General features: G+C 41.7%; 1 protein-coding gene and 1 pseudogene across 1 annotated transcript; one reads left to right on the top strand and one right to left on the bottom strand.

Moving 5' to 3' along the window:
• Positions 1 to 16,652: 16,652 nt before the first annotated feature.
• LOC115776649 (uncharacterized) lies at positions 16,653 to 55,826 on the bottom strand (annotated as a pseudogene).
• A 23,944-nt stretch (positions 55,827 to 79,770) lies between these two features.
• On the top strand, positions 79,771 to 270,049 carry cntnap5a (contactin associated protein family member 5a). The gene is made up of 24 exons (XM_030724387.1): positions 79,771 to 79,915; positions 120,769 to 120,879; positions 124,703 to 124,896; positions 139,255 to 139,402; positions 153,772 to 153,975; positions 154,731 to 154,915; positions 161,666 to 161,806; positions 185,269 to 185,536; positions 191,290 to 191,433; positions 191,551 to 191,716; positions 200,842 to 200,948; positions 202,859 to 202,978; positions 206,501 to 206,701; positions 212,025 to 212,181; positions 213,896 to 214,023; positions 214,644 to 214,814; positions 216,672 to 216,890; positions 225,445 to 225,684; positions 229,906 to 230,127; positions 235,884 to 236,017; positions 242,751 to 242,838; positions 242,926 to 243,120; positions 262,056 to 262,130; positions 266,747 to 270,049. The coding sequence occupies exons 1-24, from the start codon at positions 79,843 to 79,845 to the stop codon at positions 266,944 to 266,946; spliced, it is 3,891 nt and encodes a 1,296-aa protein (XP_030580247.1). The 5' UTR covers positions 79,771 to 79,842; the 3' UTR covers positions 266,947 to 270,049.
• Positions 270,050 to 288,358: the final 18,309 nt, after the last annotated feature.

Raw genomic sequence — 288,358 nt, 5'->3', positions numbered from 1 at the left:
CCATGTCACGATTCATACTAGAAAGTACCACTTCAGGGTTGACTACATTTCAAACAGGTATTTCTTTGTGCTGTCTTTTTGAATACTTCTGACTGAGTTAATGCCTAATAAGTAAAGGCCTTCTCATACTGGCATCATCTGTTTGAGTGTAGAAGTTCACAGAGCTTTAAGTTAGCTGCCAATGTGCTGAAATTAAAATGTGGGGCCAAAAGGAGAGAGAGAGAAAATAAACTACATGAATGTGATTTATGTGGTACTCCTGCTTATTTTTGGTAACTACTTGAAGGTTTTGCGTACCAATTGTCTAGCTGCTTCACCTCCACGTGTGTTTTCCCACCTGTTTCTCCAAATAGTTCCCACATAAATAAATGTTCCATCTTCCCCTCATTCATTTAGGTCCTCTACACATGACACCCCTGCAGTCATCACTGAACCTGTTTTTCTTGCTGTCTGTACTTTCTGGCACATTTTTGATGAAATTATCAGGGAAATAATGGCGTGCTGTGTGGTCCAAGAAAATGTCTGCTTCAGCTTCTTGGGTGTAATATTTTATTAGCCCATTACTCAGCACTAATGAGCACGTATCTGTGTGATACACCCATGCAGTTTATAAAACAGCTAGCTAGCATTAGCTCATAAGTGAACACCCTGTTGTCCAAATGTGGTCATTTCTGGCTTCAAATCACTGAGCCTTCAAAATGCAAAGTCCAAAACAGGTGGTGATTCCACGGTGGCTACGCCAAAGCTTCTGCAGGTATGACTGTGCAATTTTAGGGGCACATGCAGGCAGGTTTGCAGCTAAAGAGGAACCAGAATGAAGAGAGAAAAGCAGGTCCGTCATTGGGTCTATCTCAGCCTCCCAATCAAGTAAACTGTGAGTTACTAGGTTAATGTTTTTGGAGTTTAGAAGAGCTGTTGCTAGGTGCTGCTTTTTGTTGCTACTTTTATGATACTGTTGTAGTCATTTCTGTTTTTGTTAGTATCAGTAACCTGATTAGCGGGATTACATGATGATTCACACAAATCTTAAAAAAATACTGTGTGTATCAAATATGTCATGGTGCCTCAGTCCTCCTGTGTGGGTTTGCCATTTTCTCTCTCTTTTTGGTCCATCTCTCCTCTCCTCTGTGTGTGCCTGTTTTTGAATGTGTTAACCTCACCTTTGAGTTTTAGGGGTGGGACACTGTTCACACTGCAGCCTGAAGTGACCCAAATCTGAACAACACAGATCCGATTTTTACAAATGCGACCCAGGCCACTTGGATATGTGGTCCTAAATCCGATACGTATCCGATCTTTTCAAATATGACCTGTGTCTGTACGGCCAGGTCACATTCATCCGACCTGCACGTCACTGAAACTCGACAAACGTCACTATTCTGCGTCCTGCTACGGGGAAGCAGGAAGAAAAACAAACTTACTTCCACAAACACTGAGCACGCTCGCTATGTGTGACGTTATCGCGTCCTCTGCTGTGCATGTGGGACACTTGCAGGTTCGCTTGCAGTTCACACAGAGATCACATACAAGTCGCATATATTTGGAAATGTGAACAACCACACAAAAAAATCAGATTTCACAAAAAATTGGAATTGGGTCACTTCAGGCTGCAGTGTGAACGTAGCCTTTGAGTCTCTCACACACCCAGAAGCTATCTTCACACCTGTTCCTAATCACCTCATCTGCTGCCGCTGGTGGCTTTCCTTCAGCTGTTGCTGGCTTGTTGAGCTAACCACAGTTAGTGAAGCTGGCTCCTGGCTTGTTGTTACTCTGCCCAAATTCTTGTCCGTGCTCTACTTACCTCATTGTTTCCCTTCTGTGTAGATATTCTGGAGACTTGGAGAAGAGGAGGCTTTGTTTTCTGGGAGAGACACTGTGGAGCAGGAAACTGGAAATTGGATTTCACTTTTGAGACACTGTGCCAACATCTGAATGAACCTTCTTTGTAAATGAACTTGTTAAACTTTTACTTGAGTCCTGTACTTGAGCCCTACCTGTTGATGGCCATGACAGAGAATCCTGACACACATCTGAGCTATTAAAAACTTGGGGTTGATAATAAAATTCTTTTACCGCTGACATGACTCGCTGACACATTTAAAGAGGCTACTTCCTCCACAAAAGATAACAATGTGTGTGCTGGTTCAGCAGAGGTAATAAGTATATCTAAAGGTCAATGAATATTTGAAAGCAGCCACTGAGCCTTACTGTGTTATACCTAATTTGAGTTTTTCTCTACGTAAAAAGAGATATTACCACAATAAATTGATACAGAATAGGAGCAAACTGGTGCATAACACTTCAGCAGAATGTAGAATATATTTAATGCTTAAAATCTTCGAGGGGAGGATAGTGAAATAAAAAAAAACTGGATAAAATGCACACAGAAGAAGTGAGAAATTCATTAAATCACCTCTTCACTGCTGTCTGAACATCAATTTTATCTGCACCTTAAACACTGATTCTTAAGAACAGTTTCTATCCACAGGACATCGGGCTATTGAACCACTCACTGATTAGCAAACTGTGATTACCTGCCTTAATTCTCAATATGGACCTGTGCACCTGCAATTTTGCACACAATATAATATAACCTTATCTTACACACAATATAACACAGTCCTATACAATAACACTAGTACATTCTGAATGTCTTACCATTCTAATAGTATGCATAATTGCACTTTACGTTCTGACTACTTCTCCCCTCCGCTCTAGGGTACTCTCAAAGTTAGAATTTCATTGCTCAGCATAACTATTGTGTTTTGATGTGTATGTGCCAATAAGCTTCTGGAGGGATTTGGGAGGTGGTGTGGATGGGCAGTGTTGACCAGCAATCAGGTGTTCATTTCACATCTGTCCCCTCAAAAGCACTCTGGCTTTCACACAGTCTTTTCACACCACACACCAACATTTCACCACCAACACTGACGAGTGGGGGTTCCTACACCACTGTTTCCTGTACCCTGGAAGGGAGGGGTCGGTTGGTAGTTCAGTGGCTCTGCCAGCTGCATTCCGAAGCACTGCTGGCTCTGGAGGCGGGGGCCTGTTCACCCCCACTTTGAAGGAGGGGTTGGTGTGTATCTTTGTGTCTGGTTGGTGTGTGGATTGTGATTTGGTGCTATATAAATAAAATTGAAGGAAATTGTGTGTGCGTGGCTCTCTCACTGAACACATATCTGCTTTTGTTGACTTTTTTCTACAACCTTTGCTCACTTGTCTACCTTCCTATATAAAGGATTCCATGGACTCAACATCAAAATGATTCAGACCATTAGTTTGTCAGACACTCAGAATTTCTTGGTCACAATGGATATCGAATCTCTTTATATTAATGTACCTTTTGAATGAGGTTTAACAGCAGTTAAATTTTTCCTTGACACTCGCCCTGAACTGATAGCTAGTACTGATTATATTAAACAGCTCACTGAAATTGTTCTCACTTCCAATTTTTTCATGTTTTCATCTGAATTTTATTTACAGATTCGAGGTACGAGCATGGGTGCCAGAATGGCTCCGAACTTTGCGTCTTTATATCGAGGTTTTTTTGGGAAAAATGTAATTTTCATTCATTTCCTACTGGAAGAGGTACGTAGATGACATTTTCTTCATTTGGTCTGGATCTGAGGCGTTACTTAGAGATTTTTATTACTTTGTCAATAATAATGACTATCATTTGAGATTCACCATGGATTATGATGCTTACAAAATGAATTTTCTTGATATCACTGTTTTTAGGAATGGCAATTTATTGGGATCTAACCTTTTTCGTAAGAGCACAGATAGAATCTTTTCACCCTCCTGCTCTTAAAAAAAAGTGTGCCGGTGTCCCAGTTTAATAGGATACGCCATGTCTGCAGTTCCAGTGATGAATTTTTATTGCACGTAGATGAGCTTGAGAAACGTTTCATTGAGAGACACTATAAACAGAGCTGGATTACACATGCACACCAATGTTTTATGAGTATATCTCAAACTGCATGTTTATCTAGTACCAAGCCTAAAAATACCATTTCTAACCTTAATTGTACTCTCCTTTTGCTAAGGACCTAGAAGCTACAATTAAAAAACACTGGCATATCGTCAGCTGTGATCCGACTTTGAAATGCTTTTACACACCACCTCCTATTGTCTATAAGAGGGCACCGAATTTAAAAAAATCTTTTAGTAAGAGCTTGCCTCCCCAGTCCAAAACCTTTCATTTTCTAACTCAGATGCAGATTCCTTCTGTAACTACCGCTGTGGTCATTGCGCACAGTGCAATTTCACTCATAAGACCACCACCTTTAATCAAACCTTTCAAGATTAGAGGCATTATCACTTGTCAAACTAACAATATGATTTATTTACTTAAATGTCCCTGTGGTTTAGCTTATATGGGCAAAACAACTAGACCATTAAAAATTAGAATATCACAACACCGGTCATGTATACGCAATCACAACACTAAAAGCTCTGTTGCTGTTCATTTCACACAAGCCAGACATAATGCGTCTGCTCTCACCTATTGTGGGATCGAAGTTGTTAAACTCCATTGTCGCAGTGGCGACATCAATTCCTCTCTATTAAGAAGAGAGGTTTTTGGAGCTTTACCCTGAACACATTAGCTCCTCATGGTCTTAACGAGGAATTTGATTTGAGACCTTTTTTATAAACTTTATTTATTGGTTCTCAGAGAAAAGGGGGCTGAATACTTTTGCAAGCCACTGTATATTTGCCTCCACTGTGAATGTTACTGAATTAGTGAGTAGGTGAATGAATGACTGTTTTGCTGTTGTTGTTATTGTTGTTGTAATGGTTTATTAGGCTATTGTTATGTACTTGTAGTCTTCAGTGTTATTATTGCTGTTTATAATTTCTCTTCAAATGAATAACTTTTACATGTTATCATAGTCTCAATAAAAAAAGAAAGAAATATAATTAAATATTTCTAGCCATTTGTGATTGTTGTTCAGTGTTTTACAAATTAAATATTCGTGAACAATGAAAAGCTTTTTTTTAATCAATAAATTGAATTATTAATTGGAATTACATACTTTTTTTGACTTGTCATTTTTTTAAAGGTGCATTTGCATTGATTTGGTTTAGGCAGCTTAACAGCATTATGTATGGATGTTTCACCTTTACCATGCTACTGTTTCAGTTGTTCCCAGCATGGGTACAGGGAAACATAAAGTACTTCTGGAGTATTGATTATTACTGTTGTAGTACACAAGGAAAGGAAACATCATATGAAATAAAACATGACTTTTTTGCAATAGAAAAATTAAAAAGTGTACCAACTGTACTTAGTCTACCCTATTCTAATCCAAACTACTGTATTTTTCTTAACTGAACCAAAGTATTTTTAGTGCATCAAAATAACAAACAGCTTTTATGTCCCAAACTCAACCAAGTTCTTTTTAATGCCACGTATCTGAAGTACTTGAATTAATACCATATTTAAAAAAACAAAAAAATAAAGAAAAATGATGTGTGAAAATGTGAGATGTTGAACTTGGGTCTCTGCTATGAGCAGCATAATTATTTTGTTTCTCTCCAGTCCCTCCATCAAAGTAGAAAATATTTATTTCTCTGATATGATTCTCTGCTTATGAGATTGCACAGACGAAAAATTCTGGAACATGAAAATAATGTTGCAAAATGTGTGTTCAAGAACACAAAAATGTTCAAATTTATGCTCAGAAATATAAACCAGTAAATTAGAGGTTGTGACTAGTTTCCAAACTGCTGTGAGACTGCACTAGATGACTGCACCTTGTGTCAGTAGTGCACTGGTTGCTAGCAGGATAGCTAACACAGCATTGAAGAAGCTTGAGAGCAAAGTGTCTGTAACGTGGAGGTACCGATCCAGCCTAACATGCCCACCTCCCTAATATTGTGTTGGTCCCCTTTTTACTGCCAAAACAACCGTGAACCTCTGAGGCATGGACTGCACTGGCCCCCTGATGGTGTGCTGTTGTATCTGGCACTAAGATGTTATAGAACAGATCCTGTGAGTTGTGCGGTGGGGCCTCCATGGATTGGTCTTGTTTGTCCAACACATCCCACAGATATCTGTGTGATCTCTTTGTTGTGCTCCTCAAACCACTCCTGAACCACTTTTGCTCTGTGGGAGGCTGCATTATCCTGCTGAAAGAGGGCACAACCATCAGGGAATGCTGTTTCCATGAAATAGTGTACATGGTCTGCAGCAGTGCTTAGATGTGTGGTATGTGTCAAAGTAACATGCACATGGATGGCAGGACCCAAGGGTTCCCAGGACAACATTGCCCAAAAGCATCACACTGCCTTCATTATGTGCCTTCTTCCCATAGTCCACCGTGGTGCCAGGTGAACCCCAGGTAAGTGATGCACACATAACTGACCATCCTTGTGATGTAAAGAAAAAGTGATTCAGCAGACCAGGTCACCTTCTTCCATTGTTTCATGGTCCAGTTCTGGTGTTCACGTGCCCATTGTTGGAGCTTTGTGTCATGGCCGGGGAGGAAACGGACGAGGAAGGACAAACATGCAGGACTCCGGAGATGGGCATAACTTAAAGGCATTTATTAAAGTAGGGAAAAACAATACAAAAACCGTTCAGAAGGGAGACGAAGGGGAACCACAGGGAGCACAGGAACACACGGGCACACAACATCAACGACGCGACCAGGAACACATGGAAACTGAGGGCTTAAATACACACTGGGTAATCAGGGCAAGAGGAAACAGCAGGGAACAACAGGTGAGGCAAATGAAACTAATTACACAGGGGAAGCAAAGCTGAACACAAAGCACAGGAAAACCAGACTGTCAAAATAAACAGGAAGTGACAAACCAAGGAACATACTGACTAAACACGGGGAACAGGCACAGACTCAGGACAGAGACGCAGACATATCACAACACTAGGAAACACAAGACAAACATACTGGGAGGAGAAGCTCAGGAAATAAACTAAACACAAAACGCTGGGCAAACGGCCCAGGACGTGACAGTACCCCCCCCTTAAAGGCCGGCTCCCGACGGCCAAAACCAGAAAACAAAACCAGACAAGGGCGGGAGGCGGGGGACCAGGAGGGAGGGCCCGAAACAAAAACAAAGACAGGGAGCAAAACAGAAATCACAGGGCGTGAACAAAACAAACCAAACCCGTACAGGAAGAAAACAAAAACACAGGACCAGAACAAAAGGCGACGGCACAAGGCCGGAGACAGTCCAACAGGGGGCATCAAAATGAGGCAGAGCAGAGGCAACACAGTCCAAACAAGAACAAAACACGGGGACGAGAAGCAAAAAAAAACAACCGGATGAAACAAAAAGCGACGGCACAAGGCCGGAGAGCTCCAATTTCCAAAACAGGGGGTCGAAACAAGGAACAGTCCAGGAGCTATGACAAAACAAAAAACAGCAGGGGAAAAAAACAGTCCACAGTTCAGGGGAGTCAGTGGGAAATCCAAAAACAAAAAACACACAGTTCAGGAGGCCGCAGAGGCCAAGGGGCCACAAAGCAAAATCCCAACGAGGGAGGCCGACCGCGCTCCCAGCGGCGGCGGCGACGAGGACGAGAAGGAATCACTGGAGGCCGACCGCGCTCCCAGCGGCGGCGGCGACGAGGACGAGAAGGAATCACTGGAGGCCGACCGCGCTCCCAGCGGCGGCGACGACGAGGGGGAGTCACTGGAGGCCGACCGCGCTCCCAGCGGCGGCGGCGACGACGAGGGGGAGTCACTGGAGGCCGACCGCGCTCCCTGCGGCGGCGGCGACGACGAGGAGGAGTCACTGGAGGCCGACCGCGCTCCCAGCGGCGGCGGCAACGACGAGGAGGAGTCACTGGAGGCCGACCTCGCTCCCAGCGGCGGCGGCGACGGGGAGCAGGCACCGGAGGCTGACCGTGCTTCCAGCGGCGGCGGCGGAGACGCGGAGAAGACACTGGAGGCCGACCGCGCGGCATGCGGCGGCGACGAGGAGGGGTCACTGGAGGCCGACCGCGCTCCCAGCGGTGGCGGCGACGAGGAGGGGTCACTGGAGGCCGACCGCGGGGCGTGCGGCGGCGGCGACGGGGAGCAGACACTGGAGGCCGACCGCGGGGCATGCGGCGGCGGAGAAGGGCGACCCCGGGCTCTGGTGGGGAACCCTCGGGTGACGTGGAGCGCTCGGACTGAGCAGAGACCCCCACCGGCTCGGACTGAGCGGGACCCCCTGGCTCGGAGCGCTCGGACTGAGCGGAGACCCCCATCAGCTCGGACTGAGCGGGACCCTCGTGCGCGGAGCGCTCGGACTGAGCGGAGACCCCCATCGGCTCGGACTGAGCGGGACCCGCTGGCGCGGAGCGCTCGGACTGAGCGGAGACCCCCATCGGCTCGGACTGAGCGGGACCCTCTGGCGCGGAGCGCTCGGACTGAGCGGGACCCTCTGGCGCGGAGCGCTCGGACTGAGCGGGACCCCCTGGCTCGGACTGAGCGAGACCCCCATCGGCTCGGACTGAGCGGAGACCCCCATCGGCTCGGACTGAGCGGGACCCTCTGGCGCGGAGCGCTCGGACTGAGCGGAGACCCCCATCGGCTCGGACTGAGCGGGACCCCCTGGCTCGGACTGAGCGGAGACCCCCATCGGCTCGGACTGAGCGGGGCCCTCTGGCGCGGAGCGCTCGGACTGAGCGGAGACCCCCATCGGCTCGGAATGAGCGGAGACCCCCATCGGCTTGGAGTGAGCTGAGCCCATGGGCTGAACGGGGCCTACATAGTGAGGCACCGGATGCGTAGGCTGGGACCGCGGAACAGGGCACACTGCTGCTTTATTGAGCAGCAGGGGCTGCTCGAGGAATAGCCGAGGTGCAGGGGACTGCGTGGAAGCAGGCCGGGAGACGACTGGCTGCGTGGAAGCAGGCCGGGAGACGACTGGCTGCGTGGAAGCAGGCCGGGAGACGACTGGCTGCGTGGAAACAGGCCGGGAGCCAGAGAGAGCGGGCTGTGAGCTAGGGAGATCTGGCTGCGTGGAAACAGACTGCGAGCGAGAGAGAGCAGACTGCGTGGAAGCAGACCGAGAGCTAGGGAGATCTGGCTGCGTGGAAACAGACCGAGAGCTAGGGAGATCTGGCTGCGTGGAAACAGACCGAGAGCTAGGGAGATCTGGCTGCGTGGAAACAGACCGAGAGCTAGGGAGATCTGGCTGCGTGGAAACAGACCGAGAGCTAGGGAGATCTGGCTGCGTGGAAACAGACCGAGAGCTAGCTGACACTGGGGCCTGAGAGGGAGCTGACACTACTGGAGCTACAGAAGGAGCAGGAGCTGAGGGAACTGGGACCAAAACCGAAGGAACTAAGACAGGGGCTGAGGGAACTGACTGAGAGGGCACTGAAACAGCTGACACTGGGGACCGAGGAAGAGTTACTGGAGCTGACTGAAGGCGAGGGAGAGCGACTGGAGCTAGAGCTGACTGAGACCCTGCTGCTGCAGCTAACACAGAAAACCGATGCGAAGGCTTGGACCTGGTTGCCCCCACCCGCGGAACAGGAACGGGTGCAGAGGTCAGCCCGTCCGTGGCTGCCCCCACCCGCGGAACAGGTACGGGTGCAGAGGTCAGCCCGTCCGTGGCTGCCCCCACCCGCGGAACAGGTACGGGTGCAGAGGTCAGCCCGTCCGTGGCTGCCCCCACCCGCGGAACAGGTACGGGTGCAGGGGGAGCTGGAGCCAAGGGAGCGGGAGCAGGGTGAGCAGAGGGAGCTGGAGCTAACTGAGGGGTCTGAGACTGCGACTGAGGAGGAGCTGGAGCTACAGCTGACTGGGAACACTGCGACTGAGGAGGAGCTGGAGCTACAGCTGACTGGGAACACTGCGACTGAGGAGGAGCTGGAGCTACAGCTGACTGGGAACACTGCGACTGAGGAGGAGCTGGAGCTACAGCTGACTGGGAACACTGCGACTGAGGAGGAGCTGGAGCTACAGCTGACTGGGAACACTGCGACTGAGGAGGAGCTGGAGCTACAGCTGACTGGGAAGACTGCGACTGAGGAGGAGCTGGAGCTACAGCTGACTGGGAACACTGCGACTGAGGAGGAGCTGGAGCTACAGCTGACTGGGAACACTGCGACTGAGGAGGAGCTGGCGCTACAGCTGACTGGGGAGACGAGAAGGCTGGAGCTACAGCTGAGGTCTGTGGCGCTGGCTGTGGATGAAGGGTGGTGATGACAAAGTCTTTCACGAGCCCATGCAGAGAGTCCAGCAGCCAAGGATGGTCACACACTAGCCCTTGCAGTTTGGCTGTGATAGCTTTTTGCTCAATCTCGCATGGGTCAGACAGCAGCTCAAAGACCAACGAGTCCACCCACCGAATGATGGTCTGCTTTGCCACCTCAGGGAGGGGAAAAGCAGCGGGGTCCTGTGAACGTCTGTCCTTGTTAGTGGGTTGTTTTGTTCTGTTGGGCCGAGATGCATGAGTTTCTGCCTCCAAAATGTCCACCATCAGGGGAGAATCGATTATCTCTACATCGGCGGGTAGCCAAGAGAGATCTGGCTGGCAGCTGGTGGTGTGAGAAAGCCCCTTATCCCAAACGGTTGTGATACTGGAGTCAGTCTTACTCACAGAGACGGTAGTTTGCGCATGACGCGGTGACAATATCCGCGGCGTTATACCGCTCGGGTCTGGGGGGGCCCCCCACCGATGCTGCCGGGAACTCCCCCTCCTCCGTGGCCGCCGCGACTGCAGTGGAAGGGGGAAGCCAGTGAGCGGAGCCGCAGATGAAGGACGCTGACGGGCACTGTTCTGAAATGCTGGGCCCCCCAGCGCCAAACGAGTGCCGTTGAAGTAGCCGGAGCTAGCCTGGTCTTTAGTATGGTCGCGTCGTTCTGTCATGGCCGGGGAGGAAACGGACGAGGAAGGACAAACATGCAGGACTCCGGAGATGGGCATAACTTAAAGGCATTTATTAAAGTAGGGAAAAACAATACAAAAACCGTTCAGAAGGGAGACGAAGGGGAACCACAGGGAGCACAGGAACACACGGGCACACAACATCAACGACGCGACCAGGAACACATGGAAACTGAGGGCTTAAATACACACTGGGTAATCAGGGCAAGAGGAAACAGCAGGGAACAACAGGTGAGGCAAATGAAACTAATTACACAGGGGAAGCAAAGCTGAACACAAAGCACAGGAAAACCAGACTGTCAAAATAAACAGGAAGTGACAAACCAAGGAACATACTGACTAAACACGGGGAACAGGCACAGACTCAGGACAGAGACGCAGACATATCACAACACTAGGAAACACAAGACAAACATACTGGGAGGAGAAGCTCAGGAAATAAACTAAACACAAAACGCTGGGCAAACGGCCCAGGACGTGACACTTTGGGCAGTCAACAGGAGTCAGCATGCTCACCATGACTGGTCTGTGGCTATGCAGCCCTATATTCAACAAACGGTGATGCACTGTGTATTCTTATACATTTCTATCACAACCAGCATTACCCTTTTCAGCACTCTGAGCAACAGTAGTTCATCTGTTGGATCAGACCACATAGGCCAGCCTTCGTTCCCAACATGCAACAGTGAACCTTGGCCACCCATGACCCTGTAGCTGGTTCACCACTGTTCCTTCCTTGGACCACTTTTGACAGATACAGACCCCTGCAGACCAGGAACACCCCAGAAGAGCTGCAGTTTTGGAGAAGCTCTGACCCAGCTGTCTGATCATCACCGTTTGACCCTTCTCAGACTCACTCAAATTCTTACTGTACACTTTCATATTTTCCCTGCTTCTAACACATCAGCTTTGTGGACAAAATGTTCACTTGCTCCCAAATATATCCCACTCACTAACAGGTTCCATGATGAAGAGATAATCATTTTAGCCACTTCACCAGTCATAATGCTATGCTTTATCACTGCTTTTCACAGTTGCTTTGTCAACAGCATTTTTTATATTTTCAGTTTTGTTTTTTGTTTTTGTTCTGAACTGCAAACTGTCCAAGTGAGATGACCTAACTTCAAATTTTATAATTTTAAAGAAGTCATGAAAAATTTTACTCTTTTGCCATTTTGTCTTTTTTCCCCATCATTTTCAGCACTTAGAATTTCATTGGTACACAAGATATCCACATGAAATTTTGAGGGCTGTGTTACGCCCTGTTCAGGAGGCTGAGTAATGACCCAAACCACTAACCAAACACAACAGCTTATCTCCTCAAATGAATTCAATTCAATTCAATTTTATTTATATAGCGCCAAGTCACAACAAACAGTCGCTTCAATGCGCTTTGTATTGTGGGTAAAGACCCTACAATAATACAGAGAAAACCCAACAGTCAAAACGACCCCCTATGAGCAGCACTTGGTGACAGTGGGAAGGAAAAACTCCTTTTAACAGGAAGAAACCTCCAGCAGAACCAGGCTCAGGGAGGGGGGGTCATCTGCTGAGGGGGGGCTGAGGGGAGAGAAAAGACATGCTGTGGAAGAGAGACAGAGATTAATATCAATTAATGATTAAATGCAGAGTGGAGTGTATAAACAAAGTAAATAAGGTGAATGAAAAGAAACATTCAGTGCATTATGGGAACCCCCCAGCAGCCTCGGCCTATAGCAGCATAACTAAGGGAGGGTTCAGGGTCACCTGATCCAGCCCTAACTATAAGCTTTATCATAAAGGAAAGTTTTAAGCCTAATCTTAAAAATAGAGAGGGTGTCTGTCTCCCGAATCCAAGCTGGAAGCTGGTTCCACAGAAGAGGCGCCTGAAAGCTGAAGGCTCTGCCTCCCATTCTACTCTTAAGTATCCTAGGAACCACAAGTAAGCCAGCAGTCTGAGAGCGAAGTGCTCTGTTGGGGTGATATGGTACTATGAGGTCTTTGAGATAAGATGGGGCCTGATTATTCAAGACCTTGTATGTGAGGAGAAAGATTTTAAATTCTATTCTAGATTTAACAGGGAGCCAATGAAGAGAAGCCAATATGGGAGAAATCTGCTCTCTCATTCTAGTCCCTGTCAGTACTCTAGCTGCAGCATTTTGGATCAGCTGAAGGCTTTTCAGGGAGCTTTTAGGACAGCCTGATAATAATGAATTACAATAGTCCAGCCTAGAAGTAATAAATGCACGAATTAGCTTTTCAGCATCACTCTGAGAAAGGATGTTTCTAATTTTAGAAATATTGCACAAATGCAAAAAAGCGGTCCTACATATTTGTTTAATATGTGCATTGAAGGACATATCCTGGTCAAAAATGACTCTAAGATTTCTCACAGTGTTACTGGAGGCCAAAGTAATGCCATCCAGAGTAAGTATCTGGTTAGACACCATGTTTCTAAGATTTGTGGGGCCGAGAACAAGAATTTCAGTTTTATCTGAATTTAGAAGCAGGAAATTAGAGGTCATCCAGGCCTTAATGTCTTTAAGACATTCCTGCAATTTAACTAATTGATGTGTGTCATCTGGATTCATGGATAGATAAAGCTGTATTTCAGTATGATACACATGGTAAAAATATGTCATGTCCATAATACTGAGGAGGGTGGGACAAGTATCAGTGCATGCCATATACAATCTAGAAGGCACAGGCTTTTAAGGAAATAGAAGATTTATTCACCTAATTACAGACTAGTAAATAAGCAAATTGTAATGTGTAAGCAATAATTATTCAGCATACAGAAAATCAATGGAATAATATTGAACACAACTGGATAGCAATTGGGCTCAGTGCTATAAGAAGTGAGGGTAATATGTTATTACACTGTTATAAGTTGATAACGGGTAACTAGACACAAGAAGAGGCCTTAAACTACAGCACAAAGAGCAGAGACCAGGACTACATTAACTTAACAGGAGAACAATCCAGAGACAATAAAACACCAAACAGAACTGGGAACAAAGGACGCCTGAGAACTGAAACAGGATTCAACAGAAAGTGAACAACAGCCAAGAACAGAACTCAGAAAACTAAACTAAGATGCCTGAGGACATAAACAATGAAACCAAATTACCAGACAAAAGACAACAATTCAAAACTGCAAAAACGCAATAAACTAGGAATCAAACAGTAACATTAACAACAGAAATCCTAAAACTAAACATGCTGGGTCATAAACCCGGGACCATGACAGTAAGAGCCAAGCAAGCTGTACAGTATATTAACTAGAAACACACTGAGGATGGTGACACAGGCTGACAGCTTGTTTTTCCATAGAAATATAGTGACATGATAAATACCATACTAGCCAGCTTGCGATAGCTAACTACGTTTGGAGTTGGTTACAAAAAAAAAAAAACGTATTGTAGTTGCTCATGGAAACATACCTTTGCCTTTTTTCTCTAATCATCTCTTTTTCCTCCTCTCTGCCCCACAAGGATCGGTCCTTTCTCTCACATTCCTGTTTTGTAGCTTCATCCACAAATGACTGTAACTGATGGACCATCGGGTCACAACTGCTGATGCGGATGCCTGCCCAAACTACCTGAGTGCATGCTGACACAGGAAGTCAGTGTAGCCAACTCAATAAATTAGTGCTGTTACAAGTGTACAAATCTGGACAGTTGGAATAGTCTCTTCTTTCTTTTAGGACACTGGCATATGTGAAAAAAAAACAAAAAACTAAAACAATACAAAAATGCTTCATGACAAATGTGGGCGAGCTTGGGGGCGCTTTGGTGATCAGGGGGCCCTATGCAGCTGTATATGTTGCCTATGCCTCGGGCCGGCTCTGACTATACAAACCTTTTAATAAAAAGGAAAGAAAAACTGTCAGTTACATAGGAAAGCTTATAAATACAACAGCAGCTGTCAAATTTTGCATGGCTTGATTAAATATAATACATTTATTGTACATTTTTAAAAAATCTGATTCTGAGTGTTCAGGTAGGAACTTTTTTCAGATCTGACAGATTTTTACATGGAATGATCAACTGCTTTAAATCACAGCAGTATGCAATGAAGAAGCTCACATAGGACTTCATCAGATCATCCTCTCGAATACTGCAGGGTCCTACCTTGCATTCTAACAATATAAAGCAGATTGTGGTGAGTGTTGTTGGTACATTGAAAGCAAAACATTAAAAAAAAAAAAACAATTACAAAGAACATTTCTCATCTTTCCTGTGTCTCTGTGTTTCAGTATCTGTTTTGTCCCTCTGTGTCATTGTCCCTTCTTCTATATTCAGTTGTATTCCCCATGTAGTGTCAAGTCTGTGATTGTATCATGTTGGGTCTCTTCCTGTTTTATTTTGGCGGTCTCCTGCTCCCTGTATGTGGTTTTGCTTCCTTTGTCTTAATTCTGTTCACCTGTTCCCCTGATGTTTTCACTCTCCTCTCGTTACCTCGTGTGAATATATTGTCTGTGTCTTGTTCACTTCCTTGTTGCGTTGTTGTCAGTGGTGTCCCATGTTTCTGAGTTTTGTCCCTTGGGTTGTATACTCAGGCTCCTGACCAGCCCAGTATATATTCTATGCTTCCCTTGAGTTTACCAGACAAATAAAGCTGAGTTTCTTGAGTTCAGTCCTGTCTTATGAGTCCTGCACTGGGGTCCTATGCTGCCTGCCACACAGCACATTATGACAAGAATGGCCACCAACAGATACTTTTAGACTTAGATCCTCCTGTGCCGTTCGGCGCATTGGGCAGCAAGTTGTCTCCATCGGGATCGATTGCTGGCCGCGGCTTCCACCCCATCCCAGCCGATGTCCAGGGCCCGTAGTTCTTGAAAGAAGGTGCAGGGTCACGTGATTCAGGGTCGGCCCTGTTTCCTCTTGGCCCGCTCCGGCGTCCATGCGATGGCGATCTTAGGGAGGTGTGGATGCTGTTGCCTTAGAACGTGTCCAGCAAATCTGAGGCGTCACTTGGTCATGACATCGTCGAGGGGGCAAGTGGCTGCACGGCGATGATTTTCTTCATTGGTGACGCGGTCCCGGTATGATACTCGCAGGATTCGTCGCAGCCACCGCTGTTGCGCCACGTTTATTCATCTCTCAATCTTGGCGTTCGTCTTCCACGTTTCACATGCATATATGGCCGTCGGGACGACGATGGTGTTCAGGAGGCAGATCTTAATCGCTGTGGGGATGGTCTGGGTTGTCCAGATTGGCCTCAGTTGCCTTAATATGGCCCCTGCTTTCCTGATTCGGCAAGCAACGCGTCACCATCCCTGGTGATGGTGCTGCCAAAATAGGTGAACTTTTGCACCTCCTCGATTCGTGACTGCCCGATGGTGATGGGAGGGCCCGCTGCTGCATATCCGACCTGCATGACCTTGGTCTTGTCAGTGCTGATCCGAAGGCCGACCTTAGAAGCTCCTCCATTGAGGCTTGCTGTCATGCCTTGTATGCTCTTGGTACTAGCCCCGAGGAGAGCGATGTCGTCAGTGAAGTCCAAATCTGTGAGTCGGTTTGGCTCGCGCCATAGGATCCCAAATCCGACACCGCCCATTGTCTTCTGAAGTAAGAAGTCGATTGTTAAGAGGAACAGGAAGGGGGAGAGGATGCACCACTGTCACACACCGGTCTCGATGGCGAAAAATTCCGTTGTTCCTTGTTCTGTTCGGACGCAGCAGCCGGAGTTGCTGTAGAGGCTTCGGAATACTTTGATGAATTGGTCGGGGATGCTGTACGACCTTGCGATCTTCCAGAGTGAATCCAGATGAACGCTGTCAAATGCCTTTTTGAAATCCACAAAATTGATCATCAGCCGCTGTTGGTACTCCAGGCTTTGCTCGATGATGGTTTGCAGGACGAAGATCTGCCACGTCGGAAGCCTGCCTGCTCCTCTCTGAGCATTTCGTCCACCGCGCCCTGGAGCCGTCGTAAAAGGACGATGCTGAACACCTTGCCTGGGGCTAAGAGGAGGGTAATTCCTCTCCAGTTGTTGCAGTCCGCCAGGTTGCCTTTCTTGGGGAGTTTCATGATCACTCCTTTCTGCCAATCCTCGGGGACCTCCGCCGTGTGCCAGCAGAGGTTTAGAGGATCCGTCACCTCCTCGACGAGGCGCTGTCCACCATGCTTCAGCATTTCTGCTGACACCATGACCAGCCCTGGTGCTTTGTTGTTCTTCAGGAGCTTGATCGCAACAAAAGTCTCTGCTGTTGTGATTGCATCGGTCCTGACCGCAGTGTCATTCTCTGGGGGCAGGTCCTCGAATGTGAAGTTTGACTCAGGGAGCGGCTGGTTTAGGGTCTCCTTGAAATGTTCGACCCATCTCGCATCTTGCTCTTCTTTGGTCAGCAGTGGCCTGCCATTTTTGTCTTTGATGGGTGCATCATGACTGCTCTTCGCTCTGGTGAGGTCACGGACAATGCGATGGAGCGTCTTTGTGTCGTTCTTACTAACGGCTTCCTGCGCCTCTTGGCCGTTCTCTTCCAACCAATCTCGCTTGTCTCTCCGGCAGCTTCTCTTCACATTTTGATCCATTGTTCGACAGGCCTCCTCTGCTTCCCTCCCGTCCCGATCCGTCTTCGCCTGATCTCGCTTGCGTTTGATGTTTCGCCTTTCGTTGATCAGCCTCCATGTGCGGTCCTGGATCCATCGCTCTTTGTACGATCCTCTTCTCCTGCCAATGACCTCTTCAGCGCATTCGATGGTGGCACTCTTGATCCCTAGCCACGGTTCTTCTAGGGTTGGCATGTCCGCAAGGGCTTCGAACCGATTTCGGTCTTTGAGCTTGTCCACTGCAAACAGGCGGGGTCTCTTTGTTTGCACTTGTTGTTTCTTCAACCAAAGTTGAAATTTTCCGCTAAGGAGGAAGTGGTCGGAGCCTACATCTGCCCCTCTGGGGGTCCGCACGTCCAGTAGCTACGATTTCCACCGATTGGAAATGCAGATGAAGTCGATTTCATTGAAGGTTTCACTGTCAGGTGATTGCCACGTTTTCTTGTGGATAAGCTTGTGGTTGAAGTATGTGTTGACGACCGACAGGCTGTTGGCTGAGCAGAAGGAGAGCAGCCGCTCGCCGTTGTCGTTCGTTTCATTGGCAGATCCGTGAGGCCCAATAACGTGTTCAAATCCGATTCGGTGGTTGCTGATCTTGGCATTGAAGTCTCCCATCAGCAGAATAAGCTAGGTGTAAGGTAGGAAGGTGATCCTAGAACTTATGGTCACGTTGCACCCTTATTCTTTTAAGAGGATTCTAACTAATCCTCATAAGGTTAGATGTAAATACGTGAATATTCTTCCTGTTTCACAACAGTAAAAAATTATTTTACAAAATCCTGGATTCAACTCATCATCCAGAACACCACCAAAAACTTCTAAACCATTCATATTTATCTGTGTAATCCTCTAATATGGGAATTTCGAGCCTATCTGAAAAGGGCAAAGCATTCTTTTAAAAATTCCTTATTCCAGATGGTAATCCAGATCAGAACCAAAATGGAATCAATTGTTCCTGTACCACCCCAACAACTCCAGAAATTTTCATTGAAATCTTTTCATAATTTTCCAAGTTATCCTGTGAATAAACAAATTGGCACACCCACATGACTGAGAACGTAAACTCCCTCCACCTTTCGGGGGGCAAGGTTAATAAAAAAAAAAAAAGTGCCTCTGGTTTCCCTGCCAATAACTGGTTTAGAGCAGATCATGCTGCATCCAGCTGTTTGGCTACAGTTCTGTTGTGAGATAACTGGAGTCTCCAAATTGTGGACAGTGGATAGATCAAAACCCAATACAAAATATAACCCCAGAGGAACAGAAACAAATAATAACCATACATCTGAGCACGTGAAGCCAAAAGCTATCCCACCATCACAAAGAGAGAACAGCATCCCACCAACAGACACATCCCACTGAAGAGGGGATATTCCCACACACACGCACGACCACAGCCGACCTTTGACATCAATGTAGAGAAACCACAGTTCATCAAGAATTCTGTGGGATGGTTATGAAAAAGGACATAAAGAGGATTTTTAAAAAACAACAACAGATGTCTCTCTGAGTGTTGGAGTAAGATCCCATTACAGTTATTTTGAAGCTCCATAACTTTCCCAGGAAAAGGAAAAAGGAAAAGAAGGCATACATGAGGCCCACATCACTGAATAGTCCAGAGCTCCAATGGACATATGTCCTATTAGAGAAAAACACAAAAATACACCAAGGGGAAAGAAAAGCCTAATCTCTAACCTCCCCACACACACAAAAGCAACTCATATACCGCTTAAATCCCACTCGAAAAACAGCTATGTGTACAGTTTGAAAAATAATAGTTTCTTGAGTTCAGCAATCATTTAGGACTATTCTTGCTCAAAAAGGCATCAACTTCACGTGGATTTTTGAACGTTTGCTCCTCTCCACTGAGAGTGAAGCATAAGACATTTAGAGCCATATTCCTCCCCTTCTGAGCTTCTCACACATCCCATTAAACTGCCATCTAGCTTCCCTCACCTGTACCTAAAGACCCTGTCAGATATAAATCCTTCTCCCTGGCCACTGATAGAATCCTCTGTTTGACACTGACCATGTGCAGTTTGATGGGAACAGGTCTGTTATAATTGTTCTTCGGTGGACGAAGGGTCTGTGTGCCCTGTCTATCTGTGTAGAGCCTTGCTTGGTCTCCAGGCCCAGAGTCTTTGGAAGCCAGGTTTCAAAGAACTTAACTGCCTGCTTTCCTTTGGCACCTTCTTTAAGACCAGTGATTTGTATGTTGTCCCTGCAGCTCCTATTTTTGCTGTCTTTGGCACGGTTGGTTAGGGTCCTTACCCTTTGCTCAAATTCAGCAGTTCTTCCCTCCATGGATAAAAAAAAATAATCTGCCCCTGAGGCGGGAAGCTGGTGAAGATGATCCTTTCACTTTCAGTGCATAAGCATGATCCTACTCAATGACATTTTTTTTTAAATAAGGTTTTTTTATACAGAAAAAATAATTTCAAATAAAAAAGTTAATGATTTTGCTAACTTTTTCTCTGGTACGTACATGTTTAACAGCAAAACATAAGGTTTTGTAATTGTAATGACACACAATGAAAAACTGCTGCCTGAAGGAAATGGGAAATAAAAAGCATTCTCCAATGTCAAGATAGATGTTTTGTTTTGTCCAAATAAATAATCTGGTAGTGAAACCCCCAGAAACCAGACAAACCATACATTAAGCCTATTTAGAATATTTTTCTCAGGAATGAGCACAAACATTAGAGCAGAGCAAATATTAGACAACACAGCTGTTACATTCCCCCTCATGTAAATGTATGAAGATGAGATGTGATGGATTGTTATCGGTTATTTCATAGGCCCTTAGTTTTTCCCCATCCTGCCTCCCTTTTACTGTTGGCTGGATCAGGGAGCCTACAGTCAGTCAGCATCCAGTTAGGGAGGATTTAAATCCAGAGGACTTCAAGATAGTGACCAGGGTAGTGTTTTCAGCTATGTGGTTGACTTTGTCCAAAGCCTTACCTCTCTAAGTTCAATGGAAAGCATCGGATGCAGTGGTGTAAAGCACACTGCTACTGGACTAGAGCAGTGGAGACATGTTATCTGGAGTGACAAATCATGCTTTTCCATCTGGCAAGCCAATGGACGAGTCTGGGTTTGGAAATTGCCAGGAGAGCAGTACCTGTCTGACTGCATTGTGCCAAGTGTAAAGTTTGGTGGAGGGGGTGTTATGGTGTGGAGGTCATTTTCAGGAGTTGGGCTCGGCCCCTTTGTTCCAGTGAAAGGAACACTTAATGCTTCAGCATACCAAGACATTTGGGACAATTTGATGCTCCCAACTCTGTGGGAACAGTTTGGGGATGGCCCCTTCCTGTTCCAACAGGACTGCACACCAGTGCACAAAGCAGCTCCATAAAGACATGGATGAGCCAGTTTGGTGTGGAAGAACTTGACTGGTCTGCACAGAGTCCTGACCTCAGCCTGATAGAACACCTTTGGGATGGATTAGAGCGGAGACTGTGAGCCAGGCCTTCTCTCCAACATCAGTGGAAGAATGGTCAGAAATTCCCATAAACACTCCTAAACACTCCTAAACCTGTAGAAAGGAGTTGAAACAGTTATAGCTGCAAAGGGTGGGCCCACATCATATTAAAGCCTCTGGATTAAATCAGGGATGGAAAAAACATCTACAGGAAGAAGATGGAGGACCAGCTACAGCAGAGCAACATCAGTGGGGTTTGGAGGAGTTTGAACTCAATTTCAGGCCACAAACCAAGCCCTAGGGTTGTGGGAGACTTAGAGTGGGTTAACAACCTGAACCAGTTCTTTAACAAGTTTGACCAGCCACCCACCCCTCCCCCAGCCCAGTCCCCCCTGCTGTCAGCCCCACCATCTTTAATGACTGCCAACCTTTCTTCTTCTTGGGACCTCACACCTCTCAGCTCTCAGCCATCATCCACCCCCTTCACTTCTGAGGACTCCATCTCACAACCCCCATCCCCCACCTCCATCTTGTCCCTCTCAACTCATCATGTGAGGAAGGAGCTACGTAAGATCAAGGTGCGAAAGGCTGCTGGTCCAGACGGCATCAGCTCCAGGCTCCTGAGGTGCTGCGCAGATCAGCTGTGTGGCATCATGGGATACATGTTCAACCTGAGCTTGAAGCTGGGGAAAGTACCACAACTGTGGAAGACCTCCTGTGTGGTACCGGTACCAAAGACCAAACATCCAAAGGATCTCAGCAGCTACAGGCCGGTAGCCCTGACATCGCATCTAATGAAGACCCTCGAGAGGCTGGTCCTCAACCATCTACGCCTCATGGTGTCGTCTTCGTTGGACCCGCTGCAGTTCGCCTACCGGCCTGGCATCGGGGTGGATGCCGCCATCATCTACCTCCTGCACCGAGCTCTGACCCACCTGGAGAAGCCTGGAAGCACTGTGAGGATCATGTTCTTTGATTTCTCCAGTGCTTTTAACACCATCCAGCCAGGACTTCTGAGAGACAAGCTGGAACTGTCAGGAGTGGACCACCACATCTCCGAGTGGATACTGGACTACCTCACTGACCGCCCACAGTACGTGAGGACACAGGGCTGTGTCTCTGACAGGCTGGTCTGCAGTACGGGGGCCCCACAGGGAACTGTGCTGGCACCGTTCCTCTTCACCCTCTACACTGCAGACTTCTCCATCAACTCCCCACGCTGCCATCTGCAGAAATTCTCTGACGACTCTGCCATAGTTGGCCTCATCACAGGTGAGGATGACTCAGAGTACAGACAGTGGACTCAGGACTTTGTGGACTGGTGCCAGCGGAACCACCTCCTGATCAACGCCGCTAAAACCAAGGAGCTGGTGGTGGATTTCCGCAGGCGCAGACCCACCACACGGACACCGGTGAACATCCAGGGAGTGGACATTGAGATAGTGGACTCTTATAAGTACCTGGGTGTTCACCTAAACAATAAACTGGACTGGACTCATAACACTGATGCGCTCTACAGGAAGGGTCAGAGCAGACTCTACCTGCTGAGAAGGCTGAGGTCTTTTGGAGTGCAGGGGACACTCCTGAAGACCTTCTATGACTCTGTGGTGGCATCAGCCATCTTCTATGCAGCAGTATGTTGGAGCAGCAGCTTGTCTACAGCTGAGAGGAAGAGGATAGACAAGCTCATCAGGAAAGCCAGCTCTGTCCTAGGATGTCCTCTCGACTCAGTGCAGGTGGTGGGAGACAGAAGGACTCTGACCAAAATAACATCACTGATGGACAAGGTCTCCCATCCCATGCATGAAACTGTTGCTGAGCTGGAGAGCTCCTTCAGTGACAGACTGCTGCATCCTAAATGCACAAAGGAGCGTTACCGCAGATCCTTCCTCCCAGCAGCTGTAAGACTTTATAACCATCACTGCTCCCAACAAAAACCACAATAGCCTACACAATGTAGGATAATATATAATATACTGTAAATAGTCCGGCCTGTTAAGGTTCAACACACAGGCACATCATGTACATTGTATATAGTGTTATTATTAGTAGTATAAAGGTTAATATTGTTTGTTGATTTTATATATATTCTTTTCTTAATAGTGTGAATTATTATATCTTTATTTATATTTATAATAACTGCAGCTGCTGTTACACCCAAATTTCCCCTCTGTGGGACAATAAAGGCTGTTTCTTCTTCTTCTTAAAAATGGATGTTACTTAGTTTCATGTGTGTGTGAAGGCAGATGAGTGAATACTTTTGGCAACATAGTGTATCTGTTCATCTCTGTTGCCATTTTCCCTTTTCTGTGTTCTGCGTTAATTACAAAAAAAAAAAAAAAAAAAAAAAACCTTTAGATTTTAATTACTACTGTAAACAAATTATCATTATGAGTCCTGGAGGAGATCATTTAGAATTAGTTGCTCCAAAGTGTTAGTTTATACACTCATAATGAGAGAAATACTAGGACCTGACTTTAAAGCAGTTGCAACAAAGCTTTTGTTTCCATTCAGGGGGACATTCTCTGGGCCCATTTTTAATTTTCACTTTTAATTTACTTTTGTTTTTACTACTTGGTTATGTTTAGGCACAAAACCTACATGGCTAGGTTTATAATGTTATATACAGTACCATTTAAAGGTTTGGACACTGTATATTAGAAAGCTAAATTTTCTGGGTTTCCAGGGTGCCAAATTCCATTCCATTTAAATGTCACATGCCAACGCAGTTTTAATATTCACAAAACACCCAGAAATTGCTTGATGTAACAATACCTATAACCATAAAGATGGACTTAGCTAGCATTATAACATGTGGTGTGGAGAATTTGGTTTAAAAGTCTCGAGTTAAGCATTTTAGTGGTTGCAGTCTTGTTTTTTGGAAAATAAAAATGATGATATACAGTACCTGTCAAAAGTTTGAAAACACTTACCCATTCATACAAATGCGTAAGTGTGTCCAAACCTCTGACTAGTACTGTATATATATATATATATATATATATATATATATGGTAAATGGACTAGCTCTTATATAGCGCTTTTCTACTCAGTCAGAGCACTCAAAGCGCTTACACAACATGTTTTACGTTTACCCATGCACTCACATTCATACAAGCACTTCCATGTTTATAATAAGCTAAGTGCTTTTTAATTAACTAGCATTCACACACATTCATACTCCGACAGGATGGTCGGAGAGCAACTTGGGGTTAAGTATCTTGCCCAAGGATACATTGGCATGTAGCCTGGAGTAGCCAGGAATCGAACCGACGACCTTCCGATCAGTAGGTGACCTGCTCTACCTACTGAGCTACAGCTATATATATATCCTTGTCCACGTATGTCTTGTTCCAGTTGGTCCAGTTGCAGCTCACTTCTTAAGAACTCCTCTCCTCTTCAGTATATCATGGTTCTTCAGCACCTGATGTGAGTCTTGTTAGGGCGACATCCAAGCCAGTATGGATCTCTCTTTTGCTTATGTTCCAAGGTAGGCCTGGGGACCCTCACTAGGTGGCTGGCTAGGATTCAAATCCCCTACCTTTTGTTCCAAAAATAGTAATGTTGTCAGATGTTACACATTCCAGCCCCAGAGACTGTACAACCCATAGTAGCAGGATGTAAGATGCAAGATGGGCCAGCATACACTGAGAGGCACATCCAAGTGGCTGGGATAGTGTACAGGAACATCTGTGCCACATATGGACTAGAAGTCCCCAAGTCCCAATGGGAGACAACACTGAGGGTGGTTGAGAACAGGCCTAAGATGATGTGGGACTTCAGCTTTGACCAGTGAGAAGGTAGGGGTGAGGGGATTGCTGACAATGAGAAGCAGCTGGTGAGGGCTGTTCACTGTAATGATATTCAATAAAGGCAAAAATTTACGTGCAAGTTTTTTTTTTTTTCTAAACTTCCACAAGTTTTTATCTTCACCATTCTTTGGTGAAAAAGATCTGCCTTTGGGGTTTCAGATCAGAAATTTGTAAAACATACAGCCAAAAAAAACCTTCAAGTTGTCGGCACCCTGTGGCACTCCTGTCGCAGAAGGTGTAAAATTGTCAGATTTTTTTATTGAATTTTTTCAAACACTAAAAAATAATTTCCCTCGAATGTCATCATCCCATAGATGATGATATTCTAGTTATCCTGTTTATGTCATGCACATGCTTAAGTTAGTTGTAAAAGTTGTTTAGTTGTTTTTCACTCTTTTAGGCAGCAGACAGTGTGTAACCATAAAGTAGATGAAAAGACCATGACCGAGTACTTGGGGGAAGAAGAGAAAAAAGAGGACATGCCAGTATCTATCACTGTTACATCGATCCTTTACAGTGATGATGAACATGACATTAATGAATAATTAATCAAAACTGTGTGTGTTCTATACAAAGTTTAGGACTTTGGAATTTTTCAGCATAATGAATAATGTTGAGAATAATGAACCTTTAGATCAGTCACGTTTTCTCAAAATCATGGAAATCCAAATGAAACCATCCACAGTCCTGAAGTGATCTCATTTCCTCTCAGGACATTAACAAGAGGTTAAAATCTGAGCAGTGTGGTGTTAAAACGGTTCAAATTCCAACTTCTCAAAACAAGAGGGCAAAAAAAGTTTTATTGCACAAAATGCAAAATCTTTTGACACATCATCAATGCCATGTTAAAGCAAGGCTTAAAACCATGTTTAATCAGGGAGCTAAAATAATTTGTTTAACTGATACTGATTACAATCAAAAAATATATAGATTCATCCAGTTGTCTCACAGTGCATTTAGCTGCTATGTCAAAGCTTTGGTAATGACATTTGATAATAAAATCAAAGGATACTTTCCCTATCCTTTCAGCTCCAAACCCTTTTTCCTATGTAGGACCCTACCCCCTCTGGCTTTTTACCACATGACAGCGGTTTAAAAGATTGATGTCTTTGACTGATATGAGAGATACTTTTGATTTTCAGAAGGAGGTATTACTTAACTGTGAAAATGCCATGAACATTCTTGCTCAGGGTTGTACTGTGTTTAGAAACTGTTTCATTGAAGAGACAGCTGTGCTCTAACCATCACTTCCACATATGTGAAAACATTCTTAAATTAATTTTCTACCCCAGAAAGTTTGGTGATACCCTCTCCAGACAATTACTGGAAGGAATTTAAATCTTTTCCCTATACAATTGTTAGAATTTGTCCCACACACTAAAGGTATTTTTACTCAGCATGCTATGAACCGAGGTGAGAGGCAACTTGGTGGATATTTTGTAGACAGAGTTGCAGAAATTAATAGTGAGAAACATGTTTGGGAATATTTAGAATGCTAGTTCCACCCCTGTCCAGAATATTCCTGTAATCTGTCAGATGAACATCCATTATTAGGTGTACCTTTTGGAGAAGTGTATGCCCCTGTCAACATAGTATACAGAAGTTATGTTTTGAGGACAGGGTAGAGATAATAGTTATGAAAGAACCTGCTCAGCTTAAAATAAAGGTAAAAGATCAGGGTGTGAAAGCTTTTCTTATACAATACAACCACCCTAACTGTTTGCCCCTCGCCATGCATTGTTTGTGGGATGCAAGACATGCATAGTGAGGTTCAGGTACATGTCTGCACCTAATGAGACAGCAAAATATGTTGATCTAAGTTCCCTCTATCTGTAAATTAACTGCACCTGTTTATGCCCTTTGGGGCATTTGTGTATAATATTCAGTGTTTTCCAAGAACCTCAAAGCTCTTTCAGATTCATCATATCTTTGTTCGACCCACCCAGAGGGGTTTTATTTCCCAGTTTTGCCCTACAGAGCAAAGGCAGCTAAGTTAGTGTTTCCACTCTGCAGGCTGTGTAATGAGATTAATTTTCAGGAGGGTCTTGTAACCATAGGAACAAAGCATTGACAGGAGTCTGGACAATCCCGAAAATCAATTTAGCACTTGAAAAGGGGTACAAGTTATCAAAAAATCACTGAGGTATGGCACTTTGATAGAAAAAATTATATCATGTTTGTTAAAGAGCCTGAGACAAGAAAGGAGTCTGAGACAGAACAAGAGGAGGAAAATCCCATCCTAAAGGAAGTGTTATACAACATAAAACCTTGTTTTGAGAAAACACAAACTGACTATATTATGCGTAAACTATTAGACTCAAAAGGCTTAGGTCAATGGAAAAAGGACAGTGAATTCCTAACTAAGAATAACACTGTCACAGGAAGTCACATGTTGGATTTGATTAAATATTTATCAGCTCCCCATAAGAGCAAACAACACTGGAGGCTTGTAAAATGGGATATGTTTTTAAAATGGTTATCAGAAGAAAAAAAGTACACTTTTGGACCTTAAATGTGAAAAACCGGACTTCACGAAGACATCAAGCAGGACAACACAACATCGCACATTCCAACTGACAGTATGAACAGGAGACAAATGTTTAATAATTAGAAAGTGTTAAAGCTGTCTTTCATAGTATGAAATTCTCTCTCCAGCATTTTCTAGGAAAGTCCAAAAAGTTGGAGGTCCCATCTTCCTCAAGTGTTAAAGCTAGCCAGAGTTGGTCTTGTCAGTAGTCAGTTTTAATTATAAAATATGCAAGCCATCTAAAACTTCTCTGCAGTAAAGATAATTTATCTAATTCATATCTCCAGTATAGAGTCATAATGGACGTGGACTAAACCTATGTGCTAGAGGGTTAACAATGCTTCATGTTAACAAGACTTCTGAATCTCAGAGTCTTAAATTATAATTGGTAACAGGAGATAAGTCCTGAGTGTCTTCTGGCTTAGATTAAAACCACATAAGACATAGCCCTGTTGAACATCTTCTCGGTCAATGGAGAGAAGTAGGGCTTTTAACTTTTATCCAGCTGCTGTGTAAATAGGGTAGACTGGGGTTGGTTGTCACAAGGTTTGATTGTCACATTGCTTGTTACTGCCTCAGTAGAGTAAAATTCTGTTGATATCACACATTTGACCTGACAGTCTGTCCATTTTGTAATGTCATTTTGTGGAACACACAAAATTTTGAGCTGAGAAGGTATTTTGTAATTTTCATGGGTCAGAGAAATGTTTCATGTTGTTGTCTTTGTGTTAAAAGCTCACACAATATTAGTCATTTAAAACACTTATTAAAAAGCTGAATAGCTTTGACTTAAACCAATTTTTCACTAACAAGCTAAAGTCACGTGCTAGCTAGCTTAAAATGTTTATCAAGAGGTCAGTTGGATATGATTGTCTCATTGGTCCTGAAGTTGGCCGTCTTATACATACCTGACAACCAACCCCCTGAGTGTGAGAAATGTTTTTGCAGCTAGACATCTAAAGGCAGTGATATTTTTTGGTTTGTTTGTTTCTTTGGTGGTACAATGGTTTGTATTGAGCCATACACCAATAGCCGTCCCCAGGACATATAGCTTTGATGTGTAGTCTACCAAAACTGGGCTCACAAAGACTGTATCCTTGGCAATCCATGGGGTATACATTGTCATGACTGAACTGCATGACTCCTCGGTGAGGGACAGGATTTCTAGATTAAGACTAGCAACCTTAAAATGGAGATCCCAGAAATTTTCCTCACCTGGATGATCAAGGATTCATCAAGACTTAAAACGGAGAAAAGTTCTAGAGGCAGTTTGATATTGATGTAGTTCATTTCTGACTGACTTGCTAACAGATTACCTTTTGGAAAGACTTTTTTAAAAGGTATAGGGGACTTCCTGCCTTTTTAAATGATATCAGTGATACATCAATTCAAAATGGAATGTTGACATAGTTGTGGTGGACAAAGCAGAGAAAGGAGACCATTGTGATGGATGTAGCTCCCAGGACAGGCATGAGCGGGGTCCAGAAAGGAATTGACAGTAACACCAGAGGAGCAAAACACCAGCTACTGGTAGATAGAGCAGTCACTTGAGACTGTAAGACCCGGCTGACCAACCTGTGCACCGCCTGGATTGACTACAAGAAAGCCTATGACTCGATGCTACACTCATGGATCCTGGAATGCTTAGAACTGTATAAGATCAACAGGACCCTAAGAGCCTTCATCAAGAACTCAATGGGAATGTGAAGAACAACACTAGCCCTTTCATGCATGAATTATGAGAACCTCAGACAAGATTTATTTTTTCTGAATGTTTTTATTTCTCTTTAGGCAAGAAAAAAATGCAGTTAAAATTTTGTTTATTAACCTATTTTTCATGGAGTTACAAATATGTCCACTCAGCTGGACACCATGCATTTGACTTTTCAACCAGAGAAATGTGTATTTAACACACCAATAACAGAAAATGATATTGCATCCTCAGATCGACTGTCACTGCTGCTAATATTCACTAATCCTGATTCTGTTAATTACATTCAAATAACAAATAAAAATTAAAAAAAGCAACTCCCCGTGACTGGCCAATCGGTAGCAGTGTATGGGATGATCACAAGCATCCACTGTGTTGACTGATATGCAACTATAACAACAAAACAAAGGCAGATACACCAGCTTTGAACAGCTGTCCACTGTAGTGACGACTATGCATGAAAGGGCTAGAGGTCAAGTTCAAGCCAATTGCACAAGTCAACATCAAGTGTGGGATTTCCCAGGGAGATGCCCTGTCCCCACTGCTGTTCTGCATAGACCTGAATCCCCTCAGCCAGATCATCAACAAGACTGGCTACGGATACCGACTACGGAATGGAGCAAACATCAGCCACCTCCTGTACATGGATGACATCAAGCTGTATGCTAAGAATGAATGAGATATCAAATCGCTGATCCACACCACCAGGATCTACAGCAATGACAGTGGAATGTCATTTGGACTGGAGAAGTGTAGTTGGATGGTAACAAAGGTATCATGTACTTAGTGAGTACCTCAGACAACAAAAACCTGAGAAAGAAGAGGAAGAACAGGAACCATCGTGGAAGGACAGGTCTCTGCATGGCATGTACCACCAGCATAAAGACGAAGTGGCTGACATAGAAAAATCCTATCTGGACAAAGCTGGACTGACAGAGACACTAATCATTGCAGCATTGGAACAAGCTCTGAGCACAAGATCGATAGAGGCTGGGGTCTACCACACAAGGCAAGACCCCAGGTGTAGGTTCTGCAGAGATGCCCTTCAGACAATCCAGCACATAACAGCAGGGCGTAAGATGCTAGCAGGAAGGGCATACATGAAACGTCATAACCAAGTGGCCAGCATAGTATACAGGAACATCTGTGCCGAGCATGACCTGGAAGTCCCGAGGTCAAAGTGGGACACGCCCCCAAGGGTGGCTGAAAATAACAGAGCTAAGATCCTGTGGGACTTCCAGATACAGAAGGACAAACTTGCAATGGCTAACCAACCAGACATCGTAATGGTGGACAAACAAAGGAAGAAGGTCGTGGTGATAGACTTTGAATACCAAGTGATGGCAACATCAAGAAGAAAGAACACAAGAAGCTCGAAAAATACCAAGGGCTCAGAGAGGAGCTAGAGAGGATGTGCAAGCTGAAGGTAACAGTGGTCCCCATTGTAATCGGAACACTCGGGGCAGTGACCCCCAGACTGGGAAAATGGCTCCAGCAGATTCCTGTAACAACATCCAAGATCTCTGTCCAGAATAGTGCAGTCCTGGGAACTGCACAGGACCCTCAGGACCCTACCCAGGCCTCTGGAGGACTGGGCTTGGAGGACAAAGACCACCCGCAGGGCAAGTTGGGATTGATATATATATTTTACACAAAAAACAACATAACTATAGGGAGAACCAACCCCATACTTTGTGACAACCAACACAGCTATGGTGTTGTTTGTTACAAAGTGTCAGAATATTGTTTACGGTTAATTATTTTTTGTTTTAATTAATTGCAAAAATGAAAGGGATACCCATTTTGAGCCAGCACCTTAAGGTTGGATTTAATAAAGAAAGGGTTATTGAAGAATGTTTCAATGCTCAACAATTCATGCAAGAATAAAAAAATGTGACAACCAACCAATGTGTTTACCCTTCTGTAAAACTCTCTGAGACACTGGTCATTGCAAAAATGCAGCTGAAAAGCTTTTGCAGGTATTTGCCTGCTCTCATGACAAAGTGCCAAATACTCAAAGCTGTTGTGTACAACAGCAAACAGGCATAAGTGGTGCCTCCCTATAAATGCCTCATGGCTTACCTTCCCCGAACCAGAAATGTTCAGCATGTTTCATTCCAATATCTTGGCATTTTCAGCATTGATAATTTTTATCATAAATTCAAAAATGTGTAATTTAATTCCAGATAATGAACTCCATTTCCAGGGAGGGAAAATTAAATAAAACCTCTCTAATAGCAGATATAGGTAACATTTGTAATGTTTTTATTCATTGGAGAATTGAGATAATGGAGATATAAAGGCCTAATTCACATTCAGTTCAAAACAATTTATTGGACATTCTAAAGATTTTTCATCGAAAAGATAGATATTTATAGATAGATGTAGATATTTTAGCAGACTTCTTTTGTTCAGGCTTGTCAGATGGAACTGATTTCCTCTTTTTTATTCTTTCCCTTTTATTATACCCTATTAGTTAGACATAGAAACAGCTAAGATTCTGCACAGGACCCTGAAGCTCCCGGGGTTCTGGTAGAGAACCCGAGCTTGGTGGACAAAGGCAATGATGAATAAAACATCATACAGTTATATCATAAAACGCATTTATGATCGTGTCATACATCCAATTTATCAAAAAATATTACATAACTCAAACATGTTATTATTATTAATACTATTATTAATATTATGATTCGTGGTTGACATACAGTACAGTCTGTCACCATTATAACAGCTTTCACAAATTATGACACTTATTGCTCCCCAAAGACAGTCTCAATCACTCACCATCCAAAACCTGTAAAAGCGGCAAACCACAAAGAAATGGGAGATATATGACCGAGTGTTTCTTAGCAAGGGCCAGGTGCCCAACAACAAACGAGACTCGGAGATGGTGTTCCAGACCAAGACATAGAAACTTTCCATTAATTATTGGTTTGGTTTGTCATTCATGAAGTTATGAGTCACAACACAAAAACCTCAACCCACAGCCGTAGCTTAACCATCCTGTCCTATTTCTGAATGTCTGTCACTGTGAATGTGGCTGGGCACAGACTTGTCTGATATCTCCTACTAAGACGGATTGAACAGGTGCCTGAAAAACTTTCTCCAGCCAATTTATTCTCCCAGACATCTGTTCATTGGTGCTGCAGTGCCAGCTTCTCCGAAGACTTCCAAGCACATGAACGGAGCAGCTTGAATGTAGCCTGACAGCATTCACAAATCCAGGTCAGGGAGGACACAGGCAAGTAGAATTGCACTAAAGTTACAGACGGGATAGAATGTGTGAAATTAACCCATTAAAATTTGTAGGTAGGTAAATAATAACTACACACTTCTAATAAAATTTTGATTATAGACATATATTCTGTATGTGCTTGCTTTAGCACCAAATGTCAAAGCGATAAACACCATTATATTGTCACAAATATTACAGCACATTAATCAAATGGATCATTTTGTTACTTTTTGCCACTAGAAAAAATACAGTTATTTATTTTATTTTATTTCATTTCATTTGTTCTTGCCTTTGTCAATTAGCTAATCAGCTCAGCAAAGATCTGTAGTTATTTGCTTCTGCCTGGCCATGTGGAACGTCACTGTGCAATACTTAAAACATGTACAAATCATCCTTATGTTGGACAGTGGAAAATCGTTTTGCATGACCAGCATGTAGTGTCAGCTCAGGAGACTCCTCTAATGAAGTTACAATATGTAGACGTATGAGTTGGGTGTTGTAGGAGGGTAGCAGCAATCCCCTCAGCATACAGACACTCTGATAAATATTGATGGTGGAAAGCAAGCCTGTTGACATAGCAAGTGACTGTGACACAGTTACAGCTGGCAGTGAGCTGGGGAGGGCTGTACTCTTGGCACTTGTAATTCTCACTGAATGCTGGGAGTGCTGAGCTGTGCAACAAAACCTTCTATTAGATCACAGTAATATATAATGAAATTCATCTCTATAAGGGGCTGCAATGTAGACACAGTTTTATACATTTGATGCACTTGGCAAAACATATATATAACTATACCGAATGTGGCCCATTTGGCTTTAAGACTTCAGAATGCCAGTAAACTATGTTTATGTGCTGGAAAATGACCCACATGGTATTAGTTGTTAAAAAGCTACACTTGCTGATTGTCTCTGCCATATCACTTTATCTGCCTCACATGCATGGCTAATTTAGGATCACATAACATGTCTTTTTCCTACATTCCAAAGACTATTGGAGGAGGTTGGAGCACCCAGAAAACAGTGAACTCCACACAAACTTTCTTACTGTGAAACAGCAATGCTAACCACTCCAGAATATGTGGGAAGTTTTTTGTGTTTTCCTGTTACAAACATGTTCAATTTAATAATTTATTTTTGTATCCATCCATCTATTTTCTGATGCTTACCAGGGTTTAAGCTCAGACCCTCCTCTTCTCAGTCACCTCCTTCAGCTCTTTTGGGGGGGACACCAAAGCATTCTCAAGCCAGCCGCGAGATGCCCTGGGTCTACCCTGGGGTCCCCTCCTGGTAGAAAATACTAAGAATACCTCACCTAGGAAGCACCCAGTGAGTGAATGTTTGTTTGTTTGTTTACATTGATAGACCTCTATTACCGTTACCCACATATTTATCAAAAACAGATTCGAGGAATGAATGAACCACACAAAATCAAACTGAGGTTCTATTCTTGGCAGAGAGACCAAGAATGAAATTGGGAGGGGAAGCTTCTTGCGGCGGTCTAGATGTTTAACTGGGGTTTTTAGGGTTATGCTTTTTTTTTTTTTATGGAAATATTTATGTGTGTTAGTGGCAGATTTTATTATCATTTATAATATGGAAATTTGTGACATTGCTTGTATGTTAAGACAGGCAAGTTATGAGTAAGGTCTGGCTCATCAACATAGTATAAAGGGCTGTCTCAGCTCATTTACAGGTTGCTGCTGGTTGAGGTCATTGCATATACATAGCCTTGCCATGCTGAGCTCTGTAAATTAAGTGTATGATAACTAAACGACCGCTCTCTTATTCACAAGCGGTCACCACAATGGGTAGCTCTGCATATTTGATTTGGCATATTTTTATGTTGAATGTCCTTCTTGATGCAAACCCAACTGAATTTTTAGCTTGATACATAAAAATAAAAAATTTGGTCTGTATCAAATCCTGCCTCTGCCTCAGCGAGTCATCCGAAGGTCAGGTGAGTCATCCCAAAGGTGTTCTGTCAGGTTATGGCAGTGATTCTCAAATCCAGGCACACCTGAGTCAAATATAGAAGTCATTAGCAGGACTCTGGAGAACTTGACTGCATACTGAGGAGGTAATTCAGCCATTTGATTCAGGTGTGTTGGATCAGGGACACATCTAAAACCTGCAGGACATCGGCCCTTGAGGCCTGGATTTGAAAATCACTGGGTTAAGGTCAGGACTCTGTGCAGTCCAGTCAAGTTCTTCCACACCAAACTCTCTTTGCTGACCTTGCTGTGAGTGCTGATACACAGTCATGCTGGAACAGGAAGGGGCCATTCCCAAACTGTTCAAACTGGCATCATCAAATTGTCCCAAATGTCTTGGTATGCTGAAGCATTAAGAGTTCCTTTACCTGGAACTAAGGGGCCGAGCCCAGCTACTGAAAATCAACCCCACACCATAATCTCCCTTCCAGCAAACTTTACACTTAGCACAATGCAGTTAGACAGGTACTGTTCTCTTGGCACCCACCAAAGCCAGACTCATCCATTGGCTTGCCAGACTAAGAGGCATGATTTGTCACTCCAGAAAGCATGTCTCACTGCTCTAGAGTCCAGTAGCTCTAGCTGCTCAACCATGGAAACCCATTCCATGAAGCTTCTGCTGTTCTTGGCTGCATGAAGTTTGGAGGTCTGTAGTGATTGACTCTGCAGAAAGTTGGTGGCATCTGCACACCATGCGCCTCGGCATCCGCTGAGTGGCCTACCACTTCATGACCGAGTTGCTGTTATTCCCAATTGCTTCCACTTTGATATAATATCACTAACAGTTGACTGTGGAATAGTTAGTGGCAAGGAAATCTCAGGTAGCGTCCCATCACAGTACCACACTGGAATTCACTGAGCTCCTGAGAGCGACCCATTCTTTCACAAATGTTTGTAGGGGCAGTCTACGTGCCTAGGTGCTTGGTTTATACACCTGTGGCCATGGAAGTGACTGGAACACCAGAATTCAATGATTTGGATGGGTGAGTGAGTACTTTTGGCATTATCGTGTATATAGCACCAAATCACAACAACAGTCACCTTAAGGTAAAGACCCTACAATAACACAGAGAAAACCCCAACAATCACATGACCCCCTATGAGCAGCACTTTATGACAGTGGGAAGGAAAAACTCCCTTTAAACAGGAAGAAACCTCCAGCAGAACCAGAACCAGGGAGGGGGGGTCATCTGCTGTGACTGTCTGGGAGTGAGGGGAGGGAGACAACACCACAGCGATGTGGATGAAATCTGCAGAGGACTGACTAGTTAGTGAACTATGCCCTAGGACTTATGGTAATTTTAGTGGCCCCATAAAGTGAGCAGAGTGTTTAACAAACTGTTTAAAAGCTACCGTATTAAGGTGGATGAAGTCTTCAGCTTTGAGGTGCTGGTTTTTAAAGTAAAATGTGAAACACCTACTGTCTGTGCTGTTATCTACCACCCTCCTAAGACGACATCGGATTTTTAGCTGAATTTTCAAATTTTTTTATCATCAGTGGTTTTTCTATGTAATCAAATTACTTTAGCTCCTTAATTTAACACTTCATGTTGACAGTCGTACTGATTATTGCATCAGTGTTCTTCAGTATAACAAAGTCATTTGACAGCATGTTGTTGGACCTACACAACTGTGGGCAGACTTTACTTGCAGACTTGTAAAAAAACAGATGGCTTCAGTATGAACGCCATATTTTAGCTGATTTATTATATCTGATCATTTAGCTATTTTGTTTAATATTGTGCTTCCAATTGAACTTGCATAAGAGGCCATGTAAGCTTACAATCTTTCAATGAAAAAATTTCAGCAATTTTTTCTTCCATTGGTATTCCTACCTCAGCCATAGAAAACTAATTAATGGTTGTAACCTCCTTTGTATATCCACTTTGGATTCAATTGCAGCTTTTATGATAAAGAAGAAATTTGGTACCCTGGATCAAAGATAATAATATAAATAATAAAATGAAGACGTTCTTAAAAGACATTGCTGGGGGGTAGAAAGATGATGGAGGAAGATGAATCTTGAGATACATTATCAAGAGATGAAAGCATTTGATTGCGTTTCATGATCAGGTTAAGACAGTAAGGGCCAGCTATTTCTCTATGTTAATTAATACTAATAAGCACAGCTCCAGAGCTCATTTTAACACAATGAATTGTCCCTTTAATCCTGTACATTTAAACAGATTACAGCATCAACTAAGAAATGTCTTTCTAAATTTTTGTATGAATAAAATAAATTACATGAAATCCAAACTAGTACCTCCTGATGTTTTTATTGGTGTGCCCTATTCCAACCATAATATTTGATCTTTTTTATGCCAGTCTCTGTAGATGAGCTTCTAACTGAAGCATTCCTCTGTTTTGATATGATACCTCCAAAATGTTTGTGTTTTGGATGTCACTGCCCCTTGTCTGCTTCCCCTAATTAACCGTTCTCTGTCCTCTGGCAGTGTTCCAGAATACTTAAAGACAGCCTGTGTGCAGCCGCTCATAACGAAATCTGGCCTTGATCTTTCTGACGATGACAGTTACAGACCAATCTCAAAGTTACCTTTTATAGCAAAACTCATGGAGAAAACTGTCTGCCTACAGCTTCTTGAAGCATTATGTCAGAACAGCATCTGACAGCATCACAATACTGAGACTGTGCTTATGAATCTACAAACAATATACAATATACAATAACTACAGATACTGAAGAATGTTCTGTGCTACTTGACCGAAGTGCAGCATTTGATATACAGTAACAGCCCATCACATTCTGATAGAGATGCTGCAGCACTGGATTGGTATATCTGGGATCATAGTTGACAAATCATCATTTTTTTTTGTTTTGTTTTGTTTTCAGTGGTCCCCTAGGGTCCATACTAGGACCATTCCTTTTTTTGTTATATATGGTACCACTGGGTCACATTATACAGAGATACAACATTTCATTTCACTGACGTGCAGATGACACACAGCTCTATGTCCCAGTAACATCCACTGGCTCAGCTTACCTTTCCAGCCTTACAAAATGTCTAATCGATATTAAGAAATGCAACTCAGATGAAACGAAAAATTTTCGGCTCAGAGAAGCTTTCAGCTCAGGCATCAAATCTTCTCTTAGTCCTTTATCCACACATGTAAAATGAGCTGTTGGAAAACTTGGAAAGAGCTTCAATTCTAATCTCACCTTTGAGAAACATATAAATAACATCACCCAGGCTTGCTACTACCACCTTAGAAATATTGTGAGGATGCATTCAATGCTGAGTTTTAGTGATACTCAGAGTATCGTTTCCTCTCCTATAGATTGTTGTAATGGTCTTTTAACAGGTATGAATCAGAAAGCATTAAATGGACTTCAGATTGTACAAAATAATGCAGCAAGCCTTATTATGAGGAAAGTTAACATTTAACACCAGTTTTAATAACTTTACATTTCCTTCCATTTACTTTTAGAACTGATTTTGAGATTTTACTTATTACTTTTAAAGCCCTTCATGGCTTGGCCCCAGAATATATACTACAACTTCTTCTCCTGTACCAACCAGTGCACAGCCTCAGATCCTCAGGCAGAAACCTGTTAACTGTTCCCACGGGACACAAGGTGATTGAGCATTTGCTGTTATGGCTCCTTTGTTGTGGAATGACCACTATGAAATATATATTCCTGTGGGACGTCCAGATACAGATGGACAAAGCTGTGATGGCTAACCAACTGGACATAGTAGTGGTGGACAAATAGAGGAAGAAAGCCATACTGATAGACACTGCCATAGCAAGTGACGGCAACATCGAGAAGAAAGAACATGAAAAAATTGGTAAATACCAAGGGAAAATAAGTATTTAATACACTTATGATTTTGCAATTTACAAATAACCTACAAATAATGGTGAGGTCTGTAATTTTTATTGCAGGTACTTAAAGAAAAGCTAACAGGTCTGTGAGAGCCACAATTCTTGCTGGTTGGAAGGTGATCAAATACTTATTTCATGCAATAGAATGTGAATTGATTATTTAAAATATCATACAGTGTGATTTTCTGGATTTTTTTTTTTTTAGATTCGGTCTCTCACAGTTGAAGAGTACCTATGATAAAAATTACAGACCTCTCCATTCTTTGTGGGTGGGAAAACTAGCAATATCAAATACTTATTTTCCCCAGTGTGTGTGTGTGTGTGTGTGTGTGTGTGTGTGTGTGTGTGTGTATATATATATATATATATATATATATATATACACATATACAGTATATGTAAAATCCCAGCTCACCCTGTGGGCGGTCTTTGACCTCCAAGCTCGGGTCCTCTACCAGAGGCCTGCGAGCTTGAGGGTCCTGCGCAGTATCTTAGCTGTTCCCAGGATTGCGCTCTTCTGGACAGAGATCTCTGATGTCATTCCAGAAATCTACTGGAGCCACTCTCCCAGTTTGGGGGTCACTGCCCCGAGTGTTCCAATTACCACGGGGACCACTGTTACCATCATCTTCCACATGAAGTCCCACAGGATCTTAGCTCGGTCATTCTCAACCACCCTTGGGGGCATGTCCCACTTTGACCCTCCACCCTCCAGCTTTCATGTCTTGATGTCAGTGGTTTCTATTTCCTTCTTGGTAGTCAGCTTCGAGGGGTCAAAGTGTTTCTCCACCAAGAACAAAGTCAAGTTTGGGGGGGGGGTCAAATACTTCTGTCACGGTCCTGAGCTGTGGTCCAGCGTTTTGTGTTCTTTGCAATTCTGTTCAATGTATTCAATGTTCCTGGTTTGGATTCCTGTTTTTTGGCTTATTTTTTGGTTTGGGATATTTGTTGAGCAGATGTTTGTATAGTGTTAACCCTCTGTCCTTGTGTCAAGTTCTTGTGTCTTAGTCTTGGTCTGTGTTTCCACTTCCTGTTTTGTTTTGGTGTGTCCTGATCGTTGTGCTTTGGGTTTAGTTTTGTTTCCTGTGTTTCCCTCCCAGCTGTCTCCCATTGTCTCATACCTGCTGTGTGTAAATTGTCTGCATTCTCATCAGTTCTTTGTCAGGTCGTTGTCGTCCGTCTCCTGTGTGGTAGTGTTTGTTATTCCACATCTTGCCAAGAACATCCGATATTCAGGATAATAGCCTTTGTTTGCCCAGGAAAGATTATGTCCTTTTATTCTTTGCTCTCCACAATAAAAGATATTTTACTTTACGTCTGCTTACAGAGTTCTGCTTCAGGGTCCTATTCTCCTGTCACACCGCCTGACATGACAACTGCTTTAACTCAGCGATATGCAAATCAATGTATAACTATGATGGAATGTGTTTTTTCTATCCCTGACTCTCAAAGTTCATTGATTTTTTTTTTTCATTTTTCAGTTTGTTTGCTTTTTATCAATAGAAACAGTTCTTCATTATGATATGTTTTATCTGAAGAGGGTTTTCAGTTAGGGTTTAATATTTTTCCCGAAAATGACATGAATCAAATCCCGGGAAATGACGAGCCATTTCCCGGGAATCCCGGGAAAAAAGTTTATTTATTTTTTTATTTTAATTAGGCCTTCTGTAGCCTGTGTCGGCCTTAACCTATTGTGATATTGTAGAGGTAGCTTTCCAGCTATGTCCTGTTATGCCCAGTAGGGGGCAACGTTGGCTTGATTAACGCAATAAAACCTACATCTCAGCATTCGAGTGCTCGAGCTATGCGGTGTTGTATCGTTCCTCAACACTCCCTTAACAAATATAATTCGAATATTCCTCCATTGTACATGGAATTATACCAAGATATTTTACAACTGCTGGTGCAAAACAATACGGTTCATCTCCACAGCATTGATAAAGGCTCAGCCACGCTGTCGTGGCGACATCTGTTGCGCTATATCTCCACCAGTGGAACGCTGTAATGGTCATTGAAAAGTTAACTACTGTACTACACTATAATATAACATAACACAGGGCCTTGAATAATGCACTACGACTTGGTCATTGCCATTCTGGCAACAGCAAATTTATAACACCGTGTCTGAGGGTTAAAGTAGGTTCGCTGTGAATCGTCTATTGAAAAACTGGCCGATCCTTATAGCCTAAAAAATATACATTTTACTCAACTCCATTTTAAAAGCGAAATATGTTAAAGCAATCTATTTCATGATCATTTCTTCACACATTAGGCCCGTATCCTAATTCATGATTGTTAGTAAGCGGCTGCAAACGAGGAAAAGAAACACTCGAAATTAAACAGATATTTCTTTATTGTTCAGGGCAGGCATATTTTATAGGCTATATAATGCAATATAACAATATATAATAATATAAAATTATATAATACAAAATACCTTAGGGTAAACACATTGCCTACGATTTCAACAAATTAAAGAGGAAAAAAGTACAACTGTGTAATACCTCTATTAAAACGCTTGAGATGAAGGCTGAAGCCTTAAACGGAGGCTGAACGTGCCTGAAATGAAGAGTAATGCTTTTCACATTAAACGAACCCTTCTCTCAATATTTCCTTAAATTTAACATTATGAAGCTTTCTTTTCTTTCTGAAAGTCAAATCAACGCGCGCGACTTTTTTCCCGGTTTCCCGTCTAACGTTTCCCGGGAAACGGGAAATGGTTCTGATCGCATTTCCCGGGAATCCCGGATCCCGGGATTAAACCCTATTTTCAGTGGCACCCTGAGAAGAGATACAAAACACAAAAAGCTCAACTGACCAATACTTAATGTCTGAATTTGGCTTTATGACATTCATTTCACTCATTTGAGACAAATACTGAATTCAGAGGTTAATTCTGGCAGCATTTACATTTCTCTTTAATATATCTTGCTCCAGGGTTGTATTACAGTTCTGAATTGCTAAAACACTAAAAGGAATCACAAACCTGTAGGGTTTCTTAGTTTTTAAAAAAATTAATGTACTGCTCAAAAAATTGAAGGAATACTTTGAAAACACATCAGAGCTTAATGAGAGATAAAAATTATGCTAGATATTTATACTGATATGGACTGGAAAATGTATTTGGTCAGAGACATTCACACCAGGGGCCTCCTGGAGGTCATTCTGTGGGATGCTGGAAGTGCTCACCTTTGTGCAAAGGAGCAGATACTGGTCCTGTTCATGGGTTAAGGACATACTACAGAGTAACTGTCTCTCTCCTGCTGGAAGACAACGCAAACCTTCTGGCAATGGCACGTATTGATGTGCCATCCTGGAGGAGTTGGACTACCTGTGCAGCCTCTGTAGGGTCCAGGTATGTGACACTGACCCTAGTCAAATGCAACACTAGTGAAAAAAACATTTGGAAAAGATGAGGAGGGAAAATGTGTGCGCCCTCCACCCGTAAAACCATCCCTGTTTGGGGGGTTGCCTCATTGTTGGCCCCTTTAGTGCACCTGTTGTTAATTTCATGAACACCAAAGCAGCTGAAAGTGATTAACAACCCTCTCTGATACGTAACTGACCAGATCAATATACCAGAAGTTTAATTGACTTGATGTTATACTCTGATTAAAAAGTGCTCCTTTAATTTTTTGAGCAGTGTATAATGAGCACTACATAACTTGGACAATTATGGCAATTACTGCACGTTATTCACAGTCTGATTGTAGAGCCTCAACAAAGACATGTTAAAGCAGTAACAGCACAATAATTACTTTATTCCATTCAGGTGAGCTAAGACCAATTTAATTTGAATTGCTTTTGTGTATAAAATGTTCAGCACAAAGAGATTCTACACAGCAGGCGGTGTGTGAGAACTAAAAGAAAGGATGAGGAGAAGTAAGAGGTGGAGTAGGATGGGAGAGGATGGGGAAGAAGAGGAAGTCAGGTACTGGTGGAATCAGGGAGACTGGGTTTGGCCTGAGCACACCTGAGCCTCTCTTCTGTTGCAGGTATCGCTAACATGAGTACTTAAGGACCAGCCTAGCCACCCATTCAGATCAGTCAGAGCATACAGCTTTGTTAGCAATATCACAATATTCTCTAATATGTTCTACATATCTGAAACGCTCGTTATATGTTTTGACATGTAACAGCAATAATTTGGTTCTTCATTGATTCTTGATTCTAAATTAATGTACAGCATGTTGGTTGACTGTTGTTGTGTTAAGTGTGCTACATAAATAATCTTGACTTGACCTGACATTTCCACATTCATCTCTGTGCTCGAGATTTCTCCTGTGTCCCAGCCAAAGACTAAAAATAAAATCTCTCCTGAAAATTGCCTTTGGAAATCTGTCTTTTCGGAAACTCACCTGCCCACCCACTCTTCCAGGCCACTTCCTTATGGAAAATCCCCTCTCCCTGCACACTCTGTGACTTTGTAAATAAATTAGCAGAGTGTAGACAAAGGAAACATAATTTTAAGGTTTTAAGTCTTGGTCCTCATTCTCCTGATGTCATGGTTAGCAGAAGAACTAAGCTGATGACACAGAACTATGTACAGTACTGTACAGTAAAAACAAATTCAAGACAATTGTTGATGGAGCATCAAGAAAACCACTTAAGTTACCAAATAACTTCATCAAAAACAATATTCTACCCCTTCAAATGTACTCATTCCACATGATTGTAGATGGTATTGTTTTTGCCCATCAGAGTTTTGTGCCCAGGTGAACCACTCTGATGTAGTTCACCTGGAACTTTGATCCAGTCACTACTGACTTACAGGATCATTAACTCCTGCTCTTTTCCCAGTGTTCATTGTACAGGCAGTTAGTCACAGATGGGTGAAACTCAAACAACCAGATTTGCAGTGTGAGCTCACAGTAGGTATATTTGTATACTTGCTGGAACACTATCCTGGATCTTTGTGGCCCACTTTAACCCCAAAATCAGGTTATCTGCGAACAAGAACAACGGACACTTTCTAAAGTTTACTGCAGCCAAGCATGTGCTAATTAAATGAGGACAGTGTTGTTATTAAAACATGTTTACTCATAAGGCGACAATAATACCATGTGTTCCTACAGGGCAGTGGAAGTTCCTTGTGTGACCGAGCTCAGCAATAGCAACCTTGCAGACACAGCCTCTTACACTCGAGGGAGCAGCTTGTTTATAAAAGGAGTGCCTATCTGTGCCTTTGGTGTTGTTACACCGGGATTCGATTTTTTTTATTGTTCAAAGAGGTCTGTTATTGCTATCAGGGTTTATGTTTCATCACAAAAAAGACATCAAAGGGAGATGAGGCATTCTAGCGATCCTTTCTTTGTGCCTACTGGAGAAAACCAGATCTATCTGTTGGGTTGAAGGGAGTCCTGAAGAGCCCCTTCCTCCATGAGCCAGTTTTCTTTCTTTCTTTTTTTTTTTGCTTGCTTGGAATTGCATTCATTTGATTTCTTTTGCACTGCATCACTGTGTGCAAAGGAACACAGAATGTATGAAAATTAAACCCAGAAGCTGCCAGATCCCATCAGTGTGGCAGACCTCTTATGTACTGAATATTGTAGATTTTTTTCCTTATTTATTTATTTTTATTTGTGGCATGGACATTGTTGTGTTACAGTGCAGTGAATGGTGCAAATGGAGGGATGAAAAAAAAAAATCTAACCATGAAAACCTGTCCACTAAAAAGTCCAGTTGGTCGACACTCAAATGCTTCTTTTGGCGTCTTCCTCTCACGGCGTTGCCACCGCAGATTTATCGTCATATTTGAGTTGGCAGATTTTTGCACTGAGTGTCCTTTCTGACACAACCCACCAGTGATTTGTGTCTCCTAGTCTGAAACTAGGGATCGTTCACGTGTTAGGCAAATGTGTTACTACACCATGGAGCCAATACTTTGGTCCCTACTGATCTCATCAATTATTTAAAGGGTCAGTAAAGACCATCAGAGATAATTACCCATTTAAACTAGTTGAAAATATAAAGAGTTCTAAATATTTGAATTATGGACTGACCTCCAGTGTCCATAAACATGCATTAGGAGACATGTCTGCCATGTAACTATACAGCTGCTGTAGTGAAGCACAAGAGCCTCTGTTATCAATAAGGAGCTAGTGAATGGTAGGCGTATGTGTGATGCACACAGGGATGGTCTCAAGTGCTTAAGCTGAAGGCTCTCTTTTAAGTTCTTGAAGGCATTTGCAGCTCTCATCCTAAAAGTCGTCCCAGGTATTTAACCTTTAGTATGGCTGTCATCTTGGCGGTCGTCTTGAGAGTTGTTAACCCACCACATCATCACATGAGTCATTAGTGTGTGACTCCAGCTGTGAGTTGTTGGTCACATGAGCCACCACGCAGGAAAGGTGTAAGTGGGAGCTGAATCACCTTGGGAAGGAATCTGTGTTACAGCTGGCTCAGCCACCATCTCTGTAAAGTGACAGTCCTTCTAGGTGGTCATAGCTGCCTTCCTTTAATCCTCTCTCAAATCATCGGTCTTCTCATTAAAAATGTGAACATTTGTATCCTTTAAAAAGTGTCCCTTCTCCTTTTAGTGCAAATATACAGCTGAGTCTTGTCCTGATGAGCTGGTTTTCCTGTGTTGTGCTGCGTGTCTGCAGAGTGGTTGTTGGGTTTCTTCTATGAACACAATTCCTTACTGCACTGCACAGCAGACACTGTTGTTCAGCTTGCGTTTGACTGTTGTGCCATTTAGATGAACCAGTTTTTGTCTGGGGTGCAGCTTGGTCTGAAATGTGTTTCCACAACAAATAAGTTATAATAAATGTAATTATCCTAGATGTCTTCCTCAAAGTGCTCTAATAAGGCTTAAGGAAGTGAGTCCTCCACTGTTATCGTCTTCAATGCCATGTGCCAACACAATGCAGTGCAGCTACCTAAGCTAGTGTTACAGCCTCACTGCAGACAACTCTGGATACTGTGGTTCCTCTGAAAAAGAAGGCACCAAATCAGATATGCTGGGCTCCCAGGTATAACTGTCAGATGCACATTAAAGCAGATAACACTCCAGTTAGAGAACTATCTTAGCTCATTATAGATGGATTTCTAACCTTCTTTTATTTAAAAATTCTTGAAAGAGTAGTTGTCAAACAGTTAACTGACTGTTTGCAAAGGAATGGTTTATTTGAAGAGTTTCACTCAGGATTTAGAGCAAGAGCACTGACAGGGACTAGAATGAGAGACCATATTTCTACTATATTAGCTTCTCTTCATGGGCTCCCTGATGAATTCAATTCAATTCAATTTTATTTTATTTACATAGCACCAAATCACAACAAAATTCACCTCAAGTCGCTTCACATTGTAAAGACCCTACAATAATGCAGGGCAGATGGCTGCCCCTCCTGGGCCTGGTTCTGACAGAGGTTTCATCCTATTTAAGGGGAATTTTCCTTCCCACTGTCACCAAGTGCTTGTGTCTGATCGTTGGGGTTTCCTTTTAATATCGTAGGAGATAAGTAGGAGATAAACACACACAGACAAACACTGAGATACACACAGGGGAAAACCAGAAGGTAAGGAGTAAAGGAAACAGTAACAACACAAGGACGAGAGACCCAGAGATCAATACAAAGATCGTGACAGAGGCTTTGTGCTGTGGTCATGTACTGTGCAAAGAAATTAAACTGAACTCAACTGAACTTCTGGGATATTGATCTGGTTAGCTGGTTTAGCCCTCTGCAGGCTGATAATTTTCATATCCATCAACACATCAGTATAGATATGGACTGGGTAACGCATGATTTTTCCCCTATTGAGATCTGATGTGTTTTTAAATTGTTCATTTAATTTTTTGAAGAGTGTAGTATCATAAATAAAAGAGCTATTTCAGGTAGTTTGGTTTTTTAACACACTAACATCTCTCACTTTGCCCATGTCATATATAAAAAATATTTTAAAAATTCCTTCTTTCCTCCTAATATGTTACTGCTGCTGCTGTCCTACGTAGCTGTCAGTTGTTTCAACCCTTCCACCACAGCATCCACTTGTCAGTTGTGGTGTGTGTCAGATTTGCCGGAAGTGATCTCAGAGTCTAGATTCCACTGTAATAAATGCCTTTCCTTTTCTAACCCAGCCTTTCTGCTTTAGCAGCTGTGTGCATTCCAATAAACCGAGTCTTTGATGTGTCATTTGACTTTTCTCCCGTACAAAATGGACCAATAAAGTGTTGCCTTTGGCGGTCATGAGAGTGAGTTAAGGCAATAAGCAACACTGGTGCTGCAAGTAAAGTGAGAGAAAATTGTTAAACTTGTAAATTTGCCAGTGATTTAAGAGATTTATACTTCCACTGAGTCCATTTTTAATGCTACCATTTATATCTAGTGTGACAGCCCCTAACCTTAAACTTGATCAGTTTAAACACGACATGCTGCAACTACATTCATTGGCATTATCAGGATTAACACTAGTGTATTCCAAGTACGGCCCCTCAGCACTGGAGTTGTTTTACTTCATAAAACAGAATACGACTCTGAATCTTACTAATCTACTATTACTGTTAGAATATTTTCACATCTGAAACCAGCAGGGGAAAGAATTAATTAAAAGCTTAAAATTTGTCCACTTATACCCACTAATTATGGGTTACTGTAGGCACCATTTTTTTTGTCATATGTGAACAACACTGAGTTTTCTCTTGTTAGCTGTAAAGTGGGAAATAACAGCCCCTGTTCCACCACCACGCATAAGTGATGTACTCAGGTTAACAAAGAGTCACCTTTGTTACACTGAAAACTCACTAACCCATTAATCTCACTTTGTAGCACACCTCTCTGTGGAAAAGTCAGCAGGTTTGTCATGTCTTCTGCTGACAATATGGACCTTAAAGGAAAGGAGTGCTAAATACAGCCTCACACTGTTAGTAGGTCTGCAGAGTTGTTGTTTTTACTGCAATTTGCAATCTGCATGTAAGCCAGAATTAAAAATTGTTGATATGAAATGTGCATTAGGTTCAGACTGCAATGCTCAAACACTGATCCACCTGCAGATTTCAGTAAAACTGAGGTCGTTCTGATTCTGTACCCACTTTCTATGGTAGCCTCTGCAGTCTGGCATTTTGTTTTGTTGTTGTTGTTGTTTGTTTTTACCTCTTTGCAACTCATATTCAAGAGATGATCAAATCTTCTTCAGTCATGACCACCTGTTCTCTAATTGTTTGCTAATTTTTCATGTACATTTGAATTGGTGCTGACACTTTTCCTTGTGACAGACTAAACACTCATGGAAGGTAAATATGTGACGAACTGAAGGATCAAACTGACAAGTTTGTATAGAAGAGCAATTAAACTGGTGCGGACACAGACAGGTAAATTTTGTATGACACCATATAAAATAACAGTTTTTGTTCAGATTTATTAGTTTGTCTTAGTTTGTCCAACATCCGCATTCACTTCAGTGTTTACTTCCATATATACTGAAATGAAGAGGGGGACCAAACAATGGATTAAATGAAAGCTTGTCTTTTGTAAATCCTGATTTCAACATGACCTCATTCTTGACCCTTTCAATGCTATCTGTGGCCATGACACATGGTAAACACACAAACTTTACTTGCATCAGATGCTCCTAGTGTGTCTTCCTTTTTCAGAAAGCTCCACACTTAAGATGTCATTGATGATTTTGGTAGTATATAATCACTAGGGCTTAAACTATTTGTCTGCACGGAGCTGTTATTGGCAATATCCCACCTCAAAACATTTACAGTCTACACCATCCCTTGTGGGAATGAGATTTTGCTTTCACCAGCATTAACAAATTGCAGGAGGTGAGATACCAGATTAGAGATGTCCTCAGGCGACCACAGCACACATTTATCCTGTAATGGCCCCCTGTGCTGAAGTGAACACCATTATTTCTACGATGACATGAAGCCAAAGTTGCCAAAGTGTCTGGGTGTTCAATCAGCATGTCAAAATCTCAACACTCACCTCACAACATCACAACGTGGAATCCAGAAATATAAAGATTTGACCTTAAATTCACATCTTCAAAAATATTTCACACCAGCTGAACAGCTTCACACTGGTGCTGGCAGAACTAGTGAGCTGAAACAAATTAGGACTTTCACTTGGCTGCATTTAAAATGAACATCCTTCAAATATCAGTTTTTCAGGTTATTGACAGCACGTCTTTATTAGGCTAAACAAAATTAAATAATTATTCAGGAAAAATGCTGAGTGAATAATGACTCATAGATATGAAAAATCTGCTATTAAAGGACAACGCCAAGCTACGCACACACACACACACACACACACACACACACACACACACACACACACACACACACACACACACACACCACCTACAACAAAGCTGATTTAATTCTGCTGCTTCAGTGCATATAAATGAGAACTCACTCCTCATTATGTCACTACAGTTTTAAAGGTGTTAAGATGTTTGAGAGGTGGAGCAACTGACAGGAGGCCCAGGGGCAGCTGTACAGAATCATTACATTGACTGAGGTCTCGATGAATATCTTTCATGCTACAAGATTCATGCAGAACATAGAATATGCCAGACAGTCAAACAGGCTGCAGTTTAATGGTAAAAAGCTTAAAGTATTACTTTAACAACAGTTTACCAGGTGATCTGAAATGATGTGAATGCAAAGATTTAACACTTATGACATTATGTTTACGATGTGCATGTATCTGCTGAAGTTAGCAGTTATTCAGCTTTTGCAGGCCCCTATGGTCAGCAACATTTTCATGTATTTTGCATGAGACGGACCTCACGCCTGAAAATGACCTTATACAGGCCTTTAGTCACGCAAATAAGTGTATGCAAATCTGTGATGACATCACCATTAAATTGGGCAGAACTTGGCAGCTCACAGTATCTTTGTAAAATGCTTAACATTGTAAAGGGGGAAATTCTAACCCAAACCATGGCTTCTGTTCCCTAAACAACACAGTGAGTTTGTTTGTTTTCCAGGATGACAGAGCCCTTATTGATCAGGTAAAAGGACTTACTGAATGACGATGAAAATGATAACCTATGGCCTTCACAGCCATCTCAGTTCATCTGAACACCTACGGGAGATTTAGGAGCAACATGTTAAACAGCCCTGTCCACCACCATCAGTAAAACATCAAATAAGGGATGTATACTTCATATGAATCTCTCCACTAAACTTCCAGACACTAGAGAATCAATGTCATTTAGCACTGAAGCTGTTGTGGTGGCCATGCACCTTACTAAAACACTTTATGTTGGTTTGTCCTATAATTTGCCGGCCATCTGTATCTGTCGATGGACAAAGCTTGATGTATTGATCCTCTGATGGTGTGTTCACTTTTGGTCTGCCCGATCGTGCTTTGGATACAACTTATGCAGTTTCCACAAAGTGTTTCAGAGCTGCATGCACTGCTCCCTTTGAAACATTCAGTCTAGCCATGATTTGAAAAAGCCTCTTTGAGCAGAGTAACAATCAGGCTGACTCACATCTGATAACATGTTTTACAATTACAAGCCTACTTAGTACTAGTGGCATGTCCAGGGTTTACCCCGTCTTGCCCTATGACAGTTGGCTCCAGCCCCCTCATGACCCAATGTTAAGCAGTGAAGAAAACTGATGGATGATACTACTTAACATTCTTAAGCTGCAGCCATTTCTAACAGTTGTAATGTACTCACTGTTGTAGTCTGACCGCACACTTTAAATGCACGTCACATTTTCAACCATACACTGTTTCACTCTGTACACTTCATCTATTTTACACCCATGATCAATTTAGAAACACTAATTAATCTAACATGCATGTTCTTGGACTGTGGGAGGAAGCCAGAGTAAACCCACAGCGGCACACAGAAACCTTCAGACAGAACATCCCCAGCTGGGGTTCACACCAGGAACCTTCTTGCTATGAAGGGATAGTGCTAATCACTAGAACACCATGCCACCCGTGGTGAACAAAAGCTGTAGGATGATTTAGCTGAACAAACCTCTGACAGCTCGATTAAATTCAGAGTCATGTGACTGCTACTTCAAGTTAACGTGGTCAGTGACAGCAGTCTGCTTCAGTGTGTTTGCTGAATAGAGAAAATAGAGAATGTGAAATGTTCATATTTCATTCATATTTTATGTAGGAACTGCTAAAATGTTTATGAATTCTCAAACCTTTTCATTATATCCAAGTTTACATGAAAACATGACGGCTTTAGAGCGTGCTCATTTTATATCCCACTGTATGTGCTACAGTATGTTCAGTCGACTGGCTCTGATAAATTATTAATGGTGCTTTTAAAAACAGTGCTATCTGGATCTCGATACAATATCTTATCAAAATCAATACTGCTATAATTGAGTGTCCCAGTACTTTTTCCCTGCTTTTTGCTTAAAACAAAAAACTGAAAAAAAGGCTTTAGGATGACAAAAGACTTGTTTCATTCAAACACAATGCCAGTGTGGTTTGCAGCAGCACAGCAGTTTCGGTGGCGTTCAGATGGGAATAATTATCTTGGTCATGAGTAATTGTAAGTATAAACTCTTTTTTTTTGTCTCAGCAGAAAGAGAGCTTGGGTTATGAAGAGGCAGTTTGATTTGCCAGTGTCAGCTGACCGTACTGTAGAATCCCCAGCTGGGAGCTTAGCTGCTCTCAATTAAATCCACAGCCGAGCACTTTGATGGTGGAGGGCTGCACTGTGAATTAGCCTCTATGTGAAGCTTTTGTGGCTCTGCCACCGGCTAAGTGCACTCACAATGACCTCTTTCCTGTCCTCGAGCAGAGACAGAGAAAATAATAATGAAAAGGCAGCAGTGTTACTGAAAAAAGTATTTTATTTTATGCCAGTATAACATAAGACTGCAAAAGTGCCGTAAATTATAGGAAACTGAGTTCCTTTATCCAGTCATAATGCCATACATCTAAAAAGCTGTTATCAGCAAGTGAGTCTCAGAGCACACTGGCGTTTCATTTTCTTAATTGACAGAATGAGGACAGGTCACTCAGCCTTTACAGACCAGATAACGGAGCGTACCTCACACATTTCCCTGCTGTGTTTAGACATTTAAAGCCCCTCGTGTCCACGTTATGAACAGATCCTGTGTGTTTCTGTCACTCATGCTCTACGTTCATCTGGTTGTCAATTGTGGACAATTCAATTTAAAGTGAACAAACAGAGATGGAAGATAAATCACTATGGGAAGGCTTACAGAGGAAACACCTCCATAGATGGCCTTTCTAGTAATAATTTTCAATTAGAAAAGTCAGACCGCACATTATAAACAAGCAGCTTAGTGGGCTTTTTCTGTAAATACAGAGGCACTGCAATCATGAAGGACACACAAACACGTTGGTCCCAGCAAACTAAATGTAGGGCAGGTTTCTAATTTTGAGGTTCATTTAGCATGTGAAGGACAAATATTTTATTTGAATGCAACCCTTTCAGATCCTTTGCTAAGCAAATGCAATGATGATAGAAGAAAGTAAAAGTTTAGTCTTTCAGGACAGTCATCTTATACTCTTGTATTCTCCTTCATACCTCAGTAAGCTTTGGTTATTTCCGTAGCTGTATTGTCTAGCAATCATTGTGGTTTCAGTGGGGATGCAAACACCAACTGGCACGTCTTTTTGAAGCTACGGGTTTCTTTAAGTGGCAAAAACAGGAAAATCCACCACCTGGCCTTTTGTGTGTGGAGTCTGTGCAGGTTACTCCAGATACTCTGGTTTCCTCCCACGGTCCAAAGACATGCAGTTAGTGGGGTTAGGTTAATTGGTGATTCTAACTTGCCCCTAGGTGTGAATGTGAGTGTGTCTCTCTGTGTGCCAGAGACCCTGAATTGGATAAGCAGAATTAAATGGATGGATGTTAAGCTGTAGGAGACCCATGATGACAGCATTTCTTCAGTGCCATTCAGCAAAAGCCAGACTTTGGAAAAGTTTCCCTCTTAATGTCCTGATTTTCAAATGACTACAGCTGATCAAAATGTGTGACAATATGAGAAACAGGAGCACACGGGATAAAAATGATGTGCAGTCCCACATAAAGAAGAGCACCTGGTCACCCTGCTTACAGATTAGCCTTGATGCAAATGTAGACATGAGGAATTGGATGTTATGCTTTTGCAGTTCAGTCCAAAGTATACCGAAAAGCAAGAATTAGGAAGCAATATTAAATAGTTGGAGAATCACACATTTTTATTTTGCCTCTGTACACAGTACCACCATTTAAACAATCAAGATGTTACTTTGAGACTTTTAGCTTTAATTCAGCGGGTTTGACAAAAATCCTGTCTTAACTTCTTAGGAATAACATTTTTATAGTCATCTATTTTCAGTGGGTCAAAAGTAATCGGACAATTGACTGATAAGTAGTTTCATGGCCAGGTGAGGCCTGTTCCCTTATTAATCCACGACAAGAATCAAAAATCAAGAATCAAGAATGCCTTTATTAGTCCCACAAATGGGGAAATTGCAGTTAACAGAACATCCATCCAAACAAGCATAAACATAACACAGACAGGGGGGGACAGATGTCTGAGGTCATGCAACCGTTTCTCAACGGCGCTACCTTTAGCAGAGAGACAGAAAGAGATACATTGGGATAGTTAGGTTCAAAAAATCATCTCATACTGTGTTCATAAAGAACACCTTACGAGGTTCCAAAAAACACCTCAGCAAAAAGCATATTGCACATATAAAGCCAGGATAGCAGTATGGTGGGTAGGGTCAGGGTCAGGAGGGGATGCAGACGGAGACGAGAGGGTGGGGGCATTGTGGAGCCCAGATGCCAGCTCCCAGCCAAACTAAGCAGCTCAAAGCTGCCTTGCTGTCAGTTATGCAGTTTGAAGAGAACTGATCTGTTCAACACGTCTATATGCAGAGGTTACATGGTTTTTATGTACATGAACTCTCCTGTAAATCATGAGGTAAACTGAACCTGCTCCTTTTTTAATGGCTGGGTTTGATTTAGATTGTGCTCTGCAGAGCCACAGCCAAATCTTACACAACTCTTACAAAATTCTAGTTTAAAGCAACTTCTTATATTTTTGTAATAAAAATATATCTGAAATAAATCTGAAAGGTTGTACAGAACATATGGAATTGACCCAGCGCATGCTGTCTATATCTGCTAAACACTGAACCACTGTGCTGCCCACTGCTGCCTCACAGCACGAAGGTTCCCGGTTCAAACTACAGCCGGGGCCTTTCTTTGTGGAATTAGCATATTCTCTCTGTGCCTGAGTGGGTTTCCTCTGGGTCCTCCAGCTTCCTCCCACAGTCCAAAGACATGCATGTTAAGTTAACTGGTGATTCTAAATTGGCCGTGGATGAGAGAGATAAACTGCTTCAAGGTATATAGAATAAAGTGGGTATGAATGTACTGTATGGTTAAATGTGGCTTGTAGTCTAAAGTGCTCTGAGTGGTCGGTATGGGGGCACCCGCAAAGGAAGCGATGCACAGCGAAGAATCAGAGACAGTAGAAATCAATAGAGCTTACTTCCTGTTTTATTTGTAAAATGAATTCTTCTTGTGGTTTTCTCTGTTTTTATCAGACATTATCAGACACCTGTCCCCCCCTGTTTGTGCTTGTCTCTATGTTTGTATTTCTTGGATGGGTGTTCTGTTAACTGTAATTTCCCCATTGTGGGACTAATAAAGGTATTCGTATTCGTATCATATTCGTATACAGCTGGACCCACAGAAAACCTTATAACCTTCATGCTACATGCATCATACGCAACTTCTCCTTCTGTAGCTTGCACTGATCTTTATATGAATCATCTATCAACAAGTCACTGTGAATAAAGCTCTTAGCTCATTAATTTCTCCTATAATTATATCTGCTTTAAACACCTTTAACTCTGACACAAGACTCTTAATTAAGAAAACCATTCAGCTGGCAGTGGTAATACAGCTATGGGTTGTTTTTCTTCTTTTCTTCTTGTCTCTAAAATCTGAAACCACACACACACACACACACACACACACACACACACACACACACACACACACGCACACACACGCACACACACACACACACACACACACACACACACACACACACACACACACATATAAACTTAATTGCACAAGCCAAATCTCCAGCTCCAACTTGTTCAGTGTTGTGATTTTCAGCCAAGGTCTTTCCATTCTCTCTCTCTCTGTAATGTCAAATGGTGGGAGCCCAAGTATGACATAGAGTATATTTCTCTGTCTTTGACAGGATGACCCAGTGGGCAAAGAAAAGCTTCTACAACTGGGGGGAAGCATCTGGTCCATTTGATATTATGACAAATCTCCCTCAAAATGAGAGTATGCCTGCAATATATTATTGTGCTGGATAGGAGCCTTGTGGCACAGAATGATTCCAGCAGCTGTATCCACCTGCCTCTTCCATTATCTGCTTGAGAAATTGACAGTTTCTCTTGAATTGAATGAATATGATATTAATTTTAACTAGCAATCTGGGTAGTTTTTGAAGCTTAAAAAATCCAAATCTCAGACTCAATATAACATGGTTAGTAATTCAAAAATAAAAAGTGAATGATTAAAGTTACAATTTTAAGTTCAAAAGATTATAATTCTTCTTAATTGAAGAGCTTATCTGCACCACCATCTGAGGTCTTTTTCTTTTCGATTCTCCCTGCACAGCTTCTGTTAGCGGAATGAAACATGACCTTGGGGCGTTGCTGCAGATCTAGATGATCTTCTTGCTGGGTAACATGAAATTGAATCCTGGAGAAATTCAATAACAATACCAATAATGACCTAATAAAGGGCCAGCTAATGTTTGTTGCATTATGTTGTGCTTTATAGACTTTAACTCCAGTAATTCTGTTTATGTTCACTTGATTACTCAATTAATCCTTAATTTTTTTAATTTGGCCTTCAGCAGCATTTTAAGTACCACATCATTCTAGCTCAGGTCATATTTCTCTCCCAAGTTAAAGCACTCCAAGAGCTTTCAAGTGTGAGAAAACCCAGTGTATGCTTTAAAGGTGGAGATGTGGGAGTACATGCATGGAAGCATTCCTGGCAAAAAACGAAAAGAAAAAAGGCCACCATCAGGCTTCAAAAACTGAGCAAGAAACTGAGAGAAAAGCAGGCTGAGGCCAAATCCAGAACAAGCACGGGCAAAAAAACAATTTCAATAAGACCGAAAGCAGAGGACAGAAACTGAATGCTACAAATAGATGATCTGACAGCATTTTTTTTTTTTAAACTCACAGAGTTGGATACTGTAAGGCTTAAAGTTAGTAGCATGGCCCCTTTGACAGGTGTGTCATCACAGGGAGAGATGATAGCTTTGACTAATTCGAGTCACTGAACTGGACCTCTTTGACCTGCGATGCAGCACCTTAAAGAAGTTTGTGCTTTAGGTTTAGTCCATGAAATTCTAGTATTTAATTAATATGCTGCTTAGCATTTCTTAGCAGCAATGGCAGCAAGGCTTATCTCCCTATGTTTGTCTGGTTGCTTATCTTTTCTTGGATGGGTGTTCTGTTAACTATAATTTCTCCATTGTGTAAAAGTATCATTCATTAAAAAAATTTACATTGAGATGGCAGAGTCACGCCCTTCTGCTGCTTTCGTCATGCGTTCTTGGTTCAAGACCAGCTAGCTTGCAGTGCTGGAGTTGAACCTTTTTTTTGGCTGAGCACTGAATGTCTTCACAGTGGGAAAAAAAAACAAAAAAAACCTGTTTCGGTTCAATCACTGACACCGGCCCCCAGTCAGTGTTTCACCACTGACTGGGGGAGAAACACAGCAGTGGTGAAACACTGACTGTCAGCAATATAATTTTACTGACTTTGTAAAATTATATTGCTTAATACAAAAGGAAATGTTAACTTCTCTGACTGCTTACCTGTCTCTTCATTGTCAGCATCACAGAGTCTTCCAGGATGTCCAGTAGGGGGTGCTCTGCAGGCTCCATGGCATTTACAGAGTTAGAAGTCGGACGTGTGCCAAAACTTCGATTCTCTTCTTCATGTCACAGAAATGTATTATTTTCTTTGCACCTTCACCTTTATGTGGTACTGCTCCACACTCCTGTTAAACACACTCTGGGATTTTTTTCCAGGTATACTTGAAATATATTCTGGCTCTATGTTTGCTTCGTTAGCACACTCAGCTCTTTCCACTCTTTCTAAGGTTGTCAGTGTTTAGGGATATATCTTGTGAGATCACATTCTATTTTTGGTTAATTAAATATCTTTTGTCTGAAAGCAAACTGAAGAGCACCTTTTCAGGGAGTCTCAGTGTGCTTGATTCGCTCGGCTCACATCAGGGTCCAGCATTCACACTTGATCAAAGAAACAGTCCTAAATGACAACAGAGTTATTACAAAGGAAAAAAAGAAGAAAAGAAAGAAATGAATGAATGAATGAAGAGTCCAGAACTGTCACAACATCTGTGTTTATGGACCACCTTTGAAGACACTATAATAGTCTTGTCTCATGAGATTTTGAGGAGTCAAGGATTCTTTATTATCATTTGCATCACATTTGCATGCAGTGGAACATAATTCTGTCCTCATGTCCCAGTGTTGCCCATGGATGAGATCGACATGAAATCTGCAAAGTCAAACAATGATCAACACATACAGTTTTGGCGAGAGGTCATTAAAGGGTTCCTTTAAATCATTACGCCTTCCTAGAGAGGCCCCCAGTGACAGTCTTGCCCATCTGACACTGGGTGATCACATGAATCATGAGTAAGAATTAAAAACAATGGATCAGATAGTCTAATTGCTTTCCAGAATGACACCAATGTCACTTGATGCTTCCAGTGGCAACGTTATTTTGCTTGCTTCTAAAACTGTCAGCAGGGCTAGAAAACAGGTTTGTGCTTAGGTTTAGTCGATATGTTCAAGCTTAGGAAAGACTATATTTTAGTTTAAACGGTTTCTTGTCCAAAACAACAAAAAGAAAAAACAGTTTGCATATATGTTCACAGTGCAGCAAATCCAGGCCAAAACACCAGGAAATAAATAGACACACACACACACACACACATTGCTTTTAACACTGCTGGTATTTGTTTAGACTGTCTCTCACCAATTGATCTTTCTGACTTCAATAGTTACTTCCTCCAAACCATCAACAAGACTGTTCAAAGAAGTCGTAACATTAACTGATGCTTCAATCTTAAATATGATCCCTCTATCTTTATCAGTTGGTTATGTACCACAGGCTTTTAAGGTGGCTGTAATTAAACCGCTACTTAAAAAGCCATCACTGACCCAGCTGTCTTAGCTAATTATAGGCCAATCTCCAACCTTCCTTTTCTCTCAAAGACTCTTGAAAGAGTAGTTGTAAAACAGCTAACTGATCATCTGCAGAGGAACGGTTTATTTGAAGAGTTTCAGTCAGGTTTCAGAATTCATCACAGTACAGAAACAGCATTAGTGAAGGTTACCAATGATCTTCTTACAGCCTCTGACAGTGGACTCATCTCTGTGCTTGTCCTGTTGGACCTCAGTGCAGCTTTGATACTGTTGACCATAACATTTTATTACAGAGATTAGAGCTTGCTATAGGTATTAAAGGTACTGCACTGCAGTGGTTTGAATCATATTTATCTAATAGACTCCAATTTGTTCATGTAAATGGGGAGTCTTCTTCACACACTAAGGTTAATTATGGAGTTCCACAGGGTTCTGTGCTAGGACCAATTCTATTTACATTATACATGCTTCCCTTAGGCAGTATTATTAGAAAGCATTGCATCAATTTTCATTGTTATGCAGATGATACCCAGCTTTATCTATGAATGAAGACAGATGACACACATCAATTAGTTAAACTGCAGGAATGTCTTAAAGACATTAAGGCCTGGATGACCTCTAATTTCCTGCTTCTAAATTCAGATCAAGAATAGAATAAAATAGAATAGAATAGAATAGAATGCCTTTATTGTCATTATACAGGATGTACAATGAGATTGGAGGGCCACTCCTGTTCAGTGCCATGTAACAGAAAATCAAACTCTCTAAAATGAAAATAAAAATATTATAAAAATATTATAATCTAGTATAATCAATATGATCGAGAGATATACAGAAAATAAACAATGTGTAAAATATACAAAAAATAGAATGTATAAAAATATATACATACATACCTACATTGGTGCATCTGTACATTGTAAGAAAGTAAATGCGTGTATACATATAATAATGAAGATGATGAATATTGCACTTGGTGAATGAATATTGCACTAGTGAATGAATACTGGATATTACACAATATAGGAATGTCAGATATTGTTCAGTATGAATAATATAATATTGCACAGTTACAGTGGGTGAGTGTGTGAGTTCAGGGTGGTGATTGCTCTGGCGAAGAAACTGTTCCTGAGTCTGTTTGTTCTGGCTTTGATGCACCTGTAGCGCCTGCCAGAGGGCAGCAGGTCAAACAGGTCAAAGCCAGGGTGTGAGCTGTCCTTGATGATGTTCCTGGCTCTGCTGATGCAGAGGGAGGTGTAGATGTCCATCAGGGAGGGGAGAGGGCAGCCAACGATTCTTTGTGCTGTCTTGACTACCCTCTGAAGCCTGACCCTGTCTGCCTCAGTGCAGCTGCCGTACCATACTGTGATACAGTACGTCAGCAGGCTCTCAATGGATGAGCGGTAGAAGGTCAGCAGCAGGTTTGAGTCCAAGTTGTTCTTCCTGAGGACCCTCAGGAAGTGAAGTCACTGCTGAGCCTTCTTGATAACAGCTGTGATGTTATCTGACCAAGAGAGATCAGCAGAGATGAGGACACCGAGAAACCTGAAGGTGTGGACCCTCTCCACACGCTCGCCGTTGATGTAGAGGGGAGCTGGGTCAGTCCTGTGCTTCCTGAAGTCCATGATGATCTCTTTGGTTTTCATGGTGTTCAGTACCAGGTTGTTCTCTGAACACCAGGCTGTCAGCTTCAGGACCTCCTCTCTGTAAGCTGCCTCATCTCCCTTTGAGATGAGTCCGACCACTGTGGTGTCGTCAGCAAATTTGACGATGAGGTTGTAATTGTGGGCCGGACTGCAGTCATGGGTGTAGAGGCAGTGCAGGAGGGGGCTCAGCACACAGCCCTGTGGGGAGCCAGTGCTCAGTGTGCGGGTGGAGGAGAGATGGGGGCCAAGTCTCACAGTCTGGGGCCGGTTGGTTAAGAAGTCCTTGATCCAGGAACATGTGAGAGGGGGGGAGGCCCAGGGTGTGCAGTTTGGTGGTGAGAATGTCCGGGATGATTGTGTTGAACGCTGAGCTGTAATCCACAAAAAGCATGCGAGCGTAGCTCTGCTGCTGCTCCAAGTGGCTCAACACAGAGTGGAGAGCTACAGCGATGGCGTCCTCTGTGGATCTGTTTGCACGATATGCAAACTGATGGGTGTCGAAAGTGGGGGGCAGATGGTCTTTGATGTGCTGGAGAACCAGCCTCTCAAAGCACTTCATGATTACCGGTGTGAGGGCCACAGGGCGGTAATCATTTAGGCTGGTGACAGATGACCTTTTGGGCACGGGGATGATCGTGGCTGTTTTTAGGCAGGGGGGGATGACTGCTTGGGCCAGGGAGAGGTTGAAAATCCTGGTGAGAATCAGGGTGAGCTGGTGGGCACACGCTCTGATCACCTTGCCAGGTACTCCGTCTGGTCCGGTAGCCTTCCTGGGGTTCACTGCCAGGAGCACGCGCCGTACCTCATGCTCCTGGACAGTGAGTGGGGTGCAGCCTGGTGGGGGGGGGCAGGACTGGAGCAGATGGGTGGTCCTGAGGTGTCTCAAAGCGAGCAAAGAAACAGTTAAGTTCCTCTGCTAGTGACACACTCAGGTCTCCTGCAGTCACATCACAGCCTCTGAAGTTTGTGATGTTCTGAATGCCCTGCCACACCTCCCGTGTGTTATTGCTGGACAGATGGGACTCTATTCTCCTCCTGTAGTCCGTTTTGGCTTTTTTAATTCCTCTTTTCAGGTCAGCTCGAGCAGCACTGTACAGAGCTCTGTCGCCTGACCTGAAGGCAGCATCACGGGTTTTGAGGAGTGAACGGACCTGGCTGTTCATCCAGGGTTTCTGGTTAGGGAAAACTGAAATTCTTGTATTGTATAGCATTACTTTGGTCTCCAGTAACACTGTGAGAAATCTTGGAGTCATTTTTGACCAGGATATGTCCTTCAATGCACATATTAAACAAATATGTAGGACCGCTTTTTTTGCATTTGTGCAATATTTCTAAAATTAGAAACATCCTTTCTCAGAGTGATGCTGAAAAGCTAATTCATGATTTATTACTTCTAGGCTGGACTATTGTAATTCATTATTATCAGGCTGTCCTAAAAGCTCCCTGAAAAGCCTTCAGCTGATCCAAAATGCTGCAGCTAGAGTACTGACAGGGACTAGAAAGAGAGAGCAGATTTCTCCCATATTGGCTTCTCTTCATTGGCTTCTCTACAGGCCTGGGCTGCTGGGGGGTTCCCATGTTGTACTGAGTGTTTCTTTTCATTCACTTCTTTTCACTTTGTTGATACATGACATTAGTTATTATTAATCTCTGTCTCTCTTCCACAGTGTCCTGTCTTTCTCCCCTCAGCCCCCCCTCACAGCAGATGATATATATATATATATATATATATATATATATATATCTTTAACTAACTAAAACATTATAACCAGCAACACACTTGACCAAAAGAAAAAAAAAAACAGAGTCTTGCAATACTATAAGTGATTGAAAACCAGTGGTGGCCAAAGTACTGACATTCTGTACTTAAGTAGAAGTACAAGTACTTGTGTTAAAAACTACTCTGGTAAAAGTTGAAGTACTGGTTCAACTTCTGTACTCAAGTAAAAGTAAAAAAGTACAGGCTCTGAAATCTACTCAAAGTAAGAAAGTAAAAGTATCTCCTTGGAGGACGTTTCTACCTCTTTCTTCCATCTTTCTCCATCTGAGTGAAGTTATCGCTCATTCTTTGCTCTCCCTTAAAATACAGCAGCTGTTCTTGTAGCTAGCAGACACCCTGTGTGACAAACTGCTCACACTTTTTTTGTCCTTTACGTTTTCTGTCATTTATTTTCCTCACCCTTCTGGCGTGCAGCCTCTATGTAAAGCGCAACTTCCTCTGGCTCTTTCCATTCTCCGAGCGAGTGTTGCAGGAGCCTCTCCCTCCACCGTGTGGGGTGTCTGATTCCTCCCTCCAACCCTGTTGTTGCGACTTCCAAGAAAAAACCTGCTCACAATCAGAAGCCGGCTCCTGCACTGACCGGAAATGCAGACGTTTCTCAGACGCATTAAACCTCAAGTAACGAGGTTGTTTTGAAAATGTAAGAAGTAGAAAGTACAGATACTTGTGTAAAAATGTAGTGAGTAAAAGTAAAAAGTTGTCAGAAAAATAAATACTCAAGTAAAGTACAGACACCTGAAAAATCTACTTAAGTACAGTAACAAAGTATTTGTACTTCGTTTACTGTCCACCACTGTTGAAAACCATGTAAAAAAATTGTTCTGCAGGCGAGTGAGACTGTGCTTTTATAGTGAGGGTCAGAACGTAAGAGATAGAAAAGAAAGCATCCCCGCACGATCCTGAACAGGATAAGTGGAAGTGAAAGGATGGATGGATGAAAATGCATGTGAGTTATGCCATGGGTCCTTTTAATTAGCTGCTTTGTTAATGCACAGCACTCATATATGTTAGAGTAGAGTGTGTGACATAAATGTCCTGTGACCATTTTATTGACCAAAGACTAGAGAAAGTCAAGGAAGAAAGATGTGAGAAATGAGCAGGGAAGCACTAATGGAGGGCCCTCATATACACTGCTCAAAAATAATTAGCAACACTTTGAAAACACATCAGATCTCAATGAAAAAAAAATGCTGGATATCTATGCTGATCTAGACTGTGGCCTGTTTGAGGTGATTTTGTAGCTCTGCAGGGCTCATCCTGTTCCTCCTTGCACAAAGGAGCAGATCCCGGTCCTGCTGATGGGTTAAGGAGCTTCTACGGCCCTCTCCAGCTCTCCTAGAGTAACTGTCTGTCTCCTGGAATCTCCTCCATGCTCTGAGACTGTGCTGGGAGACACAGCAAAATGTCTGCCAATGGCATGTATTCATGTGCCATCCTGGAGGAGTAAATGGTAAATGGACTAGTTCTTATATAGCGCTTTTCTACTAAGATATGAGCACTCAAAGCGCTTACACAACTCGTTCACATTTACCCCATGCACACGCATTCATACAAGCACTTCCATGATTAATTAATTAAGCTAAGTGCTTTAATCGTCTAACATTCACTCACATTCATACTCCGACGGAACGGTCGGAGAGCAACTTGGGGTTAAGTATCTTGCCCAAGGATACATTGGCACGCAGCCTGCAGTAGCTAGGAATTGAACCACTGACCTTCCAATCAGTAGGTGACCTGCTCTACCTACTGAGCTACAGAGTATGACAACCTCTGTAGGGTTCAGTCAGGGCCTCATGATACCGGTAAAGTCAGACCCTAGCCAAATTTAAAACTAGTGAAAAACAATCATAAAAGGTGAGGAGGGAAAAAATGTCAGTGGACTCCGCCTATAAAAGCATTCCTGTTTGGGGGGTGTCTCATTTTTGCTCCTCTAGTGCACCTGTTGGTAATTTCATGAACACCAAAGCAGCTGAAACTGATGAACACCCCCCTCTGATACTTACTGACCAGATGCTCACTCTTATTTTAAAAGTGTTCCTTTAATTTTTTGAACAATATATTACTAAATATGTGAGATAAAGTGTAATGGGTGGGATGTTAAGAAAAGCCCACAAAGCAAATCTTAAACAATAAAGGAAGACCTGAAGCAGGTGTTAAAGGGGGAGGAGCTGGTGCCTTGAGTATAAGCTGAATGAGCAGATCACATGCATTTAATGGTTCATTTTATATCACAGAATGAAAAATGAAAGCTTATATGACTGCATTCTTCATTTCAGGCATTTTTCCCAAACTGCATTCAAACCATGATTACAGTGGAGAGAAGCCATCAATGTGTCATAAGCAGTGACTAAGTGGCAGTGGATGAAGATGCTAGTTGTTTGGGCCAAGTCATCTTTTTTGATTTAGTTCAATCCAGAATGATTTTATTCGACTACATGTTTTGTTTTGTTTGTTTGTTTGTTTGTTTGTTTTTGGGTGGGGTGGGCTGGGGGAGTGGTGATTGTGTCTGATTCAGTTCCATCCTGGAGGGGGGGACTTCTATCAAGGGGCTGTAGAGACGTGACATGATTTATAACTTTTTGGGAAGAACAAACATTTGAATTTGTGAAGGATTTTATTTTGGACTCATTCTGGGCTGCTGTCTTTGTGATAGGCTCTCTCTGTGTGCGCTTTTGTTGTTGTTGTATGCTGTATTGTTCATTTTGTATCTGCGTAATTGTTTGATTAGCTGATTCTTTCTCAAGTTGCTTTTGTGGCTGTATAGCAAGTCTGGACTCAGTTTGTGTTCAGGCGTACCCAAAGCCTATTTTCTTGGTTTGGCTGTTGATAGTGTCTCTCTACCAGAGAATAAAATCAAGGAATTTTGTCAGGTTACAATAGACAGAAGGGGAAATGTCTCCCAGTATCAAGATGGCAATATCATTTTGGCAAAACACTACATTTTGCACAGTTTTTGAAAGAACCTCATTTTCAAAATGATTTCATCAAAATGTTCCACTTACATCCGGTCTGGGCAGTAATGATGAATACTTTTTTCTTGGGTGAACTACTTAAAAGAGCAGTGTGACTCAGTCGAATGCATAAAAGGGATTACGTTGTTTTTTTTAAGAGAAGAATGAAGCAGGATAGACTGTGAAAGTTAGTGAAACATGAAATCTCTGGAAATGATCTCCAATTAACATGAAGTGCCTGACAATTTTGTTTGGCTATTTCCATTTGCTATTGTTGATCCTTTGATTCATGACTGGAGCTCAGTACAGAAGAGAGGGACATTTGGGGACTCAATGAGCCGTAGGCAATTTACTGGAGTTATGCTTGCATTATGTGGACACAGGAAGTATATCTAATTTACTTTCTGATGCTAGAAATAAAGTTCTGTCCATTTGACAGTTGTGAAATGTTCCTAAAAGCTGTCCTGGGGAGTATAGTATGTACATATAGTACATCTGTGGCACCTTTCTGAAGGCAGCATTTCTCTTGTACAACCACTGTCACGAATTTCATTTGGGAAAAACAGACACTGCAAAAGTTTTACAGATGATAGATGAGCTTTCACACGCTAAGTCTCACATTTCGGTTTGAGCACTTCAGCTGATCGTGTCCTTGAGTGAAAGTGTTCAACTTAACAATCAGTCCAGCTAACCAGAAAACAGTCTGAAGGAAGTTACAGTTCAGTGATGAAACTCTCCCTCTGTTCAAGAGGGTACTTTATCATTAGGCAGAGTAGGCGACTCCCTCGGGTACTGAGACATGCCAACCCATCCACCCATGTATTTTCTACATTATCTGGGTCTGCTTCTTACCAAGGTTATTATAGTTAACAAAATGAAATAAATAAAAACTATAATAAAAGGAAAAAATGATAACTACCTGAAAGTATATTGTAGGTTTACAAAACTAACTAAAACTAACTGAATTAGAGAAGTAAAAATGAACTAAAACTAAACTATATTGTAAAATCCAAAACTATAATAACCCTGGCTGCAAGGAGAGCAGTGGAAGAAAAAGTGGCCGTAAGTCCTCTGTCCCTCAGTGTGTTCCTCTGTCCCTCAGTGTGTTCCTCTGTTCCTCAGTATGTTCCTCTGTCCCTCAGTATGTTCCTCTGTCCCTCAGTGTGTTCCTCTGTTCCTCAGTATGTTCCTCTGTCCCTCAGTGTGTTCCTCTGTTCCTCAGTATGTTCCTCTGTCCCTCAGTGTGTTCCTCTGTTCCTCAGTATGTTCCTCTGTCCCTCAGTGTGTTCCCCTGTCCCTCAGTGTGTTCCTCTGTCCCTCAGTGTCTTCCTCTGTCCCTCAGTGTGTTCCTCTGTCCCTCAGTGTGTTCCCCTGTCCCTCAGTGTGTTCCTCTGTCCCTCAGTATGTTCCTCTGTCCCTCAGTCTGTTCCCCTGTCCCTCAGTGTCTTCCTCTGTCCCTCAGTGTGTTCCTCTGTCCCTCAGTGTGTTCCTCTGTTCCTCAGTATGTTCCTCTGTTCCTCAGTATGTTCCTCTGTCCCTCAGTGTGTTCCCCTGTCCCTCAGTGTGTTCCTCTGTCCCTCAGTGTGTTCCTCTGTCCCTCAGTATGTTCCCCTGTCCCTCAGTTTGTTCCTCTGTCCCTCAGTGTGTTCCTCTGTCCCTCAGTGTGTTCCTCTGTCCCTCAGTATGTTCCCCTGTCCCTCTGTGTGTTCCTCTGTCCCTCAGTGTGTTCCTCTGTCCCTCAGTATGTTCCCCTGTCCCTCAGTATGTTCCTCTGTCCCTCAGTATGTTCCTCTGTAGGTTGTCACTGAGACATTTGCAAGCCAGCTAAGAGAATCTCTCCAGCATCTCCTGGAGCTACTCTGGGGTCTCCTCCCAGCTGGATTCAATTCAGTGCAATTCAGTTTTATTGAAATAGCACCACATCACAACAACAGTCACCTCAAGACACTTTATATTGTAAAGATCCTAAAATATATGAGAGAAAATCTCTATAATCAGACAACCCACTATGAGCAAGTGCTTGGCAACAGTGGGAAGGAAAAACTCCCTTTCAACAGGAAGAAACCTCCAGTAGGACCAGGCTCGGGGTGGGGGGGTGGGGGTGGGGTGGGGGGGGGCAGTCATCTGCTGTGACCGGTTGGGGTTATTTGCGTAACCCTGGTTAGCAGAGTAGCATGCGTGAGACAAAACAAGAAGAGGCTATCCTGAATATTGACAGCATGGCGGGGGGGGGGTCATCTGCCTAAGCCTGTGAAGGGAAAGAGCAGAGAGCAGAGACACAGGACAGGACAGAAAGAGAGCCAGAGTTAATTAATTATAAATGCAGTTTTAAAGCTCTAAATGTAATAATGGTGTATAAACACATGCAGAGAGAAAGCGGGTGAGTGAAGCCTAATCTTAAAACCAGAGAGGGTGTTTGTCTCCCAAATTCAAACTGTTAGCTGGTTCCACAGCAGGGGGGCCTGAAGGCTGAAGGCTCTGCCTCCCATTCTTTTTTAAAAACCATAGGAACCACAAATAAGCTGCCAATCTGAGAGCAAAGTGCTTCATTGGGACAATGGGCCTGATTATTCAAGACCTTGAATGTGAAGGAAATTATTTTAAATTCATTTCTGGATTTAACAGCGAGCCAATGAAGAGAAGCCAATATGGGAGAAATATGGCCTCTCGCTCTGGTCCTGTCAGTATGCTCGTCTTCAGTTGATGGACTGAAGGCTTTTAGGACAGCCTGATAATAGTGAATTACAAGAGTCCAACCTAAAAGTATTAGATGAATTAACTAGTTATGTTATTAGTTATTCAATTCTGACTGAAACGCTCAAATAATCCATCCTCTGCAGGTGATCAGTAAGCTGTTTTATAGCTACTGTTGTGAAATTTTTATTTTTTAATAAAGGAAGGTTTGAAATCAGCCTATAATTATCTACGACAACTGGGTCAGGTAATGATTTAATTACCACCACCTTAAAAGTATATAGCCCATTAATAAAGATTGATCACTGATCATATTTAAGATCAAAGTATTAATTAATATTAATTGTCTAACAGACACTCTGAGGGTTAAATTGGAGAGAAATTCTTTAATATCAAAATTCAGTAATATCGCCACAGAGGGCTTTTTGTATATAGTAACAAACTATTTTTGTATGCCAAACAAAGATGTTCTAAATTAGTAAAATGGACTAGTGCTTATTTACCAGCACTTTTAATTCTCAATCACCTGAACAAATACACATTCATACACAGTGCTTTTATATATATTAAGCACTTTTAATCTCTCTCTCACACACACACACACACACACACAGTCTGATGGATGAATCATGGGCACTTGGGGTTTGGTATCTTGCCCAAGGACACTTGGACAAATGGACACACATGAACAGGAGGAGCTGGGGATCGATCTGCTGACCTTCTGTTTTGTAGACGACCTGCCCCAAAATGAGAGAAGTGCCATTTCTTTGCCAGCTTACAAGTTATCTGCTTTAAGGTGTAATTATACCAGTTGTGAATTATATCAGGGAGTCAAGCATCTCTGATTCGTCCCTTTCTTTTTCAGAGGAGCCCCAGTGTCCAGTGCTGTACACAGTGAAGATTAACACTTAAGAAAATAATCAAGTTATCTAGGAGCAAAGTTTAAGTAGCTGCTCCGCATTGAGTTGGCTCATGGCACTTAAGAAGATAACATTGCAGATATTACAGCGGAGGAATGATGAGTTGAGTCGTTTACATTTTGAGTGAAAGCTATTGAGTCTAATGAAAAATCAAATGCAGTGTTGAGGCTGTTATTTTCAGCATCTTCATGGATGTTGAAATCACCTACAATCATCTCTGGTGTGAGAAACTGAAACAAAAGTCTGAGGAGGGGCTCGGTGGATGCCAACATATTTTTTTATCAACATAAAAATTAAAACTGGCTTTTGAGTTTGAACGTGATGATTGGACAGTCACACTTTGAAATGCATTAAAACTCCATCTAGAGCTCTGATTGACTGATAAGCTGGAGTGAAAGATCACAGTTACTCCTCCTCCTTGGCTTGTGCTTCAAGAGTTCTGGCAGTGTGACTCAGGGGTGTCGATTCATTTAAACTCACAAATTCATCATTGTGTAATCAGGATTCTGTAAGGTAAAATAAATGACTATGTTTATCAATTATTACATCATTTATTGTAGGGCAGAATAATTCAGTATGTTCATCAATTATTAAATCATTTACTAGCAGGGACTTAGAGAGATCATTTTTTATAGTCCGTATTTAATGAATTTACTCTATAGTGCAGCTGAGGATGTTATATGATCTTTGTTAGACCTGAAGCTCAACAGGCACACTATCCAGGTATCCAGCAACAAGTGGCTCCTTGTGAGCATCAAGGTCACAGAGTATCAAGGCTCCTATTTGATCCACATAAGGTGGCTGCAACGGCCTGTTTAATAGTCATGAAATGCATTCTGCTTGTGTACATTTATTCACAACAGTCAAGAAGAAAGATGGAAAGAAAGAAGCATATTTGATCTGTGTCTGGTACAGACACCATGCATGGTTTGGAACACACCACTCAGGTAATCTAGCAAATAGTAGCTCCTTTAAGAAAATGATCACATTTCCAGAGAGCTGCATGTTCAAGAGCAAACTTAGAGAGCACTGTGGTGTTTCCTGCTCCACTCATTCACTTGTAAAACAGGAGCTGCAAAGATACATCTTTGCCTGATTCTTATTATGGGAACAACAGGACAAAAGAAAACTCCAGAATAAAGGGAAAAAACTGAGGAGTGGTAGAAGAGGTGATTGTTTATTTAAAGTATTTATCATATTTTCACCAATATAAACAGCAACTAAAATGTACTGTGTGTAAACCACACAGAGAATTATCAGTCTTCTATTTCAACATTTTAGTAAATTCATCAGTTTACTGTTTAGTTAATTTGCTTCACAAACTGACTGTTTCAGCCTCTCATCGCCTGTATGACATCTACTGTTTTTAGCCCCAGTACTCAGCACCAAACAGCACACAGCTGCTAATCACAGGAGAGCATCAAGCAGCTAAGGCCTGTGGAGATGCTTCATTTAAACAGGTACAATGAATATGCTAATTTAAAACTTTATTTTCTCTGCAGTATTGGATATCTACACACACCCATGCTTGTAAACACTGTGTTTTTTTGGACTGAGTGTCAAAAGTACACTGCAGCTATTTGGAACTAATTTCCTGGAAGTGCGCCAACAGGACGCTGTCTCAGTTTTCACAGCTTCAAATGAGTCCATTCCAGGAACTTCCCAACGAAGTTACAGTCCATATCATTTCATTTGTAGGAAATCATTGGAATTTTAATCCTTGGGGGAAAAAAGCGTTACTTAATGCTACATGCACTGTATTTTTTTCCTCTTTGGTTTATTGATGGGGCTACAAAAATACTGCATTTAATAGCTGCTGCATATCTGTAAGAAAGCTGCTTTCCACTGTAGGTGAAGCGGGAGCTATCTGCTGCTATCTTCTTCCGCTTATATAATTCTGGGTTCCCAGATGTCATAGGGCAAGAGGTCCAAGTGAACCAATGAAACTTTTGTGTCTGCTCATGCATTTACTGAGGGAAATGATCAATATTAAATATTTTGTCATGATCTGTTTAGGATTAGAATTTAAATGGAAACTTGAATCTAGTGTCTTCAGTCCATGATATGTGAGTGGGCACAGTTTTTATTTAAAGAACAGAGATTTAGTCTGATCTTCATAACAGGTGCTTGAAGAAGTGTATTGTGGGCTGACTTTGTCAAACTCTGTTGGGTAGGAAAGGTTATAAAACCATGAGTAGAGACTCCCCCGGTCAACAGTCAGCCTGACTGTACAAGTGAAAGAAATGAATGCCCACGTGATGGTGTCTGCAGTCACAAACGAACCTGCGGTTCTTTAAAACTCTACAAGTCTCTCTAACACTGACTAATGTTCATAGGTCTTAGATTAGGAGAACACTGAACAACGAACGTGCACAAGCACCTTCCTTCTTGCAATGAGGACTACAAGGAGTACATGCAGACGAGCGGCAGCGCTGTCCAAAAAGGCCACTGATGCTCATCTGCAGGCTGCTTGTTCGGACCGCCCTCTGGATGAGCTTAGTGGATGGATGAAACCAAAACGTGTTTCTGGTTTAAAGGAGGAGCATTAAACACTGCATTCCAGCATAATACCTTTATTTCAACTCTCGAGCATGGTGGTGTCTTTGTTTGGGCCTACATTGTTGAATCTGGGCCAGGAAGGCTTGTTAGCATTGAAACAGCAATAGATCCTGAATTATACCAATGATTTCTTATGGAAACTTATGGAATCAGGACATCCGTCTCTGAAATGAATATTTTGAGAAAGTGGGTCATGCAGTAAGACAACAGCCCTCAATCCACAAGTTGTTCTTCTACAGAATGGTCAAAGAAGAATACAGTTAATGGCTTGGAACAGAATTCTGACCTCAATCCCTCAGAAATGTTGAGGAAGAACCTGAAGTGAACAATTCATGAGGAAAGACACCAACCTCTCTGAGACGAAGCTGACTAAATGATACGAGCACAGTAATGAAGTCAGCAATCAGGGCAACAGCCAGTATGGCTCAGTATGGCTTACTAGTGTCACTATTATCAATCCAAATAAATTAATCAATAAATCCTAGATGCTATAAAGGTTCAAGGGAGCTTGCTGCATGAGTGTGGTAAATCAGCTGACAGGACAAAACACCGAAATGCTGTAAGGGAATAATTAACAGTAATGATTTAAGGTGTTAAAGAAAAGTGTAATGTGATGCAGGAGACTGTGTAATGTACACCCAAAACTGGCTCTTAATCAAACTGAGTTTGGCACCTCTGTTTTAAATATGACCACAAACAGTGACTGGAAGCCAATAAATATTACAATAAACTCTGCTTAAAACAGTAAATTAAATGAGAAATGAACAAGCTGAAGGAAACCACACGCAGGACTGTAAACTTGCACCACATTGATCCTGGTCCACCTTCTTATCACTTATTAATTTATGGAAACAACTCTCCTCCAGCACAGATGGAGCAGGATACTGCTTTCCAGTATAGGACCTTTGCCTCAGACTTGAGTAATCAAATATTTATAATTAAAACATAAAGTTTTACACCAGATACTAAAATAAAACCCCTTTTAATTTAGATATTAAATTGATATCCAGTTTAATTGGATTTAATTAGTCTTGCGTTTACCCTTGATCATTTATCTACTCTAAGGATTAATGTGTTTGGACATTTGTGTTTAGTTCACAAATGTTCAAGCCTTCTTGTAATATAATTAGAGGAACACTTGCTAGTTGATGTGGGACGTCTGACACTGTCAGACCAAAACTAAATCCAACATGTGCACAGGGAATAAACTGACAGCGCAAGTGAAGGAGCAATATGTGTCAGAGCCTGGGGGAAAACCAGCACAACACAAGAAACTCTACTGAGTCTCTTCAAATTCTACCTCGTCTTCTCGTTTTAGTGTACAGTATTTCATGTCATCCTGTTAGGCTCTCACCATCAAACAGCTGTGGTTGTTTGTGTGTTTGTTTGTTTGCATCATGCAGCGGTCATTTCCGTGTTCTGCTGCCTGTAGTTTCCCTGAAATCACAATTTGAAAAACGTTTAAAATCACTCTACGAACACGTGCTACACTAACCTATCCTAAAAACAGCTGATAAGGGATGAGTCATGAAGTCATAAATGATGTGATGCTGTTTGGTGCTTTTGTTCTATGTTTTGTATCTTGTCATTTTCTGTGTATATTCTCTTGCTCAGTTCAGTTTTCTATAGTCTACCAGTTGAGAATAATTGGTCATCTCAATCTGTATATTATACAGCAGATATATGGGGTGGCTGTGGCTCAGGAGGTAGAGCAGGTCATGCCAAAGTATCCTTGGGCACGACACTGAACCCATCGCAGTATGAATGTGTCTGAATGTTAGTTAGAAACGTAGCTGTAGAAGGAAGTTGTCACGAACCGGGCCGCACGGCCATGACAAAGAAAAGGGGAGATGCACAGCAAGGCCGATTAAAATGTGTTTTATTCCAAATTAAATGAACAGAAGCAGAACTCAAACTAAACATGATATGTGTAGTCAGTACAATCAGTAGTGTCAGTGAGTGCATGAGTGAAAAAATAGTGTATGCGATGTTGTCAAGTGCAAAAACCCAAACCAAACACCAAAGTAATGTCCCAAGAAGGAAAGCCCGCAAACAACTAACCTGTGGGAGCACTGACACACAATGGGTCCAGGTGTTGCCAGTGTCACTAATCAGCAAACGAGCCACTCCAGCCCTCCACTGATTACCAGAGACCTGCCACACAAACAGGCCAAAACAAAGGCAGGGCAGAGTGGGTGGTCACAAAGTGCTTGTATGAATGGGTGTGAATGCAAATGCGTTATGAGTGCTCAGCTTGAGTAGAAAAGTGATATAAGAACTAGTCCATTTACCATATTTTAAATATTAATCTAATATTATTTTATATTAGAGAGAGAGCCTCAATGTTCAGAAGATCCCCCATAAGCAGGGACATACACAACAGTGTGGAAGACACCTCCAACAGAACCAGGTTCAGGAAGGGGTGGCCATCCCCCTCTGGGGGTGAGACGAAAGAGAATATAAAAAGAAGAGCGTAGAGAGACCACAAAACACAAACTGCAGGGTAGAGAAGACAAAAGTTAATGATATGGAGTAGCGGTATATAAATACATGAGGGGTGAAAAGAGGGGAGTGGAGAACAAGTGCAAGGTTCATCATGGGAAGTCCCCCAGCTGATCCAGCCCTAACTATGAGCTTCATCAAAAAGAAACTTTTGAAGGCTGAAACAGAGAGGGCATCTGTCTCCAGAACCCAAACTGGGAAGTGGTTTCACAGGAACATATTTAAGAAAATGGCACTGCAAATTAGCCAAGGTCCATACATTGTTTTACATGGTATCATCACTTGTCCTTATACAAATATACACGGTTCAAAGAATTAAAGGAACATTATGAAAGCACATTACATCTCAGTGGGGTAAAAAAAAAAATCATGCCAGACATCTATGTTGATATGGACTGAATAGCCCCCACATGCTTGTGTGCATGCCTGACAGCACTGGGGCATGCTCATAATGAGCCAACAGATGGTGTCCTGGGGGATCTCCTCCCAGAGCTGCACCAGGGCATCACTGAACTCCTGGACTGTCTGAGATGCAACCTGGCAGTGTCAGATGGATTAAAACATGATGTCCCAGAGGTGATCTATTGGACTTAGGTCAGGTGAGTGTGAGGGCCAGTCAGCGGTATCAATTCTTTCATCCTCCAGGAACTGCCTGCCACTCTCGTCACAAGAGGCAAGGCATTGATGTGCACTGGGAGGAACCCAGGACCCTCTGCACCAATGCAGGGTCTGACAGTGGGTCCAATGAATTTATCCAATAGCAAATGGAAGTCAGAGTGTCACTGCCTAGCCTGAAGAGGTCTGTGCTTCCCTCCATGGATATGACTCCCCAGACAATTACTGACCCACCACCAAACCAGTCATGCTGAACAATGTTACAGGCAGCATAACGTTCTCCATGGCTTCTCCAGACTCTTTCACGTCTGTCCAGTGGTGGCCAAAGTACTGACATTCTGTACTTAAGTAGAAGTACAAGTACTTGTGTTAAAAACTACTCTGGTAAAAGTTGAAGTACTGGTTCAACTTCTGTACTCAAGTAAAAGTAAAAAAGTACAGGCTCTGAAATCTACTCAAAGTAAGAAAGTAAAAGTATCTCCTTGGAGGACGTTTCTACCTCTTTCTTACATCTTTCTCCATCTGAGTGAAGTTATCGCTCATTCTTTGCTGTCCCTTAAAATACAGCAGCTGTTCTTTTAGCTAGCAGACACACTGTGTGACAACCTGCTCACACTTTTTTTGTCCTTTACGTTTTCTGTCATTTGTTTTCCTCACCGTTCTGGCGTGCAGCCTCTATGTAAAGCGCAACTTCCTCTGGCTCTTTCCGGTCTCCGAGCGAGCGTTGCAGGAGCCTCTCCCTCCACCGTGTGGGGTGTCTGATTCCTCCCTCCATCCCTGTTGTTGCGACTTCCAAGAAAAAACCTGCTCGCAATCAGAAGCCGGCTCCTGCACTGACCGGAAATGCAGACGTTTCTCAGACGCATTAAACCTCAAGTAACGAGGTTGTTTTGAAAATGTAAGAAGTAGAAAGTACAGATACTTGTGTAAAAATGTAGTGAGTAAAAGTAAAAAGTTGTCAGAAAAATAAATACTCAAGTAAAGTACAGACACCTGAAAAATCTACTTAAGTACAGTAACGAAGTATTTGTACTTTGTTACTGTCCACCACTGTGTCTGTCACATGTGCTCAGGGTGAACCTGGTCTCATATGTGAAAAGCACAGGGCATAGGTGGTATTTTGGTATTCAAAGGCAAATGCCAATCGGGCTCCACAGTGCAGGGCAGTGAGCCCAGGGCCCGCTGGAGGATGTTGGGCCCTCAGGCCACCCTCATGAAGTGTATCTGATTGTTTGGTCAGAGACATTCACACCGGTGGCCTGTTTGAGGTCATTTTGTAGCTCTGCAGTGCTCACACTGTTCCTCCTAACAAAGGAGCAGATACCGGTCCTGCTGATGCATCCTTCTAAGGCCCTCTCCAGCTCTCCTAGAGTAACTGCCTGGCTCCTGGAATCTCTTCCATGCTCTTGAGACTGTGCTGGGAGACGCTGAGCCAAATGCAAAACTAGTGGAAAAAAACAGTCAGAAAAGATGAAGGGAAAAATTCAGTGGCCTCCATTCCTTTCCTGTTTTCAGGATTATCTTATTGTTGCCCCTCTAGTGCACCTGTTGTTAATTTCATTAAATCAAAGCAGTTTAAACCAATTAACAACTCCCTCTGCTACTTCTCTGATCAGATCAATATCCCAGAGGTGTAGCTGATTTGATGTTATACTCTGATTAAAAAGTGATCCTTTAATTTTTTGAGCAGCATATATTAGACAAAGTAAAAGAAGCAAGGCACTCTGTAACAAAACCATCCATTTTCTTGGTAATTAAGTATGGGGGCCCATATAAAGAACTGATGTTGTACCACAAAAACTCTCTGTTGTGCCAAGAGAAGAAAACAGGGAGTTCTACTAAACCAGCTGGACATGAAGCTCAGCCTCACTTTCAGCAGATGGCCTCTGACCAGCCAATCAAAGCCAAAGAAAGTGCAATGCACTGAGCACGAAGAACAAACTTCAGTGCTGTTTTAGCACAGAACAGCCAATACAGAGGGGCAGATTAACTGGGTGGCTCTAACAATCAGAGACATTATTCCAAAAAGGCTGAGTGACCATAAATTGGCCACTGAGACAAGTTGTCACAGAAAAACTTGGCAACTTAGAGAAAACAGACTGAGTCAGATCTGGCAACAGCAAGCTGTAGAGACAGAACACAATGATGAACTGCAGCCTGCATGAAGAATCAAGGTCTTCAGCAAAATAAAAGTCAGAGAGCGAGAGTATGACACATTCTCAACGCAAACCGAAAGATTTATATGGGGAGAAACTGAGAAGAAACTAGCAGAGCAACAAATTAAATTTTAATGAGTATGACCTCCAATTCTCTGTTATCATCACATGTAATTGATATGCTTTATCTTACATAAGTTTAACCTATGTACATGACCTGTTCAGGTGGTAATATTACAGTTTCCTGTGAGAATGTAGTTGTGCTGTTAATAGAGTAGTAACTATACTGTGTATTGTTCTATAAGTAACCATGGAGTGCTGTATGGAATCACCAGAGGATACTTTCTTATTATTCCAGTATTCTGCTGATTTAAAATGTCACTTTGAAGTGTAAAATAATAACTTTTTAGTGAAATCTCAAAGACTGCTGGATGAAATGCCATGAAATGTAACACACTGTAATAGCTAGTAATAGCTAGTTTCACATTGAGAGTCATCTTCAGGTCAGAATTTCACTGTATTCATTATGTATTCCCAACACTTTCCCACATTCCTCTTGCCTCAGTGTTCAACTGTACTTACATGCTGAGTGTACAGTATGAGTGTGTTCAGTGTTCTCTGTAAGTAATAACTGATTTTTCATTGAAACTGTCTGAATGGGTGCTGAATGTTAAAATGTTTTGCTAGTGACAACATTACAAAGAAAGACAGATGCTATGGAAGGGATCATCAATCTGTCTACCAGCTAGGCTAACATTAGCTAACATTTGACAGAAGGAAGCCAGAATTTCATTCAGAATAAAATATAAATATATGGTTCTGTGTTATTATCAGAGGTGGCAGAAGTACAGAAGAAGTAGTTAAAGTGTTAAAAAGAATACCCTTTCAAAGTTGAAGTACTGGTTCAACTTCTTTACTCAAGTAAAAGTAAAAAGTACAGGCTCTGTAATGTACCCAAAGTAAGAAAGTAAATGTAGCTCTTTGGAGGACGTTTCTACCAGCTATTTTTGTGTAAAGCTAACTGGACCTGCTATATTAATATAATAATATAAAATCATATTACATGAGAACACAAACTTTATTCCAATCTAAATTTTAATCCTAATGAATGCATTATTTAGGACACAAACTGTGAAAGGGAATTTAAGCACAGCTCTGTTTTCTGTTGCTACATTGTAGAGTGTGACTGTAAGTGTGCATCTCAACACAAGATCAGTGGCTCAGCATGGGGCAAAGTGCAACAGTAATTTCTATTGTGAGCTGCAGTAAATGATGTTGGTGTGCAGGCTGTGATCAGCTGAGCTGCTGCTGCTGCTCTGAGGTTTACTGCTCTGTGTGGATGAGCTGAACTCACAAAGATTATTTCACGGCTCTCTGAGCTGATCTCCATCCCCTACACTGACAGCATACAGGCTGCAGAAATGTTGGATCCAGTGACTGAATTTAAGCATCATCAGCTTTGATTCAAAGTCATCTCTGCTGCACTGATGTAACCTGTAACTCTGACCATGAACACAGCTTCTGTGCACCAACACAGAGCTTTACTGTAAATACAGTACAACAAACTGACCTGTTTATCCAGCAATTCAATTCAATTCAAATAAATTTTATTTATGTAGCTCCAAAACAAAACAAACAGTCACCTCAAGGCGCTTTGTATTGTAGGTAAAGACCCTACAATAATACAGAGAAAACCCAACAGTCAAAACGACCCCCTATGAGCAGCACTTGGTGACAGTGGGAAGGAAAAACTCCCTTTAACAGGAAGAAACCTCCATCAGAACCAGGCTCAGGGAGGGGCAGTCATCTGCTGTGAGGAGGCTGAGGGGAGAGAAAGACATGCTGTGGAAGAGAGCCAGAGATGAATAATAACTAATGATTAATGCAGAGTGGGGTATAAACAGAGTGAAAGAGGTGAATGAAAAGAAACAGTGCATCATGGGAACCCCCCAGCAGCTTAGGCCTATAGCAGCATAACTAAGGGAGGGTGTGTTATTGTTCCTCCATTTAGGCTCAGATTCTTTGACATTTGAAGGCGCAGTGACCAGAAACGAAAACTTCCCTCTTAAACTTAAAGTAACGAGCCTGTTCTGAAAATGTAAGAAGTAGAAAGTACAGATATTTGTGTAAAAATGTAGGGAGTAAAAGTAAATACATGTAAACGGGAGTAAAAGTAAAAGTAGTCAAAAAAATAAATACTCAAGTAAAGTACAGATACCTGTAAAATCTGCTTAAGTTGCTGGCTGCTTGAAACCAGTTGCAAAGAAGGTCCTGCACCAAAAACCTCTTATGATTGCATCATTGGTTGCTAGCAAATTTCCACAGATGCTGGTAGTTTTTTTGTTTGTCTGCAAATACTCTCTAAATACTAGCTGAGTGGCAATAAAGCATGAAAAAAATGGTTTACCTTCAAAGTAAAAGTTTCCCTCAAAGGCACATTTACACTGTAGGAAAACTGTTTCCGTTTGTGCCTCACAGTTTTCCTACTACGACAGTAGCTACACAGTGTTTGAAGACAAGTCCGTCACTTCCATTCAAACTGTGAACACAGCAATATGCTGATGACCAAAGCAATCACAATGAGGTTTTGCCTATCAGCTGGGGATTATACATTTTTCCCCTAGTGACAGTTGGTTGCCAGGGGGTCACTGACTGGCCTGTGGCCTGCATGACTGGTGCTTTAGTAATAATTTTCCCAATAATTGCCATCAACCTTCAGCAACCACTCGCAACTAGTCAGGGAATATTTGTTTTTCCCCTCACGACCAGTGGTTACCAGATGGTCCTTTCTCTATGCCCGTAGGACTGGGCCTTATTTACTTGTTCCTAGAATGTCACTGTGACTGTCACAAGTCCAACATGGAGGACAAGTTAATGTCATGTGGTTAGTGGTCAGATGTCTGCAAAACCTCAATATAGGTCAATAAAATCATCTCCAGCAGCAATATTAAAAGTTATCATCCAATAATAGCATATCTTGCCTGGTGACCTGTCCAGGGTGGTGGATTTGTGGCTAAGAAAATGGATGCATTGATAATATAATGTTTTCTTCTGCACAATAATAATAATGTACAACACTGTGCAAAAGTCTTGAGCTAGGTGCAGCAATTTGTTGAAATGTACAAACATAAGTGGAAATACAAGACTGAAAGTCAACAATGGGTATGACCACCTACATTATTCAACAAAACTTGAACTCTCTTTGGAAAGATTTCGTGTAATATTTAAAAAATATATCTTCAGGAATGGTCCTTCAGTCTTCCTGAAGAACATTTCAAAGCTCTTCTTTGGATTTTGTTCTATTCTCTGTCACATAGCTCAGGAAGTAAAGCAGCTCATCTGCTAATCGGAAGGACAGCGGTTTGATTCCTGACAGCTTCAGTCTGCATGCCAAAGTATCCTTGGGCAAGATGCTGCTACCCAAGCTGCTCTCCAATTAATCGGAGTGCGAATGTTAGATAGAAAGCAGGAGTAGAAAAAGTGCTTCTCTGAATGGCTAAATGAGGCATGTTTTATAAAGCGCTTTGAGTGCTCGAGTAGAAAAGTAGCTGACCTGTCCAGGGTGGTGGATAAGTGGTTAAGAAAATAGATGGATTGATAATATAAAAGCACTAGATAAGAACCAGCCCATTTAACATTATGTTGAGGTCCAAGCTCTGGGAGGCCAATTCTGACTGATGTGTGTTTTTCTATCCAGGTTTGCTTTTACTACATTGGCAGTGAGTTGGGCTGCCATGCTTTCCAGATGTTACTGCATGGTGGATCAAAATCAGACATTAGTTTTCAAATAATGTGTTTTTGTGACAGGCTGATTATGACAAAGTGCCTAAAGATACCATTTTAAAATGGTTCTTTGCTAAGTTGTCTGTTATGCGTAGCACAATGCTGGTTCCTTGAGTTAGGGGTCATTTTTTATGATTGATTCATAGGTCGGTATTAAGTGGCTTCACAAACAAAACAAAAACAGTCCCCTAAAAATTGTCAGGTGCAACGACTGGACTGAAAATGTGTGGTAATTAAAACAGCAAACGTTCAAAGAAAAACACAGAAAGAGCTCCAGAAAGTCTGGAGAAGAACTGCAAAGTTTGGCTCCTTTGAAGAAAAATACAAAGAAATTAATATATTCTTCATGAATATATTAAAGTATGTAAAGTACTTTGCATAAAGTACTTTGCTTACTTTTTAAATTAACTTTGATGGTAAAACAACCTACAACAAAATAGTCTACAGTAAAAAAGTAGCTCAATAAAATACAATTTAATTTGAAACCAAAAAAGGTGAAAAAGTATCTGAAGTCAAAATAAATACAATAAAGTGAAATCTGTATTATTTTAAACATATTTTGTAATAATATAATATGTAACAAAGTAAAATATCTCTTAACCATCTCCTATGACAGGTAAAAGGTTTTAATACTTGCTTCACCACTTTAAAAAGACTCTTCGTGTTACAGCGGTATGAGGGCACTGCTGTGAGCTTACAACTGTATCCACTGCTTTCTGGAAACGTCCCTACATACACAGCCGCTTTGGTAATGTAGTGAGAATGAAGTCATCACCAAGAGTTTGATTTTATGATATCTGAACTCACTGAAGATAACACAGCAGGGATTGCGGCTTTTCCCTGCGGATCTTTGCTTTTGTTTTGTATTTTTACAGCAGCGTTTGGGCATCTCAGTGCACTTGTTCTGCCAGTAAATGTGAAACCGAGAGAGAGAGCGAGAGAGAGAGAGGAGCGGGGGTGGGCTGTACCTCGCAGTGAGGGAGTGCCATCGTGGGAGCGGTTTGCTCCTCCACATCAGACCTCTTCTATCCCTCCAAGCCGGAGGACCGAGGAGGAACCTCTGTTCTGCTTTCCCTCTCTGCGGATACACGGATAATAGCGCACTACAGCTGAGAAAATGGTTTTGCTGCTGCCGATGGTTACCCTTTACACCCTGAGCGTCTTTAGCGGAGCATCCGCCGCCACTCACTGTAAGTGTTTCACCTCAGTGCGCTCACCTGTCTGCGTCTCTCCTCTGCGGACGGAGAGCTGGCGGCGCGCCTGAATCATAAGCTGCTCAGACCGGCGGAGTTTTACGCGCGCTTGGCTGATGTGCGTTCCTATTGTTGCAGAAGCGGCATCATGATTACTGTGCCTCGCTGCTGTGATGGTGTCGGTCTTCTTCACTTTACTTTTTTCGTGTCGACCACACGAACAAGTTGTTGATGTCTGCTGGCGGTGGCTTTTCTTTCAGCAGAATGGACTCTGTGCGATGAAGGTCATGCAAACAGGTTCGTTTCCTTTCATTCGCGTCAGATGCGGCAGGAATGGCTCTGTTCACCTTTTGTTGGCGCTTTCATGTGGAATCTTTACGAGTCTCAGTCTTTGGTCGTGTTTTGCTGATGTGCGTTGGGGAACCAGAAGTGCTGACTGGCCACAGATGTGTTGTTCAGACGGCTGCTGTTATTGGTCGACTCCTACGTACAAACCCCCACTTACACCCTGCAAAAGCTCTCACTCAGAGAAGAGGACTTTTACACCACGATTTGAGGCTGGGCCGTTTGGATTTAACTGCATGAGTGGTTCCAATAATAGTGCTAGAACAATACTGATTACCTATCAATCACCGAGCTGATTTTTTTTTAAAGGCAAAATTAATAGTTTTTATCCGAAGGTAAAGGACTTGCCCATCATTTGGTTTCATGGTTGGATAAAAACAAGCAATTTAAAATCGGATCTGGTCTTGTAAAGGCCAGAATCATTAATCTTAATATTTAGTGAGCCCACATCTCACTGAGCTGTGATATACGCAAGCCAGGAGGTTAAAACATAATGCACAATTGAAGCTCATCACAGTGTATATCCTTCATGCTGATCACTCTCATCTCTGTACACCAGCTTCAACCCAAATGGATGAATAAAAAGCTGTTATACAGTAAAGTTACAGCAGCCTTGTAATTGGCAGTGAAGCAAGCTTCATGGTTGGTTTTAGTGTAAATGTAACACGGTCACTTTTATTTCCTGAAATAAAAGTAACATAACAGCATTTATGTTTTAATGTAACAACAACCCACAGTAAGAAGAAACAAAATCCAGCCTGTTAACATAAGATGACATATGACTGAACAATGGTGAACCCAGATGGTTTAGTACCATACCTGCTTTATTCTTGCACGTTCATATCAGCACGTTTTGTGTTTGTTTCTAGTTTATGTGTTGATCTGGTTTTGCATGTTTCCCCTGGATTGTTAGTCTTTAGCTGTAGGGAAGCTGTTGCACACAGGAATGCCTGTTTTAATAATGAACACATGAAATGACCAACCCAGCTCCATAGGTCAGATTTATATCGAATCTATTCTGCACATTTACAGCTTCATGTTTTCATTCTGGGATGCTCTTAGAGTATCTTTGCATTTTGTGAAGGACAAAATAATACTTGTTTATCTTAACTGGGCATCAGTGCAGCCCCCCCCCCCCAGTTTTGTTTAGACACAAACTACACCTGTTAAGCTAGGTAAGGCATCCAATCAACTTACTGTTACCATTAACAGTAAGCTGGATTTTACAATATAATTTAGTTTTAGTTAGCTTTCAGAGTAGTTTTGCTCATTTTTATTATTTTTGGTTTATTGCTTAGTTTTAGTTTAGTTTTCGTTAGTTTCAATATTAGTTTCAGTATTTTCATACTTTGTCAGGTGCAAGATTCAAGGTGCAAAAGTGACTATTGTGTAATAAAAACTTAACAAAAGATACCATTTAAAAAAATTGTTCCCAAGACAGCAGCACTACGTGTTAATGTGTAATAATAAGGACAGAGAAACATAAAGAAAAACAAACTCCAAAACCCAAATAAAGTTCAGCGTCAGTGCAGCAGATTAACAACAGCTACATGTGGTGTGTAGCATCAGAATGCAGCGAACGTTGGACAAAACAAACTGAACTCTTTGAAGGAGTCAAAGGTCAAATCCAGCTGCATCCTGATGTTATCACCACGTTGTCTTATGCTTGTGTAGCTGGATTGTGTGCGTTAATTACCTTGTGGTCATGTTTTATATGCGGTGCCGCTGGGACTTTTTCCCCTCTTTGGGTTTACGTAGCTGCCTTGTGCGCTTCTCAGGTGGACTTTGATGTTGGTGGTTTTTCCGCTTGAGAAGTGTTGAGAACGACACACTCGCCTCTGTCTGTGCTATCGTACTCAAAGTATGGGACTCTGCTGCCTTCTCGGCAGAGACCGCTGCCATTACTCTTCAGACCAGCATGGTGAGCACACACACACGCGCACACACGCACGCGCGCAATTGTGGCGCTCCCAGCTTAAACTACTAGAACGGGAAAAAATGATTTCATATCCCTCCACAAGGCTTTTAAATAAAATAATGAAAAGGAGGTCGTTTTATCTTTAATTTCAGTTTGTTTTAGTTAGTTCTGTAAACTCACGGTGCAGTTTCACTTAGTTATCCTTTTTTCCTTTTAATTATCATTTTTTATTTATTGCAGTTAACGAAAATGCTTTTTCACTTGCAGTTTTCGTTATTTTGTTCATTTTCATTAACGATAATAATCTTGACCATTAAACATTTTTTTGTTGTTCAGTTCATATCTCTACACTTCATTTTAATAATCACAATAAGCCGAGTCATTCTTTTGCCTTTCTGCTGGCAGCAGCTACAGCTGTTATAACATTCTTTGCAGTTTGGGAAACAGATTTTTCACAATCACGTCTGCTTTAAATATTCAATTGTGTGATTGAATTTAGAATCCTGATTAGCAGCCCTAGTTTGAACATTAGGTGGGCGGGGCTTCTGTAACATCATGGAGAGCTAAACTTCATGTTTAGAGTCTGAACCTTTGCCTCACAGCAATACATATGTTGACCTCATTAGTTGAAACTAGGCTATTTATGAGATGAAAGTCCATAATGTAATATTATACTAAGAAAATTTAAAAACATAGAAACCACTTTAAGGTTTCTGTGAATAATCCTTTTTACAAAGAATTTTTTTGTCAGAATTTAGAGATTTTGATTTCACTGATTACTACATTACTACTCCTGCTCTGAGTTCATATTTGGGTCCAAATGTTAGTTTTTTACACAATAATTAATATTTAGCTCTAAATCCATAATGAGTTTAATGTCATGCTTTGTGGTTACATTTTTGGTGAGCATCTTCTTGTATGTTCTAATGGGAGACATTTGAATAAATCCATCACCCGTTTCTTTAGCTGCAGACTTGGGACAAAGTGTTGTGCTACTCTTAAAACTAGTAAAATCAGTGTAACTTTTGTTTAAAATAACATTTTCATGTGTGGATTGTATAAAAAAAAGGAGCTTTCTAACCTTCCTTGTCCTTTCTTGTCATGTTGAAATAGTAAAAAGTGATTTCCAGCAGTAAAAGAACTCACCAGGGGCACGCCATCGTTTGATGTGCTCGTCTGTCTTTGCACTCTGAGGGCGAGTGTGACACTAGGTTTGTGTCAGGATTTAAGCAGTTTATGTTAAGGTGGGAAACTGAGCTAAAATGACAGCTGCATTAGTCATTTGTGACAGTGATGTGTTTTCAAACGTGACCCAAGATCAGGTCTGACATATGTAGCCTCATGAAATGGTGAGATTCTCATGGAGGTCGGAGAGCTGCTCTTATAGTTTTGGGAAACAAAGGGAAGCTAACAGAGATGCATCATGGCTGGATTATCTGGTGACAGAGTTAATGGCAGCCATTTTCTTCTCAGAGGTCCTTGTGCGCCTCCTTTGGCTTTACAGCGAGACACTGACGAGTGCGTCGTTACCAGTGTCAGCATTCTGTTTGTTCGTTTTTGGCAGGGCTCAGCTGGTATTGTATTGGCACGGCCTTTACAGCAATGCATCAGAGAAACTACTGTATTCACAAATGTATGGAAACACTTAATTTTATTATTATAACAAAAATACAAGTTTATTGACCACAGTGGAAATGTGTCCTGACAACAAGAAACCACAGGGTGTTCTCCAGTAGCACTGTCAGTGCTATCAGTGCCTCATGCAGGGCCTGAGTGCTTTCTTAAAATGTACCGAGCTCACTGTATAATTCCCCAGCTGGCTCTGTGGTTTTTAATGACTGCGGGAGATGTGGACCACTCTAAACTACATTTATATATTATATCAGCTGAGATAGCAGGATGCATTTGTATATGTGTTTGTAAATTATAGGTTCTTACTTTTATCTAGTTTTTACTAGTGCCTTATAAAAACACCCAGCATACTGTGACTGACACCAGAGTCATGCATTACTGCAGTGCCACCTTTGCTTCCTTATTTCAAAAGGTCCAAAACCACTGCTGGGTTCATACCTGGGTTTTTGCCACCCAACATGGAAACTCAAAGGTGGGAAGAATATTCCTTTTAACAGGGGCCTGATGCTGCGAAAATGAACCAAATATAAACATTACTCAGCTGTGTTAACACATGACCCGAATGATCTTTAAAATGAACAACATGTACATTGTATATAGTGTTATTATTAGTAGTATTAAGGTTAATCTTGTTTGTTGATTTTATATATATTTATATTCTTTTCTTAATAGTGTGAATTATTATATTTTTATTTATATTTATAATAACTGCGGCTGCTGTTACACCCAAATTTCCCCTCTGTGGGACAATAAAGGCTGTTTCTTCTTCTTCTTCTTCTTCTTCTTCAACCTTGCCCAGACAAGCATGCTTTATTAGCTCCACATGGGTATCACTCATAATATGATATTGCACATTTTTGTAATTTTTTGCAGTAGTAATTTGCATATGTATAGGATTTGAGATTCAGTAACTATATTCCAAACACTGAAGAATGGACAGAGCCTCAGCTGAGCTTTGCTCGGTGTTTGCTGTGCACCTGCTGCAGTGCTGTCGGGGACAGGCTGGCCGTCATAAACTTTACAATTACTGTTCAACCACAACTTTGAATTTATTGTGTTAAATATCTCCCACCACATGAAAATTGAAAAAGGTTATAAGTGTTGTTAAGAGCATGCATAGCAACAGGTGGTCATACAATCTTGACTATATGGAAATATTGGCCAATCAGAAGCATACAACATGGTGCCATGTTTGACATCAAAGAAGGAAATAGAGCCACACAACTTTGAAGTTGCAAGAAAAAAAAAATCTTTGTTGTCCTTGTACATCAACGCAAAAATAAGAGTTTTTGAAAATCTTCACCCTGGAAGGAGTTTGTCAGCCCTACAACTACAGCTGCTCTGACTGCAATTTTCTTAGCCGATTCCAATTTTAGATTTGTGTGTGTGTGTGTGTGTGTGTGTGTGTGTGTGTGTGTGTGTGTGTGTGTGTGTGTGAGGCCCGCTGATACAGATTTTTGTTGATAGGAATATTAGCTAAATCACTGTCAGCCTTGTTGATTGCCGTTGCCCTAATGGTATATGAAATGACATTTACTGACGTGAGTATGTTGTTGGTTTTGTGCTGGCTAAATATGTAAAGATAATAGATAAATAAAGCGAGCTGACAGACTGAATATACTTAAAGACTTATGAATAAACATTTGTCGTGCCAAAATGCATATTGTGTGGCCCAGACAGAACTGCACAGATGCAGCTCACAGGCCTTCTGTGCAGACCTGCTACTGGAGAGAGGAGAGACACTCCAGAGTAATGTAGGCTATACCAAAGCTACTGTGGCAAAAATCATAATCACAATTTTAGTTAATTGCAATTTGTATTATTTAGTGTGAATTTTTGTTAACTTAACAAACCTGGCTTTATTGAATTAATTAAACAAAATGTCTTTTTGTGTTTCTTTGAATTTTATATGCATAAATTCAAATGGAAAAATAAAATGAGGTGGAAGGGAACATGGGGTGGTCAAGTATCCCCAAGCTAGCAGGTGCTTTTGACCAAAGGGCCTGTCTCACCTGTCAGCCCCTGCCGGCCTACGCCCTCCACTGTGTGTGCTGGCTGATTGGTTCTGAACAGCCAACCAGCGCTGATGCATCTGCATCTGTTAATAATCCTTCCACACGTTCACCTCCAGAAACTGGAAGATAGATGTTATTGACCAAAAGCTTGCCTTCTGTCATCTTGGCTGCAGATGTACGAAACAGTGGAGCATACCCCTGTAATGGAGAAGGGTGTGGTTAAGTTACCAGAAAAAAACAAGAGGGCTTCTTACAAAAATGAATGACAAGAATTTATTGGTATTTTCCCCTGTTTTTTACTCTGTTTTCATAATTGTTAGAAGCCAAAATTGTAATTAAAACTAGAGTATGACTAATCGTACATCCTGAGGCTATACCAGCATTAAAGAAGTGGAACAACGTGATGGGATGGGAACAACATAGGCCACAGCAAGTAACGATTTAGCATACTATAATTAGTGAACAAGTAACATTGCATTAAAGAAATAACATAACATTTTCCTGTTGTTTTTTGCATCTGTATAATTCGACCAACTCATTTGTATTGACACTGTTGTCACTCTGACATGCTGCACAGCTCCGTCTGTATGCTGCAGTTTGCAGGAAGGTAAAGAGGGACAGAGGTGCCCCCCCTCTCCTGCTGCAGGATAAGACTTCCAGTTATGAAGCAGACTGTCTGATGCGTTTCTTGAAAAATAAAAAGGGCTCTGAAGAGTTGCTAAATTCAGTGACCAAGTTGCTTAGCTGGTGAGAGAGAGGTGAACTGAAACGTGATGATCACTGCTCTGTGTGCTGAAATATGAAAAGAAAAAACTCCCAAAGTGAAAAATGAATCCTTGCACAAAGAACCCATAACTGAATAGTGGAATATCCAGGTGCAGCCCTACTAATTATTTTGATTATTAATTGGTCCGCCGATTTTTTTTTTTCAATGAACTGAATATTCATTTGGTCCACAAATCATTTTAAGAAGATGATGTCTTAATATTGCTTGTTTTGTCCTACCAGCACTCAATACAGTTTAATTACTGTAGAATGTAAGAGAAGGAAAGCAGTATTGGAAAAGCCACTTCGACTAGAATTAATTAATTACCCACGGAGCTGAGGATTAACTTTCTCTCATCTTTGCATTTCAGAGCTGTGTTTTTGATATTTGTAACTTCGGCATGTTACATGCTTACCGGCACAGTTTCTGTTTCTAAGTACATTTTCCCCAGTGTTATTTTCCAAAAGTACACTTTAGTTGAACTATTCTTGTAGTGCTGTGGCATAATTCATAATCATTATCTGCTTCAACTTCTTTAATAAGGCCACCCAAGGCCTCGTCATAGGCCAGCGTGAGGCATGATTTGAAGGGATGGAAGGAATTTGCTTTTGGCAGGAAAAAGGCTTTCATTACCCGCTGTTATGACACTCTTCAGTGTGAGTCTGTGGGAGGAATATTGCTACGCTTTAAGTGATCCCCTTGCAACAAGCAGCGGCCGCTTCACCAGGCATCCAGTTTTTATAAGATTGAATCAGCTTCCTCAGTGTGGCAAAGCAGCGGACACACATATTTACTTAAGATTTCATGCTTCAAGTTAGCTTAGCGCGGAGATACTTCAAAACTAATTATATCGCTTCTGAAGCACCTGAAACACGTTGGAGCAGAGATGGCATGCAGCTTCACAGGAGCAGTGATGGCGTGTGTGCGATGAAGCCAATGCAGCTGCACATTCACTCGCTAATGAATGTGAAGCAGGCACTCCGGGAACACCTACAGCTGTACACATTCAAGGCCTGATGAATTTATCAAAAGGTAAATGAGGCAGAGCGCTGTGGCGTGACAGCACCAGCACTTTTCCTCATGTTTAAACATACAATACAGTTCTTCTGCAAGACAAAACAAACTGGAAGGGAGGTGGACTCTGAACACCAAGAGGGACCCAGTTCAGTGGGTTGTGGGATTGTTGTAAGCACATACAGGGAAATATGTGATCACAAGGATTACTGCCATCATTTACTCACTTCACAGTAATGGAACTGCTTTTACAAAATGTTCTCACATGTGCGAAAAATAAACTGAAGGTTTAAATCTGTTATAGCTTTATCATTCCTAATCTTTCTGTTGATTGTTTTGTATTTTTTATAGTTAATAAGTAGAGTCTGATTGTAATCTAAACAGAAGAAAGTAGTAGAAAGTGTTGTACTGCTTCTTTGAATAATTCAGCACTTAGTGTGTTGAACCAGATCCAGAAAAGAAGTTTTGTTGTTCTCTGAAAAACTTTCAGACGTACCAGAGGGGTTTACTGAGAACCAAGCTCAACACAGCCAGGCTTTCTTTGCATTAGCTGGCTCGACAAAAACTAAAACCCCAGTTGGAGATAACGGGTATCATGATGGTTGTTATCAACTTTATCTGTTTAGCAGACTCTGTGTGGGCTCACATAAAAATGGGCCTTTTGCAGGTCATGACTCTTCTTCTGCACAAAATCATCTCTATGATTGTCACCTACTCCAGTCAGAGACGTTATCAGATGATGATAAAATGGTGATTAAAAATCTCTAAAGAACATAAAAAGTACAACAGTAAAATGCAACACTGTTGCAAAGAAGACAAAAGATTAATGCTGCAGAAAGCTTTTAATCTTGGGATTTATTGCACAGAGTAGTAAAATTCAAGTTAATTATTTTATTGCTGAGTGCACTCTCTGTGCTGCTGTTTATTTTTAAGGTGCTGGTGCACATTAGAGCTCTGAAACTTTCAACTGGATACATTTAAATATTAAATGTTACTGTCCCATAGACTAATAAAGACATGTGGAGATCACTTCAGTTTGTCAGCAGATCAAAGTGAAGTTAGTTTCAGTAATTGAACGGGTATATTGGTGCGGGTTCTGTCTTCTAGTAGCTGTAATTCCAGCAGTGTAAAAGAGACTTAGCAGCACATTAGAATGAATCAAGCACATTTAGATATTTTCTGCATCACCAAATTAACACATGCACATTCCTGTGACAATGTAATCCCCCAGCAGAGAATGTCTAATGTACCTAAACCATGCTATTAATAAAAGAATCCTTGAAAAGATAAAAAAATAACATAGCACTGCAGTTGATTTTGAGGCAAAACTCCCCCTGACCAGGTTATGTGTTACCGCAGTGAATTAGTCAGGTAGAAAGAGAGCCACTATCATGACACAGAAAACTCAGGAGTATAAACTCGACATAGCTCTTTGACCCGTTAATCTGGCTTTATAGTACACCCCTCACTCATCAAATAGCTTGAAAAATGAATGAAAACCTTAAACGTTATGAATTACTAGTGTTTTACCTCGTGAGCACATACCCATCCATTTATGTCACTAATTTGGGTAGGCTAAACTGTGACTGTTAAACTGTGATATAAGCACACGTTCTCTTCATGGTGGAAGAGAACCTTTGTCTCAGACAGGATGCAGGTTTTTAGGCACTTCTGGCTTCATTTTTCCAAACCAGAAGCCATGTTTCATACTGTCTTTGCATTGGACGAGCAGTACACTGGTTGCTCCAGAAAAGCTAACATAGCATTTGCCAAGATATTTATACATTTATATCCGTGATACATATTCTTGGATGTGTTGTTACTTTTTGTTGTTGTTAGGAGTGGAACAATTCAGTGGAACCTGATATTTCCTTATACCTAATAAAATGATTGTCAGTTTCTTTCTCAAAGTGAGGAATACAAATTATTAATTTAATTTGTGCTTTAATTAAATTGATACTTGATATTGACAGGTATAGGTATCAGAACTGAAAAAAGCTGACCTGATGCATCCCTAAGTGCATGCCGTTGTGCAGAGTGTTGGCATCACAGTAACCAATTAGCTAACAAATTAGTGAAAGTTCATATATAATGTCCTCGTGAGTTACCTTTTAACTAACACACTGCATGCACCAGTATATTGATAGAAAAATGTATAACTCCCACAAATATCCAGACTGGGCCAGAGTGTAGTCCCACTATTTCAAAACTCTCTGCAAGATCTCTGACAGACCGTAATTTGTTAAAGGCATGAAATGAAGAGACTTTTGCAGTTTTTATTTTATCTCTGTCATTGTTAAATAATTTACAAGAGAATAATACATGATACAAGGAACTTCACACATGGAGGTTTTATATTCACACATGAATTTGGGTTAGTGAAGGAAGTTGCCTCGCTGTCACTATGGGGTCAAAGCATATTTAACATTAGATTATCACATGTGACACAGTAAACAAAATTCATTTAGAACTAATTTATAACAGTTTATAACTGAAACACATTTACTTTCAATGTTATAAAGAATTAATTATAGGGGGAAATCCAAAAGAACCACTCTCAAACCATTCCTTGATTTACATTTTCAGGATAGATGGCACATAGAAATATTATAGAAATATTTTGACAGTAGACAAACTATCTCTATATTGGAAAGATTGTCAAATTTTAGCCCTCTAAAGGTACAGGAACCCTTTCTCGTCCCTGCAGAAACAAGGAAACAAGGTGCTTTCTGATTTTTAGTCAGTACAAAGAAAATATGGTGATACATGATACGAAATCAATAGAGAAATCATTTCTGCCAGTGAGGGTGCATTGGGAACGCCTGGCAGAGGCCCCAGTCTACCCCAGATCTTCGACCCCCAGCTTCAGCAGAACTTCAACAGCATTCCAAGGGAGGCTTAGGACAATGAGTTTGAATGGACCATATTCAGCACCTCCATTGTTAAGGCTTCTGCACTGAGCTGCAGGTGCAAGATGATGGGTGCCTGCCATTGTCATAATCCCTTAACCAGATGGTGGAGGGAACCATCAAGCTCAAAGAGGGGTTCTATTGGGCTTGGTTAGCCCGTGGGACTTCAGAGTTAGCTGATGGGTACCAACAGGCCAAGCGAAATTCATCTTGTGTGGTGGCTGATGCAAAAACTCGGATGTGGGAGGAATTTGGTCAGGTCATGAAAAAAGACTTTTGAATTGCCTTGAAGCGATTCTGGCAAACTGTCAGGTGACTCAGGAGGGGAAAGAGGTGGTCTACTCACATGGTGTACAGTGTAGGTGGGGTGCTGCTGACTTCAACTGAGGACATAGGTGCTATGGGAGTATGGGGCTTCAGTTCCTGTACAACTGCACCGAGAGCTTGGTCTGTGTTGCTGGCAAGAAGTCAGACTCATTTCCGGTGGGTGTTGGACTCCACCAGAGCTGCCCTTTGTCACCAATTGTGTTCATAATTTTTCAGAATTTCTAGGTGTAGTCAATTGGTGGAAGGCTTCCCCCTCGGTGGTCTCATATCTGCTTTTTGCGGATGATGTGGTCCCATCGACGGGTAATAGCCTCCAGCTCTTACTGGCGTGGTTCGCAGCTGAGTTTGAAACAGCGGGTATTAGTACCACCAAGTCTGAGGCCATGGTCCTCAGCTGGAAAAGGGTGGAACGCCCACTTTGGGTCAGGGATGAGTTGCTGTCCCAAGTGGAGGAGTTTAGTTAGGTCTTGGGTTCGTGAGTGAGTGAGAGGAGAGATTGACAGACGGATTGGGGCCATAGCCGCAGTGATGCAGATACTTCACTCATCCGTCGTGGTGAAGAAAAAGGCGAATATAAAATTGAAGCTGTCGATTTACCAGTCGATCTACTTCGATACCTTCACTTATGGCCACGAGCTTTGGGTAGTGACTGAAAGAACAAGACTGCATAAACAAGCAGTGGAAAGGAGCTTTATCCGAGGGGTGACTGGCCTCACCCTTAGAGATAGGACAAAGAGGTAGTCATTTGAGAGAGGCTCAGAGTAGAGCCACTAGTTCTCCACATCGAAAGGAGCCAGTTGAGGTGGTTTGGGCATCTGACTAGGATGCCTCCTGGGCACTTCTTGGGTGAGGTGTACTGGGCATGTCCTACCAGTAGGAGGCCCCTGGGGTAGACTGGGGGCAGATTATATCTCGGCTGGCCTGGGAATGCCTCGGTTTTCTCCCAGATAAGCTGGAGGACGTGGCTGAGGAGATGGAGGTCTGGGTTTTTATGCTTAGGCTGCTGCCCCCACAACCCGGCCCTGGATAAACAGAAGAAAATTGATGGATGGATTTGTATGGAATTTCTGCCATGTCTCTTGGGTAATGATTATGATACTAGAGGAGGTCTTTCCATTTCCAGCCACATCGTTCACAGTGTGATGCTGTGTGATCAATCCTCAATCTATATAGTGCAATTAATATGCTTCAGATAGCTATCTTCACCGACTTTTTATTTTCCAAGTTACTGGCAGAGGGTTTGAAAGGATTGTCAGCATCCACTGTGCCAATAAAATGGATGCAAAAATCAGCAGGGATGGTTACAGTCGTGAAAAATGAGTGCAAAAAAAAATAGAAAGCTTATTTTGCAGACTCAAAAAAAGGAGAAAATAATGGGTGATACATTTAAAGGGAAACAAATGCCAGTGTCTGCTCACACTGATGAATTTCACACTGTGTATGTTCCAGTTTATTATTTTATGGAATTGTGTTGCGTGATTACCTACTGCATGCTATATGATTTAATATTGATCGTGATATATGGGAGCCAAAAAAAGAAAACTTTTCATTCAGATTTATCTGAATTACAACTTCTATTTGCAGCTTTGATTTTTTATGAACTACTTTTGCTTTCCCTCACCAGATTCTCCCTACTTTGCAATAAATATTGCCTTCTTCCTTCTGATCCATAGAAGAAGGCCAGTGGTTTTAAGCACAGTATATATCCATATACCCTCAGCTTTGACTGCTCAATGCAAAGCCTGTGTCAATGTAGCTACTTAGATAACTAGAGCTAGTAAATGGAGCTACGTAATCCAGCGTTTTAAAATATATTATTAGGCTACAACCGCCTGCTGCCGAGACTGATTAAGACTGGCTTTAGCTATAATTGGAGGTATAGCCATGATTGCTACCATGACTGTTTGTTTATAGTGGCATATCATATGTGCAGTTAATTGACATGGCCTTGCTGAGTGTTAATTAAAGCTTCTGCACGCCTGGGCTCTGCAGTATAATGGTGACAGAACATTGTATTTAACATTTAAGTCCTGGGTGGCTAAACAGTGTTTTTCTCTGCTAATCCTGGTAGGAACACTAAAATGCAGTCACAGCGAGTGCAGGCATATCCATAGCATCATATCAAACACCAATGCTGCTTTTCGCTTGAACACAGAGTGTATCCACAGCCATAGACTCGACCAGTACAGCTGGGCAGAGCAGCTGTGCTCACAGCCAGTGACTGTACAATGTTGCAGCTTGGCCTTTTGAATGGAGTAATCAGCAATACAGTTAATGCATTATGTAGTGTCTCATACTCTGTAGTATCTGCAGAAAGCTTCTGTACACTCTTAACTACAGTTAATACTTGATAACTATACTTAATTCAGGCTAAGGCGAAAGTTACCATGAGTCAATGCAAAGGTATTAATAAGGAACAAAAATATATCAGAAAAAAAAAATTACCAGGGAGCTCAGTGAATCTGCATATTTTGCCAAGCCAGATGTCAGAACAGAGTGAGAGGCTATGAATTCTTTAAAAAAAAAGCCCAAACAGTATAAAAAGGCTATATTAATATACTTCCAGTCCTATTTCAGCCACAGCAGAGGGGCAAAACAGATTGAAATTTCTTTTCGTTACAAAGGGGTGGTTTAAACATTTCTATGGACCAATGAGAAAAAAGATTGTACTGTGCCATGTAAATTTTAGAGCCATATGCTGTATATTAAAGATGGATGTAGTCACCACGATGTCACTCACTGGTGACTGATGTCTCGCTGTGAAGCCTTGAGCTGAGCTGAATCACCGTCGCCATCTTTGTATTTTATGAGTGAGGAGTGAGGGGTAGGGCTCGCTGCAGAGGGAAATTGCACGTTCATTTGACTCCACACCTTACTTTTTCTGCTTTTTGACACTAATGGAGACCATAATTTATAAAACTGTATACTGTAGCATTCAGTTAGACTCCAAACTAGTAATTGAGACCATAAACACATCAGGAAAGTGTTTAGTGAGTTCATAGATACAGGGGAGCTGTTTTCCCATATTCCATACAATCCGACTCATCTTTTTCAACCAGAGGAGACATCTCCTGCTGGCTGTTAGAAAGATTGCGGGCACGTGTGTATTGTTTTGTCAGCGCGTGAGGGGTACTTTCTCGAAAGTATTAATGTCACAGTATATGTAGGTGCCGTTTACACGAAGCCGTTTTCACTGGAAACGGTGTCGTTTTGATGCGTTTCAGCCTTTCGTTTACACGATGGCGTTTCAGAAACGATCCGCGTTTACACGAGGACATGTGAAACGATGAAAACGATGTAGTTCCCATGCCAGGCCACAAGTTGGCGTTGGTTTTCTCTTTGCAAAGTTTGTTTACGCAAGACGCGCATGCGTGGAGTGACACAGTAGGTAGTGCGGCAAATTGTTCATTACTTACAAAACGGCCAATGTGAGAGGTTTTGTGTGGACAGATGATGAGGTTGGATCGCTGCTGCACACAACGCTGAATTACAAAACGGTAAAAACACAGGAAAAGCATAAGAAGCACTCGTGAATCCGCGAGTACTGTTTATCAGTTTGCGCGTGCGCGAAAAACTGGCCGTCGCAACCATAGTGCGCATGTGCGAGTCGAGCGTTTTCAAATCACCCCGGTTTCAAGTGTTTACACGAAAACGCAAGCCGGTGCGTTTCTGAAACGCTCCACTCTGGACCCCGTTTCTGAAACACATCGTTTTCACTCTGTTGTCGTGTAAACAGAAGGGCGAAACGCATCAAAACGACACCGTTGTCGTGTAAACGCAAGGCTGAAACGCATCAAAACGACACCGTTTCAAAATGAAAACGGTCTCGTGTAAACGGCACCGTAAACAGCTGACCCAAAATCTTCAATCAAAAAGATCAGTGGGTCAGGTAAGATTACATTATTTTTTCCCATTAAAAACTCATATATGTAGAGAATTCTAACAAAGTAGAGCATCCAAGAGGAATGTCCTACATTACAAGATGTTGTAGTTGTCCGCCCCAGCGAGCATTACATTCTTCTGTGCACTTTAAAATGAAAAAGCTACTAAAGCGAGTTGGCTAACTATGATAATAAGATGAATTATGTACAAATTTTGAGTTAACACTAGCTTGAATGATATGTTTTTACTAACATATTTATATGTATGTATTATTTGGGACTGATGGGATAGACTGGGCACTACATGCTAGTTGCTGCACCATATTGTGGTTCAAAGTAGTATGCCCTTATTTCATTCTATTCTATTCTGCTGATAGACCATTATAGAAGGTTTTAAACTATGCTTTAAAGGTACTTTTTTTGTAAAAGAACCTTCAAAGATAACTCAGAGCTGTTTTTTCACAATATCCCATTATAACCTACACATAACTATATTACTGTTCATACCAAATTCTTATCGTCTTATTCTATTGCTACTAGTCCTTTGTCATTACCCATTTTCTGCCCTTTATTCTCCTTTTGTCAACAAGATATTATCACATTATCACCTTGTCTATAGCAGATACTCCTAGAAATCCAATAATCCAACGGAAAAATATCACATTTCCTGTTTCACTACATTCCTGAATGAGCACTGAATTATTAATGTTTGCAGATGTGATGCATATCATCACTCAAATTGTTGATAAATCACCCCACAGGCTGCCTTTACATGCTCATAGGTCCCTTCAGATTATATGGAGTGTTCAGAGACATGAAGTGCTACAGTAAACTAGACAGTGTTCTTCAATCATTTATATCAGTGTGTACGTCCTTGAATTCAGCCAAAGCTTGGAACTGATTGTCAGCTGATATCTCTGCTCTTCACAGGCTACTGCTGAGCATAGGTCACTGAGCCCCAAAGCCTGTTAGTCTATGCAAGGTATCATATGAAGCTTTATCAATACCACACAGAGGTCTGAGGCCACTCTGTTACCAGATACTATCACTGAATCTTTTCATATTATTGACTCTGTGGTTTCTGTTGGCTTATCTTCTGCAACCTCCTTCATTCGACCACCTTTGCTTTGATTTATAGCTGCTTTAAAAATGTTATACATATGGGGTTTTCTTGGAAGCATGATAACATGTACACTCAGGCCACTTTGTTGGGTACACCTGTTCAGCTACTTGTTAATGCAAATATCTAATCAGACAACCTTCTGTCTTCATTTCAGTTCAATTCAATTTATATAGCACAAAATAACAACAAACTGACACCTCAAAGAGCTTTTATATTGTAAGGTAAAGACCCTACAGTAATACAGAATTTGGCCAACAATCAAAACGACCCCCTACAAGCAAGGACATGGTGACAGTGGGAAGTAAAAACTCCCTTTAACAGGAAGAAACCTCCAGCAGAACCAGGCTCAGGGAGGGGGGGTCATCTGCTGTGACAGGCTGGGCTGAGGGGAGAGAAAGACATGCTGTGGAAGAGAGCCAGAGATTAATAACAATTAATGATTAAATGCAGAGTGGAGTATAAACAAAGTAAATAAGGTGAATGAGAAGAAACAGTGCATTATGTGAACCCCCCAGCAGCCTCGGCCTATAGCAGCATAACTAAGGGAGGGTTCAGGGTCACCTGATCCAAATCTAGAAATTCTATTCTAGATTTAACAGTGAGCCAATGAAGAGAAGCCAATATGGGAGAAATCTGCTCTCTCTTTCTAGTCCCTGTCAGTACTCTAGCTGCAGCATTTTGGATCAGCTGAAGGCTTTTCAGGGAGCTTTTAGGACAGCCTGATAATAATGAATTACAATAGTCCAGCCTAGAAGTAATACACACACACACACACACACACACACACACACACACACACACACACACACACACACACACACACACACACACACACACACACACACACACACACTCATTTTCTGGGCCTTGAGAAACTCTTGGGTAGCTTTTGCAGTGTGCTTTGGGTCATTATTCAGTGAAAGCACTTTATTGAAAGTGTGTAGTGTAGTGCTGCAGCTATCGATTATTTAAGTAATCAAGTATTCTATTAATTATTTAATCAATTAATCAAACAATCAGATAAGAAATGCTTTTGTCTTATTAATAAGCAATAATAAATATTCAAAAGAGAAAAAACACAGGTCTTTAAAAATGAATTGCTTATTGGTTTCCATTTTAGAGATTGCAGTTGTAATTTTTAATAGTTTAACTTGCATACATCTGTCAGAAAAAACAAACCCTGTAATTGTATTTATATCCTATATTAAAATCATATTAAAACATTGTCTTAAATGTAAAAGAATACACAAATAATCACACACAAAGTATTGTAATGTCAAAATAAGGTATGCATGCAACATAAACTAAGGCATAAAATAAGCCAGTACCCTGTCTTTTTATAAGGCTTTCTTGCATTAACAGGAAGCAAAAAGACTTGTGACAGTAATGTATCTCCTGGATGAAGTAGATTTGGTGTGTATTCGTGTGTGTGTGTGTGTGTGTAGTGCATGTAGTCAGTGAGCATGTGTGGTTGTAAGCCTCTAAAGGAGCATGTGACGACTGCGATGAAAAAAAGCAAGTATATCTGTGCTTTGATGAAACGTTTCCTGCTGCAGGAAACAGACACTCAGACAGCGTAATTTTTAGAGCCCTACATGGTCAATATTCCCAGTATATCTCTGACCTGCTGAAACCTCATTTTTCTTTTCGAGCTCTCAGGTCATCAGGTCAAAGGTTGCTGCTAGCCTCACCACTCGGTCCAAAACTCGTGGGGATGGGGCTTTTCAGGCAGTGGCACCATGGCTGTGGAACTCTCTTCCATTGTCTTCATGCTGTACAGACTCCAGTGACTCTTTTAAAAAGCAGCTGAAGACATTTTTATACAGACAAGCTTTTAATTAACTTATTGTTTTCTTTTCTATTGCTTTATATTGTTATGATAGTATAGTGTACTTTTGTTTCTTGTGTGTTATTGTGAAGCACTTTGTGATTTTAATCTGTGTAAATTGCTACATTAATAAATTGTACTTATTTACTTACCTGTTATCCATTTGGACTGAGAAGCACTGTCCAGATTTGCAGCATTTGGCTAAATCTGAGCAGAGCCCTGTACATGTCAGAATTCATCTGGATGCTTCTGTCAGCAGTTACATTATCAGTAAACACTACTGACCTGGTTCTACTGGCAGCCATACGTGCTCCATGCCATAACACTGACTCCACCAGATAATAGACAGATAATATGGTAGACTTTGGCTCATTAGCTTTTCCTGTCCTTCTCCAGACTTTTCTCTTTCCATATTCTGGTACAAGTTTCTCTTGGTTTCATCTGTCCAAAGGATTTTTCTGTACTGTGTAGGCTTTTCTAGGTGTTTTCTGTCTAATCTGGCCTTCTTGTTCTTGAGTGTAACCTGTAGGGTGTGACAGCCTCAAAATTATATCACAATATTTCAAGACAAATTGGCATAACATTATTTTGGATGATAAAGAAAATTAAATTAAATTTTATCAATATAGCGCCAAATCACAACAAACTGTCACCTCAAGCTGCTTTATATTGTAGCTAAAGTCCCTACAGTAATTACAGAGAAAACCCAACAGTCAAAACGACCCCCTATGAGCAGCACTTGGTGACAGTGGGAAGGAAAAACTCCCTTTAAACAGGAAGAAACCTCCATCAGAACCAGGCTCAGGGAGGGGGGGTCATCTGCTGTGACCGGTTGGGCTGAGGGGAGAGAAAAGACATGCTGTGGAAGAGAGCCAGAGATTAATAATAACTAATGATTAAATGCAGAGTGGAGTATAAACAGTACAAATAGGTGAATGAAAAGAAACACTCAGTGCATCATGGGAAACACCCCCCCCCCCAGCAGCCTAGGCATGACACAGAGATGAGTCCACTGTCAGAGGCTCTAAGAAGATCATTTGTAACCTTCACTAATGCTGTTTCTGTACTGTGATGAATTCTGAAACCTGACTGAAACTCTTCAAATAAACCGTTCCTCTGCAGATGATCAGTTAGCTGTTTTACAACTACTCTTTCAAGAGAAAAGGAAGGTTGGAGATTGGCCTATAATTAGCTAAGACAGTGATGGCTTTTTACATAATGGTTTAATTACTGCCACCTTAAAAGCCTGGGGTACATAGCCAACTAATAAAGATTAACTCAACTGGAGCGAAAGAGTCTAAACAAATACCAGCAGTGCTGAAAGCAGCCGAACATGAAGAATAATCTTTGAGATGGTTATGAATAATTTTTTCTCTAATGTCTAAAATTTTATTTGTAAAGAAATCCATGAAGTCACTACTAGTTAAAGTGAAAGGAATACTCGGCTCTACAGAGCTCTGACTCTTTGTCAGCCTGGCTACAGTGCTGAAAACAAACCTGGGGTTGTTCTTATTTTCTTCAATTAATGATGAATAGTAAGATGTCCTAGCTTTACGAGGGCTTTTTTATAGAGCAACAAACTCTTTTTCCAGGCTAAATGAGCATCTTCTAATTTAGTGAGACGCCATTCCCTCTCCAGCTTTCGGGTTATCTGCTTTAAGCTGTGCGTTTGTGAATTATACCACGGAGTCAGGCACTTCTGATTTGAAGCTTTCCTTTTCAGAGGAGCCACAGTATCCAAAGTTATACGCAGTGAGGATGTAAAACTATTGACGAGATAATCGACCTCACTGGGAGCAGAGTTTAGGTAGCTGCTCTGCACTGTGTTGGCACTGAAGAGCATAACAATGAAGGAATTAGATCCTTAAACTTAGTTACAGCACTTTCAGAAAGACTTCTACTGTAATTAAACTTATTCCCCACTGCTGTGTAATCCATTAAAGTAAATGTAAATGTTACTAAGAAATGATCAGACAGGAGGGGGCTTTCAGGGAATACTGTTAAGTCTTCAGTTTCTGTTATATGTCAGGACAAGATCCAGAGTATGATTAAAGTGGTGGGTGGGCTCCTTTACATTTTGAGAGAAGCCAATTGAATCTAACAATAGATTAAATGCAGTGTTGAGGCTGTCATTCTCAGCATCTACATGGATGTTAAAATCACCCACTATAATTATTTTATCTGAACTGAGCACTAAATCAGATAAAAAGTCTGAGAAATCAGACAGAAACTCTGAGTAAGGACCAGGTGGACGATAGATAATAACAAATAAAACAGGTTTTTGATTTTCCCAATTAGGATGGACAAGACTAAGAGTCAGGCTTTCAAAAGAATGAAAACTTTGTCTGGGTCTTTGATTAATTAATAAGCTGGAATTGAAGATTGCAGCTAATCCTCCTCCTGGACCTGTGCTTCGAGCATTCTGACAGTTACTGTGACTCGGGGGTGTTGATTCATTTAAACTAACATATTCATCCTGCTGTAACCAGGTTTCTGTAACGCACAATAAATCAATATGTTGATCAATTATTAAATCATTTTTTTACAGGTGGCAGCATGGTGGTGTGGTGGTTAGCACTACTGCCTCACAGCTACAATAACATCTAGAAGGTCTGGGTTTGATTCCACCTTGGCCCGGGCCTCTCTCTGTGCGGAGTTTGCATGTTTTCCCTGTGTCTGTGTGGGTTTCCTCCCACAGTCCAAAGACGTGCAGTTACTGGGGTTAGGTTAAGTGGTCACTCTAAACTGCCCATAGATGTGAGTGTGAATGGTTGTCTGTCTTTCTGTGTTAGCCCTGCGACAGGCTGGCGACCTGTTTAGGGTGTACCCTGCCTCTCGCCGTATGACAGCTGGGATAGGCTCCAGCCCCCTGCGACCCTGAAAAGGATAAGTGGAAGTGAATGGATGGATGTGAAAAAGTGAAAAAACAAGGGAACAGTTTACCCTGCCCGGGATAGGGTTACCGGGGCCCCACCCTGGAGCCAGGCCTGGGGAGGGAGCTCGAGGGAGAGCGTCTGGTGACCAGGCATTAGCCCGTGGTGCTTGGCCGGGCGCAGCCCGAAGAGGTTACATGGGCCCGCCCTCCTGCAGGCCCACCACCCGCAGGAGGTGTCGTAGGGGTCGGGTGCAATGTGTGTCGGGCGGTGGCCGAGGGCGGAGGCCCTGGCGGACCGATCCCCGGCTATCGAAACTGGCTGTTGGGACATGGAATGTCACCTCTCTGGTGGGGAAGGAGCCTGAGCTAGTGCGTGAGGTTGAGAGATACCAGCTAGACATAGTTGGGCTCACCTCAACGCATGGCCTGGGCTCTGGAACCAGTCTCCTGGAGAAGGGCTGGACTCTGTTCCAGTCTGGAGTTGCCCTCGGTGAGAGGCGGCGAGCTGGGGTGGGTATTCTTGTATCCCCCCGGCTTGCTGCCTGTACGTCGGAGTTTTCACCGGTGGACGAGAGGGTAGTTTCCCTGCGCCTTCGGGCTGGGGAACGGGTCCTGACTGTTGTTTGCGCTTATGCGCCGAATGACAGTTCAGGGTACCCACCCTTTTTGGAGTTGCTGGGTGGGGTGCTGGAGAGTGCTCCATCTGGTGACTCCATAGTCTTGCTGGGAGACTTCAACGCTCACGTGGGCAATGACAGTGAGACCTGGAGGGGCGTGATTGGGAGGAACGGCCTGCCCGATCTGAACCCGAATGGTGTTTTGTTATTGGACTTCTGTGCAAACCACAGTTTGTCCATAACAAACACCGTGTTCGAACACAAGGATGTCCATAAGTGCACATGGCACCAGGACACCCTAGGTCGCAGGTCGATGATCGATTTTGTAATCGTATCATCAGATCTGCGGCCGTATGTTCTGGACACTCGGGTGAAGAGAGGAGCTGAGCTGTCAACTGATCACCACCTGGTGGTGAGTTGGATCAGGTGGCGGGGGAAGATGCTGGACAGACCTGGCACACCTAAACGTATTGTGAGGGTGCGCTGGGAACGCCTGGCAGAAGCCCCAGTCCGGGAGATCTTCAACTCCCACCTCCGGCAGAACTTCGACAGCATTCCGAGGGAGGCTGAGGACATTGAGTCCGAATGGACCATGTTCCGCACCTCCATTGTTGAGGCTGCTGCTCAGAGCTGTGGCTGCAAGGTGGTTGGTGCCTGTCGTGGTGGCAACCCCCGAACCAGATGGTGGTCACCGGAGGTGAAGGGAGCCATCAAGCTGAAGAAAGAGTCCTATCGGGCTTGGTTAGCCTGTGGGACTCCGGAGGCAGCTGACAGGTATCGACAGGCCAAGCGGAATGCAGCTCGGGTAGTGGCCAAAGCAAAAACTCGGGTGTGGGAGGAGTTCGGTGAGGCTATGGAAAAAGACTTTCGGACGGCATCGAAGCGATTCTGGCAAACCGTCAGGCGACTCAGGAGGGGAAAGCAGTGCTTCACTCACACTGTTTATAGTGCGGGGGGGGGTGCTGCTGACTTCAACTGAGGCTATAGTCGGACGGTGGAAGGAATACTTCGAGGACCTTCTGAATCCCACTGACACGCCTTCTGTAGTGGAAGCAGAGTCTGGGGATGAGGGGGATGACTTGACCATCACTGGGGGTGAGGTCACTGAGGTAGTTAAACAACTCCTTGGTGGCTGAGCCCCTGGGGTGGACGAGATTCGCCCTGAGTTCCTGAAGGCTCTGGATGTTGTAGGGCTGTCTTGGTTGACACGCCTCTGCAACATCGCGTGGAGATCTGGGGCAGTGCCATTGGATTGGCAGACCGGGGTGGTGGTCCCCATCTTTAAGAAGGGAGACCGGAGGGTGTGCTCCAACTTTCGGGGGATCACACTCCTCAGCCTCCCCGGTAAGGTCTATGCCAGGGTGCTGGAAAGGAGGGTGCGTCCGTTAGTCGAACCTCGGATTCAGGAGGAACAATGCGGTTTTTGTCCTGGTCGTGGAACGCTGGACCAGCTCTTTATCCTCTCAAGGATATTCGAGTGTGCGTGGGAGTTTGCCCAACCAGTCTACATGTGCTTTGTGGACTTGGAGAAGGCATTCGACCGTGTTCCTCGGGGTGTTCTTTGGGAGGTTCTGCGGGAGTATGGGGTGTCTGGCCCATTGTTGCGGGCCATTCAGTCCTTGTACAACCACAGTGAGAGCTTGGTCCGTATAGCCGGTAATAAGTCGGATTTGTTTCCTGTGGGTGTTGGACTCCGTCAGGGCTGCCCTTTGTCACCGATTCTGTTCATAATTTTTATGGACAGAATTTCTAGGCGTAGCCAGGTGGCGGAAGGCTTCTTCCTTGGTGGCCTCAGAGTCTCATCTCTGCTTTTTGCAGATGATGCGGTTCTGTTGGCTTCATCAGGGGGGGGCCTCCAGCTCGCAGTGGAACGGTTCGCAGCCGAGTGTGAAGCGGCTGGCATGAGAATCAGCACCTCTAAGTCTGAGGCCATGGTCCTCAGCCGGAAAAGGGTGGAGTGCCATCTCCGGCTCAGGAACGAGTTCTTGCCTCAAGTGGAGGAGTTTAAGTATCTCGGGGTCTTGTTCACGAGTGATGGGCGAAGGGAACGGGAGATCGACAGGCGGATCGGGGCTGCTTCTGCAGTGATGCGGACGCTGCACCGGTCCGTCGTGGTGAAGAGGGAGCTTAGCGTAAAAGCGAGGCTCTCGATTTACCGGTCGATCTACGTTCCTACCCACACCTATGGTCACGAGCTTTGGGTAGTGACCGAAAGAATAAGATCGCGAATACAAGCGGCAGAAATGAGTTTCCTTCGAAGGGTGGCTGGCCTCTCCCTTAGAGATCAGGTGAGGAGTGCGGCCATCCGGGAGGGGCTCAGAGTAGAGCCGCTGCTCCTCCACATCGAAAGGAGCCAGTTGAGGTGGCTCGGGCATCTGATTAGGATGCCTCCTGGCCGCCTCCTGGGTGAGGTGTTCCGGGCATGTCCCACCGGGAAGAGGCCCCGTAGTAGACCCAGGACACGCTGGAGAGATTATGTATCTCGGCTGGCCTGGGAACGCCTTGGGGTCCCTCCGGATGAGCTGGAGGAGGTGGCTGGGGAGAGGGAAGCTTGGGCTTCTCTGCTTAGGCTTCTGCCCCCGCGACCCGGCCCCGGATAAGCGGAAGAAAATGGATGGATGGATGGATGGATGAATGGATGGATGGATGGATTTTCTAACAGGGACTTAGGAGAGGGCGAGCTAATTTTTAATAATCTGAAGTTAACTGATTTACTATTTGGTGCAGTTGAGTTGGTGCTATATTGTTTTTTCATTTTGAATTTTTATGCCTAAATAGTTTTTTTTTGCTGGTTTTTGGTTTGTTTTTTGTTGGTCTGGGAGCAGGCACCATCTCTATGGGGATGGGTTTTCAGTATAAAACACAATACTGAACAACATTTTATTGATGTTTGCAGTTTGGAGGCAGCAGCATTTATAAGTTTAAGTAAATGAAGAACATTTTCCATCCTCCTTTTCCATGTCAGGTGTCCACGTCAGGTGTTGAGGAACCAGGGCATACTGACAATAAGTGGGCTACTGGAACTAGAAGTTTACGGCATAAATGGACACAAGATGAAAATGGGGAACTGTTGGAATGCTACTACACATGTAATCCCAGTGAAAGGGGTTACATGAAGAGGATGTGGGACCTATGGATTCTTTGACATCCAACATCCTCACTGACATAGAAACAACTCGTAGCTCAGTGTTCCAAAGTTCGCAAGAAACAACTGCTATTGCAGCTAGATATTGACAAGGTACAACACAAATGCTACGGCAAGGGGGAGCCAGGATGACAGGTCATTATTACTGGTTACCAAGTCCCAGTATGCTGAATACCAGAGCAGCTGACCTGAAAGATAAAGATCATGGCTAAGATGGAAACCTGGACCCCTCAACGCCGACTATCAAGACTACGTAAAGCACCTTCTGAAAGAAGATGCTAATGCAGCACTATGGACAAATCCCTACTTCAACCATCACTGAAACCAATCAGTTGATCTATACCACAGCAGCAGTGATCTTTGAGATGCTTGGCTATAAGATGAACAGCCACAGGAGCAGTGCCCTCCATGGAAAAGAGGCTAAAGGCTAAGATCAAGGCAGCACGGAGGGAAGTTAGTCAGCTATCAACCGCCTAAAGAGGTATACCAAATAGAAGCCAGGAGAATAAACCAGATGTTCTTCACCGAACCATTCAAGGTGTACTCTCAGTGGCAGGGGAACAATATGAGAACAGCACCCTCACCAAGGCTGGAGATCGAGCAAGACTGGAAGAGCATATGAGAGAAGCATGCAACACACAACACCAATGCTCAGCGGCTAGTAGATCTAAGAGCAGACCACAGCAACCTCCCTGAACAGGCCCCAGTAACCATCACAGTGGCAGACATCCAGCAAAGAGTCTCACATATGAAGAGCTGGACAGCACCAGGCCCTGATATGATTCACACCTACTGGCTAAAGAAGCTAACTGCACTCCACGAGTGCCTGACAGCTGCTAGAGGCTAGGACACACCCAGAATGGCTGACTGAAGACTTTCAAATTTGAAAGCAATTTTAAATTTCATTCTACTTCATTCAAATGTAATGTGAATGACAATAAACAACCCTTGAATCCCATCCATCTACTGGCCATTAACCTGCCTCAGCACAATAAGGAAACTCCCGTCAGGCATCATAGCAGCTAAGATGAGCAGGCATGTGCGTACTTGTAGATAGTGCAGACACTTGAGACTGTAATGCTAGACTGACCAACTTGTGCACCATCTGGATTGATTACAAGAAAGGCCGTGACTCAGTGCTGCACACATGGATCCCGGAATCCCTAGAACTATAGAAGATCAAGCTGACAAGTCTGTCTACAGATACCAACTACGAAATGGAGCAAACATCAGTCACCTCCTGTACATGGATGGCATCAAACTGTATGCCAGGAGTGAAGGAGATATCGATTCACTGATCCACACTACTAGGATCTACAGCAATGACACTGGAATGTCATTCAGACTGGAGAAGTGTAGGTGGATGGTACCACACAAGGTAAGACCCCAGGTGCCGGCTGTGCAGAGATGCCCCAGCAAATAACAGCAGGGTGTAAGATGCTAGAAGGCAGGGCATACAGGGAACGCCACAAAAGTGCCAACATATATAATTTACGGTCAGTGGTAGTATACCTGTGGTAGTGTTGTCTGTACCGCCACCCTCCTGCAATGGTCTATATACGGATAGACCAGTATTATCTTTTAGCATTAGCTTAAGGAGCTTTGTACTGGGATCTGCTGACATGTTGGCTTGTGGCCATTGTTGGTTCAGAGAAGAAGCCTTATCCACTGTGCTTTCTTCTTAAGTAATACCAGATTCAAGTGTTTTTTCTGTTGTGTTTTTTGCAGAGCACAAATCTTTCTCTAACCATATAAGGCAATAAGGAATTTCACCGTTGTTGATGTCAACCAGATTCAAGAGTATAAAAAAAACAGTGTGAAATTGAGGATTTGTACCAGTCTGAATAATAAGCTAACATAATTACTGAAAATGTATGGACATCTTTAATATGTGCATCCACCATTTCAACAGGATATATTTCACAGAAAAAGAGGAAAGGCATAATAGGTCCATTTTAAATTGCCATGGCTCAGCTTTAATTTAAATAGGTTAACATCAGTACTTAAGGAACTGTGTGTGCTAACAGCACATGACTCACGGTAAGCAAGAGCTGATGAAAGCCTGAGAAGCCATCACCAGGAAAGATATAACATGTACACTGTCAGTGCAAACAATTTTCCATACGCTATGATGATTTTGTTTTGTGTATCTGTCAAGTTATTTTTGAATCCCAAATTTTTCTGTCCAAACCCCATATTGCTTTTTATATTGATGTAAATCCACTTAACTAAAGCTAATAAATATATTCATGTTTAATTTATTTATAACATTTTTTTTAAGTAAACATACTCAAATAATTGTGTTAGACAATCTTTTAATTTATTTTGTCAGTAAAGGCAGCTTTGACAAAACTTGCTTCTGTTCTGACAGAACCACAGCAGTCTGTCCTCTGGCCTTTCTATACAAGTGTAAACTCAGCTCTGAGTGGACAGACTAACTTCCTCTGCTGGGCAAAGGTTCAGCCCACGTGTGGATGCTGCAGTGGAAGTCTGGGGTTTTCGGGTACTTGCACTGCAAGTAGAAGCACAGCAAAATGAGCACTGAGAGCCTAAATACACCTTCATGAATGGAGGTGTGTGTTGGATTGCATCACACTGAGAGGAGTATATAATGTGATTATAACAGCGGACTGAGATTTGGCTGCATATCTTAAAGTAATGGCTGAATTTACTCCAACAGTGGAAAACATTCAATAATCCATTTCTGGCATGCAGACTTTGTTCTTTGTTCTTGAAAGAATAAATCAAAAATAATCACTCAGAGAACAAGAGTAGAAGACAACTTTGATAAATAGTTTAACTCAGTTATGAAGTAAAAATATACAGTTTATTTCAGAGCTATGCAGATTAAAACTGTGTTTGTGGACTGTCTAAAAAATCTTTCAATAAAACATAGGCTGTGGCAACTTGTCAAAAACTTTTATGCACTAATCTTTTCTGACAAATTGTTGCATTTCAAGCTTTACATAATGCCAAAGAGTGTATTTTTCATCTAAAATATATTTTCTTAGTATGAATTTTTGTATGAATTTTACCTACTCCTCCAACAATTGATTTGCTGCATGTCAAAAAAAAAAGCTTATATTTGCAGCATGTGAAATGATTTTAACCAAGTTATGATGAAATGTCAACAAGAAACTCAGAGCTGGCCAGTGTACAGATGATCCCTGACAACAGAGCTTTATGATATATAAATCATCACACTGCTTCCACCCGCTAACAGGTGCCACGATGAAGGTGATCAGAGTTATTCACTTCAGTCAGCGGTCATAATGTGATGCTTGATCGGTGTACATGCTTTTAGAAAGTGGGCCACTTGACCAATTTAGGGGTCTCTGACCCCTCAGCCTGGAAAGAACACACCTGAACTATATGATAATACTGTTTTATTAAATGTATGCTTTTGTTAAATACTGTCATAATTCAATCAATCTTGAAGATGGCTTTGAGAAAAGAGTGATGAGGTTTTTCTCTTGTATCAATGACTAATTTATCACTTTTATGGTTAAAGTTTGGAGGTCAGCTCTAAAGCATTCCTGTGAAATGTTAGTCTGAGAGATGGAGTTGTTCTGGCCTTCTTAATTTTACCTTCTTTACTGTCTAACCCCACATCTGTCATGTAAGTCCAGTTATCCCTGTGATGATCCAGGGTGTAGCCCACCTCAATGTTAACTGGGATTGACAAAATAACACTAACAAGAAATAATCTACTCATAGACTCTATTAGCAAAACTGTATTATTTGGTAGAGAGCAATAGAGATTTTATGAGCACTGTTAATATTGAAACATAATTTTGATATTTATTATATCTTTACTAACCCAGGGGTGACTAAAAGTATTTGGATAAGAGTTTAGGGCAATGCCTCCAAATTAGGGCAAAATAGTTTTGCAGAGGTTAATAAGACGTCTGCTGGAGGGTTTCTATTATGAAATTGGGCTGCAATCTTATCTTTCTGTATTTATTTTATATTTTCATTAATTTCTCTCACACAAGTTATTTTAGAACATCTCTGGCCTCTTTTCTTCATCCTCCACCTGTCTTCACATTTGTTGAATGCTCTGTGACCTGCTATAGCCGCCATTACTCAGCATGCCTTTTAGCAGAGTAATTTACTAAATGCTTCATGATTATGTTCTATGATGTTTGAAATGAACTGAACAATTGTCATTAATTAATATGTGTGAGTCATATATTAGAACTGAGCTCATTTAATACAAGCCCCCTCCCCACATGCTCTTCATTGCTGCTCATGGGCAGTATTATAATACATTAAAGCCAAAAAAACAACAAAAAGTTTTATCTCTTCACTGGTGTAGCTGTATTTGAAAAATTCACATCATGCATGAAATTAAAACCGGTATACCACCCAGCACTATAAGTTCCTAATTAGCCTACTTTGTAAAAAAATTATACAGCTATAATACAGCTGCCTCTCAATTGAGTCTCAACTCAGTCATCTTGGACTGCAGCTGGTAGGTCTTATTCTCCTCTGGGCACTCTGAGAGATCAGCAAAGTCTCTGGAGCTTGAAAATAAGATGACTGGACTGCTTTACGTTTTTGAAAGCATAGCAGCTGTAATTCAAGACATTGAAGCAAACTATTTTCAAGAAGTAATTGATATCTACGAAATAAAAATAAGAGGATTGTTTCATTGTAAATTGATCGTTTTCTCAGATGGACAAAAAAACTAAAATTCAATTAAATAAAAAGCCCCACTGAGTGAGAGTACGGACAGGACAAGCCATCCATCCATTTTTGTAATTGTTTGACCAATTTTAGGTCACTGAGAAGCTAGCACAAAGAGACAGACAACCATTCACAATTACATTCACATCTCCAGCAATTCAGACTCTAAAGTTAACCTAACATGGATGTCTTTGGACTGTGGGAGGAACCAGAGAAAACCCACGCAGTGAGTTACCCCGGGGCATTTCAAAATAACACAAACATCTTTTTGGCTTTATGTTCTCTGTACAAAAAAATAGATAAATAAAAAGTTTCTCATTAGTGCCAATTAGATTAGTGCCTGACAGGTCAGATAACATAGCTGATATCTGGCTGCGATACTGGTCAGTGACAGTGGGCCAGTCTCTTTAATAGAATCTATGTTGTTATGCGTTCACTTCATGTTTTAGCAGAAGAGTTAACATAGCATAAAGGAAGCTAACAGCAAAGGAGGAATTTAACCACAAAGTGTCGAGTTACCAGGACTCAGTGTCGTTCCCCCTCTCTCTCACTCTCATTATTCCCCAGCTTTGCAACAAGTGGTCATTATGAAGCTTTTATTGCACTTACAGAAACATAGCTAGTTGTCAAGTAAATTAATATTATCTCCACTACACCTGTCTCTCATCTGCTCCACTTTACACCCAGCACATGTGGCAGAAGGAGAAATTAGCTCCACTGGAATTGACAGCTGTATGCAGTGTTACTCACATATTTTGACATGACTTTTTTTATTATATTTTAATTGTGAACCCACATCATTTGTTCTTTTTTTTTTGTTTTTAAATACAAATCCAATAAATGTATATTTTTTCATATATTTATCTATTACATGTTACTTTGCAAAGTTAAGAAAGCACTGTTTAAATCAAGACCGATGTTGCCTTCACATAAAAGAGAGACTCCTGGTCTGTTCCTCACAGGGAGGAGTGCAGCTGATTATTTAACACTGGTTATCAGAGTTGTGCAGAAATTGGAAGCCAGGGTATCGCTATCAAATCAGACCAGTGCATCCCTAGCTGACACCTTCTGCTGTCTTGGAAGACTTCAGTAAAATGTTGTACAGAATGTTCCTTTAAGCTATGTATGTAATTGAGGAGCTGTTGAGTTTAATCACATGGATTTGAGCCACCCAGTAAAATGGATCAGACCAGATTGAGACGCGTGCTCCACTTTGCTCTGCCCTTCCCCTATCCTTATTACATGTTCTATTTTTAGGAAATCCCTTTGGATTTTTTCGTATTGAACTCTGAGTTTCCTCTCAAATACAATGTCTCCGTTTTCCTCATATGTGGTGAACTATGTTTATCTGTTTGTGTAGTGTTGTAGTCATCTTCAGATGTAGTGATGCCTCTGCAACTAGTTTAAATTATCCAAGAAATGGTGCTACCAAATGCACTTTGTTATGATGCCTGAATTTGAGTTCTCTTTGGTACAGCACCTGTGCAGTGTGCTGGGAAAGGGCAGTGTTTACAGCATGGCCGAGTCAATCCCTCATTCAAACACTGACTCTAAGGTACAGTTAATGCACAGCACAGATCTCATTTTAAAGTAAATTCTGCAGCAAAAAACTTGAATCAAAAAGATTTCAACAAAGCTACATGACACAGGTATTGATTACATGATGAAATGAGGAGCATGAAATATCACTCTGAATCAAAACGGGTCATGGGGATTCGGTGGTGAGAAGAAAAATATATTTTTTGTTTAATGAAGTACATGATGTGAGGTTATTGTGCAGCATTAGAGGATAAGGCTGGCAATAGTCTGTATGCTTCATTGCCAGCAAATGCTGTGAAAAGACCAAAACCATCAAATAATCGATCTGATTTTCAGGATTTGTCTGTGCAGCAATGCTCGACCCACTGTAGCTTCTTTCTTTCTATCATGATGCTCCAGTGTTATTATGACAAATAAAGCACACACTTACTTCTCATACATTTTAGTATGCAAAATTTGTATGTGACGTTGCTTGAGATCATAGTTCAGTATATTTTTGGTACAACAGAAAATCAAAAAATACACCATAATAATTTTCTCAATAATCTGCCATACTTACTCTTCACCCTGTTAATTAGAGACACTTTCAAGTGTGAAATTAATCACAAAAATGTCTACAAAAACAAGTGAAGCACCTTCAAAATGAGCTTTAAAATTAATTACTAAAAAAAAATAAAGCAGGGCCGCAGCTATATATTATTTTTGTAATTATATATTCTGTTGATTATTCCATTGATTTATCAAACAATCGGATACAAATACATTTGTCTTATTAAGGAGCAATAATAAATATTCAGTCGAAGAGAAACACGGGTCTTTTAAAATCAGCTGGTCATTATTTTCCATTGTAGGAATTCCAATGTTTTTAATAGTTTAACTGCATACAATAACCGTAAAAACAACCCCTTTCATTGTCTGGAGCTGGAAAAAAGAAGAAGCCTTTTGGATGAGAGGTGGAGCGTCTTCAAGAAGTCCAGTCGCCCTTTTTTCCAGCTCCAGAGACTTTTGTGACCTGGATGTATGTACATGCCATATTCAAATCATGTGTTTTAAAGAAAACATTTTCTTCAATGCAAAAATAAATAAATAATCACAAGTACTGTAATGCCATATAAAATGAGGTATAAATACAACATAAACTAAGGCATAAGATGAATTTTGAAGGCTTTCATACATTATTAGGAGGCAAAAAAGAAGAGTTCTGACGTACTGTACTGTATCTCCCGGATGAAGTAGATTTGCTTTGTGTTCATGTGTATGTGATTTTGTGCATATGTTACGTTTTATATTAACTAAATATGAAAAAATAATGTTACTAAAGCCATGAAATAAATATGGTCTCGTACACCCCATGCCCCCCCAGACTCCCCTCTGCTTGCTGCAGGCATCACTGTGACAGAAAGTGGGATGGCTGCTGTCAGCCTTCAGGAAACGGCTTAATTTAAACATCATGCCAGACTAAAGTAATAGTTCATCTGCATAAATACGCTTTTATTTGAACTTATGCAGCTTTACTGTAGGTTTCTGCTGTGTAAAACAAAGAGCAGTGGATGAGAACAGCTACAAAGTTTGTTTTTCTTCTTGTTGGAATTTGTTGAGCAGTTAGTTTAATTACAAACTCCCACCAGCAAAATTCTTTCGCTCCTGAAATCCACCTCCTTGTTCTTCACTGTTTGTGTTGACAAGCTCCAGCTTCATGTTAAACTACACACATGGTGACAACTGAGCACTACAGAGTCATGGAATAAATGAAAAATTATTCTGGTTAATTGATGAATCGTTGAAGCCCTACGTTACAGACAGTGGTGCATTTTAAATGTAACCTGTACAGTTAAAATCCATATTTATCCTTAACAGGGCCTTGGTGAAGTACCTCAATTTATCTTTCTGGAACAAGACATTTAAGCCTTTTCTCTTTCATGCCCCCACCCCACCCCTACCCCAAGTCTTTTGATTGGCTGCCCCTCTTCAATAAAAAGGTTTAAACAGAACTGAAATGGCTGTATTATGAATATCTCCTCTCCATGACATTATACAGAGCCCAGCAAAGGCAGCAGAGTGTTTAGAGCAATCTGAAGTCTAAGTGTTTAGCTATTTGGCACTCAAAGAATCCTGGATTGAAATATTTGAGAATTCCCCAATAACATTAAAATCTTTTTATTTTGGTGCTAATTCCAAGGCTCAAAAGTAAAAGGTGTTTTAGTGGTTTTTATTAGATTGGACTGATGATTCTATACATCTGCCCTGAGACATTTCAAGAAGCCTGTGAGTTTGAGGGTTCTGTGTACAGTAGCACCGTAGCTGTTCATGGAAGTGCACTCTTCTCCACCGAGACGTCTGATGTTGTGCCTGAAATCTGCTGGAGGCATTCTTGCACTTTTTTTTTTTTTTGGGTGGGTGGGTGGGGGGAGTTACAGCTCTCAATGCTCGTATTACCAGTAGGACCACTTTGGACGTTCCTGTCCACATCTGCTCCAGTTGTTCCTTCATCCCCTGGCACTTCTCTATTTTCTCATGCTCTCATTGATGTCCACTAGTATTGCCACATCTATCACAACTGTGGTCTTCTGCTCCTTGTCAACCACCATTGTGCTGGTTGTCCAGCAGCTGCTTGTCTGTCTGGGACTTGAAGTCCCATAGGGCCTTAGTCCTCACCACCTTCCCTGTTTCTATTGCTCATAGAGCCTCAGAGCCTCCACCTGGACTTTAGGTGGAGACCTCCTTGCATTGTGAAGAGTTTTCATGTTTTGACATCAGTGGCATCTGTCTACCTTTCGCCCACACTTATCCAGTATGCCTGGTCTTTGAGTCCTGGTGTACTGCTCTATCAACCAAGAGCTGGTGATTTGGCACTCTGGTGTTATTTCCAATGCCTTACTGTGCCTATGTATTGGCTCATGTGCCTACTCAACTTCATTGATACAATGTCTGAAAGCAGCTTCCGTGTTGTGTAGAGGCAGGTAATTGGCTGGCAGTTTGATGGTACCATACCCTTTTGGGGATCGTTCAAGATGAGGATTGGTCTGCCTTGTGTTAGCCAGTCTGGATGAGTACCTGCTGTTAGCAGCCCTCTTATTTGTTCTGCCAGTCGATCATGGCGTTCCATTAGCTCTTTCAACCAGTAGGTGGATCATATCAGGTCCTGTTTCTTTCCGGCTCTTCATTTTGGAGACTCGTTGGATGTCTGCCCTTATGATATTCACCGGCTCTTGTTCTGGGACAGTGGTAGGTTGGTGTTGCTGTTGTCTGGCACATCTTTCTCCCAGATGTTCTTCCAGTGTTGCTCAGTTTCAGCTCTAGGTGGGTCTGCCCTTGTGCTATTGTTCGCTTGTAGCTGAGAGTGCACACTGATAGGGGAAAATCCCACGATTCAATTCAGAAGCCACGGTTTAATGAATTGCAGTTCAATTTATAGTTGAATATATGAAATTACTTAGAACTTCTTTATTCCAATAACAAAAAAATTTCAAGTGAAAAAAAATTTAGTAAAAAATAACTGATGACCAGTTGATCAGTGTTTGTTACATTTCACCTGAGAGGTCTGTTTCACTACCAAAACACAGTGCAACACACCATTGACAAAATAATCCTCTTCTAATGAGATTCATGAAACAGAATTAATCAGTATCTACATATCAACCGCATGCTTATTTATTCCCAATATTGTTGCAATTACTGATTTTCAGTAGATCAGATATGCAACCCTCCCATTCATGGACAGCTGACAGGATCCAGCTAATCAACAACAGCTGGTTATAAGCTTACATTATGCCAGCTAATGTTAGGCTTGAATGTCCTAAAAATCACACGTTCCCCTGATAAACAGTTTGGTTACATTCTCATAACATATGAGAGGTTTTTGTGTGTCCAAGTCCAAGCGTCCAAGTGTCCAAGTCGTCCACAACATTAGAGCTACCTCAAAGAAAGTTCAGCAACACAGGCTAACAGTGGCCCAATGAGCAGAGCTTACTAAAATAGCAGCGGTTACCGACAGCATCGCTGTCATAGGACAAAAGTGAGCTTCTCTTAACTTATCGACTCGTTTCGGACTCTTTTCACAAAGTTTCACAGCCTGCTCCACAGTAAATAGATGTACTTAATTAACACATGCCCATCTTTTGTTCCTGATTTATTGCTAAGTGTTTATTATTAAAACATGTCAAAATATAGTGTGTACAAAAATGTTTTTATACATAAACAGTAGCAGAAACACATGAGCTGCCCACGGCCATTATGGGGAAATTTTTGTTTGTCTTCGGTACAATAACCGTGTGATTCGTTCACAAAACTGTGGCTCCTATACCACAGTTATTAGTTAACTGAGGTGAACCGTTATACCTCTACACACTGGATGGATCTTTGAAGAACAGGACATTTTTCCTCTTAGCCTCTGCTTCAGTATCGCTTCAGCCTAGTGGCCTAGAGACAGCTGTGGGGAAAAACGTGGTGGTTTTGTCCGGAGGCTCCTGCAGCACCTTCCAGAGGGTAGTACTTTTGCTGGATGGGAGGAATCTATTGTGATGATAGTTGCTTTCCTAAACAATGCTTCCTGTAGATGTCACTGGTGGTGGGAAGCGAGGCTCCGGTGATGCCCTCAGCGGTTTTCACCACCTTCTGCAATGCTTTCTTATCTGAAACAGAGTAGTTCCCGTACCAGACTGTAACACAGCTGGTTAGGATGCTCTTGATGGTGCAGCGGTAGAAGTTCACCAGGATATCTGAAGAGAGTTGGTTTTTCATCAGAGTCCTCAGGAAGAAGAGGTGCTCGTGAGCCTTCTTGACCAGGCTAGAGCAGTTGGTTGTCCAGGTGAGGTCCTGTGAGATGCAGATACCCAGGAAAGACACATGCTCCACTGCGGTGCCATTCATGTGGATGGGTGGGTGAGTGTCTGCATTCCTCCTTAAGTCTACAATGAGCTCTTTGGTTTTTTTGAGTGTTGTTGTCGCACCACACGACAAGATGATCCACCTCCTCCCTGTAGCACAAATCATCATTGTTCCTGATGAGGCCAATCACTGTGGTTTCATCCCCAAACTTAAAAATGGTGTTGGAAACATGTTCAGGTCTGCAGTGATGGGTGAAGAGGGAGCAGAGGAACAGACTCATCACACAGCCTTGTGGTACACCAATGTTTAGCCATAGAGTGGATGAGCAGTGTTGGGCTATCCAAACATGTTGGGGCCTGTTGGTCAGAAAGTCCAGTAGCCAGTTGCAGATAGAAGCTCTGATGCCCAGATTCTTTAGTTTGACGATTAACCTTGAGGGGATGACAGTGTTGAATGCTGAGCTAAAGTCTAAGAACAGCATTCAGGCATATGTATCCTTATTGTCCAGGTGTGAGAGGGCAGAGTGCAGCACACTGCATCCTCTCTGCTCCTGTTCTTGCGGTAGGTAAATTGGTGTGGGTCCAGGGTGGGAGGAAGACAGGATTTGAGGTGTGCCAGAACCAGCTGCTCAAAGTACTTTGTGATGATGGGAGTAAGTGCTACTGGGCGGTAGTCATTAGGCACATTAGGGAGGAGTGTTTTGGTACTGGCACAATAGAGGTAGATTTGAACCAGGTCAGGACAACAGCATGGGCTAAGGACAGGTTGAATAAGTCCATCAGGATGCCTGCCTACTCCCCTGCACATGCTCTGAGCACACGATGCCATCAGGACCTGCCGCTTTGTGTGCATTGATGCTGCTCAGCACTTCTTTGACATCGGTGTGGGAGAATGTTAGGGGTTGGTGGTCAGCAGTCAGTTCTCCCTTGATTGGAGATTCTTGGTCGTCCTTCTCAAAGTGAAGTTATTAAGCTTGTTGAGGAAGGAGATATCAGAGGAGGGGAGGGAGGGAGGGGTTGATGGGCTTGTAGTTGCTGATGACCTGAATGCCTTGCCACATACATTGGGGGTTGGAGTTTGAGAAGTGCTCCTCAACCTTCAGCTTGTAGCGGTATTTGGCCAAATCCTTGTACCCAATGTCAAACTCCACGCTGGTGCAGTGGGTCCTGGGTTCCTCTTGATGCATGACAAAGCACAGCCTCATGTAGTGAGAGTCTGCAGGCAGTTCTAGAAGATGAAGGAATTGATACCATTAACTGGCCACTTCTCGCATGACTTAAATCCAACAGAACAGCTCTGGGACATTATGTTTTGGTCTGTCTGATATTTTAGTCTATTAGACACATCCAGGTTACACCTTTGACTGTCCAGGAGCTCTTTGATACCCTGGTCCAGATCTGGGAGGAGATCCCCCAGGACACCATCTGTTGTCTCATTAGGAGCATGCCCTGATGTTGTCAGACATGCAGACAAACACATGGGGATCATACAAACTACTGAGTACCATTTTGAGTTGCTTCAGTAAATTTCAGCAAAGCAGACTAGCCTGCCACATCATTTTTTCACTTTCACTTTAATTTTTGGGCTGTCTCTTTTCCATCAAACTATGCGGCATCTTTTTGTTTTTAACAAATTACCTAGTCCAGATCAGCATAGATATCAAACATGATTTTGTATGTATGTAATGAAATCTTTTCCCTTGTATATCAAATGTGTTTTTAAATCAGTAGCAAGTTCACATACTCGATCAGCAACAGTATTTCAGCTTAGGCTAACATTTGAAAATGCTTGGTTTTTGTTTGGACACAAGATGTTGCGCTCTGATGTTGCACTCTGATGTTGCACTCTGATGTTGCACTCTGATGTTGCACTCTGATGTTGCGCTCTGATGTTGCACTCTGATGTTGCACTCTGATGTTGCACTCTGATGTTGCACTCTGATGTTGCACGCTGATGTTGCACGCTGATGTTGCACACTGGGCTGATTTGGATATCTCCTGTGCCACTAAAAATCTTGCTTTCACAGTTGTTTTTTGTGAACATAGTGTGCTGTGATATCAGAGTCTTCTAAAACTCATTTGCCTTCTGTAGCTTCTGCTGTGTTTCCAGGTTTTTGTGCTTTTCGTGATGTTTTGTCTCGTGTTATATTCTTTAAGGCACACAGGATTGCGGACAATGGCAACATACAGAAGCTCTGCCTCCGACCTCTTTTGAAAGCCTGTTTTAAAAATCAACTTTTCGTTTGGCCATTTCTTTTAGGGGCTAGCTTAAATGTCACTGTATGACCTCTGAATTGTATTCATCTGCTTATCCCTGATCGATGTGTTGTTAGAGAAGTGGGAAGAAGGGATTGGTTCTCACAGGTACTGATCAGAACAACAGCTGTTGCGCTGCATTATGGGATTTGTAGCATGAGTTTTGTCAGTACCATGTGCTGAAGGGCCATGAAATGATCTTGTTGATATAATTTGTATTGGGCCTTGAGTTTGACATGTTGGACTTGGACCTTAGAGGCTTAACTGGTGAAAGAGAAGTTGACTTCTATCATTAAGTATGCACAGGAAATGAAATGTGTTTATCGGAGAGCTAAGCACTTACTGCTATTACTCATCAAAACTATGTATCTGGAAAAAAGTAATTTTCATCAATTTTGGACAGCTGGTAATACAGCAAGTAATGGAGCAAGAAGCAGCCCCTGTTAGCTGCTGGATGAAGAGCACCTGCTCACAAAATGATGGAAAAAAAAAAACTATTATTGCCCGGCTCCTTTACTAAAACAACAATACTTTGTTTTGCTGCAGAGGTGTCACCAAAAGAGCCAGCATGGAAATTTTCTGATGCTTATGTTTAAACACACTCAGTGAGTATGGCTGTGGTGAAAATAAGATGAAAAAGCATTGTTTCTGTACACTGAATGGAAGAATATTATAGTTCTCCTATAAATGGTAGAAACTACAGAATTATTCTGAGAACAAATCCATGTCATAAAAAAGCTTTTATAACACATTAAAAAAAGCCTCACAGGGTTGACCCTTTGTGACATCAAAATGTGATTTTTGGCTTTTAAAAAATGTTCGCTATAGTCTTTAGGGGATTGAAGATTAAACATTTTAACTCACACACATTTATTTTTCTTAAAAAATATGAAATTTTTCTCCAGGACATAAGGTTAGATCTTAGGTTTTAGAAAGCATTTAGACAAAGGTTTAAATGTTTTGAATGCAAAGCTGCATTCAAATAGCTGCATTGAATATAAATGCATATTGCATTATATTCATTAATGCAAATTCATATGCACTGAATGCAATGCTGCATTCATTCATAGGAAATTATTCTGTTTTCATTAGCTGTCAAATAATATATCGTTTTTGTTTTTTCTTTCGAAATTGTCACAGACAACTCCTGTCGTGGTCAGATGCTTATATGGCCATGAATGTTGTAGTAATTTTGAGTATATTTTCAGTAACTCGTTGATGGCTAATGTGTGCATTAGAGAAAATCCAACATAATTTCACAGTAGTGCACCCAGTTCTTGTTTTTTAAAGATGTGTGCTGTACAATTATTCCATCCTGGAAAAAGAACAGTTCAAGGCCCCAAATTACCATGACATTCATGCCCATGAGTGTCTGTAAACTTCTGACCACAACTGTAGTTGGAAATACAGCATATGTGTAAATATTTCAAATGTTCCCTGAGAATGGCACTTCAAGCCCTGGAGTGTCAACACTACTCATCTTTACCAGCTCTCTGTTGGTCTGTACAGAAATACATCATTCTAGCACTTCTGTGACTGCAGCTGGCAGCTATTGGTCTATGGCAGTTGATGTAATTTTGATTTCAAGAGAGATTAAGTGTTCCTTCTCTGCTAGCACTTGTTTGGATGTGTTCATAGTCAGGGTTCATTTGGCTATAAAATTCAAGTGTCTGAGCCTTACATAGAGATTGTGAGTCAGCTTCAGAGGATTTTCAGTTATCCCAAGCCATGGAGCAGCTTTGCAGACAAATTATCCTCCTTCAACAAGTCTTCCTGACTGACAGCTGGGCATTTGGCTCAAGACCAAAATCTGTAAACAACAACAACAGAGTCTGTGAGACGCACAATTTGCACATGGAGAAACTTTCTCTGCACTCACACAGCACTTCACATCACCTGCCAATTTGAGAACATGTCTCAGAATATCAAAGTATCGTTGGTTTGTCTCACATCTTCAAAGCTGTCAAGGTTTCATCGTATATGGTGTTGTAAAAGTGAGGACTGAATGACGGCACAAAGCTATTGACTGGGCTTTTAAAGTTTCCTGCTCCTTCACCAGAAAAGAGAAAAACTGTTGAGGAAAGGGTGGATACAGATTGAAAGAAAGGTGAGTGATTCTGAGGGAATCAAACAGGATCAAGGAGAATTTTGATAGATTAAGACGAATGTGCTTACATAATAACCCCACTTCTTGTGGTAGTGTCAAGATGCCATGCCAGTGTTCTCATTTCCCCAATGAACATGTGCAACTGCACTGCAGCTCAGCCATAATTTAAGTCTTGGACAAAAAGCTTGATCCACTTTAGTCACACTTGAAATCAGGATTAGAAAAATCTCTTGGCAAGTGATCTGAGAGAAGTCAAATCAGGTCAGTTGAAATTCAGTGGGACATCCAAAAAGAGAGCGAGCTCATGCTGTCACTTCTGCTGTGCTCTTTTCAACCAGATGGATGGCCAATTGCAGCTCCAGATGTGCTTAGAATCCATCTGAGCACAAAAAGGAATGGCATCCAAAAACAAAAAGGCCTCCCTCGCACTCTGAAGAGTGAGTGCCACACTGATTGAAAGAGTGAAGGGATAATTGTAATCAGGCTGATGCCAGTTTTCATTATGTTCTCAGCCACAGGTCTTAATGCAGCCCTGCACTCAAGCAAAGCCAACCACTGAAAAGAGGCTGTTGTTGTGTGACTCAGGGCTCTTCTGGTAAGCAGAGTGGATCAGATGAAGACAGGACTGACAGCTTTAGATCACTGGACTCTTAATCTGCTCCTGTCTGTTGGATGTGATGTAATCTCAAAATGTGGGATTAAAAAGAGCACACACAAACACAAAAGGAGCCGCATCATTTTCTGTGCAGCTTTCAAGGGTCACTGCAGGGGTTAATAGACTGTTTGAGCCGTCTGAGAAGTGATGCAGCCGTGTTATTTTCTCTCTAATTCTTCCTTTAAAACTTCCCCATTGACAGTCCAAGGTAGACTTTAACCTGAAATGTTTAACTAAACCAGGATCCATCTTCTGTTTTTACTGTCTGATGAATAAGTATGGCAATATATGCAATAAGATGTAAAGCACACATGTGATATATATATATATGATATTACAATAGCAGCATCTGAATTGCTGGTGTTTTGTCTCTTCTTTCTCAGATAATTGCAATGGTCCTCTGGTATCAGCGTTACCCCATTCATCCTTTCAGAGCTCCTCTGAGTCCTCAGTCAATTATGCTGCCTACAATGCCAAGCTCAACAGAAGAGATGGTGAGTACAGAGGATGTTCCTGCATTATTCAGCATTTCTAAATGCTTGTAGTTAACAATAACCGTGGAGGTAACAGAGCAGAAAACACTCTTCTCAAGTGTTTTTATAGTGGGTTTATGGGGTGTTTTGGAAGGCACTGACAAATAAGACTTTCTGAATGTACCACGTGTAGCACTTCAAAGGGGTCCATGTCCCCAGCTGGAAGAGATAGCCCGTCCATTGGTAGGCGTAGAAATTCAACAGGGCAAATTCACCATAGCAAGTTGATCGGTACTGAGTGCATGCATTTGCTATTGACTATGTAAAAGATGGTGTTGCCACTTTGATATCGCTCATTGGCTGTGAATCCTAAGTGTTTTCACCGTTGGCATTCTGATTTGAAACAAAACATGGCAAAAGAGGTGGATCAGACGGAAAAACCAAGAGGCAGTGCATGCTTGTGACTAGGAACATGTCAAAGATAAGGTAGGCCAACGCTGAAGTATGCATTTTTGACCAGAATTTGGGGTCAGTCAGTTGAACGTGCTGTAACATTGTACTCTGTAAGGCTTGAAAGCATGAACAGTGATCCCTCACCTATCGCAGGGGTTGCGTTCCAGAGACCCCGGCGACAGGTGAAAATCTGCCAAGTAGCAGCATTATATATATATATATATATATATATATATATATATATATATATATATATATATATATATATATATATATATATATATATATATATACATCTTTTAAGGCTTTATAAACTCTTCCCACACTCCTATAAACCTTTTCCATTCTCTTACTACAACTTGTATGATGAAGATGATGAATTATGTAGCTGTGCAGTACTGATGGTGATGAAGGTGGTGCAGTATGTTCACCCTTGGCCTTAACTTCTATTTCCGCTAAAGGTGTAGGCGTAACTGATCTCTTTGTCTGAGTGATTAACATAGTTATGGGTTATTACAGAAATACCTATATTCTGCAAAATCCCAGAATATAGTGAAAAATCGCGAAACAGAAATATTATTATTTTTAAAAATCTGCGATACAGTGAAGCCACATAAGTGAACCACAATATAGCAAGGGACCACTGTATATATATATATATATATATATATATATATATATATATATATATATATATATATATATGCCAGACATTCCTGATCCCCCAGAAGGGACCAGCCAATAACCTGCCTCAGGACAATATGGAAGCTCCTCTCAGGCATCATAGCAGCTAAGATGAACAGACGATACATGAGAGGGGCCCGGAAAGGAAATGGCAGTAACGCTAGAGGTGCAAACAGCAGCTACTGGTTGATAAAGCAGCCACTCAAGACTGTAAGACCAGACTGATCAACCTGTGCACCGCCTGGATTGATTACAAGAAAACTTACAACTCAATGGCTCATACATGGGTCACAGAATACCTAGAACTATACAAGATCAACAGGAACATAAGAGGCTTCATCAGGAACTCAGTGGGGATGTGAAGAACAACACTAGAGGGCAAATTCAAGCCAATTGCAAAAGTTGCCGTCAAGTGTGTGATTTCACAAGCTGTTCTGCATAGACCTGAATCCCCTCACCCAGATCGTTAAGAAGACTGGCTACGGACACCAACTACAGAATGGAGCAAACATCAACCACCACCAAGTACCTGCAGAGAGCAAGGCAAGTCCTGAGGAGTCAGCTGAATGGGAAAAACAAGATCTGAGCAATAAACATCCATGCCCTGCCGGTCATCAGTTACTCAAAGCTGACCAAAGGAGGAGATATTAGCTAATGACATCAAGACAAGAAAGTTTGTTGCCATGTGTGGAGGGTTTGACACCAAATCCATCACCCTGAGACTGTGTCAGAGGCTTCCACCTGAAGTCCTGCACCCTGAGGCTCTACAAGCAACTAAAAGAAGAAACACAATGATTAGTTAGTGTCAAAGCCTCAGTCCCGAATGAAACATGAATAAGATGGGGCCTGATTATTCAGAACCTTATACATGAGGAGAAGGATTTTAAATTCAATTCTAGCTTTAACAGGGAGGCAATAAAGAGAATCTAATATGGGAGAAATAGGCTTTCTCTTTCTTGGGTTATATGCCACTCTTGCTACAGCATTCTGGGTCAACTGGAGGCTTTTCAGGGAGATTTTAGAACAACGAGTTACAGTAGCCCAGCCTAGAAGTAATAAATTCACATACTAGTTTTTCAGCATCACCCTGAGACAAGCATGAAGTCATTACTAGTTAAGTTTAATGGAATCCTTTTCTCAACAGAGCTCTGACTCTTTCTGAAAAGATCTTCTAAATTAGTGAGATGCTATTTTCTCTCCAGTTTGCTGGTTATCTCGTTTAAGGTGCGTGTTAGTGAGTTATACCAAGGAGTCAAGCATCTCTGATTTCAGGCTTTCTTTTTCAGAGGAGCCACAGTATCCAGGGTCATACACAGTGAGGATGTAACACTATTAATGAGATAACATCTGTGGGAGTAGAGTTTAGGTAGCTGGTCTGCCTTGTGTTGGCACATGGCATTGAAGAAGATAACAATGGAGGAAACACTTCCTTGAACTTAGTTATAGCAGTTTCAGAAAGTAACATGAACTAATTCAGAGAGGACACAGAAAGACTGGACAGAGGGACGAACAGATAGGGAAATACGGAGGGAACTAAACACACAAAGAATAGATGCAATATGGGGACTGAAGCTGAATGAAAAACCCAGGACTCAGGTCTAACTCTAGAACTGAAAGGCACACACTACAATAATACAACAGAAAATGAAGCTCAGCAAAACTAGAATGAAAAGACGTAAAAACAGGAACCAAAGCTCAACTTAAAAAGAAAAGAAAACATTCAAAACTTCAAACACTTGAATATAGAAACCTAAACTGAAACCCAAAAGCAAATATATTAACTAAGGATTTAAACTAACATCTTTTACATTTGGGCTGTTCTTTGGTGCAGCACAACCGCCCTGTCTGCAAAAATGGAATTGTCTGTGTGGGTTGGTCTGAAGAACATCTATGGCTTCTATGGAGAAAAAAATATGTGGCCTTTCATAAAATTCAATATGGCTGAAATTGATGGAACTCACTGGGTGTTTGCACTTTGTTTGATCCGATCGTATTGAATCTTACTGAAAAGAATCATATTTTTATAACTCTTTGTCATATGGTTCGTGGAGCTGCCATGGACTTCAGTGGCAGAAGAAGAAAAGATGAACGCACCACATTTATTCAGATAGAATAAGGTTAGAGTCATCATCAGAAATGATAATATAGACCTCATGGGGTTAAATTAAAAAAAAAAAAGTCCTAGATTCAAAGTGTTTCTGGTTAACTGAACAGAGAAAATTTCCAGGATCATAGTTGGTGATGAGGGTTGGATCCAAGACAGGTAGTCACCCCTATTGATCCATCACCAAAATGGCTCCAGTAGAGAACACGTTAGCAAATCTAAGGCAAATGGCAATATGAACAGTTATACTGTGGCTACATTAAAGAGGACCAGTTTGGTTTGATTCTGAATGTGTTGTGTGACAGGAAACTGTTTTGTCTTTAACTTGCCCCTCAGTCACGTCACTTTTCCAATCCACTGAGCTAAAACCTTTCAAGTAAAATGAAACTGCCAGTGAATAAAACATATTCAGCAATTTCCAGGTGCTTTGAACATCCTGCACACTTGGCATATAAAATGAATCGTTTTCCTCAAAAAGAAGGGTCTTCACTGTGGCTGCCTTGAAGCCTTTCACGTACGCTCTCCCTACGTACACATCAAGACTCGCAGACAGAGGGCATGTTTGATAGATCCCCTCTACCTGTTTTTTCTGCTCTCCATCAGGTGCAGGAGGTTGGTCTCCAATGGTGACTGACCAAGAGCCCTGGCTCCAGGTGGACCTCAGGGAGCAGATGGAGGTGACTGGTATAGCCACACAGGGACGTTATGACAGCTGGGACTGGGTCAGCAGTTACCTGCTGCTCTACAGTGACACAGGCCGGGCTTGGAAACAGTACAGACAAGAGGACGGTGTAGGGGTGAGTATTTTATTTGATCAGCTTTCTCCACCTACACGCCTTGGATTTATTATTGATTTACAACTGAATTTAACTAGCCAACAATTATTAATCCTTTTTTATTTGGCTTTTGCCAAAATATACCAACTGATGATCTAGACGGAATAAAGACTAAGGCCTGTTCTTGAATATTGATGGCTAAAAAAATAGGTCAACAATTTGGGAAACATGTGTATATGCTTTTTTAATACTTTTAAAGTTAAATTAGCTTTAAGATTTGACACTGAGCACAAAGCTAGCCAGGCTCAAAAGGTCACTAATTAACTTTTGTATGTGACATATAAAAAAACCAGCAGCAATATCAAGTTGTGGTATTGAAACAAATACACACTGGAGGTATTTCCTGGCTTTGGGTATACTCTCTTTTTCTGTGCTTTTAGGCTAGTAGGAGAAATTTGCCTTCTAGGCATTCTGCCAGAGTTTCTGTCAGAGAGACTTTGGGAAACCAGGTGAGAGAATAAAGAGCAATGAAGTCTACTGATTCAGCAGGTTGTTCTGCATGAATGGGAGAGGGACAGGCCTTTTACCCAGGAGACAGGGGTGCAAGCCCAGCTGTGCTGTGGTTTTAGACTTAAATGACATAACCCTCTGAGTCCTCACTCATTGATTATGACCTTCCAAAACGTAGGGTTAGAGTTAGAGTTGAGGTTAATTATGGCTTAGATGTCACAGGTTGAACTGGATGCTTAGTTCGGTTAATGCCCTCCCCATTTTATAGAATATTCACCTGTTTAGAACATCCAAATAGAAAAACTTGTCAAAGAAAAACTGTAATGCGAAAATGTATAAGACTTGACTTGAAATGTAACATCTAGGTTTTGGAAATTTGTTCATTTAACATGTGGTTAAAAGAAAATCCAATTGGGACCCCAGTAACTGGTTGGATGTTAAGAGTTAAACAGACAACACTGTACCCTTGCATATATACAGCTTTTTCTGGGATTGTTATGGTCAGACACAGATCTTAAACACTAACAGAACTACAGTTAGCCTTCTGTTACATAAGATAGCATCCCGTTTTCATTCTCTGTGTTTTGTGGACCATATATTGATGCCATTGCTGGTCACTGTCAGATAACATTCTCTCACCTCTGACACATTTCAAGGTGTGGGAAGTGCCTTGTGTCAATGCAATTTTTTCCTGCTGCTTCTTTTTATCCTCTTTGTAATGTTGCAACATGTTATGTCAGCCAGTACATGTATTCTGAGTCTCAGAAAATAGCCCCGCGTTGGCACATGTCATTAATTCTTTATTGTGTTTGCCCCAGTTATGTCAAAGGCAGCCAGCAAGATGTTAAATTGTATTCTTGTGTTTTCTTATTTGGCAGTCCAATTAGCAGAGTGTGGTGTTGCCCACTGGCATGGCACTGTCGCAAAGTGAGATTTTATTTATTTATTTATTTTTTTTTTTGGGGGGGGGGGGGGGGGGGGGTAAAGAGCAAAGATATGTGGCAGTGAACAATATCTTTCTTCAACTATTTAAATATTTATTTTCTACAATACATTTAAATGACAGACCTGGACATTTTCAACAATGAGCTTTCGTTCACAAGCAAGTTCATTGTATTCAGTGATGCATTATCACTATGCTGCACAGTGGTGCAGTGGTTAGCACTGTTGTATCATGTTGCGTGTTCCCCCTCTGCCTGCATGGGTTTTTTCCAGATACTCCAGCATCCTCCCACAGTCCAAAGACATGCATGTTAGGTCAACTGGAAATACTGAACTGGCCATGGATGCAAAGTAGATAAAGTGCTTAAGGTGTATAGAATAAGTGCTGGATGAATGTATGGTTAAATGTGGCTTGTAGTCTAAACTGCTTTGAGTGGTCAGTAAGACTAGAAAATTGATATTTAAAACCATTAGGCTTGGGTGATACAGCCTCAAAATTATATCCCAATATTTAAAATGAATTGCAATTTGGATATTTTTGATTTATGTATATATATATATATATATATATATATATATATAAAACAATATTTTATTGATGCACGCAGTTTACCGGCAGCAACATTTATAAGTGTAAGGAAATGAAGCTGCAGTCATTGATAATAATACCTCATTTGAAATATGAATCTATTGAAGCAAGATGCAGTGACATTATAATGCAATAGTAGTGACACACTGACATATTCAGTAACACAACAAAAGTCAAATGTTACACAAAAGTATCTTTGGTAGTGGTTTCCCTGGACATATAAAATAACTACTGAACACTTGAGTTTAACACTACTTCAGTTTAAGACTATCTAAAGTAACTTAACCTTGTAACTTGTCAGGAGCCTGCGAAATACTGTCACATAATAAAACAGAAAATTATTTTCTACTTGGGAGGTTGTGTCTTGGTCAAGCTCTTTAACTAGCTGCTTGAAGCCCTCCTATGCCACCGTGCATTTCCATGAACCCAACTAGCAGTGCTCGGTGGAGTTGTGTTTACATTTGGGTCGCACAAGTATTGTGTTTTGTTGGTGGTTGTTGAAGTAGCTCCCTTTTTTAGCTACTAAATTGTCAGTGGAGGCTGACATGTGGCCCTCGCTCTTATATGCCTGGGCTTCTCTTGTTGCACTAGGGAACATAAATGTGTGGCATTGCTATAGCAATGATATTGTGATATGACATTTTAATGTAACATCGTGGATGATATGATATGACACAGCCCTAAATTCCATTTCATTAACCCTCTGAGAGCTAAGTCATCAGAGGTGATAACCCTAACTCTTCGCTTAGATGGATCGCTGTTAAAAGGCTCACACAACAAGCACGTATTAATTTGCATCTGAAAATCGTCCCTCCAAAGTATTCATGTTTGTGAGTTAAAGCTAAAGTCTCCATCCTTTTTTAACAACAAGTCATTGATGAGTGTTAAAATATTCTTACAGTGGGTAGCTTTGATGTCTTTATTTCTTGTTAAATTTATGATTGAATTTAATAGAAATGGCTTAAAGTAGATATATTCTGCTGATTTCCCACTTTCTATTCTTGACCTCTAATAGAGTATCTTTGTTTGATTCATAGTTTAAAATGATCAGTGCTTATCCAATTCTGGGTCTTGGTTGTAACTCTCAGTTCAACCCCCCCCCCCCCCCCCCCCCCCCCCCGGAGTTGGGCTGAGGTGCTCACAGCCTGAGCTGTCTGCCTGAGATGACCATAACGGGAATATCCATTCTTTATGACATCATCCGGAGCCAAGAGTAGAAACTATCTGACATTGAGCGTTTACATCCTCATTTGGATCAAGACTGAGCTTTTGGCTCACAGGGCCTACATGACAGAACAAAGGACAAGCAGAACTGGGCCACATTAAACAAATAAACCAGAAAAATTATTAGAACACATAACCTAAACAGTGTTTAACTCTACATTATGGAACAAATAGTACTTAAACTATGAAATCTTAAATTAGCCTGTTTTATGGGCCCCTTAAGCAGAAGCTTATTTTGCTGTTACTGAGACTGAATACTGAAGATTAAATGTACCCTTTAGAAAAAGCTGCTGCAAACTGCATGGCAAGATTCATTTGTTGATGTGAACAAGAACAAAACAACACAACTCAATTTTTAATTAGTGCTGAAAAAGGATAAAGAAGTTTGCAGTTCCTGAAAAATAATGTAGCATATGCATATGGTGTAGTTAGGGGTGATGTGAAATATGCTTTTAAACAGCACACAGCTTTCTCCACTCACTGTCAGTTCTCATCTCATTGTGCCAGGAAAAAATGGGGAAAAGCTGCTGTGCAGTGAGAAGACAAGGCAGAATGCATAAACATTACTGACATGACCTGCAGCTATCACTCTTTATAACTGACTCATGAAAGAGAAAATGGAGGTGCTGAATTCCTTTCAAAATTTCAGAGATTCAAATAGCACTGAGCCAGGGCATGCAGTGCAGCAGTCTACCATTGCAGCCAAAACAGACAACATCCTCTCAAAGTTGGCAGGCATTTAAACCAGGCATGAATAGCCTTTATATTTGCTGATGTGTATTAAATGCATGCTCACACAGACACTCCCAACTCTTCTTTGGTGTCCATATGAAGGATGAATAGCAGTGATTAGCAGCCAATTTGTCTATAGCCTCTGATGAAATTTTCACCCAAGCTGACTAACTGCAGCTTTCACCAAGACCTTTTTGGCAGATACCAACTTACATCCGTCTGGAAGCTCAAAGGTAACAGCTTACTGTCAGAAACTGAACTGAGCTGAACTAATGAGTGAGCAGCAGCTGCTGGGATGACTGCTAGCTCTCAGCCAAATTAGCTCCATAGAAAAATTTGCTCCATAAAAACCCGGGGCTAAAGGTCGACAGTGCCTCTCACAAGCCTGCTGGTTTTTAAAACAGCAGTAGGCTAACTAGCCTGATACAAGCTTCCTGGTACAAGTCTCAAGCTAATTTATCCCTTCATGAAAACAGATTTTTATAGCTATCCTAAGTGATAAAATGATGTTGACACATATATCTGTACCTGCCAGCTGTCTGTTAAGCTTCTCTTATTTATTATTTTTTTCTTTTTTTCTGATAACTCAACTGACAAAACCTAAAAAAAAAAACTGTTATTTGGGCAAACTTTCAGGGGTCACATCAGCATCAGCAGCTGGTCTGGTCAAAGGTCTCATTTTGATACTAGGCTCATCTTCTAGTGGTGACTGCTTGGGACAAAATTGTTTTTTTTAATATATTCATTTTTTCACACAAAGTTGGAGCCTGCAGTGCTTGTTTGAAAATCTTTCAGTTTCTACTATGGTTCAACATTTCATTGTCCAAAAGCACTCTCAGAGGATGGCTGTTTTGTTTTTGTTTGTTTATTTTGCAGTGGCCTCATACTAAGAGTGTATAATGACCAGCCTCTGCCCTTTCATACAAATATGGTTATGTCTGTTTTCATAAACAGGCCAAACTGTCAAACTCAAGGCTTCAAAATGCAGTTGTCTGATTTGTCCATCTTTGATATGCAGTCTGTGGTTGTCAGTGGTCTTATGGTGTGTAACATAAGTTGCCTAAAGAATAAATTGTCCTCTAAAAATATAGAAAAAATAAAACTTAATTCTGGCAAAAAGAGTCCATGAATGCATTTGAAGGAAATTTTAGTGGCTTTGGAGAAAGTGATACATTTAATAAATTAGAGAAAATATTTTTAGACCAAAATCTCACCACTGTTATTAATGCTGTAGGCTGTCTCTATTCATGAACAATTGTAAAACCACTGGACTCATAAACAAACAGCCCAACAGTCAGAAGTTTAGTTCCCCCCTTTGTTTAAGTTATGTTCTTTTTAATGATCCCCTTTCTTGTTTTCTTCTCTGAACCTCTGTAAGAGTGATGACACCACCATCTGTTCCTGCCAGTCTTCTGTCTGACGAGTGTTCTGAGAAAAGCCTTCTTCTTCTTCTTCAAAGAGCTGATAATAACCCAATTAGCACAAGCCAGGGGAGAAAAATCTGTGAAAATGACTTCTGGAGTTTTTTGGTCTTCTTAGTCATGTGCTATAAAACAGAAAGAACAGCACACTTACATATGCCTACTCTTGAATGATTTTTTTCTTCCCTTTGCTTTGTTCTTGTTGGTACATATAAAGTAAACTCCTAAAACTGGCACAGCCCCCATTTAAAATCCTGCTTTAACCTAAATCTCTGAATGATATTTGCATTCTTCTCCTCAGTAAATTAGCTGCATGGTTTTTGCAAATATTCATAGGTGGGAAAAGGAATATATTCCAGCTGGGAGTCCACATTATCCTTCATTATCCTTGCAAAGCCTTATTTAAAAATCTCTTTTTAATGCAGCTCTGAATAAATGTGTGAAACAAATTCTCCTCCTTAAGGGGGGAATTTACGCATTAATTTTCTTACATGTTAGCAGTTCAGGTAGATGGGAATCTAATAGGGATTAAAATGTGTTTGCAGGAATGCTGAAGACTCATTTTCTGCTAATAATTTCCTTTCGTCTAAAAACTTACAGTCTTGCAGTCTGAATTTACAAGACTTTAACAGACTAAAACAGTCTTTTAGCTACTGTGTATAAACAAATCATGGTGCAGTTAGGGTTTTTAGCCAGTCCGTTACATTGTCAGCAATGCCAGTACCAGAATGGGCAGGTAAACACAAACTACCTAATGATTAAATTAATACAAGGAACAAAAATGTATTATGTTGTGGTAATTTTAGCTCTGTCAGGGTTATCCAGAGGCTTATTCCATCCAGAGGCCTGTGTCCATGTAAAAATGTGTTTAATATGCTCACTGGATCTCAGATGGGTCTTGATAATTAAATTACAGAATGTTTTGACACAGCCCAGCAACATAAAGACTCAAACTAAGCCACTGTCAGATCAAATTACAGCAAAATGGTTGTTCCAGATAGCAAGACTCAGTGTAAACAAAATGATTTTTATATATATATATATATATATATATATATATATATATATATATATATATATATATATATATATATATATATATATATTCCAGTAAGGGTCCCCAGGCTAGACCCCCCCATGCTAACCAAGCCTACCTCGGAATATGAGTGACAGATACATGATTGAAGCCATACCGGCTCGGACGTCACCCGGATTAACAAGGTCCGCGTCAGGTGTTGAGGAACCAGGGCATCCTGACGATAAGTACTGGAACTAGAAGGTTACGGCATAAGTGGACACAGGATGAGAACCGGGAACTGTTGGAATGCTACTATACATGTAATCTCAGTGAAAGGGGTTACATGAAACCCAACATCCACACTGACAGCGAAACAACTTCTGGCTCAGTGTTCCAACATACGAAGGAAGCAGCTGCTATCGCAGCTAGAGATTGACAAGGTACAACACAAATGCTGTGGAAAGGGGAGCAGGACGAAAGGCCGGGGGGAGATTTTGTCATCCCGCACTCTGAGATTGGGTACCTAGCTCCAGTAATAACAACCAATACACTGAATACCAGAGCAGCTGACCTGAAAGATAAGATCATGGCTAAGAAGGCAAACTGGACCCCTCAACGCCGACTACCAAGACTATGTGAAGTACTCTCTGAAGATCTACTAGAAGATGCGAATGCAGCACTAAGGGCAATCCCTACCACTACCATCACTGAAACCAATCAGTTGATATATAACACGGCAGCAGTGATCCTTGAGATGCTTGGCTATAAGATGAACAGCAATAAGGAGCAGTACCCTCCATGGAAACGACAACTAGAGGCTAAGATCAAGACAGCAGAAGTTAGCCAGCTCTCAGAGTTGCAGAAAGGTGTGACGAAGAAAGCGGTGCCTAAGAAGTACAAGAGGCTGTCCATACCTGAGGCCTTAGAGACTGCCAAGCAATGACTCACAGCCTTGGCTAACCACCTAAAGAGGTATACCAGAGAGATAGAAGCCTGTGATTTGTCTTTACTTCTGATAGAACAAAGTTATGTAAACAATGTCAGCAGGGAGAAAGAGAAGAGCCGATGTATGGACACAATTGTCATTTTGATACCATGACAAACACTATCCCTACCCAACTATCTCGGGTAAAAACATGACAAATCTTTAACAACATCTGCAAACCAGTCACCCAGATGTCCATGCAAAGGTAAGCATTTTAATGTCATGCAGGGTAAAGTGTTTTTTCCCAGTTTAGCGTTTGTGTTTAGAGAAAATCTCCACACCGCGGTGGATTAGCCTTTCCTAATCTTAGTCCTGAACACTGCCCTGTACCTTTCAGAGCGTCCTGCTGTAAAACGCTTGTATTATCTCAGTAAGGTGGTGTTAATGATCAGGTGTGTGGAAAGCAGGTGAAACGCTAATGTTAATATTATTAATAATATTGCATAACTTTTAATAAATGTTTAATTTTGTGTGTGTATAATGACTAATTCAAGGGAACTGAAGAAAAAGCATTTACATTTTACACCCTTTATATTTTAGTCGACTAAATCGACTGTAGATTTAGTCGACTATGTTCTTACGATAATTTGTCGACTAAAACTAGACTAAAACTAAAACTATTCAGATGACTAAATTATGACTAAAATTAAATTACATTTTCGTCAAATAACTATGACTAAAACTAAATCAAAATTTGCTGTCCAAATTAACACATGAAGGACTGGACAGCACCAGGCCCTGATATGATTCACACCTACTGGCTAAAGAAGCTAACTGCACTACATCAGCACCTGGCACCATAAAGGAACCAGCTGCTAGAAGCTAAGACACTGAAGGGCGGACGGTCCTGATCCCCAAAGACCCCCAGAACGGACCAGTCCCATCCAACTACCGGCCCATAACCTGCCTCAGTACAACATGGAAACTCCCGTCAGGCATTATAGCAGCTAAGATGAGTAGGCATGTAGCACAATACATGAACGAGGCCCAGAAAGGGATAGACAGAGAGACCAAGGAAGCAAAACACCAGCTACTAGTAGATAGAGCAGTCACTCAAGACTGTAAGACCCGACTGACCAACCTGTGCACCGCCTGGATTGACTACAAGAAAGCATATGACTCGATGCTGCACACATGGATCCTGGAATGCCTAGAACTATTTACAATCAACCCTAAGAGCCTTCATCAAGAACTCAATGGGTATGTGGAGAACAACACTAGAGGCCAACTTCAAGCCCATTGCACAAGTCAACATCAAGTGTGGGATTTACCAAGGAGATGCCCTGTCCCCACTGCTGTTCTGCATAGGCCTGAATCCCCTCAGCCAGATCATCAACAAGACTGGCTATGGATACCAACTACAGAATCACCCACCTCCTGTGCATGGATGACATCAAGCTGTATGCTAAGAGTGAACAAGATATCGATTCACTGATCCACACCACCACGATCTACAGCAATGATATCAGAATGTCACTCGAACTGGAGAAGTGTAGTCGGATGGCAACTAAGAGAGGAAAAGTAGTCAGAACTGAGAAGGCAACATTGCACACATTGATGACAGCTACAAGTACCTTGGAATCCCACAGGCAAATGGGAACCATGAAGAGGCTGCTAGGAAAGCTGCAACGACATCTGAGATCTCAGAAAAGCGCAATACTGGGAACAGCTAAGATGCTGCACAGGACCCTCGAGCTCCCAGGCCTCTGGTAGAGGACTTGAGGGCAAAAAGACTACCTGCAGGGCAAGCTGGGATTTTATATATATAAATATATGTGTGTGTGTGTGTGTGTGTGTGTGTGTGTGTGTGTGTGTGTGTGTGTGTGTGTGTGTGTGTGTGTGTGTATTTTTGTTTTGTTTTTGTTTGTTTTTTGGAAGCGGGGCTGAAACAAGCTTACAGATCTTGCTGAGGTCATGATAAACACATAATGGGACTCACATCGAGTTACAATAAACCAAAATTATCTTTAAATTTGACTTCTCCGGTATATGCCTGATCATATTATATAGATTATATAGCTCATCGGGAGAAGTAAGGAGAATGAAGATGACAGTGAGAAAAGCTTGGATATGACTGCCAGTGCCCTGGATCTGCACCCTGGGTTATGGGCATCACAACTGAAATCCTGATTTAAAACCTTTAACTGTGTTTGTCACTGTCCAGATGCTAGTAGTAAACTTTTGATTTACATTAATCCTAACCTTTCACTAACCTCTTAATTTCCCAAAAGTCATTTGCAAACCACTTAGACTTAGGGTTATGGGTTAGTTTGCATTTCAGTCTCTAGACAGTTATAGGTTAAGCAACTCTAAAATGTTGTCTTTCAAATTACCTCTTTTACATTCATTTTGGCATAAAAGTTCTCTGTTTGGGTATATCAATATATGTGAAACTAACCCCATAACTTTACCCTAAATAGGTCATCAGCAACCTGGTAAATGTTAAGAAGTTAAAGAAAAACAACTGAATCTAACTTGAATCCAAAATGGAACCAAACAGGTGATAATAAAAGCAAAGATTTCCAAGACTCTCTGTTATAAGCTCAAGAAATATCTAAGATGTTTGCTCATCCAGGTCAGGGGACTTATGGCTGGCAATCAGGGATCACTATAGTGTTTTCGCTCATGGCAAGGTTATGTACTTGTAGCTTCCTCTTCAATATGCATTCCCTTAGGCTGTTTAACTTGGCAGTGACCTTTTGGAGCATACTCTAGCATCTTCAGCGCCAGCAGCAAGATTTTCCCTCCAGTGAATTGATTAAAACAATCGTATGTGCCTGTTCTGTATGCAACAAAAAGGAAAACTGACACAAGGGAGCTCATCACCGGAGAGGAAGAGTAAAGAGTCTTAATTAATGGGGAGGGAGACTGTTCCACAGTGACAGAAACATAAATAGAAATAATGAAGTCACTGTGGGGTTAGGACTGTTTTGTGGACCTCGATGCTTTGGCCCTGTGGAAAATCATCTGCACCCTCAGGCCTTTATTCAGACTTTACTTCATCTCCCAGCTGGAACACACAGGATGTTCTGTTGTAGAATTTTCTGAAGAGTGGAAAAACCACAGACGTCATAGAACAGGACAGCCTCAGAGGTGCTCTTATGGTGGTATTTCTCTAGAATACTAATGAGTCGTGCTGACGTGCATCTGAGCCTTGTTGTTGAAGCTAATGAATGGTTAGGTGAGTGGGATGCAGTCTAAATCAAAGTGTATTGTCTTCATTATACTCTCCATATGGGAGTTTCACAGCTGTATACCATCATGCAATATGGAGACATTAGTTTAGAACAAATAAAGCTGCGTCTTTCCAGTGTGAATGCCCTGTTTTTCTCTTGGGGAATCATCTGATTGTTAGGACTCTTTTTCTAGTATTGTAGTGTCTTTACAACATACAGGGCCTTAGGATGATGGTTATTATGAACTGGTGCTATATGAAGAAAAAAGAAAAAAATAGAAAAAACGATGCACTGTGTGTCTAAACTAGAGTCTAGCAGCATTTCAACTGGGCAACAGTTGATGGCTTATGTTGGCAGCAGTGATAGTTAACTCTGATTAAACCACAACTCCAAAGCCCTGATGAAGGAGATCAGTCACTTTTTGTACCACTTTGATAAATAAATAGTATCTAAGTATTTATTTTTCTTTTCCATTCCTGTTTTTTTTTTTTTTTTTCATTTTTGGTAACAAATAAAATTAAGTAACACGTGTTTAACATTAACTAGTAACTTACTAGCATGCATATTAGCATCATATTGTGTCATTATTAGTCATTATAAACTCTAAACCAAATGTTTTTCTCTTGATAACGTCCTGATTCCTGCTTATTATAATAAGTATTATAATCAGTATGGGCCTTCTAATGCACTAGTACAGGCATAACAAAATATTTAAAGCAAATAAAAATATGGTCAATTTGTATGTAGCAAGACACATGTTGATAGTGTCTAAGTAGTCTTTCAAACACTAGTTCCTCATTTTAAAGTGAATCATTACACATTCATTAGTGGTTTGGCAGGTTCACTGTGGTAACAAATACAGTGATATGCTTGAAAAACTATGATCCTTCAACAGCAAAATGCTCTCTCAGCTCAAAATGATACAGCAAGCAATACTTAGGTAGTACTTTTAGCCTCATAGATATGTATGGAAATTTCTGAAGTGGCCTGTAAAGGAAATTTGTTCTTTTCCCACTGAATTAGAATAGAAGTTGTGGATATTCTGAATTAATTAAGGCATATCACTCAAGAATAGTTCTGTCTGTGGTGGTGCTTACGTGCTATGATCAGTTTAATTATGAAGAGGATTCAGGTTAGGATGGGGAACCAGTGTTACACACTCATACAGTAACAATATAATGATTTCAGAGAAAGAAGAAGGTCCCAAAGGCAGGACACAGGAGACCAGGGGAAAGATCCAAAATCCAAGTCTTTGCTCAGAGGTCATACATGGGTAAACAATATGCAGTATGGCAAATAAACCAAGTGAGAAGCAGGCAAAAGGTGAGGGCCAGAAAACTGGCAAAAGCTAATACACCAAGAAAGCGACAAGAAATACTAAAGACAAAAATAAATTAGATAAAAGAAAGAAAATAGAAATGAGGAGAACACAAGGAACTTGGAAAGGAAACGGAAGGACAAACTTGGAAATATTAATTATGGCACATGGCAAACTGGCAGCTGACAAAGGGAGACATTGTGTTTATACTGGGCAGAATTATTAGCTGATTGGATGTAGAACAAAAACCAACAAAGACCTGAAGTGAATGGAATAACTGAGTGCACATAAGATGGCTGTAGCTACAGTGATGTCACCTGCTTGTTAGGTCTATGGAGCCTCCTAGACCCAATGTTTTATTTAATATGACGCAAAAATGAGTGATTAGAAAGTCTTTAAAAGTGTTTTGGCAGCCACAGGTCTGTCTAATAAACAGGGATGATAAAATAAAGCAGAACAGAATAGAAACCCCAAACAATGTTAGCAGTGATGCACTGAAAAGAAGAAATGAGGGGGTCATTGTTTACTAGAGTAATTATTTCACAAAGATTTTAGCAGCTTAGTGTGACGATGCCGCTCGACTCCTTAGCACTGTCTGCTAATCTGTGATGTCACTTGGCGACATACTGCAGACAGTACTGAGCGTGGTATAAACAGTGGAGTCGGAGCTGCTCTGAACCCCACCCCCACCACCCAAAAAAAAAGTTGGTGAATGTAATAATGCTGATATAGCTGTGACAGGGTAATATCTGCTGATAATATTGGTTGACTGATACATCTTACAGGCTGTAATGAACACTTGCTGTTTTAGGTTTTGTTACATAAGAATAGCTCATATTTATTAAATGTTATTAGGGGAGAATCACTGTTCTTGCAATGCTGCCATCTTATAAGGCCCATGCTGAGCAAAACAATTCAAACATAGCGACCTTCTTTATTATTATTATTAATATGCAGTAGGTAGAAGTGGTTAGAAGATTATTACAATACATTTCTTAGTTTGGCCATTCTGAATAAGGCATTAATATGTGCTTTATAATAACTAATAAATATACCTATATAATATTAAAATGTACCCTAACAAGTGGCCAGTTACCAGTGAATTGAGTACATTAATAAGTGAGGCTGAATATTTGATATCCACATTCCTTGAAATCACATTTTCACAGGCTATAAAGTAAAGCTCTAGAATGCACTGTAATTGTGTTCTCCAGCACCGAGTCTTATATCAGTGAAGCTAACATGGCCATGGCTGTATGATAAGCAGGGAAGCATGTTTTCATCAACCTGACTCCAAGTAAAACAATCAAACAGCCAAAGTCAGAACATTATTTGATTTTTCTGGCTGAAAGCGTTTGGAAAGTCAAAGTGTTGTGAATATGCGCATCTTATTGACATATATTCTTGCCTGTTTCATTTCCAGTTGCAAAACTGAGGTAATACATCTGCTTTTACCAGATGTGTACCCCAGTTCCATTTGTTAATCCCCCCTGTGCTGATGTGAGTTACGGTGCATGTGTAAATAAGCCAATCGTGTACCTGCTCTAACATTCAGCCACGAGGCTCCCCTTGGTGAACGACTCAAAATGAGAAAGTGGTTGCATAAATCACAACAGCAGCCTGAGCCCTTTCGCCGCTGTTTTGATTATCGACCGAGAAGCAGCATCCTAGTGTGTTTAATGATGCCTCTGCTGTGCGATGCTAGGCATCGGACACTCATTTGTGCCACAGGTTGACGTGTTTCTGTTGTTGTGGAAAGCTGAATGATTGGCCTCTTCTGATTGTACAGAACTATCCACCAAAGCCTGGAGCTCCCCTGTCAATGATCTTTCTTTTCGGTTCTTTATTGTACTTATTGATTTGATGTGTCATCTGCCTCGAATCGGTTATGACGATGTTGGTGATCAGTCATTTGAGAGAAGGGGTTGTTTGTCTCTGTTTCAGTCTCCATCTTTCACTCTCTCAGTTTCTCTGTTCACGTCCCCTGGCATTGTCTGGAGCAGACGGAAAGTAGGGGAGGGGAGGGAAAGAAAAAGAATGACATCTCACATGCACTGAGAGGTTTTTGTTTTTGGCTCTGCAGGGGGAAAACACAATATGAGAGCCCTTATTTTACCTCTGGCTGCCTTGGTGGTCATTTTATCTCAGTCTCACATGGCGCACCAATGATTCTTATCACTTTAGATCAAATAAATTGTTGAAGGATAGGAAGAAGATGTTGCCCTTGGTGTATCCTAGTCAGCACTTTCTCACTGTTGGGGCCACTCAAGAATTTGGATTTTTATTCTGTTTTGTATTTCAAATATGCAGTTAAAAGATGGACTTTTCTGTGCCCTGGTGAAAATATTACTATCCTAAGTGGACATGAGGTCGTGTACTATCACTCAGCAGACTCTCTGGGATTTGTTCTACATCATATTTATGTTGCCATTTCAACCGTAGTCTTTTCTGTCTGATCCTGCAGAGGTTTGTTGGGAATGGGAACTCGGAGGCCGTCGTCCAGAACAAGCTGTCATACCCAGTGAGAACACGCTTCCTGCGGTTTGTCCCTCTTGACTGGAACCCCAGTGGCTGGATGGGCCTCAGGGTGGAGGTGTACGGGTGCTCCTACAGTGAGTAACATTCACCCTGCAGTTAATCCCACAGTTTCAAAGCACTGAGTCTACATATCAGCCCTCTCTAGTCACGCTACATGGATTGATTTGTTTATTTATGCACCTGGCTTTATGGCTACACTCTTTATGGAGAGTGACACTTCAGACAAATGCTGCCACATTGATGATGCTGGATTGTTGGTGTATTCTTTTTACTAATGCAAGTAGCATTATTGTGAATTTTTCCATTTTAGAAGGAACAATAGGTTCAAAAATGTGAAAACACTTTATTGAGTTTTGGGGTCTATGTACTGTACAAACTAATGGGAAAAAGCCAGAAGACTCCAAACTAATACTAAATTTCAAAGGTATATAAACCTCATGATGATTTAAAACTTCCCCCTATGCAGCTTTGGTCTGCTTTTAATCCTGCTACCAATGTTATCACTTCTATTCATATTAACACAAGTGGGACAGTTGAAATAAAAATTCGATAAACGGAGCGCTGTAACGGGCAGCATGCACATTTCCGCGCATGCGCACCAAATTCAAAATTTGACTTGCCTATGACATTTTCTTTAAGGTCAGTAGTGCAGTGCCAGTTTGAGGAGAGAGGATCCCTGTCTCTGTAGCTTAAATTTACAGAAGTTCCCTAAACATATTACATGGAGACTATTTTTAAGCTACTCGTTTAAAAAGAGGACCACTATGCAGATATATTTACTTAATGTGTATGTGTGATAGGGGAAGGTTTTGGCATTAAGCCGTGGTTAAACGTAGAGACCTTGGAATACAAGAATGTGAATAAAAGTCTTTACAAACCAGACAATGGAGCTGAGAAAGCAGCAGTCACTCTAGGTTTCTCAAATGTAGGGCCAGACCTGACCCACCTGAGGGTCTAATGAAAGGCATAAATAGTAAAATATAGATCATATACATAGTTTCCTGATCTGACAGATTATGCAGAAGTGCCTATAGGAAAACAGCTTTTTTACTTAAACTCTGTAAACATTTCCTGATGATCTTATGGGCTCAGTCACGTATTTTGGATAATACTGAAGAAAAACTTAAATCAATTTTGTAAATCTTGGTCATACCATGTTTCAAAATAGAGGATTAGCCATAATATTTTCCACTTGCTTGTTGGCTAAGGACTTATCAGTCAGTTTTAGACCAGCCCCTTGTCACATACATGTTTTTTGCACCCAGGATGGTGACACGGGAAACCTCACAAACCAATTGGTGACATCATAGTAGGTCATAGTAGGTCCATCTCCTATAGTGGTACAGATACCCCAAAATTCTATGTAAGTGAAGTAACAAAGTATTTGTACTTCATTACTCACCTACCTCTGAGATTTAGAATTTCTTAGAAAATTTGTGTTCAGGTCTGTTAAGATCAAATTGGCCTGTGTATTGCACACAAACTATAAATCTGTTCTACACCCCAAAAATGACTTATAGGCAAAATTAAAAAAAAAAAAAAAAAATTGCTCATCCAAATATCATTAAACTTAGCACTGCACTTACACGGGTACCCAAGAAAACATCTGTATCTGCAACATCTAAACAGTTATCAAGATAGGCAAAAAAAAGCAAAACAAAAAGTAAGACTAAGCATAAAATCTAAGGTTATTCTGCTGTTTTTACTTTAGCCTCTCTGTGTGGTTTTCATCGGACAAAAACCCTGTAACATTTTAACCTGTTCACAACATGAAGTTAGAGTATGGCTGCATCACCCCTGGGAGCAAATGTGAAAATTGCAGCTTTTTAGCTGCATCAGCCCATAATGGCTTATTCCAAGACAACACATGTGAATGGGTCTGGATAGAAAACCACAAGGGCATCATGTTCATTACTGGTATTATTGATATCTAATCATTGCTTTGGAGTAACAGCCTTTAAAAGACTTGGTAGCAAAATAATAATGAATTGTGATTGTTATAAGAAGCAAAGCTGAATTAGTAAGTTTTTTTTGATTTTGAGCAGTCACACAATAAAACACATGAAATGGGAATTCACTGGCACACCTCGCCCACACGTTGTGAGGCAGCACTAACTAGATGAGCCAGTGAATTACTGCACAGTAGAACGCCATCAGAACAGGTCACGGTGAACAGTTTTATGATGCCCAACCACCTCACAGTACTGAAGTGCATTAATGCTGGAGAAGCAACTGCCTCATACAGCGCAGTACAAATTAAAGCTGAAACCTGAACCTTTGACTCCTGTGAGAAAGTGGTTCTGTTGGAGGGGCAGGAATAGAATGGGGGGGCCTTGTGGACCAAAAACATGCATTTTTGGACCCAAACCTTCCATTTTGCTGGCACGATTTAGGTCCACTTTTTTCCCCTTGTCCCCAGATCTCAACTTCATTCAAGATCTATAGAAGATTTTGAATAGATCTTCTGTAAAAATGGTGTTCCTTTCCTCCAGCAGACCTCCAGGGACTTGGCGAATCAACGCCAAGGAGCAATGAAGCATAGTGGAGCATAGTGTTCCAACACAACAAGCACTAACACTAAGACACTTTGTATTTCCTGCAGTTTTTCATGCTGGTATAGTTTATTAAAACAGGAAAAGTGTAGTTGTAAATAATTCCATAATTCCAGCCATCATTAACATTAATGTTTTTTCTGCTGTGAAATATGGTGTGAAACTTGACTGTGCAGTTTATGTTCTGCATGGATTATTCTGGTATATTGTGGTGACTTTATATTATACTGAATTGTGCTAAATGGCATACAAAGGTCACTTTTTCATGTGCTTTATCACTTTCTGTAATACTGCATAGCACAGCCATGTTGTAACCATCGTGCTTCATTACTTCCATGCTCACTAAATATTTACAGTTACTGTAGGTGGTATGGAAAATTTTGGATAGTGACACTTTTTTTTTATTATTGTTACAGTTTTTGCCTCCACTGTAGATTTGAAGAAGAACAATCAATGCACTTGAAGCACAGACTCTATAAATATTGCAGTAATGATTGGGCAATTGTAACCATTTTTATACACGGGCTGAAATGTAATTTAACAGTTCACTCCCAAACTATTTCAGGGGCAGTTGTGGACAGTTTTATTTCTTTATAAGCTAAGCATTCAAATGTTGTGGAAGTCATTTCAGCTGTGGCATTTGCATTTGGAAGCTATTTCTATGAAATATCAACATCCATCAAGCTGAAAAACAAACAAACAAATACATCAGAGAGATAGCCAGATTATTAGGAGAAGACAAATCAACAGTTTTCTACAAGCTTGACAGAAGTTAATGCACTGGTAAACTTGCCTAAATAATAATACAGTGGCTCACAATTATAAAGCATTTTTCCAGTCTTACTGACCACTCACAAGTGTTTTAGACAACATGAATGACAGCAGTGGACAATCACAGGATCAGTGTATAATCAGTGTGTGAAAAGGTAAGCACACCCCGTGATTAAATAGCTTGCAGAACCACCTTTAGCAGCAGTAACTTAAAGTAATAATTTTCTGTGACTTTATCAGTTTCTCAGATCATTGTGGGGAAATTCTGGCCCACTCTTCTTTGCAACATTGCTTCAGTTTATTGAGGTTTCCAGTCATTCATTTATGCACTGTTCTCTTAAATTATTTATGCAGCATTTCAGTCTGCTTGAGGTCTGGACTTTGACTGGGCCATTGCAACATCTTGAGTCTTTTCTTTTTCAGCCATTTTGTTTTAGATTTGCTGGTGTGCTTGGGATCATTGTCCTGTTGCATGACCCAATATTGGCCAAGCTTTAGCTGTTAGACAGATGCTTTCACATCTGACTCTGGAATACTTTTGTCTAAAGAGGAGTTCATGATCAACTCAATGACTGCAAGTGTTCCAATTGCCACAGGGACTACTGTTGCCTTCACCTTCTGGTAGCGCCAGTCTCTGGCTGCATGACCGCAGATGCTCGTCTCTGGATGAGTGATCTGGAACGATCATTTCATTGTGTGCCTTGTGCGCACAATGACAATGAGTTGAATCTAACATACAATCTAACATCTATCACTACAGGGTTCCTCCTCTGCTTGTCCACCACTACTATGTCCAATTGGTTGACCATCACCTCTTTGTCCGTTTATATCTGGAAGTCCCACGGGATCTTAACTTGGTCATTCTCAACCACCCATATCCCATTTTGACCTTGGGACTTCCAGGCCACACTGCACAGAACAAGTGGGACACAATCATTCATGATCCAAGATGGCGCCGGTGAGGTCAGCAGCCGTCGTACCTGCTCCTACGCTTTGTTTGTATATATTAGGTTTAGCTCTAATTTTGGACTTTATAATTCCGCCTGCTCTGTGTCATATCACGTATGACAGACAGACTCTTTTTAATATCAGAATAAAGCACTCTGGCTGTATTCTGACACCTTTTTCTCCCGACCCGGCCTCGGGAGATCCAGCGTTTCCAGTGGGCCAGCTCAAACAAAGGACGCGGAGCACCCAGGTCACGGACAAGGCCCCGAGGAAAAAGAGCCGGCGTAAGAGAGAGGCTGAGGCGCAGAGCGCACCAAACGCCACTGCCGAGCATCCTGTTGGCTAATGTCCAGTCACTGGATAACAAGCTGGACAAACTCAGGGCCAGGATACAGTTTCAGAGGGACATAAGGGACTGCAACATCATCTGTCTCACGGAGACATGGCTGACTCCCCTCATACCGGACCACGCCGTACAGCCGTCGGAGTTCTTCAGTGTTCATCGCACGGACAGAACGAGTGAGTCTGGAAAATCAAGAGGAGGAGGTGTGTGCCTAATGATTAATAACAACTGGTGTGACAGTAGGAATGTTGTCCTTCTGAAACAATCATGTTCACCTAACCTGGAGCTCCTAACCCTGAAATGCCGTCCCCACTACCTGCCCCGCGAGTTCACTTCGGTCATCTTCAGCGCGTCTATATTCCACCTCAGGCGGACACAAACACTGCACTATCCGAGCTACATGAGGCTATTTCCACCTATCAGGCTAACCAGCGTGATGCGGCTCTCATCGTAGCCGGGGACTTTAACAGTGCAAACTTGAAAAAGCTGATACCGGAGTTGATTCAACACATCGACTGCCCCACCAGAGGAGAGAGGACCCTAGACCACTGCTACTCTGCATTCAAAGATGGCTACAAAGCAAAGCCTCTTCCGCCTTTTGGGAAGTCTGACCACACCTCTGTCCTTCTCATGCCGAAATACAAACAACGGCTCAGGCAGGAACCCCCTGCTGTGAGAGAAGTGACACGGTGGTCTGATCAAACAGAGGCCGCTCTGCAGGGTGCGTTGGATTCAACCGACTGGGACATGTTTCGCAGCAGCGCGGGCGGAGACATCGAGGAGTTTACGGAAACTGTTGTGGGATTTATTGGGAAAGTTGTTGAAGACACTTCACTTAGGAGGACCATCAGGACTTTTCCCAACCAGAAGCCGTGGGTGGATAAATCTGTCCGCGACGCCCTGAGGTCCCGCACCGTTGCCTACAACTCCGGCCTCGCCTCTGGGAACATGGAGGACTACAAGGTTGCATCATACAACGTCCGCAGAGCGGTGAAAGAGGCAAAACATCGCTACGGCCGCAGACTGGAACAGCAACTACAACAGTCTGACCCCAGGGGACTGTGGCAGGGACTACGCACCATCACGGACTACAAAGCACCACACACACCCCCGGTGAGTGCCGACGCTTCTCTGGCTGATGAACTCAACATCTTCTTTGCGCGCTTTGAGTCGGGAAGCCGACAGCCCGCGGCGCTCCCGGCCGGAGGGGCGGAGACACTCACTGTGATGGAGCGCGACGTGAGGAGGGCGTTTAGACGTGTAAACACCAGGAAAGCGGCTGGACCAGACGGTATTAGCGGACGTGTCCTTAAGACCTGCGCTGACCAGCTGGCACCTGTGTTTACACTGATATTCAACCTCTCACTGAAACTGTGTGTGATTCCCACCTGCTTTAAAAAGTCCATCATAGTCCCTGTCCCAAAGAAACCACACCCCAGCAGCCCCAATGACTTCAGGCCCATAGCACTCACCTCTGTGGTGATGAAGTGTTTTGAGAGACTCATCAAGACATTCATCACCTCCTCACTGCCCACCACCCTCGACCCACTACAGTTTGCATACCGGCCAGACAGATCCACAGATGACGCCATATCCTTCCTCCTCCACAAGACCCTTTCACACATAGACACTGGTAAGGGGAACTATCTGAGAGTGCTGTTTGTAGATTACAGCTCAGCATTCAACACCATAGTTCCCTCCAGGCTGGTCTCTAAGCTGCTGGACCTGGGCCTGGGCCCATCCCTGTGCAGGTGGGTTCACAGCTTCCTGACCAGCAGACCACAGGTGGTACGAGTGGGTCACCTCACCTCATCCTCCCTCACCCTCAACACTGGATCCCCCCAAGGCTGTGTGCTCAGCCCTCTGCTGTACTCACTGTACACCCATGACTGCGAGGCCACGTCAGAGTCCAACGTCATCATCAAGTTTGCTGACGACACTGCTGTTGTGGGACTAATCTCTCACAATGAGGAGACAGCCTACAGGAGAGAGGTCTCCTGCCTGGAGAACTGGTGCCAGGAGAACCACCTCCTGCTCAACGTCAGCAAAACAAAGGAACTGATCGTGGACTTCAGCAGGAAGCAGCAGAGGGACTACCATCCACTTGTCATCAGTGGTGCTGAGGTGGAAAGAGTGGACACCTTCAAATACCTGGGAGTGACCATCTCACAGGACCTGTCCTGGACTCATCACATAAACATCACTGTGAAGAAGGCCAGACAGCGTCTCTACCTCCTCAGGCGGCTGAGAGACTTCAAGCTCCCACTCAAGGTGCTCAGGAACTTTTACACCTGCACCATCGAGAGCATCATGCGTGGGAGCATCACCACCTGGATGGGAAACTGCACCAAGCAGGACTTCATGGCCCTAAAAAGGGTGGTTCGTTCAGCTGAACGGACCATCAGAACCACCCTCCCCAACCTGCAGGACATTTACACCAAGCAGTGCAGGCTGAGGGCCATGAAGATCCTAAAACAGCCCAGCCACCCCGGACACTCTCTCTTCTCCCTGCTCCCATCAGGCCGGCGTTACCGCTGCCTGAGGGCTAAGACTGAAAGGTTGAAGAAGAGTTTTTACCCACAAGCCATCCGTCTGCTCAACTCTGAGCCCTAACTGGACCATTATTGCACAATGTAAATATTATAATTTATAAAAGTGTGTATAGTGTATAGTATATAGAGTATAGTGTATAGTGTGAATTACTTTTTTTTAATTTTTATTCTTATTTATATGTGTGTGTATATAAGGTTGCAGGTACAAAATACATTTCACTGTGCATTGTACTGTGTATAACTGTGCATGTGACAAATAAACACTATCTTATCTATCTTATCTTATCTTACAGATGTTCCTGTATACTATGCCTGCCCTTGGTTATGGCGTTCGATGTATGCCCTGCCTGCTACAAATTTTGCACCCTGCTGTTATTGGCTAGATTGCCTCAGGGGCACCTCTACACAGGGATCTTCCCTGGTGTGGTAGACCCCAGCCTCTATCGATCTTGTGCTTAGTATGTTCCTGTGCTGCCACGATTAGTGCCTCTGTGCTTTCTTTCAGTCCAGTTTTGTTCAGCCATTAGTAAGAGTTTTCTATATCAACCATTTCTTCTATCTGCCAGTGGTACATGCTGTGCAGAGGCCTGTTCTCATATTGTTCCCCGCCACTGAAAGTATACCCTGGATGGTTCAGTAGAGAACATCTGGATTATTTTCCTGGCTTCTGGTCTTCAAGTAGTTAGGCAATGCTGTAAGTCTTTGCTTGGCAGTCTCTAAGGCCTCCGGTATGGACAGCTTAGACACCCCTTTCTTCATCACACCTTTCTACAGCTCTGATAGCTGGCTAACTTCCCTCCTTGCCTTGATCTTAGCCTCTATTATTCTTTTCCAAGGGGGGTACTGCTCCTTGTGGCTTGTTATCTTATCCCCAAGCATCTCAAGGCTCACTGTTGACATGGTATACTGGTTGGTTTCAGTGATGGGTGAAGTAGGGATTGTCCATTGTGCCGTAGACTTTCAGAGGGTGCTTCACGATCTTTCAAGATGGCGCCGGTGAGGTCAGCAGCCGTCGTACCTGCTCCTACGCTTTGTTTGTATATATTAGGTTTAGCTCTAATTTTGGACTTTATAATTCCGCCTGCTCTGTGTCATATCACGTATGACAGACAGACTCTTTTTAATATCAGAATACAGCACTCTGGCTGTATTCTGACACCTTTTTCTCCCGACCCGACTTGGCCTCAGGAAATACTGCGTTTCCAGTGGGCCAGCTCAAACAAAGGACCCAGGTCACGGACAAGGCCCCGAGGGAAAAGAGCCGGCGTAAGAGAGAGGCTGAGGCGCAGAGCGCACCAAACGCCACTGCCGAGCATCCTGTTGGCTAATGTCCAGTCACTGGATAACAAGCTGGACGAACTCAGGGCCAGGATACAGTTTCAGAGGGACATAAGGGACTGCAACATCATCTGTCTCACGGAGACATGGCTGACCCCCCTCATACCGGACCACGCCGTACAGCCGTCGGAGTTCTTCAGTGTTCATCGCACGGACAGAACGAGTGAGTCTGGAAAATCAAGAGGAGGAGGTGTGTGCCTAATGATTAATAACAACTGGTGTGACAGTAGGAATGTTGTCCTTCTGAAACAATCATGTTCACCTAACCTGGAGTTCCTAACCCTGAAATGCCGTCCCCACTACCTGCCCCGCGAGTTCACTTCGGTCATCTTCAGCGCCGTCTATATTCCACCTCAGGCGGACACAAACACTGCACTATCCGAGCTACATGAGGCGATTTCCACCTATCAGGCTAACCAGCGTGATGCGGCTCTCATCGTAGCCGGGGACTTTAACAGTGCAAACTTGAAAAAGGTAATACCGGAGTTTATTCAACACATCGACTGCCCCACCAGAGGAGAGAGGACCCTAGACCACTGCTATTCTCCATTCAAAGATGGCTACAAAGCAAAGCCTCTTCCGCCTTTTGGGAAGTCTGACCACACCTCTGTCCTTCTCATGCCGAAATACAAACAACGGCTCAGGCAGGAACCCCCTGCTGTGAGAGAAGTGACACGGTGGTCTGATCAAACAGAGGCCGCTCTGCAGGGTGCGTTGGATTCAACCGACTGGGACATGTTTCGCAGCAGCGCGGGCGGAGACATCGAGGAGTTTACGGAAACTGTTGTGGGATTTATTGGGAAAGTTGTTGAAGACACTTCACTTAGGAGGACCATCAGGACTTTTCCCAACCAGAAGCCGTGGGTGGATAAATCTGTCCGCGACGCCCTGAGGTCCCGCACCGTTGCCTACAACTCCGGCCTCGCCTCTGGGAACATGGAGGACTACAAGGTTGCATCATACAACGTCCGCAGAGCGGTGAAAGAGGCTAAACATCGCTACGGCCGCAGACATCTCTGGCTGATGAACTCAACATCTTCTTTGCGCGCTTTGAGTCGGGAAGCCGACAGCCCGCTGCGCTCCCGGCCGGAGGGGCGGAGACACTCACTGTGACGGAGCGCGACGTGAGGAGGGCGTTTAGACGTGTAAACACCAGGAAAGCGGCTGGACCAGACGGTATTAGTGGACGTGTCCTTAAGACCTGCGCTGACCAGCTGGCACCTGTGTTTACAGTGATATTCAACCTCTCACTGAAACTGTGTGTGATTCCCACCTGCTTTAAAAAGTCCATCATAGTCCCTGTCCCAAAGAAACCACACCCCAGCAGCCCCAATGACTTCAGGCCCATAGCACTCACCTCTGTGGTGATGAAGTGTTTTGAGAGACTCATCAAGACATTCATCACCTCCTCACTGCCCACCACCCTCGACCCACTACAGTTTGCATACCGGCCAGACAGATCCACAGATGATGCCATATCCTTCCTCCTCCACAAGACCCTTTCACACATAGACACTGGTAAGGGGAACTATGTGAGAGTGCTGTTTGTAGATTACAGCTCAGCATTCAACACCATAGTTCCCTCCAGGCTGGTCTCTAAGCTGCTGGACCTTGGCCTGGGCCCATCCCTGTGCAGGTGGGTTCACAGCTTCACAGCTTCCTGACCAGCAGACCACAGGTGGTACGAGTGGGTCACCTCACCTCATCCTCCCTCCCCCTCAACACTGGATCCCCCCAAGGCTGTGTGCTCAGCCCTCTGCTGTACTCACTGTACACCCATGACTGCGAGGCCACGTCAGAGTCCAACGTCATCATCAAGTTTGCTGACGACACTGCTGTTGTGGGACTAATCTCTCACAATGAGGAGACAGCCTACAGGAGAGAGGTCTCCCGCCTGGAGAACTGGTGCCAGGAGAACCACCTCCTGCTCAACGTCAGCAAAACAAAGGAACTGATCGTGGACTTCAGCAGGAAGCAGCAGAGGGACTACCATCCACTTGTCATCAGTGGTGCTGAGGTGGAAAGAGTGGACACTTTCAAATACCTGGGAGTGACCATCTCACAGGACCTGTCCTGGACTCATCACATAAACATCACTGTGAAGAAGGCCAGACAGCGTCTCTACCTCCTCAGGCGGCTGAGAGACTTCAAGCTCCCACTCAAGGTGCTCAGGAACTTTTACACCTGCACCATCGAGAGCATCATGCGTGGGAGCATCACCACCTGGATGGGAAACTGCACCAAGCAGGACTTCATGGCCCTAAAAAGGGTGGTTCGTTCAGCTGAACGGACCATCAGAACCACCCTCCCCAACCTGCAGGACATTTACACCAAGCAGTGCAGGCTGAGGGCCATGAAGATCCTAAAACAGCCCAGCCACCCCGGACACTCTCTCTTCTCCCTGCTCCCATCAGGCCGGCGTTACCGCTGCCTGAGGGCTAAGACTGAAAGGTTGAAGAAGAGTTTTTACCCACAAGCCATCCGTCTGCTCAACTCTGAGCCCTAACTGGACCATTATTGCACAATGTAAATATTATAATTTAAAAAGTGTGTATAGTGTATAGTATATAGAGTATAGTGTATAGTGTGAATTACTTTTTTTTTTTTTTTTTTTTCATTCTTCTTATTTATATGTGTGTGTATATATGGTTGCAGGTACAAAATACATTTCACTGTGCATTGTACTGTGTATAACTGTGCATGTGACAAATAAACACTATCTTAATCTTAATCTTAATCTTACGTAGTAAATGGACTAGTTGGTCTTACTACTGTTGGAATGCTACTAGACATGCAACCCCAGTGAAAGCGCTTTTCTACTCTATTTTGAGCACTCAAAGCGCTTTACACAAAAGCAGTCTTGGTAATCGGCCAAGGGGGGGTCCAGGTTTCCAGCTTAGCCTTGATTTTATCTTTCAGGTCAGGCTCCTCTGGCATTCAGCATACCTTGGTACCGGTTAGAAAAGTAGTTGCTTTGCTAATTATAATTATCATGCTTTTATGAATTGTTGCAGAAGTTGTTATATGAAGAGAGAAGTGTTTACTTAAGGAAATAAACCTTGTATGACCTCTCAGGACATGTTTTGTATAAAATGTATATGTTCTTGATCTCAGAGTAAGCAGGAGTGTGAACTATTGAACCTGGAGTATGGTGATTTAAAGACAGAGACTAGTGAATTGTAAACAACCTTTAAGCTGTTCCTGTCTCCATGGCTTGTCTAGGGACTGGAATGTTAAAGATATAGATATCACATTCCAGTCTTGTGGGAAGTCACGCAGCCTGCTTTGTGTCTTTACCCGCTGGAGGTAGTCAACCGTAATCCCAACCACAAGTGATCTGTTGTCCCCACAGCACAAATGGTCACAGACCAATTGAGCCAATATCCACAAGTTACTATAGGCCTATCTACAAAATTCAGTAAAGCATTACTACTATTACTAGTGACTAACTAAAAATGGAGAACCAAAAATGGAGAACAGTACCCACAAAATGATCACAGTAAATGTGGAATACATATATCTACTCAAGCCTACCTCAAAATATGAGATATATGATTGAAACCAGGGCAGCACAGTGGCGTGGTGGTTATCACTGTTGCCCAATAGCAAGAAGGCCTGGGTTCAATCCACCTTGGCCTGGGCCTTTTTGTGTGGAGTTTGTGTGTTCTCCCTGTGGTGACCTGTACGGGTATACCTGCCTCTCACCCTATGACAGCTGGGATAGGCTCCAGCCCCCCTGCGACCCTCAACAGGATAAGCAGAAGAGGATGGATGGATGGATGGATGGATGGACGGGATGATTGAAGCCATACTGACTCAGATGTTGTGCAGATTAAGAAGGTCTGTGTCAGGGTTGAGGAACCATACTGGCATAATGACGCATAATGACGATACATGGGCTACTGGAAATAGAATACGGCGTAAGTGGACATGAAATGAGATTTGGGAACTGTTGGAGTGCTACTTGACATGTATCCCCAGTGAAAGGGGTTAAATGAAAAGGATGTGGGACCTATTGATTCTTCAACACCCAACATCCAGACTGACATCAAAACAACTCGTAGCTCAGTGTTCCAACATCCACAAGAAGCAGCTGCTATCGCAACTAGAGATTGACAAGGTACAACACAAAATATAGTCGTAAGCGGTGATAATAGACCCTCGCCAGCTGCCACCCAGGTGCAGGTGCCGAATTTAACCCATCTTTACCAAAGGTTCAAGTTTTAGCCCTTTAAATAACTACCATATGTGAAATACTGCAGTGGATGTATTGGCTACCCATAGGAATAAAATGGGACATTTTTGTCATCACCATGGCAGTCATCATCTGGTTGACATAGAGAATGTTTGTACCAAATATCATGTATTTAAGAGAATCTAAATGGTAATTTTTCTATTACAGAATTATCAGGATTTCCCATTGGAATAAAATGGGGCATTTCAGGTATTGACATGGCAATGTCTTTAAGATTTCCATATTTATGTCTTAAGGTTTTTTGTTCAGGGTGGTTCAGGTATTGCAGAAATGCCATTTTTTTCCCAAGTGGGGTATTTGGGAAATTAACATGGCAACGTCTTAAAAAATACAATAGGGGTGTCATTGACTTTTTCGATTGGGATGATGTACAGAATGTTGCTACAAAATTTTACATTTTTTTGACCTTCATACAAATTTTTGTTTGCATCTGTAGGGAGCGTTAATGCTCCAAAAGCCACAATTCCCCAGTTATGGATTGGTGAGTACAAAAGTGATTAAAATTTGAGGCAAATTGGACAAAGCATGTGCAAATGATTGCATAAAACGTTTTGCTTCGAGACACAAAAATTAATGCAAAATTTGGTGCATTGCTACAGCAATGCCGTGTAATATTCTATAACACCTTCGACAACTTTTGACGCCCCATCGGCTAGATGATCCTGGCGAATTTTGCTCTCATTCAGTTCAACGCCCTAGGGCGAGTTTGTTCAAATGTGAAGTGTGTAAAAACGCTGACTTAGCATTTTCAAAATTTCAATTCAAGATGGCCGACTTCCTGTTTGTCGTGCGTGCTATTATATCCATCCATCTATTATATATTCATCATATTTGAAAATGTATCTGTTATAGTTTGGGTAGCCTTGGGATTTTTTTTTTTTCCTATTTGCTTTCTTTCTCTCTCTCTTTTCTCCTTCTTTCTCTTTCCTCTAAGGAGGAGAAGTGGGCCAGTGATTTGTCTTGGCTCTACCCAGAGAGGTTGTCCTTTCCTGGGCTTGCACTCAGGCACCTGCTGTGCATTGTCTGATCAATCCATGCTAATTATGCACCAGCTGGTGCTGTTGTTTTCTGCCATATCATTGTCACCGCAATGATGTTTCCTTCCAGAAGTCCACGTGTCGCTTCCAACAGTACTTACCTGCTCTTTATTGAGTCTGAAGAGTACAGTTGGTCTCACTCAAAAATCTCAAATGGATTACAGCAACTACAGCAAGGACTTACCACTATCTCACCTGCCTGCCCAATTCTCCACTGAGCCACTCTCTTTTTCTGGATAGCTGCCTGCCCCTCCAAAGCCACTGCTCTGGAAAATAACAAGTAAGGTGTGAGAAGTGAAGCTAAAATCACATCAGAAATCTCCAGTCCCTCTCTGGCCATTATTAATGTCTTCTCTCTCCTTCTGCAGACCCTCCTGCTCTGTACCAGTTGAGATAATTTCATCCCAAGTCAATTCCCTGTCTTTGATTACTCTTTCAATGCTCAATAAAACTTCTAAACCACTCATCAGTTGTCTGAGTCTGCCAGTTTATGCTGAAAGTATGACAGTATCATTTTTAACATGCAGAGAACACATGAGCTAAGACAACCAAACAAATAGTCATTTGGCACACTTCAAGTGCTGTTTTGCTGTTTATTTAGAGTACTGGATGTAATACTGATTTAAGAGTTTATCGTTTTCTTGTAGAATCCTATGTGGCAGACTTTGATGGCAGAAGCTCATTGCTGTATCGGTTCAACCAGAAGTCCATGTCAACGGTAAAGGATGTGATCGCTCTGCGCTTCAAAAGCCATCAGGCTGAGGGCGTTTTACTGCATGGAGAGGGGCAGAGAGGAGATTACATCACTCTGGAGCTTCATCGAGGAGCACTGGACCTCTACCTCAACTTAGGTGATCTCTATTTTTCTAGTCTGTTGTGAGATGAAGATTTGCGAGAAATTAAGTCAGAGATTGAGTATGACTAAGGGGATATGTAGGCCTTTATAGAAGGTGTATTTTGGAGGATGTGTGCATATACAGTATTCAAATTGCTAAATCTGAAGGTATAATAACTTCACTGAGAGTGACATTGTGTTGTTTTCCAAGCAAGCTGTTTGGGGTGGCTGTAGCTCAGTAGGTAGAGCAGGTCACCTACTGATTGGAAGGTCAGTGGTTCAATTCCTGGCTACTGCAGGCTGCGTGCCAATGTATCCTTGGGCATGATACTTAACCCCAAGTTGCTCTCCGACCGTTCCGTCGGAGTATGAATGTGAGTGAATGTTAGATGATTAAAGCACTTAGCTTAATTAATTAATCATGGAAGTGCTTGTATGAATGCGTGTGCATGGGGTAAATGTGAACGTGTTGTGTAAGCGCTTTGAGTGCTCATATCTGAGTAGAAAAGCGCTATATAAGAACTAGTCCATTTACCATATTGAAAGATATAAACCAGCATGTGTGATTATTTTAGTTAATAAACAGTAAAACAAAACAAAAGCAGTACATTCCTACCAATGTACTATTTTGTAATTCTAGATCTGTGTGAAAAAAGTTGAGTGTGGGTTTCTTTATACTTTCCACACCTGTGCTTTTCCTCTCTGCCCAGTTTTGTTGTGGAAGACGTGGCTGCTCACTGTCCTCTTGGTCTTAACTTTGTGTTTTTAAAGATGATAGCAGGCCGAGGTTCAGCAGCCGTCGTGTTGCTGTCACTGTGGGCAGTCTGCTGGATGACCAGCACTGGCACTCTGTTTATATAGAGCGCTTCAACAAGCAGGTTAACCTCACAGTGGATTCCCACACACAGCGCTTCCAAACCAAAGGGGAAGGAAACTCACTGGAAGTGGACTACGAGGTGAGTCCGTGGGTTGATTAAATTACAAAAAGGGAGGTTAAAAAGCAATCAGTTAAAACACTGATGAACTGTGTTAATGGTGTGCCTTGCAGCACTGTGGTAAACAGTCTAGTCTATGTAAGTCCTGACAGGGGTATGCTTTGCAATAATGATTTGAAAAGGGGAAAGAAACAAGTAGCAGATGGGTAATTTTTGATTTCTCAAATGAATAGCTGACTGCCAAGAATGCTGGCAGCCTCTGAAGACCTTTACACAGCATTTAACATTGTGTGGCTCTGCATTGTATACTGTGGAAACATGGCCATTTTGCTTTAACCCCAAAAGACCTTGGCTATTTTTTTCCATTCAGGATTCAGTCAGTAAAAACTTCCCGATTGTGAGGCCAAACTGTACAACCTTGGCCTCTTTGGATAAGAGACACATGGGAGAATTTTGAAATTCACTACAAGGCCAGATTGAGATCAGAAAAACTCCAGAAAATATATTTCAGCCTTATCAATATTAAAATTCAAAAGTGAACAACAGCCTTGTGAAAGTGACCCAGTAAATACTAATGCTATTGAGTGTGTTTTAAAAAATCTCAAGTGCAGCACTACCAAATTTGATGTTCCAGAAATAAAGTGCAACAGTGCTGCTTTCCTTTTAGTCATACTGTAATAGTACTAGTGGGTCTCATCACTGTAGCATATTGAGAGCTGTGGAGACAACTGTGCCCTAGTACTGGGACTGCCAGACTGGAATGAGTTAATTGATTGTAATTTTATTTACTGTAAACACATTAAGTCATTCATGAACAGAAAATATTATGCAATATGCCCTCAGCATGTTTAACATTTCTAGTAACTTATCAGACCTATCCAATTTGTATTGAAAGTTGTTTCCAATATTCGTCTTTTCAAATGAAAAGTTACTTACCCTGGTTCCCAGAATAGTATGAGTGAAATCTGTCACTATGGGAAAGCACCTGAGTACACCAATCCTGACTGGCTGGTGGCCATGTTGGGCAGAACCAGCCACCCTTAAGTAGCTTGCACTACTATGCTGTCAATATTCAAGATAGCCTCTTCTTGTTTTGTCCCAACAAGGCTCTGACTGGTGAGATGTCTCACGCATTCTACTCTGCTAACCAGGGTTACGCAAATAACCCCAACCGGTCACAGCAGATGAGTGCCCCTCCCTGAGCCTGGTTCTGCTGGAGGTTTCTTCCTGTTAAAAGGGAGTTTTTCCTTCCCACTGTCACCAAATGCTGCTCATGGGGGGTCGTTCTGACAGTTGGGTTTTCTCTGTAATTATTGTAGGGTCTTGAGGTGGGTGTTTGTTGTAATTCGGCACTATATAAATAAAATTGAATTGAAATTGAATTGAATTCAAAATAAAAAGTTCTTATACCTAGCATTTCTTTCAATCTCTCACTATGGGATAGGAAGACTCCTGTATTGCCAGACAAGCAATCAGTTTATCTCAAGCAATCACCAGCAATTAGCAAGTAGCCCCTTTATCCAATTAGCTCAGTATTGCTTGTGCTACACTGGAGATGTCCATTCTGTAGAACCGGACAAAAGTGAGGCATGAGGACCAGCTTGCTACTGCATAGATGTCCTGGATTGACACCCCAGTGGAGTGTGTTTGCTGGCCCTCCTGACTCATATAGCCAAAAACAATTGCCTCCACAATCCAGTGTGAAGCCGTGTCTTTGTGATTGGCATTCCCTTATGAGGGCCAGCCTAAAAATTCAAAAGCTGGCCATTTTTCTGAAAACTCTTAAATCTGTCCAAATAAGCATACAAAACACGAACAGAACAGACCATGTGCAACCAGATGAAGATAATAGGTGCACATGAACCAACTATCTTATGCCTGTTTTATGCTTGAGCAGGGGAAGGTTGTAGACAGTCCGCAGGCTGTCACGGTCTGCCCTTCTACCTGCAGAGAGTTGTTGATCGAGGCAGTACACAAAATATGATACAGTCGGTTTGCAGGCTACTCTTGCTTATGCTGTTGTTTGGCCGCAGCCAGCCATGGAGAAGAGCAGAGTTATAATGCACAAAGAGCTGACGTGAAACTGTTTTTTACAATGAAAAGTGACCACTGCAGCCACCGTCCGTGTTTCTCATGCTATATTTATTTTATATTTGATGATTTTTTTTCATTCTTCTCTCATTCCTGGTGAACTCTGCTGTTGCTCCCTTCTCTATTTTGGCCTACTCATCAACCAGTCAGCTTTCAACTGACATATAAGTCATCTGCATTCAGCAATGTGGAAAAGGCATCATGCTTGCCAACGCGGTCCTGTAGGAATGACAAAATCATACCAACCGGTCACTGACACCAGTCCTCAAACACCCTCCATTTACAGGTGTAAAGAGACGTGGTGGACGATACGAATTTACGAATACCGTTATTAGTCCCACAATGGGGAAATTACAGTTAACAGAACACCCATCCAAGAAATACAAACACAGAAACAAACAGGGGGGACAGGTGTCTGAGGTCATGCAGCCGTTTTACCGGCGCTACCTTTAGCAGGAAAACAGAAAGAGAAACACTGGGATAGGTAGGTTCAAAAAAATCATCTCGTACTGTGTTCATTATGAACACCTTACGAGGTTCCAAAAAACAGCTCAGCAAAGCAGCAGCACATTTAAAGCCTGGAGAGGGTAGGGGAGGGGCTGCCAGCAGAGACGAGCAGGATACTGTGATGGTCACACAGCTTCCAGACCAGCAGTTCATGATGATGTTCATGATAAGATGGTACAGTCAGCCTTGGTTGCCAGGATACCAGTTCATACAGGTCACAACACGGGAAGGGGGGGGGGGGGGGGGGGGGGGGGGGGTTTGAAGATCATCTGTTTACAAACATCTCCAGGAGACGATTTAGACAGACAGCATCCAAGGCCGTCTGGGAGCCAAACTCCAAATACTGCAACTGCTTTGGTTCATGCTGTCATAACTATTTGCTGACAGACTTACAGTTTTCTGTTACCTCTCAGAAGTCCAATAATTTGAATTTGGTTCTACTCCGCCATGCAGAACAGAGACTCCAACACTCCTCCAGATGTAATCCACTTCGATTCAGCTCTACTGAGTCTGATTGAGTTCGTACTGTTTCTGCATCCCTCATAGGCAGCCTTACTAGGGCCTGAACAGCTGCCCGGATACCAGGTATCCCCAGGTCCAATTTGGGAATAATCCTGGTATCAATATAAATGCCACGTCCACACAGTGCAGCCAGGAACATTATCTTCCATCCCCACAGGAATCTATAACATAGCCAGCCGGGTCTGTAGTCCGACCGGAGGAAAGAGGGTTCCCCTTCTCCCAATTTCCTCATGATGAGAATTTGGCCATCAATAGTGTTGAGAGACCAGCTGACCAGATCCATAATTTAATTTCCAGTTTGGGGATGTGTGAAGAGATGCTCTAAGCAGCGAAGCAGCAAAAAGCAGGGGTAGATAGGGAAGGCTGGGGAGCAGAGAAAAAATGCGTCCGTCTCCACCGAGAGCAGGAAGAGAAAAAAAAAAGAAAAAAAAATGGCCGTAGCATTTTGAATTGTGTTAATGACAGTCTAAGGAAGGCCATCTGCATTTAAACTGACTGACACATTGTCCAGGCCCAAAGTACTAGGTGTTTTAGATGTGGGTGGAAAATCTCCCACTGTGTGGGACAGCATATCCCTACAGAGTGGGAGTTGCTGTGGCTGCCTGCACAGAAGCTGATATATCTCCAGCGGCCAGTGCATTGCTGGCATAACAGCCCAGTTGCTTTATAACATAACATTGCTGCTCCAGCATGTGCAAGTGGTGTGAACGCAGTGTCCCCAACAGTTGCTATAAACCACTGTTGTCATGATGTCCCTGGAGAAATGGGAGAAAGTGTTTCTCCAGGGCACAGGAAGCTTCACTTAATTTATGTGAGGCCGCTGCAGAGCGCAGCTCCAAAGACCCCTCAAAGATCATCCTTCATCTACATTTTCCCAGCTGGACAGACTCGCGTCCATAGTGACCACTTTCCGAAACTACATAATGCCCATGGTCGGGCACCCCTTGTATCAGAAAAACTAGAACACCAACTTGCATTCAACAGCCACTGTTATTCTCCGTGTGCCATAATGTATGGGGTTCAGTCTAGGAGAAGCCACTCAGCGCTGAAAACCTCTCATGTAGCCAGCCGAGTCAGACCACTTTGATGACCAATGCCATAATAGAATATGGAATATAAAGGAGATTGTGTCCAGGGATAAACCCAGACAAGTTATTTATCATGCTGTAGACAACACACTCCTCTTTTTGGTGTTTATTATGAAACCCAGGTCTATATAATATATAAACCTACAGTTGAAACCTACAGCTGTAGGTCTGGATGCAACAGTGGGACATGCTTTGTATAAGAACAACAGTGTTTGCTTAAAAGAGGACCAGAGCCTGCTGTTCTCAAGAATAGACTCTTTTGCTCATGGCTTATGCATGCAGGCTTCATATATGCATGACATGCATCCACGGGAGTCAGTGGGCTTGGGGTACCCCTGCCACATACTCCAGAACATAGCAGTTAGGTAGGGCTGGTGAACAGGGAACATCCAGCTTCTTATCCTGTGGGGAGGGTGGGGGGGGTTCATAAGGCTGCCATCTTCTTCTACCTGGCCTGCTGACTGTGTGGGTTGTCCTGGCAAAGCCGTTGACTAAGTCAGGCCCTTTCTTGGCTAGTTACGGGGGCTGGCTGGGGCTTTGGTTATTGGGGAATTTAAAGTGAAGGTGGGCCTGAGACAGTGTGTGCAAAGGTGTGTTGCAGGGTCAGAGAAAGTGAAGCTTGGGAGCTTGAGGTGTACTCTCCTCACCCCAAGAAGTGGTCAGCCCAGCGGTGGGAGGATAATGATTTTTTTTAATTCATCCTTGTCCTCTTTGTCATCAGATATGAAGAGCTCATCCTTATCGTCATCTTTATCCACTTCCAGTAGATAAGGATCTCTTCCTAAAAGGATAACTTGGCACGTGCCCAATTCATGATCGATACAGGGCTCTCACTAGGGGGGTTCAAATGTGAGCCGAGCACGTTTCAGCCGGTGTCCATGCTTCAGTGTGTCTTTACTCAATATCTTGCTCCCACAAATGCACAGTCAAGCTCTAGATTTTCCATTCCCCCTGCTATCAAGGAGGACAGAGAGTATTAGCTAGCTTGCTAAACTGTACAAAGAAAGCACGTCACTGCATGGTTATTTGGTAGGATGCTCCAGTGTATGTTAAAGACTCAGGCTCAGGATGAAGTGTACCAAAAAGGCAGCTAGCACCCAGCAACAGAGAAGGGGGTGTACTGAAGCATATGAAGAGATGCTGTACGTAAACAAAGCAGGATGTCAATGGAGGATTTCCAGGCTATCTCCAAAAGTTGCAGATGTCTCCGGAAAAAGTTGTTAAATTTGCTGCTTTTTGAAAAAAGACACTAGGAGAGTCTGAAAAGTTGCTAAATCTAGTGACAAAAGTCACTAAGTGGGCAACACTGGCATAGTAGCACAAGCTGCTTAAGGGTGACTGGTTCTGCATCACATGGTTGTCAAGCTCACCAGCCAATCAGGATTGGTGCAATGAGGTAAATGCTTCTGAGGAATGCAGGGATACAGATTCCCATAGTGATACATTGAAATGAATGCTAGGAATGAGAATGTGATCCTATACAACTTGGGGAACTGTAGTTGATCGATTATAGGATATTTGCTGGCTAAAAATTGAAACCAGCAGTTTTTTGACTGCCTGTTTCTTAAATCTGCTGTTTTAAGTAACAAAGAGGAGGTAAATCTGTCACTGTTAATAACTCCATATTTCAGAACACTGGCTTTACCTGTAGCTTTTAGCAACATGTCACTGATATTATACTCATCAAGTTTATATTGTCTTATAAGTCAGCATTAAAATTTTATATATTTGTAACCAACACTGGATTAATTAGCTAACTATTTGTAGTTAGCTAATTGATTGTAGCTGTAAAAAAAAAAAAAAAAAAAGTGGTTCTGTCACTATCTGGAAATTAGTGCCTTTTTTCTTTAAAATTAAGAAATCCGGCATGCACACTAACTGTATGGGGACATGCAAAGGTTATTGGTGAGAATATAATTTTAAAACAGGCATTCATCTGGTGTTTCTCCTTTAGAGAAGGCTTTTCAGATTTCTGTATGTGGCTTCATCCACAAAATCCCTGATGCCGGGTGATGATGCCTGACATGTAGCTGGAGTTCCTCGTGATTTCAAAGGTGTGGGAGGGGTTGGGATTCTGTTTATTCTTCCATTTAAAAACAAACAAACATCAAACATACAAACAGAAAAACAAAAAACTGGATCATGCAGTTGGACCCTTGTATTTAAAAAGTAAAGGGTCCTCTCTGAACTGCTGTGGCATTAAGAGCTCATGTTGTAGAAACTATACACACCATATAAATAAGTGTATATACATGTATATATGTGAAGACCATGATATGGTATGGTTTGGTGTTCTTTTGGAAACAATGAGTCGGTGTTACCCTCTCTCACTGAATACAATAACTGGCTTAATTTTTAATGCAGTAACCATGTGCATTATGTATTCAGTCTCTAGTTTACTAAATTAATGGTTTAACACAGAGCAAAGGGTGAATTCAATTTGATAAAATTTTTCTTGAAAAGTATAAAGGGATGTACTACATAATTTTTACTGGATTATGCTGACTCAATTTCTGCATCCAATAATAAAGTGTTTACCACTTGTGTTTTTCCTCCATTAAAGCTGAGTTTTGGCGGTATCCCATTGCCTGGTAAGCCAGGTACTTTTCTGAGGAAGAACTTCCATGGTTGCATGGAAAACCTCTACTACAATGGAATCAATATCATAGACCTGGCAAAGAGACGCAAACTGCAGATACACAGCGTGGTGAGTTGCATTTTCACAGTTTCCATGCTACATTGTGTTGTTAGTGGGTCTGTTTTGTGTCAAGCTGAATTAAGTTCCCATATACTGTAGAGCATGCATTTGAAGATGTGTCCTGAAAAGCATGGGTCAGATTAAAAGAGACAATGCATTTTTCCCCAAGTAATACTTGAGTTTTTTTTTTTTTCTTTAGTTACAATCCAATACATCTGTGATAACCTAATGTATTGACTCATTGATCCTTACTGGTACTTACAAATACCATTTTCAGGTTTCCAGATACCTTCTTAGATACCTGCAGATGCCATGCCTGGTTCTCTTCTGAGATGGATTTACTTTGAAAACTCAGAAAATTGAAAAAGCACTTTGCCATTTAAAACCTCACAGCACAGATTGTCTCTATTAAGGAGGGAAGCTGATATAATGATATTTATAAAGACAGGAAAAAATACACGAAGAGTACATGTGTAGGCGAGCAAAAGAAAGTGGGCGAGAGGAGAAGAGTGAAAATGTAATGGTTTAATTTGGTAATCATATATTGCAGTACAGTAATTCTATGGTCTGGTTTAGCAATAGTGTGAGGCGACAGCATAGAGTGGAGTCTCTGTCAGGAATGACAGACAACTTTATGAAGCAGTCATATATAAATAACTGTGGGTTGACTGTACATTTATATATAAGTTGGATGAAGTGGTAGAGACTGTCCCCAGGGGTGAGAGATTGCTAATTGGAGCAGACTTCAGTAGGCATAAGGGTGAAGGAAACAGAGGTGACGAAGAGTATGGTGTTAAGAAAAGAAGTGCACAAGGGCAGATGGTAGTGGGTTTTGCAAAAAGGATGGAAATGGCTGTGGTGAACACATGCTTTATCAAGAGGTGGAAACAGAGGGTGATAAGAGTGGATGAAGGTACACACAGGTGGACTATATCTTTATGTTTTGTAGAAGGTGCATCTGAAAGAAAAAGGAGACTGCAAGGGGGGCGGCAGGGTAGAATGTAGCTAGGCAGCATGGGTTGGTATTCTGTAGAATGACTTTGGACATCAAGAAGAAGAAGTGAGTGAAGGCAGGGGCAAAGATTAAGTGGTGGAAATTATAGAAGGAAGAGTGCTGTCACAGTGTAGGAAGGAGTTAAGAAAGGCTCTGGGTGGTAAGGAAGATTTACCAGATGACTGGGAAAGTACAGCTGTAGTGCTGAGGGAAACTTCCAAGAAAGTATTTGGTGTATCCTCTGGACACAAGAAAGAAGGGGAGGAGATTTGGTGGTGGAATGAGGAAGTACAGGAAAGTATTAAAAGGAAGAGATTAGAAAAAAATGGGATAGACAGGAATACTGGGAAGGTAGGAATCCAGCAAAGAGGGAGGTGATAAAGGTTTACAGTGAGTTGTATGTGAGACTGGACACTAAGGAAGAAGAAAAGGACTTGCACAAATTGGCTAGGCAGGACAAAAATGTATAGTTGTGCAAACAAGAAGTGAAGAGACTGTGTTGAGAAGATGGAAGGAGTACTTTGAGGAGCTGATGAATGTAGAAAATGAGAGCGAGGAGGACTGATGCAGCACAGTTAGTGGATCAGGAAGTGCTGAGAATTAGTAAGGAGAAAGTGAAGGTACCTATGAAGAGGATAAAGAGCTGAAAGGTGGTGGGTCCAGATGTTATACCTCTGGAGATATGGAGATGTCTAGGTGTACTAAGTGTACTGGTACCAATTTTCAAGAACAAGGGTGATGTGCAGAGCTGTAGTAACTACAAAGGGATAAAGATGATGAGACATACCATGACACTATGGAAAGAGTTGTTGAAGCTAGGCTGAGAAGAGCGGTGATGATCAAGGAGCAGCATGCCAAGCAAGTGCACTATGGACACACAGTAAGGATAATACCCCTTTCTGTCATAAGAACATCACCACTTTAATAGTGGGAGACTGTTGTGAGAAACACTGACTTCTTCAATGCAGTCATACACTGTTTCCCAGGAACCACAGTCCTGGTTATCCTGGATAAACTCCATGCTCTGCTGTGTTTTCTCCCATCAAATATCTAACAGGTGTTAGTCCATGTGGGGCCAAATAATCATCTGAGCTGACTAAAATGGACTTCAAAGACCTTTTTAATCTCTTAAAAGAATGTGGGAGGTCTGTTTTTATTAGTTTCCCATTCTGGACGGGATGCTTCAGCGCACTCCTTAGCCTCAACACTTGGCTCCAGAATACCTGCAGAGCTCATAGGTTCAGAAAACATAGCTTTTACTGATAATTTCAATCTGTTTTGGAATCTTTGGAATCGCTCCATGTGACTGACTGTTTACATCCCACACCCCGGCTCTGGAGCTTTTTTTTATTCTGCCTGTTGTGGCAGCAAACCGTTCTGTTTTAACTACTGACTAGTTGAGTGCGCTGTACTGTCCTATCTCCGAGCAACACTTTCTTCAGGTCCCACCAAATTTACTGCCACCTTTTTTAAGAGAAAGATTAATAATGACTAATGATTAAATGCAGAGTGGTGTATAAGAGAGAGTGAAAAGAGGTGAGTGAAGAAGAAACATCATGGGAAACCCCCAGCAGCCTAGGCCTATTGCAGCGTAACTAATGGAGGGTTCAGGGTCACCTGATTCTGTCTCCTGAATCCAAGCTGGGAGCTGGTTCCACAGAAGAGGGGCCTGAAAGCTGAAGGCTCTGCCTCCCATTCTACTCTTAAGTATCCTAGGAACCACAAGTAAGCCAGCAGTCTGAGTGCTCTGTTGGGGTGATATGGGACTACAGTATGAGGTCTTTGAGATAAGCTGGGGCCTGATTATTCAAGACCTTGTAGGTGAGGAGAAGGATTTTAATTTCAGTTCTGGATTTAACAGGGAGCCAATGAAGAGAAGTACTCTCTTTCTAGTCCCTGTCAGAAATCTTGCTGCAACTTTGGGTCAGTTGAAGGTTTTTCATGGAGCTTTTGGGACAGCCTGATAATAATGAATTACAATAGTCTAATCTAGAAGTAATGAATGCACAAACTAGTTTTTCGGCATCACTCTGAGACAGGATATTTCCTCTGCACTGAAGAACTCCATGATTCCTCACAGTGTTACTGGAGGCCAAGTTAATACCATCCAGAGTAAGTATCTGGTTAGACACCATGTTTCCAAGATCTTTAGGGGTGAGTCTAATAACCTTAGTTTTATCTGAATGTAGAAGCAGGAAATTAGAGGTCATCCAGACCTTTATGCCTTTAAGGCAATCCTGCAATTTAATTAATTGGTGAGTGTCATCTGGCTTCATGAATAGATAAAGCTGGGTATCATCTGCATAACAACGGAAGTGCCTATGCCTTCTATTAATACTGCCTAAAGGAAGCATGTATAATGTAAATAGAATTGGTCCTAGCACGGAACCTTGTGGAACTCTGTAATTAACCTTAGTGTGTGAAGAAGACTCCCCAGTTACATGAACAGATGGGAGTATTTTAAATAGATATCATTCAAACCACTGCATTTCAGTACCTTGAATATCTACAGCATTTTCTTAATAAAATGTTATGGTCAACAGTGTCAAAGCTGCACTGAGGTCCAACAGGACAAGCACAGAGATGAGTCCACTGTCAGAGGCTGTAAGAAGATCATTTGTAACCTTCACTAATGCTGTTTCTGTACTGTGATGAATTCTGAAACCTGACTGAAACTCTCCAAATAAACCGTTCCTCTGCAGATGATCAGTTAGCTGTTTTACAACTACTCTTTCAAGAGTCTTTGAGAGAAAAGGAAGGTTGGAGATTGGCCTATAATTAACCAAGATCAAGCTAAGGTCAAGTGATGGCTTTTAAGTAATGGTTTAATTACTGCCACTTCAAAGGCCTGTGGTACATACACAGTAGCACATTAATGGACATACATTGATCATATTTAAGATTGAAACAATTAATTGTAGGACTTCTTTGAGCAGTCGCATTGATGGCTTGGAGGAAGTAACTCTTGAAATAACTCAAAGATCAATTGGTGCAAGAGTCCAAATAGTAGTATTGAATGTAGATGCAAATAATCTCGGTGAGATGGTTATAATTTTTTTTCTCTAATGGTTAAAATTTTATTTCTGAAGAAATTCAAGAAGTCACTACTAGATGGAGTTAAATGAATATTCACCTCAACAGAGCTCTGACTTTTTTCAGGCTGGCTACAGTGCTGAAAAGAAACCTGGGGTTGTTCTTATTTTCATAAATCAGTGATAATAGTAAGATGTCTTAGCTTTGCAGAGGACTTTTTTTTTTTTTATAGAAAAACAAGCTTTTCTTCCAGGCTAAATGAAGATCTTCTAAATTAACAAGATGTCATTTCCATTCCAGCATACGGGTTATCTGCATTAAGCTGCACGTTTATGAGTTATACCCGGGAGTCAAGCACTCCTGATTTGTGGGTTTATTTTTCAGGGGAGCCACAGTATCCAGAGTCATACACAGTGAGGATGTAAAACTATTAGAGAGATAATCAACCTCTATGGGAGCAGAGTTTACATAGATGCTGTCTGCACTGTGTGGGCACATGGCATTGATAACAATGGAGGAATGATATCTTTAAACATATATTACATTCAGAAACACTTCTACTGCAATGAAAATTATTCCCTACTGCTGGGTAATCCATTATTGTAATATACTATTAAAGGACACATTAAAACAGTCTGTATTCTAATAAAAAGACCTCCTAAATATGCATCTGGCAACCTAGAATAGTACTATATCTATTGTAATGCCACACTGTGACAGAGGTCTGATTGCAAGTGGTTTTAGCATACACATTTGTTGTTCTAATAGTCTTATTGCCTCAGAGTTTTAAAGCATTGCTGAGTCTTTTAGGACTGACATAGGACCTACTCACAACAACGTCTACACCCTGGATCTTGTGCTTTCAATTGGCTTTGCCTTTGACAATATCTCATGTAAAGATATCAGTCTCTTTGACCACAAATGTATAATGTTATTATCAGTGGTCCCAAACAACCTGTCTAGGAACTTTTAATGCCTCCACTGCAGTTAGATTTAAAACACCGTGCCTCTTCTTCAATAATATGTGACCCTAGTTATGATGCTGATGCAGTCCTGAACAATTTTAACACTACTTGCACAAAGATTTTAGATGAAATTGCACATTTTAAGGAGAAAATGTCCTCCAAACCCTATCTGCCTTGATTTACTGAGAGCTTATGTGGACTGAAACAAGAGGTTGTAAGGTTGAATCTAAATGGAAAGTCTCAAAATTAGCAGTGCTCCTTGACATTTTAAGATTTTTACAAGGAATCTTAAATCTCAGGTAAAAGAAAAAAAAATGCCAGAGCATGGTATTTCTCAGAACTTATTGGGGGGGCAACCACAGGACTTTTTTTAATGTCATTAATCATGTCACAGAAGCTCTACCATTTGTTTGAATGGACCCCCTCTCGGGAGAAATGTGGGGAAACCTTTTCATCAATTAAAAATGCCAGCATCAGAGCTAACCTTCTTTAGCTAAAAATAATATGGAGTCTCCCAAAACTACTATTCAACTTGACTCCTGCAACACATTATCATTGGAGAGTCTTACTGAGATGATTAATAAAATGAAGGTCTTTTCAAGTGCCCTGGATAGTGAGATTCCTAAAGGTCGTTTATGAATTTGACAGCCTGCACATTTTATCTATAATTAATTATTTACTCTTGACTGGTTTTGTTCCAGTTTATTAAAAAAAAAAAAAAAAAAGCAATAGCGCAACCTGTTCTGAAAAAACTCTTGACCCTAATTTGAGAGCCATTTCCAAACTTCCCTTTCTCTCCAAGGTTTTAGAAAAGTTTGTTCCTAAACAATTAATTGTTTTTTGTTTTGTTTTTTTAAACAGAAATGAGCTCTTTGAAACATTCTAGTTGGGTTTTAGGACACACCACAGCACCGAGACAGCACTGCTCAAAGTGATTAATGATCTGCTGGATGCTGCTCTCGCTGGTAAATCCCCTTTTTTAGTTTTATTAGATCTGAGTGCTGCATTTGACACTCTGGATCACTGTATTTTACTGAGTCATCTCCAACACTGGGTTGGCATTTCTGGTGCAGTTTTAAGGTGGCTTTATTCTTATTTCCAGGATACATCTTTTAGTGTTGGCATTGGCAAGTCACAGTCATTCTCAAAGGAGGTGACCTGTGGGGTTCCTCAGAGGTCGGTCCTCAGACAGGCATAGTGTGAGTTTTCACTCCCATGCAGATGGCACACAGCTGTCCATCTCTTTTAACCCCAGTGACATTGACTAGGATTCCAGGTCCTAGTCAAAGCAGTTCGCTGATAGTGATGGAAGTTCATTAGTGGCCGTGGTACACCAGATCCAGCTCACAAAAATCACAGAGAGGGCTGAGGGGAAACGCAAAACCTAGAGACAGGAAATACATGCTTTTATCTCCTTTAGATTACATTACTGTAACTTATTATATACTTGTATGAGCCAACAAAGTTTATACAAATTACAGCTTGTCCAAAATACAGCAGGTAGACTTTGTACCGAAGTCAACAAAAAGGAACCCATCACTCCTATTTTACTTTTTCTTTATCAGCTAACTAAACTTAGCACAGAAGGTAAAGAAATTTGTGTATGGCCAATTATTTCTTTTTTGTAACAATGCCTCTTGGGAAAAAAAAAAAAAAAGTTCCATATTCCATTGGAACATCTGTTCCACATTTGTAAGGAAAATGCATTTGTGGGTTGAGCAGCAGAGTTGAGCATGTAGGCTGCACCCATGAAAAAATTGCCAAATCTTCTCTGCCAATGCCAAACAGCTTATTCTGCTATTGACTCTTATTTTGAGTTTCTGGTATCCCAGGTGCTGAGAGTCAGGTGCCTGGTTGCAGGAAGAGGACTTTCTTCAGACTTTAATTATACAATTCATTAAACAACGCCAAACAAGAGTCATTAGCAAAATAAGCTGTTTGGCATTGGCAAAGAAGATATGGCAAGTTTTTTATGGGCGCAACCCACATACTCTGCTACTCAACCCACAAATGTATTTTCTTCAAAAATGTGACACCATTTGAAAGGAAATAAACAGTCTTTCCAACTGTATACGGTTTATTACCAGGAAGCACTCTGACAACAAAGAAGTAATCGACCAAACACCAATTTCCTTACTTTTTGTGCTAAGTTAATTAATTTTAGATTAGATTTGATTGTAAGATTTTATTGTTGTGTCTTAAATATTTTTATTAAAAAGAAACATGTTCATTCATTCTAATAAAGGTATTCATTTAACATTTCAGTAAGAAGAAAGGAAAAGAAAAAAAACAAAGCAAAAACAAATTTTTTTTTAAAGATTTTATTGTTGACTGTTAAAGCTCACTCTGGTATATCTCAAAACTCCAGACACTGTATACCGCTGTTCATAACCTGAGATCATCAGCCAAGACTCTGCTGGTCATCCCTAATGTCCTGCCTGAGAACCAAGGGTTCTCTTCTTGGAACAGTGCCCCCTGAGAAGATCACATAGCCAAGCTCACAGTCATCTTTTAAATCCCTGTTAAGCAGAATTTTTTTGTTCCTCCACTTTATTTCTGTGTTGTGATTATTTTAATTTAATTATTTTATATTTGCTTTGACTTTTTTAATGTAACTTTTTCTTATACCCAATGTTAATTTACCTTTATGTCTTAATTTTCGCTGTTTTATGGTTTTGTGAACCACTTTGCAACTTTGTTTTGGAAAGGTGTTATTATTTTCATCATCATTATTATTATTATTATTATTAAACATGGGATGTTTGCTTTGAGACTGTTGATGGTGAGGTGTGCAGTAGGAGTGACAGATGGGTTCATGGTGGGGTGGGATTACATCAGGGATCAGCTCTGTGGCCCTTCTTGTTTGCAGTGGTGATGGGCAGGTTGACCGTTAAGATGAGGCAGGAGCCTCTGTGCACTATGATGTTTGCAGACAACATTGTGATCTGTAGTGAGTGTTCGGAGCAGGTGGAGAAAAGGAAAGGTGGAGGTATGCACTGGAGAGAAGAGGAATGAAAGTCAGGAGATGCAAGTCACTGCAGAATATGTGTGTGTGTGTGAATGAGAGAGATACAGATGGAAAGGGGATGTGGTCAATTGATGTGGTCAATTGTCCAAGACAATGTACAAGAGAAGAAGAGAATGAAGGTAGGATAGAGTGGGTGGAGATGAGGATTCAGGGGCGATGAAGGTGAAAGTATGACAGAAGGATAGCAGCAAGAGTGAAAGGAAAGATTTACAAGTTGGTAGTGAGATCTGCTATACTGCATGGTTTGGAAACTGGCACTGACAAAGAGGCAGGAGGCTGAGCTGAAGGTGGCAGCTGAAGATAGTGGGTATATTGGGTACTGATTATCTCTTCATCATGGCACGCATGTCATGAATTTCTGTGTGTGTGGCAGATTAGGACCCCAGTATGCAGACACCAGAGACAGACTCTAATTCAGAATCTCAGCTTTTATTGTTGTAAAACACAGGGAAACTGAACTGGGCAGGGCCAGCAGCAAAAACTCAGAAACTCAGTCACAGACAGACAGGCACACAGCAGGGGGACACTATGATGACGTTGCAACAAGGACAAAGGGAAAACACAGACAATATATACACAGCAGGTAATGGGCAAATGGGAACCAGCTGGAAGGGAAACGCAGGAAGCAAATCTAAACCCAAAGCACATGGACCAAGACATACCAAAATAAAACAGGAAGTAACCAAAGACCCAAACTAGGACACATGAACTTGACACAAGGGCAGGGAATGAACAGTAAACACACACCCACACACAGGGGCACAGGGATGACCCCAAGGACTAAAAGGAACAGGAACTCACTTCAGATAACCCTGACTATAACAAACTAAGGATCAACACCAAAAGCAAACTCAGAACATAAAAGAAAAACCAACAGCATAACCTCAAGGAAACAAAACACAAGACACTGGGCAAAAGGTCCAGGACCATGACACCTGTTAGTTGATGGGATATATCAGTGAGCAAGTAAATATTTTGTCCTCAGTCCTGATGTGTTAGAAGCAGGAAAAATGAGAAAGTGTAAGGATTTGAGCAAGTTTGACAAGGGCCAAATTGTGATGGTTTGGAGAGCATCTCCAAAACTGCTGCTCTTGTGGGGTGTTCCCGGTCTGCAGTAGTCAGTATCTATCAAAAGTGATGTAATGAAGGAACAGTGGTAAACCAGCAACAGGGTTGTGGGTGGCCAAGGCTCACTGATAATGTGGGAGTGAAGGCTGAACTACTGTAGCTCAAATTGCAGAAGAAGTTAATGCTGATTCTGATAGAAAGCTGTCAGAACACACGGTGCATTGTAGTTTGTTGCGTATGGGGCTGCAGAGCTGCAGACCAGCCAGGGTGCCCAAGCCGATCCCTGTCCACTGTCAAGAGCACCAACAATGGGCGCATGAGAATCAGAACTGGACCACGGAGTAATGGATGAAGGTGACCTACACTATCATAAGAAGGCAAGCAGGCAGAGGCAGTGTAATGTTCTCCTGGGAAGCCTTGGGTCCTGCCATGTGTAGCCCACGCCTGCGACGCGGAGACTGGACCAGTGACTAAGTTCGGGAAGGGAGAACCAGAAAATGCGGGACTCTCAAGGAAACAGCTGGAGATTTGAGAGGGTTTGATAACTTTGTTGGAAAACACACAATTAACAGGCAACTACAAATAGAATAAAATAAAATACTTAAAGGATTTACCACAGTGGTAATTTCAATACACTCTACCCCGGGGTCTCAAAACAGTGTTCATAAAAAACATCATAATCCATGGATAAGAAAGAAAACAAAGAAGTCACAACCATGTAGGCATGTCTTCACAATCAGTGTGAAAAATGAACGATATCAATAACAACAAGTCTTTCCTTATAGCTCACTGTGGACCTGAGTCTCATCAAATTCAGTCACGATTCCCCAGTCACGTGATCAGGCACCCACGCAGTGAGCGATAGCAGTCACGTGATCACTTCCGTCTCCAATCCGAAGAATAGTGAGTTAAGTCTGGAATCTCCTCTTGCACTCACCCAGCACAGTTGGTGTGCAATAGTCAATGACTGTGTGTGTTTATATCAATCCTACCACAGGCGACAGGTTCACTTGTACCAGGGGAGGAATGAGTGAAGTTCTCTATCGACATCCAAAACCAACGGGTCCTTGGGTAGCTCGCCACCTCCGCGTCACGGAGGAAATCCTGAGTCCAGGTTCAGCTGTCAAAAGGGATCCACGGGAAAAAAACCCAGCCTGCGTAACAATAAATCCTTATTGCACACAGTTCTGGCATTACAATTGTGGGTAGCCATATTTTGATGCAAACCACAACTACATCTTCCTACTATGCAACTTTTCTCACAATGGGTTATGCATAAAGGGTTCTCACAAAACACTGAATAACTTATCATTGAACTACTTTACAAACAACAATTACGCACACTACAGTACTTAATTGCATAAAACAAAACATTTGCAGACTCAATTCACTGGGCAACATGAAATACACTCACTTTTAAGTACACAGCACTAAAACACGATTAACTTTAATACCGCCAATTAGCATCAATCAAGAATACCCGTCCCCTGTTAGCACCACTCTCGGCGACACACCCCACTGACCGATGTGCTAATGCTAGGTTTGCTATCTTAGCTTAGCTACAGCTCCTGTTGCGTCTACTCACCAAGACGACTAGCGAACGGTCAAGCTGTATTAACTTGTCGCTCGCCGTTTCAATCGGCCTTACTTTCTCCCACAACCACTTCAGAGAAATGGGAAAAGCACATCTCTTCACTTCGTTCCTTTCTGAAACTTCGCTCTCGTCTCGCTCACGTCACTTGGGGTGTCCGCTCTAGCTGCACCGTGCCTGCTCGGTGAGGGGAGGGCAGGGCACATTTTCTCCCTCCAATAGGATTTTAGAAATCTCATGTAACTAGGGAAGTTAGAACTTTTCAAAATAAAATCGGAAATGTGTATTAAATCGAATAACCTCTCTTTTTTTCTTTTTACCCTTCCCCACACAAATATAATACTGAACATTGAATAAACAGTTTGGGAAAATGTAGCTTTCTTTTCACCGGGCTACACTCTCCCCTTTTAAATACAATGCACGTCCCGTTGCATGTAAACACTATCCTCAAGGGAAGTTATCACTTCACTTACTCACTTGTGTAGCTAGTAACGTTTTCTTTAGTCAGAGAGTCTGCCAAAGCTGTGGTCAAGCCTTGGAATAACGCCTTAACCACTGTGACTAAGGGATTCCCTAACTCAGGGTAATCAAGCCTTCGGGGGTGGTTGTCGGCTTCTCTCTGATCTCCTCAGTGGTTGAGTGGTAACCACATCATTAGTCTCGAGCTTATCCAGTTGCTCATTCAGCAAGGTGCCAGTCTCTGCTTCAGAGCAACCAGGTACCGCGCTTAAGGAAGACTCATCATGAGTATTATTCTCTGGTTGTGTGGGAATAACATCGCCGTCTGAATCACCGAAAACTGAGTGATCGCAGTCTGGTTCACTCCCATCAGTGCTAATCTCTATGTCATTAAGATCGACATCTTGCTTCGTAGGGTCTGAAGCTTGAAGTGAGTGAGATTCCGGCACTGTTCGATCAAGTGAAACCTCTCCCAACGGAAAGTCAGAATTGGTAAGAACTGGATCAGAATGAGGTTGAACATCAATATCACACCTTGCTTCAGGTAAAGGAAAGTCATGAACAGTAGTAAACCTCAAAGTGCTCTGGCAAGGGGGCTCTTCAGGTACTGAGATCAAAAACTCTTCCTCAAATTCATCTGAGTCAACAACATCAGTATCATCAGCTCCCGCTGTCTGACGGGTGCATGGTCGACTGACCGGTTTTGGTGAGGGAGGCACCGCCTCTAATGGTGCAGGTAAAAACCCACAGGGAAGCAGGAGATCGCGATGTAAGGTGCGGGCGGGACCCTCACGACTTTCTGGTTTGACAGTGTAAACAGGGAGATCCCCAGCACGCTTAACTACAACATGGATCTCGTTTTCCCACTTGTCAGCCAATTTGTGTTTGCCACGTAATCGTACATTTCGCACTAAGACTCTGTCTCCAGGTTCAAGACCTGAAACAGTCACCCTCCTGTCAAATTGGGCCTTGTTTTTGTCTGCCAGTTTTTGAGCATTTTGAGAAGCTAGTTTGTAGCTCTCCTCTAAGGTGGATCTAAGGTTTTGTATGTACTGAGAGTGTGATTTCTGTTGGTCACCTGTAAGTGGCAATCCAAAAGCTAAGTCTACAGGTAATCTGGGCTTGCGTCCGAACATCAGCTCGTACGGAGAGAATCCTGTGACCTCACTGCGTGTGCAGTTGTAGGCGTGCACTAGAGGCTTCACAAAGTCTCGCCAGTGAGACTTCTGTTTGTCCTCCAGTGTCCCCAGCATGCTCAATAGCGTCCTGTTGAACCTCTCCACAGGGTTACCCCTTGGGTGGTATGGAGTGGTTCGAATTTTTTGAATGCCTGAGACCTCACATAGGTCTTTAATCAACCTTGACTCAAAATCAGGCCCTTGATCACTGTGTAGACGTTCTGGTATGCCATAATGGACAATAAAATTGTCCCACAAGCACTTAGCAACGGTTTTAGCTTTCTGGTTGGGTGTGGGCATGGCGATCGCAAATTTAGTAAAATGGTCCGTCATTACCAGGATGTCCTTTGTATTACTATGATCTGGTTCTAGACTAAGAAAGTCCATGCAGACCAATTCCAATGGTCGAGAAGTCTTAATATTTACCAGGGCAGCTGCTCTCTCAGGAGGGCTCTTCCTGCGTATGCAGCGCCCACAAGTTTTTACTTTACGCTCTACCTCTGCAGCCATCCTTGGCCAGTAGAACCTAGTTCTGATGAGATCTAGGGTCCGGTCAATACCAGGATGACCCATATCATTATGCAAGCTGTGTAGCACCGAAGCTCTTAGTTCTTCAGGGAGGACCAACTGATAGGTCACCTGGTCTGACTCTTGTCTCCTTCTATATAGCACCTCGTTGTGGAGCTCTAAGCGATTCAACTCCCGTAGCAAAAAGGGAAGATCGGGGAGCTCTTTGCGGGATGTGGGGGAAGGCGTTTCCCCCAACTCAATTTGTGCTATGACTTCTCTGATAGCTAGATCGTATCTTTGCTTGTCCCTGATCTCTGCTCGAGATAACGAAGGAATCGGGGGTAAACCATATCTGTCCTCTGAAATGTAGCTTTCAGGAATGGCTTCAGCAGAGATTGCCAGAGACTCAACGAGAGTGATATCACAGCCACTGGAACAGGCACCATCCGCCACCTTCGCAAGTTGGTTCTGACAGATTGCTTGGACGGCGTCCTGGTCAACCACCTCAGTGGCTCCAGTTTCGGCCAAGTGGTGTTGCATGAATCGACTGATGCGTTCTTGCTCCTTCTTTGAATGAGCATCCATGAACAGTTCCCCATGAGGCCTTCTGGAAAGCCCATCAGCATCCAGATTCTGCTTGCCAGCTCTGTACTGGAGCTTGAAGGAGTAGTTCGACAGGGCGGCAAGCCACCTATAGCTCGTGGCATCCAACTTTGCTGAGGTGAGTATATAGGTCAGAGGGTTACTATCTGTAACCACAGTAAATTGGCCTCCATACAGATAATCATGGAACTTCTCTGTAACTGACCATTTCAAAGCAAGGAACTCCAGCTTATGGGCTGGATACCGGGATTCACTTCTGGAAAGTCCCCGACTAGCAAAAGCAATAGCCCTGAGCTGGCCCTCCTGCTCTTGGTATAATGCCGCACCAAGGCCAGTGGTACTGGCATCCGTATGCAGAATGTAGGGCTGCTTTGGGTCTGCAAAACCAAGAACAGGGGCTGAGGTAAGTTTACCTATGATGGTTTCAAATGCTTTTTGGCAACGGGGGGTCCACGGACCCTCAAAGGGTTGTCTGGGGTCAAGATATTCAGAACTCACCTTGACTTTGGAACCCTTGCGGAGAGGTGGGTACCCGCGAGTCAACTCATTTAGAGGCTGGACAATGGCTGAATAGTCCTTAACAAAACGGCGATAGTAGCCTGCAAATCCTAAGAAGGACTTTAGCTCTCTCAGGTTCTTGGGTCTTGGCCAGGTTTTTAAAGCCTCAATCTTTTCTGAGTCTGTTTCAACTCCCCTTTCAGACACAACATGTCCCAGATAACGGACGGTGGTCTGAAAGAACTTACACTTTTCCGGTGACAGCTTGAGCCCATACTCCCTGAGCCTGCTGAGTACACGCATAAGCCGGCTTTCATGTTCATCCAGAGTCTTTGAAAAGATGATCAAGTCATCCAAGAAGACTAAAACTTCTTTTAAGTTCATGTCTCCTACACACTTTTCCATGAGCCTCTGGAAGGTGCTAGGTGCATTAGTTATGCCTTGTGGCATGCGATTAAACTCCCAGAAACCTAATGGAGTGACAAATGCTGTCTTAGGTTTATCAGCCTCATCGACCTCAATCTGGTAGTACCCAGATTTGAGATCGAGCACGGTAAACCATTTGGATCCTGTTAAGGCTGAAAACGTCTCTTCCAGGTTTGGCAGTGCGTAAGCATCTTTTATCGTATGAAGGTTGAGCTTCCGATAATCTATGCATAGACGCACGTCATTGTTCTTCTTCCTCACAACAACGATAGGTGATGAATAGGGAGATTGAGACTCCCTGATCACACCTGCAGCGAGCAACTCCTGCAGATGTTTCCTGACGGCCTCAAGGTCCTGTGGATGTATTGGACGAGCTCGGTGTTTAAAGGGAGTCTCATCGTGAAGCTTGATGTGATGCTTCACTTTATCCGTACACCCAAAATCTAGGTCGTGCTGAGCAAAAACCTCAGGAATCTCATTCAACTTTTTGGAGATTCGCTCTTCCCATTCAGGTGGGATGGGAGAGTCACTGAAGTTAAAGCTCAACTCTGTTCCTGGGGATTTGTCTGAGTTATTGGTGCTGCTTACACTGTGCTGGGAGATGACACAGTGGAAAGCGCCAAGTTCTGCAATTACACAGGTAGGTGGGATGGTAACATCCTGATCTGATTCATTTGTGACAATGACAGGAACTTTGTAGGGGGCACGTGCAGGAAGAGTGATCAAACAGCTCTTAACACAAATGCCGCCAGGTAAAGAGGACTGTGCAGGGTGCTCAACTATGGCACATTTGTCTGTTAGAGAACAGTGGACAGTTGCAGACCCTTCAAGAACAACAGTGTGCCCTGCGGGAATAACAACGGCCATCTTATCCTGCAAGGTGACTAAGCCTACTTTAATATCTTTATTTTGTCTGTGTCTCAGTTTAAGTGTGTTTAAGACTGCCCTGTACCCGTAGGTATCAGGTTGGTAATCAACACTGTTGCTGCCCAAGTACCTCTCATAGAGGACATCCAATGTATTGGTCCCTATTAATACTGGTGTTTGGTTTTCAGGGTGGATGGTTGGGACAACAAGAGCAAGAGTTTGTATTTCAATGTCAGTTTGGAGAAAGTCTTTTGGAAATGTGACGCACATTTCTATGTAGCCTAGGTAAGGGACAGACTGTCCAGCTGCACCTTCCACCTCCAAAAGGTCATGGAGGGGTTTAAGGCTTTTGTCTGGAAAGTGGCGTTTGTAAAATGTTTCCGAGACGGTGGTCACTTGGGAACCGGTGTCCAGGAGACAGTTGAAGTCTGCACCAGCTATGCTTACAGAAGCAGTACATTTGGACCCCACTAATCCTTTGGGCAACTTGTGGGCTAGTCCCCTAGGGAAGAACTGCTTAAGATTAGCATATTTCTTGTGCTTAGGTTTAGCGGGACATTGTTCGCCAGCTAGAGTCCCCATTCGCCCCGTAATAGAGACTGGTTCTAGTTTAAATGTTCAACTGCAGAGGTGGGGTTTTCTGTCTCCCATTTTCTTTGTCTCTCCTTTAGCAATTTCCTTTTTTCAGTGACCAAGCCTGGGTTTGCGTGGTTTCCACAATCGGATTTAATGTGTCCGTCTTCCCCACAATGAAAACAATACCATGGTTTCGGTTTGGGGCTCTGACTTTTAGCAACTTGGTTTGCCAGCTGTTTGACTGGCTGCCCTGACTTCTGTTTCCACTGCGGCCTCTCACCGCAAACTCTTTTAGCATGGGAAGGTTTCCCTTTGGGCTGCGCAGTAGTCAGGGTCGCTAATTGACTTTGGATCTCAGCCACCTGCTTAGTCAATTCTTGGGTGAGTGTGCTTAAAGCAGTATACCCATCCTGTTTCCCTTCACAGCTGTGTACAGATTGCACCTGTGTTACCACTTTCTGTTTGGTAGTGCCAAGGTGTTGTCGCATTCGGTCAGCTTTAGCTGCATGTTGATTTTCTTCTGTGCGTAGTAGCAGAAGCAACTCTGGGAATGTTGGTGGACTTGCCCTCTTTTGCTTTAACTGCAGATCAGAAATGAGGGAATTATCCCAACATCCTCTGCAGAACTGTGTGAGGAGGTGTCTGTCTGCTTCTTCGCTAGAGGCACCACCTCTTCTGACAGCTAAATTCAAGGTCACTTGAAGTCGCTGCAAATATGTAGACGGCTTCTCACCTACATCCTGTAGTGTGTTAAGAAACTTGGCATACAATTCACTGCCATCTTGGACAGACCCGTAAGCAGAATCGAGTAAGTGAAGATACTCGGCAGGTAAGCAGTTGGAGTTTAGATGTCTGACCACATCAGCTGCTGGAGGTAAGAGACTTTCAAGGATTCTCCTAGATCTTTGCAGCTCTGACATGGAGGGGTCGCTCATAAGCAGTTCAACACTGGAGCGCCAGGTGTCATAGTCGGGTTCATGACTGGGTCTGGGAATTTTACCAGAGAATGCACGAAGTCTCAGTGAAGACTGCATCTGCAGCATACTGTCATCTCTTTTAACGATGTGCTCTACTACTACACGCTGCACTTCTGGGGGATTGAGGTCATGTGTAGTCAGGGCTGGAGCAATCTGTGTCCCACCACCTTCAACTGGAAGTGGTGCTGTACTTACTTTCATGGCGGTACTCCTAACAGGAGGTGCAACTGTAGCATGCTCTGTCTCAGTTAACTGAGGGGGGCTGTCTAGTTCCTCAGTTGTGGGGGTCTCCGTTATTTGGGGTATTCTATCTAGTCTCTCAGTTGTAGAACGCACAAGATCTGTGATAGATTCGCTGATTTGGGACATCATGTCCTTGAGAACATCAGCATAGTCTCTCCCACTTACCTTAGCTAAGTTTTTAAGCTCAGTGAGGTAGGACTGGGTGGTACTATTCCCAACTGCTTGTGTATAAACACCAGCAAGGGATTGGACATGATAGCTAATGCCACTATCATGAGCTCTGTGAATGAAAGGCAGTAATGGTGCTAATGCCTCCACAGCAGTCCCTGTGTTGTACTCTACGATTAGGCTTGGGTAGAGATCAGAGGTTTGCTCATCTACATGTATGATCCTATTAATGGAACCATATTGTTTTAGATAATCTGTAATTTCTTCAACCTTCTCGTCTCCAGCTATTCCAGTGATGATCACAGCATTAGGGACCTTTATAGAGTGTTTCTGAACAATATCCATTTTTTTTTTTTTTTATCAAAGGCAGTACTCATTTGCAGGGAAAAATTATTTAACCCTCTGGTTCTCCTGGCTGGCTCGCCAAGAATTCTGTAGCCCACGCCTGCGACGCGGAGACTGGACCAGTGACTAAGTTCGGGAAGGGAGAACCAGAAAATGCGGGACTCTCAAGGAAACAGCTGGAGATTTGAGAGGGTTTGATAACTTTGTTGGAAAACACACAATTAACAGGCAACTACAAATAGAATAAAATAAAATACTTAAAGGATTTACCACAGTGGTAATTTCAATACACTCTACCCCGGGGTCTCAAAACAGTGTTCATAAAAAACATCATAATCCAAGGATAAGAAAAGAAAACAAAGAAGTCACAACCATGTAGGCATGTCTTCACAATCAGTGTGAAAAATGAACGATATCAATAACAACAAGTCTTTCCTTATAGCTCACTGTGGACCTGAGTCTCATCAAATTCAGTCACGATTCCCCAGTCACGTGATCAGGCACCCACGCAGTGAGCGATAACAGTCACGTGATCACTTCCGTCTCCAATCCGAAGAATAGTGAGTTAAGTCTGGAAACTCCTCTTGCACTCACCCAGCACAGTTGGTGTGCAATAGTCAATGACTGTGTGTGTTTATATCAATCCTACCACAGGCGACAGGTTCACTTGTACCAGGGGAGGAATGAGTGAAGTTCTCTATCGACATCCAAAACCAACGGGTCCTTGGGTAGCTCGCCACCTCCGCGTCACGGAGGAAATCCTGAGTCCAGGTTCAGCTGTCAAAAGGGATCCACGGGAAAAAAACCCAGCCTGCGTAACAATAAATCCTTATTGCACACAGTTCTGGCATTACAATTGTGGGTAGCCATATTTTGATGCAAACCACAACTACATCTTCCTACTATGCAACTTTTCTCACAATGGGTTATGCATAAAGGGTTCTCACAAAACACTGAATAACTTATCATTGAACTACTTTACAAACAACAATTACGCACACTACAGTACTTAATTGCATAAAACAAAACATTCGCAGACTCAATTCACTGGGCAACATGAAATACACTCACTTTTAAGTACACAGCACTAAAACACGATTAACTTTAATACCGCCAATTAGCATCAATCAAGAATACCCGTCCCCTGTTAGCACCACTCTCGGCGACACACCCCACTGACCGATGTGCTAATGCTAGGTTTGCTATCTTAGCTTAGCTACAGCTCCTGTTGCGTCTACTCACCAAGACGACTAGCGAACGGTCAAGCTGTATTAACTTGTCGCTCGCCGTTTCAATCGGCCTTACTTTCTCCCACAACCACTTCAGAGAAATGGGAAAAGCACATCTCTTCACTTCGTTCCTTTCTGAAACTTCGCTCTCGTCTCGCTCACGTCACTTGGGGTGTCCGCTCTAGCTGCACCGTGCCTGCTCGGTGAGGGGAGGGCAGGGCACATTTTCTCCCTCCAATAGGATTTTAGAAATCTCATGTAACTAGGGAAGTTAGAACTTTTCAAAATAAAATCAGAAATGTGTATTAAATCAAATAACCTCTCTTTTTTTCTTTTTACCCTTCCCCACACAAATATAATACTGAACATTGAATAAACAGTTTGGGAAAATGTAGCTTTCTTTTCACCGGGCTACACATGCATGTGGATGTTACTTTGACACACAGCAGCTATCTAAGCATTGCTGCAGACTAGGGCTGCATAAAACGATTATTTTAGTAATTGAGTATTCTATCGATTATTCCAGCGATTAATCGAGTAATCGGATAAGAAATACATTTTTTATTAACAGTTTATCTGCATATTTTAACTTCCGTACTGCAGTTTCTCGCCATGTGAACAAACAGCGGTGAATGGAGCAGCTACAAAGTTCTCTTTTCTTCACCTTAACACTTGCTGATCAGGTGCTTGATGAAGGACCTCCAGCTGTTTCACAGATTTAATGGTGGTTACTAAAAGAAAAAGCTGCTGTTTTGGACGCTGGAAAAACGTTTCCTTTTTCACTACTTGAGCTCACCGTCACAGCTTCGTCTCTTTGCGCTTGCGCAGTTAAAACCGCTGCCTGCTATGAGTGTTTTGAAAAACTAGTGGCTGCGGGAGGCATGGCGCATGTGTGAGTAATGGTGTAATGCTTTGTATTCACAAGCATTCTCGAAAATACGTTTCTACTGCAGGTCTATATTTAGTCACTAATAAGGGATTAAAGTATAAAAAATATTTTGAAGGAGCCCCTCGGTCCTGGGGGGCGGGCCTTCCGGTACCGAACCATCGCTAGTGCTAATGGCCCGCGCTCGCTAGCAAACCAGTTCTGGTAGCTACAGCTGAAGTAAAGACAAAAATAGCAGCTGAAATTCTCAGCGAGCACAACACACACAGACACACAGAGAGCAGTGGAGGCGTGGAAATGCATGTCAGCGACAGTTGCCACTCGTCCCGTAAAGTACGGAACACGGCATGTTACGGAGCCGTATTCCACGGAGTCCCGTAACATACGGGGTTCTGTATTTTACGAGACAGGTGGCAACTCTAGTGATGATCCACTCTGTGTTAAATGAAATCCATCGCAGCGACGGAGAGCTTTTTAGAATGTGTGCTTGTGTATACGTGAGTGATTCACACTCCAGTCCAGTAGGTGGCGGTAATGCAGTTCTATGTTGGTTTGCCAGCCCCCAATAAACCCACAAAAAAACGTCAGCACTAATGCTGCTAATGCTAGTGAGGAGCGCCGCTTCCACCGAGACAGCTGAGCGCTGCAGAGTTTAAACGAAGCATCGACACAGTAAATTTGTGTCGATAAATTTTTAGAATCGATTTAATCGAGTTAATCGATAAATCGTTGCAGCCCTACTGCAAGGAGACTTTTCATTCTACTCTGTACAAAAAGTTTCAAACTAAGCACAAAACAGAAATGTGAAAAATTTTGATATTTGATATCACAGGAAAAATTGCTTCAACATTTTGGGTGTAAAAGGCTAGATTGTTATGAAAACATATTATATCGAGAGCTGTAATATGTTTTCAGATTAAAGTGGAAACTTTTGAATAATTTTCTCCTCCTCCAATAATAGAAATTTTTTCTTTTGCTGGGTAGAGTTCCTCAGTTACTCAGATTGTTCCACCATTACATGTGTCTGGGGAAAGCTACCCATTGCTACAAAGGATATGCTCTTATAGTTTTTGTTGTGCAATCCAGCCTCAACTTTTCTCGTAGATTTTGTACCCAGTGTAGGCAGAATCACATAGTGAAAGTAAGGCTCATAGTGAATTAGTGTAACCACAGCTGGTGTTATTCCCCCCTAACTGATTCTGGAGCATATTGTAGCTGTCATAGGCTGCAGCTACACCCTGAAGAACTCACCCGTCAATCACAGAACTAACACAGACAGAGACCCCACCACACAGTGTCCCGACCAACAGGCAATTTTAATATAACCACTTAAACTTAGATGCATGTCTTCAGACTCAGGATAAATGCACAGTACGGAGCACTCTGAGAAAGCCCTCACAGGCACAGGGAGAACATGCAAAGAGCGGCCCCATCCGAGCGGGAGGTTTGAGCCCAGAGTTGTGAAGCCTAAATTCGCCCTCAGCATGAGCAGGTCTACTGTAGCATTCTGAGGCAGAAACAGCTGTAACTTTCCACCAGTCTTGTTTACCAGGTTAACCTCTCTGTCACTTTGTGTTCATTGTCAAAATCAAATTAAAGTGGAAAGGTTGCTATTAGGACATACTGCAGGAGATTTAGTGTCCACTGAAGTGCAGGAGATCAGAACAGGACTTCTCAAGAAGCAGTGCAGTCTTTTATTTTCAATTACAAATGAACATATTTGACAGAGCAAGTTTAGTTTAAGATTCAAGATTCAAGAAGACTTTATTGTCATTATATGTAAACATATAACGAAATTTGCGTTCCAGAACACTCATCCAAGAGAAATAACAAACAACAGAAACAAACAGGGGGCACAGGTGTCTGAGGTCGTGCAGCCGTTTTGCCGGCGCTACCTTTAGCAGCAGTATGCAAACATGTGAAGAAACAAAAAGCTTAGGGTTTGGGAATATTCGACTTCAAATGCTGACTTGCTGATGGTGCTATTTGAAAAGGCAGGTGCTCACTTGCGTAGTTTCAAATTTTTCTGTCTGCTGATTTATGTGATATTTGATTTGTCTTATTTAAGTGGTTCTTGTCAGACATTGAGGAAAAGTGAAATACATTACATCCATTGTGATTGTGACTACTATATGATTAAGTCCAAGTGCCTTTTGAGAGTCACCTCCCACACCAATCAGACTGGTCAGCCACAGAGCCACAAGCCAAGCCTCATCTGAGACACCGCTACCTTAACATCTGACTACTGCATTAAAAGGTCTTTACTGACGACAGAAGCAGAGGTGGAAAGAGGCAGGCATGATGGAAGCTGTAATGGAATTTCAATGGGACAATCTCTCCAAGGTTGATAGGAGGGAATCATATTGAAAGTCAAAGAGCGGTGATTGCTTGTGCTACCCTGCAGGCAGCAGGACTGATGGGACTCTGACCTCAGCAGACATGACTGTCTGTGGTTAAATGCACTTATCCAGGTCTGCAACATAACAACATAATTATATTATTTTAAATATTATGATGTATTTGTTTTGGATCAGGATATTTGTTTTCAGTTTTTTCATTATTGCATATACTTTCATATACGCTTAGGAACAGAGGTACTGGAAAAGTCACATACTGTATAATCCACCCCCCACCTCCCAAAGTTATGTAAAAAAACAAGAATTAGAAGCACAAGTATGAATTTATTTTGGATTTTCTCTAATCCATGCAGGGTCAAATTTATGCATAAAGGGTCTTATCTACTCTAAGCACTCCAAAGACTTTACACAATATGCCTAATTCACTCTTTTTCTACACCCAAGTACTTTCTAACATTCACACTCAAATGAATACTTCAGAGAGCAAGGATACTTTGGTGAGCAGACTGGAGCAGCCAGGGATCGACCTACCAACTGTCTGCTTAGTAGGTGACCTGCTCTACCTCTGCTGCTACAGCCAGGAAGTAGAGTTTGTCCTATTGGAACACAGAGATGTGTTGCACCAAGTGGATGGACTAACAAAGGAGGGGAACTACCTCCAAATTCTTTCACTTCACCTCAGATCAACAGCTAGACGGTTGAAACTTTCAGTCCCTTTTTTCGTCCACTATCTAAAACAAGCTTTTCAAGCTCATTTTCCTTTAATGGCACCCGTCAATGGAGACAGCTTTCTTCTAATTGGTTGTCCCTAGCCAATAACAGCAGTTGGGTGGGGCTGCTGAGTGATACCCATATTAGATTTGGCTTTACATGCTTCTCCTCCATTTGCATCTAATCATCTGGCAGTTCCTTAGTTGTGCCTCTGTTTGTGTTGTTTAATGGTGTCTGGCAAACAGCCCCTACATGCATTAAACTGGATTTTTTTTATGTATAATTTAATGACCATCCCTATGAGTGCAGAAACATAGAAAATAGAGAATTAGGGGGAAAAAACACATAATAAATCCATAATTCCATATCAAGAAACATTGGCCTTCAATTTTCTCCCTGAATGTGAGGTTATTTCTCTAACAATCTGATTTGATAAAATTTTTATTTCATACACTACAAAATGTGTCAGCTCTTTTATATTATTATTATAAATTTATATTCTGATCTAAGTAGTACAAATTGCTGCTGATGAATAATTTGCAGTTGATGCCAAATAATTCAGTTTAATGAATGTTTTGGTTGAGACTAGAACAAGGTTCTTCTCTTGGTTCCTTTACCATCTGTTCCCTTTTTGTTCATATCAACGTGACATTTATTTCCAGACCTACTGCAGGGAGTTTCCCACGACACCTGACCTCCCTAATACATCATGGGAGATGCATGTAAATCTGCATCTTTGGCTTTTTTGTCCTCTAGGGCAATGTGACCTTCTCGTGTTCACAGCACCAGCTGGTGGCTTGCACCTTTGTGAGTTCCAGCAGCAGCTTCCTGTCGCTCCCATCAGCATCGCCTGCTGCGGGGGGTTTCTCCGTTCACTTCCAGTTCAGGACGTGGAACCCAGACGGGTTGCTGCTCTCTGTCCAGCTGAACCCAAATCCACAGAGACTGGAGCTGCAGATCAGCAACAGCCGGCTACATCTGACCCTCCACAGCTCAGGACGACAGAAATCAGAGGTCTCAGTTGGTGAGTCCACACTAATGGCTACATTCACATGTCCATGAATTTCAGTAGAGATTCTACTATACATTGTTGATAGTGAATACAAAATCAGAGATTTGGTGACTGTTAGTAGATTTAATAATACCTACAGATCAGGTCATATTTGCACTGGATTTTAATATAAGTTAGTTATTAAAGGTTAAATTAAAATGACACACACCACTTAGCCACAACATTAAAAACACTGGCAGCTGAATTGATTAACATTTATTAAATTGTTACACTGGAATATTCTGCCAGGAAACCTTTGACCTGCATTGATGTGAATATGTAAAAGTCACATAAAGATTGCTGCATACCAATTGCACACCCCTGTGGGCTGGAAGCTGTACCCTTTCCCAACAGGATAATGTCACTGCCACACTGCAAAAACTGCTCAGAAACAGCTCAAGAAACATGAACTTTACTCTAGCAGGGCTGATCCACCCTGCAACCATCGGGACCCAAAGGATCTGCCTCCACGGTCCTCGTGGCAGACGCTCCAGGACACCTTTAGAGGACGTGTCTCCCAGGCCCCAATGGGCCATTGCTGTTAGAACAAACTGAAAACCTCTAGAGATGAAAAATGAAGCTAACATGATGTGACTAAAAAAAAATCCAGTTCCTACAATGACTGCTAAAAGTATCAATGTGTTTATGGCAATGCCCCTTCCTATCTTAAAGAACTTCTTTCTTTAAAATGTACGGCACGCTCCTCCAGATCGGCTCACACAAACTCTCTCATCGTACCAAGGACATATTTAAGGGGGGCCGGGCTTTCTGTGTGGCTGCCCCTCATCTATGGAACTCGCTTCCACCTGAACTGAGAGCGCCTCAAACTTTGGACAGTTTTAGAAAGGGCTTAAAGACTTTTCTTTTTATAAGAGCTTTTAATCTTTGTGCATAATTCTTAGCTATTTTATCTACACCCTGGTGTATTTTAATTTTACACCATGGTCTGTTTTTAGTGTGTTTTTTACTTTTACTGTTTGTTATAATGTTTTTTTGTTTTGTAGCACTTTGAGGTTTTTTAAAATGTAAAGTGCGTTATAAATCAAAGGTATTATTATTATTATTATTATTATTATTATTATTATCAGTTGAACATTTTGTTCTATTTGTTGTCTAATAAGAAACTACTGCCAGGCGTCTGTTAGCTTAGCAAAAAGATTAGACTAGTTAGTTTAGCATAAACACAGGATTGGAGCTAGTCGCGGTTTCACAAAACCTTAAACCTTTTCATCTTGATTGAGACACTCATATATCCACTGGAGCAAGACGAGCCCAAAATAACCTGTTTGCACAATTAAGTTCTCCAGAGTAACATTGTGAGACAAAGACTCAGACTCACAATGTTCCCCTAATCCAAAATCTGGTGAACACTCTGGCTGCAGCAAGCAATTTCATCTGTCTTATTTTTCATCTTTGTCCTCAATAAACTCAAACATAAAAGGTTTTTTTTTTAAATTAATTACTTAAAATATCCAATCATCTGTATAGGATTCCTTAGCAAAAATAACTGTGATAAGTAGGATTGCTTGGGGAAGTCAGGCTTTCAGCACGTGGATGGCTGCAGGGAAATATAGATTGAAAGAAAACCACAGCTAAGGGACTGTATTCCCTTTTAGATAATTTGCCTCATGGTGCATTAAATTATCCATCTGCACAAGGACATATCAGCCTTAGAGCTGCAGCCTATGAGGAGCATGACCTAGAGTTCTGCAGTCATGCAGAAACACTACATTTACCATAGTCAAAATAAGATATGTAATTTGTCTATTTATTGTTCATTTTACTGTCATCAGAATTTCTCGTATTCTTCCTCTGGTAGATTTTTGGAGGTCAAACTGAAATGATTATTGAGCCAGAGCTCTCATAGCATCTTGGTTACGAATTCAAGGAGCAAAGAAGACGATTATATATTAAACACACTGAGAGTGTCCCCAGGTTCTCGTCTCTAAATGTGTGTGAAATGCAAACTTATCCTCTGGGAACATGTTCTGTCAGGCAGACACAGGGTGGAGGAAATTCCTTAATTACACCACGTGACAGTAGTCCAGAAGAGAAATGATGTATGATACTCAGTGCAGCTGAACATCTTCTCTATGATGCCTGGACCAAACTGTGAGACACACACAGTGAAAACTGGACTCACTGCTGATAGGTGTGTATTATTCCCGTGGTGCGTAAACATTGGCTGGGTCAGTAAACATGAGCATGCTGTGCTGAGTGAGGGTCAGTTTAAGCTATAAAAATGATCCTTTGCTAGCACTGGTAGCTTAAGAAATGCGTCGTAAACAGAGATTTTTTTTCCTTCAAAGTTCTGTCAAAGATCTCAGACTGCAGATTTTAATTAAATTGAGGTAAAGATTCTTACCTTTCTTACCAATTTCCTAGAAAGGTATGACAATGTCAAACACCTAGCAATATCACTCTCAGTGCAATCATTAAATTGAGCTCCAGGCTTCACCAAGGTGTTAGTATTCATTTTTTTCTTCTAAATTGAACCTTTTCTTTTCAGTTTCATTAGATCTGCCACCTCAGTGTTTAAAACTGCTTTCATTTTCAGTTTGATGACAGAAAAAAAATGGGCCCTAATTGATAGATGTCTAATATGTCCCGATGGGCAACCTTGTATGTGTGATCTGTGCATAGAGACACTACTGTGAAAAGAATTTGGTTGAATGTCTCAACGTGATAAGGCCAGAAATGATCAGCACTGTAGGCTTAATTAAGTATTTCAGTCAGATCAGGCGATAAACTCATTTTGGATCACCTGTTTTTGCTTCCTTCACACGTCTGCATCTGTTTGTGGGAGAGACTGGTATGGATGTGGGGCAGCTGCCATTGTAACTAATGATGTGAAAGTGAATAAAGTGAAACTAAAGTGAAAGTGAATTGCATCAAAATTATATTTCTTAGAGGCAAAACTGGGGATCAGAGATTCAGTCTTTGAGACCTTAAACAGGACGTATCTGTGTTTCCTTCTCACAGACAGGCAGGCTGCCTAAAGTTTTAAAGGCTGCTTGAGTATGTTTTACAATTTCTTTTTTTTTTTTTCCCCATATTTGACATGATCTATTACTATTGCACATCTATTCATCCCTTTGCTCTTATTTTGAAAGTTCCATAGCTGCCAGCCAGCTCGCTCTGGTCCTGGTCCTCCTCCTATGGGCAACCTTGTCCTCAGGTTCATTGAGTTGTTCAGAGACTCTTTGGTCCTGCTGTCAGACAGGCTCCAGCGCCTCTATCTTGGATTGCAGCCGCTGATTGTAATCCTTGTTCTGCTCTAGAGATGTGCTGCGAGCTGGCGGGGTGACTCTTAGTAGAACCTGCAGCAGATGGAATACTGTTACTGTATGCTGTAGCACTCAAACACAAGTGGCCCCAGGTTGGATGTGAGAATGATAACACTGTTGTAAGCATATCCCCTGGCATGAAATAGAGACAAGCAGAAAAAACTGCCTCAAACTGAGAGCCGTCTCAAGCCTGAACTTTTATTACTTTTACATATACTGCCAGGATTTTACATTTTAAATCCTGGCCATGTGACTGTTCACCTCTGTAACAGTATTTAACAGAAAATAAGGAAAAAGAATCTAATCCCTGATTAGAGATGTAGCTAGTTCTTATATAGCGCTTTTCTACTCTGACTGAGCACTCAACACGTTTACCCGTTCATACAAGCACTTCCATATGGAACTAAGCTAAGTGCTTACTGTCTAACATTGTCACACACATTCATACTCCAACGCTTGTGTGAGAGAGCAACTTGGGGTTCAGTATTGTGCCCAAGGGTACTTTGGCATGCAGCTCAGAGCAGCCGGGAATCGAACTGCCAACCTTCCAATTAGTAGGTGACCTGCTCTACCTCCTGAGCCACAGCCAGTGGCAGCAGGAGCAGACAGCAGTCTGTCATGGCTACACAGCTTATTCCATGAAGTGGTCAATGGAGAGAAGAAAAAACAGTTCCTGTGGCGCTCAGTCTTCTGGGATAAAGGGATCTGCTGTAAGCGACAGGCATTATTGGACTAACTTGGTCTGAGTTCAGCACAGTTGCACTGGAGGTGTGGTTTAATCATTTTCTATTCATAGTTCACTTTTTAGTGATTTGTGAAGATAATGTCTTACTGTCACTTTTATCTAGGAAATACAATTTTCTGATGCACTGGGACATTAAAGGTTCACTTTATTAACCCTCTGGGTCATCAGTAACAACTGCAACTGGACTCCCAAGTATTAGCAATCAGAAAACAAAGAAAATAATCAGTCTAAATGACACATAACAGAAACTACTACAATTTTTATTCCCCCAAAAATAAGTTTTGTTTTTGTTCTTTAGTTTTGTTCCAGTGAGGGTTATCACCTGTGATGGTGGTTTAAGTCCATATACCGCACTTTAGCTCTGCTAATATGGACTGGGTAATATGTGAGGATCGAAAGGATGCAGCATTGTTTTATGGAAATGAAAATTATCAACCTACAGGGGTCTGAAAGACACCCTGAAAATCATAGTGAAAAGATAATGTGGCAGGCTAGTGCTTTTTACACAAATCTCATCGCAGCAACTCAAAATGGTACTCAGCATTTTGTATGATCAAAGGAACTTTGATCAGCTGGCTTTTTCACCGTAACTCCGCGAACGTTTGTCCTATCGAAAAAATTCAAATGGTTCCTGAAAGCCCAGACTGCACTTCACAGCCACATTGGGGTATTAGGGTATTTGTTGCCAGAAGTCCATGAAGGGCGGCACTTTTGAAGATGCATTCGGAGTTAAAGGGTTGACTTTGGTTATAACTCTAGAACGACGTGACCTAGGATATTCAAATTCACACTGTAGATGCATATTTGAAAAATCTCAGATGAGTTCATATTTTTTGCAGATTTGACCTAAAGGCAAAGGTCAGAGGTTAAGTTTTCTGAAAATCTTGTGAACGCAATAACTCAAGACCGATCTCACCTAGGATCTTCAGATTCAAGCTAGACCCATCTAACTTCACACACTTGTTCACTGACTTTATTATAACAGCTGTTTGACCCCACCCCTACCCCTGTTACCAATCTAAAACAGCCAAGCATTGGTGTCTGCTCATGCATTCTTAGTGTTAGGCATGTTGTATACAGCCCTTTGAGTGCTCAGGTAGAGTAGAAAAGCACTAAATAGGAACCAGTCCATTCACCATACTGCTATTTAATTTATTTTACTGGATAACAATTTATCATATATTATATGCTCTTCACCACTTCTCAGAGTCTTAACAGCTTTTAACTGTAGCTGATCAACTGTAACTAACAAACAAAGGAGGTGCAATAGCACCTGCTTTAAACATAGAATGAAGAAGTATAGAGTACGGTGCAGTGCTTTCTTCACATTAATGGAGGTAATGCATCCACGTTATTTGTTGACAATAACAAACAACCAGGAAGAAGCTGACGTTAATAATTTCTCCACATTTCCATATTCACTTCATCTAAATGATAAAATATGCGCTGAGTGACACGGCGGAGGAGGCAGACTTTTTGTTTGGAGGCTCAGAGTGATGGAAGAGGCTGGAAGCTTTGCAGCTCCTGCGGTGTCCGTGAAAACAACTGTGAGACGGAAGTATGCAGAAGATATTTACTGGCAGCTTTCCAAAGTGTATTTTTAACTAAAGTAAAACAAATAATCATTTTTTTAAAAACTAACTAAATAAATGAACTTTCTGTGACACAGACTTCTAAACATTGTTCTTCATTAGGTAGCAGAGTCAGCGATGGACTGTGGCACTCTGTGAGCCTTGATGCGAGGAATCTACAGATCACCCTTACTGTGGATAATGAGCCCTCCTCCACAATTGAACTTTGGGAACAAGTGCAATCAAGAGGCAGCTTTTACTTTGGAGGTTAGTGGATTTACACATTGTGCTTCCAATATTAACATAGCTTAAGGCGTTCTCACTTACACACCAGCTCTAACTAAAATAAAACTAAAGGTTGGATCATGTGTTATTTCCATCCAGGCTGTCCTACCTCTGCAATGGACTGCCAGGTCTTTACTCCAGCCTTCCAGGGTTGTATGCAACTTATATTTATCAACAGCCAGCCGATGAATCTCAGTCATGTACAGCAAGGTCTTCTGGGGAATTATAATGAGCTTCAGTTTGACATTTGCAATATAAAAGACAGGTAAGGTAGTTTGACTTTCTTGTCAATACTTTCTTTTAATAAGAGGATTGTTCAAATGTAGATCTTAAAAAAAAATAAAATATGTGATTGTTGAATGTCAAACATTATCCAAGCTGGCAGCAAAGAGTTATCCATGCCCATACTGTTAATTTGTGGATGACAGTGTGCTGTCTGCAGAGCAGCCTGAATGTCACTGACATCTTGTCCCAAAGAGACAAACTGACAGGATCGTCCAATTAAAGTGCAACACAAAACTCGGAAGTACCTTCTCTGACAGAGGACTATGCTAACAAGCTGCCTCCCTACTGTCCTGTGTGCCATGCTCCCCCTCATTACCCTGCACAGCTGTGGGTCTTGTGAACACAACTGGTGGACCTACAAGCGCCAACACCTGCATGTGGATTGAAACATGTTTAGGACTGAGACAAACATGCAGACTGCTTTTTTTCTTGTGTTTGCACCAAGGAGATTTTCTGTTTTTCAGTTTTCACACTAACTGCCAGTGTTTGCAGTCAGAGGATACGCCAACACAGCAATACTGACAGTCTGTTTTGTCAGTGGGCCAAAGGATGCTCTGCAGGAAATGACTGAATGATGGAATGAGATGCACCAACTGTATTCCACCAGCATGTTTTTGTTGTTCCACCTAATTTGATTTATTGAGTGGTGTTGATCAAGAATCCGAGTCAAGTCTGTGTTCTCAACTGAGAAGTCAGCTCTATGACTTGTTAGCCCCTACTGAAGTATCTGCAGAGCCTTTTTTAAACTGGCTGAATATGACCAACTGACTCACAAGCTGTTGGTATCTACATCATTAGATCTGAAAAAAAAAAAAATCCCATAATAATGTGGTGTGACACATGTTCCAAATATGTATCCGTACCCATTACTTCTGTAATGAGAAGAGAAGCCCATCAAGGTAAGAGACATGCCTGCTGTTCAGTGTCATTTGTCTGCCAGCTGGATTACACAAAACTACCAGGCTGTGTTTCAGTAAAGTTGGTTGAAAGATGGAGCAGAGGAAAAAGAAGTAACATTGGTGCAGATACTCCACTGTGGTACAAGTTCACACTTAATATGAACTAGCATAAAGCTCATTGTTCACCATCCCCAAAATGAACTACCCTAGTTCACTTCCTCTGTTTTCTTTAAGTGAGTCGCTCTAAGCAGCCATCCATCGATGCATCCATGTGTCCATTGTTCTACTGCTTATCTGGGGCGCAGGGGCAGCAGTCCTACCATGGTTGTCCAAACATCTTCCTAGCCACCTCCTATAGCTCTTCTGTTTGGACAATGAGTCGTTCCCAAGCCAGTCTTCATGCTCTGGGTCTGCTTTGGGGCCTCCTCTTGGATGGGCATGCATTAATTGCTCTGCTAAGATGCATCCAGGAGGCATTGTGGCAGAATGCCTGAGCCATCTCTACTGAGGGACCAGTGGCTCTACTCTGAGCAAATACATAAGACAGAAAAAACAAATGACTTTAACCTGCATTTTTTCTAAGGACCATTACGGAGCGACCTGCACGGTTGCAAAAAGATAGGTGTATGGAAGTCTGTGAGAATATGACTAATGCTCATCTCACCTGTGACCTGAAACACTGTCCTGATTTCATGGTCTCAATCACTAGTTTCAAGCCTTATTATGATGCTCATTTTATAAAATATGGTCTCCTTAGAGTCAAAAATGATTATAAGGAGACTTAAGCTTACATTATATGAGTGTGCAATGTCCCAGGGTTTCTCAGTCAGATCCACCCTCACATCACATCTAGTTTCAAAACGCCAATATGGTGAGAGAGAAAATGATCAGGCTTCATAACAAGATTTCATGAATCACTAGGTGTCATTACAGCGGCTACATTGATCATTTATGTGCAGTGTACTGTAATAACAGATAACAGCCTGGTCATGTCACATATACTGAAAATCTTTACATGTCATGTAATAAACGTAGCTAAAGTTGTAAAATAACTTTTGCTAACTGATGCTATCCTGCACTGTAACCTATTGTAAGGCTGAGCTTGTGAGATTTTAACTTTCATTTCACTTTTATTTCTTCGCTACATGTAAAGACCCCTGAGTATATGAGAAAATTAACTTTTATCAGAGTTAATCTCTTTTTCTTTCAGTCTAATTACACCTTGTGACTCAGTTTATTGTTCATGTGCACTTGGGTGTGCTGGCTGCTGTCATTTCTTGACCTGTAAGGGCAGCCATGGACACAACATCAGAAAATAGCCTGATGGTAATTAAACCAATGGCTGCAACCTTATCCATGTTGCGGCTGGCCTGTGCTGCTGCAGTTAATAGGTGAGAGATAAAAGTGTATGAAATTATAGATGCATGCTTGAAAGGGTGGCAATTATGTGAAACTCAAGGAGGCTTGAGGACAGGACTATTAATCAGAAGAGTGTGGTTTAAAATTTTCTGTGAAACACGTTTTGTGGTGAAATCCTATTAACAGGCATTCTTGTTTGAAGGTGACAGAGATGCATTTATTTTTAGAGAAACATTGCCGTGTCTTCACTTTTTCAAATCCAGACAAGGACACAGTGAGAAACTGTCAGTTCACACTTGTTTTTATTTTTACTTTGCACAACATGAATCAACAGCAAATGAGTCTTTCTTTCGTGGGGAGGTGGGGGGGGGGGGGGGGGCTCCAAAGCTGATGCACATGACAGCATAGAAAAGAATAAAGGGGAATGTGAGCAGGGCTCCTTCTTACCTGATGGATAAAAGATCAGCTTTGTAAACATGAACAAAAGAATTGGATTTGTTAGTACCTAATGCAAATGCCTAGAAGCTGTGTGTGTGTGTGTGTGTGTGTGTGTGTGTGTGTTTCTTTGTGGTAGGAAATAAAGTGTTATCATCTTGAGCTGCTCCCAAATGCTTTGTTGTTCTGAACACATGAAAGAGCTAGAAATTGAAGATAAATGCACATTAGGAGGTAACTAGAGATTTTTGAATTAGTCAACAGACAAGAAAATTAATTAGCAAGCATTTTAATAATCAATTAATTACAAGCGATCAAAAGCCAAAAATTCTCTGCTTGCAGCTTTTTGAGTGTGATAACTGGCTTGTCTTCTGTTTTGTTTTTTACATACTGGCTTTTTTCATGTCTCACTTCTTGATTGCTGGTTAGACAGAGGAAGTATTTATATATTTTTTTCTTATATTCTAAAGAGAAAATAACTAATCAGTCCAAATAATAATTGATGCAAAGTATTTCCAGTGATAAATGGACATGTACAGATCTGATTGGATCAGATCTCCAACAAATGATCTGGTGACAGTGAGGGCTCATCTGTTCAGCTCAGTTCTATGTTGTTGTGTTTAGTACACCACTTCAGTCAGTGGCAGAGCACTTCCTGCCAGTAGGAGAGCTAACAGCATGAAGGACGCTAACAACAGCAATATTTTACCTGATTTTCTTTCTGTGTTTGCACTAGTTTTTAAATTACCTGCAAACTGTGATCAGGTAACTGAACAGGCAGCGCTTTCCCTGTCAAATCACTCTACCTCCATTTATACTCTATGAAGATTATTTCGTATTATATTAATGTGTGCGTGTGTGTGTGTGTGTGTGTGTGTGTGTGCGCACGTGCGCATAGAATGGGACTGAGGGAGTCAATTGATTTTTTCCATAACTTTCACTAACCTTACCATACCATGTTAACTGCTGATTCTAAAGTGACTATAGGTGGGAAAGTGAGCATGACGTGTTGCTGTCTCTGTTTTAGCCATGTGATGGACTGCCAATCTGACACTCACCTTATGACAGCTGGGATAGACTCCAGCCCCACCTGGAGAATGCAAGAACATGGATGTATGGATGCAGTGCTACTTCTCCCCACTGTGAAACTGGAGCAAATCTATAATGATAGATGTTCATCAGTGCAAGTCCACTCAGTCCTTTGCTGTTTATAATACTCCTGAAATAGGGATTTGTGAATCACAGTTGAACTGAAGGGGTATCAGTGGATATGGCATCTTTAGCAGAATGACAGATGTCGCAAATGAAGATCGCCATGTTTAGAGCTCCACATCATAATGCAGAATCTTCACAGCCTGCAATAGTTCAATTTAATTTTATTTTTAGAGCACCAGTTAAACTAAGAGTTACCTCAAAGTTCTTTAAATACAATATTAAAAAGAAATCCGGTGACACATGAGCGCTGATGTGCAAGCACTTGATTAATGTGGGAAGAACTTCATTTTAGTTTTAGTTTGCATTTTGTACCAAAGTACACAGATTAAAACTTTTTTCTGGTTGTAATTTGGTTGCTGAAAAAAAAAAAACAGAAGCAAATTCTAACACTGTCCATTAAGACCTGCATCCAGTGACATAAACACTCTCCTGGTCTTCAAATTATTTGATTTATAACATCAATGACAGAATGTGGCCAAAAATTAATCTCAAGCACTTTAGTTGGTTATCAAATCTAAAGATAGAATCTGTTATTGTAAAAAATTGTTCAAAATTTGAATATAAAAATATTGGCTATCATTCATAAATATTTGTGTAGAAATTGTGAAAGTGTGTACACAAAATTGTTATTGTGTGCACCAGCCTATTTTTTTCTTCCCATTGAGCATATGTTAGTGAATCAGAATCGGGCTAAATCAGCAGGCTTGCGTACAGTCACACCCTCATTTCTCCATATAAGGAAACACATTTACCTCACAGCGAAGTGGAGAATTGGTGACAGGTTAGAAGAGAGAAGCCAAGAAAGCAGGAGAAAGTCCAACTGAAGAAACAGAAACAGTTAAGGTCTGAGCTGAAATAATAGAGATTCTGTATATTAGTTATAATTTTGTGTAGACTAAGTGTAGACAAAGTGGACATGGAATAATAAAGAAAAAACTAGCAGACAACCGTATTCTCCAGCAACTGTGGGATAGTGCCAATACATTAGACTGTGATGATAGAAGTAATTTTTAATAAAAGATAACATAACTGTCATGGTCAGCTGTGTGGCAGGCGGGAGATGCATGATGCAGGACTCAAAACAGGATTAAGCTTACTTCAGCTTTATTGCGGTTGAACAGGATTTACGGAGCTGGATAGGAAAAACTATTCAAAAAGCTATGATACCGACAGATGGGAGAGGACACAACGGGCAGGGAGCCATAGACAAAAGCGCGACAAAGGACAAGAGAAAACACAGACAATAAATGCAGAATGGTAAATTAGCTTGGACTCCAGGGCTCAGGCTCAGAACACTGATACTACGTTTCCAAGGTGCCGCTGCTCGTGCCAGTGCTGGTGTCGGTTTCAAAACGCTTAAAAATGGGCCTGCATTTCCACCGCACTTCATGAACTGCTCCTTTACGTATGAGTGTGGGCCCACAAACGTGGGAGAACACGCTGTTGCTCTGCAAATACGTTTTAGGGTCCAAACCAAACTACTGCAGCATCTGTGTGCAGCACAGAGGGAAACACAGACAGTGATCAAACTGAACAGCAGAGATCCATGGGAACCCCTGCTGAACTGTCTAAGTGACATCAAGTCCTGGATGAGAAACAATTTCCTAAATCTTAATGAAAGCAAAACCGAGGTCATATGCTTTGGTAAATTTGACCCCTCAAGCTACTCCTCTGGCACTCCGAGTCATTTGGCTCCTCACTGTCGTGATGCTGTGAAAAATCTGGGTGTCATTTTAGATAGTAGTTTTAAAATGGAGAAGCAAGTAAGTGCTGTTACCAAAATCAGTTTTTACCAACTCAGAGTTATTGCCAAGGTAAAACCTTATCTCCCACAGCAGGACCTGGAAAAAGTTATTCATGCTTTTATTACTTCCCGCCTGGACTACTGTAATTCTCTGTACTTTGGCATAGATCAATCATCTGTGCGCCGCCTGCAGGTAGTCCAGAATGCGGCAGCTCGTCTTTTAACCGGTTTAAAAAAGCATGAACACATTACCCCAGTCCTGTCATCCCTTCACTGGCTCCCTGTCCATTTTAGAATCGATTTTAAGATTTTATTGCTTACTTTTAAAGCCTTAAACGGACTGGCACCTTTGTATCTGTCTGAGCTGCTTCACTGTCACACCCCTGTAAGAGCTCTGAGGTCATCGAACCAGCTGCTCTTACAGAGGCCTAAAACTAGACTAAAACAGAGAGGTGATCGAGCTTTTGCAGCAGCAGCACCAAAGCTATGGAACGATCTACCTCTCCATATCCGCACAGCTCAGACGATACACACATTTAAATCTCTATTAAAAACACATTTCTTTTCCTTGGCATTTGGCTGCAGTGCTACCTCCTTTTAGATGATTGTTTTATGGTATTTTATGGTACTTGTTTTAAACGTTTTCATTTTTAATTTTCTTATGTTATTTATTGTTCTTAATGTTTTTATTTATTTATTTTTATTTTATTATTTTATTTATTTATTTATATATTTTTATTTTTATTTAGTATAGTCCTTGGGGTTACAGATCTTGTACAGCACTTTGGTCAACGTCGTTGTTTTAAATGTGCTTTATAAATAAACTTGACTTGACTTGACTTGACTTGATTAGAGCAAGACGACAAGTACGCACTTTGTGTCCTTTTATCTGTGATATGAACTGATACAAAGCAGCAAGTTCAGCCTTAGAGCCCAACCTGATTCACAGCTGTGAAAATCGCTTCGCTTTTCTCATGTAATACACATGTAATATGGTAGAAAACACTGGCACAGCACCCGGTCAGTGGAAAAAGGGCCTCAGACAAAGTGGAACACTGCTGGGGCTCGGGTTTCTCCGAAGATGCTGGAAGCTTGGAACCCTTAGGAACAGGTGCAGGCAGTGGTGGAGCGGGACTCATCGGCTCGGGACAATCGGGACATTTGGACTGAGTGGGAACCTCTGGAGGCTTGGACGGAGTGGGAAGCTCAGATGAAGGTACTGCGGCTGAAGATCTTTAATGCGATAGTTGCTGCTACTGCTTAAGATTCCAAACATCTTGAAGACTCTGATGCAGGCGGCACTGAAGACTCTGATGCCATTGGCAGTGCAGACTCTGAAGTGTCTGGCACAGATAATGATTCAGGCAGTGGTGCTTTAGACGCTGAGGGTGGGAGTGGTGGAGCTGCAGATGCTGAAGGCTGGCTAAGTAACTGCTCTGAAAGCTCAGATTGTAGATGTGCAGAATATATCGCTGTTCTCTCTGAGGACTAGGACCACTCTGCAGGGCATCTGTCTCCATTGATGACTGGGGCTGCTTCAGAAGGGTACACTGCTACTCCTTGTGGCTGATGTTTTGGCAGGACCTTCGCTGCCCCCACCTGTGGAACAGATACAGGTGCAGGGGCTGGACGGTCCCTGGCCGCCCCCACCTGTGGAACATATACAGGCACAGGAAGCTCAGGCACTGGGGAAGCCTCAGCTACACAACAGTCTTTGCATTGTACACAGCCTCTTTTGCTGCCAACCCAAAAGCACGACACAAAAAGTCTTTGTTGGCTGGCTCAGGAACACAGATTTTCTAGGCTGAACAATACAAGAGTCAGTCTCTGGCTGGGGAGGCTGAGTTCTCATTGTAGCTGAGAACTTTTCCCCATAATAGCATCAGCCGTATTCAGCCCAATAGACATTGTCTTGAGGTCTGGGGACTTGGTGATGCAGGTAAAGATCACAAACACCCTGGCCAGGTCCTTGCAGGAATCCAATGGAACTGAGTCTGCTGGATCAATATTTGGTCGTGTTGTACTGTTATGGTCAGCTGTGTGGCAGGCAGGAGATGGACCCGTGATGCAGGGCTTTATTGCAGGTTGAACAGGATTTACAGAGCTGGTTTTGTTTCCTAGTTTGTGCGGTTGGGTCCAGCAGCATAAACTAGGAAAACTACTCAAATACTATGATACAGACAGCCGATAGAGCACACAGCCGGCAGGGAGCCATAGACAATGATGGGACAAAGGACAAGGGAAAATGCAGACAATCAGTACACACTGGGGTAAGTTAGAGAAGTGAAGACAGCTGAGAGAACAGGTGAACAGAATAACAGAAATGAGACACAGGGAAGCAAAGCGGGACACAAGGCATATGGAACATGAACCTGGCAAACTAAAACAGGAAGTGAGAAGACAGGAAATAGAAACGCAAACTTGACACCACACGGGGAGGCAGACACACTGAGGAAAACAGACACAAAAGCCTCCTCATAAACAGGGAGGAACACTAAGGGACAAAACACAGGGAGAACCAAACTGTAAAGACACAGGGAAAAGGAGAACACACAAACTGTAATGACAAAAAGCAAGGATGAACCGGGAAGAAACAAACACACTAAGGAATACAAGAAACAGTACAACACAAAATAAACCATTGGTCACTAAAATAATTAAACTACAAAAGTCCATTAAACTAAGAAACATAACTGAAGAAATAAAACAATAGCAGAACTTCAAAAACCCAAGACCCCAAACTCTGGAATGTGTCATTCCTGGCATGTTTAGGCTTACGGTGTTTTGAAAAACTGTAAATAACCAGAAGGAAATCATAATAAGAAATATTATCATTAATATTAGTAGTAGTAGTAGTAGTAGTAGTAGAAGTATTAGTGTTTCATTTAATTTATCTAAATTTGTTCATAACATTCTAACAAACTGAGGTACAAAATATTGATGAATCACTGATTTGTGTATGAAAAGTTTGTACGCATGGTTTACGCACAAATTTGTGCAAACACGCTGTTTGTGAATAAGGCCCAATGTGTGCAGATTAAAGGATTACGACTGGTGATGTTGTGTGAGTGTGTGTGTGAGAGAGAGATGGTGCACTTACACAAAGGAGAAACTAGAATGACTGTTAATGTCAGCAGTATGTAGTCAAGACTCATACTGAGACAAGTATTTCTTTGTCATTTATTATTTTATTAATAAATTCCAGTTTATTACATTTATATTTTTGGATGTATTTGTTATGTTTTATTTTACAAAGTTAGAAAAGTTTACGTGCACATAAACAATGATTTCCAGTCTGTTCTACAGAGTGAGGAATGAAGGGCTTATTCATTGAACAGTGATAATGGATTGGTACTCTGTATTGGTACCCAGTATCATATCAGAAGTGGAAACAGTCAGGCCAGCATCCCTGCTGATAAACTCTTGTGTAACAGTCTGCTTTCCTTTTTTCAGATGCCTTCCTAACCTGTGTGAACATGGAGCCCGCTGCTCTCAGATGTGGAGCTCTTTCTCTTGTGACTGTTCAGGGACGGGTTATGCTGGAGCGACATGTCACAACTGTGAGCACTTTGTCTCACTTTCATTTCTTCACCTCCTCTCAAACCCACCATCACACCCACTGCACCACCCCATTTATTCCTGGTCTACTGAGTTGTGTCATTCGATTCGGCACACATCTACCTGCCTCACTCATACCTTTCTTCATCTTGTGCAAAGCAAAAAAAGCTGTCCTGCTTCAACTTGACAACACCTTTACAACCAGTGCTGCTATTCTCGCTATCAAAATTCTAAGAATCTTTTTTGCTACACCCTAAATAGTGTTAGACTGGCTGACTTTAGACTGACTCTGCATGTAGGAGTTTTTCCTTACGGCTGTCATTTTATGACATTGCCTTGATATTTGCTATGGAGACGGCTGTTGGAAAGTATGTGAGAAATTTCCCTGCCCCAGAATACTGATATCTTGTTTATATGCAGACAAACACAGTTCTGTTTGGCTGATGGAGAGAACATGGCAGATAAGATCATCTGCTGAATTAAAAATAGGGCCTTTCATCAACTTCTCCGTAAACACATAAAATCAACTTTTTTGTCTAGAACTCAAACTTGAATTTCTGGAAACTGAGTACTTGGAAATATTCAGCAAATTCAATAGAATTCAAATGATTTCTTGCTTTATATCTGGATTGTGCCAAAAACACAAACTTCACTTGCTCAAGAGTTTGAACTGCATGAACTATTAAAAAAAAAAAAGGCTCATTTTCAAAACTCTCAGTGGGGTTAGAAACCAGTTCCCTATAATGTGATCACTGGACACAGTTAACACTTTACCATCCTGATACTAGTTATACTTATGATACTGGTGCCAGCTAGCCTAACTGGTACCTCTTAGCTTTGACACTAGCAGAAATGGATGGAAACATTAATCAGTTAACTGAAGAATTAATTTTTAGCTCATCTGGCTAAAGGGCCGATAAGCTTATGCCATGGCGAGGTGTCATCCATCCATCCACGGTTCACAAGAATTGCTAATCCTCCTACAGTATTTGTCAGAATTTAATCAAACTTATAGAAAATGATCACATAATGGGTCTTCATGTGAACGGTGATGGATTGTGAACTGGGTGAGCGACCATATCACTGACATTCTGGTTTGTAGACACTAAGTGGCACCATCTTGCCTTATGAGCATTGTCTAATCTAAATGGGCTAGTGTTAGTACTCTTTTTCATAGCACCCTTTTCATCCCATCTAGGACACTTGCTATTGAAACCAGATACTATGGGGTCTAGAGAACCTCACAGGGGACTGTTTCTTCATGCAGTTTTAAAGCCAGTTTTTTAGGACAAAAACTTTCCTTAATGTTTTTTCTGATGTCTCTTTCATTTATCTTATTTTTTCCATCAACTTCTATTTTTGAGAATGTGCTTGCAAATAGCTTGACTTGACTTATTTTCATCAAATAATAGAACTTATTATCAAGCTAGTGACAGACAATAAAGTTTGCTTGCTGTCATTGTCATTTCATCCAATTAGAATGACAGTCAGGGGCCTATTGTTTCAGCTGTTTGATTTGAATCTGTTTGTGTGGAGGATGACATCTCATGAAAGTAATGCAAAATTACATTTGGTTCAGAGCCGAAGCATTTTGTGTAGTGTATACACTTTAAAATGGTCTGATGAATAAATTCGGTTTTAAGACTCTACAAAACAACAAAATGTGGGATCAGGATGCAGTTGGTGCCATAATCAGCATGAGGGGGAAAACAACTAAAAAGCAGATATTCATAGAATCCAAGCATATGTCACCATCACCAACCACGTTACTTATCTTAAAGTATGAAAACAACTTATAAAGAGTTCATAAATAGATTTTGTGTATTCATGACTCATCCGATGGAAAGCTGTCAGAGCGTGGGCTGATTCTTGGAGGAATAACTGATTTCTGTCCCCACTCTGCATCTTCCAGCCATTTACGAGTCGTCCTGTGAGGCCTACAAGCTGAGTGGCAGCTCCTCTGGCTTCTACTTCATTGATCCAGATGGGAGTGGTCCTTTGGGGCCCACACAGGTATACTGCAACATGACAGGTGAGATCATTGTAGACCTCGTGTTGTCACCTTTTACTCCTTTCAACATCACCCGAGAACTGGCAGAAAGCTCAGAGTAAAGAGTACACTGGCTTATAGATTAGCCTGCATTGATCCAGAGCCCAGCAGCACTTTAGACTACCTCCCGAGGGATTAAAATGTATGTTCAGTTGTCTTACCCATGGATTTAATCATTCATTTTCACCCAGTTTTTTGTCTCTTCTATATATATATATATATATATATATATATATATATATATATATATATATATATATATATAAATGTTGTCATGGTACTTCCATCAAATAATGCTTAAATTAAAAGGACATCTTGTTCTTCTCAAGTCTCACTGCGAGCAGTAATGTAGGATTTATGGCTTCTCAAATCCAAAAGATTACAACTTGACCAGCTTATAGATCTAAATTCCCCATCCAGTGGCCTCGAGAGGCATGGGGGTCATTAAGTCCAAAGGGGTTAATCCCCTCAGTGTATTAGCGTGCACAGTAAATTTCATGACAGTATAGCAGAAATTCTGTATGCAAGGCTGACATATTTCATTAGTAATGGTGCCATGAAAAAAAAATGTAATTGTTAATCCTCAGAAATGCATAAATGTGTTCTGTTAAATTTGCACATTTCTTAGGTAAAAGTGTTTTTGACCTGATGCTGGCTCCAAAGTCATGACTCTTCCAAAATTATTAGTATTCATCATACTGCAATCAGGAATATCCACATTAATTTTCACAGAAATTTCCCCATTGATTTTTTTTTTTTAATCCCCTGTCCTGATATTTATCTGTTGCTCATGGAGAAACTGGGAAAGTTGCGTCAAGGCTGAGGAGTCAATAAAATAATTACAAATGTTGCCCTGGGCAGCACAAATATCCATGCTGATTCTATGGCGATGTGATGCATTCATATAGAATTAGAGTTAGTATTAGGATTTTGACCTTCAGTTTTTTACGGTGTACCATCATTTGGGAGGAGCCGTGTGACCAGGTTGATGTCATTACGGCGGCCATTTTGATTTTGGGTACTTCTTTTCGTTGCCGCCGCAGACAAGCCAGAAAGTTCTTTTGATGGCACAAACACAATGTGCTCTGTATCACCTGAACTGTCACCTGAGATGTGACTTTTGACAGACAGGTAGAGGGACAGAAGCTGATCCACAGTCTGCATGACATATAGGACAAAACATATTGAGTTCTGACACTCTGGAGGCAGTACTCGTCACTTAGCTGTCACAACTTTGCCAGCTGCTTTGTCCCTTGCAAGGTCAATGTACCAGTGATAACATTACAGAGAGAACATGGTGTTCTCTACTGCTCCAGTCCAGCATTTTGTTTTTTCAGTCCACTCCTTGCAAACCTGAATTGTTCAGCAGCAGATATGCCTCAACTTGACCTCAATTAAGGAATCCATTAGAGATGTAAATAACTCTAAGCCTGACAACCTGATGAGAATAATCATGAAGTGGAGAGTAAGCCACATCATGAAGTGAGTGGGGATGGAAATAGGACACAGTGCTCTGATTTTATCCAATATATTCCATGCTAATATGTGAATATAAATAAAATCAGTCAGTTATAAATTCAAATTCAAGCTCTCACACTGTGAGCAACAGCTGCAGCCTGTTGGTTCTTCTGTGAAGCTGTAGGCTTTATTTTCCAAGTCATTCCATGAGAGGTTGTCTCACTGATGCTTGCAAACAAAAGCTTTCATTTGTTTAGTTTGTTTTTTTGATGACTGCAGAGATTTGTGAAATGTCACCAACAACACAGGTGGGCCAGTCACCAACACAGAATGCCTCCTAGATGAATTTGGCCAAATGCTACAGCTGCGCAGGAAATAGGACACAGAAATACAGCAATTGCAGCCCAACGTGTTGTGAATCATGACACTTAATATAGTTAATCATTTTACTTAACCCGTCAGGTGTAAGTCATGTGATGACCCTAACTCTAACCCTGTGCTATCAGAATATGAATTTGTTTTTCTTTTTTCTTCACCGTCTTGGCAATCAGAAGACAAAAGGTATTCATGTAAAAATGTTTGCATTTTTTTCCCAAAAGCTCTGTTTGGTTTTCTCCAATACGCAGGGTTAGGATTGGAGTTCAGGACTAGGGTTGGTGTCATCACCAATGATGACCTCAAAGGGTTAATGTAATCTAACAAAAGTGGGCTTTTTTATAAGAAAATGTTGGGTATGGAGGGTACCATTTATTATTCACTCATAGACTTGACGGCACTAGTGCTAACCTTTACACCACCTGATATGCTCACGTAGAATAGCACTGTTGCCTCACAGCAAGAAGGTCCTGGGTTCGATCTGCTGGCTGGCTCTGGCCTTTCTCCGAGGAGTTTGCATGTTGTCCCTGTACTCCAGCTTCCTCCCAAAGTCCAAATATATGCAAGTTAAGTTCATTATGTGGCCGTAGGTGTGAGTGTGAGCATCAATGATTGTCTGTCTCTGTGTTAGCAGTGAGTTAGACTGGAGACCTATCCAGGGTGTCCCTACACTCTTGCCCAGTGTCAGCTGGGATAGGCTCCAGCACCACCACAATCCATCCATCCATCCATCCATCTGTCCGTCCATCTGTCCGTCCGTCCATCCATCCATCCATCTGTCCGTCCATCTGTCTGTCCGTCCATCTGTCCATCCATCCATCCATCCATCCATCTGTCCGTCCATCTGTCCATCCATCCATCCATCCATCTGTCCGTCCATCTGTCCATCCATCCAACACAGTGGTGCTGGAGCTGTTGTAGGGCATGAGGAGAGGTATACCCTGGACAAGTTTCTGGTCCATAGCAGGGCAATTACAATTTGATCTCAATCTACTTTTCTGTTTAGTCAAGCAAAGATCATCTTCTGATATTGCATCTAAAAGAAACACTGCAAATATATATATATATATGCTTTCCTGCTTATGCCCCTCAAAAAGGTATATAGTTATCTACACTGCATTGCCAGAAGTATTCACTGACCAAATCAAATCACTGAATTCAGGTGTTCAAGTCAGTGCAAAAAAAAAAAAAAAAAAAAAAGCAAAATGAAGGTTTTGGAGTGGCCTAGTCAAAGTCTGGACTTAAATCTGATTGAGATTCTTTGGCATAACCTTAAACAGGCTTTCCATGTTCCAAAACTCTCCAGAGTGGCTGAATTAAAACAATTCTGCAAAATTCCTCCACAGAAACATGAAGGACCCGTTGCCAGTTACTGGAAAGGCTTGATTGCTGCAAAGAGTGGCACAACCGGTTATCAGACTGAGGTTTTTCACATAGGGCTTAATGAATGAAGCCATCATTTAAAAACTTTTACTGTATTATCCAAAATAAAATATTTCCAAATGTTATCATTTTTTGCTAAAGCACAGATTACAAAATAAGCACAGCAACATCATCTAACATTACTGACTTGTTTTTCAGTTGCAGAGGAGAAATTGCGGGTGAGAGCTTAATAACGTGCATTTAAGGGAGGTGTTTAATCACAGTAACAAATAAACATTTTTCTTTCAGAGAAGAAGGTATGGACCATATTGTCACACAACATCACAGCTCCAGTCACAGTCCAGAGCTCATCCCTTCAGAAACCTCACATCATGATGTTCAACTACAGTGCTTCAGCTGAACAACTGCGTGCTATCGTATCTGGGTCGGAACAGTGCCAGCAGGAAGTGGTTTACAACTGCAGGAAGTCCCGTCTTTTTAATACAAAGGGTGAGTTGCTATGCTAAATGAGTTTCAGTCTCTCCCCAGAGGGTTTCATGCAGTCCCATCATTTCTTATGTCAGCAGAAACTGACGAATAAAACATCCTTGAGAACAGTTGAATTGAGACTGCATTAAAACACAATTCAGGCAGGACTACTGTAGACTCAGTAGACACTGCAGTTATAAGTGTGCCACTTTTTTTTTTTTTTAAATCTGTGGGCATAATGGAGTTGAAGTAAGGAGCAGTAATACAGGACAAAGTCATTCACCAGGAATGTGGTCTTGCATGTATTTTTTTGCTGACCCCATTTTTTTTTTTTTGCTTCTGCATGGCATCCTCCCACTGTGCAGCCTGACTGGTCTCATCCAAATGAAAGAGTTGCTGCACAGGTCCAAAGTCACTATGAACATGAGCATGGTGTGTGTGTGTGTGTTTACAGTGTTGCATCGTGAACTGAAAGTCAGGCTGTCAGCCCTGTGCTGCTGCCTCTTTCGACGTCCCCTCGCCGGCTGCTTCACTATTCTTGTTATATGTTAACAATAACCTGAAAGACTGTATCCAGTCTTTTTGTGTGCATTTATCTCAAATCACTCCGGCACCTTTGGTGTTCCAAACATCCAAGCACTTGCCCTTAAATCATGAAACATTCATGAAGCCCCAGTTCTGCTTTTCCCTGGGTACTGTGTGTGCAAACAAACAAGTTCATTATCACCCCAGACATCAAAGAGAGACCAAAAACAGCTTATTTTATAACTGCATGAACACTTGAAGAAACAATCTGAATTTTTTAATGGCTGTCTTTGTTGTTTAGGCACTCGTATCTCCTGTGGAAAAAAAGGTCAAATGTCTTTTTGTAATTCACTTTTCTGAGCATGTAGATACAAACGGTCTCACTTTTAACAACAGTGTTGCTCAACAGAATATTTAAATCATTCTTAGGCAAGATGCCACTCATTATGCTAATTTATCAGAAAAAAAAACAACAGCAGTAGCTGTTCAAAGGAGTCCACTGGGTTTTCTGAGGCAGCATGTGCCAAGAACATCTGAAGTTCACCTCCAGTTGTGGCGTTTTGCTGTGTGACATGTCCTCTGACTGCCATCTTTTCTCCCCGTCAAAACACACAGATGTTCAGTCGTGTAGTGTCCTTGTAATGAAATGATTCAACTGTGGTGTGATTTGCATTTTAAACATGTTGTTTTTTCCTTATTAAACACTCATAATGAACTCAGTTTGCTACGAGGCAACTGTGGCTTTTAATGTGACAGTGAATTAATAATAAACATTCAGAACAGCACTTTAATTACTCGTCTTTTTGATGTCCTGTTCTGTAGTCGTCGTCGTTGTTTTCACATTTTCTTTTTTTATCCAGGAAGATTTTTTTTGTGTAGAAACATCCTTCCAGATATTTGTTTTCATGTGTCTTCATGAACCTGCCCTTAAATTTGCATCAGACAACTCGGTTTTTAAACACTTGCTACTAAAGGTGTGGTACAGTGGTTCATGTAAAATAGCACCAAATAAATAGTTCAAATTTCAGGCTGCTGAGTAAGGCGTGAGACATATTTTGGCAGACATTGCCCTATCACAGATAGTGTTATATTGGGATACATGTTGTTATTGTTGCTGATATTTTCTCAAATTAAAACTCTTTTTAATTATGCAGAAAAACACTATTAAAAATGATGTAATCACCCATTGATCCCAGTGTTCGCAGTCCTCTCAGCACTGTCTGCAGTACATGCAGCAGAATAGCATCAAAGCTAAGTAGACGTGTGGAGTCAAGTGGTGTGAAGCCAAGTATACAGCAGGTTTGTGCCAGACTAAAGATGTGCATGATCTAACCGAGTTGTGCAGCAGAAGCTTTGTTTGTGTGTGTCCTCCAGCCGTCGTCCTCGTCCTCTCATGTCCTTCTGGGCCACCCCAAAGAGGACACAGTGTAAAACAAATAATAACAGCCATGTGTCTGCGCCAGTTCATTAGGGATAATCTTTGACAGACTACATCATTAAAGCTGGTGTCCTACCCCTGTTTATAATATTCATGTTGCACAGTATGGGTTGCAGTGAATATAGGTGTATAGGTGTCTTAAGTTGCTGATAGAGACAGATATGCATAAAGTCACTGTGACATCACCCACTGTTTTATTGTGCTTTTTCCTTTTATATACAAACATAACAACAGCAACACAGCAAAAGAAACTAACCTAACAACCAAAACTCACAATAACCACAAGGGAAGAAAAAAAAAACCTCACCTTTATTGACCATCATGTTCCCAGCCATCAATTACTATATTAGTGTCTCCAAGGAAACGATAAAACAAATTCCAAATTTCCCAGAAGGTTTTTTTTGTGTGTGTGTGTGTGTGTGTGTGTTTACTGCATATAAGCACATATATCTAGAATACTTTAACCCATCCACAAATATGAGAACATTATTGAATATTTGTCTACTGGAGGCTAAACGATGCATATCCATAATGTGGAAAAATGAGAAAATTTGCACAGTTGCTCAGTGGTTGAAAGGAATGTGTCTGCACCTGGCCTTGGAGAGGTTAAGCTACCCCCTGGGTTCTGGACTACATTTATATTATGAGTATTTGGCATTTTAGACATCATTTCTTCTTTTTTTTTAACTGGATGGGACCATATTTTGATTAGAGGAGAAACTGGAGAGCCAGGTTTGAATTTATACCAAATGAGCTGCTTACTTTGGCTAGCAACAACCAAAATAAATTTAGAGTCAGAATCAGAATCTTTATTGTCATTGTACACAGAAGTTGCACAACGAAATTTAAAATGCATTCCTTTCTAGGTGCCTCAGACAATAAATAATAAAATAATAAAAATATGAGTGATAAAAATGATTACTAAAATACAGTGCACAATAGTAAATTAAGACGAATCTAGCCCCAATACACACACCAACGCACGCACACAGTCAGCACTACCACCCCACATCACTGTCCAAACCACACAGAGTTCAGTTCAATGATAGCCCTGGCATAAAAGCTGTTCCTCAGTCTGTTTGTTCTGGCCTTCATTGTCCTGAAACGTCTGCCTGATGGCAGTAGCTGAAACAAGGAGTGTCCAGGGTGTGAGGGGTCCTGGAGGATGTTCTGTTCCCTCCTCTGGCAGCGGGCATTGAACAGTTCCTGGAGGGAGGGCAGGGGACAGCCTATGATCTTTTGAGCCGTGTTGATGATTCGCTGGAGTGTTTTCCTGTCTGCTGCTGTGCAGCTGTTGAACCACACGCACAGACAGTAGGTCAGGATGCTCTCTACACAGCAACGGTAGAAGGACACCAGCAGATTCTGGGTCAGATAGTTGCTCCTAAGAACCCTCAGGAAATGCAGTCTCTGTTGGGCCTTCCTGACAATGCTGGTCGTATTGATACTCCAGGTCAAATCATCCTGCAGATGCACTCCCAGGAACCTAAAATCTGAAACCAGCTCCACTTCATCCCCCTCGATGAACAGAGGTTGAATGACATGTGTTGTCCTCCTAAAGTCTACTACCATCTCCTTTGTCTTAGTGGTGTTCAGGATCAAGTTATTCTCACTGCACCACCTTGACAGCCGCTGCACCTCGTCCCGGTATGCTGACTCATCCCCGCCTGATATGAGCCCCACCACAGTGGTGTCATCCGCAAACTTAATGATGCAGTTACTGGCATGTATGGAGGTGCAGTCATGTGTGTAGTCATTATTTAATGTAAAATAACAGAAGTTGACTGCGTAGAGAGTTTTTTTAGTCCAACTGAACAAGCCAAAATGACCCCACGTTTAACGTACAGTACTTTAAGCCTTAATAGAGTTTGAATGGGTGAGTCCCAGTAAAATCCACCCTGTACAGTTGTGATGAAGGCAGAGTTTAGTTATAGAGAGCAAAACCACTTTTTCTTCCATGATTTAATCTTTGAAGTTGGGCATTTTGACACGGGGGTCTATTGACTTGCTTTTGGAGCCAGTCTCAGCTGGCTACTACAGAAACCAGCGTTTTAGCTACTTGTGCGTTAGCTTCTTTTTCAGGCCCAGGGATAATTGTTACTAGTAGTTTGCAGAACACAGTGATAGAGGTCAGTGTATTGATTTTCTTTTTTTTGCCTTTAAATCTGCATCAGCAGCAAAATGCAGTATCTGCCGGGCTCTAATGTCAGTTTCTTTGTTTCGCTGCTGTTGAACGATCTCTGCAGGATTTGGGATGAAGCAGGAGAGTGATGTTGGCCTGTCCCACCCACAGCTGCTGTCTTAAGTGCACTTCCACGTTTGGCAACTAGATACTCTAATGCAAATTATTTTAAGTAACCATTGGGCAAAACAAGTGTCTCAGATTTTATTGCTATTAGAAAACTGGAGCATCATCAATAATCAGCACCCTTGCTGTGATTACCACGTCTTTGTTTTGTTGATTAACTGCATATTGCGGATTTTGACTCCTTGCACAGCTTTATGCAACACTTATCACAATCTTTACTTGCAGTCATTTCAGTAAAGGACACAGGAAAATACATTTGTTTTCTTGATGTCACCAAGTCCTGTCAATATCCAGCCAATTAAAGGGAGAGAGTGACCTCTCCTACAGGACGTATTGATTGTAGCCTTTTCTTATTTGTGTACCTGTTTGGTGTCTCAATACTATTTTAAAACGGGCAAGGAGAGATGTGTTATGACTGCAGTGAAAGTAAGGAAAGCGGGTAAAGATGTGTATTATTTTCATCCTTTGTGATGCAAATGTTGCTGAATAGTTATTGTAGCCTTCCTGCAGCCCCACTTTTGCATACAATTAACATTTGTATCTCCAGTTTTGCCAAGGTGATGGATGATATTTAACTGAATTTCACAGTGACAGCCAGAGATGGGTTTTTCCTCCCTCTGACCCCACTGGTGACTAGTGTGACATGTATCCATACATAAATCTTTGCCTAATATAGCTATAATGTATGCTGGATAGGACGAGAGCACCGTGGCCTGTAACACTGATTATATATTGTGACATGTAGCTTAATGGGCTTTTCCATGCCAGCTGGCCTCTTTGCAGTGCAGGGTCATGTTCTGTGACAGATGATTGAAGCTGGACCACTTAACCCTTTAGTGAAGGTGATCAGTTATGCCTTTATTTTCTTCTTCTTCTTTTTAGTAGATACTAAGTGCATTTCAGGTAGTGTGAATTTCAGTGTATACATCATGCAATGACAAAGGTATCTTGTCTTATTCTTTTTTCTATGGTGTCTTTGTAAAAACCAGTGTCTTTCTTCTGTTTGCTAGTTTTTATCTTCTGTAATCTGTGAGTCCTTTTGTTGGGTTGCTGACTGTCTGGTTTTGTTGCAGATGGCAGTCCGCTGTCTTGGTGGCTGGACCGGGAAGGAGAGAAGAGGAGTTACTGGGGAGGCTTCCTGCCTGGAGTTCAGCAGTGCTCCTGCAGCGTGGAGGAGAACTGCATTGACATGAACTACTTTTGCAACTGTGATGCTGATACAGACACATGGTAGAGACCGTGCAGACACATCAATTTTTATTTCAAACACCATTCTGTATAACAATTCAAAACTAGTACCACAAACATTAACTTGTCTTTTAACCAGTTTAATCATAAATGGAGCAGTACGTATGAAGGGAGCAGGACATACATGTAAATAAACAAATCATTTAAACCTTACACTGGTTTGAAATAAACCAATGCAACGTACTGATGAAAGTGATAAATTATATATTTTTTCATATTTACAGCTGGGTTGTATCATCTCTTCTTTTTAACCAAGACTGTGAATGTGTTTGAGTTCACTGCTGATAAAAGGGCTTCTTTGTTGACTGCAGGCAGGCCAGCCTAACACCAAGACCCTTTCACTGCAGAGCCACGCTCTGTGTGTGTGTGTGTGTGTGTGTGTGTGTGTGTGTGTGTGTGTGTGTGTGTGTGTGTGTGTGTGTGTGTGTGTGTGTGTGTGTGTGTGTATTCATTAAGGAAATAAGAAATTGGCATGTGGAGACAACCTGTATACACAGTAAAATGTAGTAAAGTTTTGACAGAACTCTGTGCAGTCCTGTGAAAAACTAAGTACACCCTTAATGCTTCCATAGGAATTAAGAGGATAATTAGCAGCTTGGTACCTGATTAATTGATCATCAGCAAGTGTGACCACCTCCACAAAAGCAGAGGATTTGGCAGCTTGCTAGTCTGGAGCATTGAGGTCTGTATTAACACAATGCCAGGAGTGGATGTTCCAGCAAATTCACCTCGTTCCTTCTTAAATGAGGTCAGATATTAAAGTCGAGAAAGGTGGGCTCATTTCTGCATTCTTTCTTTCCTTGTATGTTTGTATTTAGCGTATGTGGATGCATTTACTGACGGTGGCATTTAGAAGCTTTGCTGAGTCCATGCAGTGATTTCCACCACCTATTATTCCTATTATTCTGTATTTTAAAATATAACATTTTAATAGGAGAGTGTGACAATTTAAACCACACTGACAGAATCCCATCATCATCTTAGTTTAAAGTCGCAAACATGAAACCACAGCAATGAAAAAGCCAAAGACAGAATGACAGGACAAACTGAAAAAATAATGATGGATGGATGGTATCTCCATGAACCATAGGACGACTGTGAGACAGACCTTGTGACTGATGAGTTGTTTTACTGATGAGGTGTTCAGAGGGAGCTAACACCACGAGCAGCTCAGACTCTCGTGTTACTTCAGTATTTTGTCGTCTATTCAAATTTCGTCTCCAGAAAATGAACAGAATCGATCATACAGTGTTCATGTCATTTTCACACTCCAATTTTCACACCTCATTATCTTTTTTGGGTTGTGTGAAAATGCCTTTGACAATTTCATATACCACAGTTTACTCACATGATTAATTACAGCTCAAACACAATATTTCACTTTTGATTTAACTCATCATCATTTCTGAGCTGTGAATGAAGAACCAAAGGCTGTACTGGAGTTTGAACGTTCTCAGTGGCTTTGTTTGTGGTTTGCTAATCCACTCGAAAGCCTTCCTGGTTTCAGCTCAGTTTGCATATTTTCACAGGCAAATGTGTGCGCTGTGATAAATTGCTCCCTTTACAGGGTGTTTACTGTGCATTCTGTGCTAATGGAGAAGAAAGTCAGCCTTTATCTGGACGCCCATAAAAGAATCCGGCCCCTGAGGGTTTTGTATTACTATTTATTTCATTCTTTTTTTCTGTTCTGTTACAGGGCTAATGACACAGGAATCCTCTCCTATAAAGACCACCTACCAGTGAGCCAGATAGTGATTGGAGACACCAACAGGATGGGCTCACAGGCTGTCTACCACATCGGCCCTCTGCGTTGTTATGGAGACAGTAGGTGATCACCTCACTGTTGAAGCTACTGTTCCAGATTTGGCTGCAGATGGAGGCTGATCAGACACACAAATGTTCACACAGTGTCTGCCTGGCTTCTGCTTTTATGTTTGTCACTGGTGACACAGCTAAGCCTCGTCATGTGGTGCAGCCAGGCGACAGGCAGGATCACAGAGACGGAATTCAGTTCTTCCTCTATATTAATTGTGTTTTTAGTAAATATCTGATAATCAAAGTGTGTACGTTTGGTGTGTATGAGATGAAGCAACATTGTTTTTTCTTTTTAGAAGAAACTGATTTTCTCTCACAGTATCATGATGCTTAGCATCATTGCCACTGGATGCTAAGCAGTCAAAATACAAACACTCTCTTAACAAAAGTTATTGAATTTGTTTGTGCGCTCCGGCTTCCTCACAACGTGCTGCCTGGTGAAAATAATACACCACAAAGGTCACGGCGGTGGTTTTAGGTTTTAAAGAAATAAATAATAAATAAAAAAACAATCCTCGAGATGCAAGTTGAGAGACCTTTTAAACAAATGGGGCTCACCTTATTTGGCACACAGCCTCCTCCCTTCACTAAATCTGTTTTGTCTTTCACTTCCTCTTCTTTCCTTCCAGGGTCTATATGGAACGCGGCCTCCTTCTACCAGGAATCGTCATACCTTTACTTCCCCACGCTACGGGCAGAGCTTGCTTCTGACATATCCTTTTACTTCAAGACCAGCGCTCCTTCTGGAGTGTTTCTTGAGAACCAGGGCCTCAAGGTCTTCATCAGAGTTGAGCTTAGCTGTGAGTGAACTTTCTGTCCAGAATAACAGAGATGCAATACATCAGCTGGAATGTGAAAAAGAGTAGCTACACAAGAGAAGATGAGTGGGAAATATTATGGGAATACGTTTAAGCAGAATATTTAAGTTTATTGACTAGCCTGACTGTTGACTTTAATTCAGTCTAATGTATGAGCACAGCTTTGACTCACATTTAAACTGGCTGCATTATTGCATCTTATTTTATTACGTTTTTTGAAGCCTATAATATCTAATTCACAGCAGAAAACTGGGATTATTCAGAGAACAAACAAATGGAATACAATTATGGCATTGTTTTGCTGACAAGTGTGACGCGCTTAGAACACCTTTAGGTAGCTAAAATGCATTTGTATATTTTTAAGGATCTAAGATACTGTTCTTTTTATAATAATGCTACATTGCAATTACATATTAAACATGATATTGCTACTTAGTTATAAGCTTGAACCATGCAACTGCAGCTTGTGGGTTATTACCATTGATGGTATAAAAGATTGATGTGTGTATGTGTGCTGTATGAATGGTTAAAATGTGACTTGTAGTCTAAAGCTGTTTGAGTGGTCAGTAAGATACAGTAACACGAGCATTATATAAGTACATTACATTTATATGAGAGGATGCAGCGCTAAGTAATCAGCTAATACAAGTGGGCAAAATCCAGCCAAAGGGGTCAGAAGAGGCCGACAGACCATCTTTTTCTTTTTCATTTTAAGATGTAATTATGATGACATTATGAAATATAAAAGTAAAACTAAAGGAAACTAAACAACTGCCACCAAAAACAGAACAAAACACTAATAACTGTAGCTTAATTACAAACCTGCATTCATAAATACACTGCTAATGGCTAATTAATGCTAATGAGCGTACGCTGGATAATTACTGTCTTTAGAAAATTAAACTATAGAAAACTATAGCATTTACAGAAAATTGCTAATTATTTTGAAATTTGTGAATTTACAGTGTTAACTTGTTAACATGGTATTACATTCTTACTATTATTTAGAAATCACTTAGCAGTTTGTGAGTTATATGGTTACAGTGATATTATACGGATATTATACTCACTTATTACCATGAGATTACCCAACAGCTGCCAATGTGTAAAGTCCTGTTAGAGTGCCTACCAAAGCCATGTGGTCATGTGATCAGTGATGTGCTTTGCTTCTCTCACATAGAAAGACTAGCTGTGCTGTTGTTGACAGTTTAATTTCCCAGAGAAGCATGGTGTCAGGTCTGCACTGCATGATGTAATCCTAATGACACAGTCAACAGTAATGTCATGCTGTCACCAAAAAAGCCTCTCTTTATGACCCATGTAGTGAAGCCTAATGATTGGTAAAGGATGAATCAAATTAACTGCTGGATTTAATGTGACAAAAGGGCGAAAATAACATAAAAAAGTAGAAACAGAAAAAGGTTTCCATTAAAAAACTCAGGAAAATTGGTTTACCTTAATAAGCAGCAGAGTTATTAAACTCAGTGTATGTGCCGAGTTTAATAAATGTGCTGCTCCATCATCACACAAGTAATTCAAGCAGTACTGAGTTAATTAGTTAAATGTAAGGTTGTTGTTCACATTCCGGCTGCAGGAATTGTACGGATATTTGGAGCCATTATGTATGAATGCCGCATCAGAGACATTGTGAAATATTGACGAACTGTCAGCTGAGCCCCCTCATAAATCTATGCAGGTCATCAAGTTTTCCCAGCAGCATTGTATCAGATTGCATCAGAAAGGCAGGATAGAGAAGAACATAAAAAAATCTAATATCGCATTCAGTCTGACCTGAATGTCGTGTGTGTGTGTGTGTGTGTGTGTGTGTGTGTGTCTCAGCTCCCTCGGTGGTGACTTTCTCGTTTGATGTGGGAAATGGTCCAGCAGTCCTGTCCGTGAAGTCCCACGTCCCTCTGAATGACAGACAGTGGCACTACGTGAGGACAGAGTGCAACGTGAAGGAGGCCTCCTTGCAGGTTGACCAGCTACCCCTCCGCTTCCTGGAGGCTCCAGCTGAGGGACACCTCCGCTTACGGCTCAGTAGCCAGTTGTTCGTAGGTAGGTTGACACCAGTAGACGTAAGCACAGTACCAATATGGTTAAAAACAGTCGTCGCACATTTTGGCAGACAGACCAACATCAGCATTACTTTGTGATCTTGTGTCTGACATTCGTTTCCCTCCTAGAGTTTGCTTTCCACTGCTTCCCCAGGGAAATGCGCTCACTGGGTACTTTATTATGAACATGTTAACCTGCTCATAAGTGCAATTATCCAATCAACCTGCAGCAGTGCAGCATTAACTCCTGTGGTTTCAGGTCAGGAGTTTCAGTTAAAGCTGTAGTAGGAGGTAATTTTTTTGGCTATCACCGGTCACGTTTCCCATATAACCTTTTGGCATATTGTTATTCAAGCAGTCTGAGAGGAAAGAAGACTTCCACACCTCCATGGCTGTTTCATAATGGGAGACTGGCCAGTGTGACAGGTCCTTTTTTACAGCAGGATTCCTGTGACTCATTAAGTTCTTAAAACTCAGGAAGTTAAATGAATGCGAATAAAGTCTTAAACATCTTATGTTTCCTGTAAAATTACTTTAGGTATTTTCAGATGGTGTGTTTAAGACAGGTAGGAAAAATAACTTTGTTATTTTCATGTGAGGGAGTGCTATCCTAAGTCCATAATTGCGTAATTGGTCCATTAGCAAGTTCTGTATACAGATGTGGTTTTCTGGGGAGGGTAGCCAAATGAAAGAGAGCTGGGAGATGGTCTTGAGAAGGAGGAGAAACTTGGGATAAATGGAAGTGTTGGCAAGAAAGGATCAAAGTGATGTTTTCTAATCAAAGAAAAAGCTCCAAATATTGTTGAGACTGTTCAGTTGTTCTAGACTAAGTCAAATGACTTGTTAATGTGCCTGAATTAATTTTCACATTGTTCTGTCTTAATTTTTATTTATTGAGGCGTTAAATATCGTTAAAAAAAAAGCAATGATTTAAATTTTTTTACACTGAGACTGTTCTCAGAGCCTGCTCTACAAATGCAGGAGACTGAAGGCCTGACTCAGTGGCAGCAAACATGTTATTCCAGCCCGTCTCTTGCTGTAGATAGCACCATAAATAGGAAAGTTGTCAGACAAAAAGTTGCATAGTTTGGTTAACAAAGAGTCTGACAATCTCAGAGTCTCATAAAAACATGTCTGGTGAGGAATAAAGCAGAGAATTCAACTTTACATCTATTGATTTCTATATTTATGTGTACATATCTGTGCTTTTATGTGGGAGGGGCTTAGGACAGAGGGGAGAGCTGCAAAGGTCTTTTTTTCTCTCTGATTTCTGCCTACTGCACCTTTATTGTTGACATCAAACACTCCATTTGGGACAGAAGTGTTATTTTTGTATTATATTTGTCAGTGTCAGACTTCCAGTCTCCTGGATTTTCACCCCAGCCCCCAGTCTCCAGAGTTTGCTCAGAAGGAAAATGCATGGATCCCTACCCCCAGTCTGTTTTGTGTCAACAGTCCAGGGTGCAGCTGGTGGTGTAATAGTGTGCTGAATGTTTTCTTCATGCACTTTGCTGTTTGATGGCAAAGAAAGACCCAGCTCATTGTTGGTACTGTATGTTTGCTTTATGCTTGCTGTGTGCAACCACTTTACCTGGCTCTTCAGGTGGTAATGTGATGATGCCATCAATTGTCATCGATGTCAACTTTTTTAGGTGCCATTTGTTGCTTTTAGTGCACAATTGAGAGCTTTTTTGTGATTGTTTTAAAGAAAAATGCTGCAGGAATGAGGACAGTGAAAGCAGTGAGACTGAAGCAAAACAGAAATTTTACACAGTTCAAACAGTGTGTTCAATAGAAGTGATTTTTCATTACATATACTTTTTAAATCTGAAAATGCTGATTAGACTTGAGCTTGCTCTTGTGTCACTGCAGTCGTTCCTCCATCATAGTCCATGTTGCTTGTTTTTGTTCTGGTTTCTGTGTTTCTGTTTACTTCCTATTGTACTTTGAAATCACCTGCGTTGTTGAATGTCTGCTAGTTTGGTGCACAACCTGTCAGCAACCATCCAGTCAATCTTCTCCCTATATACACTCCCTCCCTTCCAAAAGTATCGGAACACGGAGGCCAATCCCTTTATTTTTGCTGCAGACTGAAAACATTTGGCTTTGATATTAAAAAAAAAATCAATATGAGACAACAGATCAACATCTCAGCTTTAATTTCCAGGTATTTACATCTGGATCTGATTCACAGTTCAGAAAAAAAACCTCTTTTGTCTGAACCCACCCATTTTCTTGAGCAAAGTATTGGAACATAAATTTAAAATAAATGAAAGTGAATCCGACTTATTATTTAGTTGCAAATCCTTTGCTTGCAATAACTGCATCAAGCCTGTGACCCACTGTCATCACTAAACTTTTGCATTCTTCTTTTGTGATGCTTTTCCTGCTTTCACTGCAGCCTCTTTCAGTTGTTGTTTCAGTCTCCTCTGTAGCAGCTGAACTGCTCCATAGGGTGTAAGTCCACTTCACGAAGGCTCTCCCAGTCAGTTTGGTTGCATCTTTCTTTAAGCTGACAGACAAAATGACTTCTGAGTTTATTGTACTGCTGCCATGATGCATACCATCATCATCATGAGTCCGTCCCAGAAAAAGCCATGCAAGCCTATCACTGTGTTCCACAGATGAGGCTCTATGTTTGGGATCAGGATCAGATCCTTTCTTTCTCCAAACTTTATCCTTTCGATCACCTTGGTAACGGTTCATCTTTGTCTCATCAGTCCATCAAATTTGTCCCAGAATTTCTGAGACTTGTCTCTGAGCCTCCTGTTCTTCTCTCTCATTAGTGGTTTGCATCTTCTGGTGAAGCCTTTGCATTTTTGTTCATGAAGTCTTCTGTGAATAATAGATTAGAGAGCTACAGGTACAGATACAGTAGTAGTAGCAGTAATACCTTCACTCCTGCCCTCTGGAGCTTGTTGCTGATGTCACTAACAGCTGTTTTAGGGTCTTTCTTTATTTACAATGTTTCTGCCATCAGCTGCTGTTGTTTGGTCTACCTGCTCCACACCTGTTAACCTGAAAACAGTGACAACTTTCTTCTTCAGGACATTCAAAACAGTTGTGCTGGCTAATGTTTGTGCAATGGCTCTGTTTGATTTCCCATCTTCTCTCAGCTTCACAATTACTTGTTCTTCACCCATAGACAGATATGGTAAATGGACTAGCTCTTATATAGCGCTTTTCTACTCAGTCAGAGCACTCATACAACATGTTTACATTCACCCATGCACTCCCATTCATACAAGCACTTCCATGTTTACTAAGCTAAGTGCTTTTAATTAGCTAACACTCACACACATTCATACTCCGACGGGACGGTCGGAGAGCAACTTGGGGTTAAGTATCTTGCCCAAGGATACATTGGCATGTAGCCTGGAGTAGCCAGGAATCGAACCGCTGAACTTCCGATCAGTAGGTGACCTGCTCTACCTACTGAGCTACAGCCACCCCGATATTGAATCATCAGTGTAATAGGACACACCTGGGCAAGAAAACACACCTGTCAGCTGCATGTTCCAAAACCTTTGCTCACCAGAAAATGGTTTTGGACATAATGTGCTATCTTCTGTGTATCAGATCCAGATTCAAACAAAAGCTGAGATGTTGATCTTTTGTCTCATACAGTACCAGTCAAAAGTTGTACACATGTAAGTGTGTTTTCAGTTTGCTGCAAAAATAAAGGGACTGTTCCCTTGCCAATCCCTATAGTCATGGAGGTTCTGCTGCTGTGGAGGTTCTGCTGCTGTGGAGGTTCTGCTGCTCAAAGTTGCAGGGGTGCCACGGCCCTTCCGCCCACCCAGCTCAGTTTAGACCTTTTGGACCTTTTTGATGGATGTCTGGGTTCACTGAGTGCAGCGACTTTCTGTTTAATTGTTTCTCGTATTATTTTGAAAACGATCTGCTTGCTTGCATTTCACTTAGTTTCGCTTGTGGTCTTTGTTTACTTTCTGTGCATATTTTTGTTTGTTTTTTGTTTGTTTTTTGCACAAACTGCTATAAATAATCTAATCATTCTTCCCAGTATAGAAACTCCCTTAGTTTCCTGTGTCACTTCCCACATTGTCTTAGCTCTTTGTGAAGTTAAACTTTCCAGATATTTCCTTGTGTTTTGCTTGTTTTCTAACGAAGTCTTTGCAAAAAGGATTTCATGCTTGCAAGTCAGCCGCTTGACAGTTTTTGTGCCTGTCTGCCTGCCTGTGACACTGAGGCAGTCACATTTGTGTGTTTGCATTTCACTCTGCCTGTGGCGTCCTGTTCTTGGGTCCTCTCCTGGACCATCACACTTTTAGACCAAACTGCGTTCTGATGTTCAGCTGAAGTGAACGCGACGCTCAGCAAGGGGAATCTTCTGACAGCGTTGTTGTTTCGTACAAACATTTCATTGTTTGTCCTCCTGATCAGATTTTGTCCACAGTATGTTGTCACGTAAGAGATTCATCTGTTCAGAGCCAGAATGAAGAGAAAATGTGATTACAGCAGCAAAAGCTCTGTAAATACACATACACATCATCACACACATACAACACTCATCATCATCAGTATTGTATTAAGATATGCATTGTTCTAGTGTTAATCCAATTTAAAATGTGTTTTTTTTTCATTACTGGTCTGGGTCAGTATGGCTGCTCTCTTCCTCTCACATTTCTGCAGCAGCCTTTCACACGCTGGCATTTTAATCTTTCTCCTTAATAATGGAGAGAGAGAGAGATACCATTAAAAATCTTTTTTTTATGTGTTCTCCATTTTAAGCCTCACCTAATGGATCATTCACCCTGAGAAATAGTTTATTAGTGAAAGGACAACAGGAGTTACTAATCTTCTGTGGATCTCTGAAAAAAAATGCTTTTTGAAGATTTAATTTTCATAATGCATAAAAGTGACGTTTAATTTTTGTCAGAAACAAAGTTACTATGCTAATATGTATGATTATGTGTGTTAAAAGATGTTTCCTGCTCTTGTGGCTAAAGAGTAGATAACAAAACTTAATAGAGTAAAATAATATTAATAATATAAGAAAATATATAAAAAAAACATGATGTTCTAAACAAGAATCTTTCATTTGCAAAGCAAACAGCCATGAATAGAACCTGCCTTCAGTAAAAGCATTCTCTTTAGAAATATCTACAAGGACACGTCACCATGTATATTCAATAGAACAAAGTAACCTCAGTTTTCTAAATCTGCACCTCTCTGGTTCAGAAATATAGTGCTTCAAAAAAAAATCTGTATTCTGTTTTTTTTAAGTCTTACTTTGCCAAAAAAGTTTAACACAACATCACAGGAAAGAGCCGTGAACTCCCACTCCATGTCATGGACTTTCTTGGAAAAGAAATCATGTGAAAACGTCTATTGACTCAGTTCATGGACCTTGTAAAATCCCCAAAGCTCTACTCCAAACAGTTTTCTGTCAGGAGGTTTGAAGTTTTCTTCAGCCTCAGAGCTGTTTCTTTTTCACTGGTTGAAATTTACTGAACAGCCACAAAACTTAAGGATCAGTTAAATAGTTGTTGCTGAATTTTTTGTGAAATAAAATTACTAAGAGAAATAATTTTGCATCTGAATTAATTTTCTGATTTCACTTTTTTAGTAGTTTTTACTTTATTGAAACAAAACATTATTTTTGTGTAGTGTGGATATAGTTCTATCATATTTAGAAGTCCATCCATCCATTTTCTTCCGCTTATTCAGAGGCGCGGGTTTGCAGGGGCAGCAGCCTAAGCAGAGAAGCCCAGACCTCCCCCACCAGCTCATCCGGGGGGATCCAAAGGCATTCCCGTTCTCTGGGTTTGCCCCGGGGCCTCCTTCTCACCCATAAGGTGCCCAGGAGGCATTCTAGTCACCACCTCAACTGGCTCCTTTCAATGTGGAGGAGCAGCGGCCCCTCCGGAATGACTGCACTCCTTACCCTACTTCTAAGGGCGAGGCCAGTCACCCTTTGGAGGAAGCTCATTTCTGCCACTTGTATCCACAGTCTCATTCTTTCGGTCGCTACCCAAAGCTCGTGGGCATTGGATAGATTAACAGCTTTGTTTTTATGCTCAGCTCTCTCTTTACTACAACAGACCAGTGTCCTCATCAGCCCCAATCTGTCTGTCAACTTGTCCCTGAGCCGGCGCTCCACCCTTTTCCAGCTGAGGACCATGGGCCAGGAAACCTCAGGTGCTGATTCCCATGCCAGCCGCTTCACACTCAGCTGCGAACCATTACAATGCGATCTGGAGGCCACCACCTGATGAAGCCAACAGGACTGCATCATCTGCAAAAAGCAGAGTTGAGACTCTGAGGCTACCAAGGCAGAAGCCTCCCATCACCTGGCTATGCCTAGAAATTCTGTCCATAAAAATAATGAACAGAATCGGTGACAAAGTGCAGCCCTGACGAAGTCCAACACCCACAGGAAACGAGCGCGACTTATTGCTGGCAATGTGGACCGAGCGGTTGCTGTGGGTGTACAGGGACTGAATGGCCAAACACCCTATACTCGCACAGCACCCCCCACAGCATACCCCAAGGGACGCGGTCTAATGCCTTCTCCAAGTCCATGAAGCACATGTAGACTGGATGGGCAAACTCCCACGCACACTCGAATATCCTCGAGAGGATGCTGGTCCAGGGTTCTGCGATCAGGATGAAAACCGAATTCTTCCTCTTGAATCTGGGGTTCACTGAACCTCAGATTTAGAAGTCCTGCATTAAAAAAAGGCTTCAGTGCTCTTGTTATTATAGCTTTGAAGCTGAAAATCCAACTTTTAAGATATTTTGACTATATTTTCCCAACACAGACTCTTTTAATTTCCTTGAAACTTCCTAATAGAAAAGGGGCCATAATTATTGGTGATATAAAGATGATTTTACATTACACTATCAATTAATAATTTTTTTGAAATAGATTGTTTTTGTAATTTTCTCTGCCTGAAATAATACATTCAGTCGTTTTACTTTAAAGGTAGATGTGTGTACTTCATGTCATGTCAAATTCCTGAACCCAAAGAAAACAGGCTCAAAGTATCAAACACAGATACAGAAATGAAAAAAAAGACGTAAGAGGAAATAAAGTATTCATATCAATGTAATACTTGTTAATTTTTAAAGACGGGGATGGTACAAAGGAGACGAAAGATTGCGGTATAAGGCGCTCATATAAAAATGTTGTATGGAAAAGTGCTGGTTAAATATAACTAACTTGATACAAGAGGTGCATTGAGAGCTGGCAGGATTAACAACATAGGAGACGGCAGATGCACAATAAAATAACTGTTTTAATAAACAGAGGCTTCTGTTTTTTTGGAGAATTCAGTTCATGAGCATTTGCTTGACTTTTGGGGGTCGTTTATGCAAGTTTGTCATTATTCCAGACTATGGACCTCATCCAGAGGCTTTCCTTTTTTAGCATCCTGCTCATGGAGCTGTGACTGTGACCTGTCATGTTGTCCCACTGCTCAAAACTCAAAATTCAACTCAGTGGTTCCACCAGATACACCTCAGTAGACAAGAAGGTTTTTTTGTATTGTTTTTTATTTACTTTTTGATAGAAGCTGCATCATGTTCATGTTAAACTGTTATTAAAGAAGAACTGTGAGAATAAAATGCACATAAGAGACTTGATTTGAAACATAACATCTTCAGGCTTTTGAAACTGTTTTTAATAAGTCCACTAAGTGGAAGATGTTAAGAGGTTAAATAAGAGAAAACATTCAAATAACAGTTTTGAAGCTACTGTAATTACAGTGGTGACAATAAAAGCTTTGAATCATTCTGGTCAGCCCTACACCAGAATATACAAAAATCATCTCTTTCAGATGGAAAGAAATGACCTTTGTGTGGTCCCAGAATATCAGCATGTGACATGAGTCAATAGCACAAAAGCTATTCACACACTATATATTACACCCACATTCATAAATGTGTATTATTTCACTAGACCCAGCCAGATTTCAAATGAGGGAACTCATTACAAATGCCTGCTATATATAAATATAGGCAGAGCCTCACTTCATCTGAAACAATACAGGATTTAACAAGTATCATCTATCAGCCTCGGGGGATCGTGAAAGGAGATTATATCCACACATTTGTATTTTTATTTCTCAGATAAATTATTTTCCATCTGAAGCCATCAGTCTTCCACCTTCGGAAAGGAGAAATTTGTCACCAAGTTGCATTTTTTTTTCCCTCTCCACATTTCCTGTTTCCCCCACAACGTCTCCTACATCACATTGTATATTAAGTCTTAGTGATGTTTCCTCGTGCTTGCGTGCTAGTTGTCCTAAATGCTCACAGGAACTAATCTCTTAATATCCACCCATACCCAGATGGAAATCTTATGACAGATGTGATGCTGAAATGCATGTAAGAGGCTATTTTGAAAGGTAGCATCTTCTAGTCTCTGAAACTGTGCTTTAGCATGTGGCTAAAATGCAGCCTAATCCTAATCCTACCTCTAAGCAGCTCGCTGGTGACCTGGTGGATGTTGAGCTTTCAAATTAACCCTGATTTTAAAGTTATTGCAGAGGCTTCAGACCATATGTGACTAATGGCCATCCTTGTCTCAGGGGGAACTGCGTCCCAGCAAAGAGGTTTCCTGGGCTGCATCAGGTCTCTGACCGTCAACGGTGTGAGCTTTGATCTGGAGGAGAGGGCCAAGATGACGCCAGGAGTGAGCGCCGGCTGTCCCGGCTACTGCACCGGTTCTAGCAGCCTCTGCCACAACCGAGGGAGGTGTGTTGAGAAAAGCAATGGCTACATCTGTGACTGCTCACAGTCCGCCTACGGAGGAACCACCTGCAACCAAGGTGAGTCCTGTTCAGCGTATTAAAAAAACAAAAAGCTTGGCAGTCTGTGTAATGCCTTTGAGTGATGTTGATTCTAACAAACGCATATCGATTGCCAAGGTTATTCCATTACAGAGTACCAATAGCAAATGCAAGTAACGCAGAAGGCAATTAATACTTGTCTTGGCTCCAACTCCAAGAACATTTCAAATGCATTAGAACAAATTATCTCATGCAATATGTGAGCAGAGGAGAGAGCAGACACAAACACAACAGCAACCAGTCAACACCCAGCAGAGAAGACGAGCAGACTGAGAAAACCACCATATGGACGCAGTACAAAGAAACAAATTGAATATACATTCAGTGGGAACAGAGATGGAAATTCTGGCGGCAAATATGCCCAATTACAATTCACAGTTAACACTGTTTCTTCCAGCTTAGAATATTAAATATGAAAGCAGAAGCAGTGCCAGGATGCTGCTGTTTCACATTAAAGATGTTAGAAGTTTATTATAAATAAGCATAGTTAGGTTTGTTTCGGTGGTTAAGAACCACAGCAGGTTGTAGACTGTGGGCTTGTGTTCTCTCTCTGTGTGGGAGCAGAAGCTGTTTGAAGGCATATTTTAAAACACTGTATTGTCAAAGTTTTGTCATTATGTTGAAACAGTTCAAGTTTAAAAAGCAATGCTATGAAAGCGCTATGAATGCTGCATCCTAAAGGATAATTCTTAGCCTGGTGTATTTCCATTTAATGCATCCATTGTGATTGTATGTCATATTAACTAATGTTGTAGAGTTTTATGGAAACAAAGAGTCGCAGAAAACAGTATACCACGGCAGCTTTCACAAAAACAGATCATTTGAATGGTTTTTTGGGGTTTTTTTTCAGTATGACTGACATGAAACAAAGAAATTAGCTGCCTAGAACAGACATTTAGCTAACTGCATGAGGGATCTCCATCTGGGAACATTTGCCAGACTGACTTATTCATGTGCACATGCCAATCTGTTTTCATTGATAGTGTTACGTTCAGTGCATGTTGGTGCTAAAGAAGTCGCTCCAAATGAGGTTCCAGTAAATAAATTACTTTTTCCTTGCTGTAATAGCTTTTACTAATCACGTGGAAGCATTTGGTCCAGCCAGTTTGGTTTATTCTTACAGTTAAATTTGTGGAGGTAAAATTCCATCTTCAGGATGGCAAAGTTTATCAAAGCTGCAGGTTCATTAGTTGTAGCCTGAACGCTGGGATTCCTTTCCTCCTTTGGCACATGGAGGTTTTCTAAATGTTGCACCAACAGGTCCCATTATTGCAGCAATAGTTTTCCTCTTCAGTTGGCAGCAACGCAGTACAGGAATCTGATTTACACAATCGTTCAGGATGTCCTGCTGCCTCTCTGCCTCCACCCTTCGAGTCTCTTCTTCCAGTTGATTTAGCTCCAGTTGATTTAACTGTCCTGATAATGGTCCACTGTGTAATCCCACAGATGGATGTAGTCACAGTGACGTCACCAATCAGTTCCGTCTTAAAGCCTCAGAGGATCATTTTTGCTCTCTTAAAACAGGACATGACATGGGGCAGATCTGACTGAGAAGCAAAGTGACATCGCCTCTCTCATAGCTCACAACTTGTCAGTCACATGGTAAAATATACCCTGCTTTGCCATCTCGTCTGACTCTGGGGACCATAAATTACAAAGTGAACTTCATGTTGTACTCAGTAAGACTAGCAGCTGAGACCATAGATTCATCATGAAAACACTTACTGAGCTCATGAGGTCCATAGACGTCTGCTATATGCAGGCAATCAGTCAAAATGAAGCCAAAATGTTTCAAATTATCCATGTTTAAATCTGATTTTTGGAGAGTTGCTCATTTCCCTGAGTCTCTACAACACAGGTGATGTGGGCAAATTTGGCATGATCCCTAAAGATATATTAGACGCTAAAATTTGGGGATCCAAACTTCAAAGTAAAATTGCCTCACTGAAATCAATCAGAACTGTCCCTTAACCACAAAGACTGATGCAATGTAAGTAATTCATTTTGTTTTTTATGCTGTTTACAGTTTTACTGAGTGTTCACATCCATGGTTTAAAAACCAGGACAGTTTCATTTTCTTTTATTTAGTGTGTAAGCTTTTGTTAAAAGGTAGGCATCCAGCAATGACATGCAGCTGAGCTGCCGCTGACTGGAGATTATCTGCTTCAGTGGTGTGTGCTAGCAGCAGAGACTGTGGCACTGCTGACACTCACTTGTAAATGCGATGTTGCAACAGCACGCTGAGGGAAGGCTGTGTGAACTGGGAGGTAGGCATAAAGTGGCCCCCACCCCATCCGCTCTCCATCAGCCACATGAAATCTACGTTTAAATTGAAAGTTAAAATATAGTTTTTTTAACTACACAATACACAAGTGATCAGCTTACCTGTAAAGGAACATTTAAATAGCTGCAGCTGTTGAGGTGGTCTCAGTGGCATTAACAACAGTAAAATCCTCATCACTCCTGTCTGCTTCCAGCTCCTGGACCTAACCAGGTAGTTTTGGTGCTTAAACCGAAGCGTGAGTAGATTAAACACTGATTTAAATGCATTCACTGATAGATTTTAAAAGGTTTGTCAATACTCTATATAATGCTTAACTCTTTACATTGTTTTATGAATGTCAGTAACCACCCAGATAATGTGCTACAAAGTAATTACAGACAAACATGATTATGATTTAATCAACATTTAAGTGTAAATAAGTACTGACCAAAGTTTAATTGTCAACATACAATTCATTAACAGTTTTTGTTATAAATTATTACTTGATATACTCAAAAACAAGTTTCCTGTTCAATTAAATAATTCCTTTACTGTCCACTCTGCAGCTTATCAAAGAAACGCAGGCCAATAATGCAAATACAATTATTTGAATAAGGTTTAAAATACCCTGTTATCCCAGTATATTGAAACTCGGGCAGCTCCCATCCAGTGAATGACCAAAGGTAAACTGCCCAAGTCCAGGTCACCAAAAATACACACCTTTTATACACACTCTAAAACTGGTAAAAGTCCAGATTTCCTGCAGCAATAAAAGCTGAATGAAGCTTCCAGAGTTAATGCAAACAGCTCCTACAGGTAATGAGCCAAACATTAGAGTAAAAGAACCAGATGGTTCACGTCCAGTGATGGAAGAGCATTAAAGTTTCTGGATTAAAACCCCAGTGAGCTGAGTTTGGGTGAACTGGATAGAAGGGTGAAAGCAAAGCATGTATGGATCCTTCTGCAGAAGTTAAAATAAGTTAACTGAACATTTAGTAATAATACTATAAATAAAACTCCAGTAATACTTTAAATTAAAATGTAGTGATAATACTCTAAATGAAAATGAAGTGAATAAAAATTCAGTAGTACGTTCTATTGCAGCTTGGTAATAATATGGTAATAGTGGAAACAAAGTAATATGGAAACAGTGAGTTATTACTACTTAATTACCAAAGTAATACCAACATATTTATAGCCATGAGAGTGCAGTTAAAGAAATTTTAAAATCAAATTAGAATAAAACTTGACATTAAATGTGTTAAGACTGTAAATTAAACTACAATAATAACACTTATTTAAATACTATTTATTATTCGCCTGTTACTAATAAGTCACTGTAAATTTATAGCTACCTTTATGCTTTTAATAATATTCATATATCTCTCCAGCTTGTTGCTTTAATAAAGTCAGCATAGGGAAGGACTTTGTAGACCCTCCTCACTGTGTTTTACGGTGGAGTGCAAGAACTGCAACAATTTTACACATCAAAGTGGTTTATAGGTCTGTGGAAGTACAGCTGCATTTGTGGGAGAAAAAAATATTTGTGGGCACAGAGGGAGCTGTGTGAAGTCTGATAAATTGCCCCAAGTGGTGAAAACACCACAAATATCATGAAATGCTGGAACGTGCTTTGCTGCAGCCTTGCTATGCTAGATGGACACTAAAGCTGGCTATTTTTAGGTAAGCAAATAAATCCGCCTGATACCGCACGTACCACTACATATCTGAAAAGAGCGCTCCATTAAGCTCAGTGGTTTTTCATGTTTTTCTTCAAAGAATAAATAAACAAATAAAGTGTGTGTGTGTGTGTGTGTGTGTGTGTGTGTATACATGTATACATTTATATGTGTGTATTTATATATATTTATATGCACACGCACACACAGGCTCTGGCACTGAAAAGCATTCCTTTCTCCCTGTGTCTGTGTGTGCAGAGGTGTCGGTATCCTTTGACAGAGAGTCCTCGGTGACCTACACCTTTCAGGAGCCCTTCTCGGTGATGCAGAACAGAAGCTCGCAGGCCTCCAGTTTTTCCACAGACAGCAGGGCCAGAGAGGATGTGGTCCTGAGCTTTGTCACCTCCCAGAGGCCAGCGATGCTGCTCACCGCCAGCACCTTCAGCCAGCAGTACATTGCTGTCATTCTGGCCAGAAACGGTACATATAACATTCAGATATACAGAAACTCCACTGCCACCATGTATGTTAATGATACATTCATCATTACCATATATGTTGTCTAATTATGTTGTTCTTTGAATGTGAGCTTCACCCTTCATTGTGGGCATGGAAACAAACCGGCACATACTACAGCCAATCAGATCAATGAGTTGGCAGGCAGCACTTGTTCCAAACAAAAGAACAGAGCTAAATATATTTACTGTCTTAAGGGTTAGGGTTACGGTTTTCTCACAGATGAAATGTTGACATCACATGGCAGCAAATATTTGAAGAGAAACATACTGTTTGGCATATAAATTCTTGTGTTTAGCCATCACTTGCTTTTTCTCTTTTTTTTATCAGGATGAGCAGTCATGGAATCCGATTTATTTCTGGCCCAGTAGCCCTTTGGCTTCCCTGTGCAATTATTTTGAATATTTGTAAACCATAGGGCCTCCTGGGCCTCACAGTCAGTGGAGCTGCTCTCAAGAGCGTCAAGAAAATTAAATAAATGTTTATTTTAAAGCTCAAGTGCTGAATTTTTACATATAAATGAAGGTTGCATTTATGTATTCTCCAAATTACTCCAGCATGTCAGTGGCAGGTAAAGCTCTCTGAATTGTATACAGGAACTGTAGACTGTACTCTGTGGCAACATTCCCACACTGTTCTCCTTTATTTCAAACAGCAGTTGGTTTGCCAGCACTGAAGAGGGGATGGTTTTAGTAACTGAGACAGAGTAAAAGTGACAGTACAGTGACACAAACCTCTTTTCCAAACATGCAGTGCTCATCCACGGCTGTCTTGGTGCCTTCAGAGAAGCAGCCCACATTTCAACAGGTCTGTTAGTGGTAGTAACAGCAGTTAGGGCCATTTCTATGGAAGCAAACATGGCATAATCTGTGGGCTGCATCTTCCTGGCAGTAGTCTATCAAAGGTTCTACCTTTGGGCCCAGGTTCATGGTGCCGTGCTGGCGCCAAGTTTTTGGGATCAGCAGCAGTCTCTGGAAACACAGTACAGTACCAGTACCGGTACTGTATGTGCAAGCAGTTCTGAATTGGGTGTTGCCACCACATCATCACATGTACCAACTGTCAGTGAAAGAAAGGGGAGACAAAAGCAGGGTAAACATGACAAACCAAGTGTAGCAAGCCTGGAAGTATGCAGCAACACTTTGTTGACCTTTGACCGCTGAATTGACATCTTTGAGCAACAGCAAGCTGTGTCGACATTATTGAGTAGAAGCTGTTGTAGCACGTTAGCCATGTGCGTCATCTTCCACGTTTATTTAAACTCATCTGTCAGAAACTAACGGTTCCTAAACAGAGACGTGCTGATCACAGAGGAACGGTGTGTAACAGATAACAGGCCAGTTTGACAACCTCACACTTTCACTGAGTGCACTAGTTCAGGTAGCCTCATTAGCATGAAGTAAAATAAAATTTAATAGCTAAATCACTTTTTATTTTTTATCATTATTAATATTATTTTTTTTTTTTCTTACATTTTAGCTCTCCTTGTAATTACTGTAGTAATTTGCTCATGTCCATCCTGTAGCTATATCCACCCTCACATTAACCCACTGAGCACTGCCATATCAGTGACCCCTGGATGACAGGGTGGAGTGCTGAGTAATCAGCTAATACACATGAGCAAAATACAGCCCATCCATAAAATGTGCAGATGCAGTACACAAACAATTACTAATTAGTGCAAAGAGTAATAAAATTATTACTAGAATTTCACTCTGAAACAGAAGCTTCTTGCAGGGCCTGTACCTTCCAGCAAATCATATTATGTGTCAGATAATTCCATTAAAAATGCTCCAAAAGGCACAAATGGCATAAACACAGTGCTGAGGTCCAGTTCACTGACTCCAATTAACTGAGGTGAAACCTAGCAGACAGCTAGCAGCTACAGCTCCCAGGGGTGGCAAAGCTGTCAGTCACAGCAGCCACAACCCTAACTTTGTACATTTCCAGTATCCAAATGGATTTAGAGAAAGGTAATACACCATGTTATGAAGTGGAAAACTGCTCATAGAGGCCAAAACAAGTTTTCATACTGGGCATTCAATGCTGTTAACATGGCAGTCTATTTAGAGTTGGCTTCATTTTTCAGCCCCCAGAGGCTGATGCTTGGCTCTAACGCCCTCCCATAGTCCAAAGAAATGCACATTAGTTAATTAAATTAAATTGGCTGTAACCGTGGACGTGAGAATACACGGTTACTTACTGTGTCTGGAGTTTATTGGTGAACTGTCCAGGCTGTGCGCTGGCATTCATGTCAGCTGTTTTCAGCTCCCCTACAAACCTTTTTTTACTTCCTAATCCATAAACTGTGTTTCAGCACCAAAATACTTTACTGATCATTTAAGTGTCATCACTGAACTGAGACAGAAGAGTTTGAAGCAGAGGAATTCAAATGCTGGAAAGTTTAGATTTTGTTTTAGAACTTTTTTTGGTATTTGAAAAACCATCTCTGTCACAGATCGAATATCTACCCCATCATTCAAAAAATAGATTTTGGAAATGCATTTTTACATAACATGATTTTTGCATGAGGTTAGCTTTTTTGAATTTTTTCACACAGTTTCAGGTGTTTCCATTGTTCTATGAGATTCTAATTAAATTTAAAATTATCTCTGTTATAGCAGGTTATGCTTTAATGAATTACAAAACTCCAAAAATCAAAGTTTCCATGAAATGACTCACACACCAGTACAGTAGAGTGCACCACCACCAGCACCAGCACCAGCACGCACTTTCCTTAATAATAACAATAAAGAACAAAAACTAAAATTGTAGAAGATTTGTAAAAGTAGATTATTGTTGGATTGGTTTAGATTTCAGATATAAAGTTGGACACGTGGAAATAAGAAGATTCAAAGAAGTGCCTGGATTTATGGAGCAGGACACACCTGTGTTCTTTAACAACAAGCAAGTACGACTGCATGAATGAAGACGTAGCAACACTTGCATGATTGTGCAGCACGAGCTTCATCCCACCGGTGGATGTCATGGTTCTGTTCAAAGCTTGCTGCAGCTCAGATATCGTGATGGGGCTGAGCACGCCTCCGCCTCAGTTTTTGAGGGGGTTAGTTACACAACACATTTTTTCATTTCTTTTAACCCCTTTTGGCATCAGGTAGAAATCCTATATCCCTGTCACTATGGTTACCAAATGATCTTGCATAATTACACAGCAGATTGCTCCCTTGACAGTGAACTGGTTTGGAGTTCATTCAGAGGCAGACAGAGCTGGTGGAAAAAAATGAATCTGCTTAAAGCAGAGTGAAACAGTCATAATCCCAGTGCACTCCAGTTTACTGCAAGTTCATTGCATGGATACGTGGAGGGAGGCCTGTTTGCTTAATTTTGTGTGGATTATGGAGTTAACACATGGTGCCTGTGATGAAAGATCAGAGCATGAGGATAGAAGCATATTATTAGTTTAGGCAGGTCAAACTCAGCTGCAATCATGATGGATCAGCTAATAATGACACCAGCTCACATCAGCTGATGGATCAGCTGATACCCTTCTACCAGTCACATACAGGGTACACTATAGGATATTTATACGATATTTCCAAAAAAATTGCCATATTACTGATGATATAGAGAAAAAAATACCGAAGGTTTTATTGATCCTGGTAAGTTGCAGGCAGCAGCATTTCTAAGTGTAAGTAAATAAACAGCGTTTTCCATTCATCCATCACTCGTTTCCAATGAGCTACTGTCACCGATGACACACTATTGCAACAGCATTGCCACGAGTATAAAATAACTGCTTAGCCCCTTAGTTTAACAATAACTAAAGTAACTGAGTGCTGCTTCTCGTCAGGAGCCTGTACTGTACCACAATGTCACACATAATAAAACTGAGAAGGATTTTGTCCCGGAGAAGTTGTGTCTTGGGTCGAGCTTTTGAACCAGGTGCTTAAAGTCCTGCTTTTCCACTAACTGCATCCGTAATTTCCATCTACCATTTGCTCCTTCCGTCAGAGCAAGTGCAGCTAGCAAGTGGTCCAGCGATGCTTGGACGAGTCATATGTTTACATTTGGTTGCACATCACCAGCTGCTAGTATCTGCTCTGAAGCCTTCGTAGACTGGTTGTGCCTGATGGTGTGTTTTTGCCTCAAGTGATGAAACAAGTTTGTCGTTTTGTGGGAACAGTTCACTTGCGCATTTTGCAAAGTGCTGTGTTTTCTGTTCATTGGAGGTTGTTGAAGCAGCTCTCTTTTTAGATACTAAATCATCATTGGAGGCTGACCTGCAGCTCTTGCTCGGGCTTGTCTCCTTGTTGTGTGCACTAGGAAATGTAAACACATGGCATTGCTATAGCAGTGATAGTTCAATATGACATTTTTACATCCTTTAAAGATTATACCAGTATTATCACAGACAGTATGGTATAATGTCACATTTGTTGTCACTGGTGCCTGCTCTGTTCTGTTGCCTCTCTAACCTCTCAGGTCCCAGAATGGAGCCAATCAGAAATAACTGCCTGACGATCAACTTAATTTCTGTCAGCAAATTAATTTGATAGTGAGGCTGCTATTTATCTTGTGTCAAAAAAATGCACTGTAGTTAAACATAATCTCTTTATTAAAAAGTTGTTTTAAATTACTCACATGGTGGATGCAGACTTTTTTTTTTTTTTTTTTTTTTTTTAAGCCTGTCATGTAGACTTTTTATTAATGGCAAAATAACATTTCAGCATTTTAAATTATTTTAAATAAATGGGTGGTGTGAAATAAATATTTCTGTCCTGACACAGACTGAAAGGTTAGGATGGTTGCTGAGTAGCCTAATAACATTACTATGAGGTATAATATTAGATACAGTACATTGGCTTAAGCATAGACACACAAACAGAGTGACATCACAACAGCAGCACCATCTGTCTGAAACGGCTCGGACGTCTCCCTTTGATTCTGGACAACACGGTCCTCACGTGTGTCATGCTTGTTACAGTTCAGTGTGTCAGCATTTTCAGATCCAGACACAGCAAAGACGTCAGAGCTTTAAGCTAACAGTCGTGCTCCATCCAAACCTGAGTGTCATGTTGAGCGGCACGAGTGACACCTCTGTGCAGTTTTTAGCCAGAGTCCTAATCCGCTCTTGTGTGTTAAACCTGAACAGCCAAATTGCATGGGTCTCTGTAAACAGTGAAGGGCAGGGGAGACACTTTATCCACAGTGACCTTCCTCTGTTGGAGCACTCTCAGGATCTGAAATGAATCACAACACAAAGCCCTCACTTACAGACTGGGAATTGTAATATTGACCTAACTCCACTTGACAATGCATAGCTTTCTGTCTCTTTGATCTGGCAGCAAGTGTGTATGTGTGTGTGTGTGTGTGTGTGTGTGTGTGTGTGTGTGTGTGTGTGTGTGTGTGTGTGTGTGTGTGTGTGCGTGTGTGTGTGTGTGTTTGTTTTTGGGGGGTTTTTTTGGATGGGGGCGAGTGAGCACATATTGACTTGCTCAGTTTTTTGGAGCAAAGACCTATGAGATAAATATTTGCAGACTCTCGAGAGTAACTGAAGAAGCTTGGATATAGTGGTGTATTTATAAATAGGCAGTCACATTGTTCCAGCAGACAGGCGTATTCTCTCATCTTATCTGAATCCTTGTAATGTTACATGGACAAGACTGGATTAAACCTGTGGATTCTAATTTTTTCATTGAACAGTGGGCATAATAAAAAGTGCTGCATTGCTGCATAACTTTTTATGCTTTGTTTCCCAGGGAGTGTGCAGATCTGGTATCGCCTACAGACAGACAAGAGTCCGGATGTGTTCACTCCCACCCCCGGTAATCTGGCAGATGGACGTCTTCATCGAATCAGAATCCATCGAGTAGGCAAAAACCTCTATGTACAGGTGAGTAATACTGATACAGGAAGTGCTGCATATGGATATGCTGTCTCACAGAGAATGGTTACACAGTATGGAGACAAACAAAACATACAGTTTGATTAAAGTGAGCTGGAAAAGTCCAAAAAAATTCCAGAACTTTCAATTAATAAATTAAATCTGTTGTGCAGAACCATACAGAATAAAATCAAGTGAGTTTAGTTTTCATGTGCTGCAGCCAAGTGTGCCTTCAAGCTGATGCCATTGAGATACTCAACAAACCAGGAACTGATGACCCCACCATCTGGCCTGCACAGTTTTTGTCAAGCATTCATGGAAAGTTGCAGATGCAGTATTTATCTACAGAAGTGGAATGAGAGTTGCTTCTTTTGGGGTGGGGTGGACCATCATTTCAAATGCTACATATGCAAACAGGGGCGGCACGGTGGTGGAGGGGTTAGCACTGTTGCCTCACAGGTTCCTGGTTCTAGTGCTGGCCGGGTCCTTTCTGTGTGGCGATAGCATGTTCTCCCTGTGCCCGTGTAGGCTCCCTCTGGGCATGCATGTTTGGTTGGTGGTTCTAAGTTGGATGTGTTATACAGTGACTGTAGTGTATAAGCATTGTATGAATGTAAGGCTAAGTGTGATTTTTAGTCTAAGGTACTTTGAACAGTCATTAAAACTAGAAAAGCTCTATTTAAATATGAGTGCATTACACACCTTTTTTTTTTTTGTACAGTACAGAATCCATCTGCTAACTAAAGGTACAGCGTGCTCTTATATGTGCTGTACTAACTCTGTGTCATTGTTTGTATTTGATTCTCTGAAGTTATCTTTTTTTTAACTTTTACAGAAAATTGAATGATAATTTTTATTCAAAGGTAATGTGAGAACGAGTTAGTGGGGAATGCAGGCTAGAGGGGTGCACAGCAGTCTGTGGTATCCATGCTCAGGTTAGATCGAGGGTCGCAGTCATCACACTGAATTTAAGCTGATGATGCTCTCTAGTATCACTTGCCAACTTGCGCCTTTAGCTTTATCCTGGGTAGGAGTTGGAAAGCAGCCACAATAACTCATGTAACATGTGCTTATCTATTAGAGAATGCAGTTGGCTAAATCCACAAAGAGCAGGAAACCTCACACCCCAGCAGCAGCACAGGTCAGCTGATCACAGCTTGTCCAGAAAGGAATCAAATCTAGTCACATAATTACGTGATTTATTTCTGAGTCATTTCCCTCCACTGCGCTGGATCTTAAAGGGGTCACCCACTTAAACTCATGAGTATGAGGATTGAAATACAGTATTTTTGGGAGGCTTTTTCTAGTCTTTATTTCTGACATGACATGACAACACACAGTAAACTGCACAGGGAGGACTCAAACCAGGGCCCCTGCAGTAGCCTTTGAGCAGGGGTCATCTGTTCAACCTGGTGAGCTATTCCAGCACCCCATGAAATACAATAGGACCCCAAAATGAAAGGCACCAACCTAACAGGCTTCAATGAGCAGCAACATTTACGGTCAGCTGTTGAATTTTGCTTGCTAATGCTAGCCTTTTACATGTATAAGTTCCACCAGAATAAAAAGCTATTCACTCAACCAGGTGGTTAAAAGCTTCATGCTGTTTTGGGTTTTCATCATTGCTGCTCTCCTCTTGGGCTGCTGCTGGCAGCTGTATTCATGTGTATCTGCACAATAATAATACCAGTACAGGGAGGCTACAGGTGTAAAGTTACATTTAAGACTTATTTAATACCATTTAAAATTAAATGTAAAGCCTACCTTGTGATGTAAATCCACAAGAAAAAAATAGCTGATATGGTGTTTTTTGTATTTTTGCATCCAGTAGCAATTTTACTTAAACAGCACATTTCATTATACTTCAACTCAACACAGAAGATAAAAATATAAAAAGCTATGTAGGTTCACAGTACATTAAGGCTGTGAGAACAGCAACATAAAACTTTGCAAGGAGGTAAAATACTAGTTAAAATGCACACAGTGTAGGCCTGTGAGGACACAAAGGGTTTGAGTTTGTTTTTTAATGTACACACACATACATTAATTGACCTCAGGTTAGCAGGCAGCTTGTTTCAAAGAGCAGGACCACAGTAACTGAGAGCACCCTTAGCACACTCAGATCTCGGTGAACAGGTACAAGTAAAAGATCTGCAGCTGATGACCTGAGAGGTCTGACTGGGTTATAGACGCTGAGCAAGTCAGAGATGTTCTGAGGGCCCTGAACAACAAGCACTTCTTTCTATGGCTAAGTGCTTTCTATCCAACATTCACACACATACACACTCTGATGGTTGCATTGGAGAGCAACTTGGGATTCAGTATCTTACCCTAGAATACTTTGGCATGCAGCAAGGAATTGAACCGCCAACCTTCTGATTAGTAGGTGACCTGCTCTACTGCCTGAGCTACAGCCACCCCTGTTAAGTTCTAATGGGTTTATAGACATCCAGCAGTCAAGCAGAGGTTAGATCATCAGAGGAAATTAAGTCCAACTGTGTTTCCTCTGCATAAAAATAATAGGATAAATTATGATTCTTTCTGATAGTACCAAGCGAGCATGTAAAGGTTAAAGAGTGATGACTCAAGGACAGACCCCTGAGAAACCCCTGATTAAAATTTTGTTTCTGCAGATCTAAAACTGCTAATTGAAACATAAAAACTTCTACACTTTAGGTTTGATGGAAACAGTCCAGAACCTGACCTGTTAAACTAAATGAATCATGAAGTCTTTATGATCAACAGTGTCGATGGCAGCAGTGACACTGAACAGAACTAAGACTTACGCTCTCTACGATTCACTGTTTCTGAGCTATGACTGGTTCTGAAACCTGATTGATACTTGTCATAAAGACTGTGATATGAAAGGTATTCATTCATCCATCCATCCGTCTCTTCCGCTTATCCAATTTGGGGTTGCAGGGGGGCTGGAGTATATCCCAGCTGCCATAGGGTGAGAGACGGGGCCTGTCACAGGGCCAGCACAGACTCATTCATGCTCACATTCACACCTACAGTCAGTTTAGAGTCACCAGTTTAACTGAACCCCACCAACTGCATGTCTTTGGACTGTGGGAGGAAGCCAGAGTACCCGGAGAACCCATGCAGACCCATGAGAACATGCAAACTCTACACAGAGCGGCCCTGGATTTGAACCCAGGACCTTCTTGCTGTGAGGCACCCGTGCCATGTGCCACCATGCTTTCCTGAGGGAAGAATAATACAGTGGTGTGATGACAGCACATTTGAGGGAAACAGGGACATTGCCAAAGAGATGTTGATAATATTCACCAGGTGATTTATAAACAGTGAAATATAGATTTGAGCACTTGGGTTGGGATGGAGTCAAGTATAGAGGTGTAAGTCTAACTGATCAATAAGTTCTTCTGGATCTTTAGAATTCATGGCAGCAATTTGAGACAGTGCTAGGTAAATAGATGTGTTATCTCTAATACTATAAACTTTGTTTTGGAAGAAAGAAGCTTATTTATTATCTTAGTTTATTGAAAGAAATTCAGTCAGTACAGTTTTGGATGGATTAAGTAGTTTATCAGTTGATGAGGGAATGACTAATTTGATTTCATTGTTGTAGCAGTGAAGGACATTTTTATAGATTTCAAAATGAATTTTTGTTTGTTTTTCCATATTTTCTCTCAGCTCTCCAACAGATTCTTTTGCTGTCATTACCTTTTCACTGTTTCTCCAGATTGATGTAGGTGGACCATATATATTATTATTATACCATATATTAACAGTTCTGACAGGAGCAATATGATCAATAATTTGAGAAATTGCTTCAGGGAAGTTGTCCAGCCTTTCATCACATGATGGCAGTACTGGTAATGTGTACTTTTAAAATTCACTAATAAATATATCAGCAGTGTTAGCATTGGCATAATGCTTGTTAATAAATTGGTTGATATTAGTTTTGACAAATGAACAAAATTCTTCTGAAAATATGAAATAATGATCAGAGATAGAAAGATCTAGATTGTTTATAATTGTGACCCTGAGGCTTTGTGACCTTTTGCATGGGTGGGTCCAATCACATGCTGTTTAAAATCAAAACATTATAATAAACTTCTGAACTGTTTTATCAGTTGTTGCCGTTTTCAGTGTGAATACTGAAATCACCTGAAATAATAATACTGTCAAATTTTGGTTTAATATTGGAAAGAAGTTCACCAATTTCTTCAAGGAAGCACTGTCTCGATTTAGGGGGCTGCTGTATTCACGATGTATGGTTAAATGAGGCTTGTAGTTTAAAGCGCTCTGAGTGGTCAGAACCTTTTAAGGAGTGTTATATAAATGCAAGTGCATTACTTTACAAAGGCTCACTGGCAAAATGGAGGCTCCTTGATGTTAACTGCACTGTAGACATTTTATTAAGGAACAAATGCTATCCAAACCTACACCCTTGTGTCACCCTTGGCAGCAAGAACTGCAAACATCCCTGTGGAGGAATCTTGGACCACTGTTTTCGAAAATGAATGGGCGGTTTAAGGTCATGCCAAAGCAATCTGGATTATGCCTAGATGACTCCAAAATCTGGATTTTGTGGTTTGATTTTTTTGTTTTGGTTTTTTGGAGCCATTCAGTGGACTTGCAGCTGTGTTTCGGGTCATTGTCCTGCTGCATAATCCAGGTGCACTTGAACTTCAGGGCATGAACCGATGGCTAGATAGTCTCCTTGAACAGAATTCATGGTTCCATAAATTAATGTCATGGCCCTGGGGCTTTGATCGAATGTTTTGTTTTTGAACTTTAGAGTTCTGTTTATTATTAAATATGTTCTATTTGATTCTCAACGTGTTTATTGTTTACATTTTTATCTTTATTACATAGTGGATGTACTCACGAGTTATTAGTTCTTGTTTGTATTGGAGTTTTGTTCTTTAGATTAGTGTTTCTTGGCTCATCCTTCTGTCACTTTCCCTATGTTTAGTTTACTTCTCTGTCTGTTTCCCTTTTTAGGTATTGCTTCTCACTTCCTGTTTTATTTTGGTATCCTTTATTGCTTGTGTGTTATGTTTAGTTTTACTTCCTCCTGTGATTGTCTACACACCTACGCTAGATTGCCCCAGCTTCCCTCGTTACCTTGTGTGTCTGTAAGTAGCCTCAGTGTGCCTGTGTTCCTTTGTTACCTGGTACTATTTTCCCTGCATTGCCTGGATTCTGTTTTTATATTTTGAATGTTGATTAGTTTCTACGTTGTATTTTTAGTTGGATTTTCATCAGCCAAAATAAATGGCTTGCTTTTTGTTTTGGACTTTTGGACTGTTTTGGTCTTACGGTTCAGCATTTTGGACCCTTACTTTACACACTCCACATGACAAATATGACAAGTCGTCCTGAAGCAGCAGACCATCACACTACCTCCATGTTTGCCTGTTGGTGTGAAGTTCTTTTAAATATGTTAGTTTTTATTCCAGATGGAGTGGAACACAAGCCTTCCAAAAACCTTTTGTTGTGAGTGATAAATAAATAATTTGAAATTTAAGTGAATTTGTCTCATCAGTCCACAGAATATTTTCCCCAAACTCTTGGGGTTTTTTTTGGTAATTGTGAAATGAGCCTTTGCGTTTTTTTGGACAGCAGTGTCTTTGCCTCATGTTTGCCAACATGAACACTGACTTTAAGTGAGGCAGGTGAGTCCTGCAGTTCTTTAGATGTTGTTCTGGGTTCTTTTGTGACCACCTGGACGAATTTTGGTAGACCTGGGAAGGTTCACCAGTAATCCAGTGTTTTTTCCATTTGTGAATAATGGCTGTCACCACGGTTCACTGATGTTTCAAAGCCTTAGAAATAGCTTTTTAACCCTTTCCACACTGTTAAATGTCAGTGACATAGTTTCACGTCTGTTCTTGAGGTCCTTTAGATTGTGGCATGATGTGCTTTTGTTTTGTTTTCAATCTTTTAGCCTACTTTACTTTGTCAGACAGGTTCTACTTAATTGAGTTCTTGATTCAGCAGCTCTGGCAGTTATCAGGCCTGGGTTTGGTTAATGAGATTGAAGTCAGCTTTCCAAAAATGTGGCTAAACATAATTACTTCATGATTTATCAAAGGTGGGCAGTTACTTTTTCACACAGGGCCAGGAAGGTTTGGATGGCTTTTTTCCTTAATAAATGAAAGCATCATTTAAAAACTGCATTTTGTATTTATTAAGATTATCTCCATGTACTGTTAAAGTTAGTTTGATCTGAAACATGTAAGTGTGACAAATATGCAAAAAAAAAAAAAAGAAATCAGGAAGTGGGCAGATTTTTTTCATGGCACTGTAGCTATGAATAATAATAATATTAATAATAAGGACCATTGTGTGCCAGCTACAGTTCAAACACTTAAAAAATGTGCAAAACATAATTGGATTAATCTAACATTTTACAAATTTTCTCATGGGGATGGGACTAGGATTGGATTTTCCACCAGCTATTCAACATATTCATCTGGAGAGAGAGAAAGTCTTCAAATCAAGTGTTTGTGCTTCTGCAGTGGGCAACTGAATGCTGCAGTTTTATTGCACATCACAGTGTTAAACGATGAATCTGAATCAGCATGGCAGAGCAGAGGTGCAAGGTCAAAATCACTTCAGAGCTAACTGCTGGTAGAGATGGTGAAGCTACAAAGAACACAAATATCACTCTTGCACTGAGCTGCAGTTGCAGCTGCTGTTACCCCAGTTTGATTTTCTTGTAATACCCTGTAATACCTTGTTATTTGATTTCTTTCCACTCAACCAGATCAACCAGGACATCCACAGAAAGTACGCACTGTCATCTGATGCAGAGCTGATCCTCATGAGATCCCTGATGTTGGGCAAAGTCACCAGTAAGTCATGCTGTGGTTCTAACCATGGTTTTAATCAGCAGAAGTTAAGTAAGAAGCATTTTTCACTTCTCAACTGTTTCTCTATAGGGATGGAGAATTTTGATGAGGAAGTGATACAAGGAGCTTCTAAAGGTTTTATTGGCTGCCTTTCCTCAGTCCAGTTTAATCATGTTGCACCACTGAAGGTAGCGCTGACGAATCGCGGAAGCTCATTGGTCACCGTCCGTGGTCCACTGGTCCAATCAAATTGTGGAGCACTAGCCGAGTCACATACCCTGCAAGGTAAAACATACATCCATGATACTGATGCTCAGAATTGGTCAGAAAAAAAAATCATGAATTAAAATAAGATTTTGGTTTTAGATTGTGATGCTTCGAGTGTGTTTAAAATTGATTTGGCTGCAGTTTTTAACAGCCCTAAAATAGTTGATGTGGCTATCTCCTGTATTTTATTAAGTTAAAAGGGCTAAAAAATACAGAGAAAAACTGTAAAATAAATGATTTGAGGGCCTGTAACTCTGAAAATGTTCATAGTATGAAGGTGAAATTTTGTATGGCTTCACTAATGTTATTTTACAAAATAAATTCAACGACAGGGTCAGGTGGGAAGTTTTTAATATTTTATTAATTTTATCTAAAATGACCTAATAAACAATATAATTATAGGTAATTTAAATGTGTACATGTGACAGGAAAAGGACATTAAGAAAGCAGTTTATTCTGAGAAGTCCAGTTAAACAGTAAATGGGGGGTGCTATATAAAATTTCTTTCAGTACTCTTTAGAAATGGTTCTCTAGGCTTCTTGAAGGGCATTCCAAAGCTCATCTTTAGATGTTGGCTGTTTGTTGTTTGGGGTTGATCCCACACTGCTTCAATAATGTTGAGGTCCAGGCTCTCGGGAAGCTAGTCCATGACAGATAGTATTTGATTATATGTTTTCTATCCAAATCTGCTTTTACTACATTAGCACTGTGTTTGGGATCATCGTCACACTGCAGATTAAGGCAGTTGTCAGTCAGATGCTTTCCAGATAGTACTGCATGGTAGATCAACATCTGACAGTATTTTTCTGGCAATGATTTTAACCAAAGATTCAGTACTTCAAAAGATATCTACACTGCCCCACCATGTGCTGAACAAAAATACATTGACTAGACAGTGAGCTAAACACTTGACCTCTTTTGCAAAACTGTAGATAAACATTAATATAAAGATAAAGAAATGAACAGTAGTGTTACAATGAAATTACATAAATTATGAAACAACATAAATTCCCACCAAGTGCACATTCCATTCAATTTATGGTCGATTAAAAATAACTGTGTGAGGCTTGGAAGGCATTTAACAGTGACATAGTTAAGAAAAAAGACTACAAAAAAACAGGGGAACAGTCTCTGGAGTTTGAAAAAAGGTAACTGGACTTTTTTTTTGTTTCTTGAAGATCTTTCATCTCTCATCCAAAAAGCTTCTTCAGGTCTCAAACCAAATGGTGGAGAGACCCAGGTATTTAAACCCCAGTGGGGGTTGTCCCCTGAAGGTCGTTGGGACCCACTATTGATCATGTACATAATCATGTTTTCCAAGCACCTCGCCACCATCTTATCTCCGCTTGTAGGCAGCACACCCCATCACACTGAAAACTCCACAGACTTTACCAATAAGGTCCATAATCTTGCACTGAATCCAGATGAAACCATTTTTTCCTTTGATGTGTTTTCACTTTTAGCTTGTGTACCTACAACTGAGGCAGTGGAGACCATCAGAAAACAACTACAGGAAGACAACTCATTACAAAACAGAACCAGCTGTACCACAGATCAGATTTGTGCACTGTTAGACCACTGCCTTACCACAACATATTTCAAATACAACGATGGCTTCTACAGACAAAAGCATGGATGTGCCATGGGCTCCCCAGTGTCACCCACTGTAGCCAACCTTTACATTGAGGAAGTGGAAAGTAAAGTTCTTGGTTCTTTCAAAGGGATCCCGGTATACTTCAGACCCAGCCACACTCTTAAGGCAAAAACTGGTCCATCCCAAAGGCAAAATTCCCAAACACAAGATAACCAACATAGTACATGTTGTCCAGTGCACTGAAGAGTGTTTGGACCTCTACATTGGAGGAACAATCCTGAGCTCCCTCCCCAGGCGCCTCCCAAATTGGTTTCATCCAAAACCACTGATTGTAATGACCCACACCTTCTTTCACGCCTTGGCGCATGTGATTATGCACATGAACAATAGAGGGTCATAACCACCTCCAGGGGACTAGGCCCACTGAGGTTTAAATACCTGGGTCTCTCCACCATTTGGTTTGAGAACTGAAGAAGCCTTTGGGATGAGAGGAGAAGCGTCTTCAGGAAACTTAAAGAAGACTAGTTGCCTTTTTTCAATCTCCAGAGACGACTATGACCTGGATGATTGAGAACCTACACAGACAACAGGGGAACGTCACAGATGGAGATGTGCCAATACATGGCGAGGCAAAGACCTATAACTAAAGACTAAATTAATAATACAAACAACAACACAACTAAACAGTAAGCAAACTAGGAATCAAGCTAAATATAAACAATGATAAACGGTCCAAAAAACATAAAACGCTGGGTCTTAGACCCGGGACCATGACAGCAGCAGCAGGGACATATTCCACTGTAGCTGTAATGTTTTTTGTTTGTTTTTTTTGTAGTCAATCCAGGCAGTGCTCAGGTTAGACTTTGAATCCTGGTGTACCGTTCTATCAACCAGGAGCTGGTGCTTTGTCCCAGTGGTGTTATTTCCAATGCTTTTCTGAGCTGTACTCATGTACTGACTCATGTCCTGGCTCAGTTTGGGTGCTACACTGCTTGAGAGGTGTTTCCATGTTGTGCAGAGGCAGGTAATTGGCCAGTAGTTTGATGGAGATGTACCCCAGTGGGGATTGTTCATGATCAGGATTGTTCTACCCTGTGATAGCCAGTCTGGACGAGTACGTTAGTAGCACCTTTATTTGTGCTGTCAGCGATTATGGAGTGTCATTAGCTTCTTCAGCCAGTAGACATGAATCAGCTCCTGATGCTGTGTAGCTCTTAATTCCAGAGACTTGTTGCATGTCTGCCGTTTGGCTGTCAACTGGCTCTTGCACTGGGAGGTTGCTGTGGTCTTCCCTTAGTGAATACCTTCTCTGGTGAATACCAGCCAATTGATGTTGGTGTTGTGTGACACTTTTTGAGCCTTTGTTTGGCAGTTTATAGAGCCTCACTTATGGGAATCTTGAACTTCTTAATCTAGGACTTGTCTCTCATGATGCCCTTCTGCACCTCAGTTAACCAACTAACATCCATCTAGGCTCCACTGATTTTGGCTTCCAGTCTACTTCTCCATGTGGGGCTTCCTCTACATGCATCCTTGATCTTATACCCAAGTGCTTCTAGGATTACTGTCACAGTGGCATATATGACACATACAAAATACTGAATAATCAGGCCCTGTCATATATTAAAGACCTCATACTGTAGTATCTTATTATTCTAATAGAGCACCTTGCTCTAGACTACAAGCTTAATTGTGGTTCCTACAGTTTTCAAAAGTAGAATGGAAGGCAGAGCCTTCAGCTCTCAGGACACTCTACTATGGAACCAGCTCCCAGCTTGGATTTGTGAGATAGACTCTCTCTCTACTTTTAAGATTAGGAATTCATTTTTCAATCATCCCTTTTACCTCCCTGTGTGTTTGTACACCACTAATGTATTTAATAATAAGTAATTATTAAACTCTGTCTCTTTCTCCCATAGTGTGTCTTTTGTCATCTCCCTCTCTGCTCTCTTCTCTTTTCCCTCACCCCCAACTAGTTGTGGCTGATGGCTGCCACTCCCTGAGCCTGGTTCTACTGAGGGTTTCTTCTGTCACGGTCTTTGCTGTAACTGTTTTTGGGAGTCTGTTCCTTTATTGAATCCAGGATGTGGAATGGGAAGGCCTTTCTTCCTCTTTCAGCGGGGAGGCAGAATTCCTGCTCATCAGCCTGGCACACCTGTTTCCCATCAATAATAATAATCAACAACCAGTACTGAAGGACCAGTTGGAGCCTCCAGTCCTTGCCAGATAGTCAGCTATTAAGTGGTAACTCGGCTCTTCAGCTGTTGCTTCCTTGTGGTTTGTTCTGCAATGTGCTAACATCTTTGTTTACCTGTCTCTAATTCTCCGTTGCCTGGCTTAAGAGCAACATCACTTACATGTTTCTAAGGAATTGGCCCATCTCTCCTACAAACACTCACCAACTCTTCACCATTAGATTTCTGCTTTCCTGCCTGCCTTCCTGGAACTCCCTTTATTCTGCACAATCAAACTGGTGACCCCTCTCACTGACAGACTCAGTCCCACTGACAAGGAACCAAGAACAATTTAAAACAATATTTCTCTGGAATTCTCTTGCCTGGGACATTTGGACTAATTCATTTGTCCTCTTTCATAGTGACAAACGTTTTCTTGAACCCAGCCCCTAGCTTTCCCCGTGACCAATTTCAGTTGCTCATTTCCGTTGTAAAAAAATAAATACTGCACCCTTTGTGGCAGATATTCAGTACTGTCTGGCCAAATAGACTCAGTAGACCCAGTTCAAGCTGCCTTACCAAAGCAGGATGCCACACTAGGCGAGTATGAGCGTACCCTAAGAATACAAGTTGGACAACACCTACAGTCAGTCCCTAGAAGAGATGTTCCAAATGATCCTGAAAAAAAAAAAGGTTGTGTGGATGTTTCAATAAGGAGGCACTTTAAGAAACATGTCACCAGAAGAAAGCCGTTACTGTGCCACAAAGCAGCCTGCTTACAGTAAGGCAGAAAGCACCGAGACAAGCCTCAAAACTTCTGGAACAGGGCCAGGGTGGCTCAGTGGACGAGTAGGCGACCGTGTATGCCACCTGCCGGTGGTGCGGGCAGCCTGGGTTTATGTCCGACCCTTTCCTGTGTGTTTTCCCCGTATCTCTCTACCTACTTTCCTGTCTCTCTTCACTGTGAACGATCTACTAAAGGTACAATGGCAAAAAAAAAAAAAAAAAAAAACTTCTGGAACAAACTTGATTGGAGTGATGATGCCAAAATGGAGGGTTTTGGCCACAAATGCTACATTTTGGAGAGGAGTCAACAAGCCCTATGATGAAAAATACGCCATTTGTACTGTGAAACACAGAGCTGCTGTATTTGGGGATGTGTGAGCTACACAGGCACAGGGAACTTGGTCAAAATTGATGGCCAGATGAATGCAGCATGTTATCAGAAAATACTGAAGGAACATTTGTACTCATTAGCCTAGAAGCTGCACATGGGAAGCACTTGGATGTGCCAAGTCTACTTGCCATTGATTACACCAGAAAAAAGTGAAGATTCTGGAATGGCCAACTGAGTCTCCTGATTTCAATATCATTGAGCCACTTTGGGGGAGATCTCAAACATGCAGTTTATGCAAGACGGCCTGAAAATTTACAGGAACTCGAGGCATCATCCAAGAAGAATGGGTAGCTTTACCATCTGACCAAATAAAGTGATCATCCACAGCTACCACAAAAGACTTCAAGCTGTTATTGATATTAAAGGAGGCGATACAGTATTAAGAACTGCGGTATGTAAACTTTGGACCAGGGTCATTTGGGTTATTTCTGCTTTCATGATTTAAAAAGGAAAATGCATTTTGTTTAATTAATTTATTTATTTTGATAATAAATGGCTATACCCAAGCACTAACCATGCGTGAAAGAAAAGTTGTCATCATTAATATTCTCTGAAAAATGGCCAAAAAAAAAATCACAATTTCTGCCAGGGTATGTAAACTTTTGAGCACAGCTGTACTTGCAACATTCCAGATGGTTAAATTCACATCAAGCACATTGATTGGAAAACACCATCTAATGGGGTCTTCATGCAGAACCTGACCCCGGTACTACCCCGCCAACTCTTGGTGTGCTCCTGTGTGATCTGTGTCTCAGAAGTCATTCACTGGGCACACACTGCCAGGTTTACCTGTCATCCCAGGGTGAGTGGGACCATAACCTTTTTCAGATGCTATTTCTGGTGGCCTTCCCTGGAAAAGGATGTGAAGGAGTATGTGGCACAAACTTGTTCAGTTTCTGGCCACAAAAGAGGAGTTCCCAACTTCAAATAGGCCTCCTTCTGCCCTTATAAGAGCCTCACAGGCCATGATCTCACATCGCTCTAGATTTTGTAACAGGTTTACCTCCATCCTGTGGAAAGACTGTAATCCTCTCTGTCATAGACCAGTTTTCAAAGTCAGCCCACTTCACTGCCCTTGCTAAACTACCTTCTGCTAGTAAGACTACCAACTTACTGACTGATCATGTATTCCGACTACATGGCATTCCTCTAGAGAGAGTTTCCAACAGAGGCCCTCAATTTTTCTCCCAGGTTTGGAAAACCTTTTGGATTGCCCTACGGCCTACAGGTGCTTTTCATAAAATTAGAATATCATGAAAAGGTTGATTTATTTCAGTAATTCCATTCCAAATGAAATCTGCATCTCCATAAAGTTGGTCAGCAGCAGGAAGCATGAAGTGCTCTAAAACTTCCTGATAGACGGCTGCGTTGACCTTGGACCTGAGAAAACACAGCGGACCAACAGCAGCAGATGACACAGCACCCCAAACCATCACTGACTGTGGAAACTTTACACTGGACCTCAGCCAGCGTGGATTCTGTGCCTCCTCCTCTCTTCCTCCAGACTCTGGGACCTTGTTTTCCAAAGGAAATGCAACATTGACTTTGATCAATGAATATAACTTTGGAGCACTCAGCAGCAGTCCAGTCCTTTTTGTCTTTAGTCCAGGCGAGATGCTTCTGATGCTGTCTCTGGTTCAAGAGCGGCTCGACACGAGGACTGCGACAGCTGAAACCCACGTCTGCATACGTCTGTGTGTGGTGGTTCTTGAAGCTCTGACTCCAGCTGCAGTCCACTCTTTGTGAATCTCCCCCAGATTTGTGAATGGCTTTTGCTCCACAATCCTCTCCAGGGTGCAGTTATCCCTGTTGCTTGTACACTTTTTTCTACCACATCTTTTCCTTCCCTTCGCCTCTCTATTAATGTGCTTGGACACAGAGCTCTGTGAACAGCCAGCCTCTTTAGCAATGACCTTATCATCAAAATTTAAAGAAATAAAGATTTGAAATATATCAGTCTGTGTGTAATGAATGAATATAATATACAAGTTTCACTTTTTGAATGGAATTATTGAAATAAACCAACTTTTTCATGATATTCTAAATTTATGACAGCACCTGTAAATCTGTTTAAGCTCTGGTTTTCACCCCTAAACTAATGGTTAGACAGAGAGATTAAATCAAGAGGTTCAAGCTGCCCTCCACTGTGTGGCCTCCAACAGTCCCTCCTTCTGGAGTTCTCAGTTATCACGGACTGAGTACGTCCATAACTTTTCACCTCCTCAGCTACTGGTCAGTCTCTCTTTGAGGTTTCTTTGGGATAACAACTGCCTTTGTTCCCGAACTGGAATTGGACCTAGCCATCCCTTTAGTTCAACACCATCTTTGAAGGAGCCAGCAAATCTGAAACCAAACTAGAGCCTCTCTGTTTCGTGAAGTGGAATCCACAACACTTGGTTGATTGTCGAAGGACCCCAGTCCCCCGCTACACCCAAAGTCAGAAAGTTTGGCTATCCTCCAAAGACATTCCTCTGAAGTCCCTGTCTAAGAAACTGGCCCTGTGTTATATTGGGTTCTATGAGATTGAGACTGTTATCAGCCCTTCTGCTGTCAGGCTGAGACTTCCAGCAACCAGAATTTGTCTGACTTTCCATGTGTCCCAGATTAAGCCTGTTTTGTCTAGCCCATTGTTTCAGCCTTACTGGCCCATGATATTTTACAGTCAAATGACGGGATGAGAGCTTGCTCATTGGGGTTCGTCTAATTTTTTATGGTTTCTTTCTAATATTGTAGTGTGCATTTGAGAGTGATATCAGAGAGTAAAACATCTCTGCTTCATTACCTTCTTTTTCAGAAGAGCCACAGTATCCAAGGTGGTATGTAGCGATTATCGTCCTCTATGGGAGTAGAGTTTAGATAGCTGTTCTGCACTGTGTTGGCACGTGCCATGGAAGAAAATAACAGTGGAGTAATTACTTCCTTAAACTTAGTTATAGCACTTTCTGAAAGTGCTATAACTAAGTTTAAGGAAGTAAAACTTAGTTATAGCACTTTCAGAAAGGAATCTAGTGTAATGAAATGTATTTCTCAGTGCAATGTAAGCCATTATTGTAGAATTAAATGTTATCAAAAGAAAAAAATGGTCAGACCAAAGAGGATTTTCATGAAATACTGTTAAATGTTCAGCTTCTATTCCATATGTCAGAACAAGACTGTGATTAAAACAATCAGTGGAATCATTTCCATATCGAGAGAAGCTAATTGAGTCTAATAAAAAATTCAATGAGTTGTTGAGGCTGTCATTTTCAACATCAGCATGGATGTTAAGATTGCATATGTTACAGACCTCTGGTGGGGTCTGTTTCACACAGAAAGAAATAGAGACGGGAGACATCAGTTGCGTTCGGTCTGCAGGCTCTTCCTCGTCTCTTTATTTACAAAACGTTAAATCATTCTTCTCATTCACAATATCATCTAACATATCTCTAAACACAAACTACAATATTGAAACAAACTCACATCTTTTGCTCCACTGTATATAATATACAAAATAACTGCCCCATAATTCAGGGTCTCTTTTGTGCGCTGCTACTACAGCGAAATGCTACAGCTATCCTGCTGCAAAAACCTATCATGTAATAATATCATCACTATTTACCTGCTTATTATTACCTTTTTCGCCGACACTTTTTTCTAACCAAACATATGAAAACCCATATTTTCCAACTAAAACACATCTGTATCAAAATCTCAAAAGAAACAGAATACATCATCATATAAAAACACAGTCAACAACAATACTTTGTATTTAAGAGGTATATCTCGGAGCAACATCCATAACAAAATGAAACACACATTGTAAAGCCTCACCATTTCGTACCATTACCCACCGATAAGATGGCTGCTCTCCCGTCGGTCGATGGAAAACAGTTTATATTTCTTTTCTATGTTCGAACACACAACTTACAACATTACATAACATCACGAGCATCTAAACACAATCGCCTCTCTGTAAACATGTACTGAGGTGAAATAACTCAGATTACTAACCTGTTTCACACAGAAAGAAATAGAGACGGGAGACATCAGTTGTGTTCGGGCTGCAGGCTCTTCCTCGTCTGAAGCCCGGAAGCCCCACAGCACCGAATACCACCTGCGCTATTTCCCCCTAGTGGCGAAACTACACAATTACATCTCCTCAAATTCAACATAATACTACCATTAGCATTGGCCTTTCCACAAATAACTTCTAAGCAAATTACAATTGTGACGCTTACACTTGTAGGTGTCACACACTCCCCAACAAAATGAAAATGGCTCCTGACATTTGACCTCTTAAACTTTAACATATAACATTTACTCACAATATTCAGATCACTTTGTACCTCCCCTCTTGCTAACATCAGTAAATGAACTCTTTATAGTATACTGGGAGGATATATCTCTGTATACCATGAGATGATGGAATGGACTGTGGTGTCCAAAAGAAATAAGGTACTGAGTGATACAGTGGCATACTAGAAGCTGATGTGTTTGGCGATTCATGTACATCTGCGAAACTAACTGACGAATGCAACTGGAGAGAAGGCTGGCCAAGTGTTTCATAGGTGAACCGTGCAGCTGGTTGCCTTTCTCTCGTTGACCTTCTCAACCCTGGTACCTCAGCTGGAGGGGTCAGGTTATATGCAGACTGCATTTGCTTTTCAGGCAACAGTTCAACCCCCCCTCTGTCTTCGGTGAGGGCCGCTTCCGTGTCGATTGATCCCCCCTGTTCTTTTATTACCATGCATTCCTCCAGTGGCGTCCCCTCTGCCTCCAGCGGCATCCCTTCGCTGACATCTGGATCCGACTCAGCCGGGACTACACATCTTGAGGGTACATTAGTAGAGTCAAAGGTATCCACAGCACTGTCTCCATGTCCACCTCTCAGATCGTATCCTAGTCCATAATAAATGGAACCCCCATCCTCATCCGAACTTGACTCGTCGTCTCGTTGCGCCTTTGTCTCTTGTCGAGTTGGTTTAGATTCTTTTCTTTTGACCCCTGGGGGCTTACTTCCTTGGTTTGTGGCTGGTAAGTCCCTGGAGAGCTCATTGACAAGATGTAATACGTTGCGATGCAACACACGCTCCTTCTTTCCATCCATCTCTGAAGCCACCCTATAGACTGGGCTTTCTCCAATCTGCTGCTTCACCACATAGATGGTGTTTTCCCAATAGGACCGCAACTTCCCCGGACCACCTCGTTCAGTCAAGTTCCGTACCAGTACCCGATCTCCAGGTTGTAGCACAATTCCCCTCACATGTCGGTCATAGTACTTCTTCCCACGAGCACTTGACTTTTGACTGTTTCCAGATGCGATCCGGTAAGCTTCAGTCATCCGTTCCTTCCATTGTTTCACGTAGTTCCTTGCTGTCTGTGGCTCTTCTCCAGTCTCCAGTTGGAATAGGAGATCTACTGGCAGCCGCGGATGCCGACCAAACAGCAGGAAGAAAGGTGAGTAGCCAGTCGCCTCATGGCATGTGCAATTATATGCATGTACCATCTGTGGAAGGTAATCCTTCCACCTTTCCTTCTGTTCGTCCCCCAGGGTCCGCAGCATCTGCAAGATGGTGCGATTGAAACGTTCAGCTGGGTTGCCCTGGGGGTGGTACGGGGTCGTGCGGGAGTGTCCTACCTTGCCCAGCTGCTGCAGAGCTCGGAAGAGTTCATTTTCGAACTCCCGCCCTTGGTCATGATGTAGCTTCAAGGGATAGCCAAACCTCAAAATATAGTCATTAAAGATCCTTTCAGCGGCAGTTTTGCCACTCTTGTTGCGAGTCGGATAAGCCTGAGCATACCTAGTGAAGTGGTCTACCACAACTAAGATGTACTGGTATCCACCCCTACTCGGTTCTAAATGCAGGTAGTCAATCGAGACCAATTCCATGGGTGAGCTTGTGACGATGCTGGCCATGGGAGCTTGGATGCGTGCCACCGGCTTCTTTTGCTTGATGCATGGGCACTGCCGGGTGACATAAGCTTCGATGTCTCGCTTCATATATGGCCAATAGAACCGAGGTCTCACCAAACTGAGAACTCTCTCAACTCCGACATGCCCCACATCATCATGTAGATGTTTGAGGACAACCGATCTGAAACTTGTTGGCAAGACTAGCTGATGCTTCTCTTTCGCTCTGCGGTACAGGATGCCATTCTCTATACTCAGTCTTGTCCACTCATGCATCATTTTTCTAACGGGACCTCTCACCTTCTCCTTCATTTCAGGGGTGAGTACTTGACTTGACTCTTTCATTCCCAAAATGACACCGATTATGGGATCTGATCTTTGAGCTTGGATTAGTTCAGGTAACTCGATGGGCGGACCCACCTCTTGGATGCCTGGTTCGCCCTGGCTGTGCTGTGCTAGCGTCAGAGCAGCGATCCAGGCTACATCCCCCCGCTCGCCTGCTCCACAGCCTTCCCAGGTAGCAGCAACCGCTTCCCTCGGGAGCCCGTTCGTACACTCCCCAATATATCTTTCGATATCAAGAGGGTTTCTCGACAGTGTATCTGCATCGACATTGACTCTTCCAGGTCGATATTTGATGTCAAATCTAAAGTCAGACAGTTCCCCCACCCACCGGAAACCAACCGCGTTCAATTTGGCAGTGCTCATGACATATGTTAAGGGATTATTGTCTGTGTAGATGGTGAAGTGCGGGGCGTAATAGAGATAATCCCTGAATTTCTCGCAAACGGCCCACTTGAGAGCGAGAAACTCGAGTTTGCCTGAGTGGAGTCGATAGTTTCTTTCCGCGGGTGTTAGCGTTCTTGAACCATACCCTATCACTCTGAGCTTCCCACCCTGTCTCTGATAAAGGACGGCTCCAAGTCCGTCATTGGAGGCATCCGTGTGAAGCACGAAAGGGAGCTCAAAATCCGGATAAGCGAGGACAGGAGGAGCTGTCAACCTGTCAATCAGCTTACACAGAGCCTCCTGATGTTTCACGGTCCACTCAACTGGAGTCTTTGAGGGTAATTGTGCACCCTTTCCCTTTTGTCCCTCTGTTCTTTTCTGGGCTTGCAAGAGCTCATAGAGAGGTTTCGCTATCCTTGAAAAATCTTGGATGTAAGAACGATAATAGCTCAAGAAGCCAGTAACCCTTCTTACATCCCCAACTGTCGCTGGTGTCCTATCTTTCAAGGCATACACGGCCTCGAGGTCTTTTGGATCAATTCGCACCCCCTCAGCTGAGACCAAACGTCCCACATACCTTACTTCTCTCTTGAACAGGTCGCATTTTGCAGGTCGGAGTTTAACTCCATGTGCCTGCAAGGCTCTTAGGACTTTTCTCAGTCCTTCCACGTGGTCCTCAAAAGTCTTCGCATAACACAGGATGTCATCCAGGTATGGAATACAGCACTCATCCCGTAAGGGAGCCAGCATTTCTTCCATACTCCGCTGAAATGCCGCGGGTGCGTTGGTCAGCCCAAAGGGGATCCGCACCCACTCATAGAGACCCCAGGGGGTGATGAAGGCAGTCAGGTGGCGTGATCCCTCGGCTATGAAGCCCTGGTGGTACGCCTTCCCCTGATCTAGCACAGAGAACCAACTATAACCCCCCAAAGTGTCAATGAGATCCTGAATTCGCGGTAAGGGGTGCCGGTCGGGCACCGTGCGCTGGTTCAAGAGGCGGTAATCTATACAAAGTCGAAGGGATCCATCCTTTTTCCGCACACACACGATGGGTGCAGAATAAGGAGATCTGGACTTAACGATCCATCCCTTTGCCAGGAGGTCCTCAATATACTCCTTAACCTCCTTGTAAAGGGGTTTCGGGATGGACGTATACGATTTCTGAATTGGGGTTGTTTCCCTCAGGGTTATTGTCATTTCCAAGCTAGGAATGCACCCCATGTCATTCTCATCCCGTGCAAATGCCCCAGACTCCCCCCTCAGCATTTGCTTCACTACTCTCTGTTCATCCCCTGTTAGATGGCTAATGTCAACAGGCGGATCCCATTCCTCTGCAACTTTACTCCCATTGCCCTTCGGAACACTTGTGGATTCAAGGTGACCAACCCCCAAGGGTGCCTTTGGCAAACTGGTGGTTGGTAAGTCGGTTTGTACAATCCCGGCAATCGATTCAACAGTCCCAAGAGCGACCCGACTGGTGAGCGTCACATCATGCTTGGTGTGATTCCCAATGGGGACCCTAATATACGGGACTTTTGCTTCATAAACTGTTAGGAGACTGTTGCCTACATCCAGCTGTTGCAACTGTGGGTTGCTCTCAGTTGGTTCAAAGAGCAGGAGGGGATTGGAAATGTCAAGTGCAGAAGGGACCTTACATTTAACATACTTGACCTGGCCAGCTGGGATAACTACATCATGCAGTCCTACTGTGAGTACACTTTGGCTGCTTCTACTATCTCTGGTAAGCTTGGTCTGGATGAAATTGACCAGTGCTGTGGCTTTGTCATTCTGGAGGTTCATTGCGCTCCGCAGGAGGCTCACTAAGGTCGGCATGAGGTTCGCACTCACGTCCGGCCCCAGGACCAGCTGCTCAATCACATTGAACCCAATCAGGGGACAATCCAATGGCACGCTGCTCACCAAGAAGGGCACTTGAATAGTCAGGTCCGGGTTGCTATTCTCTGGTAGACTCACCATCACCCCCAGCCATCCATCATAGGGCAATGGCTGGCCATTAACACCCAACACACTGAAGGCCTTGTCACCGATGAGCTCAGTCAGTGGTCGTAGCTTGTGGTCAGGGAGGTAAGTCTTCACCCACTGGCTATCTAGAAGACTCACTTGTGCACCAGTGTCTAGCACACAGTCCACTGCGTAGCTGTGGATGTAGCACTTAATTTTACACTTCTTGCCCACCAACTGTGCCACTCTCTCACTCCCCTCAGTCTCTTTAGTTTTGAGTTGGGGGGTTGCTTGACTGCTTCTCACATGAGCAAACTCCTTCGGGCTCTGGTGGGGTGGTTCGGGGTTGGGCTGCCCACGGCTGCTGGAGGACGGTGCACCAGCAGGGGACAAACCAGAGTGTTTTGGCTGGCCTTGCTGGAGACAACCAATTGCTCTGTGACCCGCCTCCCCACAGACAAAACAATGATTACATGTGCTTGCCCCCTTTTGAATACAATTGGGACAGCCATACTGCTTTGTGCTTTGCCTGGGTTTTGGTTTTGAGTGCGCACACTGACACGTTGGTTCACAAGTCTGCCTCGACGTGAGAGACTCCACCACTTTAGTCAGCGCGTCTATCTTTGCACTCAATTCATCAACTACTTTATTCCTACTCTTCATTTTACCCGCATCATCAGCCGGTTCCAGCTGAGCAGTGTGGGCATGTGTTACCTTTTGCCGAGCAACATGCCCCAGTCTCCGCTGCCTCTCACTCTCCTCACTCGACACCTTATTTACCTGTCTTATCAGTGTCTCATCTGACACACTATAATCTGAGAGCAGCGGCTTAAGTTCGTTGCGCAGGTCACCATATTTCGGAAGGAGACCTTGATGAATGGTGCGTAGGAACACGTTTTGAATTGTCCGTGTCTCATACACAACATCCATGTTATCCTGTTTGGAAGCAAACATGACTTTCTGCTTCAACCCAATCATCCTATAAAGGAACTGCTGGGGAGTCTCGTGGTCATGTTGTTTGGTACTCAGTAGTTCCTGAAATAACTCACTCCCACTTTTCTCACTGAGGTGTGAACATAATAAACTTTTAAGTTCCCCAAGGCTCAAGTCATCTTTACTGACTAACATATCCTTAAACTGTCCAGGTTTAATGATACGAAGCACGCCCTGGATGATCTCACCCTCTGTATGGTTCGCTTTCAATCCCTCTTCCATTTGTTTACATAGTCCGTGGTAGGTGATGTCAGATGTAGTGTCTCCCACCTGGCCCCCATGCACCTTAAACTCTCTGCGTTGCAGAAATGGCAGATCCCTCAAAGAAACCACCTGCTCAGGTCTCTGGTGTCTAACATCTCTCACTGCATGGCTGCTAGCTGCATTTGCACTTCTAAGTGGCGGTATCTGTGGAGCAGGCAGAACAGGTGTGTACTGTACTGCTGGTGTTGGGTTTAACTCTGCTAGTTTTTTACCAAGTGCTTCATAGCTAGCTTTCAACTCATCATATTCATTTATTTGTGGGTCAACAGACTCATGGAACATTGTAGCTTGAGGATGCACGAGTGCCGGGCTAAAGACAACACCCTCTTCCTCTGACACCACAGGGGCACCTCCTTCACAAGTACGATTCGCTATAAGCTGAACAATAGCATCACTTAAAGACAGTAGGTGTGAAACTCCTGCATCTTCTAAACCCAAGAGTGTTTTACAATGAAGGTATGCACAAATATAATCAAAACAACTTTCCTCATCACCAAGTCTGTAGCTCACAGGGTCCAAGTCCGACAGCCGTGTGATGTCCTCTGCAATCTGAAAGAGTTCCTCTGCTGTCAGCTCATGAAGACTCTTTTTGATCTTCCATGTCAACTCTTTTCGCTCCTTGTCCTCCATCTTGTCCCTTGGCAGCACTCTCCACAGCGTAGTCAGCTCAACCGGTAGCACGTCACTCCTCCAGCAGGGGTCCCCTCCTTCCTCTGGTCCCACGGCTGCCTCAGTTGCACGTCTACCACTCCAGCACGCCTGCGATGTCTGCTGCGGGTTCGTTGATTAAAGGATCAGCATCCATCTTTGTAGCATGCCGATCCCCGTACGGGCCACCAAAATTATGTTACAGACCTCTGGTGGGGTCTGTTTCACACAGAAAGAAATAGAGACGGGAGACATCAGTTGCGTTCGGTCTGCAGGCTCTTCCTCGTCTCTTTATTTACAAAACGTTAAATCATTCTTCTCATTCACAATATCATCTAACATATCTCTAAACACAAACTACAATATTGAAACAAACTCACATCTTTTGCTCCACTGTATATAATATACAAAATAACTGCCCCATAATTCAGGGTCTCTTTTGTGCGCTGCTACTACAGCGAAATGCTACAGCTATCCTGCTGCAAAAACCTATCATGTAATAATATCATCACTATTTACCTGCTTATTATTACCTTTTTCGCCGACACTTTTTTCTAACCAAACATATGAAAACCCATATTTTCCAACTAAAACACATCTGTATCAAAATCTCAAAAGAAACAGAATACATCATCATATAAAAACACAGTCAACAACAATACTTTGTATTTAAGAGGTATATCTCGGAGCAACATCCATAACAAAATGAAACACACATTGTAAAGCCTCACCATTTCGTACCATTACCCACCGATAAGATGGCTGCTCTCCCGTCGGTCGATGGAAAACAGTTTATATTTCTTTTCTATGTTCGAACACACAACTTACAACATTACATAACATCACGAGCATCTAAACACAATCGCCTCTCTGTAAACATGTACTGAGGTGAAATAACTCAGATTACTAACCTGTTTCACACAGAAAGAAATAGAGACGGGAGACATCAGTTGTGTTCGGTCTGCAGGCTCTTCCTCGTCTGAAGCCCGGAAGCCCCACAGCACCGAATACCACCTGCGCTATTTCCCCCTAGTGGCGAAACTACACAATTACATCTCCTCAAATTCAACATAATACTACCATTAGCATTGGCCTTTCCACAAATAACTTCTAAGCAAATTACAATTGTGACGCTTACACTTGTAGGTGTCACAAATACATTAATAATTAAAAAAAAAAACTGAGCACTAAATCAGATTTTAAAAAATCTGAGAAATCAGACAGAAATTCTGATTATGGGCCAGGAGGACAAGAGATAACTAAAAACTGTTTTTTGACTTTTCCAATTAGAGTGGGCTAGGTTAAGACTTAGGCTTTCAAATGAATTCAGACTGTCTGGGTTTTTGGTTGATTAATAAGCTGGAGTGGAAGATTGCTGCCACTACTCCTCCTTGGCCTGTGCTTCGAGGACTATGACAGTTCATTTAAACTACATCCAGATGTAACCAGAATAAATCAATATGTCGATCAATTATTCATTTCCTAACATAGGGAACTAACTAAAGGACTTAGAAGAGAGAGACCTAAAGTTGAATCCAAATTTAAATGATTTACTCTATGGTGCACTTGAGGGTGTTATATTATTCTTTTTTATTTTTGTTACTCATTTTTTGGATTATTTTTGCTTTGTTTTTGATCATCTGGGAGCAGAAACAGTCTCTGTAGGGATGGGGTATTAGGGGGATGACCAGAGGAGAGAAACTGCAGAGGTGTGTATGGCGTGTAAGCTTCTCTGCTTCCTGGTCCCAACTCTGGAGTCATATTTTGGGTGTTTAATGAATCTGGCTTGATTTCTAGAAATGAGAGCTGCTTTATCTAAAGGGGGATGGATGCCATTGCTCCTGACAAGACCAGGTTTTCCCCAGAAAGTTTCCCAATTATCTGTGAAGCCCAGACACCAAAAGGCCAGTGGTTTAAGGAGAACATGCAGCTAAACATCTCACAACTGGTCCAATTAGGTAGGGAACCAGAAAGCGGCATTCAGAGTAGTTTTAGCAAAATTACATACAGACTCAATTTTAGTGACCTCCAGTTGACGCTTTCTCCTATCATTACTGCCAATGTTATGTACAGTCTTATGAAATCTATGTTTATTGGATGCTAGCTGTTTAAAATTTCCTTCAGCGTTGCCTGCGTTGGCCCCAGGAATACAATCAGGTAAGGTTGCTGCAGACTGTAGTGTCACATTTCTAAGAATACAGTCACCAGTACCCAGAGGGTTTTCCTCAGTGGGTGTGTCTCCATGTGAAGAAAATGTTGAAATGTGAACAGGTTAGGGTGTATCAGAGGCTTCTGTTTAAGATTACACTTCCTCCACACAGTCACCCAGTCAGCCTGGTTTCCCAGCAGTTTGGGAGGACCTGCTGGGATACAGTTAACTGGGGCTAAGCTACTTTGGCCCACACTGACTACCAGCTGATATTTGCTTAGACAGTTCACTGAACCTGGCCTCCAAAGCCAAGAACAAGCTACATTTATTATAAGTACCATTAGCTTGAAAAGAGGATTTAGAAGTAACTAAACATTTGACATATTGAACAAGAAAGTACAGGAAAACCTCATGCCATACTGCTTGTGACAGTATAAGTGAATATTAAAAATATAATTTGCAGGTAATTCCATGTGTGCTCTGATAAAGCACGTGTAAATTACAGTATGAAATAAGTCACTATATAAAAGTTTGAAATTAATCGAGCTACACAGATTAAGCAATACAAGATACCACTGTATAATATTTGTGTGTGTGTGTGTGTGTGTGTGTGTGTGTGGGGGGGGGGGTATTAAGGAAGTCCAATTGGTTTCCAGGGGCGGGACACTCAGAGTCTGGTGCAGTGCTAATTACACCCACAGAGCGCATGTTGGTAGTGACATCTCCCCGTTGTCTCTTGCTAATCATGCCCCATGATTGGTAGGGGAAATAATGGACGTTATTTGATATTTCTCGGAAGGTGCAGGTCAGGTTACCACGTAGAATGAGGTTAATTAGGAGAAAATCTGGTAACTTTTTTATATGGAGTAAACCACCAGTGCAGACAGTGCACTGCTTAAAAAAGAGAGAGAACATATTGTAAAAGATGCCCATCTTTTGGCTTTTACTGGAGACTCAGTGTGTTAGGATAAGTTGGCCAATCCTACAGTGGTGCCACAAACTAAAGAGGTACTTATGAGCCAAACTTTTGAGAGAAACTTGGCCAACTTCAAAAGTACATAGAATCTGTGCCATAGTAAGCAACCCCAGCTACTTGATCTGTGTATCTGCATATCAGGGTAACATTGGCCTTTTAATATCATTTTAAGAACCAGCGAGAATTTAAAAGAGGGAATGATTTTTCTTTGCCTTTCAGGAGAATCAAGGGGAAGTCAACCTGAAATGAACCAAATGTAACCATCATGTAATGCACTGTACTGCACCGCACTTCACTTTACTGGGAATGATGAAAACCAGAGATTACAGAGAAGTTCAAATCATAAGTCTCCTATGTGACAATGATTTTTTTCTGTTTCTCATTTCTGCTTCTTCAGATCAGGCTGCAAACACGAATAAAGATAAGGAGCAGCGTGCCAGCAGCACCCAGAAGGATTTGGCTGTAATAGCAGGTCTGTCTTGTGCTGTTGTTTTTTCTTTGGTTAATTGAAAATGAGTCCCAGCTGTTTGTCATTTGTCATTCTCCCCATTTGGCTCCATCTTAATGCTTTTTTTCTTATCTCTTGATAACTCAGCTTCAGCTCGAGCTCATTGTCATGATTGTGACTTAAACCTTTTTTTTTTTTATTGAATTTGATGATGTAATATGTGCTTTCTGAACAAGGAATTTCTGCTTTGCCTTTAAAATCTATATAGACATGATAGACTGTAACCATACTGAAAGCCCTGTAACTTTAACTAATTAAATTTTTACCTTTTAATTTTCAAAGGAACTGTGCCTGTTTCACTTAATAAGTAACAGTTTGTCATTTGCTTGTTGGCTGATAGGAACCCACTCTGTTGTCTGTTGGGTAAATTTTAGACCATAGAGGGAGGACTCGGTTAGTCAAGTTAAACATAAAGACTAGAACAGGGATAAAAGGCCAACCTTTAAAATTTGCTAATTAATACATTTTATCTTATTTTCGGGTGGGGGTGGGGGGGTGGAAGACCATTTCTTGGGTCAAACCAGTTTCCAGGCAACCAGCGGACATTCCTCATATTTACTACAGAGACATGAGAATGATTTTAGTCTTTTCATCTAGCTCTTGTCAGGAAAACAAAGAAGCATATTTCCTTATAAAAGTAACATTATTCCATTGCAATCACAGGATTACATCAAGGTAAATGGAAACCTACCAAATCAAGTCTGCAGTGTGAAGCTGCTTTTATTCTTGGGCTTTATTAGCTAATGGTTCTTTCACAGTATTACTGGGACATCCAGAAGATATGTGGTGCACTCTGCTGCACAGCATGTATATAGCATGTTTGCACCAAAAATACTATAGTTCTATATTTTTCAAGAACTCTTATTCTTATTTCACTTTTAATTGTTTATTTTTGGAATTTCAAACTTTTTAAAATGACAAAAGATTGTTTGTTGTAGCTGCAGATATTGAGTCATTCGTGACTGTCTTAAGGACCTGCCACAGTATTTAAGTTGGGTTAAGGTCTGGACTTTGACTGGGTCATTGTAGCACCTTGATTCTTTTCTTTTTCAGCTATTCTATTGTAGATTTGGGGTCATTGGTTTGTTACATGAGCCATTTAGCTTTAGCTGTTGGACAGATGGACTCACATTTCACTCTAGAATACACTGATATACAAGGTCCCAGGTTCTGCAGCAATAAAACAAGCCCACATCATCACCCCTCCACCACTGTGCTTGACAGTTGGTATGAGGTGTTTGTGCTGATCAGCTGCATTTGGTCTCCACTGGGCATTATGGCTGGACATCTTCACTTTGCTCTTTCTGTCCAAAAGGACATTGTTCCAGAAATCTTGTTGTTTGTTTAACTTTGCAAACCTGGGCCATGCTGCCATGTTCTTTTTAGAAAGACGAGGCTTTCTCTTGGCAAACAGACAAGCCAAAATTGTTCAGTCTTTTTTAAATTGCATTGTCATGAGCTTCATCATTTAACATGCTAACTGAGGCATGTAGCATCTGAGAGCTTGCACATTGCGTGGTCTTATCTTGGGGTGATTTTGTTGGAACATCCACTCATAGGAAGATTGGCATTGTGTTAATATACACCTGAATGCTACAAACCAGCAAACTGCAACAACTAATGATTTTATAGAGGTGATCACACTTGCTGATGATCACTTAATCAGTTGCATTTGATTATCAGTACTTGACTGATACTTATCTCTTAATTAATTATGAAAGCAGCAGGGGTGTACTTAGTTTCTTTCTTTTTTAGTTTCTTACTTTCTTTTTCACATGACTGTACCTCTTGCAAACTTGGTTAGCAAGCTGCATTCATAAATTATACTGCTGAAACACATAGGCTTCTGCTAATCAGTGTTAAATGTCTGGGAAAGGTCTGGGACTGAACTCTGTCCTCTAAGATGACAAAGCTTTCCCCACAGAGTGGAGTTTATCAGAGGCTACCTCCAGAATTTGGTAGTGGAGAGGATTCAATGGCCTGCCTGCAGTTCTGACCTCAACCCCACTGAAAACTTGTGGGATCAGCTTGGGCATGCTGTTCATGCCAGAGTGACCAACACAAAAACACTGGCTGAGAGAAATCTGTGACCAAGCTGGTGACCAGCATGAGAAGGAGATGCAAGGCTGTTGTGATTGGGCCTTCTACATGCTACTGAAGACCCTGTTTGTTAAATGAGTAAATTGTTAAATTGCCACTATGTCTTGTTTTTTCAGACTTCAATCATCCATTCCAATAAGCAACACCAAACATGAGTCAATAGCAGAATAAGCTATTTGGCAGAAGATTTGGCAGGTTTTTCATGGGCACCACCCACATCCTCAACTTTGCTGATCAATCTGCAAAAGCATTTTTATTACAAGTGTGGTACCATTTAAGGGGAAATAAACAGGCTTTCCAGTGGCATAAGATTTATTTCCAAGAGCATAGAAATAATCAACTGAACACAAGCATATGGGAGAAAGATGCAACACGTAACAACAATACTTAGTGGCTGGTGGATCTAAGAGCAGAGCACACCAACTTCCATAAACTGGAACCAGTAACCAATTCAATTCAATTTTATTTATATAGCGCCAAATCACAACAAACAGTCGTCTCAAGGCGCTTTGTATTGCGGGTAAAGACCCTACAATAATACAGAGAAAACCCAACAGTCAGAATGACCCCCTATGAGCAGCACTTGGCGACAGTGGAAAGGAAAAACTCCCTTTTAACAGGAAGAAACCTCCAGCAGAACCAGGCTCAGGGAGGGGGGGTCATCTGCCACGACCGGTTGGGCTGAGGGGAGAGAAAGACATGCTGTGGAAGAGAGCCAGAGATTAATAACAATTAATGATTAAATACAGAGTGCAGTATAAACAAAGTAAATAAGAAAAGAAACAGCGAATTATGGGAAACCCCCCCCCCCAGCAGTCTAGGCCTATAGCAGCATAACTAAGGGAGGGTTCAGGGTCACCTGATCCAACCCTAACTATAAGCTTTATCATAAAGGAAAGTTTTAAGCCTAATCTTAAAAATAGAGAGGGTGTCTGTCTCCCGAACCACTACAGTGGCATATGAAGAGATGGACAGCACAAGGCCCTAACATGATTCACATCTATTGGCTAAAGAAGGTAACCTGGCAACACAAATTAACCAGCCGCTAATAGATGAGACGCACCTGGAATGGCTAACTGAAGGCTAGACAGTCCTGATCCCCAGGATCCCCTAAAGGGACCGGTCCCATCCAACTACCGTCCATTAACCTCCCTCAGCACAACATGGCAGCTCCTGTCAGGCATTATAGTGGTTAAAATGAACAGGCACATGGCTCAATACGTGAATGGGGCCTAGAAAGGAATTGGCAGTAACACCAGAGGAGCAAAACACCACATACTGGTAGATATGCACCGCCTGCACTGACTGCAAGAAAGTCTATGAGTCGATACCTCACACGTGGATCCTGGAATGTAGGAAACAACACTTTAGGCCAACTTCAAGGCAAATACACAAGTCAACACCAATGCAGGATTTACCAAGGAGATGCTCTGTCCCCACTGCTGGTCTGCATAGGCCTGAACCCCCTCAGCCAAATCATTAACAAGTCTGGCTACGGATACCGACTATGCAAGAATTAGTCACCTCCTCTACACGAGTGAACGAGATATCGATTCACTGATCAACAGCAATGACATCGCAATGTTATTTGAACTGGAGAAGTGTAGTTGGGTGGTAACAAAGAGAGGAAAAATAGTCAGAACTGAGAGGATTGCACTACCAGAAGGCAACATTGAAAACACTGAGGACAGCTAAAGTACCTTGGAATCCCACAGGCAAAATGGGAACCATGAAGAGGCCACTAGGAAGGCTGCAACCTCCAAGAGTAAGACGAGTCCGGAAGAAACTGAGACACTTGTGTGACAGTCACATTTGACCATGCATTGATACAATGCTTTATTTTATTCCCTTTAAGCGCTTCATATAATGGACATTGGTGGCTTCTTTAGAATCACCGGTCAAGGTCAATCTGAAAACCCACACAGGTACAGAGAGACTCTCCACAGAAGCCCTTCAGCCAGAACAGGAGGTTCAAACCCACAACTGTCAATGCTCACTCAGATTAGATGAGCAAACAGTCATCAGCAGGCTGCCCATGTCCATCAAAGTGGCAACAACCCTTTCTTATTATGTCAAAAATAACTATTATTATAAAACATTCAAAGCATGAAATTATGCTCTTTATTTTCCTTCCAATTATCTTAGATAGAAAAGATCAAATAAAAAATTGGCAAACACTACAAATAATTAAATTCCCAGTGTAATAAAGCACACTTTAAAGTGGTTAAGTGGCTGACAATTATGTTTCTTAGCTGGGCAGTGTTGTAACATTAACAATACTTACTTTCAAGCACATGTTGACATTGAGTTATTAATCTGTCTGCAGGAGTAAACATGTGAATATACTAAATTGCTGTTGCTATCTTCTGAAAACTGATCATCTTTTTGTGCGTGCGTGTGTGTTTAAATATTGGAATCATACACTACTTAAATCTGCGGCCACCAACACCACCATCGTCTCATGTCTCTTCCCCTTCCAGGTGTGGTCACTGCAGTGGTCTTCATCACTGTGTGTGCACTTGCTGTGATAATCCGTCTGGTCTACCAGCAGCGGCAGGCCCAGAGGAGCAGCAGCAGCAGCATCAAGGAGGAGCACAGACACAGCATGTACACAGACTACAGGACTGAACTGCACCTCCACAACCCGGTCAGGGACAGTGTGAAGGAATACTACATCTGACTGCAGGGTGCAGCCTGTGCCACAAACTTACCTCTCTCTTCTAAAGGACTAACAGGTGGACATGCTGCTGCAGGATTTCTTACAACACTGCATCTCCATGCCCTGGAAGTCGCACAGGGACACCGCAAAAGTCTGCAGACTCCAATCCAATCTCCTAATGCTCCTGTAAAAGCAAGTGGCTGAATCTTTGCGGCTCTTAGTGTATTTGATGTTGGTGAAACTGTCAGAATCAAGCTGCTGTGGTTTCTGTCATTACAAAAATGTGTAAAGCAAAAGGGGTGGGCGGGGCGTGGACAAGTGCAGCAAGCAGAGAAGCTGCTGACTGTCCTGAATGTGCACAACAATATTTCCACATTTCAGTGGGACTCACTAAATTGTGTTTGTTAGTCAGGAAATGTAGGCCAGGCCTGTAAGATATGCATCCATTCGCTGCTCTATTTGTTTTTCCACTGGGAGTGAATGTTGAAGAAGAAAAGGGGACAATACTGCCTACACTGTATGAGTGCCTAATTTGCATGTGTTTTTATTTGAACATTTTAAAAGTTATTCATGTGACCCTCACAAAGACAGTCACATTTTCATAAAACAGGGAGTATTGTCATTCCAAACCACACTGCATAGAGCAAAAGAAAATCCAACTTTCACAGAATTCTGCAGGTTGACCCTAGGGTCAAGCGATGGCTGACTGTCAGTAACATTTTCTTCACCAGCCTGTTTACCACCACACTGTTTGTAGCAGCATGGAAACTGACAAACTGAAAAGTCCATTAAATTCAGAAAATTTGAACTCTTTGTTAACAGGATGTACAGTGAGGTCCTCATTTATCAAAGTGTGCATAATTCAAACCTCTGAATTTGTTAAACTCAGCCACAGTCCCATCACATCACCACAGAAAACTATGTTTTCTTTTGGTGCAATTTCCTTCCATGATGTACTGTACATTTGATTTGATTCATTTGAATCTGCACATGATCTCTCCTACACCCACTGATGACACAATTTTCATCGCTCAGACACACAGCTGATGGAGAAAGTATAAAACATGCACACACCCAGAATCAGCCATATATGGTGACATATTACGCTTTAACGCTGGGGCAGACAACATGTTTTTGGGGTCTTTGAATGAAAACAGTAACCAATAATTCATATTTGGATCTTGGACTCACATATCTTAAGCAGCTTCTCATTTCAGCATCTGTCTCAACAGGTTTTTGAGCTCTGCTCCCCCTTCCTTCTTCTGATTGGCTGCTTCTCGCAAAATTTGAACAGCAGATAGGAGAGGCTGCTGTGCTTACAGCTAGAGCTGTGTTACTTCTCACACAGTCTCATCTTAACCATCTCACAGAAGACGACATCACACACTAGTACCAGTGTAGACTGAATGTAAAAGATGGATGTAGCCACCATGACGTCCTGTTGTGAAGCATCATGCTGATAGGCTAGCAACTCATCAGTCACATGGAAAACAATCCCTGTTTTATTCTTCTTCTTGACTTTAAGATCAACTTCATTCTTGTAGTTTCTTGTAGACTGGTCCTTGCAACCCAAGGACCAGGTCCCTGCTGGCCATGGGAAAGAATTAAGGTGCATATCCATTTGCTTCACTTCTCAGATCCTGTGCCAGTTTTAATATAAACTCTGTGTGTAACAAGAATTTAACTCATCTTCAAATTTTGGCTTCTCTTAATTTTCCACGAACACAGTGCATGTTGTTATGTGGATAGACGAATGCTCGACTGGCCTTTCAGCCCTAAAGCTTACACACCTTCAAGCACAATATATTAGCATTCTATTATTGGAAGCCTTTGCATACAGAAACTGTATATGTATGAACATTTGATAAATGAGGCCTCAACTCAGTAACTCTCAGCACTCACTGTTGCAGGTTTTTAAACCTTGTACATAACTAAGAAGATGCAATATGTAAAAAAGTGTATATTGTATCATGAGAGTAGCAGAAATCAGAAAATAATCGAGAGAGTCATATTATTTAAATAAATACAAATCAGTGATTTATTCTAAAGGGTGTAATTATCAAGCAGACTTTTCCTGTGAGACACCACAGGTAAGCAGGAGCAGCATCTACAGGTGTGTTCTGAGAGTTTGTGTTCTTTGGTATACAGTCAGCAGTTTGCTTCATAGTGAGGGGGAGTAATAGTAACCAACAGCAAAATCACAGCAGCAAGTTAGTGGGGTTTTGTCCTGTGCAGGAGAATGTCTGCCAGACGCAGGTGCACTCAGACATGTCTCTGGATTTTTACATAGCAACATTTACTTGTGGAGTACCGGTTTAGTACAAAAGTTTAATCTGGCTTGTATTTTAGAGCACTAATCAGCAGTGCTTAGAGCGTTTTGCATAAAAGAAAATGGCCTGACAGAATTTATTTTCTAATTTACAGGGAGGAAAATGATACTTTTTATGTGTTTCAAATGGAAATATGGAAAAGAAAATTAAAGGCTGGATGAAAATGCAGACTACCTTGCTTTATTAGATCCTTGCTTCTACTGGGCATGAAAGTGATACCAGAGGAAAAAAAAATCATGTTACCTAAATTAAAAAAAAGCACCTTTTCAGGGCCAGCGCTGCATTATCAAATTGATCTCATTATCCACTGGGTTCAGCTGCTCTCTGGCTGCATCGCTGTCTTTGTCAGCATCAGTTATGCTTTGAACTTAACAGGCTAAACATAAAGGTTAAGTCCAAAGAAAAGCTGGCACACACTTATTTATTTAGCATCTTGTCATGAACTAAAGAGTTGAAGTCGTCATAATTCGTTCTCTTGGGATTCTAATGTCAGAACAAAATGTCAATAAGAGTTCCTTCTGATTTTTGGACCAATGCACTGATGAATGGAAAGACTGGAGCTCCACCACTATCACAGGTAAAGTTTCCATGACTGAAGGTGATAAAGGACGGTGGGTGGTGAGATGAGATCTTGAGCCTGTGTACCCTCTCTGTGCATGTCCTCCAAATATACCTGAAGATGTGATTTCCATATCAGTGAATGAATACATACCTCTCAGAGTGTTTAGGTTATTCTGCAATGGGTAATATCATGTGGTCACTTCTTAATGATTTGTATAGCTGCAGTTTTATTATAAGGATCTATTGTATAGATGTATACTTTAATAATAAAAGTCAATATATTGTTAAACCTCTGTTGTAAAATGGCTTCACTTCACAACTTTGAAGGTAATATTTGTAATTTCCTGTGTTTAAAAATAGTTTTAAACCTTCCAAAATTAACTAATTCTATTAACAGAATGTGAAGAAACTTTGCTTTAATTTAATGTGAAAAGCATCTGCTGTATGTTTCACATTAAACCGATTACAGCTGAACTTACAATAGAGCTGGGAAGCATTTTCAGATGGTGCAGTGAGTCAATGTAAGTTTTATTGAACATGGCAGGTCATTATAATCGCATCCTTATTTATAAAAGTGGCCTGGAAAAATGACAAGCCTCTTCAGAAAATGGGGATACGGCTAGAAAGAACAACAGCACAAAGCTGAACATCTTCAGTGAACGTTTTAGTGAAATTCTGCAGAAAGAAATGACAAAAAGCCAATTTAGTCTGTTTTATGGTTCTGTACATGTGAACTCAGTCTTACTTCCTCTGGCAAACAAGCAGCAGTTTAAATCACAGCTTTAGTTTTGATCAAGATGAGTGAGGGAATACAGGGGGGGGTGGGATGTGCACTCTGTGTCCAACCAGACAAGGTCACTGCTGGCAGGTTAAATATACCATAGAGATCAAAACTAGACATCCATGTCCTTCCACTTATCTGGGGTCAGGTCAGGGGGGGCAGGAGCCTAAGCAGAGAAACCCAGACCTCCCTCTCGCCAGTCACCCAGGCCAGCCATGAGATATAATCTCTCTGCCCCGGGGCCTCCTCCTGGTAGGACATGCCCAGAACACCTCACCCAAGAGACGCCCAGGAGGCATCTTAGTCAGATGTTCAAACCACCTCAACTCCTTTTGATGTGGAGGAGCAGCAGCTCTTCTCTGAGCCTCTCCTGGATGGCTGCACTCCTCGCCCTATCTCTAAGGGAGAGGCCAGCCACCCTTTGGAAGAAGCTCATTTCTGCCACTAGGTATACGCGATCTCATTCTTTCAGTCACTACCCAGAGCTTGTGACCATAGGTGGGGGTGGGAATGCCAACCGACAGCTTCGCAAACCGAAGCAAAACCAGACAGAAGCTCATAAATACTTGATTTACTGGTGTCCTTCATCTCTCAGAATTTGAAGAACAATCAGCTCTGAATAGAGGACTGAAAAAAGAAAACAGACCAATCAAAACTGAAGAGTCCCCACTGTAGCAGAATCAATGTTTTTTTAATGAAATTATTATTACAGCTTTCCAAAAAAAAAAAAAAACAGAAGGAAGTTTTGAGAGTTTTTTCTTAGAAGTACTTTAGCACATGTGTACCCAGAGGACGTTGCATTTTTTCCACACTGCTATGATTTTGTCTTATTCCATTGCTCCCCCATCTCTTCAAGAGTTTGGCAACATTTCTGTTCTTCCACAGATTCTCAGTTGGGTTTAGATCAGGACTCGCGGCTAACACTCATTATTTCACTGTTCTCAGTTTCATGGAAGAGCTATACCAGTTTTGCAGCACAAGAAGGTGCATTGTGTTGCTGGCTGTTTGTGTTGCTGATGGCAGAGAAGGAACAGTGAAGGTGATACTGATACCGATACTGTAGTACATACTGATCAGTATGTACTACAGGTTTGATGCTGAGCATGTTTCATAACTAAACAAACTCAATGAAACACCTTGGCCAATGCGATGATGCACATGATCAGCAGTGGGTCGATGACCATCTCCAAAGGGGACAACCACCCCTAGAGTTTCTCTTGGATGAGAGGAAAAACGTCCAAAACGTAAAGAAGTCCAGTCATCTTTCTTTCAGGCTCTTAAGACTATTATGAAGAGTCCAATCACCAAAGTGATTTTGGACTAGTTCTCCTCTGTCCAATCATCTCAGAGTGTTTAGGTCATTCTGCTCCTCAGCAGAGGTTGATTGGCTAGGTTACTCCAGAGGGGGCTTCAGTCCAAGTTCTCTCTGTGTGTCAAGAAAAAAGAACTTCATCCTGTTTAGCAATGAATTTGCAAGCAATCAGAGCACCAGTGTTGAAGCAATTCTCCATCTCCATTTTCCGTTTTTCTAAACAGTTTAAATTTTATGACAGCAATATGCTTAAAAAATGTTTAGACCTTGGCAACAAAATAAAATAATAATTGAGGAATGCTGAAAAAACTGCTGTTGGGAAACCTTACAACAGTTAGGTTAATTAATAATGAGCCTGGTAACCCAGATTGTGTCTCAGAAGTGCAGATGGGGGAGGGGTTCTGCACTCTATGAGGCACTGCATCATCAAGGCCGAAAGCCAATGCTGAATGGCTACAATCTGCAGGCTCTCAAGGCATTACAAACAGACAGGAGCCTGCAGTGGAAGTCACTGCATGGGCAAATGAAGATTTCTGAAAACTAGCGTGTGCTGGAAAACATAGTGTGTCTTTTTGTCTTGCTTATTTTAGCAAGACAACAAAACAACATTGCACATGCATTACAAAAGCATGCCTCGGGTTTACAAGTGTAGTGCTTCCCAGACATACTGAAAAGAGTTGGTGTATTATGAAACAAGAACAGAGGCTGTGCTCTGCAGCTGCATCGAGCAACAGTGGGAAAACATTTGACTTTCAGTAGTATAGCAATTTGTTGCCTCAGATATGAGTGATGTCGAAACACAAGGTGACACAATGCAGTCTGAAAAATGACTTACCCCCAAATTTTGAAACATGTTGCTGCCATCAAATTAAAAAATTAGCATATATTTTTTCTTGAAAAAGTAAAAAAATTCAAAATATTTTGTTTTGTATTTAAATTAAAATATAGGATGCCTTTAAATATATTTTAGATGTACAAACAGTTTTGAAAATGGGGTTGTATTTTTGAGAATACATAAGGTATTATGGGGAATTTATTACCTCTGTATTGAAAAGTGGTGATAGAAAGTAATGCACCAACTCAACATTATAGGTTATAGTACAGAAGCACAACTTCTGGAGGCTGGTGTTCACTGTAGGCAGTGGCCACATGTAGATCACTTAGTTAATACCTAATTGTATTATTATAGAGTCTTTACCTTACACTATAAAGCACCTTTAGGCAGGTGTTGTTATGATTCGGGGCTATATAATAAATAAAATTGAAGTGAATTGAATTAATGGTGAAAAATGGTGCACAGATTGAGGAAAGTTCTGCATTTACTTCCTCTCAGCATTTCTACACAGTTAATTGTTAGGCTGCAAATGTCTGCAGTTTGACTCACAATTATACTTAAATTGTAATAATGATACACAAATATATTCCATCCAGTAACGGCATTGCTGTAAAGTGGCAATTATACCATAGAACCAACTAATGCCCTCTGAGTCAGGCAACTTAACTTATGTCAATGTATTTATGCTTATCAATTCAAACTTGTCAATACAAATAGTATATTATACCTATTTGGTGTATGGAGTTTCTGCTACTCCAAGTGCCTGTTGTGTGCACATACAAAGGCAAGTACAATTTAAATGAGTACAAAAGTGTTCATAGCAAATAAAAGGGAAAGTGTGTACGCTGCTGTGCTCCCACAGTATTCTGATAATTGCCATGTGATGTATTAATCAATAAGATCTTCTTCAGGCACTTCAGGAAGAAGAAAATAGGAGGAAACAGATCCAGCTGATGAAACACTGGACTGCAATTATTAACAACACAGTCTGTGAGCAGAGACGTGTGCTTGTGCTGCTTTTCTCTCACAATTGTCTACCAAATTCTCACATTAAATATTGCTGTATTAATAAATAAAAGTTGTAAAATACACGTCCTGGTGTTTTCACAGTTTCATGGTTATAAAACACTTTACACAGAGCAGCATTGTGCAGAAGGAAACCATCGTGGATGGGGATTTGTGTGGTAAAGACCCACAGCAACACCTCTCTGACGTCTCCCTCGACACTGTGGGTGTGCCAACACTTGCAGGTTAGCTGCTAGCATGCTCATTAGTCATTGATTGTTGTTTTAATTTTTGCTGTCAAGTCAGTCATTAAATAAGTCTCATCTCCTCGTTCAGACCTGAACTGTTTTCATGCGGTAGCAATTTTATATAAGATTCCTTGCCCGCTTTTGACATAAGCTAGAAATTTCTTAAAATATTTAGTGTCTGCAGCCTTGCCTCCATTATGAAGAGCACTTGATAACTCGGCAGGGGTCAAAGCTGCTGCAGATATGCTTTTAACTTGCTGCAATCATTTGTCTGTTAGGAAAATGTGCTTCTGTGCTTCAGTTCTGATCAACTTACAGCTAATGGTCACTTTGATTGCAATAGGCTGCTGCATAAAAGATATTGAACCAATAAAGTAGCCAATACTAACATAGCAATATCACGTAACTTCACTGCATATGAGCAGTTTGATTCCTCTGCTATCATTACAATATAAATCTCTTCTTAAGCTTTGAGGATGAGTAGTTTTGTAAATGTATTTGAAGTAAATTCTCTCAGGCTGCTTCAGTGTGTAACAACAGCACATAAAAGCAGTGTGTGCACTCCAGAAGCTTCTCGCTGACTTTTGTCATGCTGAAGGACACCCCTTGACTGCTGCATTTTTGGACCGTACTTCATACTGTAAGTGCACCTGCCATCTGACAGTTAATTAGTTAAGCCAGCTGTGCCAAAAAGTGATTTCACCCCAGGAAACAGTGTTTCTCGTTTTCATTGTGTCTCTGCCTGCTGTCTTCAGTGAGCTGGACAGTTAAGACTAATGTGAAGCACTGCTGCTGACAAGGAAACTGTGATTGTTTATGATATAGTGCATCACCCATTTGTTGTGCTGTTTGAAATCTCAACACTGAATTTGATCCACCATAAACAGCAAAAACTGCAGTGTGGATGGACTGATGTTGTTTCAACAGTAGTCACGTCAGACACAGCAAGAACTGTTGATCAGATTATTGCACTGGAGACATGCATGCATGTGTTGTTCCTTTTAATCCAACAATATTTGACTGATAACTAATTTGGTTGTGAAACTGTAACACAACACTCCACTCCCACAGACTAGTGTTAGTTATAAACAACAGTGTCTGATTTGCTGTATAGTAAACTTGATGTGTCTTGACTGTAACAGCTTTCCAACAGGCCGATACTCTGTGCCACATTACCTCCACAGCTGTGCGCTCAAACACTCCAAACATCTTTGCCTCCACTTCTTCATTATTTGACAGACAGCATGCAGTTCCTGTCCCAGCTGTGCATTAGTTATGCAGCCTAACTTAACATTGTCACTGCTGACATACCTGCTACAGAGCAGTGCACCTGAATGAATGAACGAACCCCTCCCTGTATAAACTCCTGAGGTAACTGCCCCCTGGTGTCCAAATGCATAACAATACAAACAGAGGGGTAAAAGGACTTACACTGACTGTTGCAGGCTTTGCCTCTGTGCCCCTGATGTCATCATGTTATCACTAATGTAAGAGGTCAGAGATCAGTTAGTTCAGTGGGATCAGAGCAGGCATTTTGTTTGTTTTCGATGTTCTTATTCTATCTTTTGGTCAATCTCTATCTTTTTCATTTAATTTGAGTGATAAAAAGATAAACATCTCTTGAACACAAATGTTCTCTTGCTATGAAGGACGTCTAAACGACGTTCAGGAAATACGCTGAGCTGACAGCAAACCTTCATCTTCGTTTTGGTACTGGCCTAGCTTACTAGTTAGCGCTCAGTGGCTAAATATGTTAGTAATACATTTTGAAGTAGTTCTCTTGTAAAATATTTGCAAGGGTAATGTTAAGTGGTAATGTTAATTGATGTTAATTGAAAATACATTAAATGGCAGTCACATCTGTAGCTGGATATAATTCAGGTACAGCATGTGTAAAGCTGTGCACAGATATGTGTTAGGCATTATTTTTTATTCCTAAAACTGGAACACTGAGGCGTCTGTGGCCTCAAATGAGGTGCAGATGTTGCACTGTTGTTTTGGCATAATTTGGAACATCTGGCATATAATTATGCAGCAGTGTTATTAAGGTGTCCAAAATGTATCAACAGCTTTCTGCACTTGGTGCACATCATTGGTTTTCTTATAAAACCTTTCAGATTCCCCAGATAATGGCTAGTTCATCCTTCTTGCATGTTAAAAAACATGGCTGTTCATGAACTGTGAAAAGTGGAGTATGAGTGCAGCATCAACAGTAATGAAAACATTGTAGTGGCCCATCGTGATCAAGAAAAAAGTGAAAAGGTGAAATCTTCCATGTACCAGGCATTAACCCTAACCTGTGATCAGGATCTCTGGGTAGAGGCCCAAACAATAAGATCACAGGTACAAGCAGCTGAAATTAGTTTCCTCTAAAAGGTGGCTGGGCTCGTTCTTTGAGATAGGGTGAGAAGCTCAGACATCCTGAGGGAGCTTATTGCTCCTTTCTGCAAAAAGGACCCAGCTGAGGTGGTCAGGGCATCTGATTAGGATGTGCTTCTTCCTCACTAGGGTCGATGGCACTGTACTCCCTTTCCTGTTCTAGCCAGCTTTCCATCTCTGTTGTAATATTCACTGTAGCTTTTTTCTCCCTTTTTTTTTTTTGCAGGACTCCAATAGGTTGCATTACCCACAGTGCTTCACAAATCACACTTCTGTTCTTGGCCATATATTGTTTGGCTACTGCTGTTCTTGCTCTGTATTGCTGCCAGTTCTCCCTGTTTGCCTGTTAACGTGAGTTTGTGCTTAAATAAAACTGTTCCTGTCTGTATTCCTGCTCTCAAATGTTTAAAAAATTAAAAAAGGCCAGTGGCCAGTTTATACCTCAAGCTGTGAATCAAAGGGGCTTATCAGCTGAGCTTCACAGATCGCAGAGCTCCATGACAGGGATCCATCTGTGTTTATAAAGGTTACTATCTGTAATTATCCATACTGATCATGCTAAATTGGGCAGAAAATATACAGTACCAGACACACATTGTGAAAAGTGGATATCTGTCAATGTGATGTGAAGTAAAGATGCCATGCTGGTAAGAGACTCACAGCTGGCTCTCATTTGAAATCATCCCAGATGAGTTCACGTGTCCCATTCACCAACTGTTGTCCTTGATATGTGTGAAATTCATCCTGCTAACACACACACACACACACACACACACACACACACACACACACACACACACACACACACACACACACACACACACACGCACACACACACACGTCTCAAACAAACCAGAGAAATGCAATGAAGTAGTGAGAATAACCCCAACTGCTTCATCATTAAATTCACTCGTTTCTGCTTTAGATTGTGGGGCACCTACACAAACTCCTGGGAGCACAGGTGCTGTTTTTAACATAAAAAACTCAGACACATTCCTTTCCACCAAACTTCAGAGTTAATGAGCTGTGGCACACAGAATGCTCTTTCATGCACACTTTTAACTTCCTGTATGAGAGCTGCTTGACTGAGACTGTATGCAAAATTATTAGAATGTTCAATGTAAAGATGGGTATAATGACAGCAGTGCTGCTGTATTTTCACAGCATGAGCCTCCCCATGAGACACACATATAATACAGCTTTACCACAGCAGATGTGTGCATGGAGAGGTTTGTGACTCACAGGTGAGCAGTTTCTCAGAAATGCAGAGATGCTCCAGCAATTATTTCAGGTACTCATTGTACATCTAATAACATGCACTGACCTGTGAGGGTGAGGAAGACTTTTAAAACTAATTTTATGCATTATAAAGGCATGTAACAGAAAGGAGAACTGATTCATTTAAAACCTGAAGTACTAGACAAATGCAGGAAGAAAGCTATTGAACAGAGTTTCAACAAGAATGATAAAAGCAGCTGCCACACAGCTACACTGTGACACAGGTGGAAGTGAGTCTAGGCAAGTGCGAGGGAAGCTCTTCAGTACTTTTCAGAAGGAAATGTTTCCAAGGTAGAAAATACACAGACCAAACTGAACCTCCAAGAACTCTCAAACTTGGCTGCCTGTGGGCAGATGCAACAAGCTGTCAATGCAAATGCGGTTTCTGCTTCCGCCACTGTTGTTTTTAGCTCACAGATACTGAATGCCTACTGGAAAAGTTTGCCCTCGAGGCATAATGCCAGAAAGGCTTTCTAATGTGGCTAACAGTAAAAAGGCCTATTGTAACTCAAGCCATGATGTTTTCTCAGAGTTAACTAATTAGCTCTGTTGTGTAACCCTAGAACACTAATGTGAGTTTTGTAACACTATCACTTTCACACGGGTGAAACTCACCCAATGTTTGTGTTCTAGGGTTACATTTGAAAACTTAAAATATTGATTTAAGAAATTAAAATAAGTCTAAACATAAACATAAACACAGTCTAAACATGCTTGATCCAGTCGTCCACTACTGCTCTGCATACTGTGTTGGGACACACTTGGACAACAATAGGTCACTTGGTGTTGGCTCTCACTGCGGTATTGTATCACTTCCTGTTCCTGTTTCGGAGCACAGTGTTTTGCTGTCTGTTAGCTGTTATATCTGTATAACTCGATATATCTGGATAATAACATATTTTAGTGTAATCTTCACCTACTTTAAATAGCATACTCTTTGCTGAATCACCTGTATTCACATTACACACTTTATTTGTTTTTAGAAATTTGCTAGCTTAGCTCAGCTAGTAGCTTATCTCTTAGCCGACTCACTACCAGCATGGCTTCTTCTCCTGTCTCTCCTGCACTTTCCTGCTCTGGGTGTCACATGTTTAGTTACTCCTCGGCCTCCTTTAGCAGTAACGGTACTTGTAATAAATGTAGTCTGTTTGTAGCTCTGGAGGCCAGGCTTTCTGAACTGGAGACTCGGCTCCGCACCTTGGAAAATCCTGCATCTAGCCAGGCCCCTGTAGCGGGTGCGGACCATGGTAGCTTAGCTGCCGTTAGCTCCCCCCCAGCAGATCCCGAGCAGCAGGGAAAACAGGCCGGCTGGGTGACGGTGAGGAGGAAGCGTAGTCCTAAGCAGAAGCCCCGGGTACACCACCAACCTGTTCACGTCTCTAACCGTTTTTCTCCACTCGGCGACACACCCGCCGAGGAACAAGCTCTGGTTATTGGCGACTCTGTTTTGAGAAACGTGAAGCTAGAGACACCGGCGACCATAGTCAAATGTCTTCCAGGGGCCAGAGCAGGCGACATTCATGGAAATTTGAAACTGCTGGCTAAGGCTAATCGTCGATTTGGTAAGATCGTTATTCACGTCGGCAGTAATGACACCCGGTTACGCCAATCGAAGGTCACTAAAATTAATATTGACTCGGTGTGTAACTTTGCAAAAACGATGTCGGACTCTGTAGTTTTCTCTGGGCCCCTCCCCAATCAGACCAGGAGCGACATGTTTAGCCGCATGTTCTCCTTGAATCGCTGGCTGTCTGAGTGGTGTCCAAAAAATGACGTGGGCTTCATAGATAATTGGCAAAGTTTCTGGGGAAAACCTGGTCTTGTTAGGAGAGACGGCATCCATCCCACTTTGGATGGAGCAGCTCTCATTTCTAGAAATATGGCCAAATTTATTAACCCTCCTAAAAACTGACTACCCAGGGTTGAGACCAGGAAGCAGAGTTGCAGTCTTACACGCCTCTCTGCAGCTTCTCTCCTCCTGCCATCCCCCCAAAACCCCATCCCCATAGAGTCGGTGCCTGCTCCCAGACCACCAAAAACCAAAGCTAAAATCAGCAAAAAGCTATTTAAGCATAAAATTCAAAAACAATAAATAATACAGCTTCATCAACTGCACCAAAGAATAAAACAATTAAATGTGGTTTATTAAACATTAGGTCTCTCGCTTCCAAGTCCCTATTAGTAAATGATTTAATAATTTATCAACGTATTGATTTATTCTGCCTTACAGAAACCTGGTTACAGCAGGATGAATATGTTAGTTTAAATGAATCAACACCCCCGAGTCACAGTAACTGTCAGAATGCTCGAAGCACAGGTCGAGGAGGAGGAGTAGCAGCAATCTTCAATTCCAGCTTATTAATTAATCAAAGACCCAGACAAAGTTTTCATTCTTTTGAAAGCCTGACTCTTAGTCTTGTCCATCCTAATTTGGAAAATCAAAAACCTGTTTTATTTGTTATTATCTATCATCCACCTGGTCCCTACTCAGAGTTTCTGTCTGATTTCTCAGACTTTTTATCTGATTTAGTGCTCAGTTCAGATAAAATCATTATAGTGGGTGATTTTAACATCCATGTAGATGCTGAGAATGACAGCCTCAACACTGCATTTAATCTATTGTTAGATTCAATTGGCTCCTCTAGATCTTTTTATGACATGTGACATAGAAAGTTTAAGGATATAATTCCTAAATTGTTTTCTTCACTGCTATATCTACAATGCAGAGTAGCTAACTGACTCGCTGGTATAACTCACAAACGCACAGTTTAAAGTAGATAACCTGTAAGCTGGAGAGGAAATGGTGTCTCACTAATTTAGCCTGGAAAAAGAAAAAAGCCCTCCGTAAAGCTAGGACATCTTACTATTCATCATTAATTGAAGAAACTAAGAACAACCCCAGGTTTGTTTTCAGCACTGTAGCCAGGCTGACAAAGAGTCAGAGCTCTGTAGAGCCAAGTATTCCTTTCACTTTAACTAGTAGTGACTTCATGGATTTCTTTACAAATAAAATTTTAGACATTAGAGAAAAAATTATTCATAACCATCTCAAAGATTATTCTTCATGTTCGGCTGCTTTCAGCACTGCTGGTATTTGTTTAGACTCTTTTGCTCCAGTTGATCTTTCAGAGTTAACTTCAATAGTTACTTCCTCCAAACCAGCAACATGTTTGTTAGATCCCATTCCTACTAGACTGTTCAAAGAAGTCTTTCCAATTATTGATGCTTCAATCTTAAAAATGATCAATCAGTCTTTATTAGTTGGCTATGTACCACAGACCTTCAAGGTGGCTGTAATTAAACCTCTACTTAAAAAGCCATCACTTGACCCAGCTGTCTTAGCTAATTATAGGCCAATCTCCAACCTTCCTTTTCTCTCAAAGACTCTTGAAAGAGTAGTTGTAAAACAGCTAACTGATCATCTGCAGAGGAACGGTTTATTTGAAGAGTTTCAGTCAGGTTTCAGAATTCATCACAGTACAGAAACAGCATTAGTGAAGGTTACAAATGATCTTCTTAGAGCCTCTGACAGTGGACTCATCTCTGTGCTTGTCCTGTTGGACCTCAGTGCAGCTTTGATACTGTTGACCATAACATTTTATTACAGAGATTAGAGCTTGCTATAGGTATTAAAGGTACTGCACTGCTGTGGTTTGAATCATATTTATCTCATAGTCTCCAATTTGTTCATGTAAATGGGGAGTCTTCTTCACACACTAAGGTTAATTATGGAGTTCCACAGGGTTCTGTGCTAGGACCAATTTTATTTACATTATACATGCTTCCCTTAGGCAGTATTATTAGAAAGCACTGCATCAATTTTCATTGTTATGCAGATGATACTCAGCTTTACCTATCAATGAAGCCAGATGACACACATCAATTAGTTAAACTGCAGGAATGTCTTAAAGACATTAAGGCCTGGATGACCTCTAATTTCCTGCTTCTAAATTCAGATAAAACTGAAATTCTTGTTCTCGGCCCCACAAATCTTAGAAACATGGTGTCTAACCAGATACTTACTCTGGATGGCATTACTTTGGCTTCCAGTAACACTGTGAGAAATCTTGGAGTCATTTTTGACCAGGATATGTCCTTCAATGCACATATTAAACAAATATGTAGGACCGCTTTTTTGCATTTGCACAATATTTCTAAAATTAGAAACATCCTTTCTCAGAGTGATGCTGAAAAGCTAATTCATGCATTTATTAGTTCTAGGCTGGATTATTGTAATTCATTATTATCAGGCTGTCCTAAAAGCTCCCTGAAAAGCCTTCAGCTGATCCAAAATGCTGCAGCTAGAGTACTGACAGGGACTAGAAAGAGAGAGCAGATTTCTCCCATATTGGCTTCTCTTTATTGGCTCCCTGTTAAATCTAGAATAGAATTTAAAATTCTTCTCCTCACATACAAGGTCTTGAATAATCAGGCACCATCTTATCTCAAAGACCTCATAGTACCATATCACCCCAACAGAGCACTTCGCTCTCAGACTGCGGGCTTACTTGTGGTTCCTCGGATACTTAAGAGTAGAATGGGAGGCAGAGCCTTCAGCTTTCAGGCCCCTCTTCTGTGGAACCAGCTTTCAGCTTGGATTCGGGAGGCAGACACCCTCTCTATTTTTAAGATTAGGCTTAAAACTTTCCTTTATGATAAAGCTTATAGTTAGGGCTGGATCAGGTGACCCTGAACCATCCCTTAGTTATGCTGCTATAGGCCTAGTCTGCTGGGGGGTTCACATAATGCACTGTTTCTCATTCACCTTATTTACTTTGTTTATACTCCACTCTGCATTTAATCATTAATTGATATTAATCTCTGGCTCTCTTCCACAGCATGTCTTTCTCTCCCCTCAGCCCCTCAGATGACCCCCCCCTCCCTGAGCCTGGTTCTGATGGAGGTTTCTTCCTGTTAAAAGGGAGTTTTTCCTTTCCACTGTCACCAAGTGCTGCTCATAGGGGGTCGTTTTGACTGTTGGGTTTTCTCTGTATTATTGCAGGGTCTTTACCCACAATACAAAGCGCCTTGAGGCGACAGTTTGTTGTGATTTGGCGCTATATAAATAAAATTGAATTGAATTGAATTGAATTGAATTGAATTGAATTCAATATACAGACTAAGGCACAAGCTTCTAGCCATGGAGTAAGGTAAAGCCCCTAAAACAGGGAATGGCAACTGGCGGCCCGCGGGCCACATCTTTCCCCCCAGAGGTACTAGATGCCAATCACTGGTGTCGCATCCTAACCTGTTAAATACGGTCTCTGACTAGTCTGAATTATCAAAAGCTTCCAAATGCCACTTTCATGTCACTAGAACCAATGAGAATGCAAAATCGGACCATGTGACTTCAAGCATTTTCTGCCTGCACTGAGGAGCCAGCTTTTGTTGGTTGTGATCAGATTGTAAACACAGCTGAAGGTGAGGCTAACCTTGTTTTGTGCAGAAGAAATGTTCAGCGATCGAACTTGCCTGACTAAAGGAACTGAAAGTCGTAACGAGATTTCTGTCGAACCTGCAGAAGGATCGTTACTGGCTGCTGAGCATACTCCCCGCCCTCTGGCAGGGAGGTACATGAGAAAGAAATTCAACATACAGGGAGCAAACACAAGAAAACAGCAAGGGAAACTCAGGATCATGGGACAGCACAGGAGGAAAGCTACTTTCAGCTGCTCCTTTGCAACTAGGGGTTGCCGCAGCAGGTAGCTCTGCATGCTTGATTTGGCAGATTTTTTTTTGCTCTACGTGCTTCCTGACACAACCCCAAAGGGGATTTGTGTCTAAGAGAATGTGTTAACTCCTGCACCGGTAGAAGCCCAGACAGCACAGGAGAAAAACTGTGGGAATAGGCAGGTGGTTACTTGCGAGTCAGTGAACACCCCACATACCATTTCAGGATTTTATGCATTTTGTGCATCTCTGTCTCTAATGTACTGCGAGAGATGAAGGTGCACTCTGCCTAAACATCGTGTTTACTCATGGACAAACTTAACCTGTTTAGATTTTTTTTAATTACATTAAAAATGTAAATATTTACACCCTTTATTTATCCAGGTAAAAAATCAAATTGAAATTAAAGATCTCTTTTCTAAGAGAGACTTGATCAGGAGGGGAGCAGAGATAACAAATATCCATCCATCCATTCTCTTCCACTTATCCTGTTCAGGGTATATGCAACAAATATAAGTAAACAAATACAGGCGACATTCAGTATAGACAAGTAAACACAAATATCGAAATCATATGCAATAGCAGAAGAACAAGACCAACTTGAGCCTGGTTCTGCTGGAGGTTTCTTCCTGTTAAAGGGAGTTTTTCCTTCCCACTGTCACCAAGTGCTGCTCATAGGGGGTCGTTTGGACTGTTGGGTTTTCTCTGTATTATTGGAGGGTCTTTACCTACAGTATAAAGCACCTTGAAGTGAGTGTTGTGATTTGGTGCTATATAAATAACACTGAATTGAATTGAATTGAATTGAATTGAATTGAATTGAATTGTAAGTGTAAAGTTTGGTGAAAAACACCCCCACACCAAAACCCCTTATGGTGTGGGGGTGTTTTTCAGGAGTTGGGCTCGGCCCCTTAGTTCCAGTGAAAGGAACACTTAATGCTTCAGCATACCAAGACATTTGGGACAATTTGATGCTCCAACTCTGTGGGAACAGTTTGGGAATGGCCCCTTCCTGTTCTAACATGACTGCACAGCAATGCACGAAGCAGCTCCATAAAGACATGGATGAGCCAGTTTGGTGTGGAAGAACTTGACTGGTCTGCACAGAGTCCTGACCTCAGCCTGATAGAACACCTTTGGGATGGATTAGAGCGGAGACTGTGAGCCAGGCCTTCTCTCCAACATCAGTGTCTGACCTCACAGATGTGCTTCTGGAAGAATGGTCAGAAATTCCCATAAACACTCCGAAACCTGTGGAAAGACTTCCCAGAAGAGCTGAAGCTGTTATAGCAGCAGAGGGTGGGCCCACATCATATTAAATCCTTTGGATTAAGAATGGGATGTATCTCAGGTTCGTGTGTGTGTAAAGGCAGACCAGTGAGTACTTTTGACAGTATAGTGTGTACTGCATTTCTGTCCATCCATCTCCAATCCAGTGAGATCTAAAAAAACTCAAGCAAAACATATTAAAACTGCAAATTAGAAACTAAATAGCAGTGTTACTGATGTTATTGAACATGTTCTGAAAATTGTCAGCTCTACCAAAACTGATGAAAGAGAAAAGAAGCACATTAATGTCACGTTGTAATCAGAGTAGAAACAGGATGCTTCGTCAGAGAATGTACCATGCTCATTAAACTTCACAAAATGGAAGCTGATTCCTTTTTCAATAACAGATATGGCCTGGTCCAGGTACAGGGACATCCAGAGTGGGCTATGTGAAGGATTTTTTTTTTTTTTAATTATGCCATCAATTATATTAAAAGTTAGAGAAAAGAAGCAGGGAGATGACATGGAGCAAAGATCCAGATATCAGATACTCAGTGTCCTAACCACTCAGCCATGGAACCAAACCATGACAAACATTAGCACTGCAAAATGCATTAGTGACCAACAGTGGTAATCACAGACAAACTGTACAATGGTTAGCTTGGTCATCACAAATCGACAATCACAGAAAAGCTCCAAAAAGCTTTATTGTGTGTAAGCAGATGGCAGATAAACCTCATTTGCACCAAAAATGTGGGAGATGGGGACTGAAATACTGACTGTGTTCCCCTGTAACAGAATTCATGGTTCCCCGTGACATACTAGCAATGAGGAAATGATAGGATGTGGCCAGTAATAGAGAAATCTCAGGGCTTCCCAGAGAGGTCACAGGAGAGATGAATGTGAGGAAAATATACTACATAAGGTAACAATGAGTGAGAAATCTCAGTTATTCAAATCTTAACACAAAGATTCATTCACTGAACATTTCTCTACTGTCCACTGCAAATGGATGGCCATGAATGTGCACGTGCTAGAAGTCATGGAAAAATATACTTCATTAGGTCCTGTTTTTCTGTTGTTTGTTTCCAGCATTACTCCAACCCTGTACTGACTGTACCTCCAACTGCCCATAAATTTAGTGTACTTTAAATGATACTCATCTGACCAACTGTGACACACGCAGTAGTTGATTTATATTTTATCTATTAGATCATTGATGAAATGCAAAAATCAACACAGAGTTGAAGCTGTATTTAACAAACAAAGGACTTCACTCAGAGAGGATTTCAATTATTGAAAGAGCTCATGAAAAACGCACCAATCCTCCATATCAGTCCTAAACAAAACACCTATATCACACCTTGGTTTGTACCTGAAACCGCTCTCAAAACAACGTTTCACTGTGAAAGCTGCTCGCAGTGGTGGTGACACAAATTCATGGTTTTCAATCTGAATGCTTCAAGTCTTGTGTGCTCTAACATTATTAAATTTAGGTTTAGGCACCAAAACTAATTGTTAGATGTGGGAAAAGATCATGGTTTGAGCTCCTTTAATATTATAAAGCGCCATGGGGCACCTGTTTGTTGTGGTTCAGTGCTATATAAATCAAACTGAATTGAGCTGAATGTAAACTGTAACAGAACAGTTGTTACCTGTAACAGAGGCGAGCTGCTGTCTGACCGTCCTCATTTAACTAGAGCATTCTTTGGCTCACAGCCTGTGGTGGGGAAGTCTCCCTCATGCACTGACTGCTCCAATTACATTGTTTCTCCATCTATGATGTTCTTGCAGACCATGAAGGTTAGTGTGTCTCCAATAAATCTTTGTCATCAAATGGACCAGGAAGGCAGGGGCACAGCAGTGATGGAACTACTGTGGCCACCCAGGTCACAAACATAGGAAAGGGCCCCTGAAAGCATACAGTATGATGAAAAGTTGTTTTTTATTTCCAATTTTTAAATGTTGTTTCAATAAAATGTAGCCCAATTTTAACTGAATATTTTGAAAGACATTCATTTTGATTAAGTTTATCTGCCTCTAACTATTAAAGGTTAACATGTTAGCATTTTATTGCTTTTATAGCTCACAAACATTATTGATGCAGATGTTTCATGCAGATCTGCATTTATAGAAGGGCTAAGCTATTCATATGCATATTTGGACAAAGGAATATAACTTATTGGACACTAATCAGATGAAACATGATTAGTCTTACTCTTTGTAAAGAACCAAGAAACCTTTACAGCCCCAAGTTTTACAGTAAAGCTTCACACAGTAATTACAGTGTGCTGAGAAAAAAATGCTAAAATATGAAAAACCTTCATGACTCTGTTATAAAAACAAAGTGATTGCTCAAATAACCACCATGGAAATCTCCTCTTTCTCTAACCTTTACTTTGCTTTGTTGAGTCCGGCCTCATTAGCCTTTTCCACTTCGAGATGTTAAATTAGTTCCCAAAAGCAACACGTACTGAGGCCCAGCTGAGGTTCAAAAACAGTGCACATTAGCAAGTCGCATCAATAATCATATGTCATGTTCTGACTAAGGTATTTACACACACACACACACACACACACATACACACACAAACAAAGAACAAACAAACAAACAAAAACAAAGATGAGAAAGTAAGCCAACACGGTTTTGGAGGTTAAAGTATGATGAACTAACATAAACCTGGAGCTGGAGTGAGAGTTATTAAACTGTGCAAAGCCTCAGCCAAGAGTATCTGAACTGATGTCATCATCAGCAACACGTCATCATGTGACTGTGGAAGATGAAGTCTTTGTTAAAGTTCTTAACTGCAGAGCCACGTGCAGAGATTTTCAGGGCCAGGTGCTCAAGCTCAAGGGCACATAAATATAATAAAAAAAGTTTTTAACTGCTTACATTCTTATTGAATTATTTATTTCAACACCCATCATGCAGATGTCTATCAAATCAAAAATCAATATGTTAATAATTTACAGATTTCAGTTCACAGAGACGTGCACTTTTCTACATGGGCTGTTTACCAGGTGGTAATCCATCCTTCTCACCCTCCTTACTGATAGATGACCTGATCAGGTGTAACTGTCTCTGCCTACCTTCCTGTAAAAGTCACCACTGATGCAGCCCCATTCTGTTTTGTGTGCAGTGGACATTGACCTCTGCATATTTTCTTTTACTCTAATATGTTTATACGTTGTCATAGAGTGGGGGAAATAATTATTTGTTCCCCCGCTTAATTAGTAAGTTTGCTCACTTACAAACAAATGAACGGTTTCAAATTTTTATTGTAGTTTAATTTTAATGGAGAGAGACAGAATATCAACCTCCCCAAAAAACCCAAAACACACACATTACATAAAAGTTATCAACTGATTTGCATGTCATTCAATGAAATGAAAATTTGATCCCTTACAACCCAGCCAGAGTTCTGGCTCCCACAGATTGGGTTTGTGCCCATGTGGCACACAGATTACAATGAATGAATCAAGCAATTACAGACACCCCTGGTCTCGACTCATTATGTGTATGAAGCACAGCTGTCCACAGAATCCGCTTCTTCCATTCCAACCTCTCCACCACGATGGAGCTCTAAAAGGAGACCATCAGCAAGAAGCTTGGTTAGAAGGTGACAACTGTTGGTGCGATTTTTTGGAAATGGAAGAAATATAATGTGGTGGCCATAGTTCAGGAGGTAGAGCAGGTCACCCAGACCTCGAAAATGTGTGGAGGGAACTGAAGCTTTGAGTTGCCAAGTGAAGGATTTAGAGAGT

The sequence above is a fragment of the Archocentrus centrarchus genome, unplaced genomic scaffold (assembly GCF_007364275.1).
Source record: "Archocentrus centrarchus isolate MPI-CPG fArcCen1 unplaced genomic scaffold, fArcCen1 scaffold_36_ctg1, whole genome shotgun sequence".
Lineage (NCBI taxonomy): Eukaryota > Metazoa > Chordata > Actinopteri > Cichliformes > Cichlidae > Archocentrus > Archocentrus centrarchus.
This window is presented reverse-complemented; position numbering and strand designations above follow the sequence as displayed.

What these genes read in the sequence shown, in the direction of transcription:
- cntnap5a (XM_030724387.1), top strand. Translation starts at nt 79,843, where the DNA reads ATGGTTTTGCTGCTGCCGATGGTTACCCTTTACACCCTGAGCGTCTTT. An exon ending in CACTGGAAGTGGACTACGAG is followed by an intron (nt 154,916 to 161,665) that starts GTGAGTCCGTGG and finishes CCTCCATTAAAG; the next exon opens with CTGAGTTTTGGCGGTATCCC. An exon ending in TCTGCGTTGTTATGGAGACA is followed by an intron (nt 214,024 to 214,643) that starts GTAGGTGATCAC and finishes CTTTCCTTCCAG; the next exon opens with GGTCTATATGGAACGCGGCC.